The sequence below is a fragment of the Pogoniulus pusillus genome, chromosome 21, assembly GCF_015220805.1.
Source record: "Pogoniulus pusillus isolate bPogPus1 chromosome 21, bPogPus1.pri, whole genome shotgun sequence".
Classification (NCBI taxonomy): domain Eukaryota; kingdom Metazoa; phylum Chordata; class Aves; order Piciformes; family Lybiidae; genus Pogoniulus; species Pogoniulus pusillus.
Genome location: NC_087284.1, coordinates 2,139,929 through 2,358,861, shown reverse-complemented (window position 1 = coordinate 2,358,861; position 218,933 = coordinate 2,139,929). Strand labels below are relative to the sequence as shown.

The following is a 218,933-nucleotide window of genomic DNA, read 5'->3' as shown; positions in this document are numbered from 1 at the left end:
GCCAGGTGGGGTTGGGCTCTTCTCCAGACAACCAGCAACAGAACAAGGGGACACAGTCTCAAGTTGTGGCAGGGGAGGTCTAGGCTGGATGTTAGGAGGAAGTTGTTGGCAGAGAGAGTGATTGGCATTGGAATGGGCTGCCCAGGGAGGTGGTGGAGTCACTGTCCCTGGAGGTGTTGAAGCCAAGCCTGGCTGAGGCACTTAGTGCCATGGTCTGGTTGACTGGCCAGGGCTGGGTGCTAGGTTGGACTGGCTGAGCTTGGAGCTCTCTTCCAACCTGCTTGTTTCTGTGATTCTATGATTCTGAGGAAGGAGTGGCACATCAAACATGATCACTACCTGGCACCCCCAGAAGACTGCTGGCACAATTTCCCCCCTTTTTTGGAGTTGTGGGTACTGTTTGGGGGGCTTGTTTGTATGGGAGGGTGTGTGGGGGGGGTGGTTTGGGGCTTGTGTTTTGTTTTTCTGCTGGACTTGCCCATCAGGTCTCTGAGGTTGTATATTTCCCTGACGACAGCTGCCCCAGGGGCACTAGGAGGTAGCTTCTGCACCTGCTCTTTAGTGTCAGACTTTTTCTGACAGAGAAAATACATTTTTTGAAATTAATGGCACTTTTGCCTCTCATTTTCTAGCCCTCATCTTGTTATGTAAGCTGAATAACCTAGGTACTTTTTCCTGTTTAGAATTCAGTAATTTTGCAAAGGCTTGTGGCTTAGAGTCATAGAATCAACCAGGTTGGAAGAGACCTCCAAGCTCATCCAGTCCAACCTAGCACCCAGCCCTGGCCAATCAACCAGACCATGGCACTAAGTGCCTCAGCCAGGCTTTTCTTGAAGACCCCCAGGGACGGTGCCTCCACCACCTCCCTGGGCAGCCCATTCCAATGCCAATCACTCTCTCTGTGAAGAACTTCTTCCTAACATCCAGCCTATACCTACCCTGGCAGAACTTGAGACTGTGTCCCCTTGTTCTATTGCTGCTTGCCTGGGAGAAGAGGCCACCCCCACCTGGCTACAATGTCCCTTCAGGTAGTTGTAGACAGTAATAAGATCACCCCTGAGCCTCCTCTTCTCCAGGCTAAACAGGCCCAGCTCCCTCAGCCTCTCCTCGTAGGATTTGTGCTCCAGGCCTCTCACCAGCTTTGTTGCCCTTCTCTGGACATGTTCCAGCACCTCAACATCCTTCTTGAATTGAGGGGCCCAGAACTGGCATAGCACTAAGTGCCTCATGCAGGCTTTGCTTTAACACCTCCAGGGATGGTGACTCCACCACCTCCCTGGGCAGCCCATTCCAATGCCAATCACTCTCTCTGCCAACTACTTCCTCCTAACATCCAGCCTAGACCTCCCCTGGCACAACTTGAGGCTGTGTCTCCTTGTTCTGTTGCTGCTTGTCTGGCAGAAGAGCCCAACCCCACCTGGCTACAGCCTCCCTTCAGGTAGTTGTAGACAGCAATGAGCTCTGCCCTGAGCCTCCTCTTCTGCAGGCTGCACACCCCCAGCGCCCTCAGCCTCTCCTCACAGCTTGCTGTGATGGGACAGATTTCATAGAATCAGTCAGGGTTGGAAGGGACCACAAGGATCATCCAATTCCAACCCCCTACCATGGGCAGGGACACCCTACCCTTGAGCAGGCTGCCCACAGCCTCAGCCAGCCTGGCCTTAAACACCTCCAGCCATGGGGCCTCAACCACCTCCTTGGGCTCTGCCCTTCTCCCAGCAGAGAGCTCCAGCTGCAGGCTCCTGGTGCTCAGGAGGCTTTGCAGAGGGCTCTGCCCTTCTCCCAGCAGAGAGCTCCAGCTGCAGGCTCCTGGTGCTCAGGAGGCTTTGCAGAGGGCTCTGCCCTTCTCCCAGCAGAGAGCTCCAGCTGCAGGCTCCTGGGGTTCAGGAGGCTTTGCAGAGGGCTCTGGCCGGGCTCTGGGGCTAGTGTTGCCAGCAGATGTCCCTGCAGGCCTGGGGACAGCTCGTGTGGGACCCCTCATTCTCCCACGGCCACCTGGTGGCACCTGGGCACCTCCGTCCCCAAGTCACAGTGGATCTGCTGACTTGCCACTTCACCTTGGCACTCCAGCAAATGCATTATGACACAGAAATACTGCTTGGTTCCATATGGTGTGACCAAAATACTTCTCCTCCTGAGCTGGTGTTCTCAAGAGGTCACTGTTTAGCTTTGCTGCTACAGCTCATAGGAAGTGATACAGTAGTTAAGAGCAGCAGCCCATAGGTAGAGGAAGTACACAGTGAAGATGTGTGGAATGCTGTGAGATAAAGTGGTCAGAGGTGTGAGACTTCTTATTTCTTTATGTGTTTCTTTACATGTGCCAGGGCAGGTCTGGGCTGGATGTTAGGAGGAAGTTGTTGGCAGAGAGAGTGATTGGCATTGGAATGGGCTGCCCAGGGAGGTGGTGGAGTCACTGTCCCTGGAGGTGTTGAAGCCAAGCCTGGCTGAGGCACTTAGTGCCATGGTCTGGTTGATTGGACAGGGCTGGGTGCTAGGTTGGACTGGAGGAGCTTGGAGGTCTCTTCCAACCTGGTTGATTCTATGATTCTAATCTTTTTGAAGATGCTGTGCTTTAACCCCAGCTGCCAACTCAGCACCATGCAGCCATTGACTTGTTCTCTCCCCCAAACCTGATGGAATGGGGAGTAGAATAATAACAAAAAACCCCACCAACCAAAAAAAACCAAATCCATCCAAAACCCAAAAACCCCAAACCCACCTTATAGGTTGATATGAGTAATTTAATAACAAAATAAAACTGTGGTTATTATAATAGTGTTGAAAAGGAATATCACAGAGAGAGAAATAAAGTCAAGAATAAACAAGTGGTGCATTCTGCAGTTGCTCACCACCTGCTGATCAATGCTCCAGCAGCAATCTGCACATCCCAGGCAGCTTCCCTCAGTTTCTGTCCTGAGCATGATGTTCCCTTTGGCTAGGTCAGGTCAGCTGTCATGGGTATGGTCTCCCCAACTTCTTGTGCTCTTGCTCACTGGCAGAGCATGGGAAACTGAAAAATCCTTAACTTGGGCTAAGTGCTGCTTAGCAACAACTAAACCAGCAGTGTGTTACCACTCTTGTACTCATACTACTTCTAAGCCACAACACCATACTAGCTACTGGAAGGAAAATTAAGTCTTAGCCAGAACCTAGCTAGAACCAGAGCAGAACATTAAATGGTTCATCTGTTTCTGTCTTGAATAAGAATCTGCTGTTAATCATTGAAATTTGTAGTAAGTCCTCTCTTTGCTTTCTGCAATACCTGCTTTTGTTCATGCATTCCATCCAAACCTTCAGATGTGGCACTGATGCATTCGAGTCTTGACAGCCAGAACAGTTTCTGCAAGACTTAGAAGCTTAGCTGAGACATGCTGATGGATGCTGAACAGCTTTTCCAGGCCAGCTTATGCTCTTTACACAGACATGAGGCCACAGTGGCAAAAACAATGGATGTTGAGAAATGCTGAGATTGTCCAATCATATAATCACAGAAAGGTTTGGGTTGGAAAAGACCTTAGAGATCATTTAAGGTTTTTTGCTGAGCTGCTTGTTGAAATAGGGAAGGAGACTTCTCCAAATTAACAAACATGAAAGCATCCTAGGCAGTTAACAGTTTATTTCCCTTGGCATATCTTGCCCAGTAGCAGGCTCTGGTGTTTCCTGTTCCTTTGGTGTTTCCTGTCCTTTAGCAAGGCCAAGTGCAAGGTCATGCACTTTGGCCACAACAACCTCCAGCAGCCCTACAGGCTGGGGGAGCAGTGGCTGGAGAGCTGCTTGGCAGAAAGGGACCTGGGGGTGTTGGTGGCCAGCAGCTGAACATGAGCCAGCAGTGTGCCCAGGTGGCCAAGAAGGCCAACAGCATCCTGGCCTGCATCAGCAGTGGTGTGAGCAGCAGGAGCAGGGAGGTGCTCATGCCCCTGCACTCAGCACTTGTGAGCCCACACCTCGAGTACTGTGTCCAGTTTGGGTCAGCACAGCACAGGAGGGACACTGAGGTGCTGGAGCAGGTGCAGAGAAGGGCAACGAGGCTGGGGAGAGGTCTGGCAAACATGGCCTGTGAGGAGCAGCTGAGGGAGCTGGGCTGGTTTAGTCTGGAGAAGAGGAGGCTGAGAGGGGACCTTACTGCCCTCTACAGCTACCTAAAAGGAGGTTGCAGTGAGGCTGCAGCTGGCCTCTTCTCCCCAGTTACTAATGCTAGGACAAGAGGAAATGGCCTCGAGTTGCATCAGGGGAGGTTTAGGTTGGCTGTTGGGAGGAAGTTCTTTCCTGAGCAGGTGCTCAGGCACTGGCACAGGCTGCCCAGGGAGGTGGTGGAGTCACCATCCCTGGAGGTGTTTAAAGGGAGAGTGGATGTGGTGCTTGAGGCTATGGTCTGGTGATGAAGGCTGCTGGGATGAAGGTTGGACTGGCTGATGCTGGTGCTCCTTTGCAACCACAGTGATTCCTAGTGATGAGATGTTGTGCTGAGGGCTTTGGGTTAGTCAGGGACTTGTCAGTGTGAAACTAATGATTGCACTTGATGAGCTTGGAGGGCTTTGCCAATCTAAGAACTTGTGTGATTCTGTTGTGTGCCTCAGATTCTCATCTTATATTCAGGCCCCCTAAGACTGTCCCCAGAAAACACCTATCTGGAGCATCACTGGAGGTGCTGGCACGGGGAGCTGGCACACAGTGCTTGTGCACTGGCTTTTAGTGTCTGATATTAATGCTTCTTGTAGATTATCAAGTGGTTCCATGATGTTCATTTACTGATTAGCCCACTGTAGTGCTCTCTTCACTCAGACATGCTGGGCTTTGTCTCATCAAACCATGGTGCAAACAAAATCATTTTAACTGAAAAAAAAAACCCAATCCTAACAACATACTAATGACTTTTTAAGGTAGTAGGCAACTGGAAACATTACTATTAAAAAGAAAACAAGTTGGAGCAATGCTTAGAGTTGCTTAAAGCAAACCTGTGATGGCTTCCACGATCAACTGGCTTGCAAGGCACCCTCATGAAAGATGCATGTGTTACTACTTCCATCACCCCACCACATGGATGCCCCCCTCTGATATGTCTGCCTTCCCAGGGAGAGGGCACACAACAACAAAATGGAAATTTCAAAGAATATAATGGTGTGAAATGTCCTTGGAAAGACCCAAGGTAAAAGGCTGTGGCTGTGAAGGCACCACGGTTGTGTGGCACTGAAATGCCATACTCTTCAAAGCTGTGCTGAACTGGATGATACATGAGTTAACTGCCAACCTGTGGAACAACAAAGGTGCAGCATCTTCCTGTGTTTCATGAGCAGAGCAGCCTTTTCCCAGCAACTGGAGCAGGCACTCCCAAACCTACAGGCAAAATGGACTGCTTCATGCCAACAGTTGCTGGGGAAAGGCTGCTCTGCTCATGAATCACAGAATAGAATCAGAATCAAGCAGGTTGGAAGAGAGCTCCAAGCTCATCCAGTCCAACCTAACACCCAGCCCTATCCAGTCAACCAGACCATGGCACTAAGTGCTTCAGCCAGGCTTGGCTTCAACACCACTAGGGATGGTGACTCTACCACCTCCCTGGGCAGCCCATTCCAATGCCAATCACTCTCTCTGCCAACAACTTCCTCCTAACCTCCAGCCTAGACCTCCCCTGGCACAGCTTGAGACTGTGTCCCCTTGTTCTGTTGCTGGTTGCCTGGCAGAAGAGCCCAACCCCACCTGGCTACAGCCTCCTTTCAGGTAGCTGTGGACAGCAATGAGGTCTGCCCTGAGCCTTCTCTTCTGCAGGCTGCACACCCCCAGCTCCCTCAGCCTCTCCTCACAGGGCTCTGCTCCAGGCCCCTCACCAGATTTGTTGCCCTTCTCTGGACACATTCCAGCACCTCAGCATCTCTCTTGAATTGAGGGGCCCAGAACTGGACACAGTACCTTAATCCCAATGCAACTGCAGCATGTCCTAAGTGTGGCCATGGACTGCTCTTGCCTCTTTCAGTGTCGTAAGCCTGCTGAGAACAAAACAAGACATTGGCCTGCAGAATACTTGGCAGAGGGCTAGGCTGGGAAAATACAAGGTCTTCAAACACCTTTCCCCCTCTTTTCAGAGCAAGAGCTTTCATAGGTACCCTTTTAGCCAAAGGGTACCCTTTGGGCTACCCTTTTTTAGGCTGCTGCTTCCAGACAGTACTCCTGGCTCACAGTTTAAAAGTATTTCCATGCATCTCAAACCAAGTCAGTTTTAGAGACTTGGAAGGCACAAACAGAACATGCAAATATGAATTCATCATTTTTAGGTGTTTCTGTGGTATGGTTCCTGTAGAATCCAAGCATCTTTCACCAGCATTAGGGAATTTTAGCCTCTGTGATATACTATCCTGGTAGTAATACACCACAGATAGTGCAGGAGACCTCACACAAAGACATGCTACACCTCTGTTCAGAGACTGCATCTATTCTGAGAGACCTCTGCACAATCTGGTTCTCCTCCACGGTGATTTGCTGCTGCAAAGGCAAAGCAGCCCTTGTCTTCTGCCCTGCCCTACCTTTTGCTAGGTCTTTACAGTTTTTTCTAGAGTGCCCTTTGTGATTAGCCCTGCTCGAGTGCCTAAAGGCAGAGAGCAGAATGTGTGAGGTCTTGCTAAGCTCTCCATTGTGTGGCAAAGTTTGCTGTCTGGTGCTCCTAGCACTATAATGGTTGGCTGTACCTAGTAACTAGCATCCAGTAACACTTTGCAGGAACCATTCAAGGACAGTGAACCTTTCTCAAAAGGTGATAAACAAAGGAGGTATGGGTCTGGCTGCCCACCCATATGAGCCTTGCAGGTTAAGGAGGTGCAAAGTGCTTGTAAAGACACTTGAACTCATTTGCAGCCATCTCTCCCCTAAGACACACACTCAATCTTACAAGGCTCCCTTGCTCAAATAGAATCACAGAATCAAGCAGAATCCCCTCTTTGGTGCTGACCAATGAAAACCAAGCTAAAAACAATCCCAGATGGCTATGTTTATCATGCCAAATATCCCACTGCCTGCAACTTAAAATTGGGCCCTTTGACACTTTGACAAGTACAGTGCAAGAGCTACATCTAAGACATAAACTCTCCCTATACACTAATGTATGAAAGACCCAAGGAAACTGCCTGGGACTGAACAAGCCTTCCCTTCATCCCCTTGGTGAGTGGATATACACATATCTGGAGAGAGAATAGCACACTCAGACCAGCATCAGCCAGGTTGGAAGAGAGCTCCAAGCTCATCAGTCCAACCTAGCACCCAGCCCTGCCCAATCAACCAGACCATGGCACTAAGTGCCTCAGCCAGGCTTGGCTTCAACACCTCCAGGGACAGTGACTCCACCACCTCCCTGGGCAGCCCATTCCAATGCCAATCACTCTGCCAGGAACTTCCTCCTAACATCCAGCCTAGACCTCCTCCAGCACAACTTGAGACTGTGTCCCCTTGTTCTGTTGCTGGTTGCCTGGCAGAAGAGACCAATCCAACCTGGCCACAGCCTCCCTTCAGGGAGTTGTAGACAGCAATGAGGTCACCCCTAGGCCTCCTCTTCTTCATGTGCATCTCTTCAGGCACTCCCAGAGACTTTCTGTCCCATGGAGATGAAGCAAGGCTCCTGACTTTAAGAAAGGTAGATGCAACAATCCCAGAAGCTCATCACAAAGAATGGAACAGTGACAGCAATATGCTGAGAAGTCAAATCCTGCCACGAGCTAAGCCTCTGTGATGGTGTGGGAAGTTCCTGCCCAGTTTGAAGAAGCACAGGTTGAGTTTCACCTCTTGTGCACCTGTTTTCAAAAGCACACAAGATGCTGTGGGCAGAGTTTTAGCAGACCTAAAGTCAGTGGTGTGGACTTCCATTTCTGAAAGAGTTAATAGATTTGTAGGACAAAGCTTCTGGACAGTAAGTTAGGATGTGTCAGTTACCAAATTGTGTATGGACCTTCAACCTCTTTTTTTCTGTTGAGGTTTTGCTTTTGCAATGTTCTGGAACTTGCCAACGCTGCTTACAAAAGCAGCTGAGCTAAGCAAACAGTAAACATTGCCTGTAGCCTTCCAAGCGTTTCACTGTGGCTTTGGAAGCATTTCTGTGTGAGCAATCCCACAGCTGGTTTGGGATGAGCATGCCTAGGTTAGGTAGCTGCAGGGTGAGTGATGTCACAGCTGGTTTGGGATGAGCATGCCTAGGTTAGGTAGCAGCAGGGTGAGAGGTGTCACAGCTGGTTTGGGATGAGCATGCCTAGGTTAGGTACCAGCAGGGTGAGTGATGTCACAGCTGGTTTGGGATGAGCATGCCTAGGTTAGGTAGCAGCAGGGTGAGAGGTGTCACAGCTGGTTTGGGATGAGCATGCCTAGGTTAGGTACCAGCAGGGTGAGTGATGTCACAGCTGGTTTGGGATGAGCATGCCTAGGTTAGGGAGCAGCAGGGTGAGAGGTGTCACAGCTGGTTTGGGTTGAGCATGCCTAGGTTAGGGAGCAGCAGGGTGAGAGGTGTCACAGCTGGTTTGGGATGAGCATGCCTAGGTTAGGGAGCAGCAGGGTGAGAGGTGTCACAGCTGGTTTGGGATGAGCATGCCTAGGTTAGGTAGCTGCAGGGTGAGAGGTGTCACAGCTGGTTTGGGATGAGCATGCCTAGGTTAGGGAGCAGCAGGGTGAGTGATGTCACAGCTGGTTTGGGTTGAGCATGCCTAGGTTAGGGAGCAGCAGGGTGAGTGATGTCACAGCTGGTTTGGGATGAGCATGCCTAGGTTAGGGAGCAGCAGGGTGAGTGATGTCACAGCTGGTTTGGGATGAGCATGCCTTGGTTAGGTAGCAGCAGGGTGAGTGATGTCACAGCTGGTTTGGGATGAGCATGCCTAGGTTAGGGAGCAGCAGGGTGAGTGATGTCACAGCTGGTTTGGGATGAGCATGCCTTGGTTAGGTAGCAGCAGGGTGAGTGATGTCACAGCTGGTTTGGGATGAGCATGCCTAGGTTAGGGAGCAGCAGGGTTAGAGGTGTCACAGCTGGTTTGGGATGAGCATGCCTAGGTTAGGGAGCAGCAGGGTGAGAGGTGTCACAGCTGGTTTGGGATGAGCATGCCTAGGTTAGGTAGCAGCAGGGTGAGAGGTGTCACAGCTGGTTTGGGATGAGCATGCCTAGGTTAGGTAGCTGCAGGAGGAGTGATGTCACAGCTGGTTTGGGTTGAGCATGCCTAGGTTAGGTAGCAGCAGGGTGAGTGATGTCACAGCTGGTTTGGGTTGAGCATGCATAGCAGCAGGGTGAGAGGTGTTACCTTAGAGATGCTCTGGAATGCAGGTTAGTTGCAGGCTTTGTGGGTTTCTGTTAACAGAATCCCCCTCGACTGACACTATCTAAGGGAGCTAACATGCTTAGTCACGTTGATGTGGTTTTGGTTGTGAGCAAGCAGTGACTCCTTGCAGTAGCTCTGTTTTGTGACTGTAGCTTGAACATAACATTTGTATAGCACAAGGGAAGGTCTCAGCTGAAGAATTTCTCCCATACATTTAAGGAACTGGTTCCTATTTCAGAAAAGAAGCCATGCTGGGTAATTAACTCTCAGCTTAAAGACTGTGCATGTAATGCTGCTTGACATCATAGAGTCACAGAATCAAACAGGTCGGAAGAGAGCTCCAAGCTCATCCAGTCCAACCTAGCACCCAGCCCTGGCCAGTCAACCAGACCATGGCACTAAGTGCCTCAGCCAGGCTTGGCTTCAAAACCTCTAGGGACAGCAACTCCACCACCTCCCTGGGCAGCCCATTCCAATGCCAATCACTCTCTCTGGAAGGAACTTCCTCCTAACATCCAGCCTTGACCTCCCCTGGCACAACTTGAGACTGTTCTGTTGCTGGTTATCTGACAGAAGAGACCAACACCACCTGTAGCTGCAGGCAGCAATGAGCTCTGCCCTGAGCTTCCTCTGCTGCAGGCTGCACACCCCCAGCTCCCTCAGCCTCTCCTCACAGGGCTGTGCTCCAGGCCCCTCACCAGCTTTGTTGCCCTTCTCTGGACACGTTCCAGCACCTCAACATCTCTCTTGAACTGAGGAGCCCAGAACTGGACACAGCACTCAAGGTGTGGCCTGAGCAGTGCTGAGTACAAGGGCAGAATAACCTCCCTTGTCCTGCTGGCCACAGTGCTCCTGAGCCAGGCCAGGATGCCACTGGCCCAGAACTGGACACAGCACACACACACACATATATGTATGTATGTGTATGTGTGTATACATATGCTTTATTTTCCACCCAAGTAGTATTCTGATTAAAGGTGAATGAAACCATTTTTGTTTCAGTTCTGCAAGTTGGTTGTTTGCTTTTATTCTTTTTTTCTTTTCATTTTTTTCTTCTGTTGTGCTTATAGTAAACTATGGATAAAGCTGTTCCAGTTTCACAGCAGGTCCCTTCCTAAGAGGGGATTTATATGCTCCTTTGTAGCCAGGCCAAGCTCTTTTCTCACGTAAATCTATTTCACAGTATCCCAGTATCATCAGGGTTGGAAGAGACCTCACAGATCACCAAGTCCAACCCTTTACCACAGAGCTCAAGGCCAGACCATGGCACCAAGTGCCACGTCCAGTCCTGCCTTGAACAGCTCCAGGGACGGCGACTCCACCACCTCCCCGGGCAGCCCATTCCAGTGTCCAATGACTCTCTCAGGGAAGAACTTTCTCCTCACCTCAAGCCTAAATCTCCCCTGGCGCAGCCTGAGGCTGTGTCCTCTTGTTCTGGTGCTGGCCACCTGAGAGAAGAGAGCAACCTCCTCCTGGCCACAACCTCCCCTCAGGTAGTTGTAGACAGCAATATGGTCTGCCCTGAGCCTCCTCTTCTCCAGGCTAACCAATCCCAGCTCCCTCAGCCTCTCCTCGTAGGGCTGTGCTCAAGGCCTCTCCCCAGCCTCGTCGCCCTTCTCTGGACACGCTCAAGCATCTCAATGTCCCTCCTAAACTGGGGGGCCCAGAACTGAACACAGCACTCAAGGTGTGGTCTAACCAGTGCAGAGTACAGGGGCAGAATGACCTCCCTGCTCCTGCTGGCCACACCATTCCTGATGCAGGCCAGGATGCCACTGGCTCTCTTGGCCACCTGGGCACACTGCTGGCTCATGTTCAGGTGGGTATCAATCAGCACCCCCAGATCCCTCTCTGTTTGGCTGCTCTCCAGCCACTCTGACCCCAGCCTGTATCTCTGCATGGGGTTGTTGTAGCCAAAGTGCAGCACCCTGCACTTGGAGCTATTGAACACCATCCCATTGGACTCTGCCCATCTGTCCAGGCGGTCAAGGTCCCACTGCAGAGCCCTTCTGCCCTCCAACCCAGCCACATCTGCCCCCAGCTTGGTGTCACCTGCACACTTGCTGATGACTGACTCCATGCCCTCATCCAGATCATCTATGCAGATGTTAAAGAGGATGGGGCCCAGCACTGATCCCTGAGGGACACCACTAGTGCTTTGCATTACTTTGATTTCCAAAGGCAGCTCTCAGAAAGGGAAGCTTTTTGCCTTTGTTTGTTTTGATGCTGAGTGCTGCAGATGAAGAGAGATGGAAGCAGGTACCAGGTGCAACTGCTTGCTGCTTTCAGGCTTTTTTTGTTTGCTTAAAGAGTTAATTGAAGAAGTGCAGTACAGTCCTCAAATGTTCCCTCTGCTGATACAATGGCTTAGTTTTGTTTTGCTTTCCTTGTGGGCTCCCACAGGGGTGGGAGGGCACTTTGCAGCTGGCTCTGGAGTATGAAAGTTTTCTCATCAACACAAGAATCTCTGCAGCTCAGCTTTCTGCCCAGATCTTTACATTGCAGAGTCTTAGGAGGCACTGTCTCAATCCTGAACTGAAAGCCTAACAACAGCAGGCAGTCTCCTCTTGCCTAAGAGGAGGGGACCTCTCCACACTGATGACTCAGAGAGCAGCTTAGGTCAGAAAAGGATTTAGAATCATAGAATCAGTCAGGGTTGGAAGGGATCACAAGGATCAGCCAGTTCCAACCCCCTGCCATGGGCAGGGACACCCTACCCTAGAGCAGGCTGCACACAGCCTCAGCCAGCCTGGCCTTAAACACCTCCAGCCATGGAGCCTCAACCACCTCCCTGGGCAACCCATTCCAGCCTCTCACCACTCTCATGCTCAACAACTTCCTCCTCACATCCAGCCTGAACCTCCCCACCTCCAGCTTTGCTCCATTCCCTCCAGTCCTGTCACTCCCTCAGAGCCTAAAAAGTCCCTCCCCAGCTTTTTTGGAGGCCACTTCAGATCCTGGAAGGCCACAGGAAGGTCACCATTTCAAGACACTCACACCCCTCTATCCCCAAAGGAAGGCCACCTCAGGTACCCCTCTGACACCAGGCTCTGACTCGTTGTGACATACACCAAGTCTTGTGTTCCCAGTGCTCCAAGCTGCTCTGCACTGCTCTGCTGTGGCATGGTGCTAGCTTTGCTGGGGAAGTTTTGAGTCGTGGTCTTAAGGATCATCAGAAAGTTAAAAAGTGGCTGAATTAGTTCTTTTAATTCTTGATTTTAAATGTAGGTGCCATTAGAAAGTTAAAGAGTGGCTGGAGGTGAATGAATTCATACAATCATAGAATCAGCCAGGTTGGAAGAGACCTCCAAGATCATCCAGTCCAACCTAGCACCCAGCCATGTCCAGTCAACTGGGCTGAATTAGTTCTTTTAGTTCTTGATTTTAAATGTAGGTATCATAAGAGAGATAAGAAGTGGCTGGAGGTGAAGGAATTCTTCTGGTTCTTGATTGTAAATACAGGTGTCATTAGAGAGTTAGAAAGTGACTGGAAGTGAATGAATTCTTCTAGTTCTTGATTGTAAATACAGGTGTCATTAGAAAGTTAGAAAGTGGCTGGAGGTGAATTAATTCATGCAATCATAGAATCAACCAGGTTGGAAGCAATCTTCAAGCTCATCCAGTCCAACCTAGCACCCAGCCCTATCCAGCTGACTAGGCTGAATTAGTTCTTTTAGTTCTTGATTTTGAATATAGGTATCATTAGAAAGATAAGAAGTGGCTGGAGGTGAAGGAATTTTAATTCTTGATTTCAAATACAGATGTAATTAGAAAGTTAAGAAGTGGCTGGAGGTGAATGAATTCTTCCAGTTCTTGATTTTAAATACAGGTGTCATTAGAAAGTTAGAAAGAGGCTGGAGGTGAATGAATTCATACAATCATAGAATCAGCCAGGTTGGAAGAGACCTCCAAGATCATCCAGTCCAACATAGCACCCAGCCCTGTCCAGTCAACTGGGCTGAATTAGTTCTTTTAGTTCTTGATTTTATATATAGGTGCCACTAGAAAGTCAAAGAGTGGCTGGAGGTGAATTAATTCATACAATCAACCAGGTTGGAAGCAATCTTCAAGATAATCTAGTCCAACCTTGCACCCATCTCTATCCAGTTGACTAGGCTGCATTAGTTCTTTTAGTTCTTGATTTTAAATGTAGGTATCATAAGAGAGATAAGAAGTGGCTGGAGGTGAAGGAATTCTAATTCTTGATTTTAAATATAGATGTCATTAGAAAGTTAGAAAGAGGCTGGAGGTGAAGGAATTCTTCTAGTTCTTGATTTTTAATGTAGGTGCCATTAGAAAGTTAAAGAGTGGCTGGAGGTGAATTAATTCATACAATCATAGAATCAACCAGGTTGGAAGAAATCTTCAAGCTCATCTAGTCCAAACTAGCATCCAGCCCTATCCAGCTGACTAGGCTGAATTAATTCTTTTAGTTCTTGATTTTGAATATAGGGATCATTAGAAAGTTAGAAAGAGGCTGGAGGTGAAGGAATTCTTCTAGTTCTTGATTTTAATTATAGGTGTCATTTGAAAGTGGCTGGAGGTGAATGATTTCATAGAATCATAGAACCAACCAGAGTGGAAGAGACCTCCAAGATCATCCAGTCCAACCTAGCACTCAGCCCTAGCCAGTCAACTGGGCTGAATTAGTTATTTTAATTCTTGATTTTAAACATAGGTGTCATTAGAAAGTTAAGAAGTGGCTGGAGGTGAATGAATTCATACAATCATAGAATCAACCAGGTTGGAAGAAATCTTCAAGATCATCCAGTCCAACCTAGCACCCAGCCCTATCCAGTTGACTAGGCTGCATTAGTTCTTTTAGTTCTTGATTTTGAATATAGGTATCATTAGAAAGATAAGAAGTGGCTGGAGGTGAATGAATTCTAATTCTTGATTTTAAATACAGGTGTCATTAGAAAGTTAGAAAGTGGCTGGAGGTGAAGGAATTCTTCCAGTTCTTGATTTTAAATATAGGTGTCCCCCAGGCCATTCTACTTCTCCTTTTCAGCTAAGCAGGCACAGCATAAAAACCACTCTGTCAAGCATTTTGTTGTAAGCTACTTTTTAATCACAACTTGACATTCAGTTAGCATGATGATTACATTTTCCTTCTCAGAATGCCAACAAAGTAAGCCTAGCAGGAGCCTTCAGAAGAAAATAAGGCAAGTCTAGAGATGCTGAGCTAGGACTGAGGGAAAATAACAATGAGGTAAAACTAATAAACTGATTTGAGCATTGACAAGGCTTGGTAATACGAAGGGAAACTTTCCCTTCAGGATTACAAATAGAAAAGATCACCTGAAAAGACACCAGAAAGTCTTCTGTTTTACTGAGCTGGAGTGGGCATTTTGATTATGAAATATCAAGCCTAAAGCTCAGTCTCTAAACATGCATTTAGCTTGCACAAGCTGCAGCCAAAATAGCCTTCTGTTCGAGGACGTGCTACAAGCTGAGCTCTGAGGTTGATCTCTCTGCCCTTCTATTTTGTCTTTGGCCTTTCTTACTCAGAAGTCTGGCAGTGGTTTTGCTGAGGAGTGCATCTCTGCACTGACAATTGAACTGAGCTCTGCAAAGCAGACCAATGCAGAGTGTGGAAAGCCAGAGTGTCCCCTGTGCCAGCTCTGCAGTGCTGCCACGGGTTGGGACACACTTGGACTGAATTTCACAGAATCATAGAATCAGCCAGGTTGGAAGAGACCTCCAAGCTCAGCCAGTCCAACCTAGCACCCAGCCCTGGCCAGTCAACCAGATCATGGCACTAAGTGCCTCAGCCAGGCTTGGCTTCAACACCTCCAGGGATGGCAACTCCACCACCTCCCTGGGCAGCCCATTCCAATGCCAATCACTCTCTCTGCCAACTACTTCCTCCTAACATCCAGCCTAGACCTGCCCTGGCACAAGTTGAGACTGTGTCCCTTGTTCTGTTGCTAGCTGCCTGGCAGAAGAGAATTTGCTGCTAGGCTGACAATTCTGCCTCATTTTGCACTGCTGTCAAGCTGCAGTTGTGTTGGAGGGTGCAGGATAAATTTGGAGCATCCTCCTAGGGCTCTGCCACAAGCCCCCACAGCTTGCTCTGCACTGCACCCATCCCCTGCCAGTCCCCTCCCCACTCTGGAAGCTTTTTCCTTTCAAAAAGTATGGTATTCCCTGCTTGAGTTCTAGAAGAGAAGTAAACTTGTATGAGAGAAGGGAATCCAAACATTTTATCATTAAGTTGGCATTTGGGAAATGCCAGTTTGATAGCAACATTGTGAAAATGGCATCTTAAGTATGTTTATGTGACCTTTCCCTCAGGCAGGCTTGCCAGCCACTCAGAAATAGCAAGCCATGCAATGTCCTGGCTCTGCACAGTTTAAAACCTGCACACTGGTTAATTTCTGCCTGAACCATCTTCTAAGATGCTTCATGCTCCTCTCTCTGATGGCTCCTGCACTCAGAAACCAAAGGGGTGTTTTATGGATGCGTTGCTCCTTACCCATCAGTCCTTCTCAAGGCAGCAGCCATAGCTCTGGTATCTTCTGCCCTCTTCATCATTCATCTCCAGACCCTATTGCTGTCTTTAGGACGGAGATAGGATAGCCATAAGCTTGTCTAGTCTAGTCTCTCTTATTGCAGTTTAGTGACCTAAAGCTTGCTTTAAAGCTTTTCAACGAGTCTAGTCTCTCTTACTCCAGTTTAGTGACTTAAAGCTTGCTTTAAAGCTTTTCAATGAGTCTCTCTTACTCCAGTTTAGTGACTTAAAGCTTGCTCTAAAGCTTTTCAATGAGTCTCTCTTACTCCAGTTTAGTGACTTAAAGCTTGCTTTAAAGCTTTTCAATGAGTCTCTCTTATTCCAGTTTAGTGACTTAAAGCTTGCTCTAAAGCTTTTCAATGAGTCTCTCTTATTGCAGTTTAGTGACCTAAAGCTTGCTTTAAAGCTTTTCAATGAGTCTAGTCTCTCTTACTCCAGTTTAGTGACTTAAAGCTTGCTTTAAAGCTTTTCAATGAGTCTCTCTTACTCCAGTTTAGTGACTTAAAGCTTGCTTTAAAGCTTTTCAATGAGTCTCTCTTACTCCAGTTTAGTGACTTAAAGCTTGCTCTAAAGCTTTTCAATGAGTCTCTCTTGTTCCAGTTTAGTGACTTAAAGCTTGCTCTAAAGCTTTTCAATGAGTCTCTCTTATTGCAGTTTAGTGACCTCAAGCTTGCTTTAAAGCTTTTCAATGAGTCTCTCTTATTCCAGTTTAGTGACCTAAAGCTTGCTTTAAAGCTTTTCAATGAGTCTCTCTTACTCCAGTTGAGTGACCTAAAGCTTGCTTTAAAGCTTTTCAATGAGTCTCTCTTACTCCAGTTTAGTGACTTAAAGCTTGCTCTAAAGCTTTTCAATGAGTCTCTCTTACTCCAGTTTAGTGACTTAAAGCTTGCTCTAAAGCTTTTCAATGAGTCTCTCTTATTGCAGTTTAGTGACCTAAAGTTTGCTTTAAAGCTTTTCAATGAGTCTCTCTTGTTCCAGTTTAGTGACCTAAAGCTTGCTTTAAAGCTTTTCAATGAGCCTCTCTTATTGCAGTTTAGTGACCTAAAGCTTGCTTTAAAGCTTTTCTAGTCTAGTCTCTCTTATTCCAGTTTAGTGACCTAAAGCTTGCTTTAAAGCTTTTCAATGAGTCTCTCTTATTCCAGTTTAGTGACCTAAAGCTTGCTTTAAAGCTTTTCAATGAGCCTCTCTTATTGCAGTTTAGTGACCTAAAGCTTGCTTTAAAGCTTTTCTAGTCTCTCTTATTCCAGTTTAGTGACCTAAAGCTTGCTTTACCTTACTTGTATAAGGTCTCCCAAAGGGATAATTTATTTAAACTTTAAATGCTTTAAATTGCACTTAAAAATCTCAGTCCCACATTAAGCTCACATTTAGACCTGACTCTCCATTGCAATGAATTTTACAGAGGCCATAGTTTTTACCTGTGCCTGTGCTGCAGCACTCTCGTGTACCACACCCACACACATATGCACGGCTTTCCAACACACTGCTGCCTGCTGCAGCTGTGCTCAGGTGAAAACCAGCTCTACTAAAACCTCTGCTGATCATGCCACAACCACAAAACACCAGTGAGAGATGGAGCCTCACGATTTCCTGCGCTGTCCTGCATTTCACTGACGCTGGCAGTGGGGCTGGGATGTGGAACTGCAAGAGATGCCCCATTCTCACTGCCACCCTGCAATGCAAACGATGCCCAGTGCCTCTGGGCTGCCTGGCTCTGAAAGCATCCTTTCTCCATTCCCACAAAAGAAGCCACTCTTGCCTTCCAAAGGCTTCCATCCCTGCGTCATGGCCTGCCCTGAATCAGCTGCATTCATCGACTCACCCTCCTTGGGCTGCTCCCTCTCTGGCTACAGATTAGGCAAAACACTGAGCAGGAGCCAGACAGAAATCTCTCCTGCTCAAAGGGAATTATTTAGCAGCAAAATGAGGAGCAGGGGGGGGAAGGTTTCTTTGTTACTCACCCAATCCTGTCACTCAGGATGGCTCTATCTAACAAGCAGGAAGCTGAGTGTTCTGCCTGGGACGCCTGTGCCAGGGGCATGGGGAGTGAGGCTGCACCATGCCTGGGAACCACTGCAGCACCCAAATGGCCTCAAGCACCAGCTGAGAAATGCAGAGATTTTCCCATCAAGTCCACTGCTTGTTAAGTGTGAGAGGCTTGCTTAACACAGCCAGGAGGGGGGAAACCCCAGTGCCTTCTGTACGTTCTGCAAAGGAAAGCTCAATGCAAGGTGACACAACTGCCATACAAATGGAAAGCAGAGGTGTGGTAAGCCACAATTTGTCAGTGCTCTGCTCTTACTTCCTGAAATTTAAGACAGAGGATGTGGATTGACTCTGGTCCTTTGTATTGTAACTTCTGATTGTTTAACACAGTAGTTCTGGAAACACCAAGTCTCCCATTGAGGTGACCCCATGTGGAAAGACACAAGAGAGACAGTTAAATTATTTCACAGAATCACAGAACTTCTTAGATTGGAAAAGATCTTCAAGCTCTGACCAATATTTGGTCTCACACTGACAAGTCCCTGACTAAACCAAAGCCCTCAGCACAACATCTCATCACTAGCAATCACTATGGTTGCAAAGGAGCACCAGCATCAGCCAGTCCAGCCTTCATCCCAGCAGCCTTCATCACCAGACCATAGCCTCAAGCACCACATCCACTCTCCCTTTAAACACCTCCAGGCATGGTGACTCCACCACCTCCCTGGGCAGCCTGTGCCAGTGCCTGAGCACCTGCTAAGGAAAGAACTTCCTCCCAACAGCCAACCTAAACCTCCCCTGATGCAACTTGAGGCCATTTCCTCTTGTCCTAGCATTAGCAACTGGGGAGAAGAGACCAGCTGCAGCCTCACTGCAACCTCCTGTTGTAACGAGGCTGTTTATTCTAGAGGGCAGCACAGGAAGCTTTAAGTAGGATGCTCAACTCTATCTTTTACAGGATTCTAACATGATTTGTACTTAAACTTGTCCTAAAACTTGCCAGAAGGGCAGCAAAGCTGGTGAAGGGTCTGGGCACTAGAATTCAGGAAAAAAAGAGGTGCAGGATGCACCATCACCTGCTTGGCAAGTCCCATGGGAATCAACAATGCTCTGGCTAGGCCTTAAGCCAAGCTCTGCTACCTGCTCCAAGGCTGCAACCCACCAGACTGGCTGTTCCACCAGTCCACCTGAATTTGCCACTGACTGGGCATTGGCGCAGTGAAGCTGCAAGCGGTCACTGAAGCTCCTATTACGCAGCACCCTGTCTGCCCACGCAAGGAGTGCCTGTGTCAGCACCAGGGCCTGCCTTGGATTTGCTTGTTGCAGCAACTTCAGTGCAAGGCAACAGCAACACATGGCTTGCAGGAAGCATAAAGAGATGCAATGCATGCTTCCTTCTGGCACTGCTTGACTTTCCCCCACAAACTCACCACTCCTGTGTTCATTTGGTATCTTGCAAAGTAAAGAGCCAGGAGATTGAAAACTGAGCAGCTGTTACAACACCATTAGTCTAGCTCTGCATGGCAAATCATTCATTATTTCTTTTTGTTCATCTTCTACCTAAAGGAAATAAATGTTTCATTTCATTTGCCTTACTTACTGTTGGATGCAACTATTACCTTGAAACCCACCTCGGTTGTGCTGAAAACCCCTCCAAAATGCTGCTATTGGCATTTTAGTCACATACCCAAAGAAGGTGTTACACAAAAATATGTTCCTGCTTTAGTTCTACAGTTCCTAAAAACCCTGCACCTTGTGCACTTGGATTCAAATGCAGTGGAGAAACCAAAACTGCATGAACAGACCTCAAGGGGCTGCTAAGATCTGTAACAGTCTACACACACATTATAATACATGACTGACCGAGAGCCTGCATCAATGTGTACAGTCTGCATGCTGCACAAAGCTAATCTGTCTGAGGGTTGGTTTTCAAACCAGCATGAACAGACCTCAGATGGCCACTAAGATCTGCAACAGTCTACACACTGCACAACGTTAATCTGTCTGAGGGTTGGTTTTCAACCAGCATGAACAGAACTCAAAGGGCCACTATGATCTGCCACAGTCTACACACTGCACAAAGTTAATCTGTCTGAGGGTTGGTTTTCAACCAGCATGAACAGAACGCAAAGGGCCACTAAGATCTGCCACAGTCTACACACTGCACAACGTTAATCTGTCTGAGGGTTGGTTTTCAAACCAGCATGAACAGACCTCAGATGGCCACTAAGATCTGCAACAGTCTACACACTGCACAACGTTAATCTGTCTGAGGGTTGGTTTTCAACCAGCATGAACAGACCTCAAAGGGCCACTATGATCTGCCACAGTCTACACACTGCACAAAGTTCATCTGTCTGAGGGTTGGTTTTCAAACCAGCATGAACAGACCTCAGATGGCCACTAAGATCTCTTACCAGCCTACATACACGTTGTAATACATGACTGAGCGCCTGCATCAATGTGTAGCTTACACACTGCACAAAGTTAATCTGAGTGTTGGTTTTCAAACCAGCATGAACAGACCTCAAAGGGCCACTAAGATCTGGAACAGTCTACACACTGCACAAAGTTAATCTGTCTGAGGGTTGGTTTTCAAACCAGCATGAACAGAACTCAAAGGGCCACTATGATCTGCCACAGTCTACACACTGCACAAAGTTAATCTGTCTGAGGGTTGGTTTTCAAACCAGCATGAACAGACCTCAGATGGCCACTAAGATCTGCAACAGTCTACACACTGCACAACGTTAATCTGTCTGAGGGTTGGTTTTCAACCAGCATGAACAGAACTCAAAGGGCCACTAAGACCTGCCACAGTCTACACACTGCACAAAGTTAATCTGTCTGAAGGTTGGTTTTCAAACCAGCATGAACAGACCTCAGATGGCCACTAAGATCTCTTACCAGCCTACATACACGTTGTAATACATGACTGAGCGCCTGCATCAATGTGTAGCTTACACACTGCACAAAGTTAATCTGAGTGTTGGTTTTCAAACCAGCATGAACAGACCTCAAAGGGCCACTAAGATCTGCCACAGTCTACACATTGCACAAAGTTAATCTGTCTGAGGGTTGGTTTTCAAACCAGCATGAACAGACCTCAGATGGCCACCAAGATCTCTTACCAGCCTACATATACGTTATAATACACGACTGAGAGCCTGTATCAATGTGTACAGCTTACACACTGCACAAAGTTAATCTGAGTGTTGGCTTTCAAACCAGCATGAACAGACCTCAGATGGCCACTAAGATCTCTTACCAGCTTACATACGCGTTATAACACACGACTGAGCGCCTGCATCAGTGTAGTTTACACACTGCACAAAGTTAATCTGAGTGTTGGTTTTCAAACCAGCATGAACAGACCTCAGATGGCCACTAAGATCTTTTACCAGCCTACATACACGTTGTAATACATGACTGAGCGCCTGCATCAATGTGTAGCTTACACACTGCACAAAGTTAATCTGAGTGTTGGTTTTCAAACCAGCATGAACAGACCTCAAAGGGCCACTAAGATCTGGAACAGTCTACACACTGCACAAAGTTAATCTGTCTGAGGGTTGGTTTTCAAACCAGCATGAACAGACCTCAGATGGCCACCAAGATCTCTTACCAGCCTACATATATGTTATAATACACGACTGAGAGCCTGTATCAATGTGTACAGCTTACACACTGCACAAAGTTAATCTGAGTGTTGGCTTTCAAACCAGCATGAACAGACCTCAGATGGCCACTAAGATCTGTAACAGTCTACACACACATTGTAATACGTGACTGACCGAGAGCCTGCATTAGTGTGTACAGTCTACACACTGCACAAAATGAATTTAGAATCACTGAATCAGTCAGGGTTGGAAGGGACCACAAGGATCATCTAGTTCCAACCCCTCTGCCATGGGCAGGGACACCCTAGCCTAGAGCAGGCTGCCCAGAGTCGGAGGGTTGGTTTTGGATTTTAAACAAAGCACTTTTAGAAGCAAGGAGAACAGCCTTCTGGTGGCACATAAAACATGCAGTCACTGGATTTAGTCTCTTCCCCTCCTAATGTCACTGCTTAATTGACTATGAACTGATTTTACCAATCTGTCACTCAACACAATCATTTCTACCTTAATTTCTTATTGCTTTTGCACATGGAACCAACTGGTACAAATGTTCACAGTAACATGTAAGGTTCATTGATACAACCCATGATGGCCATAACTGGTTAGTAGCCAACTCCAGAGGTTCTTTTAGAGACCTTTTTTAGCTGAACTTGGAAAAATAGGAAATGTAGCTTAAAACAAATGTACACAATATACAGTATATATATTTTTACATGTGTGTATGTCTACATACACATCTATCAATATGACATTTAAAGCAATGTTTAGCTTTTGATCAGTTCTCTGAGCGCTGGGACCATCTGGCAAATAAATCTAGAAATAGAATCTGTCCACAGTTAAATAAGAATTTCCACAACTTAGAAAAATAGATTTTACTCAATAAGGTTTAAATTAATTGATTTATGGAAGTAGAATGGAGGATAATAGACTCTGGCATAATTACACCTGAAAGAACATAAGCCACTACAACCAGTAATACATGCTGCCCTGCAGCCAAACACAGAGGACCACAGAAACACCTGCTGCATCCACCACTGCTGGCATCCACACTCTCTCTGGCTTGGTCACCTTTTTACATAGACTTCATTTCCACCCAACACAAGTCACTCACTCGACATCTTGCCCTGTTATCAAAGGCCCATTTCAACCACAACCACACTGTGTCTGCTGCCTTCTTCAAGTACATCATTTGCCGACCCATGCCAGCAGCTCCCTGCTTCCACGCGGCTTTTGCCTTGACACCCTAGCATACAATCAAGGTCCCTAAATGACAACTTGGGAGGACCATCAGTACTTGAGCTTCACCATAGAGATTTTGGATCTACTGCATAGGTAAATACATGGTAGCAAAACGTACATGTGTGTATGTGTGTTGTGGAGCTGTGTATACACATATAAAAAGGAGTGCATACACACACACACACATATACACACATGCAGGTGTGTGAGCATCTGTCCATTTCTACATAAAAAATTCCATGGAGCTCTGGGTAGTAATGGGACTTACCACAGCATCCTGCATGCATTATCTGAGTCTCTTTAAAGAGACAAAAAAATATATGTATATAGGCACCAGAAACAAGTAGAGAGAGCGCGAATCAACCTCACTAACTAAAAGTTAAATCAGCAGACAAGAACTTTGGTAAAGCTTGTTGAGACACACATCTTTTAATTCAAATCCAGTCAAAGCCTCTCAATCACCCTCTTCACAAGAGGAAAGTGCATGGGTTGTTCTTTTTTCCCCCCAACGAAAACGATGTGTAAGGTGGGGCTGGATGATTCAAGCAAAGTCTGAATTAATGGGGTTGCTTCCTTAAAAAGATTACTTCTTTCTGTTGGAATGAAAGCCAGAGTTCTTGTCCTGGGCGTGGTTTATTTATTGTATGCATATATGTATATATAAATATATAAGTCTCTGTTTATGTACCTGTGTGTGTATATATACACATCCACACACGATTAACAGTAGAGGGGAGCCTGCTTTCTCTCCACGCTGTATGTGAAGGCTTACATGCTCCTCCTCGTCTTGTACCCTGTGCAGTATAAGCTCTTGTGACGAGGCCGAACGAAAAGTTCTATTAGTTTATGCAGCAAAGTCGTTTCTCAAGCAAGTAAAATAAAGCTCTGTATTCCAAACGTCTTTTCCTTTACATTTCTCCTAAAGAAAAGGAAGGAAAAGGACAGAGGGGAGGGGTAGAACTATGGCAGCAGCACTGAGCCAGCGGCAGCCCACGGCTGGCAGACACAGATTGTCCAGAGGAGGTGGATATGCGTAAGGAAGGAAGACTCTACAGTGATGCAATTGTATCCTTTATGTTTGCGAGGAGTGAGAAAACAGATTCCATTGGAAAGAAAGGGGAACAAAAAAAAGCAGCAAAGCAAAGACCTCTTTCTAGGTCCCTCAGCAGTGAGAGCATACTCAGTATGCTAGAGAATTTACCTGAAACCTTTGAAATCAAGGCCTCTTTATTACAAAAATAAAACCCAACAACCAAGAAGGGCGCGAGAGACGAGCGACGCCGCAGAGCCGCTCCAGCCGTCCCTGCGGGCCACGGCTGCACCACCTCCTTCACTGCTCGTTCTCTTCCCGCATCTCCACGATGTCTGTCAGCTCCTCCGTGTGAGGCATGTCCGTCATGGCCGAGTCTTCGCCTTCCGCTGCTCTGTCGCCCTCGCTGCGCTTCTTTTTCTGGAGCGGAACAAGCAGGCACAGACCTATCAGTGTGCATCAACACAGCCTTGCAAACCTGAGATGGGCACAGGCACTGAGTGCAGCCTCAGCAAGTCTGCTGCCCACACCAAGCTGTGTGGTGCAGCAGCCAGGCAGGAGGGCAGGGATCCATCCAGAGGGAGCTGGACAGGCTGCAGAGGTGAGCACAAGCCAACCTCAGGAGGTTCAACAAGAGCAACTGCAGGGTCCTGCATCTGGGTGGAGGCAATGCCAAGCACAATTCCAGGCTGGGCAGGGAGTGGCTGGAGAGCAGCCCTGAGGAGAGGGACCTGGGGGTGCTGCGGGACCAGAAGCTCAACATGAGCCAGCAGTGTGCACTTGCAGCCCAGAGAGCCAAGCAGAGCCTGGGCTGCATCAGGAGAAGTGTGGCCAGCAGGTGGAGGGAGGTGATTCTCCCCTCTACTGTGCTCTGCTGAGACCCCACCTGGAGTACTGCATCCAGTTCTGGAGCCACTATTACAAGAAGGATGTGGAGATGCTGGAGTGTGTCCAGAGAAGGCCCAGGAGGATGCTCAGAGGGCAGCAGCAGCTCTGCTATGACCACAGACTGAAAGAGTTGGGGCTGTGCAGGCTGGAGCAGAGGAGGCTCCCAGGTGACCTTCTTGTGGCCTGCCAGGATCTGAAGGGGACCTACAAAAAATCTCTCAGGGAGTGACAGGTCTGGGGGGAATGGAGCAAAGCTGGAGGTGGATAGGTTCAGACTGGACATGAGGAGGAAGCTGTTCAGTGTGAGAGTGGTGAGAGGCTGGAATGGGTTGCCCAGGGAGGTGGTTGAGGCCCCATGGCTGGAGGTGTTTAAGGCCAGGCTGGATGGGGCTCTGGCCAGGCTGATCTGGAGTAGGGAGTCCCTGGCCATGGCAGGGGGGTTGGAACTAGATGATCCTTGTGGTCCCTTCCAACCCTGACTGATTCTATGAAACTCTGGACACTGGGTGAACTTCTGTGCTACTAAAAGCCAGAATACTTGTCTCTGTGACATGTCACTAATTAATTGGTTTATCTTAGAAGGTTTCTGTAGCATTCCTGGGGCTCAGCTTTCTCCTCTCTAATATAAATGCAGTTAACAGAGGACTCTCTTATGATAAGTTTTCTTATCCAAAACTGGCTTCAGAATGCCCGGAGGGAAGAGAGCATCTGGAATCTTTTACATCACAGGCTTTTGTTGTTAAAAAAAGGGGGGGGAAAAGGAAGAGAAGGGAACACAGTATGAAAGAAGAGAAGCTGCTCTAGCAGGGGAGACAGCGGTGGAGGTCCAGTTTCTCAAATGTCAAGCTGCAGGACTTGTACACAATGTGAGCATTCTGTCTTTGCTTGGTACTGCCGATCCGCCACGGTCCCCCACCACACCAAGGCACCAAGGTCACACAGTGTAAGTATTTTTGGCTAGCAGAAGCAGGAGGCCATTTAAGAGTCCTATGATTCATCCAGGATGTTCTGGATTAGTAAAGCTAAGAAGCATTCAGCTCCACTCCAAAACAAGCTGAGGCATCTGTTCCTTATTATCCATTTCTCAGCAGGCTGTGGAGGTTTACAGAAAGCACTTGTACAGCTGACAGAAGGTCCCCCACAGGTACTAATGACTCAGCTGTGTTGGATGGATCAGAGGTCCAAAAGTTCTGAGATGCCTGCTGTGCTAGTTTGAGCCTAGCTAGAGTGTATGGTGACAAGAATCAGCTGATAGGCTGTGAAAAGGAAACAATGGGGATGGCTGCTGCACTCATAGGCTTGCTGAGATGGGTAAGAACAAGAACATAAACATAGGTAAGAGAGTCACTCTCTGTCTCTCTGGGGCTGAACTTCTCTCTCTAACCTAACCTGCCATCTGTGTGACTAATCCATCTGATACCTAACCCCCCTGGCTGACCCTCCAAGCTACCTTGAGGGTAAGGCAAAGTCTAGGGTAAGGTAGAGGGGTGGGAGGAAGGTGGCAGGGTGGTTGGGAGCCCCTCCTGGGGACTCTGGTTTCTGGGAGGGCTGCTGTGTTTCTGTATTACTTTTTAACTTGTCTATCTCTGTACATATTGTCAATACCTGCTTGTACATTGTGCTCAGCTGCAAATATAAACCTTCATTCAACTTCCAGAGCCATCACATCCCTGCTCAGTTCATTCTAATATATGGGAGGTTCAAGGGAGGTTCTCCTCCCCCTCTATTCTGCCCTGCTGAGACCTCATCTTGAATACTGTGTTCAGTTTTGGGCTCCCCAGTTTCAGAGGGACAGGGATCTGCTGGAGAGGGTCCATCAGAGGGCCATGAGGATGATAAGGGGACTGGAGGGCACTGCCTGATGAGGAGAGGCTGAGGGACCTGGGGCTGCTTAGTCTGGAGAAGAGAAGACTGAGAGGGGATTTGATAAATGTTTATAAGTATCTGAGGGCTGCCAGGAGCAGGGGACAGGCTCTGCTCACTGCTCCCTGGCATAGGACAAGGAGCAATGGGTGTAAGCTGCAGCACAGGAGGTTCTGCCTCAACACAAGGGGGAACTTCTTTACTGTAAGGGTCCCAGAGCCCTGGCACAGGCTGCCCAGAGAGGTTGTGGAGTCTCCTTCTCTGGAGCCTTTCAAGGCCTGTCTGGATGTGTTCCTCTGTGACCTGTGTCATATAGGATTGTCCTGCTCTGGCAGGGGGGTTGGACTGGGTGATCTCCTTGGGTCCCTTCCAGCCCCTGCCATCCTGTGAGCTGTGATATGGCTTTTAGACTTCCAGAATTTTGTGCTAAAAATAGAAGTGGCACTTAGTAACTAATCTAATCCAAAAAGAACAGAAGTAAACACAAGGCTTATATTCTGTGCTTCCATTCAGAGTCTGTCTGCACTATTTAACCACAGCTTTCCCTCTTGGAGTTGGAGCTGGTGTCCTAGACAGTGCCTTGAACACCTAGCTGGAGGACTCTGCGTGCAGGTACTGTGATGTACCCAGTCACCCAGCCAATATTTATCCTCTGTTTGACTTCATTTAGTGGGATATCCTCTGAAATCCATGTATCACTGCTACTCTGGACAGGCAAGATTGTAGTGTGTCAACAAGTATGCCTATGGGAACCATGGAATCATAAAACTGTCAGGGCTGGAAAGGACCTCAAGGATCACCCAGCTCCACCCTGCTTCGATGGGCAGGGACACCTCACACTAGCTCAGGTTGCTCAGAGCCTCTTCCAGCCTGGCCTTAAAAGCTTCCAGGCACAAGCTTTCTACCACTTCCCTGAGCAACATGTTCCAGTGTCTTCCCACCTCATGGTGACAAACCCCCTCCTGACATCCAATCTCAATCTCCCCACCTCCAGCTTTGCTCCATTCCCCCCAGCCCTATTACTACCAGACACTGTAAAATGTCCCTCTCCAGCTTTCCTGTCGGCCCCCTTCAGATGCTTGAAGGCCACAATAAGGATGAGCCTTCTCCTCTCCAGCCTGAACAGCCCAAACTCTTTCAGCCTGTCTCCAGAGGTGCTCCAGTCCTCTGAGCATCCTTGTGGCCTTTCTTTCGGGGAAAATCATTGGCTGCTTCAGCATTTGCAAACTCTTATCCTCTACTGCAGCAGGAGTATGTTTTGGTTTAAGTCACTTCTGTAGAAGGCAAAATAAGTAAGCAACTACTTTTTATCCAAGTTTAGCTTATCTGCTTTCATGGAGAAATAGAAATTAACATGTAGAACTACATACACATGTACATAGAAATTAGCTTGGGTGAATAGTTCCTGTGTCTACACAGAGAATCATGGAATCATAGAATTCTGCACTTGGCCACAACAACCCCAAGCAGCACTGCAGGCTGGGGACAGAGTGGCTGAGAGCAGCCAGGAAGAAAGGAACCTGGGGGTGCTGGTAGATAGTACTGAAGATGAGGCAGCAGTGTGCCCAGGTGGCCAAGAGAGCCAATGGCATCCTGGCCTGCATTAGGAGCAGTGTGGCCAGCAGGACAAGGGAGGTTATTCTGTCCCTGTACTCAGCACTGCTCAGGCCACACCTTGAGTGCTGTGTCCAGTTCTGGGCTGCTCAATTCAAGAGAGTTGTTGAGGTCCTGGAAGGTGTCCAGAGAAGGGCAGCAAAGCTGGTGAGTGGCCTGGAGCACAGCCCTGTGAGGAGAGGCTGAGGGAGCTGGGGGTGTGCAGCCTGCAGCAGAGGAGGCTCAGGGCAGAGCTCATTGCTGTCTACAACTACCTAAAAGGAGATTGTAGCCAGGTGGGGTTGGTTTCTTCTGCCAGACAAGCAGCAACAGAAGAAGGGGACACAGTCTCAAGTTGTGCCAGAGGAGGTCTAGGCTGGAAGTTCCTGGCAGAGAGAGTGATTGGCACTGGAATAGGCTGCCCAGGGAGGTGGTGGAGGCACTACCCCTGGAGGTGTTGAAGCAAAGCCTGGCTGAGGCACTTAGTGCCATAGTCTGGTTGACTGGCTAGGGCTGGGTGCTAGGTTGGCCTGGATGATCTTGGAGGTCTCTTTCAACCTGGTTGGTTCTATGATTCTATGAATTAGATGTAGAGAGGAAAAGGTAAAACACCCCCAAATAAATGGTGTCTTCTAGATGGTTGATTCTACGATTCCATAAAGAAGCTCTGTTGTATTGTAATACCAGGTCTACAGTGTGAAACAGGTGGTGATAAAGACAGGATAGCCATGTTTTGAGGAGCAAGAGGCTTAATTCAGACCAGTGTGTCACATGGCCTGGTTCCACAGCCTGAATGCCCACTAGTAGCTGAAGGGCACTTCTGGTTTTATTTCAACCCAAAGAATTCCAAAGTTGCACACTCTTGCACAGGGAAGCAAAGCAAACTGGGGGTGAGGGGGAGTTACATTTTGAAAGTGTACCCTTTGATTTGAGCTAAATTCCATTCTATTCATGGACTGCTTTCAGCAGGCTCTGCAGAGCCTAACTCTTACCTCTTGGTACCTGGGCACACTGCTGGCTCATGTTCAGGTGGGTATCAATCAGCACCCCCAGATCCCTCTCTGTCTGGCTGCTCTCAGCCACTCCGACCCCAGCCTGTATCTCTGCATGGGGTTGTTGTGGCCAAAGTGCAGCACCCTGCACTTGGAGCTATTGAAGCCATCCCCTTGGACTCTGCCCATCTGTCCAGGCGGTCAAGGTCCTGCTGCAGAGCCCTTCTGCCCTCCAACCCAGCCACATCTGCCCCCAGCTTGGTGTCATCTGCAAACTTGCTGATGTCTGACTCGATGGGAGGTCATTCTGCCCCTGTACTCTACACTGGTTAGACCACACCTTGAGTCCTGTGTTCAGTTCTGGGCTCCTCAATTTAAGAAGGACATTGAGATGCTTGAGCATGTCCAGAGAAGGGCAATGAGGCTGGGGAGAGGCCTTGAGCACAGCCCTACGAGGAGAGGCTGAGGGAGCTGGGATTGGTTAGCCTGGAGAAGAGGAGGCTCAGGGCAGACCTTATTGCTGTCTACAGCTACCTGAGGGGTGGTTGTGGCCAGGAGGAGGTTGCTCTCTTCTCTCAGGTGACCAGCGCCAGAACAAGAGGACACAGCCTCAGGCTACACCAGGGGAAATTTAGGCTGGAGGTGAGGAGAAAGTTCTTCCCTGAGAGAGTCATTGGACACTGGAATGGGCTGCCCGGGGAGGTGGTGGAGTCGCCGTCCCTGGAGCTGTTCAAGGCAGGATTGGACGTGGCACTTGGTGCCATGGTCTGGCCTTGAGCTCTGTGGTAAAGGGTTGGACTTGATGGTCTGTGAGGTCTCTTCCAGCCCTGGTGAGACTGTGATACTGTGATGCTGTGACAGTGTGACAGTGTGACAGTGGGATACCTGTTTCCGATAGACGTAGCAGGCTGCTATCGCAACCATGGTGGACTCTCCCACAAAACCAGCCAGCAGGGATCCCACGCCGAGAGTGGCTCCATGAACTCTGTGGGCAGTACAGAAAGACAACAGTCATGGTCGTGTGAGGATGCATGACTTGTGATTAAATATTCACTGGCATATAGAACCCAGCTGCTGTTAGAAATAGTTCCTTCAAAGGCACAGCACATCGGCAAAGATAATCACTGGTATCTTAAAGGACTTTTCTTGTTGGTTTCTTCATGGCTTCACACACACTGAGAAACATCATCTGCATCCAGCTATGGACTAAGAATGTAAAGCCCTGCACAGAATGCTGCAGAACAGAGAATGTAATTTACAAACAAGCTATTACAGAACCACAGAGTCACAGACTTTGTGAGATTGGCAAAGCCCTCCAAGCTCATTGAGTCCAAGCATTGGTTTCACACTGACAAGTCCCTGACTAACCCAAAGCCCTCAGCACAACATCTCAGCACTAGCAATCACTGTGGTTGCAAAGGAGCACCAGCATCAGCCAGTCCAACCTTCATCCCAGCAGCCCTCATCACCAGACCATAGCCTCAAGCACCACAGCCACTCTCCCTTTAAACACCTCCAGGGATGGTGACTCCACCACCTCCCTGGGCAGCCTGTGCCAGTGCCTGAGCACTTGCTCAGCAAAGAACTTCCTCCCAACAGCCAACCTAAACCTCCCCTGTGCAACTTGAGGCCATTGCCTCTTGTCCTAGCATTAGTAACTGGGGAGAAGAGACCAGCTGCAGCCTCACTGCAACCTCCTTTTAGGTAGCTGTAGAGGGCAGTAAGGTCCCCTCTCAGCCTCCTCTTCTCCAGACTAAACCAGCCCAGCTCCCTCAGCTGCTCCTCACAGGCCATGTTTGCCAGACCTCTCCCCAGCCTTGTTGCCCTTCTCTGCACCTGCTCCAGCACCTCAGTGCCCCTCCTGTGCTGTGCTGACCCAAACTGGACACAGTACTATTTTCCCACTAGCTTTCAGAACTACATTTAATAAAATGGAAACAAATTCCCCTTAGGAGATGTTTTTGCCTCTTCAGGACTTGTGTGTTTTCTCAGAGTTGTGCCTGCCTCTGGAGCAGTCACACTTGTACAGCTGGAAATGTTTCTTTTCCAGATACGTTATTTAGGCTTTTTATTATGGTTATTCTTTGGGGAGAATGTTCTGAGCTATGCAAATTCAACCATGAATCACAGAAATATCCAGGTTGGATCCTCTCAGGATCACCAAGTCCAATCTATATCCCTACTTTGCAAGATTTACCCTAAACCATATCCCCAAGCACCACATCCAAATGACCCTTAAACACATCTAGGGTAGGTGACTCCACCACCTCCCTGGGCAGCTCATTCCAGTCCTTGACTACTCTGTGAAAAACTTTTTCCTAATGTCCAATCTAAATCTCCACAGTCTCAGCTTGAGGCCATTCTCCCATGTTCTGTCTCCAACTACCTGTGAGACCAGTAGCAGCCTCTCCACAACTTCCCTTCAGGTAGTTGTAGACAGCAATGAGGTCTCCCCTCAGCCTCCTCTTACTCAGCCTAAACAGCCCCAGCTCCCTCAGTTGCTCCCCATAAGATTTATTCTCTAAACCCTTCACCAGCTTCCTTGCCCTCCTCTGGACCTGCTCCAGCACCTCCACACGAATTGGCAAGAAACAGAAATGCAGAGGTTCTTGTCTTGGTTCTACTTTAAGGTTCCCAGAGACTCAAATATAGTTAATAGAACTAATAACAATTTATAGGAGGCCTTTCCCTCTTCCCCCTGGTTTTTTTCAAAGAAAAGGAAAGGGGAGGTCTAGGCTGGATGTTAGGAGGAAGTTCTCCACAGAGAGAATGATTGGCATTGGAATAGGCTGCCCAGGGAGGTGGTGGAGTCACCATCCCTGGAGGTGTTGAAGCAAAGCCTGGATGAGGCACTTAGTGCCATGGTCTGGTTGACTGGATAGGGCTGGGTGCTAGGTTGGACTGGCTGAGCTTGGAGGTCTCTTCCAACCTGGTTGATTCTATGATTCTATGAATTAGATGTAGAGAATAAAAGGTAAAACACCCCCAAATAAATGGTCTCACTTCGATTTGGAAGTGAAAAGAGAACATTTTAACAATTCATAAAAGGTATTTGAGGTAGGGGAGTTACAAAAGGTATAGGAGGGAGCTGGGGGTGTGCAGCCTGCAGAAGAGGAGGCTCAGGGCAGAGCTCATTGCTGCCTACAACTACCTGAAGGGAGGTTGTAGCCAGGTGGGGTTGGTCTCTTCTGCCAGGCATGCAGCAATAGAACAAGGGGACACAGTCTCAAGTTGTGCCAGGGGAGGTCTAGGCTGGATGTTAGGAGGAAGTTGTTGTCAGAGAGAGTGATTGGCATTGGAATGGGCTGCCCAGGGAGGTGGTGGAGTCCCCGTCCCTGGAGGTCTTCAAGAAAAGCCTGGCTGAGGTACTTAGTGCCATGGTCTGGTTAACTGGATAGGGCTGGGTGCTAGGTTGGACTGGATGATCTTGGAGGTCTCTTCCAACCTGGTTGATTCTATGATTTTACAGGGAAGGGAAAACAAGATACAAAATATGTCAATACAACCAGATTGATGGCAATTGGTTTCCCACACTGCATGCACTGATGGCCACGTGGTGAAATAAAGAGTAGCAGGAAACAGGAAGGTGATGCTGTCAAGCAGGGAGGCAGGGTGAGAGAGGATCAGGAAGTTCCTCTGTTTTCATAGGGGGTTAGGCAGCAGTGGGAGTGGGCTAACCACCACCCCTGGGCAGGAGTCAGCAGGACCCCAGGAGGGTTAATGCTTTACAGTTCTGTGGAGAACAATGATTTACCCCAAGTAAGGCAGCACGATGAGGCTAGTGATGAGGACAATAATCCGCAGCACCGAGCTGGGTGCCAACACAAATGTCTTCTTCAGAGTCATCAGCCAACCAGTCAGGTGCGCTCTGACAGTCACTGTTGGTAAAACAGAGGATGGGGATGGGGAGAAAGGGAGGCATGGTTAGTAGAAGAGTCAGTCACCTCAAAGGAAGCTTTTCTTCATGCTCAAAAAATAACCAGGGTGAAATTTGTTTCTGGTAACTTTGCACACTGGGGAAACCCTACTAGGAACAAAGGTCTTGACTTCAAATTGCTTTCTTATACTGATTAAAAAGGACTTCTACGGGCAGCAACCCTTCCCAAAGCTACCAGTTTATGGGAGTCTGTTTTCTTCATTAAAACCAAACAATCTATTCCCCTTCTGTAAAGAGTAATCATGTCAAGGAAAGTTTCCCACCTGGCTCCTGTGTGGTATACACTGAAACTGCTCAGTGCAAACTAAACGACAACCTGCACTGTACCTATTCTTGCATCTGCAGTTCACCTTTACTGCAAAACTGCCTTGTCATGTAAGCAGAATGATGTAGCAGGTAATAAAGGCTTTGGGTGAAAACACATTGATTAGAGCTGTGAAGATTTCCTCTCTTCTGAGCAGGGCCATGGAGTTTTGGTCTGTATTGTTTACAGTCTGTGTTACTGAGTGGGGCAGCAGAAGGGGAGACCGATGTGGTGGGGACACCATGGAGGTTGTTCTAGATGCTGTTCTGAATAGGTAACTCCAGAACTTCAGTCTTGCCACACAATTATTGCTACTCCCACCCATGTGTGCATGTTCTTGGTTAACTACAACAGACAGAATGCAGGCTTGGTTTTTGGCAGTCAGAAATCTGCTTAATGACACTGACAAGGAGCAATGGGTGCAAGCTGCAGCACAGGAGGTTCTGCCTCAACACATGGGAGAACTTCTTGACTGTAAGGGTCCCAGAGCACTGGCACAGGCTGCCCAGAGAGGCTGTGGAGTCTCCTTCTCTGGAGCCTTTCAAGGCCTGTCTGGATGTGTTCCTCTGTGACCTGTGCTAGATAGGATTGTCCTGCTCTGGCAGTGGGATTGGACTCGATGATCTCCTTGGTGCCCTCCCAACGCCTACCATCCTGTGAGCCTGTGACACTGCTTTTACCATAACAGATGTATCTTGTGTGGCTGTTTGAGCTGGATTTCTAGCTCAGGCACAGGGGAGAGGTGAACATCCTAGGGATAGGCCATGGAATGGCAACAATGGATAAGTTAATATCATTTCATTGAAGCATCAAGAGCTTTATGTCTGGAAGCACAGCTTGGACCTTCCCCTTGCTGCTTCTGCCATTTCAGCTATGCCTGCTGCTGTTTTGGCTGCTGCTGATCTTGCTGCTTCACTGCTGCTTGACCTGTTCTCCATCCTCACTAAGGTTAGGATATTTCTCTAGTAGTTTATTTCTCCTTATACTGTGTCCTGGTAGGGCATAAATCCTGCCGGGCAGGTTTAACCCTGGCTCTCCTCCTTCTGTTGTGCTGGGGTCTGGGAGTGAGTAGATGAGCAAATAATAAGGGTTTTGCCCCAGCAAAGCCTTGAGGGCTGGGGGCCTTAGCACCTCGTGTCAGGTGTCTTGTGCTGCCCTCACCGTGCCTGTGTAGTCGAAGGAGGCAGGAAGCTTTGAACTCACTGGCCACAACATTGGTGCTGTTGTCTACTGGCCAGTTGGATTTCAAACTCAAGTGTAAAAAGGGGGATGATTTGGAAACCATGACTTTCTACAGCAGCCTTTCTACCTTCAGCCCTTCTACCTTCAGCCTTTCTGTGTTCTGCCTTTCTGCAGTTAGCCTTTCTGCACTGTGCCTTTGTCTGCACGGAGCCTCTCCTTGTTTGCGCTGTGTGTATGCAGCTCACACCAGGGGCTTAGCAGCTTCTCCTTCCTCCTCTGCCTCAAACATCTGCATTTTACCCCGGGATCATGGCGAGCTAGAAAGCATCTTTCATACAGGAGGCTTACTGAGGGACCAAAGGTGTCATGAGGATATGCTGGAGTGAATGGCAGGACTCCAAAGGCATTAGTTAGAACTTTTCCTGTTCTTGCTTTATTGTTTTCCAAGTTCTGATGGTTTAAACTGTTTAATTCTGTGCAACTGCTTCCTGTCAACTGAAAACCTGAAGAACCTCAGGGATTTCCCTCGATTTTTGAATATTAATAATAAAAACTAATGTGCATACAGAAATGAATAGTCACAATTCATAAGCCATTATTAATTTCTGGTACATGCTGTTAGATTTAAACTATAAGAAATAGGATTTCAGTTTTCCCTGGCTTTCCCCCAAAAAATCTGTGTTGTGGTGAGTTTATTCCACCAGGGGAGGGATCCACCCTAACCCAGGACAGCTTGACTACTGCTGTGAAAAGTGTTGCTCTATACCAGCGTCAGTGAAAACAGTGTTACTTAGGCCAGCTGTGCACATAGCCACTTTCATACGTAGAGCCATGCTAGACTCTATGAGCATGATCCACACTTGGTTTGGTTTTGAGCTTACAGAGTTTTTACTGTCGTGATTTTTACCTGGAAGTGGAAAGAAGGAGAAGATGCGCAATGGGACAACACACAGCTCTGCAAAAGCAAAGTCTACTCCAATTATGTCAACTAAAATCTTCTCTGACACATTGGGCGTCCAAAACATCACGAAGCAGAGCTGGAAAGAACAAAATTAAAAGTGTTTATACTTCAGAAGGGGAGCACAACAAAAGATAGAGTGATGGTTTGGGTGTTACCCACTAAGCAAAATCACCCAGACTGGACACAGCAGCTCTGGGAATTGAATGAAGCTTTACATTTACAGCTGAGCACAATATACAGGCAGGTAGTTACAGCATATACAGCTATAGACAGCAATAGACAAGGTAAAAGGTGATACAGAAACACAGCTCCCCTCCCAGAAACCTGAGTCCCCAGGAGGGGCTCTCAACTGCCCTTCCACCTTTTTCCCACCCCTCTCCCTTACCCCAGATCTTGCCTTATGCCCAAGGAAGATTGGAGGGTTGGCCAGGGGGGGTAGGAAGGAGGTGGACTAATCACAGAGATGGCAGGTTAGGTTAGAGAGAGAGGCAGCCCAAAGCCCAGACAAAGAGCAGTTATCTACATTTACATTGTCCTAATACCTCTCAGCAAGCCTATGAGTGCAGTAGACATCACCACTGTTTTCTTCTCACAGCCTGTAATCTATTTCTTCTCACCAAAACATTCCAGCTAGCTTCAAACTAGCACAGATACACTCTTCTCCTCTAAAACCTTTGTTTACTCTAGTGATGAGCAGATAACTCTGCTGATGTTAAACACACGTGCAGTGTGTCTACAACTACCTGAGGGGAGGTTGTGGCCAGGAGGAGGTTGCTCTCTTCTCTCAGGTGGCCAGCACCAGAACGAGAGGACACAGCCTCAGGCTGTGCCAGGGGAGATTTAGGCTGGAGGTGAGGAGAAAGTTCTTCCCTGAGAGAGTCATTGGACACTGGAATGGGCTGCCCGGGGAGGTGGTGGAGTCGCCGTCCCTGGAGCTGTTCAAGGCAGGACTGGACGTGGCACTTGGTGCCATGGTCTGGCCTTGAGCTCTGTGCTAAAGGGTTGGACTTGATGATCTGTGAGGTCTCTTCCAACCCTGATGATACTGTGATACTGTGATATATGTGTATTCAGCTTGTGTTCAAATACAGAGTGCACAGGTGCACAGAAGAGAGGTATGTTAGCTTCAGAAGCAATTCCCACTCTTTTTGGTTCTCATACTGTGCTGTTTGAGGCTGATTAGTATATTTTAATGAGGGAAATCAGATTATTGGCTCTGAAAAGACAATACAGTGGTAAATTACTCATTCGCCCTGCTGGGACATATGAAAGCAAGGACACACACATAGGTAAGACAGAACCTGCCTGGCTATTGGCACATTAACTCTTCTGCCTGACCCTGCACATTTTCCAGCTAATCATTCTGCTTCTAACACCCCTTGCTGACCTTTCCAGATCACCTTGTATGTAAGAGAGATTCTGAGATAATAGAGGGGGTGGATAGAATCACAGAATCAACCAGGTTGAAAGAGACCTTCAAGCTCAGCCAGTCCAACCCAGCACCCAGCCCTGGCCAATCAACCAGACCATGGCACTAAGTGCCTCATCCAGGCTTGGCTTCAACACCTCCAGGCACGGTGCCTCCACCACCTCCCTGGGCAGCCCATTCCAATGCCAATCACTCTCTCTGCCAACAACTCCCTCCTAACATCCAGCCTAGACCTCCCCTGGCACAACTTGAGATAGAAGGTGGAAGGGTGGTTGGGAGCCCCTCCTGGGCACGTGGATTTCTGGGAGGGGTCTCCTGTTTCTGTATTACTTTTAACTTGTATATAACAGTATATAGTTGTAAATATATAGTGTATATATATACACACACTTGTAAATTGTGCTAAGCTATGAGTATAAAGCTTCATTCTTTAACTTCCAGGCAGCTGAATTTAGTCTGGGTGACTATTTGGGGGGGGGTGGGCAGGTGATGCCCAGAACCACTAAACACACCAAGACTGCTGCACATGGGAAGAGTTTTTATGGTGCCTGCAAATGGTTGCACTCAAATGGCCTAACTGCTGAGAAAAGCAAAACAGCAAGAAACTTGATTTTTACACTACCTGCTCTGTTTAAGACACCCCTGTTTCTACTCAGATTCAGTGTTTTAGTAAGGAAACATTTTCATCTGGCCCAGATCTAAGATCAGGAGCTTAAACATGCTGCTGATACTGTTACTGTTGATATGTATGATAGCAAATGTATGATAGCAAGGCAAAGGTGTTCAACATAGTCCTGCAGAAGTGGTGCCCTCAGGCCACAGATCCATTCAGTTGTGTTCTTTTTATTAAAGAACATGCTGTGTACTCCATACACAACAGGAAAACTTCCACAGAAACCCTGAAACAACCCAAAAGACTGCTCATGAGACTGCTTGGGATGCTGCACCATCCTACCTGTGAATCTGGAGGCAAGGAATTCTTGAAGTACTACTTGAAAACTAACAGTCTTTGAATAGCTCTGGCAACTTCTGGAAGCTGTTTCCATTTATTCTGGTGGCTGACACCCTTAGAGACCTGCTACATCATGCATTATGGTAAATTACACTAGCAGAGGCTACTGTCATCTAGGTAGCAATCTGCATGGTGCCAGGCTGATTTGCTTCTTGGCATCTGCAGGAAGATGCCTGTCCTTTGGCACATTAATTGGTAAATACAAGGCACAAAAGAGTCTTTCAGTGAGCTATGAAAGCTTCAGTGCAATCTTCACGTAGAAGGAACACTGCCTGATGACAAAGGCACAATATCATAGAACTGCAGAATCAACCAGGTCGGAAGAGAGCTCCAAGATCATCCAGTCCAACCTAGCACCCAGCCCTATCCAGTCAACCAGACCATGGCACTAAGTGCCTCAGCCAGGCTTTGCTTCAACACCTCCAAGGACAGCGACTCCACCACCTCCCTGGGCAGCCCATTCCAATGCCAATCACTCTCTCTGCCAACAACTTCCTCCTAACATCCAGCCTAGACCTCCCCTGGCACAACTTGAGACTGTGTCCCCTTGTTCTGTTGCTGCTTGCCTGGCAGCAGAGCCCAACCCCACCTGGCTACAGCCTCCCTTCAGGTAGTTGTAGACAGCAATGAGCTCTGCCCTGAGCCTCCTCTGCTGCAGGCTGCACACCCCCAGCTCCCTCAGCCTCTCCTCACAGGGCTGTGCTCCAGGCCCCTCACCAGCTTTGTTGCCCTTCTATGGACACCTTCCAGCACCTCAACATCTCTCTTGAATTGAGGAGCCCAGAACTGGACACAGCACTCAAGGTGTGGCCTGAGCAGTGCTGAGCACAGGAGAAGAATAACCTCCCTTGTCCTGCTGGCCACACTGCTCCTGAGCCAGCCCAGGATGCCATTGGCTCTCTTGGCCACCTGGGCACACTGCTGCCTCATGTTCTGCTACTCTCTACCAGTACCCCCATCTCCCTCTCTGCCTGGCTACTCTCAGCCACTCTGGCCCCAGCCTGTAGTGCTGCTTGGGGTTGTTGTGGCCAAAGTGCAGAACCCTGCACTTGGCCTTGTTCAATCTCATCCCATTGGCCTCTGCCCACCCATCCAGCCTGGCCAGGTCCCTCTGCAGGTCTCTCCTACCCTCCAAAAGCTCCACACCTGCTCCTAGCTTGGTGTCATCTGCAAACTTACTGATGATTTAGTATCTCAACATCTCTCTTAAACTGAGGAGCCCCGAACTGGACGTAGTAAGAACTGGCCACATAGTGGCTGTATGCTCCACAGAAAGAAGCTATGAAATCCAAAATGGGTTGTTTTAAAAACAGATGAGACATATGCTAGGGTGGAGTAAGAGTGGAATGACAGATTTTCCCAAGGGGAAAGATTCTGTTAATTGGTTAAAGGTTCCTCTCATGAAATATTCATGTTTTTCTCCTGCAAAACAGCTCTCAGCAGATGTTTCCTCCCATTTGTTGAGCTTGCTATATTTGAAGGAATATGGCTGTCCAAGAGAGGGGTTTCATCTTCAGGTATCACTCCATGTATTGAGGATTTCATCTTAATTGACCACTCCATGCCTTTTTCATCACCTCTCTATTCCCTTTCGTGATATGTGGTACCCAGTAAGAAAAGAGGAAATCCCCTTTACACCTGAAGTACACATCTCAGCTTTGAATTGTACCTCAGGTCTTCTAGGATATTACCAGCTGAGGTCATCACTTCTATTACTGCAGAATCTAAGCACCTCTCCTATGAGCACAGACTGAAGGAGTTGGGGCTGTGCAGGCTGGAGCAGAGGAGGCTCCCAGGTGACCTTCTTGTGGCCTGCCAGCATCTGAAGGGGGCTACAAAAAAGCTGGGGAGGGAGTGACAGGACTGGGGGGGATGGAGCAAAGCTGGAGGTGGGGAGGCTCGGGCTGGATGTGAGGAGGAAGTTGTTGGTGATGAGAGTGGTGAGAGGCTGGAATGGGTTTCCCAGGGAGGTGGTTGAGGCCAGGCTGGCTGAGGCTGTGGGCAGCCTGGTCTAGGGTAGGGTGACCCTGTCCATGGCAGGGGGGTTTGAACAAGATGCTGCTTGTGGTCCCTTCCAACCCTGACTGATCCTGTGAGTCTATGATTCTATATGATTTTGCCTGTTGGAGTATGCAATGAACAAATCAAACCCCAGCCTGTCTTACATGGTCCAATCTCCTCATTTGCCAAACATCTCCATGGCCTCCTTCTCACATAAACATAATTCTGGCTTCTTTCACAGCTTACATGATCATCTGATCTCACCTTGCAGATATATTTGTGAGTCAAAATAATATCTCATTTTCACTTTTATCAGTGTGCAAAACATGAATTTGACTCTCTTCAACAACCTATTTGGCCAGACATTGGGGAAAAAAATGGATTTCTAAGTACTGTTCTTATGGCCACTCCAAATCCATACCTTTGCTGACCTTGAAAATATAGTTGTCTAAACGACTATGTAGCTAGTCATAGAATCATAGAGCCATGGAATCAGTCAGGGTTGGAAGGGATCACAAGGAGCAGCCAGTTCCAATCCCATTGCCATGCCCAGGGACACCCTACCCTAGATCAGGCTGGCCACAGCCTCATCCAGCCTGGCCTGAAACACCTCCAGGGATGGGGCCTCAGCCACCTCTAAGGCTACAGAAAAGCAGAAGTGGCTAGCTGGGGAAGCTTGCTGCAGGACCATTTGCCATCTCTGCTGTACATCACCCCAGCAGCAGTCTCTGCACAGCCAGACCAGTTGCAGCAGTTTGAGTTTATGATACACAGCTTTGGTGGGTAAAAAATAAAGACATTAAAAAGAATTAGCAGCTGAAAGGGAGGAAGGGAAGGTTCCTGCAGTCTGATGGTCTCTTGAGGTATCTCATGATGCTCTGCTCACATCTCCTGTGGTTCTGAAGTGGGCAGAAAGCGACTCATTTTCTTGTGTGGGAAAGAGAAGGCTTTTAAGACCAGATGAGCCAAAGCCCCAGGGTCCTACAGCTATGACCAGACAGCTGACTCCGCTCTGAGCCAGAAGCAGGACCTGAAGGGCTCCTGAGGCTCTTTCAGCCTGAACAAAAAGCCCTGGATCTGTGTGCAGTGCAAATGTCAGTCACATGTGAAAGGGGTTTGTCCTAAGGCTGATGGTTTGAATCACAAGGACATCCTCTCATGGCTACTAAACCCCAGGCCTGTGCAAGCCACCATAGACTTCCATGAACTCTGTCTTTGGAAAGGTGTGAGTTTGGGGGTTCCCTGCTCCCCCACACTTCTGAAATCACCCAGACTAGACTCAATCCATCTGGAAACCGAGTGAAGCTTTATACTTACAGCTCAGCACAACACACAAGCAGGTACTTACAATAGCTACAGCTATAGGCAGAAACAGACAAGTGAAAAAGTAACACAGAGACACAGCAGCCCTGCCAGAAACCAGAGTCCCCAGGAGGGGCTCCCAACCACCCTGCCACCTTCTCCCCACCCCTCTACCTTACCCCAGACTTTGCCCCAGACAAGGTGGGTTTTGAGGGTCAGCCAGGGGGGTTAGGAAGCAGATGGATTAGTCAGGCAGCTTAGAGAGAGAAGTGCAGCCCAAAAAGCCCAGAGAGAGACTCCCTTATCTATGTTTGTGTTCTTGTTCATATCCACCTCAGCAAGCCTATGAGTGCAGCAGCCATCACCACTGTTTCCTTTGCACAGCCTATCAGCTAATTCTTCTCACCAAAATACCCAGCTAGGCTCAAACCAGCACAAAAGGGTGTTGCAAGGCTGAGGACAGCCAGCAGAGAATCTGTCAAGCAGCAGGGGGAGCAAAGGAAACCAGAAAAATCTGTTAACTTCACTTCCTCTCCTCAGACAATTGCTTTCCAGACACAGAGTCACAGAATTTCTTAGACAGGAAAATACCTCCAAGCTCATCGAGTCCAATCATTGGTTTCACACTGACAAGTCCCTGACTAAACCAAAGCCCTCAGCACATGTCGGAGAAAAATCAGACAGGCTAAGGCCCAGCTAGAACTTAGGCTGCCACCTCTGTGAAGGTAACAAAAGGCACCTTTATAAATGTATCAGTGCTAAAAGGAAGGGCAAGAAGAGCCTCCACTGCTTACTGGACCAGGAGGGGAACACTATAACTGATGATGTAGAAAAGGCTGAGGTCCTGAATGCCTTCTTCGCCTCAGTTTTCAACAGTAAGGAGGGAGGAGTTCAGGGCAAGTGGCCTCTTGAACTGGGGGATGGGGTCAGGGAGCAGTGTGTTCCCCTGGAAATCAATGAGGAATTAGTTCAGGACCTGCTGAGCCATCTGGACACCCACAAGTCCATGGGACCAGATGGGATCCATCCCAGGGTACTGAGAGAGCTGGCAGCTGAGCTGGCCAAGCTGCTCTCCATCATTTTCCAGCAGTCCTGGCTCACCAGAGAGGTCCCAGGAGACTGGAAACTGCCAACGTGGTCCCCATCCACAAGAAGGGTGGGATGGAGGAACCTGGGAACTACAGACCTGTCAGCCTGACCTCAGTGCCAGGGAAACTGATGGAGCAGGTTAGCTTGGGGGTGATAAGAGCGCACCTGAGGGATGGCAAAGGGCTCAGGTCCAGCCAGCATGGGTTTAGGAAGGGCAGATCCTGCCTCTCCAACCTGATCTCCTTCTATGATCAGGTGACTGCTTGGTGGATGTGGGGAGGCCTGTGGATGTGGTCTGTCTGGACTTCAGCAAGGCCTTTGACACTGTCCCCCACAGCAAACTGCTGGCTAAGCTGTCAGCCCATGGCTTGGATGGCAACACTCTGTGCTGGGTTAGGAACTGGCTGGAGGGCTGAGCCCAGAGAGTGGTGGTGAATGGTGCCACATCCAGCTGGCAGCTGTCACTAGTGGTGTCCCTCAGGGATCTGTGCTGGGCCCCATCCTCTTTAACATCTTCATAGATGATCTGGATGAGGGCATGGAGTCAGTCATCAGCAAGTTTGCAGATGACACCAAGCTGGGGGCAGATGTGGCTGGGTTGGAGGGCAGAAGGGCTCTGCAGCAGGACCTTGACCACCTGGACAGATGGGCAGAGTCCAAGGGGATGGCTTCAATAGCTCCAAGTGCAGGGTGCTGCACTTTGGCCACAGCAACCCCATGCAGAGATACAGGCTGGGGTCGGAGTGGCTGGAGAGCAGCCAGACAGAGAGGGATCTGGGGGTGCTGATTGATACCCGCCTGAACATGAGCCAGCAGTGTGCCCAGGTGGCCAAGAGAGCCAGTGGCATCCTGGCCTGCATCAGGAGTGGTGTGGCCAGCAGGAGCAGGGAGGTCATTCTGCCCCTGTACTCTGCACTGGTTAGACCTCACCTTGAGTGCTGTGTTCAGTTCTGGGCCCCCCAGTTTAGGAGGGACATTGAGATGCTTGAGCGTGTCCAGAGAAGGGCAACGAGGCTGGGGAGAGGCCTTGAGCACAGCCCTACGAGGAGAGGCTGAGGGAGCTGGGATTGGTTAGCCTGGAGAAGAGGAGGCTCAGGGCAGACCTTATTGCTGTCTACAACTACCTGAGGGGTGGTTGTGGCCAGCAGGAGGTTGCTCTCTTCTCTCAGGTGGCCAGCACCAGAACAAGAGGACACAGCCTCAGGCTGCACCAGGGGAGATTTAGGCTGGAGGTGAGGAGAAAGTTCTTCCCTGAGAGAGTCATTGGACACTGGAATGGGCTGCCCGGGGAGGTGGTGGAGTCGCTGTCCCTGGAGCTGTTCAAGGCAGGACTGGACGTGGCACTTGGTGCCATGGTCTGGCCTTGAGCTCTGTGGTAAAGGGTTGGACTTGATGATCTGTGAGGTCTCTTCCAACCTTGGTGATACTGGGATACAGGGATACATCTCATCACTAGGAATCACTATGGTTGCAAAGGAGCACCAGCATCAGCCAGTCCAACCTTCATCCCAGCAGCCTTCATCACCAGACCATAGCCTCAAGCACCACATCCACTCTCCCTTTAAACACCTCCAGGGATGGTGACTCCACCACCTCCCTGGGCAGCCTGTGCCAGTGCCTGAGCACCTGCTCAGGAAAGAACTTCCTCCCAACAGCCAACCTAAACCTCCCCTGATGCAACTTGAGGCCATTTCCTATTGTCCTAGCATTAGTAACTGGGGAGAAGAGACCAGCTGCAGCCTCACTACAACCTCCTTTTAGGTAGCTGTAGAGGGCAGTAAGGCCCCCTCTCAGCCTCCTCTTCTCCAGACTAAACCAGCCCAGCTCCCTCAGCTGCTCCTCACAGGCCATGTTTGCCAGACCTCTCCCCAGCCTTGTTGCCCTTCTCTGCACCTGCTCCAGCACCTGATAGTCCCCCCTATATTTCTCCTCCCACCTCCCCCAGGTTTCCTTATAGTTTAGAGTAACAAAGCACAAAATGATTCATTAGTGAAGCTAGGCCAGCAGGTGCACAATGTACTCACTCTCTAATAGCACTAACAGCATGGCACATCTGCTTTCTCCCTGGGTGCTGCTGACAATACTTTGGTGGCATTTTCCAGGCAGGGTTGGGTCACTAAGTTCAGACAGTGCCTGTACCTCACCATTGAATTAGGCTGCTTAACTTTTCACAGGACACAGGATATTCTACTGGCTACAGTTTTGCTCTTAAAAAGCTTGAATCAATCAATGCTGGCAGATTTCTAGGCTCTCTGTGAAAACTGTTAACACACAGCTCACAGGATGGCAGGGGCTGGAAGGGACCCAAGGAGATCATCCAGTCCAACTCCCATGCTACAGCAGGACAATCCTATCTAACACATGTCACAGAGGAGCACATCCAGACAGGCCTTGAAAGGCTCCACAGAAGGAGACTCCACAGCCTCTCTGGGCAGCCTGTGCCAGTGCTCTGGGACCCTTACAGTAAAGAAGTTCCCCCTTGTGTTGAGGTGAAACCTCCTGTGCTGCAGCTTACCCCCATTGCTGCTTGTCCTATCCCAGGGAGCAGTGAGCAGAGCCTGTCCCCTGCTCCTGGCAGCCCTCAGATACTTATAAACATTTATCCAATCCCCTCTCAGTCTTCTCCAGACTAAGCAGCCCCAGGTCCCTCAGACTCTTCTCATCAGGCAGTGCCCTCCAGACTCCTCATCAGCCCTCCGCTGGACCCTCTCCAGCAGATCCCTGTCCCTCTGCAACTGGGAATCCCAAAACTGAACTCAGTATTCAAGATGAGGTCTCAGCAGGGCAGAGCAGAGGGGCAGGAGAACCTCACTTGATCTGCTGGACACACTCTGCCTAATACAGCCCAGGATCCCATTGGCCTTCTTGGCCACAAGGGCACATTGCTGTGCCATGGGTAACTTGTTAGCCACCAGCACCCCCAGGTCCCTCTCCACAGGGCTGCTCTCCAGCAGTCACCTCCCAGCCTGTGCTGGTGCAGTTTGTTATTCCTCCCCAGGTGCAGGACTCTGCACAGCTTGGTCATTTTCTTCTGTCTTGACTTTTCTGCAGCCCTCACCAGTTCCTATTGTGATGAGGGAGTCTGAGCAGAAGCAAGCTGTAGCAACAGTTTTTGAGCCTTCCTTTTCTGCTTGCTCCAGCCACTTAGACAGATGTGCTGGTTTGAGCCTAGCTGCCACATTTTGGTGAGAAGAACTAGCTGATAGGCTGTGAAAAGGAAACAATGGTGATGGCTGCTGCACTCATAGGCTTGCTGAGATGGGTAAGAACAAGAACATAAACACAGATAAGAGAGTCTCTCTCTGGGCTTTTTGGGCTGCACTTCTCTCTCTAAGCTGCCTGACTAATCCTTCTGCTTCCTAACCCCCTGGCTGACCCTCAAAACTCGCTTTGAAGTGTAAGGCAAAGTCTGGGGTAAGGTAGAGGGGTGGGGAGAAGGTGGCAGGGTGGTTGGGAGCCCCTCCTGGGGACTCTGGTTTCTGGCAGGGCTGCTGTGTTTCTGTCTTACTTTTTAACTTGTCTGTTTCTGTCTCTAGCTGTAGCTATTGTATGTGCCTGCCTGTACATTGTGCTGAGCTGTAAATATAAAGCTTCATTCTTCGATTTCCAGGGGCTGAGTCTAATCTGGGTGATTTTCAGAAGTGTGTGGGGGGTGGGGAACACCCAAACCATGGCAGCAGAACAGATCCTTTGTGTGAAACCTGAACAATCACAAAGGAGATGTTAGTCTCCACCTCCCTGGGGCAAACAGAAAGCCTCTGTTGCAGGACAAAGGCTCAGTGCGGTGCCATGGATGGGACAAGGGCCTCGTGGGGGTTTGATAAAGTCAGCCTCTGGTGGTGCAGCATCTCTCTGCCCAGGCAGGAATGCTTCCACTCATGCTTGAGAGAATTTTTTCTGAAGCTGAGCTAGTTTGAGCCTAGCTGGAATGTTTCAGTGAGAAGAATTAGATTACAGGCTGTGAAAGGGAAACAGTGGTGATGTCTGCTGCTGCACTCATAGGCTTGCTGAGATGGGTAAGATGAATGTAAATATAGATAACTCAGTCACTCACTGGGCTTTGGGCTGCACCTCTCTAACCTAACCTTCTGTCTGTGTGACTAATCCACCTGCTTCCTAACCCCCCTGCCTGACCCTCCAAACTACCTTAAACATAAGGCAAGGTCTTGGCTAAGGTTGAGGGGCAGGGGGAAGGTGGCAGGGTGGTTGGGAGCCCCTCCTGGGGACTCTGGTTTCTGGCAGGGCTGTTGTGTTTCTGTATTACTTTCAACCTGTCTATTTCTGCCTATAGCTGTAGATACTGTCAATATCACAGCATCACAGTATCACCAAGGGTGGAAGAGACCTCACAGATCATCAAGTCCAACCCTTTACCACAGAGCTCAAGGCCAGACCATGGCACCAAGTGCCACGTCCAATCCTGCCTTGAACAGCTCCAGGGACGGCGACTCCACCACCTCCCCGGGCAGCCCATTCCAGTGTCCAATGACTCTCTCAGGGAAGAACTTTCTCCTCACCTCCAGCCTAAATTTCCCCTGGCACAGCCTGAGGCTGTGTCCTCTTGTTCTGGTGCTGGCCACCTGAGAGAAGAGAGCAACCTCCTCGCTTCATTCAATTTCCAGAGCCACTGAGTCTACCCTGGGTGATTTCCAAAGTGGGGGGCTGGGGACACCCCAACCATCACAAGCAGGAACTAAACCTGATCGTGAAAAGGTTCAAAAAGCTTCTCCAGCAATTTTTTGCCAATAGGCCATTTTTGCAGTTGATTTTCTGCCAGCAGTCTGAAGACAAAAAGCAATGGGCTCTCTCCTCAGCATTACATCTGTCACATGCCCATTGGAATGGGCTGCCCAGGGAGGTGGTGGAGGCACCGTCTCTGGGGGTCTTCAAGAAAAGACTGGATGAGGCACTTAGTGCCATGGTCTGGTTGATTGGATAGGGCTGGGTGATAGGTTGGACTGGATGATCTTGGAGGTCTCTTCAAACCTGGTTGATTCTATGATTCTATGATTCTAGGTCACCACACACCCCTCCAGTCCCTCTCCCTTTCCCAATTCCCTGCTGGGCCATCTTCTGAATGCCTGCTACCAGTCATGAGCGCTGAGATGGGCAAATGGGATGATGGCTTCAGCACTGCACAGAGTCTTAGAATCATAGAATCAGGCAGGGTTGGAAGGGACCACAAGGAGCAGCCAGTTCCAACCCCCCTGCCATGGCCAAGGACACCCTACCCTAGAGCAGGCTGCACACAGCCCCATCCAGCCTGGCCTCAAACACCTCCAGCCATGGGGCCTCAACCACCTCCCCCAGCAACCCATTCCAGCCTCTCACCACTCTCATGCTCCTCACATTCACTCTGACTCTCCCCACTTCCAGCTTTGCTCCATTCCCCCAGTCCTGTCACTCCCTCAGAGCCTAAAAAGTCTCTCCCCAGTTTTTTTGCAGGCCCCCTTAAGATACTGAAAGATCACATAGGCTAATAGCAAAGCACAGGGCAGAACACCCAAACTAAGGACCTCAGAAACCACTACTTCATCCTGAAAACGTTGTTTTAGCTCATGAGCTAAACCCCAGCACTGGCAGCCTGGAATGTATGTGGCCATCAGAGCTATCCAAATGGCAAAACCGGAGTGGTTTTCTCTGGTAGCAGCTCTCACTCAGTGCACAGAGGAAACCTGTGGCACCAGTCACTAGGAAATAGAAAGGGTATTTTCTTGTTTCCCTTTCCAGCATCTGAGGCTGGAGAGCTGGGCACAGAGGAACCAGATGAGGTTCAACAAGGACAAGTGCAGAGTCCTGCATCTGGAGAGGAAGAATAAACTGCACCAGCACAGGCTGGGAGGTGATCTGCTGGAGAGCAGCCCTGTGGAGAGGGACCTGGGGATGCTGGTGGCTAACAAGTTACCCATGGCACAGCAATGTGCCCTGCTGGCCAAGGAGGCCAATGGGATCCTGGGCTGTATTAGGCAGAGTGTGTCCAGCAGAACAAGGGAGGTTCTCCTGCCCCTCTACTCTGCCCTGCTGAGACCTCATCTTGAATACTGTGTTCAGTTTTGGGCTGCCCAGTTTCAGAGGGACAGGGATCTGCTGGAGAGGGTCCAGTGGAGGGCTAGGAGGATGATGAGGGGATTGGAGGGCACTGCCTGATGAGGAGAGGCTGAGGGACCTGGGGCTGCTTAGTGTGGAGAAGAGAAGACTGAGAGGGGATTTGATAAATGTTTATAAGTATCTGAGGGCTGCCAGGAGCAGGGGACAGGCTCTGCTCACTGCTCCCTGGGATAGGGCAAGGAGCAATGGGGGTAAGCTGCAGCAAAAGAGGTTTCACCTCAACACAAGGGGGAACTTCTTTACTGCAAGGGTCAAAGGACACTGGAACAGGTTCCCCTGAGAGGTTGTGGAGTCTCCTTCTCTGGAGCCTTTCAAGGCCTGTCTGGATGTGTTCCTGTGTGACCTGTGTTAGATAGGATTGTCCTGCTCTGGCAGGGGGGTTGGACTGGATGATCAGTTTGGGACCCTTCCAGCCCCTGACATCCTGTGAGCCACTTGATACTTTGATAAAGGCCTTTTAAGTGAGAGTGATGGAGAAATAATGAAGTACATCACCTGATAATCTCCTACATTGGGTGGAATCTGCAAATCAGTTTGCTTTGCTCTAGGCTGATCTTCACCAGACTTCATTAAGTGTGTACACAGGAATCTTCTCATTATGCTCAAATGCATGATGGTGAGGGCATAAACTCTAGAACTTTCTTGGTATCTAACAGTTGAACACTGATTTCAGCCCAGTAGTGGTCACTCACCTCATTCTTCTCAGGAAAGGGGGAGGAAATTGCCTACATTTGAATGGAAGTGTTCACATACACTGTTTGTGGCACACCTTCTGCCTAAGGCAGCTGAATATTAAAGACAGTTTCGTGTCCAGGACGCCATTGGTCTCTTCCATGTTCCTACAGCTCCCCCACTGAAGGCTGCATTCACAGGGCATGTCTAGTAAGTATTCAGTTTGTTTTTCTCTTGGTCAGCCTGTGTGCCTGCCTGCCACTGATCCAAAAGGACATCATTCACCAGCAGTTCAACTGACATTTGTGGCAGTAGTGCTTCTCCAGAAAAACACAGCAGCCACAGTCACTGCCTGCAGTTTTGGGCTCCCCAGTTTAAGGGGGACAGGGGTCTGCTGGAGAGAGTCCAGGGTGTTCCAGTGCCAGGACATTCCTGTGCCCCTATCATCCAGGATACACTGGAACACTGCCTTTGGAGGAGAGGCTGAGGGACCTGGAACTGTTTAGTCTGGAGAAGACTTAAAGGGGATTTGATAAATGTCTATAAATAGATCCCCCCCCAAGACTGAGGGCTGGGGGTCAGGAGGGGGGACAGGCTCTGCTCACTGCTCCCTGGGATAGGACAAGGAGCAATGGGGGTAAGCTGCAGCACAGGAGGTTCTGCCTCAACACAAGGGGGAACTTCTTGACTGTAAGGGTCCCAGAGCACTGGCACAGGCTGCCCAGAGAGGTTGTGGAGTCTCCTCCTTTGGAGCCTTTCAAGGCCTGTCTGGATGTGTTCCTGTGTCACCTGAGCTAGATTATGGTCCTGCTGTGGAATGGGGGTTGGACTGGATGATCTCCTTGGGTCCCTTCCACCCCCTGACATTCTGTGGTCCTGTGATCACTGCTGGCCCTTGAGGCTCAGCTATTGTAGCTGTATGACCCAGAGGCAACAGAGTGAAATTTGAAGTCAAATTGCTCAGAACTTGTGACACACAATGATAGCAGTCTCAGCTGCTGGAGCAGAGGGGTGGTCAGCAGAACTGCCACCCAGGACTTTGGCAGGCAGACTTTGGTCTGTTTTGGAGAATAGTGGACAGAGTCCCTTGGGAGGCAGTCCTGAGAGTCCTAAGAGCCCAGAAAGGCTGTACACTTTTCAGGAGGGAAGCCTTAGAGGTGCAGGAAGAGGATGTCCTCACATACCAAAAGATGAGTTGGCTGGGAAGAAGGCTGGCCTGGCTGAATGGAGACATTTGGTTGCACCTTAAGGAGCAAAAGAGGGTCTAAATTCATTGAATGAAGGGGTAGCCCACTTGGAGGACTACAAGATTGTCCTAAGACTATGTAGGGAGAAAATTAGAAGGGCCAAAGCCCAGCTAGAAATGAATTTTGCTTCAGCTATTGAAGAGAACAGGAAATCCTTCCACAGATACATTAGCAATGAAAGGAAGACTAACAAGCATCTGTCCTTTGCTGCATTCAGCAGGGAACAGAGTGGCCAAGGCCAAGGCACTCAGTGTCCTCTTTGCCTCAGTCTTTAGTCGCAAGACTGGTTGTCTGCTGGATACAGGCTGGGGTCAGAGTGGCTGGAGAGCAGCAAAACAGAGAGGGATCTGGGGGTGCTGATTGATACCCACCTGAACATGAGCCAGCAGTGTGCCCAGGTGGCCAAGAGAGCCAGTGGCATCCTGGCCTGCATCAGGAATGGTGTGGCCAGCAGGAGCAGGGAGGTCATTCTGCCCCTGTACTCTGCACTGGTTAGACCACACCTTGAGTGCTGTGTTCAGTTCTGGGCCCCCCAGTTTAGGAGGGACATTGAGATGCTTGAGTGTGTCCAGAGAAGGGCGACGAGGCTGGGGAGAGGCCTTGAGCACAGCCCTACGAGGAAGGCTGAGGGAGCTGGGATTGGTTAGCCTGGAGAAGAGGAGGCTCAGGGGAGACCTTATTGCTGTCTACAGCTACCTGAGGGGTGGTTGTGGCCAGGAGGAGGTTGCTCTCTTCTCTCAGGTGGCCAGCACCAGAACAAGAGGACACAGCCTCAGGCTGTGCCAGGGGAGATTTAGGCTGGAGGTGAGGAGAAAGTTCTTCCCTGAGAGAGTCATTGGACACTGGAATGGGCTGCCCGGGGAGGTGGTGGAGTCGCCGTCCCTGGAGCTGTTCAAGGCAGGACTGGACGTGGCACTTGGTGCCATGGTCTGGCCTTGAGCTCTGTGGTAAAGGGTTGGACTTGATCTGTGAGGTCTCTTCCAACCTTGGTGATACCGATACTGATAGTGATACCCAGCTCCCTGAGCTGGAAGATAGGGATGGGGAGTAGAACGAAGCCCCCATAGTCCAAGAAGAGATGGTTAGTGACTGACTGCACCACTAAGGCATACATACTCTGATGGGACCAAGATGTCATGCATCCAAGGGTATTGAGGGAGCTGGCCAAAGTGCTCACTAAGCTGCTTTCCATCATCTACCAGCAGCTCCGGCTAAGCAGGCAGGCTGCAGCTGACTGCAGCTCGGCAAATGTGATGCCCATCTATAAGAAAGGATGTAAGAAAGTCCCAGGAAACTAAACACCTGTCAGTCTGACCTCAGTGCCAGGGAAAGACATGGAGCAGGTCATCTGGAGTGCCATTACACATCATGTGCAGGACAACCAGATCATCAGGCCCAGACAGCATGGGTTCATGAAGAGCAGGTCCTGCTTAATGAACCTGATAACCTTCTACAACAAGGTGAGCTGCTTAGTGAACACGGGAAAGGCTGTGGGTGTTGTTCATCAGGCACTGGCACAGGCTGCCCAGGGAGGTGGTGGAGTCGCCAGCCCTGGAGGTGTTTAAAGGGAGAGTGGATGTGGTGCTTGAGGCTATGGTCTGGTGATGAAGGCTGCTGGGATGAAGGTTGGACTGGCTGATGCTGGTGCTCCTTTGCAACCACAGCGATTCCTAGTGCTGAGATGTTGTGCTGAGGGCTTTGGTTTAGTCAGGGACTTGTCAGTGTGAAACCAATGATTGGACTCGATGAGCTTGGAGGTATTTTCCTGTCTAAGAAATTCTGTGATTCTGTGATCTAGACTTCAGTAAAGCCTATCACAAGTGCTTCCCACATCATCCTCCTGGAGAAACTCTCTGCTTATGGCTTAGATGTGTGGATGCTTTGCTGGGTTAAGAACTGGATGCATGTCTGGGCCCAAAGAGTGCTGGTGAACGGAGTTAAACCCAGTTGCTAACCAGTCACTAGTGGTGTTCCCCAGGGCTCAGTTTTGGGGCCAGTTCTCTTCAATATCTTTACCAATGATCTGGACAAGGGAATTGAGCATATCCTCGGTAACTCTGCAGATGATACCAGACTGGGTGGAAGTGTTCATCTGCTTGAGGAGAGGAAGGCTCTGCAAAGAGATCTGGACAGGCTGGATCACTGGGCTGAGTTCAACTGTGTGAGCTTTAACAAAGGCAAGTCCTGGGTCCTGCACTTGGGTCACAACAACTCCATGCGATGACAGAGGCTTGGAGATGAGTGGCTGGAAAGCTGCCCTGCAGAAAATGACCTGGGGGTGCTGGCTGACAACTGTCTGAGCATGAGCCAGCAGTGTGCTCAGGTGGCCATGGCCAACAGCATCCTGACATGTATCAGGAATAGTGCAGCCAGCAGGAGTGGGGAAGTGACTGTCCCCCTGTGCTAGGCACTGGTGAGGCTGCACTTGAACACTGTGTTCAGTTTTGGGCCTCCCACTACAGAGGAGACATTGAATGGCTGTAGTGTGGCCAGAGAAGGGCAATGGAGCTGGTGAAGGGTCTTGAGAACAAGTCTTATGATGAATGGCTGAGGGAACAAGAATCAGTTAGTCTGGAGAAGAGAAGAGCCTGGCTCAGGAGCAGTGTGGCCAGCAGGACAAGGGAGGTTATTCTGCCCCTCTACTCAGCACTGCTCAGGCCACACCTTGAGTGCTGTGTCCAGTTCTGGGCTCCTGAATTCAAGAGAGATGTTGAGGTGCTGGAAGGTGTCCAGAGAAGGGCAACAAAGCTGGTGAGGGGCCTGGAGCACAGCCCTGTGAGGAGAGGCTGAGGGAGCTGGGGGTGTGCAGCCTGCAGAAGAGGAGGCTCAGGGCAGAGCTCATTGCTGTCTACAACTCCCTGAAGGGAGGCTGTAGCCAGGTGGGGTTGGCCTCTGCTGCCAGGCAACCAGCAACAGAACAAGGGGACACAGTCTCAATCTGTGCCAGGGGAGGTCTAGTCTGGATGTTAGGAGGAAGTTGTTGGCAAAGAGAGTGATTGGCATTGGAATGGGCTGCCCAGGGAGGTGGTGGAGTCGCTGTCCTTGGAGGTGTTGAAGCCAAGCCTGGCTGAGGCACTTAGTGCCATGGTCTGGTTGATTGTCTAGGGCTGGGTGCTAGGTTGGACTGGATGAGCTTGGAGGTCTCTTCCAGCCTGGTTGATTCTATGATTCTATGATAAGACTGATGGGAGGACCTCACTGTTCTCTATAACTACCTGAAAGGAAGTTGTAGTGAGATGTGTGTTGGTCTCTTTTCCCTAGTATCAGATGATAGAATAAGAGGAAATGGCCTGAAATTGTGCCAGGGGAGATTCTGATTAGATTTTAGGACAAGTTTCTTTATGGAAAGAGTGGTCAGGCCTTGAAACTCGTTGCCTGGGGAGGTGGTGGATTCACCCCCCCGAAGGAAGTCAAGAAATATGTGGACATGGCACTCTGGGACATGGTTTAATGGCCATGATTGTGTTGATGGTTGGACTCACTGGTCTTGGATATCTTTTCCAACCTATGATTATCTAATAGCTTGAGCCACCATGATGTCTACTGAAGTTGTGTGCTGAAGCATTTTCAGACTTGGCCTCTTGAACCAAAGCAAGTCTTTAAAACTTATGTATCTTCAGTTTTTGCTCTGTCTATGGACAAGCAGTACTAAGGATCTGTGACTAGCAAACAAAACCAGAAACAGGACAGGAAAAGCCCTCGAAAGTGTTTCTAGTGTTTCAGTGCAGCCAAATCTCTCATGATGACCTTATGAAATAGAGGCCTTGGAAGCACTATGGAGAAAGTCTGGACAAAAAAAATCTGTGAAGTTACCCAACAAAATCTTTGCAGTGTTTAAAAATTACTCTGCAGAGGATGGTGATGGTAATGTGAGAAGCTCATGATCTATCAGAACTCAAGTGAGCCTACAAATGCCCAGAAGGGGTATGAAAGTTGGCAGTTCAGAGAGAGCTTTGAGCCTGAAGTACAGAATCATAGAATCAGCCAGGTTGGAAGAGAGCTCCAAGCTCAGCCAGTCCAACCTAGCACCCAGCCCTGTCCAGTCAACCAGACCATGGCACTAAGTGCCTCAGCCAGGCTTTGCTTCAACACCTCCAGGGACAGTGACTCCACCACCTCCCTGGGCAGCCCATTCCAATGCCAATCACTCTCTCTGCCAACAACTTCCAGCCTAGACCTCCCATGGCACACTTTGAGATTGTCTCCTTGTTCTGTTGCTGGTTGTCAGGCAGAAGAGCCCAACCCCACCTGGCTACAGCCTCCCTGCAGGTAGCTGCAGTATTCTCAGAACAATTTATAACGGAAAGCTTTCCCCTTTGTGGGTCTCTGATAACACTTACAGACTTCAAATGAGGCACATCACATGCAGAACACCTCAAGATGTGTGATGTCAGATAACATGAGAGTCACAGGAAGTGTCAGACAAAGACCAACTCAGTGGCCAGTTTCCCATGTGTGGTAGGAAACAGAAGTTAGAGCAAAAGCTACTGGCCCCTAAGCCACATGAAAAAACTTACATCTTAACTTCACAGAATCACTGACTTTCTTAGATTGGCAAAGCCCTTCAAGCTCATCGAGTCCAATCATTAGTTGCACACTGACAAGTCCTTGGCTAAACCAAAGCCCTCAGCACAACATCTCAGCACTAGGAATCGCTGTGGCTGCAAAGGAGCACCAGCATCAGCCAGTCCAACCTTCATCCCAGCAGCCTTCATCACTAGATCATTTTACCAATGTCAGCACCATCTCTGGGGTTGCCCTTTTTCAGTTCCAGAGTAAACAAAACCAACATGCATTAAGTGTGCTAGTTTGAAGCCAGCAAGAATGTTTTGGGGAGAGGAAGTAGCTGATAGGCTGTGCAAAGGAAACAGTGGTGATGGCTGCTGCACTCATAGGCTTGCTGAGATGGATATGAACAAGAACATAAATATAGATAACAAAGTTGTTCTCTGGCTCTGGCTGTCTGCACTTCTCTCCCCAACTTCCTATCTAACTAATTCTGCTTTCTACCCACTCTGGCCAATCCTCCAAACTCACCTTGAACCTAAGGCAAAGTCTGGGGTACGGTAAAGGGGTGGGGAGAAGGTGGCAGGGTGGTTGGGAGCCCCTCCTGGGGACTCTGGTTTCTGGCAGGGCTGTTGTGTCCCTGCATTACTTTTTAACTTGTCTATTTCTGTCTCTAGCTGTAGCTATTGTAAATACCTGCTTGTGTGCTGTGCTGAGCTGTAAATATAAAGTTTAATTCTTAATTTCCAGCCACTGAGTCTAGTCTGAGTGATTTCATAAGAGTGGGGGTGTGGGTAACACCCAAACTGTCACAGTGAGCCTGAGCAGCTTACAGAGCCTAGGACCAGAGCACACCAAAACCTCAAACCCCTCCCCTCATTATCAGGCCTTTCCTGCACCTGCAGGGGCACCTCCTCCATGCCTCTGAAACAGCAGAGTAAGACTGCAGAGCCACACTGGGTAAAGCTGTGCACTGCTGCCCTGAAAGACACAGCTAAGCAAACCACACAAGTGCAAAGATGCAGTTCCTGTGCAGGGCACATGGGTGCACACATTGACCTTCTCTGATGCCATCACTTCTTGCTGCAGAGCTTCCCAGCAGCCATTCACAATGCAAGCTGCATATTTCCTCTATCACCCCCCCTGAACCCCTCCCCCCTCTTTCAGCATGTAACTGGCACATATTGGTGGGAGGAAGGTGGAAGGGTGGTTGGGAGCCCCCCCTGGGGACTCTGGTTTCTGGGAGGGCTGCTGTGTTTCTGGGTGACTTTCTAACTTGTCTATTTCTGTCTCTAGCTGTAGATATTGTAGATATCTCTTTATATATTGTGTCAAGCTGCAAATATAAAGCTTCATTCCCTAATTTCCAGCTGGCTGAGTCTAATCTGGGTCATTTCCTAAGAGTGGGGGGGGGTGAGTAACACCCAAACCATCTCAAGATGCTATTCCAAAAGCCCATTTGTGACTTCTAGGATTTTAGAAACAACCTTGTCTCAAAAAGTCAATTCCCAGAATGCAAGGCTCATGAGGACCAGTTCCAATCTGGATCTCCCCTGGCACAAATTGAGACCATTTCCTCTTCTTCTATCATTTGATACCAGGGAGAACACAGAGACACCTACATCACCACAACCTCCTTTTAGACAGTTGTGGAGTTCAGTGAGGTCTCCCCACTGTGTCTTCTCCTCCAGACTAAACAATGCCAGCTCCCAGGTAAATGTGGTGGTGTTTCTGTATTTTATCCCTTGGGACAGAAGGAGGTCAGACAGCCTGATATTTAGTCTTCTATCTCTTTAGGATGTCTTTCCCCTGCTTTTTAGTGGAATGTAGGCTTGTTTTCATACACATGTACAACCCTAGTCAGTGTAATGGTACTCTTTGCATCAGTAGTTACACTAAAGTAGCCAAAACCATTCGTGCTTTGGACAAAAGCTGAGGGAGCTGGGGTTGTTTAGCCTGGAGAAGAGGAGGCTCAGGGGTGACCTCATTGCTGTCTACAGCTACCTGAAGGGAGGCTGTAGCCAGGTGGGGGTTGGCCTCTTCTCCCAGGCAAGCAGCAACAGAACAGGGGGACACATTCTCGGGTTGCACTGGGGGAGGTATGGGCTGGATGTTAGAAGGAAGTTCTTCACAGAGGGACTGATTGGCATTGGAATGGGCTGCCCAGGGAGGTGGTGGAGTTGCTGTCCCTGGAGGTGCTCAAGAAAAGCCTGGCTGAGGCACTTAGTGCCATGGTCTGGTTGATTGGACAGGGCTGTGTGCTAATTTGGCCTGGATGATCTTGGAGCTCTCTTCCAACCTGCTTGATTCTATGATTCTATGAATCTATGATTCGATGATTTCTGCCACTCCTTACCAGTTAAACATATTTCAGCCTGTGACTTAGTTAACTTAGCAGTCTGGGTGATTTTCTTAAGTGTGGGGGTGGGTAACACTCAAACCATCACAATGAAAGCACCCCCAGAATGGAAGAGCAGTGCCATACAAGGCAGCAAGGAACAGCTACCGCAGTTTGGACACGCGCTGCCTCCCCCAGCATCCACAGGAGATGAAAGCTGCCTGGGCACATGTTGCCATCCCACTGCAGAAGGCAAATGAGCAGTTTTCCATTTTCCTGACATGCTGGTTACTGGAGCTTTTGTTCAATTTAAAAGGAAAAGAAAAAACAAAGGGAAAAAAGCAAAGCAGATCTCTGATAGCACCTTCCATGCGGAGACTGACTTGAAGCACAGCGGGAATGAAATACCCCTCGCCCTTAAAGCACCTAGCACGAGTTCATGTGAGCTGCTTTTCTGAGTGCTCTGGTCCTATGACCACACTGCCTCCTCCAGATAAAAGCAACAGAGCTGCATAAGAAAAGACAACTCACCTCTCTTGAACTGCTACTGCTTTTAGCATTAGGTAGGGGAGATCATTTTCTGGTTGAGATGAAAGCCAGAGAGTTGCACAAAGGTTTCTTACCGTTAAAGACAAAGCCATGCAAACAAAAGTGAACTTCTTGATATGCGTTGCTGTGACAGTGCTGTTGGTGTTCACCAGTTTATTGCTGGGGTTATTCTAGGGTAAGAGAAAGAGATAATGCACATTAGTTTGGCTCCAGACGACCGGGAGGCTGATGACACCAGAGTCATGCGGTGGCCCTGACCGGCTGTGCACATGAATATCTGTGTTTGCTTTTCAAACAGAGCTTTTTGAGTATTTTGTACCACCACAGAATATCTTCTGCTGAAACTGACAGCAACTGTTCCTGTGCTCCCCGAGGGCTGAATAATCTCTGCACTTTGCTAAGGAATAAGCTTTGAAAAAAAGGTGGTACCTCCTTCTAAGGAAATCCCACTTTCAGTTTTGTTTGAACCTCAGTTTAAATCATTTATCATATTTTCACAGGAGGCAAAAAAAAAAGATTTAGTTCCTTTTTACCACTTGGCAAGCACCAATGCAGGCATCGATCCAATTAGATAAACAGGTAACCTAAACAAAGCTCCTGCAACAGCTGGCCCCATTAATGCAGTTTAATGAACAGAACATAATTAGGGCTATGAGATGCTGGACCTTTGGACCTTGAATGCAGGCTCTGTACTCACACAGCAGCGAAGTTCTACTTGAAACAACAACAAAAATCCCTCTTCCAAATGTCTGATGTAGCCAATGAAGCAGAAGACTTAAAATTGTCCTCAGGGGACAAATCAAAACCAAATGCCATGGTCTGTGAGAGGATGGGGTGTCAAAAGCAGAGCTCCCTTAGGAGTCCTGCTCCTCACGGCTCGAACGCAGTCCATAGGTGGGGCGTAGAACATGTTCTCCTGAGGCCATGGAGCTCCTGGGACAGCTCCTTCACAACTGAAACACAGGCCTGGACACAGAAGGAGAGATCTCCTCCCTCACATTGTTGAGGCCTTCTGCTTGTTTCATCTGTCCTTGGCCATCCTCCAAAGGCAGAGATAAGAGGGGAGCAAGCAGCCCTGGCTCCTTCTCTTGTTCTTGTTTGTCCTTATCTGTTGCAGAGGAAGCTGATTTCCCTCTAGGGTTCTCCTTCCGTACAGGGGAAGCTGATGCTGGCACAGGCTGATTCTCTGCTGGCCCAGGGACCTTCTCTTGCCTGTGAGCAGTCTGAACACTGATGAGAAGAGTTTGCTATGCATGTGCTGATCCACAACACACTGTGGTGATTTCTTTCTCTTGCCAACTCCCAGGCTGACCTTTCCTCAAGCATTCCACCAGCTTGTCAGGAGTTTGCATTTGCTCAGGGGGGAATTTCCAAACCAGCAGAGGACTCCACTGCCCTAAGAACTTACTCAGACGTTCCCATATGCCCTGCCACTCATCATTAGTCAGATCTCTCAGTGACATTCTTGAGAAACTCCTGTATTGCTCTGCTGATATCTGACACAGGAGTATCAGAGCTGGAGGCTGCTCCTTTGAGATAAAGGAATATGTACACAAGGACAAGGAGCAGTGGATCTAAGTTGCAGCACAGGAGGTTCCACCTCAACACACTGGGGAACTTCGTTACTGTAAGGGTCCCAGAGCACTGGAGCAGGCTGTCCAGAGAGGTTGTGGGGTCTTCTCTGGAGACTTTCAAAGCACATCTGGAGGTATCACAGTATCCCAGTACCACCAAGGTTGGAAGAGACCTCACAGATCATCAAGTCCAACCCTTTACCACAGAGCTCAAGGCCAGACCATGGCACCAAGTGCCACGTCCAGTCCTGCCTTGAACAGCTCCAGGGACGGCGACTCCACCACCTCCCCGGGCAGCCCATTCCAGTGTCCAATGACTCTCTCAGGGAAGAACTTTCTCCTCACCTCCAGCCTAAATCTCCCCTGGCACAGCCTGAGGCTGTGTCCTCTTGTTCTGGTGCTGGCCACCTGAGAGAAGAGAGCAACCTCCTCCTGGCCACAACCTCCCCTCAGGTAGTTGTAGACAGCAATGAGGTCTCCCCTGAGCCTCCTCTTCTCAAGGCTAACCAATCCCAGCTCCCTCAGCCTCTCCTCGTAGGGCTGTGCTCAAGGCCTCTCCCCAGCCTCGTTGCCCTTCTCTGGACACGCTCAAGCATCTCAATGTCCCTCCTAAACTGGGGGGCCCAGAACTGAACACAGGACTCAAGGTGTGGTCTAAGCAGTGCAGAGTCCAGGGGCAGAATGACCTCCCTGCTCCTGCTGGCCACACCATTCCTGATGCAGGCCAGGATGCCACTGGCTCTCTTGGCCACCTGGGCACACTGCTGGCTCATGTCTTTCTCTGTGACCTGAGCTAGATTGTATGATCCTGCTGTGGCAGAGGGGTTGGACTTCATGATCTCTTTGGGTTCTTTCCAACCCCTGACATCCTGTGAAGGAATAAAAAATGCCAGCACACTGGAGCCAGCTGCCAGCAGAAAGCAAATCCCCCAACACAGCGAACACAGCACAGGGAAAAACCACTGTATACAACTCTTCAAAAGGCTTCAAGCCTTGTTAGCTCTCTTTTTTTGTTATCTCAATTCTTCTGACTTCTGACAAAATCTGTCTTGTCTTAAGACAGCAGCTTTTCATGGCTCACACTGGGCACCACACTGTATGTAATGGTTTGAATCAGGACAACACAGATGGAATTGAACCAGTGGGTTAAGCTGGCTATTTTCCCAAAATAAAAGTGAGGGAAAAGTAACACACAAAAAAATAGGGATTGAGACACAAAAAAGTGAGATAAGAGTCTACTGATCAAAATCAGATAAACATAGTACAAAATGCTTAACTGTCTCAGCCTGTTTGCAGAAAAAAGCATGTTGCAAAGCAGCAGCAAGCCACAAACACCAGCCTGAAAAGTACTCCCCCATCCCTCCTTGTCCTGCTGCCATCCCAGCAGAACTAACACCCAAGAACCATAGAATCACAGAATCAGTCAGGGTTGGAAGGGACCACAAGGAGCAGCCAGTTCCAACCCCCCTGCCATGCCCAGGGACACTCTACCCTAGAGCAGGCTGCACACAGCCTCAGCCAGCCTGGCCTCAAACACCTCCAGCCATGGGGCCTCAACCACCTCCCTGGGCAACCCATTCCAGCCTCTCACCACTCTCATCACCAACAACTTCCTCCTCACCTCCAGCCTCACTCTCCCCATCTCCAGCTTTGCTCCATTCCCCCCAGTCCTGGCACTCCCTCACAGCCTAAAAAGTCCCTCCCCAGCTTTTTTGTAGCCCCCTTCAGATCCTGGAAGGCCACAAGAAGGTCACCTGGGAGCCTCCTCTGCTCCAGCCTGCACAGCCCCAACTCTTTCAGTCTGTGCTCACAGCAGAGCTGCTGCAGCCTCTGAGCTGAAGGGGCTAGCCAAGGCATGTGCACTCATGACTGCCAGAATAAGCTCTCCTTCACACTGCTGCTGCCACTCAGCATGTTTTGTGCCACATCACTTGTAAAACATGCAGCTATACACTTTTTCAGCAGTCAGATAGTGCTAGGCTGAGCCTAGCTAGAATGTTTTGGTGAGAAGAAGTAGCTGATAGGCTGTGAAAAGGCAACAATGGTGATGGCTGCTGCACTCATAGGCTTGCTGAGATGGGTAAGAACAAGAACACAAACATAGATAAGGGAGTTGCTCTCTGGCTTTTTGGGCTGCACTTCTCTCTCTAACCTAACTTGCTGTCTGACTAATCCTTCTGCTTCCTTAGCCCCCTGGCTGACCCTCCAAACTACCTTGAGCATAAGGCAATGTCTTGGGTAAGGTAGAGGGGTGAGAAAAAGGTGGCAGGGTGGTTGGGAGCCCCTCCTGGGGACTCTGGTTTCTGGGAGGGCTGTTGTGTTTCTGTCTTACTTTTTAACTTGTCTATTTCTGTCTGTAGCTGTAGATATTGTAAATACCTGCTTGGATATTGTGCTGAGATGTAAGTGTAAAGCTTCATTCCTCAATTTCCAGCTTGGAAATTGTGATTGTACAAAATGTGGGGAGGCAGGGCACACCCAAACCATCACATAGATAAACTGTACCTGTCTGTGCTTTATGCTAGTTTTTTCCTCCTTACATTTGTTCATCAAGAGCTCCAGGAGAAGCCTTTAAACTGAAACAAACAAACAGACAAACCATGCTCTAATTCTATCACTATTAAAGTTGTCAGCACACTTTTCCACCAGCTACATGAGGAGTCTTAACTGCTATTAAATTTAGGAGTCTTAATTGCTATTAATTATGCTTGGCAATACTGCATCTGATTGTAGCTCACAACAAATGAGGTCAGCAGCCTGCCAAGGCCCAGAGAACAGACATCAGCAATATCTCTGTCCAGAGGAGCAAGATCTGTTCTTGTAGATTTCCATGTTGTGAAATTGAGGTGCAAGTCAGATCAGAGAGCACAAGGTGACAAAGCTGCTGAAAGGCCTGGAACACAAACCCTATGAGGAGAGGCTGAGGGAGCTGGGGGTGTGCAGCCTGCAGAAGAGGAGGCTCAGGGCAGACCTCATTGCTGTCTGCAACTACCTGAAGGGAGGCTGTAGCCAGGTGGGGTTGGGCTCTTCTGCCAGGCAACCAGCAACAGAACAAGGGGACACAGTCTCAAGTTGTGCCAGGGCAGGTCTAGGCTGGATGTTAGGAGGAAGTTGTTGCCAGAGAGAGTGATTGGCGTTGGAATGGGCTGCCCAGGGAGGTGGTGGAGTCACTGTGCCTGGAGGTGTTCAAGCAAAGCCTGGATGGGGCACTTAGTGCCATGGTCTGGTTGACTGGACAGGACTGGGTGCTAGGTTGGACTGGATGATCTTGGAGGTCTCTTCCAACCTGGTTGATTCTATGATTCTAATCTTTTTGAAGATGCTGTGCTTTAACCCCAGCTGGCAACTAAGCACCATGCAGCCATTGACTTGTTCTCTCCCCCAAACCTGATGGAATGGACAGGGCTGGGTGCTAGGGTGGACTGGATGAGCTTGGAGGTCTCTTGCAACCTCTTTGATTCTATGATTCTATGCCAAAAGGATAAAGTTGAATAAAAAAGAGGGAGAGAGAGAAGGGGGGGAAGAGAGATCAAGAGAACAACAGAGGAAAAGAGAAGAAGCAGGGGAGGAAAAGAACAGGAATTATATTGCCATCATCCGCAGAGGGGGGCAAGAGAGAAAGAGATGTGTGTGGCCCATGGATGATCTTCTGAGGAGTTTGTCAGGGGTTCTTCTGGTGGTGCTCTGGTGGAGGTACAGCTCTGGAGGCCCACACTTTGGCAGGCATTGCTCATGTCTTTCTATACAGTTTTTCAGATGGGTGTCCAGGTGCAGCTCCCCGGGAAATCCTCCTGTGTATTCCTGCGTTCGCAGGGGTCTGGTGGCAGCGCTGGCAGAGGTCCTCCACCCCCTCCATGTGCTGCACCTGTCCACACCCCGAATCCACAGCAGCCTTTTCTCTTCGGGGTAGCTGACATGAGATGTACACATCCTGGGCACTCAGCCAGGCTGAGGTCCAGGAATTTCCTCCAAGGCATTGTCTGTTGGTTTGTACCCCTGAGCTTTCATCAAGCACCTCAGTCTGAGCCCGGGAGGTTAACAGAGGTAATCTTTATCTTTGCTGATAAAAGAGAGAGGGATTTAGACTCCCACAGCCTCTGTGTTTCCTGTTTCAAACCATTTTCATGCAGTTCAGTGCTTTTGCATCTCCAACTCTGTTTCAGCAGCATGAGCTCTGAGAAGCCCTGGCTGCAGTACTCCATCTGACAGGTCAGGTTAGCTGTACAGAGGCATGCCAGGAAGTTATGGTGGATTTCAGCTTTCTTTGTCATGTTGTTAAATTCTCTTTGGAAATATGTTGGATCATAGCAAACAGGGCTTGCTTCAGTCCAGGACATCCAGAGCAAGCCAAACCTTCTTTTCAGCAGTGTTTGGAACCAGAAAGTTCAGCTACTAATTGGTAAACAAAAGGTGGGAGAGGATTTGGCATTTGAATTTGAGTGCCAAGGGACATGACTGTTCTTCACCCAACATAGGAGCAAGGGAGTCCCAGTTCTAAAACTCATCCAAAACAGCTTAAAAAAAAACCCTGGTCATAGTCATAGAATGCAATGGGTTGGAAAGGACCTCTAGAGGTCATCTAGTTCAGCCCCCCAGCAACCAAGAGAGACATCCCCCAACTAGATCAGGTTCCTGAGAGCCACACCGAGCCTGACCTGGAATGTCTCCTTCACCACCTCCCTGGGCAACCTGTTCTAGTGTTCCACCCCTGTCAGAGAAAAGAGCCTCTTCCTAAAGTCCAATCTAAATGTGTCCTGCTCTGGTTTAAAACTGCTGTCCCTCGTACTGTTGCAACACGCCTTTGTAAGTAGTCCTTCCTCAGCTTTCTTGTAGGCCCTCTTCAGGCCACTAGAAACACCAAATCACAGAAGTTCTTAGATTGGAAAAGACCTTCAAGATGATCAAGTCCAATCCTTAGTTTCACACTGACAAGTGCCTGACTAACCCAAAGCCCTCAGCACAACATCTCATCACTAGGAGTCGCTATGGTTGCAAAGGAGCACCAGCATCAGCCAGTCCAGCCTTCATCCCAGCAGCCTTCTGCCAGTGGAGGGCCGAGATTGAGGTACTGACAGGACAACTCAGTATGAGCTAGCTGCAAGCAGCAGAGCAGGATTTACTGAGGCAGTACAGCAGCTTATATGCTACCTGGAAGAAGTGTGCATAACTAACTTAGTTTGAGATTGGTACCAGTGCAAAGTACAGACTGGTCCAGAGTTATGTGTGCGATGCAGATAGGTCAATCTGTATCAACAACCTGTATAGTCCATCCCCTGCAGCTGGCAGGCTCTGCCATGCAGCTGCCTGTGGGGGGTGCCACCCACAGCCTGGTTTCCTGCCTCCCAGATGGACTCAAGGACATTTCGCAGCATGGGTTTGCTTCTTGCTTATCAGCTCATGTCCTGTTAGCCAGAAATCCTTCCACAGCCTCCATCACCAGACCATAGCCTCAAGCACCACATCCACTCTCTCTTTAAACACCTCCAGGCATGGTGACTCCACCACCTCCCTGGGCAGCCTGTGCCAGTGCCTGAGCACCTGCTCAGGAAAGAACTTCCTCCCAACAGCCAACCCAAACCTCCCCTGATGCAACTTGAGGCCATTGCCTCTTGTCCTAGCATTAGTAACTGGGGAGAAGAGGCCAGCTGCAGCCTCACTACAACCTCCTTTTAGATCGCTGTAGAGGGCAGTAAGGTCCCCTCTCAGCCTCCTCTTCTCCAGACTAAACCAGCCCAGCTCCCTCAGCTGCTCCTCACAGGTCATGTTTGTCAGACCTCTCCCCAGCCTCGTTGCCCTTCTCTGAAGGTCTCCCTGGAGTCTTCTCTTCTCCAAGCTGGACAATCCAAACTCTCTCTCTCTGGAGAGGTGCTCTAGCCCTCTGATCAATTTTGTGGCCCTCCTCCAGACTGCATCCATCAGGTCCTCGTTCTGCTTGTGCTGAGGACCCAATGATCTCTGGTGCTGTCAGAAGGCATGCTTTATTCAATCTTCATGACTAACTGGTAAGTGACACTTAGTGTGAAAAGAGTAACATCCTAAATATATATATGTACACTGTGCTCAGGTCCAGGAACAGTCCGTGCACTCTTATCTAATTACATGATTTTCCATCAAAAACCTTCCTTGTCTTGCTCAGCTAAGTCAGTACCACTAAAAGAACGATCTCAAGCTATTAAGACAAACACTCTGGAGGGCAGGGATCCATCCAGAGAGAGCTGGACAGGCTGCAGAGGTGGGCACAAGCCAACCTCAGGAGGTTCAACAAGACCAAGTGCAAGGTCCTGCATCTGGGTGGAGGCAATGCCAAGCACAACTCCAGGCTGGGCAGTGAGTGGCTGGAGAGCAGCCCTGAGGAGAGGGACTTGAGGGTGCTGCTGGGGGAGAAGCTCAGCATGAGCCAGCAGTGTACACTTGCAGCCCAGAAAGCCAAGCAGAGCCTGGGCTGCAGCAGAAGTGAGGCCAGCAGGAGGAGGGAGGTGATTCTGCCCCTCTGCTGTGCTCTGCTGAGACCCCAGCTGGAGTACTGCATCCAGGTCTGGAGCCCCCATTAAAAGAAGGATGTGGAGATGCTGGAGTGTGTCCAGAGAAGGGCCATGAGAATGGTCAGAGGGCTGCAGCAGCTCTGCTGTGAGCACAGACTGAAAGAGTTGGGGCTGTGCAGGCTGGAGCAGAGGAGGCTCCCAGGTGACCTTCTTGTGGCCTTCCAGGATCTGAAGGGGGCTACAAAAAGCTGGGGAGGGACTTTTTAGGCTCTCAGGGAGTGCCAGGACTGGGGGGAATGGAGCAAAGCTGGAGGTGGGGACATTGAGACTGGATGTGAGGAGGAAGTTCCTGAGCATGAGAGTGGTGAGAGCCTGGCAGCGGTTGCCCAGGGAGGTGGTTGAGGCCCCATGGCTGGAGGTGTTTGAGGCCAGGCTGGCTGAGGCTGTGTGCAGCCTGCTCTAGGGTAGGGTGTCCCTGGGCATGGCAGGGGGTTGGAACTGGATGATCCTTGTGGTCCCTTCCAACCCTGACAGATTCTATGATTCAACAGATGGTCATTGATACAGCCCTATTTACTCTTCAGTTGAGTGAGCCTTGATTATGGAACCATGAATTGTCTTCCCATTTGGCAGAAATTCCAATTCCTCTGGCACCACTGAAAGTGACCCCTAAATTCAAATGCTGTAATAGAGAGAAAAGAGGAGGCCCACGCATGTGAAACCACACATAAGGTGTTTATTCCCCCCTTAAGCTGGGCACTCACCTTGTCAAAAGCAGGGTAGACTGCTCTGATTTCTGTCAGCCAGCCATAGGGCATGTGTCCCACAGGGTAAGTAGCTGTCAGAATGGCCACTGCCTATGGAAAGAGACAGGCAAGCATGAACTTCAAACCTCTGAAGAGAACAACTGACTGCCACGGGGTGCTCCTTCCCACCACTCTCACCATGCTGACCTTGGCACAGTGAGAAACCAGGCAGGTGACTGCAAACTCTTTTCTTCCAAGACCTTCTGAGTCAGCATCATCAGGCCCAGAGCTTTAAGCTTAGGCAATCCTTTGTGCTGTGAAGCCACACCACGAAGCTTTCTTGTTTCACCATCACTGATACACTGAGAACATAATTACTTGACCTGGGGTGTGCCTCAGTCAGCCAAATGCCTCCCTCCCACTTTACTCCTAAGATGTTTCACCTAGATAGGCAAGCAGCAGAATGTCTAACAGCTTGGAGGAGCTTTGCTTTGCAGTTAACAATTCACATGTATATACATCATCCTTGGTTCTTTGTCAGTAACACAGTTTTAAGCAATACAGAGAGACAGAACAGTAGGTTTCAGTGACTGCCTGACTGTGGACATCAGACAGGCAACTCTGAGGCAGGAGGGATTTATGAGCCTCTTTCCCCTCTTTGGTGCTGACCAATGAAAACCAAGCTAAAAATAACCCCAGATGGCTATGTTTATCATGCAAAATATCCCACTGCCTGCAATTTGAAATTGGGCCCTTTGACACTTTGACAAGTACAGTGCAAGAGCTACAGCTAAGACATAAACTCTCCCTATACACTAATGTATGAAAGACCCAAGGAAACTGCCCGGGACTGAACAAGCCTTCCCTTCATCCCCTTGGTGAGTGGATATACACATATCTGGAGAGAGAATAGCACACTCAGACCAGCATCAGCCAGGTTGGAAGACAGCTCCAAGCTCATCCAGTCCAACCTAGCACCCAGCCCTGGCCAATCAAGCAGGCCATGGCACTAAGTGCCTCAGCCAGGCTTGGCTTCAACATCTCCAGGGACAGTGACTCCACCACCTCCCTGGGCAGCCCATTCCAATGCCAATCACTCTCTCTGACAACAACTTCCTCCTAACAGCCAGCCTAGACCTCCCCTGGCACAACTTGAGACTGTGTCCCCTTGTTCTGTTGCTGGGTGCCTGGCAGAAGAGACCAACCCCACCTGGCTACAGCCTCCCTGCAGGTAGTTGTAGACAGCAATGAGCTCTGCCCTGAGCCTCCTCTTCTGCAGGCTGCACACCCCCAGCTCCCTCAGCCTCTCCTCACAGGGCTGTGCTCCAGGCCCCTCACCAGCTTTGTTGCCCTTCTCTGGACACCTTCCAGCACCTCAACATCTCTTGAATTGAGGAGCCCAGAACTGGACACAGCACTCAAGGTGTGGCCTGAGCAGTGCTGAGTACAGGGGCAGAATAACCTCCCTTGTCCTGCTGGCCACACTGCTCCTGATCCAGGCCAGGATACCATTGGCTCTGCTCCCCACCTGGGCACACTGCTGCCTCATCTTCAGCTACTCTCTACCAGTACCCCCAGGTCCCTTTCTGCCTGGCTGCTCTCAGCCACTCTGTCCCCAGCCTGTAGTGCTGCTTGGGGTTGTTGAGGCCAAACTGTAGAACCCTTCACTGGGCCTTGTTCAATCTCATCCTATTGGTCTCTGCCCACCCATCCAGCCTGGCCAGGTCCCTCTTGTGCTAGTTTGAAGCTGGCTAGAATGTTTTGGTGAGAAGAACTAGATTACAGGCTGTGAAAGGAAAACTATGGTGATGTCTACTTCACTCATAGGCCTGCTGAGATGTATAAAATTATAAGTCAAAACACAGATAAGACTCTCGGCACCACTCTCGCTGGGGCTGCTGGCTGAGCTGCATCTGACTCTCCTCACCCTCCATTTTGGCCTAACCCACTTTGCTTCCTAACCCCCTGGCCAAACCTCCATTCTTCCTTGGGACTGGGGTAAGGTTGAGAGGGGCAGGGGGAAGGTGCAGGGGTGGTTGAGAGCCCCTCCTGGGCACTCAGGTTTCTGGGAGGGGAGTTGTGTTTCTGTACTACCTTTTCCCTTGTCTATTTCTGTCTATAACTGTATATACTGCCAGTATCTGCTTTTATATTGTGCCAGCTGTAAATAAATAGCTCCATTCATATTTCCAGAGCTGGCTGAGTCTAGTCTGGGTGATTTCTAAAGTGGGGGCAGGGGCGGGGAACACCCAAACCATCACACCTCTGCAGGGCTCTCCTACCCACCAGCAGATCCACAGCTGCTCCTAGCTTGGTGTCACCTGCAAACTTACTGATGCTGGACTCAATCCCCTTGTCCAGATCATCAATAAAGATATTGAACAGGATTGGGGCCAAGACTGACCCTTGGGAATCAGGATGAGCACACAATGTGTGTTCTCAGCCCAGAAGGCAAACTGTATCTTGGGCTGCAAGGGGTGCTGCTGGATGAGAAGCTCAAAATGAGCCAGCAGTGTGCACCTGCAGCCCAGAAAGCCAAGCAGAGCCTGGGCTGCAGCAGGAGAAGTGAGGCCAGCAGGTGGAGGGAGGTGATTCTGCCCCTCTGCTGTGCTCTGGTGAGACCCCAGCTGGAGTACTGCATCCAGTTCTGGAGCCCCCATTACAAGAAGGATGTGGAGATGTTGGAGTCTGTCCAGAGCAGGGCCATGAGGATGCTCAGAGGGCTGCAGCAGCTCTGCTGTGAGGACAGACTGAAAGAGTTGGGGCTGTGCAGTCTGGAGAAGAGGAGGCTCCCAGGTGACCTGGGAGCAAAGCTGGAGATGGGGAGGTTCAGGCTGGAGGTGAGGAGGAAGTTGTTGAGCAGGAGAGTGGTGAGAGGCTGGAATGGGTTGCCCAGAGAGGTGGTTGAGGCCCCATGGCTGGAGGTGTTTAAGGCCAGGCTGGCTGAGGCTGTGTGCAGCCTGCTCTAGGGTAGGGTGTCCCTGGGCATGGCAGGGAGGTTGGAACTGGCTGCTCCTTGTGGTCCTTTCCAACCCTGACTGATTCTAGGATTCTATGTCTTTCCATGTTAGCACAGCTGAGAGGAGAAACAAAGAAGTCATTCCACGTAAACGAGACTCTGCAGTAAAGGAGAGCATTGACTTTCCTACCTCTGTGGCTGCAGAACTGCCACCTAGGTCCCTGGAGACAAAAAGGTTGACAATGGGCCTGCTTATTCTCTGAGTTGCCAAAATCAGCGCCAAAGGCCACCAGAAACTCAGCATCTTCCTTATCGTAGCCTCTCCCTGCAACACACAGGACAACAAATGTTTTAGCAGTGCATTTGGGAGAAAAAAGCTTCAGAGCTGAAGCAAAAGCACAGAAAGTGAATGTTTGCTCTTTCCATCCACAGGCAGTTCAGTACATCCCTTTAAACAGTTTCCAGTATGAGGAGCCTGAAATACTTTTACTCGTGTCAGCAACACTGACTCAAACGCTGCTACGTGATGGGTCTCAACAAGTAATGCACAAGGCACCTATCTGCCTAACCTGACTTATGGAAAACAAGAGCTGACACCATGGCAAAGTGTTACCAGCAAGGGCATGTTTATTCAGCACTGGGGGACAAGAGGAGGTCACCCTCCAGAGCCCTGGCACACCTTCACCTTGCTCAGGTAAAGCACTTGTGCTTCAAAGTCAGACCTATTCAGTACAAGGCCAGGGTTAGTGCAGTTAGTTCTGAGAAGGTGGAGTTACTACAATGGAACTCGTTTCCATACTGTCCCTCCTCTTCACACATGCTCACTGCCACCTGCTGGTTGTCTTTTGGAGTCTTTTTGATGAAGGCTCCATGTCTTCCTCAGCCTGACCTCTCTACCTTTCGTCCATCTGGCATCAGTTGAGGGTCATACTCTTGGCCAGAGTTCCCAATGTTCTCATCTCTGAATACAGTATTCTTCTCCAGGAGAAGCTGCAGGTGGGGAGGTCCAGGCTGGAGGTGAGGAGGAAGTTGCTGAGCAGGAGAGTGGTGAGAGGCTGGAATGGGTTGCCCAGGGAGGTGGTTGAGGCCCCATGGCTGGAGGTGTTTAAGGCCAGGCTGGCTGAGGCTGTGTGCAGCCTGCTCTAGGGTAGGGTGTCCCTGGGCATGGCAGGGAGGTTGGAGCTGGCTGCTCCTTGTGGTCCCTTCCAACCCTGACTGATTCTGTGATTCTAATAGTGGAAAAGAACAGCAGGAAAATGCTCATTCTGCCATGGGGATGCAGTTTGTTTTGAAGCCAGTAGGAGCTGCTTGCTTACATGTTCTTTGGAAGGGAAAAAAAAGTAAGTCAAAAGAAGGGGAAAAAAAGTAAGTCAGAAGACTGACACAAAATCACAGTGTTTAAGGCCAGGCTGGCTGAGGCTGTGTGCAGCCTGATCTAGGGTAGGGTGTCCCTGGCCATGGCATGGGGGTTGCAACTAATTGATCCTTGTGGTCCCTTCCAACCCTGACTGATTCTATGATTCCATTCTATGACTCCATGCTTCACTGTTGAATTTAGTAGGCAGGGCTGCACTTGGATTACACTGTTCAACCTCTTAGCAGTGATTTTTCTCTCAGTATTTTCCCTGCATTGGTGGGATCCCAAAATAGGTGCATAAAAGCTTTTCTAATTGCCTAGAACTTGTATTTTACTGCTGAAAGAGTCCTCTATCAAAACCAACACCAAAAAAAGTTACCCAATCTCCACACCTGTACTAGCAGTCCAAACAGAGCAGTAGGAAATGGCCAGTTGTAGAATGGAAGGGGCTGGAAGGGGCCTTTGGAGATCATTGAGTCCAGTGCAAGTGGATTGCTGTCCTGATGAATGTCCTGCAGTCTAACCCTTCAGATGGACATCCTGCTCACAGCAAGAGTTTCTGATATTATTGAAGAGTCCAGAGGGGTTGGAAATAGATGATTCTTGTGGCCTCTTCCAACCTTCACTGATTCTCAGGGAGCTGGGGGTGTGCAGCCTGGAGAAGAGGAGGCTCAGGGATGACCTCACTGCTGTCTACAACTACCTGAAGGGATGCTGTAGCCAAGTGGAGCTTGGTCTCTTCTGCCAGGCAACCAGCAACAGAACAAGGGGACACAGTCTCAAGTTGTGCCAGGGGAGGTCTAGGCTGGACGTTAGGAGGAAGTTGTTGTCAGAGAGAGTGATTGGCATTGGAATGGGCTGCCCAGGGAGGTGGTGGAGTCACTGTCCCTGGAGGTGTTGAAGCAAAGCCTGGATGAGGCACTTAGTGCCATGGTCTGGTTGGCTCCATAGGGCTGGGTGCTAGGTTGGACTGGGTGAACTTGGAGGTCTCTTCCAACTTAGTTGATTCTATGAGAGTTTCAAGAAGCTCTGAAGCTTAACCCACCTCCTTTGGTTTTTGTCTGATTGATGATGCCTTTTATATCTGCTTCTACAGTTAACAATTTAGCTAGGCTGCTATATTCAAGGTTCTCTTTCCCATATCACTACCAGAGGAAAACACATGAAAAACAGTATGACATTTGAAGAGAAAGAGGAAATCTTCCTTGTTAAATAAAGTTTGCATTGTGCTGTCTTACAACTATGTACAGAGCTCAGCAAAGAGGAATTCAGTAGACAACACATCCTTACCATGGGAAGCACTGTCTCTTGTGCACTGTTACTGGAATAGTATAGAATAGAATCATAGAATCAACCAGGTCGGAAGAGACCTCCAAGCTCCTCCAGTCCAACCTAGCACCCAGCCCTGGCCAGTCAACCAGACCATGGCACTAAGTGCCTCATCCAGGCTTTGCTTCAGCACCTCCAGGGACAGCAACTCCACCACCTCCCTGGGCAGCCCATTCCAATGCCAATCACTCTCTCTGGCAGGAACTTCCTCCTAACATCCAGCCTGAACCTCCCCCAGCACAACTTGAGACTGTGTCCCCTTGCTCTGTTGCTGGTTGTCTGGCAGAAGAGGCCAACCCCACCTGGCTACAGCCTCCCTGCAGGTAGTTGTAGACAGCAATGAGGTCAGCTCTGAGCCTCCTCTTCTGCAGGCTGCACACCCCCAGCTCCCTCAGCCTCTCCTCACAGGGTTTGTGTTCCAGGCCCCTCACCAGCTTTGTTGCCCTTCTCTGGACACCTTCCAGCACCTCAACATCTCTCTTGAATTCAGGAGCCCAGAACTGGACACAGCACTCAAGGTGTGGCCTGGCCAGTGCTGAGTACAGGGGCAGAATAACCTCCCTTGTCCTGATGGCCACACAGTTCCTGAGCCAGCCCAGGATGCCATTGGCTCTCTTGGCCACCTGGGCACACTGCTGCCTCATCTTCAGCTACTATCTATCAGCACCCCCAGGTCCCTTTCCTCCTGGCTGCTCTCAGCCACTCTGTGCCCAGCCTGTAGCACTGCTTGGGGTTGTTGTGGCCAAAGTGCAGAACCCTGTCTTTTTCAGGCGGAAATGTCTTTCCCTACAGGATGGAGAGAGAAGGCCCTTCATGCACAGAAAAAAAGAAGTTTGAAATGACTGATTTTGCAAAAGACATACCCCCATTTCAGGCCCACTCCTATCAGGAATGGCATCATGGATGTTCCTGTAGTACCCGAGGCACAGTGTGGTACACCGGACAAGCGCTCCCATGTATAAGGACAGGATGGGGATCAAGAGCGGCTCCCTGCACTCCAAGTGACTGTGAAGCAAAATGGCTACAAAAACAACCTGCAGGGCAAACAAAGAAAGAATTAGTTCTTTGTGCTCAGCTCTGGGACTCTGCACATAAAAAGGACAAGGAGCTGTCAAAGCAAGTCTAGAGGAGAGCCACATAGAAGATCACAGAAGAACAGAGGCTTTTCTAAGGGGAAAGGCTGGGGCAGCTGGGTAGGCACATTACTGCTTTAGCAAAGGCCACCTGAAGATGCTGAAGCAGAATACATTTTTCATAACGTTTTGCCATTGTTTAGAAGGAAAAAAGGCAAGCTTGGATTATACCTGCATTTACATCTCAGCACTACCACCCTTCCAAAGTGAAATCTTTGCGGTGGGCCAGCACGGTTGGGATAAGATTGAGCAGGAAAAAGAAGTTCAGGTTGTCATAAACCCCTCTGCAGCTCCTGGTCTCTAGACAATTCCAGTTGTGTTACAGAACCACACAAGTTGTTACATTGGCAAAGCCCTTCAAGCTCATCGAGTCCAATCATTGGTTTCACACTGACAAGTCCCTGACTAACCCAAAGCCCTCAGCACAACATCTCATCACTAGGAATCACTATGGTTGCAAAGGAGCACCAGCATCAGCCAGTCCAACCTTCATCCCAGCAGCCTTCATCACCAGACCACAGCCTCAAGCACCACAGCCACTCTCCCTTTAAACACCTCCAGGGGTGGTGACTCCACCACCTCCCTGGGCAGCCTGTGCCAGTGTCTGAGCACCTGCTCAGGAAAGAACTTCCTCCCAACAGCCAACCTAAACCTCCCCTGTGCAACTTGAGGCCATTTCCTCTTGTCCTAGCATTAGTAACTGGGGAGAAGAGACCAGCTGCAGCCTCACTGCAACCTCCTTTTAGGTAGCTGTAGAGGGCAGTAAGGTCCCCTCTCAGCCTCCTCTTCTCCAGACTAAACCAGCCCAGCTCCCTCAGCTGCTCCTCACAGGCCATGTTTGCCAGACCTCTCCCCAGCCTCGTTGCCCTTCTCTGCCCCTGCTCCAGCAGAGACTGTCAGATCAGAGAGATGGAACACCTCTCCTGTGAAGACAGGGTGAGAGAGTTGGGGTTGCTCAGCCTGGAGAAGAGCATGCTCTAGGAGGGATGTTACAATGGCCTTTCAGTACTTACATGGGTCCTACAGAAAAACTACAAAGGAGCTTTTTACAAGGGCATGTAGTGATAGGACAAGGGGGAATGGCTTTAAACTAGATAGTAGAATTAGATTAGATACTAGGAAGGGAGTCTTCACTGTGAGGGTGCTGAGATTTTTGAGCAGGTTATCCAGGTAAAGATGTAAATGAATCTCCCTGGAAGAGTTCAAGGCTTGGCTGAAAGTGGCTTTGAGCAACCTGATCAAGACTGGATGAGGCATTTGGTGCCATGATCTGGCTGACTGGACAGAGCTGGATGCTAGGTTGGGCTGGATGATCTTGGGGGTCTCTTCCAACCTGGTTATTTCTATGATTCCATGATTCTATGATTCTATGATACAGTGGAACGTGTCCCTGCTCATGCCAGGGGTCTGTAACTAAATGATCTTTAAGGTGCCTTCCAAATCAAACTGTGCTATGACTCCTCAGGGACATCACATCTCCTGTTTGACTCCAACCTAGTACATCTAGAGAGGGGTCCAGAGAAGGGAGACAAAGCTGGTGAAAGGTCTGGAACACAAACCCTATGAGGAGAGGCTGAGGGAGCTGGGGGTGTGCAGCCTGCAGAAGAGGAGGCTCAGGGCAGAGCTCATTGCTGTCTATAACTCCCTGAAGGGAGGCTGTAGCCAGGTGGGGTTGGGCTCTGCTGCCAGGCAATCAGCAACAGAAGAAGGGGACACAGTCTCAAGTTGTGCCAGGGGAGGTCTAGGCTGGATGCTAGGAGGAAGTTGTTGTCAGAGAGAGTGATTGGCATTGGAATGGGCTGCCCAGGGAGGTGGTGGAATCGTCATCCCAGGAGGTGCTGAAGCCGAGCCTGGCTGAGGCACTTAGTGCCATAGTGTAGTTGATTGGCATGGGCTGGGTGCTAGGTTGGACTGGATGAGCTTGGAGGTCTCTTCCAACCTGCTTGATTCTCTGATTCTCTGATCTGAACTGATGTGTGACTGCAGCATCTACTTGTCTCTGAGCTTGTGGCATTTGGAATTTCAGTCAGGACCCCCTTGCACTCAGTCACAGAAATGAGAACAAGAGTTAACACTATACAAAAGCTCTACTGAACAGCAAATAAAGGTGTGGGCAGATGTCAGACTAGGAGACTTAAATAGGACACTGTTATCATTGAAGTCTGGAATGGGCTGGCAACAAGCATGTGGCTGTCACCCTTCCTGGGAGAATGTGCTGTTCTGGTAGTCACTGAGGCTGGACACATGCTTCTTGGGTCAGCTTCTGAGCCCTGCTTTTTTCGGGGTGGGGGGCAGGGGAGAGGGGAAAGCAGCCATGGAAAAGCCAGGTATTCTATAGTATTGAGCATTTAGAAGCTTTTTAAAGTGAAATGTCAGCACATTCTCATCTCCCCTTCAGCTGAATGCTGCAGTGATGTAAATGAAATGGAAAATCCTGGGCTGACAAGCAGCTCATCATTCAGTTTCATAAGATGAAATACTCAACACAGAAAATGCAAATGGATTAGCAATATGATATGATATAGTTCATCAAATAGGGACCTGATGGCATGCCTACTAAATGCCAAATGTCTCTGGATGGGAGGGGGGGATGACTGAAGAGCCAACTGTCTTTGATGCTGTGAACAGCAAAATAGGGACAACATGGCTGGGACATGTTGCCACTCAAGTTGCTATAAGAAATACAGAAGGCATTGTGCAGGGGCTGGTTTTCTCCTTCCCTGCTAGCAACAACAAAGGTAGAATCAGAGAATCAACCATGTTGGAAGAGACCTCCAAGCTCATCCAGGCCAACCTAGCACCCAGCCCTGGCCAGTCAATCAGATCATGGCACTAAGAGCCATGTCTGCCCAGGGAGGTGGTGGAGTCATCGTCCCTGGAGGTGTTCAAGCAAAGCTTGGATAAGGCACTTAGTGCCATGGTCTGGTTGATTGGATTGGGCTGGGTGCTAGGTTGGACCGGATGAGCTTGGAGGTCTCTTCCAATCTGGTTGATTCTATGATTCAATGACTCTTGCTAGCTCAACAAATACTTGAGGAATGTCACACTGTGAGTCCTGGTTTAGAACTCTAGCAGTTTGGACACACCTTCCAAACCACTACTGCAACACTTTCCCCCCAGCACAGGTGTGCAAAGAGGAAAAGGACTCAAGAGGCAGTTGAGACAAAGAAGATTTACTACTGCAGGGATGTTGGATAAGACAAAGCAAAATGCCAGTGTGTGTAGCAGCAGGGTGTGCTAGTCTGAGCCTAGCTGGGATATTTTCACAGTATCCCAGTATCACCAAGGCTGGAAGAGACCTCACAGATCATCAAGTCCAACCCTTTACCACAGAGCTCAAGGCCAGACCATGGCACCAAGTGCCACGTCCAGTCCTGCCTTGAACAGCTCCAGGGATGGCGACTCCACCACCTCCCCGGGCAGCCCATTCCAGTGTCCAATGACTCTCTCAGGGAAGAACTTTCTCCTCACCTCCAGCCTAAATCTCCCCTGGCACAGCCTGAGGCTGTGTCCTCTTGTTCTGGTGCTGGCCACCTGAGAGAAGAGAGCAGCCTCCTCCTGGCCACAACCTCCCCTCAGGTAGCTGTAGACAGCAATGAGGTCTCCCCTGAGCCTCCTCTTCTCCAGGCTAACCAATCCCAGCTCCCTCAGCCTCTCCTCATAGGGCTGTGCTCAAGGCCTCTCCCCAGCCTCGTTGCCCTTCTCTGGACACGCTCAAGCATCTCAATGTCCTTCCTAAACTGGTGAGAAGAATTAGCTGATAGGCTGTGAAAAGGAAGCAATGGTGATGGCTGCTGCACTCATAGGCTTGCTGAGATGGGCAAGAACAAGAACACAAACATAGATAGCAGAGCTGCTCTGGCTCTGGATGCAGACACTTCTCTCCTTAACTTTCTAACTAATCCTTCTGCTTCCTAACCCCCCTGGCCAGCCCTCCAAACTCCCTTAAGCATAAGGCAAAGTCTGGGGTAAGGTAGAGGGGTGGGAAGAAGGTGCCAGGGTGGTTGAGAGCCCCTCCTGGGGACTCTGGTTTCTGGCAGGGCTGCTGTGTTTCTGTATCACTTTTTAACTTGTCTATTTCTGTCTATATTGTAAATACCTGCTTGGATATTGTGCTCAGCTGTAAATACAAACTTCATTCTTTAACTTCCAGCTCAGCTGAGTCTAGTCTGGGTGATTTTCTTAAGTGTGGGGGGGTAGGGAACACCCAAAGCATCACACAGGGGAACAGATAAAATGTGACAAAAACCTGGGACCGGGAACTTTACAGGCTATAAAGAACATTCCAAATCCCCAAATCCCCTTTTGCCCCCTCTGCCCTTTCCTTTTGCAGACAGTATGAAGCCAGCACGGTGCTGAGTAGCAATCAGCCCTCCCAGCTTTCACTGTGCCAGGGCAGGGGAGAATGGGTGAGGGGAAGGGCTGCCCATCCCCTGTCCCCTGCATCCCTTCTAGTGGGGCCAGCCAGCTAAACCCATGATGTTGTGAATATGCTTCTTAGGCAGCCACACTGTTTATGGGAGCTTGGAAATAAAGACTTTTTAGGCTATCAGGCAGTGCCAGGACTGGGGGGAATGGAGCAAAGCTGGAGGTGGGGAGATTGAGACTGGAAGTAAGGAGGAAGTTGTTCAGCATGGGAGTGGTGAGAGGCTGGAACGGGTGGTTAAGGCCCCATGGCTGGAGGTGTTTAAGGCCAGGCTGGCTGAGGCTGTGTGCAGCCTGCTCTAGGGTAGGGTGTCCCTGCCCATGGCAGGGGGGTTGGAACTGGCTGCTCCTTGTGGTCCCTTCCAAGCCTGACTGATTCTGTGATTCTGTGAACCTATGAAAGAATTCATTTTCAGTACAAAGAAGCAAAATCAGTCCCAAAGAAGCATCTATCAGCTACCCAAGGAGAATTAGCTACTGCCTGCAGCAGCAGTAAATGTGGAGAGTTCTAGGCTACGGAGAGGCACAACTGCCTCTCTTCCAGACATGCAGTGGCTCTGTGCACTACTCTGCTGAAAGAAGATGACAGGTGTCACACTGCTCACAGAGCTAGCACCCCACTCAGCAGCCACTGTGGCAAGGCCACGTGGCCAAAAGGAGAGTTTGTTTCTGTATTTAGCTGTCTGTAACCCAACATGCATCTCCAGGCAGCAAACGCCGTGGGTCACACCGGGCCAAGAGCAAATCCTGAGCGCTAAGATCATTTACTGTAATTAGCATTAGCTTCAGGGCTTCAGGCCAGTACTGTAGAGGGGCAGATCTGCCAAACATAGAACAGCAGCTGGCTGAATGGCTCAGCCTTGCTTATGGCTTGCTCATATCTAGAGGAAGAGAAATGCTGTAAAAATCTGAACTAAGAGCTGTTGACTTCCTCTTTCCTTCGATGCTGTACTGCTACTCTTCTCTTCCCTGCCCAGTCACAGTATCACAGCATCACAGTATCATCAGGGTTGGAAGAGACCTCACAGATCATCAAGTCCAACCCTTTACCACAGAGCTCAAGGCCAGACCATGGCACCAAGTGCCACGTCCAGTCCTGCCTTGAACAGCTCCAGGGACGGCGACTCCACCACCTCCCCGGGCAGCCCATTCCAGTGTCCAATGACTCTCTCAGGGAAGAACTTTCTCCTCACCTCCAGCCTAAATTTCCCCTGGCACAGCCTGAGGCTGTGTCCTCTCGTTCTGGTGCTGGCCACCTGAGAGAAGAGAGCAACCTCCTCCTGGCCACAACCTCCCCTCAGGTAGTTGTAGACAGCAATAAGGTCTGCCCTGAGCCTCCTCTTCTCCAGGCTAAACAATCATGGGGCAGTACAGCAGCTCTCCTAGGAGCACAGACTGAAAGAGCTGGGACTGCTCAATCTGGAGCACAGGAGGCTCCCAAGTGACCTTCTTGTGGCCTTCCAGGATCTGAAGGGTGCCTACAAAAAACCTGAGGAGGGACTTTTCAGGCTCTCATGGAGTGCCAGGACTGGGGGGAATGGAGCAAAGCTGGAGGTGATCATAGAATCAGTCAGGGTTGGAAGGGACCACAAGGATCATCTAGTTCTAATCCCCCCTGCCATGGGCAGGGACACCCTACCCTAGAGCAGGCTGCACACAGCCTCAGCCAGCCTGGCCTTAAACACCTCCAGCCATGGGGCCTCAACCACCTCCCTGGGCAACCCATTCCAGCCTCTCACCACTCTCATGCTCAGCAACTTCCTCCTCACATCCACTCTGAACCTCCCCACCTCCAGCTTTGCTCTATCCCCCCCACTTCTCCTGATGTAGCCCAGGCTCTGGTTGGCCCTGCAGGCTTGCAGGTGCACACTGCTGGCTCCTGTTGAGCTTCTTGTCCAGCAGCACCAAGTCTCTCTCCTCAGGGCAACTCTCCAGCCACTCACTGCCCAGCCTGCATTTGTGCTTGGCATTGCCTCCACCCAGCTGCAGGACCTTGCACTTGGTCTTGTTGAACCTCCTGAGGTTGGCTTGTGCCCACCTCTGCAGCCTGTCCAGGGCCCTCTTATGGGCATCCCTGCCCTCCAGCCTGGCTGCTGCACCACCTTCACCTCTGATCCACTAACACAACAGTGCCATACTGGCACTCAGAAGATGACTCACACTGTTGCATTTCACTGGATTAGACAGCAAACAAACAGGTGATGCAGCATTCACTTCTCCACCTGGCATGGCTCACTTGGGATTTGTTAGGGCAACCATGTGAAGAGTGGCGGAGAGTGCACAGGGAGTAGAAAGGTCTCCTTCAAAGTACCCTGCCAGCCTTGGGATTGGTGGCATGAGTCTCTTTGCCTGACCTTTATTCTTCCCAGAAATACCCATGTGTGTATATATATAAATGAATTGTTAGGTTGTGTGCCAGCTTGAAGCTAGCTGGAATGTGTTGGTGAGAATTAGCTGATAGGCTGTGAAAAAGAACAATGGTGATGGCTGCTGCACTCATAGGCTTGCTGAGATGGGTAAGAACAAGAACACAAACACAGATAGCAGAGTCTCTCTCCTTCTCTTGAGGCTGCATGAACTTCTCTCTCCCTAACTTGCTCTTTGACTAATCCTTCTGCTTCCTAACCTCCCTGGCCAACCCCCCAAACTCACCTTTGAAAGTAAGGCAAAGTCTGGGGTAAGGAAAAGGGGTGGGGAGAAGGTGGCAGGGTGGTTGGGAGCCCCTCCTGGGGACTCTGGTTTCTGGGAGGGCTGCTGTGTTTCTGTATCACTTTTTAACTTGTCTCTTTCTGTCTGTAGCTGTAGATATTGTAAATACCTGCTTGTGAGCTGTAAATATAAAGCTTCATTCCATTTCCAGCTTGGCTGAGTCTAGTCTGGGTGATTTTCTTAAGTGTGGGGGGGCAGGGAACACCCAAACCATCACCCATAGTAATTCTGAAACAAGCTTGTGGTGATGCTGAAAGACATGGCCCTAGCCTAAACAACTCTGGTTAGCTTCTCCTGGTTTGGGAATGACTTGATGCAGGTAATTGAGACCAGCCTACAGCACAGCTACCAGCAAACAGCCTCCCCATGAAGATACTGGGCAGTAACTTCCTCTGGTGTGCTGCTCGTGGCAGAGAGAGAAGACAGTATCAGTGCAAGGTCAGGAAAGCATCTAGTCTGTAACACAGTGCAAAGAGGGACTGCTAAGAGGAGTCCTTACCTGAGCTATGACATCTGAGATGGAGGCACATCCCACAAGGAAACTGTACTTGTGTTTTAGCAAAATCCCAGCATGGGTCCATGCCTGAAACAAGTCAGAGAAGAGTCTGAGAAGTGGTTATGGTATTTGGGAATGATTTCAGATCCCAGAGTACTGCAAGCCTTTACACTGTACACAAACTACTTCCAAAGCTCTTTTCCATCAGCAGTACCTGCTGTGAACCTGGGGAAATGTTAAGTTAGTAAAGCAGAGAAGGCACTGATGCATTTAGCTTCTCACTGCTGAGGCTGACAGGCAAAATGGGGATGATTTTATACACTGCATAGAAATTTCTGAGCAGATCTAGTAAGAAACTGCCCCTTCTTCAGGAAACAGCTGCTGTACAGGATGGGATACAGAGTTCATTCTCACCACCAGCTGCATCTCTGAAGTCTACTGTTCATGGACCCACCAAGTTACAGTGAGTCCTGGCTAGAAAAGAGAACTTAATGATCCAACTTCTTTTTGTCAACTCTGTTTCAAGCAAAGCAGCAGGGAAAGTGGTGGAAGCATGCCATGAGAAGGTCACCCTTTACACAGAAGTGGGGGCTTTAAAGAGACCTGCCACCTTCTTAGGTTGTGCAGGCCAGAAGCATTAAGCCTGGTCACCTGGGAAGCAGCAGCCCACCCCATGTGGGGTGCTCTCACCTGAGGATTTGGGATGTACCAGACTTAGTGGTGCTTACAAAAGCTGATGGCAAGAAATAGCTTCATAACAAATTTGCTTTGAGAAAATCACAGAATCACAGAATCAGTCAGGGTTGGAAGGGAACACAAGGATCATCCAGTTCCAACCCCCCTGCCACAGGCAGGGACACCCTAGCCTAGATCTGGCTGGCCAGAGCTTCTTCCTTGTGAGCTCTGAGAGCCATCTGGCAATGTATAGCAACTGCAAGCCTTTTACTACAAATTGGAATGAGAAGACACACACAGACAACTGGTGTGGCTCATAACCAGATGACCAGTGCTTTCCAGCATGCACATACAGACTACAGGAACTCCATCTCCCTCAGCTATGGGCAGACTGAGCAGGACCAGCTCTGTTGACTGATCCCCTGCTGTTCACCAGACAAGTGCCTTCTGCAAGGTGCTTCTCCCAGTTTCTGAGAGTTCCACCTCCCATAGCCTTCAGGGTGGTTTTCAGCAGGCCATTGTGTCGCTCAATCTTTCCTGCAGCCTGTGGGTAGTATGGGATGTGGTAAACCCATTCTATCCCATGCTCTTTTGCCCAGTTGCTTACAAGGCTGTTCTTGAAATGGGTCCTGTTGTCTGACTCTACTCTAGCAAGGCAGCTGAGATTCTTTTGTATTTGTCATGATCTCTGAATGCTCAAAGCCCACCCAGATGCTTTCTCTGGGTAGCAGGAGATAATATGTTGAGGTATATTCACAGCCACCGCTTGCACAGGACACACCTTCCTTCTGTACATCTCCAGCTCCCCATCAGGTAACAGATCTTGTGAACTAAGGTCTCTAAAGGAAAAAAAAACCCTGCATGAATATTCACACTCAGTTCCCACACTCACCATGGCATCCATAAAAGGGAAGGCAGCGAGATAAAGGAAGGCCCTCCGAGTTTTGCTTCCCACCGACTCATCCACGTGGTGCAGCTTATTGATAATGTAGTACCCCAAATCGCTGTATGCTGCAGAGACACAACAGGAACAGGCAACAAAGTTACCCACGGGCTTGGGCTACCACACTCAGGAGTGCCTGAAAGGCTGCGATGCCTTGCAGCTAAGGCATCCATCATAGAATCATAGACTCAGCCAGCTTGGAAGAGAGCTCCGAGCTCAGCCAGTCCAACCTAGCACCCAGCCCTGGCCAGTCAACCAGACCATGGCACTAAGTGCCTCAGCCAGGTTTGGCTTCAACACCTCCAGGGACAGTGACTCCACCACCTCCCTGGGCAGCCCATTCCAATGCCAATCACTCTCTCTGCCAACAACTTCCTCCTAACATCCAGCCTAGACCTGCTCTGGCACAGCTTGAGGCTGTGTCCCCCTGTTCTGTTGCTGGTTGCCTGGCAGAAGAGACCAACCCCACCTGGCTACAGCCTCCCTTCAGGTAATTATCACCCCTGAGCCTCCTCTTCTGCAGGCTGCACACCCCCAGCTCCCTCAGCCTCTCCTCACAGGGCTGTGCTCCAGGCCCCTCACCAGCTTTGTTGCCCTTCTCTGGACACCTTCCAGCACCTCAACATCTCTCTTGAATTGAGGAGCCCAGAACTGGACACAGCACTCAAGGTGTGGCCTGAGCAGTGCTGAGTACAGGGGCAGAAGAACCTCCCTTGTCCTGCTGGCCACACTGCTCCTGATGCAGGCCAGGATGCCATTGGCTCTCTTGGCCACCTGGGCACACTGCTGGCTCCTGTTCAGCTACTCTCTACCAGCACCCCCAAGTCCCTCTCTGGCTGGCTGCTCTCAGCCACTCTGTCCCCAGCCTGTAGTGCTGCTTGGGGTTGTTGTGGCCACAGTGCAGAACCCTGCACTTGGCCTTGTTCAATCTCATCCTGTTGGCCTCTGCCCACCCATCCAGCCTGGCCAGGTCCCTCTGCAGGGCTCTCCTACCTTCCAACAGCTCCACACCTGCTCCTAGCTTGGTGTCATCTGCAAACTTACTGATGCTGGACTCAATCCCCTGGTCCAGATCATCACTAAAGATACTGAACAGGACTGGGCCCAGCACTGATCCCTGGGGCACACCACTAGTGCCAGCTGCCAACTGGATCCACTTAGCAAACAGCTGCAGGGGCTCCAGGGTACTACAGCCTCTCCAGCTGTTCTTTGTGACTAAAGGATGCTCTCATGGCTCTTTTTCAAGTAACCTTTGACTGGAATGATAATGAATGGCTGCCTTGAGAGGAGTATTTTAACTGCCACACCTATTTGCTAAAGCAACACACTGGTACTCAAGGAAATCTGCTGCTCTCTCATTAACCCAAGGCTCTTTGTCAGAAAAGTTGTTTTCAGCAGAAATTGTCTCTTTCACGGGGTACAGTACCTCACAATTCTTGAAACCACCTCTTGGCACTTTGTTCTTAGGATATTACCTCTAAGCCCACCCAAAGCTGTTAAAAGGCACTACAAATTACAATGGCATGCAACAGATCACACTCCCTACGCCTCTCTCTTCCTCTGCCTCTCATTATCTCTCCCTTACTCTGTGCTGGGACCTGTCAGGCTACTGCCCCCTTCACTACACAGTCTCTGCTTAGCCTCAACCAGTCTTAACTTCCTTCCTTTGTCTAGAGCCACCATCTCAGAAGCCCCAACCCAGAAGAATGCACCACTGTGAGATCGTCACTGCTATCACCAGTATGTTACTTCAGCATCCTGTTTCAACCCCAGCTGAGAATGTCAGACAACACAACTCTTACCAACTCTCTACCTCCTAAGGCAGTGGCTAGAGAGACAGCACAGATGCATGGACACACCAGACAGCCCTTTGGAGAAGTGCTTATGTCTCTGCTGGTGCCCATATTATCCAGCTGTTTCAGTAATCCCAGAACCTTCACACAGTCAGAGTGTCAGGGGCTGGAGGGGACCTTGAAAGGTTACCCACTCCAACCCCAGAGCAGGACCTCCTGTACCAGATCACACAGAAACATGTCCAGAGAGGTGACAGAAGCCCCAGTCCTGGCAACACTCAAGGCCAAGTAGAATGGGGCTCTAAGCAACCTGACATACTTGAAGATGTCCCTGCTTACTTCAGGGGATTTGGAGATGAGCTTTGAAGGCCCTGAATGGCAGGGGCTGGAAGGGACCTTGAAAGCTCATCCAGTCCACCCACCCTGCCAGAGCAGGACCTCCTGTGCCAGATCACACAGGAACATGTCCAGGCAGGTATGGAATATCTCCAGAGAGGGAGACTCCACAGGCCCCCTGGGCAGCCTGTGCCAGGGTTCTGTCACCCTCACAGGGAAAAAAATCCTCCCCATGTTTACATGGCACTTCCTATGCCTCAGCTTCCACCCACTGCCTCTTGTGCTGTCACTGGGCATCACCCAGCAGAGCCTGGCTCCAGCCTCCTGCCACTCACCTGCATATCTTTATAAGCATCGATGAAGTCACCTCTCAGTCTCCTCTGAGCTAAACAGCCTCAGGTCCTTCAGTCTCTCATCATAAGAGAAATGTTCCACTCCCTTAGCCATCTTTGTGGCTCTCTGATGGACTCTCTCAAGCAGCTCCCTGTCCTTCTTAAACTGGGGGGTCCAGAACTGAACATAGTACTCCAGTTATGGCCTCATCAGGGCAGAGTAGAGGGGCAGGAGAACCTCTCTCAACCTACTAACCACAGCCCTTCTAATACACCCCAGGATGGCACTGGCCCTCCTGGCCACAAGAGCACATTGCTGGCTCATGGTCAACCTCCCATCCACTAGGACCCCCAGGCCCTTTTCTCCTTTGCTGCTCTTCCAACAGGTCAGTTCCCAGCCTATACCAGGTGCCAGACTCTACACTTGCCCCTGTTGATCTTCATTAATTTTCTCCCTGCCCACCCCTCCAGCCTGCCCAAGTCTTGCTGAATGGCAGCACAGCCTTCTGGTGTGGCAGCCACTCCACCCAGTTTGGTGTCATCAGCAAACCTGCAGACAGTGCACTCTGTGCCCTCATCCAGGTCACTGATGAATATATTGAACAGAACTGGTCCCAGTACTGACCCCTGTGGGACTCCACTAGGTACAGGCCTCCAATTAGACTCCATCCCAGTGACCACAACTCTCTGGCTTCCTTCCTTCGACCAGTTCCCAATCCACCTCACCACCTGATCATCCACACCACACTGCCTCAGGTTAGCCTGAAGGATGCTGCGGGAGGCAGTGTCAAATGCTTTACTGAAATCAAGATAAGTCACATCCACTGCTCTGCCATCACCTGGCCATCTGGTTGTGTCCTCATAAAAGGCTCTCAGGCAGGTCAAACATGACTTCCCCTTGGTAAAACCATGCTGACTGCTCCCAGTGACCCTCTCATCCTTGATATGCCTAGGGACATATACACCATGGAGAGATCTGCTCTGATGGCAGACAATTACAAATGGCAGCGTGTGGGGGAGGGTGTGGCAAGTGCTTAAGCCAGTAGTCACAGTATCACAGTATCCCAGTATCATCAGGGTTGGAAGAGACCTCACAGATCATCAAGTCCAACCCTTTACCACAGAGCTCAAGGCCAGACCATGGCACCAAGTGCCACGTCCAATCCTGCCTTGAACAGCTCCAGGGACGGCGACTCCACCACCTCCCCAGGCAGCCCATTCCAGTGTCCAATGACTCTCTCAGGGAAGAACTTTCTCCTCACCTCCAGCCTAAATCTCCCCTGGCACAGCCTGAGGCTGTGTCCTCTCGTTCTGGTGCTGGCCACCTGAGAGAAGAGAGCAACCTCCTCCTGGCCACAACCTCCCCTCAGGTAGTTGTAGACAGCAATAAGGTCACCCCTGAGCCTCCTCTTCTCCAGGCTAACCAATCCCAGCTCCCTCAGCCTCTCCTCGTAGGGCTGTGCTCAAGGCCTCTCCCCAGCCTCGTCACCCTTCTCTGGACACGCTCAAGCATCTCAATGTCCCTCCTAAACTGGGGGGCCCAGAACTGAACACAGCACTCAAGGTGTGGTCTAACCAGTGCAGAGTCCAGGGGCAGAATGACCTCCCTGCTCCTGCTGGCCACAGTGCAAAACCCTGAGAAACTTGTGCCATGTCTGCAAAAGGTCTGTCAGCCTGGGAGACTGTGAGAGGCAGAAACCAGTGACATGTGTTGGGCCATGGTCCCTCACCATCCAACTCTTCTCATCACTGTTTAAAGTGCTCACTGGGCAGGCCACACCCTGAGTGCTGCATCCAGCTCTGGGCACCTCAATTTAAGAAAGATGTTGAGGTGCTGGAAGGTGTCCAGAGAGGGGCAACAAAGCTGGTGAGGGGCCTGAAGCACAGCCCTGTGAGGAGAGGCTGAGGGAGCTGGGGGTGTGCAGCCTGCAGAAGAGGAGGCTCAGGGCAGAGCTCATTGCTGGCTACAACTACCTGAAGGGAGGCTGTAGCCAGGTGGGGTTGGTCTCTTCTGCCAGGCAAGCAGCAACAGAACAAGGGGACACAGCCTCAAGCTGTGCCAGGGCAGGTTCAGGCTGAATGTTAGGAAGAAATTCTTCACAGGCATTGGAATGAGCTGCCCAGGGAGGTGGTGGAGTCACCATCTCTGGAGGTGTTCAAAAGGAGGCTGGATGTGGCACTTAGTGCCGCGGTTTAGTTAATTAGAAGGTGACAGGTAGGACTGGATGATCCTAGAGGTCTTTTCCAACCTGGTTAATTCTGTGGTTCTGTGATTCTCTCTCTGGGCCTACAGAGACCAACTGGCATGGCAGCTGAACAGGAGAGCCAGACCATGCCAGCATCAGCTGCCCCTGCACAGTAACAGAAACACAGACAGAAAGCAGGTCCTCTGGCTCAGGACAAGGATGAATCAAGGTCATCATGAGAACATGAGAAAGAGACAGGGATGCCTGCTCAGTTGTTATCTCTGGTTTTCAGAGATTGCAAAGGGCAAACATTGGATTAAATAACCAGCAGACTCCAGCAATGCAAGGGAACTCTCTCCTCCTCTGCCCAAGCCTGTGTTCCAGCTGCGAAGGAGCTGCCCCAAGAAGTCCATCAACTCAAAAAGAATGTGTCCTGTGTTCCAGCCATAATGAGCAGGTGCTCCTCTGTCTGAGGAGCCACACAGCACAGCACAGCACAGCACAGCCTCTGGTTTTACTTAGAAGACCATGGGGAGGACGTGAGGAAGTGGGACAGAAAACCCACCCCAGTCCTAGCTGCATGAGTATGTGGACTGCAAGGAAATTCTCCCCTGAAGATTGCTGCTCCACTTGCCAGTGAAAAGTCATCTGAAGAGAGCAGACAAGCTGACATTGCTTCTGACCCTCCTGAAGGGACTCCCAAAGCATCTCCACAAGATGCAAGTGGTTCCAGTCAGAATTGGAGGGACTCTGACTCCAGCTAGATGGAGGAGAGGGATGACTGGATTTGTTGGACTGTATGGAACTGACAGCTTGGCAGGTTGAACCCACAAGACCATAAAGCTTTAGTAGATACAGATGCACAGTGTAATCTGATGCCATCAAACTACAAGGGGTGGAACCCACCTGTGTTTCTGGTGCAACAGGGGGATTCCCATGTTTAGATGTGTTGGAAGCAGAGCACTGCAATGTAAAACAGAGTTTGCTTTCACTTGGAGGGGTGGAAGGAATCATTGGAGTTGACTGCACCAGAGGTGGAAACACAGCTCCACCATTTGAACTTGTCATGGAGTGATCTGGACTGTCCAGGAACAGAGTAAGCTCCAGAGCATCTGCAGCAAGAGCTCTTCTGTGTACTGCAAAGCACTCTTGTTTTGAGTGAGAAAAGAGTGACTGATGCATGATGTCTACTGTTTGCTGCTGACTGCTGCTGGGCATAATGCAGATGGTATAGAAAAAGGAGTGGAGAATGATTTGAACTTGTCATGGAGTGATCTGGACTGTACAGGAACAGGATAAAGCTCCAGAGCATCTGCAGCAAGAGCTCTTCTGTGTACTGCAAAGCAATCTTGTTTTGAGTGAGAGTGACTGATGCATGATGTCTGCTGTTTGATGCTGACTGCTGCTGGGCATAATGCAGGTGGTATAGAATTAGGAGTGGAGAATGTCATGGGTTTAGCTGAAACTGCCTCTGATACTCAAACCATGCTGCTGTCATGCTAGCTTCCAAATCAAAGTAAAGTGTTATGAGACTTGGGATCAGTGCTGGGCCCCATCCTCTTTAACATCTTCATAGATGATCTGGATGAGGGCATCGAGTCAGTCATCAGCAAGTTTGCAGATGACACTAAGCTGGGGGCAGAGGTGACTGAGCTGGAGGGCAGAAGGGCTCTGCAGCGGGACCTTGACCGCCTGCACAGATGGGCAGAGGCCAATGGGATGGGGTTCAATAGCTCAAAGTGCAGGGTGCTGCACTTTGGCCACAACAACCCCATGCAGAGATACAGGCTGGGGTTGGAGTGGCTGGAGAGCAGCCAGACAGAGAGGGATCTGGGGGTACTGATTGATACCCACCTGAACATGAGCCAGCAGTGTGCCCAGGTGGCCAAGAGAGCCAGTGGCATCCTGGCTTGTATCAGGAGTGGTGTGGTCAGCAGGAGCAGGGAGGTCATTCTGCCCCTGTACTCTGCACTGGTCAGACCACACCTCGAGTACTGTGTTCAGTTCTGGGCCCCCCAGTTTAGGAGGGACATTGAGATGCTTGAGCGTGTCCAGAGAAGGGCGACGAGGCTGGGGAGAGGCCTTGAGCACAGCCCTACGAGGAGAGGCTTAGGGAGCTGGGGTTGTTTAGCCTGGAGAAGAGGAGGCTCAGGGGTGACCTTATTGCTGTCTACAACTACCTGAGGGGTGGTTGTGGCCAGGAGGAGGTTGCTCTCTTCTCTCAGGTGGCCAGCGCCAGAACGAGAGGACACAGCCTCAGGCTGCGCCAGGGGAAATTTAGGCTCGAGGTGAGGAGAAAGTTCTTCACTGAGAGAGTCATTGGACACTGGAATGGGCTGCCTGGGGAGGTGGTGGAGTCGTCGTCCCTGGGGCAGTTCAAGGCAAGGTTGGATGTGGCACTTGGTGCCATGGTCTAGCCTTGGGCACTGTGGTAAAGGGTTGGACTTGATGATCTGTGAGGTCTCTTCCAACCTTGGTGATACTGTGTGATACTGTGATACTGTGACTGGAACATATGAAGCTTCCATCTCTGGTTGCTGCTTTCTGTTTGCAGGTTTGGAGGTGTTGGTCTTTTCTGCTGGGCTGGCATGGGTTTGAGAAGATGGGGGAGAGGTTGCTGGCTTCTACTGCTGCCTTTCAGTGCCTGAAGGGGGCCTACAAAAAAGCTGGGGAGGGACTTTTTAGGCTCTCATGGAGTGACAGGACTGGGGGGAATGGAGCAAAGCAAGAGGTGGGGAGGTTCAGACTGACGTGAGGAGGAAGTTATTCAGTGTAAGAGTGGTGAGAGGCTGGAATGGGCTGCCCAGGGAGGTGGTGGAGTCGCTGTTCCCGGAGGTGTTTGAGGCCAGGCTGGATGAGGCACTTAGTGCCATGGTCTGGTTGACTGGATAGGGCTGGGTGCTAGGTTGGACTGGAGGAGCTTGGAGGTCTCTTCCAACCTGGCTGATTCTGTGATTCTGTGCTTTGGTGGTTTCCAATCCACTGGGACCTCCCCAGCTAGCCAGGACTGCTGATAATCACAAGGAGAGCCTTGGCAAACACATCTGCCAACTCCCTCAGGACTCCTGGGTGTAACTCGTCTTGCCCCACAGACTTGGGTACATCCTGGTGGTCAGCAGGTCACTCACCACTTCCTCTTTGATTAGGGAGGTCTCCTTCTGCTCCCCATCTCTGTCTTCCAGCTCAAGGGAATGGGTAGCCAGCAAACAACTGGTCCTGATATTAGGGACTGAGGCAAAGAAGCCATGGCTACATCAGACTTCTCCTCAGCCTCAGTCCCTGTGTTCCCCCCTGCCTCCAATGAAGGATGAAGATTCCCTTTAGCTCTCCTTCTGTTGTCAGTGTATTGACAAAAGCATTTTCCACTCTATCCTACAGCAATAGCCAGGCTGAGCTCTAGTTAGGCTTTGGCCCTTCTGGTTTTGTAAAGGGTTAACCCTCCTGGGGTGTGGCCTGGACCCTGACCCCAGGTCTCCTGAGCCCTGCCCGGGGGTGAGTCTGAACACTACCAGGTGTGGTGGTTAGCCCACTCCCACCTCTGTCTAAGACCCCCTACAAAACACACAGGGACTTCCTGTGCTCTCTCTCTCCCCCTGCCTCCCTGCTTGCCAGCATCACCATCCTGCTCCTGCTGCTCTTTGTCACCACGTGGCCATCACCCAGGAGGCAGACAAACCACTGCCATCAAATCTGGCTGTGTTTACACATTCTGTACCTTCTTTTCCTTCTCTACCTCAAATACCTTCCATTTATTGTTGAAGTTTCCTCTTTTAATCTCCAAATCCAAGTGAGACTATTTACTTGGGTGTGTCTTACCTTTCCCTCTCTTCAGCTAATTCCCTTTCTTGATAAAAAAGGGGGAAGAGGGAAAGGCATCCCAGAAATTGTTATTGGTTCTATTGACTGTATTTGAGTCTCTGGGAAATTTAAACTAGAACCTAGACAGATTTGCTCCCTCACAGCTTGACTGCATCTCTGTGGTCCTCCTGAGTGGCTAATCCTCTCTTCTAAAGGCCACAGGCTCCCCTGCATCCCAGAGCCTCTCTCCTTCCCTGTTGGCCAGTCTTCTGGGACATGGCCATAGCCTGCTCCTCTCCTTTTAAGACTTCCTTCTTCTTCAAGGATTGCCCAGCTCTCCTTGACTCCTCTGTCCTCCTTGTCTCTGGGACTGTCCCCTCTCCTGCTGCAGTGTATTCCCAGCATGCAGACTGGATGTGAGGAGGAAGTTACTGAGCATGAGAGTGGTGAGAGGCTGGAATGGGTTGCCCAGGGAGGGGGTTGAGGCCCCATGGCTGGAGGTGTTTAAGGCCAGGCTGGATGAGGCTGTGTGCAGCCTGCTCTAGGGTAGGGTGTCCCTGGGCATGGCAGGGGGGTTGGAACTGGCTGATCCTTGTGCTCCCTTCCAACCCTGACTGATGCTATGACTCTATGATTTATGCTGATATCCAGTCTAAACCTCCCTGGCACCATTTTAGGCCATTTCATCTCACTCTCTGACTAGAGAAGTTCATGCAGCCCCAGAGACAGAGAGAGACTCTGTTATCTATACTTGGGTTCTTGTTACCCTCCCTTTTGTCTTAATGCAAGCATTCCTAATGTGTGGGGCTGGCTGACTCACCCCAGGCAACCCCCTGAAGGGACTTCAGTCTCCATTATCATTTGCCTGGCCCTCAAGTTACAGAGCCTCACACTTTTATGTAGGGCAACTGGGAGAGTGAGGGAGGCCAGGGCAGGATTTGCTTGTCTCCACAAGCAGGGACCTGTTTCCATTTCACTTCATCTCTTAAGTACCCTCCTCCTATCTGCTGGCAAGAGGGCAGGGCAACCTCGGATTCTTGTGGTGCCCCAGGGTGTGGCTCCACCAATCTATCTCCCTCTCACATTCCCCTGATACTTCTTAATCTTGCCAAGTGCTAATCCAGCCCTGCCACCCTGCTGAGCAGATCATTCACCTGGTCACCCAGGTGCTGTCTCTGCTTTCTTAGTAACCTAGTAAAAGATTAACAATGCTGCTTTGTTGCCAAAGACACTGATTTGAAAAGGGACCACTCTGTATGCAGGGCTTACCAGGAACACCATGAAAGGCATTATGTTAGCATACTCTTAGATCAACCATTTCTCTCCTCTGGCTGGCAGCTGTCAGGCTGGCAACTTAGCATCAAGTCAGAAACGTGCAGAGAGGCATCTTGCATCTCTACTCTTACAGCCCACTACTTACACCACAAGATAGCTTCTGAATTAACAAGATGCTTTTGACTCTGGTTAGGGAACTTCCTGTCAGGAAACCCCAAATGGCAGCAATAGCTGCAAACAGCATGAGGGATGCAAAGGCAGCAGCACATTATCTGCTGCTCCCATATCCAACTGAATCCAGGACTACTGCACTGACCAGGCTTTGCAGCAGGATTGCAAGAGAGATGGGAATGTGGTTTCAAATCCTTTTGGTCAGGGTCAACCTGATTCCTGGTTCTTGTACAGGGAGTGCCAGGAACTGCTAATGAGGACTTTGCAGATGTTCCTGGGAATGTGGTGAGGTGAGTTAGGAGCCCAGAGCTTGTAACTGCAAATTTAAGTGGTTTGGCTCAATCAGTCATTCCCTCAGAGGGGAAGCAGTAGTGGGGAGCTGGTGCTGAAGCAACAAAGCATGAATCAGGTGGGTGAGAGAGTCTGCTCTGGTATTTTAAGTAAGCAGAGGATGCAGTTTGTGAGATGTGTGCAGGCTGTAAATAACCTCTCTCACGGTTGGAAATGTGGTGATTCATTTGTGGTCACTCTGTTTCCACCACCACTTGTTTTCCTTCTGACTTCTGGTACTCCTGATTTCATTGGACTTTTTGTTCCCTGTTCCTTGTAGGGCTTTGCCAGTCCACAGCAGACAGTCCTGTCATCTTCCTTAGCCCCATACCAACAGAAAGTGGAAGAAATTCAGTCCCCTGAGCACTCTTTGTTTCGTTTCCATCTGCTGAGTGTCAGTAGCCTGTATTGGTGTCTCCTGTAGATAGCCTGTGACAAGCTTGCAGATGCTGGCTGAGCAGATGCAGGTCCTAGGAGGCTGCTTGTCAGTCACTGGATACCTTCTCTTCCTCCTGCTAGGCAGGCTGTGTATCTGTGGGTCAGAAAAAAAGTCATCAGCATCTGAAAGAGGGTCAAAGGAAACTTGAAACATAAAACTTGGCAACACCGCTCAGGCAATTGGTGCTAGAGCCTGACCAGCTCCATTCGCTCGGGCAAGCTGCCAGTCCCTGCTGTGGCCTTTGCATGTTTTCAGGCACAGGCAAGTTGAAATACCAAAAAAATGCTTTGCAGTCTGCCACCACAGGCAGCCAAAAGAGCTAAGTGAGGCTCTTTAATTCAGGATGTTAATGGATGTTAAGCACAGCCTTCTTTTTTCTTATCACTATCTGCAAAGAGGGCATTTTGGAGTTTCTGCAGGCAGCAGGGCAAAGGCAAGAAACTTATCTGGCATATATGCCAACAGCTGCCCCAAACACCTCTTGTCAATAAAATATCCCACATGGAAAGTGTCAGGTTCAACAAGGACAAGTGCAGAGTCCTGCACCTGGGGAGGAATAACAAACTGCACCAGTACAGGCTGGGAGGTGACTGCTGGAGAGCAGCCCTGTGGAGAGGGTCCTGGGGGTGCTGGTGGCTAACAAGTTCCCCATGGCACAGCAATGTGCCCTGCTGGCCAAGAAGGCCAATGGGATCCTGGGCTGTATTAGGCAGAGTGTGTCCAGCAGATCAAGGGAGGTTCTCCCGACCCTCTACTGGGACCTCATCTTGAATACTGTGTTCAGTTTTGGGCTGCCCAGTTTCAGAGGGACAGGGATCTGCTGGAAAGGGTCCAGCAGAGGGCTATGAGGATGATGAGGGGACAGGAGGGCACTGCCTGATGAGGAGAGGCTGAGGGACCTGGGGCTGCTTAGTCTGGAGAAGAGAAGACTGAGAGGGGATTTGATAAATGTTTATAAGTAACTGAGGGCTGCCAGGAGCAGGGGACAGGCTCTGCTCACTGCTCCCTGGGATAGGACAAGGAGCAATGGGTGCAAGCTGCAGCACAGGAGGTTCTGCCTCAACACAAGAGGGAACTTCTTTACTGTAATGGTCCCAGAGCCCTGGCACAGGCTGCCCAGAGAGGCTGTGGAGTCTCCTCTGGAGCCTTTCAAAGCCTGTCTGGATGTGTTCCTCTGTGATCTGTGTTAGATAGGATTGTCCTGCTCTGGCAGGGAGGTTGGACTGGATGATCTCTTTGAGTTCCTTCCAACCCCTACCATCCTGTGAGCCTGTGAAAATTGAGCTATGTCTTTCACCCGAAAATTTGATAGTTCTACTTTAAATTTTCCTTAAATCTATCATAGCTTTAAAAAAAAATCTGGACAATTAGAAAATATTTCTTTATCCAACTGGCAAAGAAAAAAAAACCACTTTGACCTGCACTGGCAGGAAATCAAGTGAGCAACTGGAATAGCAGCTCTAGGGGCTGAAGAAACATTCCAGCCAAGGTAATACGAGAGTCAAATGTACAAATGGCCCAGAGTTTGTACCAGTGACTCAACAAAGCAGCCTCAGCTGTAAACATATCGAGGAAGTGACCAACTGATACCTGATAATTCACTTTTTTTAATGCATGTATTCATAGAGATGAAATGGCCTAAAATGGTGCTGGGGAGGTTTAGAGTTGGTATCAGGATAAATCATAGAATCATAGAATCAGGCAGGGTTGGAAGGCACCATGGTTCTTCAGCATGAGAGTGGTGAGAGGCTGGAATGGGTTGCCCAGGGAGGTGGTTGAGGCCCCATGGCTGGAGGTGTTTAAGGCCAGGCTGGATGAGGCTGTGGCCAGGCTGATCTAGGGTAGGGTGTCCCTGGCCATGGCAGGGGGGTTGGAACTGGATGAACCTTGTGGTCCCTTCCAACCCTGACTGATTCTATGTTGCACTACCATCCTCCCCCCACCCACTCAGAGCTCTCAGCACTAAGGATTTTACCTGCTGAATGCAGTGCATCTCTGCTTCTTCTCCCAGCGTCTCCTGCAGCTTGTGGCCGAGGTCGATGTTTCAAGGCAGAAGGTGCAGAGGACCTGGTGCAGTTCTTGAAGACGATGAAGTTAAAGTCTTCCAAGTCCCATGGCTTTTTGCTGCTGGGGCTGCTGCTGGGGCTGACATCCCATTTCTCCAGGCTCTCAGAAACTGGCAAATCCACTCTCTGCATTACTTTCTGTATGCAGTTTGCATCTGCTTGGATGTTTTCCCTGTTTCAGAGTACACTGAGGGAGCTGGTCTCAGTTTGGCATGAACTACTCTTAGCAACTGCTTCTCTTACACAACACAAGTGGATGATGACTTGCACTAGCAGAGAGTAACACCTGACGTTTTAATGAGGATGTTGGCACCTACTTGCTTTCAGTTTTGTACTGTGAGGTAGGTAGCAAAGTGATAGCTGTGTGAGGTTAAGTAGCAAAGTGATAGCTACTGAAGGAGTACAATGGCAATGCCATCAAGTTCTGACAAATGGCCCTACCAAGCACAACTTCAAACACTGCTACACCCATTTGGGCACACCTGCTAGTTGACCTCTACACCCATTTGGGCATACACTGCTAGCTGACTGCTACCTAACAGGAAGACTGGGATATCAGCTTCATGAAACCTGTCCAACTTCACACAAAGTTCTGCTCACACATCTGACTGAAAGAGATCAGCAGCACGGGTTCATGCCAGGCTCTTAGGAGAGCCCTGGGGGTGGGAATCTGCCACTTAACAACCTACTTAAAGTAATAAAGATTGTGTGGACAGGCATGATGCCAGACCAAGAGATCTTAATCTCTTTTGCATCACCTGTTTCGCTTACAAATGCAATCTTAAGCCTACAGGTTAACCAGTCTGAAGAAGAGGGGAGGGAAGCAAATTAGAAGCCACATAAATGAGATGTGAAGTGACCTTACCTATTAAGGTATGAAATACAGCAGCTACAGCACCAGCTACCACCATGCACAAAACTGCTTTGGTCCTGTCTCGCTTGCTGTTCACAAACACCAGACCCACGTTTTTGAAGTCACTCATGGGACCTGTGAAGAACTTCATCAGGGAGTATGCCAGCCCGTAGCTAGCCAGCATTTCCACAGCATCCTCCTTGACAGCAGCGATGCCCCTGTTCAAGGCCTGTCGAGACACAGAAAGAGCAAACTAAGTAGTACGTTTGGAAGGGCACAAAAGGCAATCTTCTGCCAGCTGCTTTCTGAAGCAATAAGCAAGTTCAGCTGCCATCGTTCTCACCCTGACTTTATTTCTCTTGGGTTCAGTGGCTGGTGGCTTGTAACTTCATAAGACAACTTCCTAATTTCATATGGACAGTAAATTTAGGGTAAAAACATACTGCTGAAGTTTATAGAGGAGCTCCTGCTATACCAGAGGTCAGTCTCTTTCCCTCTTAGAGTCATGTCAGAACCTGCTAATAACTACAGATGATGTAATGGATGATATGAGACCATTTAAAGTCTGCTTTGAGACCTCTGGCCCTGCAGTGAACAAAGCAGAGTGCTTGCAGGCCACTGTGTCCAGTTCTGGGCTCCTCAATTCAAGAGAGATGTTGAGGTGCTGGAAGGTGTCCAGAGAAGGGCAACAAAGCTGGTGAGGGGCCTGGAGCACAAACCCTATGCGGAGAGGCTGAGGGAGCTGGGGGTGTGCAGCCTGCAGAAGAGGAGGCTCAGGGCAGAGCTCATTGCTGCCTGCAGCTGCCAGAAGAGAGGCTGTAGCCAGGTGGGGTTGGGCTCTGCTGCCAGACAACCAGCAACAGCACAAGGGGACACAGTCTCAAGTTGTGGCAGGGGAGGTCTGTGCTGGATGTTAGGAGGAAGTTGTTGTCAGAGAGAGTGATTGGCATTGGAATGGGCTGCCCAGGGAGGTGGTGGAGTCGCTGTGCCTGGAGGTGTTGAAGCAAAGCCTGGCTGGGGCACTTAGTGCCATGGTCTGGTTGATTGGCCAGGGCTGGGTGCTAGGTTGGACTGGCTGAGCTTGGAGGTCTCTTCCAACCTGGTTGATTCTATGACTCTATGACACAGGTAAAAACACTGACACTACTACATGCTGAAATTTCAGGAGCTCAAACTTTTTTCAGTGTAATGTGGTTTTCACTACATCCCATGCAGTTACTGAGGACATTCAACATTATCCTATGACATCTGTTATTAAATGATGCTAAATATGCATATGGCTCAACATAAACATTTTCCTTTCCTGTATTTCATGTGGGTTTGATCCTATACTCACTTCTAGCTCCTTGTAGCCTATTAAAAAGAAATGCATCACGTGTATGTCAAGACATATTCAGAGTCAACTACACTACTAGCTCATTCTAGGTCACAGAATCATAGAATAAACCAGGTTGGAAGAGACCTCCAAGATCACAGCTCACAGGATGGTAGGCGTTGGAAGGGACCCAAGGAGATCATCCAGTCCAACCCCCCCTGACAGAGCAGGACAATTCTATCTAACACAGGTCACAGAGGAACACATCCAGACAGGCCTTGAAAGGCTCCAGAGAAGGAAATCCCACAGCCTCTCTGGGGAGCCTGTGCCAGTGCTTTGTGGCCCTTATAGTACAGAAGTTCCTCCTTGTGTTGAGTCAGAACCTCTTCTGATCATCCAGCCCAACCTAGCACCCAGCCCTGGCCAATCAACCAGACCATGGCACTAAGTGCCCCAGCCAGGCTTGGCTTCAACACCTCCAGGGATGGTGACTCCACCACCTCCCTGGGCAGCCCATTCCAATGCCAATCACTCTCTCTGACAACAACTTCCTCCTAACATCCAGCACAGACCTCCCCTGGCACAGCTTGAGACTGTGTCCCCTTGTTCTGTTGCTGCTTGCCTGGCAGAAGAGACCAACCCCACCTGGCTACAGCCTCCCTTCAGGTAGCTGCAGACAGCAATGAGCTCTGCCCCGAGCCTCCTCTTCTGCAGGCTGCACACCCCCAGCTCCCTCAGCCTCTCCTCACAGGGCTGTGCTCCACGCTTCTCAACACGAGCCCTGTGGACCTAACAAGGTCCATGTTTAGGAAATGATTGCAAATGACTCACTGAGAAGTAAATGGATTGTTTCTAGAATTAAGATGAACCACAGAAAAAAGAGCAGCAAATTGCTCCAGTTTCTAGGACTGCACCAGCACAGTTCTAAAGCACTGCACAGCAAGGACAAGAATGATAGATCTCCTCTGCAGTGTGACAGCACCAATCATCTGTTACACCCAGCACACTGTTCAAACAAGATTAGCTTCCAAAAACATGCAGGATGAAATAGGACTTGTTTTCAGATGGATTTAGTTCCCACAGGCTACAGCTGATGTGTTCTGGCAGGGCCATGGCAAATAAGGCCAGTCAGGAGCATTTCACCACCCCACTCCCCAGGTCAGTCCATCCATTTACACAGCAGTTGCAGTCAGGCTTTCTCTGAATGAACAAACCAGGCACAACATCATCAGATGGTCACAGTGCAGCCCTTCGACTCAAAATGAACAGTGAGACACTGGAACACATTGCCCAGGGAGGTGGTGGCAGCTCCATCCCTGGAAGTTTTAAAGGCCAGGCTGGGTGGGGTTCGGAGCAGCCTGCTGTAGTGTGAGATGCAGGGTTTGGAACTGGATAATCTTTGAGGTCCCTTCCAATCCCCCTGACAATTCTGTGATTTTGTGGCAGTCTTCTGACTTACTTTTTTTCCCCTTCTTTTGACTTACTTTTTTTTTCCCTTCCAAAGAACATGTAAGCAAGCAGCTCCTACTGGCTTCAAAACAAACTGCATCCCCATGGCAGAATGAGCATTTTCCTGCTGTTCTTTTCCACTATTAGAATCACAGAATCAGTCAGGGTTGGAAGGGACCACAAGGAGCAGCCAGCTACAACTCCCTGCCGTGCCCAGGGACACCCTACCCTAGAGCAGGCTGCACACAGCCTCATCCAGCCTGGCCCCAAACACCTCCAGCCATGGGGCCTCAACCACCTCCCTGGGCAACCCATTCCAGCCTCTCACCACTCTCATGCTCAACAACTTCCTCCTCACCTCCACTCTGAACCTCCCCACCTCCAGCTTTGCTCCATTCCCCCCAGTCCTGGCACTTCCTCAGAGCCTAAAAAGTCCCTCCCCAGCTTTTTTGTAGCCCACTTCAGATGCTGGAAGGCCACAAGAAGGTCACCTGGGAGCCTCCTCTGCTGCAGCCTGCACAGCCCCAACTCTTTCAGTCTGTGCTCACAGCAGAGCTGCTGCAACCTCTGAGCATCCTCCTGGCCCTGCTCTGGACATGGTCCAACATCTCCACACCCCTCTTGTCACAGGGGCTCCAGACCTGGATGCAGTGCTCCAGCTGGGGTCTCACTGCTGTGAGATATGATGAATTGTTGAAACTGCAGCAGCACTGTCACCATCACAAAAAAGACACAGAAAAATCACAAGTTATCCATCATGGGCATCTGCCAATCTCTTTTCTGCAGTGTGCTCTGACCTGAACACTTGAGGGTGCAGCTATTTTTACTTGTTTTTTCTCCAGCTTGTCCCTTCCTGAAAATGCCATGTGTGAGACAGGGAGTATCTGCAGCCACTCTGTGCAGTGGTGTCTGAGGTGTAGCTAATTCCACCCATTGCCCCGGTAAAAGTTCAAGAGGTATTTAAACTTCAGATGTCAAACCCACCAGAGGGTGCATAAAACAGTCCTCAACTTGTGGAAAAGACAGTGCCCTCTGAGATGAATTGCCAAGTTTAGCTCTCATGTGTGGTGATGCTTGTGATGACATAATTGATATCAAGGTGTATGCAGAGAACCACAAAATCACAGAATCAAGCAGGTTGGAAGAGAGCTCCAAGCTCATCCAGCCCAACCTAGCACCCAGCCCTGGCCAATCAACCAGGCCATAGAATCATAGAATCATAGAATCAACCAGGTTGGAAGAGACCTCCAAGATCATCCAGTCCAACCATGGCACCAAGAGCCTCATCCAGGCTTTGCTTCAACACCTCCAGGCACGGTGCCTCCACCACCTCCCTGGGCAGCCCATTCCAATGCCAATCACTCTCTCTGACAACAACTCCCTCCTAACATCCAGCACAGACCTCCCTCAGCACAACTTGTGACTCTGTTCTATTGCTGGTTGCCTGGGAGAAGAAACCAACCCCATCTGGCTGCAACCTCCCTTCAGGTAGTTGCAGACAGCAATGAGGTCTGCCCTGAGCCTCCTCTTCTGCAGGCTGCACACCCCCAGCTCCCTCAGCCTCTCCTCACAGGGCTGTGCTCCAGGCCCCTCCCCAGCTTTGTTGCCCTTCTCTGGACACCTTCCAGCACCTCAACATCTCTCTTGAATTACAGAGCCCAGAACTGGACACAGCACTCAAGATGTGGCCTGACCAGTGTCAACCAGACCATGGCACTAAGTGCCTCAGCCAGTCTTTGCTTGAACACCTCCAGGCACAGTGACTCCACCACCTCCCTGGGCAGCCCATTCCAATGCCAATCACTTTCTCTGCCAGCAATTTCCTCCTAACACCCAGCCCAGACCTCCCCTGGCACAACTTACATAAGAGAGTTATTCTCTTCTCATTTAAACTTCCTAAACATTTTAAATATCCCTGTTGCTGCTGCCAGCAACAGGTAAGCAGCTTTAGATTATGCCACCAAGAGGGTTCCTTAAACATGGCTTTCCCCTCTTTCCTTTTGTCAACAGGGAACTATTTCTGGCAGCCTCGGTTTAAAGAGAAACTACTGACTAAGTCCAGGCAGTTTGATTTAAAAGCTTCTCATCACATGGAAACAACTGAACTATCTCCAGCAGGAGTGCTCACTGCCTGCTTTGGGTAGCTACAGGCCTGCGGAGGAGGTGACCCTGTCCTGACCAGGGAGCTGGGATGAATGCGCTGGAGGGAGTAAAGAACTACGGCGCTTTGACTCCTTTGCAGGCAAACAAGGGTCAAATCTTAGTGCTGATAACTAAGGTATCCACCAAAGGACAGCAGACAGAGTCTCTCATTTTCTGACTGTACAGGCTGAACTCTGATCTCCTCTGTATGAACAAATGACAGCTAATTACATACTTCTGAGCAGTTCCCCACAGAGTTACACTGGGTACCAGGCAAGGGAAACTGTCAAAGTCCAAACAGACTTCTGCAAGGAGTCTGTTGCCACTCATTTATACTCCTGTGGAATGGATGGCTGACATGATGAAATGCTCCAGAACCTACCCCTGAAAAAGCAACCATTTTAAACACTTCCTTAGAAAGATCCTCAGAAAGTAAACAGTGAATAGGGCTGTGTATAGGTACAGCCATAGAATCAACCAGGATGGAAGAGACCTCCAAGCTCATCCAGCCCAACCTAGCACCCAGCCTTAGCCAATCAACCAGACCATGGCACTAAGTGCCTCAGCCAGGCTTTGCTTCAACACCTCCAGGGATGGCAACTCCACCACCTCCCTGGGCAGCCCATTCCAATGCCAATCACTCTCTCTGACAACAACTTCCTCCTAACAGGCAGCCTAGACTTCCACAAGAATAAGGAGCATTTGTGATTATGTTACAGCAGTGTAGCAAACTCCATGATGAAGGAGTCTCTGTTTCTGTGCCTAGGAGTACAGATAAGCAAAACTGAGACAAAACCAGAGATACATAAAACTAGGAGGAGGTCAGCCCCCTGTCTCTTCAAAATGCCCCGTGGAATAGCTAACATTTCTTCTCCAAATTCCCTTTTGATTACTCCTAAGCGTTACAAACACTGAGGTGGATACAAACACATTGCACATGTCTCTGCACAGAGAGACTACCCGTTACAACTGGCACACCATCTGCAGCAGGGCTCCTTCTCCTGCTTTGCACTGCACTAAACCAGGCTGGCCTCTCTTCCTCCTATTACAGAATCATAGACTCAGCCAGGTTGGAAGAGACCTCCAAGCTCATCCATCCCAACCTAGCACCCAGTCCTGGCCAATCAACCAGACCATGGCACTAAGTGCCTCAGCCAGGCTTGGCTTCAACACCTCCAGGGACAGTGACTCCACCACCTCCCTGGGCAGCCCATTCCAATGCCAATCACTCTCTCTGACAACAACTTCCTCCTAACATCCAGCACAGACCCCCCCAGGCACAACTGGAGACTTTGTCCCCTTCTTCTGTTGCTGCTTGCCTGGCAGAAGAGCCCAACCCCACCTGGCTACAGCCTCCCTTCAGGTAGTTGTAGGCAGCAATGAGCTCTGCCCTGAGCCTCCTCTGCTGCAGGCTGCACACCCCCAGCTCCCTCAGCCTCTCCTCACAGGGCTCTGCTCCAGGCCCCTCACCAGCTTTGTTGTCCTTCTCTGGACACCTTCCAGCACCTCAACATCTCTCTTGAATTGAGGAGCCCAGAACTGGACACAGCACTCAAGGTGTGGCCTGACCAGTGCTGAGTACTCTCAGAGCAAAGAGTAGGTTGATTTACTATCAGCTCACAGTTCATAACCCCACATTTTCTCATGTTTATAAATTAGATCTCTGGAGGACTGCTCTAAGACTTGTTTGCATGCACACAACAAATTTAATCTACAGAGGTCCCACACCTGTCAGCCTCTCAGAACTCTGGCATATTGCCTTTTTACTGGTGTTAACTCAGCTGCTGCTGGAATATCCCTTGTGGTCCTCTGCTGGAATATCCCTTATGGCTCTCTGCTGGAATATCCCTTGTGGTCCTCTGCTGGAATATCCCTTATGGCTCTCTGCTGGAATATCCCTTGTGGTCCTCTGCTGGAATATCCCTTATGGCTCTCTGCTGGAATATCCCTTATGGCTCTCTGCTGGAATATCCCTTATGGCTCTCTGCTGGAATATCCCTTGTGGTCCTCTGCTGGAATATCCCTTGTGGCTCTCTGCTGGAATATCCCTTGTGGCCCTCTGCTGGAATATCTCTTGTGGCCCTCTGCTGGAATATCCCTTGTGGCTCTCTGCTGGAATCCACATTGCTATTTTCTCCTTGACTACACCTGCTTACGGGGCTCTGAAGCACACAGACAGGTTGGGGGTGGAAGGGGCCCTTAGGGGCCATCTTAGAGCATGCCCTGCTCTGAACATCTGGGAGTTGTTGTGGTAGAGGTGCCACACCTCCTCTGGGCAATCATCCTGAGAGGCCACCCCCATGCTGAACTGACCTAACAGGGAGTGGCATCTGAGGTATACAGCTCTTGCACATCAACACACACTCCCCTGCTAGCAAAGGCTATGCTTCTAGCAACAACTTCATCTCCATTCCCCACATTTCTCCTTCCTTTCCTGAAGGACATTTTCATAGAATCATAGAATCAACCAGGTTGGAAGAGACCTCCAAGATCATCCAGTCCAACCTAGCACCCAGCCCTAACCAATCAACTAGATCATGGCACTAAGTGCCTCATCCAGTCTTTTCTTGAAGACCCCCAGGGACAGTGCCTCCACCACCTCCCTGGGCAGCCCATTCCAATGGGAATTTTGCTTCACTGATCTGTACCACATGTCCTTGCTGTTCCAAAGACCTGCTTTACACTGTCTCTCCTCACTTTCACCTTGCCAAGGACTCACTGTGATGGTTTGGGTGTTCTTCACCCCCCCACACTTAAGAAAATCACCCAGACTAGTCTCAGTCAAGCTGGAAATTGAAGAATGAGGCTTTATATTTACAGCCTAGCACAATACACAAGCAGGTATTTACAATATCTACAGCTAGAGACAGAAATAGACAAGTTAAAAAGTAATGCAGAAACACAACAGCCCTGCCAGAAACCAGAGTCCCTGGAGGGGCTCCCAACCACCCTTATACCTTCCTCCCACCCCTCTACCTTACCCCAGACTTTGCCTTACACTCAAGGTGAGTTTGCAGTGTCAGCCAGGGGGGTTAGGAAGCAGATGGGTTAGTTGTACAGACGGCAGGTTAGAGAGAGAAGTTCATGCAGACCCAGAGCCCGGAGAAAGACTCTGTTATCTGTGTTTGTGTTCTTGTTCTTATCCATCTCAGCAAGCCTATGAGTGCAGCAGCCATCACCATTGGTTCCTGTTCACAGCCTATCAGCTAGTTCTTCTCACCAAAATGTCCCAGCTAGGCTTACTCACTTTTATTTTCACCTCATGGCAAGAAATTCTTTAGCTTCAACTGCATTCCAATTTTAACCCCTCCCAGTTGTTATCCATCTCAGAAGAGAAGTGAATTTTTCAGTAGTGTAGATGTTGTACTTGGTTCTTCTGTGCTCATGCACTGTATATGAAGCTGGGCTTTGGCTTTCTCATTTTTTAACACATTGTAAGGAGTTCTCTTAGAATCATAGAATCATAGAATCAACCAGGTTGGAAGAGACCTCCAAGATCATCCAGTCCAACCTAGCACCCAGCCCTAGCCAGTCAACCAGACCATGGCACTAAGTGCCTCAGCCAGTCTTTTCTTGAAGACCCCCAGGGACGGTGCCTCCACCACCTCCCTGGGCAGCCCATTCCAATGCCAATCACTCTCTCTGTGAAAAACTTCCTCCTAACATCCAGCCTATACCTACCCTGGCACAACTTGAGACTGTGTCCCCTTGTTCTATTGCTGGTTGCCTGGGAGCAGAGGCCACCCCCCACCTGGCTACAATGCCCCTTCAGGTAGTTGTAGACAGTAATAAGATCACCTCTGAGCCTCCTCTTCTCCAGGCTAAACAGGCCCAGCTCCCTCAGCCTCTCCTCATAGGATTTGTGCTTAAGTAGTACTTTGTGCTGTAAGGTCACCTGGCACTCCAAATTACAAGACCTTATATCTAGTGCAAGTCCATTTCTTCCCCTTCAAAAAAATCAGCCTAGGCAAAGGCCCAAATCTTTACAAAATAGCTAAAACCAACCCAAGCAAATACTTAAACCTGTCTGCAAAAATACTTTTTGCCAATTGCAAGAACAGGGGAAATTAATGAGGTGTTTTTTTCCCTGGTTTTGTAGATCTCTTAACCATCTCCCTTAAAATTTCATGCTAAAATAAAACCATAATGCAGTCTTTGGCAAGAAGTGAAATTTGGCAGAGGCTACTGAAAGTGCCTTTAAAACAGACCCAAACTTGGCCAAGTAGCTGCAAAGCATGAGTTGCACAAGTTCAGTAGAACTATTTCAGCTGCACAGAAATCTCTTCTACATTTTCAGCTGTGCTTAGAGAGTGAAGGGCAAGCACCACACAAGAGAGACCACAGAGCTGCAAGTCCATAAGGCACCAAGAGACAAGGAAAGACTACCAGTACCATTGGCTCAGAGTAAAAGGGCAGGCAATTCTCTTTGCATGGACTGAAGTTGCAGTACCCTTGTAAGGCTCCTCTGAGAGTAGTGAGGTGATTTATTATCCCACCTTGGGTCTTGTGGAAGCTGACCTTCTCCTAGTTTTATGTATCTCTGGTTTTGTCTCAGTTTTGCTTATCTGCACTCCTAGGCACAGAAACAGAGACTCCTTCATCCTGGAGTTTGCTACACTGCTGTAACATAATCACAAATGCTCCTTATTCTTGTGGAGGAACTCCAGGGAAGCCGAAATCAAAAGCTCACATACACAGAATCACAGAATCAGTCAGAGTGGGAAGGGACCACAAGGATCATCTAGTTCCAACCCCCCTGCCATGGACAGGGACATCCTACCCTAGAGCAGGCTGGCCACAGCCTCAGCCAGCCTGGCCTTAAACACCAGGGTGACGAGGCTGGTGAGAGGCCTTGAGCACAGCCCTACGAGGAGAGGCTGAGGGAGCTGGGATTGGTTAGCCTGGAGAAGAGGAGGCTCAGGGCAGACCTCATTGCTGTCTACAGCTACCTGAGGGGTGGTTGTGGCCAGGAGGAGGTTGCTCTCTTCTCTCAGGTGGCCAGCACCAGAACAAGAGGACACAGCCTCAGGCTGTGCCAGGGGAGATTTAGGCTGGAGGTGAGGAGAAAGTTCTTCCCTGAGAGAGTCATTGGACACTGGAATGGGCTGCCCGGGGAGGTGGTGGAGTCGCCGTCCCTGGAGCTGTTCAAGGCAGGACTGGACGTGGCACTTGGTGCCATGGTCTGGCCTTGAGCTCTGTGGTAAAGGGTTGGACTTGATGATCTGTGAGGTCTCTTCCAACCCTGGTGATACTGTGATACTGTGATACCTCCTGGCCCTTCTCTGGACACACTCCAGCACATCCACATCCTTCTTGCAATGGGGGCTCCAGAACTGGCTGCAGTACTGCAGGTGGGGTCTCAGCAGAGCACAGTAGACTGTACACTTGCACTGTCTGTGAGTGAGATCACAACTCCTCCTATTTAGAAGTGAAGTAATTGGCATTTCTTCTCGTTTCTCCTTTTCCACGTGGAATTTAAGGGATGTAATAATCATACCCAAGGAATTCTGAGACAGCAGTTAAATTCAAGGTTGGTAATACTGCAGCAGAATAGTTTCATATCATCATATGTACTGCCCTACTACTTCATGGCTGCTCTACAGATAATCCTACATTTGACCTGCTATAGAGTAGCTCCATGGAGAAGTACCTTGGAGTCCTGCTTAATAACAAGTTATCCTTGAGACAGCAACATGCCTTGGTGGACAAGAAAGCCAACAGTATACTTGGGTGCATTAAGAGTGTGTCCAGCAGGTTAGGGGAGGTTCTCCTCTCCCTTTACTCAGTCTTAGTTAGAATACATCTGGAACATGTGTACTGTTCTGAGGTCCCCAGTTCAAGAGAGATAGGGAATTACTGGATTAAGTTCAGAGGAGGGCTGCAAAGATGATTAAGGGACTGGAGCATCTCTCTTATGAGGTGTGCTAGTCTGCACCTAGCTGGGATATTCTGGTGAGAAGAATTAGATGACAGGCTGTGAAAAGGAAACAATGGTGATGGCTGCTGCACTCATAGGCTTGCTGAGATGGATAAGAACATAAACATAGATAACAGAGTTGCTCTCTGGGCTCTGGGGCTGCATGAACTTCTCTCTAATCTAATTTGCTGCCTGACTAATCCACAATAACCCCAAGCAGTGCTACAGGCTGGGGACTGAGTGGCTGAGAGCAGCCAGGAAGAAAGGGACCTGGGGGTGCTGATAGATAGTAGCTGAACATGAACCAGCAGTGTGCCCAGGTGGCCAAGAGAGCCAATGGCATCCTGGCCTGCATCAGGAACAGTGTGGCCAGCAGGACAAGGGAGGTTCTTCTTCCCCTGTACTCAGCACTGCTCAGGCCACACCTTGAGTACTGTGTCCAGTTCTGGGCCCCTCAATTCAAGAGAGATGTTGAGGTGCTGGAAGGTGTCCAGAGAAGGGTGACAAAGCTGGTGAGGGGCCTGGAGCACAGCCCTGTGAGGAGAGGCTGAGGGAGCTGGGGGTGTGCAGCCTGCAGCAGAGGAGGCTCAGGGCAGAGCTCATTGCTGTCTACAACTACCTGAAGGGAGGCTGTAGCCAGGTGGGGTTGGGCTCTTCTGCCAGGCAAGCAGCAACAGAACAAGGGGACACAGTCTCAAGCTGTGCCAAGGGAAGTACAGGCTGGATGTTAGGAGGAAGTTGTTGTCAGAGAGAGTGATTGGCATTGGAATGGGCTGCCCAGGGAGGTGGTGGAGTTGCCATCCCTGGAGGTGTTGAAGCAAAGCCTGGCTGAGGCACTTAGTGCCATGGTCTGGTTGACTGGCCAGGGCTGGGTGCTAGGTTGGACTGGCTGAGCTTGGAGCTCTCTTCCAACCTGCTTGATTCTGTGATGGAGTTGTCATCCCTGGAGGTGTTTAAAGGGAGAGTGGATGTGGTGCTTGAGGCTATGGTCTGGTGATGAAGGCTGCTGGGATGAAGGTTGGACTGGCTGATGCTGGTGCTCCTTTGCAGCCATAGAGATTCCCAGTGCTGAGATGTTGTGCTGAGGGCTTTGGGTTAGTCAAGGACTTGTCAGTGTGAAAGCAATAACTGGACTTGATGAGCTTGGAGGGCTTTTCCAGGCTAAGAAATTCTGTGGCTCTGTGACAATATCTATGCAGGGTGTTTCCAGCAGTGGGTACACCAAGTTTGTATTTCAACTGGTGATCTGGGTGCCCTCTCTTTGTCAAGTAAGATGTGAGCAATGTGGCAGCTCTATACTTGCAGTTGTAAGCACTCATGCCTAACAAACTCTGCCTTGTGTAGCCCAAACTGTGCTTCACCTAGCAGCATGCTGGAGGGAACAGCTGCTTAATGATGGACCTTAGCCAGCTGTGCTCCTTACTCCTGACACAGTAGCTGTTGAAAATCACAAAGCTCAAATATGTTATGCTTCACTGAACCTAAGTAAGTTTGTGCTGGGCCACATGGGGAGGTAAATACTTTGAAGAGTAAGCTAATGGGCAGCAGATGATGGCATGGTGTTCTAAGTGCACATAAAGGTAGGGCACAGAGGCCTTATTTGATGGTTACATGGGCCACTGGCATGCTCAGAGGCTGCAGCAGCTCTGCTGTGAGCACAGAGTGAAAGAGTTGGGGCTCTGCAGGCTGGAGCAGAGGAGGCTCCCAGGTGACCTTCTTGTGGCCTTCCAGGATCTGAAGGGGGCCTACAGAAAGCTGGGGAGGGACTTTTTAGGCTCTGAGGGAGTGACAGGACTGCAGGGGATGGAGCAAAGCTGGAGGTGAGAAGAGTCAGACTGGACATGAGGAGGAAGTTGTTGAGCAGGAGAGTGGTGAGAGGCTGGAATGGGTTGCCCAGGGAGGTGGTTGAGGCCCCATGGCTGGAGGTGTTTAAGGCCAGGCTGGCTGAGGCTGTGGGCAGCCTGCTCTAGGGTAGGGTGTCCCTGGGCACGGCAGGGGAGTTGGATCAGGATGATGCTTGTGGTCCCTTCCAACCCTGCCTGATTCTAGGATTCTATGTATTTAGTTATCACAGAATCATAGTAGCTTTGACCTGCACAGATTACTCTTTTTTTCCCAACACAGAGCAGTACTGACGAGAATGAAAGACCAAACTGCAGTTATTTGCCCTTCTTCCACCTAAGCCCAGCCACATGCCAAGGAAAGAATTCAGTGTGTTTGCTCAGCAGGTTCCTTACCTCTCCTGTCTGTAGTGAGAGGTAGAACATTTACTCAACCCAGACACTTGTTTCAGTTTGCTTTAGCCTTTCATCTTGTACAAGTAATGCTCATTAAATGTCAGAGACTCAGCCACATATCTGGTGGCACTTGTAGGGAGTAATGAAGGTGTGATGGTTTGGGTGTTCCCTGCCCCCCCACACTTAAGTAAAATCACCCAGACTAGACTCAGTCAAGCTGGAAATTGAAGAATGAAGCTTTATATTTACAGCTCAGCACAATATCCAAGCAGGTATCTACAATATCTACAGCTACAGATAGAAATAGACAAGTTAAAAATACAGACACACAGCAGCCTTCCCAGAAACCAGAGTCCCCAGGAGGGGCTCACAACCATCCTGCCACCTCCTTTCCACCCCTCTACCTTATCCCAGACTTCGCCTTATGCTCAAGATGAGTTTGCAGGGTTGGCCAGGGGGCTTAGGAAGCAGATAGAATCATAGAATCAAGCAGGCTGGAAGAGACCTCCAAGCTCAGCCAGTCCAACCTAGCACCCAGCCCTGGTCAATCAACCAGACCATGGCACTAAGTGCCTCAGCCAGGCTTTTCTTGAACACCTCCCAGGATGGTGACTCCACCACCTCCCTGGGCAGCCCATTCCAATGCCAATCACTCTCTCTGACAACAACTTCCTCCTAACATCCAGCACAGACCTCCCTCAGCACAGCTTGAGACTGTGTCCCCTTGTTCTGTTGCTGGTTGTCTGGCAGAAGAGCCCAACCCCACCTGGCTACAGCCTCCCTGCAGGTACCTGTAGACAGCAATGAGCTCTGCCCTGAGCCTCCTCTTCTGCAGGCTGCACACCCCCAGCTCCCTCAGCCTCTCCTCACAGGGCTGTGCTCCAGGCCCCTCCCCAGCCTTGCTGCCCTTCTCTGGACACATTCCAGCACCTCAACAGCTCTCTGGAATTGAGGAGCCCAGAACGGGACACAGCACTCAAGGTGTGGCCTGAGCAGTGCTGAGCACAGGGGCAGAAGAACCTCCCTTGTCCTGCTGGCCACACTGTTCCTGAGCCAGGCCAGGATGCCATTGGCTCTCTTGGCCACCTGGGCACACTGCTGGCTCATGTTCAGCTACTCTCTACCAGTACCCCCAGGTGCCTTTCTGCCTGTGTGCTCCCTAGCCACCTCAACATCTCTCTTGAATGGAGGAGCCCAGATTCTAGAAGGCAATGAGCAGACTGCTAAACAAGCAGAGTTAAAACCTGTGTGAAGAGCGTTTCTCGGCTTAGCTATGCAGCTCACTCAGTTACATGTGCAAATACTATCCATTCTTCTCTGCAGGCAGTAACAACACTGCTGCTGTCGATCAAAAGGCTTTAAGGAAAACAATGTATTTCTTTTTATTGCATAGCTTTGGTGATGTCTTTTCCCCAGAAGGCTACCTTGATTCCTGTTAATAGTGCTGCCTTTGAGGAAGCAGATGCTTGCCGCAGCGGTATCCAGTAGACTGAGCCTTTTCTCCCTGAAGCTGGAGGGACTAACCCCCTAGAGCCTTGAATTACAGGCATTGCAAAATTAAAAGGCAAGACTACTCTGAAGCTCTGGTTCATGCTTATCTTGAAACCCAAACATCACAGAACAAAGAATAGTTTGAAACTCTTTCAGTCATGGTATTTATTTGACCCCCAATTTAAGGATCAACTCTTAAGCCACAGTTTGGGCTAGCAGAATTGTGTTCCCTGCTCTGCTCTCACACTTGTGGAGGGTGACTCACAGCACCAATGGATGTGTGGTGCAGCAGCCAGGCTGGAGGGCAGGGATCCATCCAGAGGGAGCTGGACAGGCTGCAGAGGTGGGCACAAGCCAACCTCAGGAGGTGCAACAAGAGCAAGTGCAAGGTCCTGCAGCTGAGTGGAGGCAATGCCAAGCACAACTCCAGGCTGGGCAGGGAGTGGCTGGAGAGCAGCCCTGAGGAGAGGGACTTGGGGGTGCTGCTGGAGGAGAAGCTCAACAGGAGCCAGCAGTGTGCACTTGCAGCCCAGAAAGCCAAGCAGAGCCTGGGCTGCATCAGGAGAAGTGTGGCCAGCAGGTGGAGGGAGGTGATTCTCCCCCTCTACTCTGCACTGCTGAGACCCCACCTGGAGTACTGCATCCAGCTCTGGAGCTCCTATGACAAGAGGGATACTGCAGCATGTCAAGAAAGGGCCAGGAGGATGCTGAGAGGGCTGCAGCAGCTCTGCTATGAGGACAGACTGAAAGAGCTGGGGCTGCTGAGTCTGGAGAAGAGGAGTCTGCAAGGTGACCTTGTGGCCTTTTAATATCTGAAGGGAGCCTCCAAAAAATGTGGGGAGGGACTTTTCAAGTTATCAGGGAGTGCCAGAGCTGGGGGGAATGGAGCAAAGCTGGAGGTGGGGAGATTGAAACTGGATGTGAGGAGGAAGTTGTTGAGCATGAGAGTGGTGAGAGGCTGGAATGGGTTGCCCAGGGAGGTGGTTGAGGCTCCATGGCTGGAGGTGTTTCAGGCCAGGCTGGATGAGGCTGTGGCCAGGCTGATCTAGGGTAGAGTGTCCCTGCCTATGGCAGGGGGATTGCAGCTGGCTGATCCTTGTGGTCCCTTCCAACCCTGTCTAATTCTGACTCCATGTGCTGTCACAGATGACAAACCCCAGCATTTCCTGCTGAGGCCCAGGCAGCTGGAGCAGGCTGAACTGCCATGCCTGGCATGCTCACCTCATGAGACTTGCAATGCAAACATCAAGCTTAGACAACATCCCAGTTCTGCACTCCACATTCCAATGACCTCTCGAAGTGATAAGGAAACCTTTGATGTCACTAGCAGTGATGCTGAGGGCACAGGAAGGTTCACCCCAGCCTACTGCCTTACTGCAGTCAGCATTCACTTCTCAGCAATAGGAAGCAGGATGCTGGGCACTCAGCCAGGATCATCCTTGGCTGCCTGCAGGGGGAAAGGTCTCATCCTTAGGGACAGCAGAGGAGCAGGAGCCAGCTGTTGGACAGAAAGGATTCTGGAGGAGTCAATGGAGCTGCACTAAATATCAAGTCATATTGTCAGAAGAACCTCTGGGTGAGAAACAAGGTCTACAAACTCAAAAACAAAGGAGAAAAAAAAGAAAAGCTTTGGAAAAAAAGGCCATTTACTTTTTCATGAGCAATAGCCACAGGACTTCTTGAGCTGGAACTCCAACCAGTACTATGATAACAACATGAAGCATAAGATTTTTTTTTTCCCCCAAATTCATGTTTCAGGAGTGGTAAATGTACTTAAAATGCCGTGTTAAGCAAGTGGTAGGACCTGATCCAGTGCCCTCTGAACTTGCTGCAACTCAAGAAATGTTCTTCCCTTGAAGAATAACTTCTGTTTGGTGCTTTTGGTTCCCCAAGTGTCTTACCAGAACACATGGAAGGATATAACCAGAGCTCAAACCTCCCCTTCTCTTGTCCAGCCTCACAAACTTACATAGATGAGATTATGTCAGCAATGGAAAAAATGAACAGTACATTTGTGCATAGAATCATAGACTCAGCCAGCTTGGAAGAGACCACCAGGCTCATCCAGCCCAACCTAGCACCCAGTCCTGGCCAATCAACCAGACCATGGCACTAAGTGCCTCAGCCAGGCTTGGCTTCAACACCTCTAGGCACAGTGCCTCCACCACCTCCCTGGGCAGCCCATTCCAATGCCAATCACTCTCTCTGACAACAACTCCCTCCTAACATCCAGCCTAGACCTCCCCTGGCACAGATTGAGACACTGTCCCCTTGTTCTGTTGCTGGTTGCCTGGCAGAAGAGCCCAACCCCACCTGGCTACAGCCTCCCTTCAGGTGGTTGTAGACAGCAATGAGGTCTGCCCTGAGCCTCCTCTTCTGCAGGCTGCACACCCCCAGCTCCCTCAGCCTCTCCTCACAGGGCTGTGCTCCAGGCCCCTCACCAGCTTTGTTGCCCTTCTCTGGACACCTTCCAGCACCTCAGCATCTCTCTTGAATTGAGGAGCCCAGAACTGGACACAGCACTCAAGGTGTGGCCTGACAAGTGCTGAGTACAGGGGCAGAAGAACCTCCCTTGTCCTGCTGGCCACACTGCTCCTGAGCCAGGCCAGGATGCCATTGGCTCTCTTGGCCACCTGGGCTCACTGCTGGCTCATGTTCAGCTACTGTCTACCAGCACCCCCAGGTCTCTCTCCACCTGGCTGCTCTCAGCCACTCAGTCCCCAGCCTATAGTGCTGCTTGGAGTTGTTGTGGCCAGTGTGTAGATCCCTGCACTTGGCCTTGTTCAATCTCATCCCATTACAGAATCATAGAATCAGTCAGGGTTGGAAGGGACCACAAGGAGCAGCCAGTGCCAACCCCCCTGCCATGCCCAGGAACACCATACCCTAGAGCAGGCTGCACACAGCCTCAGCCAGCCTGGCCTTAACCACCTCCAGCCATGGGGCCTCAACCACCTCCCTGGGCAACCCATTCCAGCCTCTCACCACTCTCATGCTCAGCAACTTCCTCCTCACCTCCAGCCTGACTCTCCCCACCTCCAGCTTTGCTCCATATCCCCCAGTCCTGTCACTGCCTGAGAGTCTAAAAAGTCCCTCCCCAGCTTTTTTGTAGGTGCTAAGCTTGGCTTTGTTGATTTTCATATTGTTTTTACTATTCCAAAGTTAATGCTTTAAAGGGTGTTATTGACTCTCAGCCTTGCTACCAGTGATAATGAAAAAGGTAATCTCTTGTATGATTTGGACATGTTTCTCCTATAGTTGTTAGGTGAAAACAGTCTTAAACTTTCAGTTACACAGTCACCTTTGCTTTCTGTTCTAAATCCCTAGGTGGAATATTTGAGGGCTGTTTGCAAAGCTGCTGTCATCCTCCAGGTAAGTTTACATTTCAGAGCAATGCTTATTTAGAGTACTTTGCAGTTGACACTGTGCTATGATGAAAGAATTGTGCAAACAGCATTGATTTCTGTATTTAATAAAAACTAGTTCAGATTAGATGGGCTGAGATTGAAGAAGGCCAAGTGCAGGGATCTACACATTGGCCACAACAACCCAAACCAGGACTACAGGCTGGGGACTGAGTGGTTGGAGAGCAGACAGGCAGAGAGGGACCTGGGGGTACTGGTACACAGGAGCTGAACATTAGCCAGCAGTGAGCCCAGGTAGCCAGTGGCATCCTGGCCTGTATCAGGAGCAGTGTGGCCAGTAGGACAAGGGAGGTTATTCTTCCTCTGTGCTCGGCACTGGGCAGGCCACACCTTGAGTGCTGTGTCCAGTTCTGGGCTCCTCAATTCCAGAGAGATATTGAGGTACTGGAAGGTGTCCAGAGAAGGGTGACAAAGCTGGTGAGGGGCCTGGAGCACAGCCCTGTGAGGAGAGGCTGAGGGAGCTGGGGGTGTGCAGCCTGCAGAAGAAGAGGCTCAGGGCAGACCTCATTGCTGTCTGCAGCTGCCTGAAGGGAGGCTGTAGCCAGGTGGGGTTGGTCTCTTCTGCCAGGCAACCAGCAACAGAACAAGGGGACACAGTCTCAAGGAAGTTGTTGGCAGAGAGAGTGATTGGCATTGGAATGGGCTGCCCAGGGAGGTGGTGGAGTTGCCATCCCTGGAGGTGTTGAAGCAAAGCCTGGATGAGGCACTTAGTGCCATGGTCTGGTTGACTGGCCAGGGCTGGGTGCTAGGTTGGCCTGGCTGAGCCTGGAGGTCTCTTCCAGCGTAGCTGATTCTGTGACTTTGCCCTGATGGGAAGTCACAGGCTCCGATGGTGTGCAGTAATGCTGCCACAGGTGTGACAGGTGTGGATGCCACTGCTAACACTGGGCTCTCTGGGAGTGCACAAAAGAAAAGACTTTTGGTTAAAGGCAAATTACTGAAGTGCCAATACAATTAATGTATTTTCATCTAAATTCACTGTACTGCTTTGCCATCTGTCAGTTTGCTGTAGGCAGACAGCTGAGCCTCAGGCAAGAAAGTTGGAGAGCCCCTTCTAGAGTCACAGGCACAGCGGCTCACTCATCGGCCTCTGTGCAGACCCTGCCACAGCAGAGACATCTTGGCTGGCTTTGCACAGCCTACAGCCACACACTGGGTCCTTCCAGCCACTTGCCTTCTCCCACCTCCAGAGCAGAGCAGTAATCCTAATCACAGAATCAACCAGGTTGGAAGAGATCTCCAAGCTCAGCCAGTCCAACCTAGCACCCAGCCCTGGCCAGTCAACACCTCCAGGGATGGTGACTCCACCACCTCCCTGGGCAGCCCATTCCAATGCCAATCACTCTCTCTGACAACAACTCCCTCCTAACATCCAGCACAGACCTCCCCTGGCATAGCTTGAGACTGTGTCCCCTTGTTCTGTTGCTGGTTGCCTGGCAGCAGAGCCCAACCCCACCTGGCTACAGCCTCCCTTCAGGTAGCTGTAGACAGCAATGAGCTCTGCCCTGAGCCTCCTGTCGGACTACCACTGGAGCTGCATTCTGACCACATCATGTACTTTGCCCACATCAAGTAAACAACCAATCTTGCATATGGTAGCAATGAAATAAAACAAACAAAGAAAGAAAAAAGGGGGTGAGGGGGAGGGGATGTAGTTTTCAAGCAGTGCTTACATGTGAGAAAAGCTATGATGAATGATTCAGAAAACACTGGCAAAGGTGAGGATTGAAGCTGTGCTCAGTAAGCTTAATGCAGGGTTCAGACAGCAAGAGCCAGACAGTCTGTGCTTCAAACTTTGAAAGAAACAGTGCATGAAATTGCAGGGGGGTTAATTAATTTGTCATACTGCAGTTTGTACAACCTGATTAGGTAACAGCATCTAATATGGTATCACATAGGAGAGGATTCATCAGGCTGGGTAATTACATAGATTAGAAGAGGAGCTCTGAAATGCTTACAGGGCTGGCTCAGAGAGAAATGCAATCAGCAGTGCTGAAAGGACTGCTGGCCTCAAAGGAATTTACTGGGGGGGGGCTCCTGAAGAGTAAGCTGATATTCCTTAGCCTTCTCCTTGATTTCCATTTGCAACACCACAAAGACTGTGAATGTGCAGATTACATAAGATAAGGATGCAAATCTAGCAAGCAGCTCTGGCACAGATGACTTTGAGATTTAGGTAACAAAAATGGGATAAGAAACTAGAAAATGCCAAGCCAAATGCTGGAGACTAATACCAAGAATTTCTGGCATGAGTCAGCAGCTCACCAGTTCAGACTGGGTGTGCCAACACGATGCCAAGCGACTGACCGGCAGTGCCATGCAGCCACAGAAAGAGGTAAATGCAACTGCACAATGCCTCTGGTGAGGCACTTCTGGTAAAGCCCAAGGGCAAGGTCTTGCATCTGGGTGGAGGCAATGCCAAGCACAAATCCAGGCTGGTCAGGGAGTGGCTGGAGAGCAGCCCTGGGGAGAGGGACTTGGGGGTGCTGCTGGAGGAGAAGCTCAACAGGAGCCAGCAGTGTGCACTTGCAGCCCAGAAAGCCAAGCAGAGCCTGGGCTGCAGCAGGAGAAGTGTGGCCAGCAGGTGGAGGGAGGTGATTCTACCCCTCTGCTCTGCTCTGCTGAGACCCCACCTGGAGTACTGCATCCAGTTCTGGGGCCCTCATTACAAGAGGGATGCTGAAGCATGTCGAGAAAGGGCCAGGAGGATGCTCAGAGGGCTGCAGCAGCTCTGCTGTGAGCACAGACTGAAAGAGTTGAGTTGGAGAAATTCTTGTTAGCAGAGCACGCAAGAATTGATAAACAATGAGCAACCCGTGCTGGGAATGTCCTTGAATCCATCTTGGGAGTTTAGATAGCAGGCACAGGGTGGCTTCCCCCCACATGCAGCTGCAGGGGGTGGAGTGCAGCTGCAGGTGGGCGGAGTTAGCCAGCCCCAGAGGCTGACCCTCAGATTGTTACGGTATACTGACCTATCCATGCCTTACAAGTAACCCTGTACCCTCTGACTGTAACCAATCTTGGTGGAGCAGCCTCTTGCTAGAATGCATATAAGTCTCTGCATCACAGAAATAAAGTGGACTATGACCATCTAACCACATTGGTGAACAAAGAGTCATCTTCCCATAGCACTCCACCGAATGTGTTTTCTGACAGAGTTGGGGCTGTGCAGTCTGGAGAAGAGGAGGCTCCCAGGTGACCTTCTTGTGGCCTTCCAGGATCTGAAGGGGGCTACAAAACAGCTGGGGAGGAACTTCTTAGCCTCTGAGGGAGTGACAGGACTGGAGGGAATGGAGCAAAGCTGGAGGTGGGGAGACTGAAACTGGATGTGGGGAGGAAATTGCTGAGCATGAGAGTGGTGAGAGGCTGGAATGGGTTGCCCAGGGAGGTGCTTGAGGCTCCATCCCTACAGGCATTTAAGGCCAGGCTGGCTGAGGCTGTGTGCAGCCTGCTCTAGGGTAGGGTGTCCCTGGCCATGGCAGGGGGGTTGGAACTGGATGATCCTTTTGGTGCCTTCCAACACTGACTGATTCTATGATTTTATGAAAGACTGAGAAATATTTGTGCTGTTTTAAGGCCTTGTCACAGTGACAGCAGGAACAAATTTGCATTGGATCAGCAAAGCTTTCAGAGCACAGAATCGTAGAATCACAGAATCAGCCAGGTTGGAAGAGAGCTCCAAGCTCAGCCAGTCCAACCTAGCACCCAGCCCTGGACAATCAACCGGACCATGGCACTAAGTGCCTCAGCCAGGCTTGGCTTCAACACCTCTAGGGATGGTGACTCCACCACCTCCCTGGGCAGCCCATTCCAATGCCAATCACTCTCTCTGACAACAACTTCCTAACAACATCCAGCCTAGACCTCCCCAAACACAACTTGAGACTGTGTCCCTTTGTTCTATTGCTGGTTGCCTGGCAGAAGAGACCAACCCCACCTGGCTACAGCCTCCCTTCAGGGAGTTGTAGACAGCAATGAGGTCTGCCCTGAGCCTCCTCTTCTGCAGGCTGCACACCCCCAGCTCCCTCAGCCTCTCCTCACAGGGTTGTGCTCCAGGCTCCTCACCAGCTTCGTTGCCCTTCTCTGGACACCTTCCAGCACCTCAACATCTCTCTTGAATTGAGGAGCCCAGAACTGGACACAGCACTCAAGCTGTGGCCTGCCCAGTGCTGAGTACAGGGGCAGAAGAACTTCCCTTGTCCTGCTGGCCACACTGCTCCTGATGCAGGCCAGGATGCCATTGGCTCTCTTGGCCACCTGGGCACACTGCTGCCTCATCTTCAGCTCCTGTGTACCAGCACCCCCAGGGCCCTCTCTGCCTGGCTGCTCTCAGCCACTCTGTCTCCAGCCTGCAGTGCTGCTTGAGGTTGTTGTGGCCAAAATGCAGAACCCTGCACTTGGCCTCATTCAATCTCATCCCATTGGCCTCTGCCCACCCTTCCAGCCTGGCCAGGTCCCTCTGCAGGGCTCTCCTACCCTCCAAAGATCCACAGCTGCCCCTTGCTAAACCTACTCTTTTTTATTTTTTTAATATGTCTTTTTTCTCTCTTTATGAAGAACCTTGGACATTTGTTGTAAAGGCTAAAGAAAATCAAGAAGGAAAAGGTTCAAACTAATGCATGAAGACAATAAAGAGGAAGATACCAAAAAGGGGGACACTGAACATATATTTGATATTGGTTTTGGACACCAACAAGAAAAAATAATTCTCTAAAAATTAGGAGTGTTTCTCCAAACTCTTAAAAAATCAAAATCTTTAGTTAGCAATATAAAGTGTCACATCACAGAATGTTAGGGGCTGGAAGGAACCTTGAAAGATCATCCAGTCCAAGCACCCTGCCAGAGCAGGATCACCTGTGCCAGATCACACCTGAACATCATTATCTGTCTCTTTTCCACCTCACCTGCCCCATTTTGCCCCTTTCTCCCCTCCAAACCCAGAGCACCTGGGTTCTATTGGAGTCTCCTCCTACCTCAGGTGTGACCACTTTGCCCACTCTTTATAATGGGACCAGGAAAGGCAATCCCTAAGCTTGCCCAACTGGGCAGAGGGATGCTCCTCTCATCAGCACTGGTGAGTCCCTATGATGGGTGTGCACTGGGTGAATGGTGATGGGGATCTGAAGGCTGGGGGGCCTGGTGGCCCCCTGGTTAGCTAGGGCAAAAACTTCAGTGTTACTCTAACACAGAATCCTGGAATTGTCAGGGCTGGAAAAGACCTCAGGGATCATCTAGATCCAAGCTCCTTGCTGTGGGCAGGGATGCCTCACTCTGGATCAGGTTGCCCAGTGCCTGATTCAGCCTGGCCTTAAAAGCCTGCATTACATCCTGTGCAAAATGTCTTTGCTTCTAATTGGAATAAATTCATGCCTTCCCCATTGTAAGTCAAAACTGCATGAGCTTTCCCTTTCTGATGGTGTTGCAGAGGTAGCCTCACTTCCACCTATTAATGTCATCTCTACTGTGCCTGTGAAATTTGCCAGAGCTGATTAGAGCAGATACTAAATGATAATTGGACATTTAGTGCTCATCAAACAGAAAGTGACAGATGGGACACTAATTAAATTATAGTTCTGACATTATTCACAATGGTTTACGAATCTTCAGTAGTGACCTTCATGCATCTCTTCTCCCTTTTTTGGGGATAAGGGAGTGATTAAAAAATAAAGGAAGAAAAAGACATCATGAAAACTATTAACTAATATGTGTGGAGTGAAAAACTTTTTTTCTTCTGAACTGATCCCTCCATGATTAATTATAAAGTAGGTGCAACAATGACATAATGAAAACTATTAACAAATATATATAGAGAGGAAGAAGTCTTCTTCTGAATGGATCTCTCCATAATTACAAAGCAGTGCTACAGAGACATCATAAAAACTACTTACAAATATATGTAGAGAAAAAGCCTCTTCTGAATGGATCCCTCCATAATTATAAAGCAGTGCTACAGAGACATTATAAAAACTACTAACAAATATATGTAGAGAGGAAGAAGTCTTCTTCTGAATGGATCTCTCCATAATTATAAAGCAGTGCTACAGAGACATCATAAAAACTACTAACAAATAGAAGTAGAGAGGAAGAAGTCTTCTTCTGAATGGATCCCTCCATAATTATAAAGCAGTGCTACAGAGACATCATAAAAACTACTAACAAATAGAAGTAGAGAGGAAGAAGTCTCCTTCTGAATGGATCCCTCCATAATTATAAAGCAGTGCTACAGAGACATTATAAAAACTACTAACAAATATATGTAGAGAGGAAGAAGTCTTCTTCTGAATGGATCTCTCCATAATTATAAAGCAGTGCTACAGAGACATCATAAAAACTACTAACAAATATATGTAGAGAGGAAGAAGTCTCCTTCTGAATGGATCCCTCCATAATTATAAAGCAGTGCTACAGAGACATCATAAAAACTACTAACAAACATATGTAGAGAGAAAAACTCTTCTCAATGGATCCCTTCATAATTAACTATAAAGCAGTGCCACAAAGACATCATGAAAACTGCTAACAAATATATGTAGAGCAAACAACTTTTCTTCTGAATGAATCCCTCCATAATTAATTAGGAGTGCAACAAATAATAAGATTCATATGAGTTATGAGGAGAAATTAATCACACTCTGGAAGAGACATGTATGCTTTAAGTAGGTTTTTGTTGTGGGAAAGGAGATGTGCCCAAACACAGTCACCTAGAAGGTGAAATTCAGTGCTTCTTGTTGTATGTTGTTTTGCTTATTCACTCAAGATTGCATTATAGTCTCTCCACCAGCTAAATGAAAAGGTTTTGCTTTAAAAAGGGTAAAAACCTGAAATAGGAAGTCACAGTTGCTGAGCCAGAACTGCATTTTCACTTTCAATTAAAAAGGAAAATACACTGTTAATTACTTTGTGACTTTGGTTTCAGTGTTCTTGCTTCACTTTTTAGGCACTAGTTTCAAGAAGTGCCTGGTGTAAAATCCCTTGGAATCAGCAGTCTGCATTTTCATGTCATCTATCTTCCAAGAATTGGTCAAAGATTGTTTGTAGAAAGAATATTCAAGCAAATAAATACTACCTTTAGCATTTCCATATGGTTCTAATTGGTTATAATCATAGAATGATTTAGATTGAAAAGGACCTCAGAGACTATCCAGTTCCAACCCCCTGCTGTAGGCAGGGACACCTCCCATGAGAACAGGTCGCTCAAGGCTTCATCTAACCTGGTCTTGAACACCTCCAGGGCGGTTGTGGAGAACAGAATCACAGAATGTAATCACCAAGATCACATTTTGTGGTTCTGTGCTCCACAACCTTTCTGGGCAACCTGTGCCAGTGTCTCACCACCCTCACTGCAAAGAACTTCTTCCTAACATCTGGCTTAATTCTCCACTCTACCAGTTTAGGCTCATTACTCCTCATCCTGTTGTTACAAGTCTTTCCCCAGCCTTCCTGTAGCCCATTTCAGATGCTGGAAGGCCACTATCAGGTCTCCTCAAAGCCTTTCAGTCTGTGCAAGCATTAGTGTGTTAAAGATATTAGCAAATACACCTATCTCATGTTGCATGCACATACGTAGTCACGTACACGTGTGGCTATTGTAAGAGTTTGGAGACTCCCCAGTTCAGTTGAAGATCGCTGCACTGATTCAAGGTGCAGGGAAAATGGATCAAGCATGAGGAAAACAGGTGTCCCAGGTTGAGACTGTAGGGTTAAAGAATTTTCTGGAGACCAGAAGATTGTTATTCAGTCCCACAACTCTGCTATCTCTGTATAAACTCATTCTCCTTTCTTCCTCCTTGCCCTGTGTCTGGTGGGAGCCACTGGAACGGGAAGAACATGTAAGCAGTGAGCCTGTTCTGGTACCTCCAGAGGCTTCTTTAGACCTCTTGGAAAGCAGAGGCACTGGGGGGGAGGTTTGGAGCACTGGGGAGTATAGATGTAGTTGTTTTGGGTTGGGGGAAAATTCCAGGGGGCTTGCCAGGGCTGTGGCAGTTGCTCTGTAATGTCTGCCTCTGTATTTCTCTGTAAATCTGTATTTCTTCTCCAGTTTCATTTGGGAGCTTCATTTCTGTCAGCTGCCTTTAAAACCACAGCTCCAGAAGAGCCTGTTTTCCACAGCAGAGGGAAGGCTGAGAGGCTGCTCTGTTCCAACATAACCATGATGGGAAAAAACAGGTAAGAAGAACCATTGAATTCAGGAGGCAATGCTGGTGTTTGAGCAAATGGGTATAAACAGGACTTGCATACATTTTTGCTGTAGTTTAAAATGTGGCTTCTCTAACTACAGGAACAGAAAACAGATTTTCTTCCAGAGGTAATAAAGGCAAAAAGATGTGTGGCATAATCCTGTACTCAGCACTGGGCAGGCCACACCTTGAGTGCTGTGTCCAGTTCTGGGCCCCTCAATTCAGGGAAGATGTTGATATGATGGAACATGTCCAGAGTAGGGCAACAAAGCTGGTGAGGGGCCTGGAGCACAGCCCTGTGAGGAGAGGCTGAGGGAGCTGGGGGTGTGCAGCCTGCAGAAGAGGAGGCTCAGGGCTGACCTCATTGCTGCCTACAGCTGCCTGCAGGGAGGCTGTAGCCAGGTGGGGTTGGGCTCTTCTGCCAGGCAAGCATCAACAGAACAAGGGGACACAGTCTCAAGTTGTGCCAGGGGAGGTCTAGGCTGGATGTTAGGAGGAAGTTGTTGTCAGAGAGAGTGATTGGCATTGGAATGGGCTGCCCAGGGAGGTGGTGGAGTCACTGTGCCTGGAGGTCTTCAAGCAAAGCCTGGCTGGGGCACTTAGTGCCATGGTCTGGTTGACTGGCTAGGGCTGGGTGCTAGGTTGGACTGGATGTTCTTGGAGGTCTCTTCCAACCTGCCTGATTCTATGATCCCTCTCAGCAATGATGTGAGGCACAGTCCCTCTCAGCAATATGTAACTTGTGCTCTTGAAGGTATGGAATAATTACCTGGAAAAGTAAAGCAGTTCCTGTATCTTACTGTTAATTATTTCCACAGGCACTAATGCTACTCAGATGCATTAACTGATCTCACTCTTTCTTTCAGTACACCACTGGGATGATTTGGGTATTCCCTCCCCCCGCACACTTAGGAAATCACCCAGACTAGACTCAGCAGCTCTGGAAATTGAATGAAGCTTTATAGTCACAGCTCCGCACAAGATACAAGCAGGTATTGACAATATCTACAGAATGTACAAGTTAAAAGACAATGCAGAAACACAGCAGCCCTCCCAGAAACCAGAGTCCCCACGAGGGGCTCCCAACCACCCTGCCACCTTCCTCTCATCCCTCTACCTTACCCAAGACGTTGCCTTACACCCAAGGCAGCTTGGAGGATCAGCCAGGGGGTTAGGAAGCAGATGGATTAGTCACACAGATGGTAGGTTAGGTTAGAGGGAGAGGTGCAGCCCACAAAGCCCAGAGAGTGACTCTGTTATCTATACATATGTTCTTGTTCTTACCCATCTCAGCAAGCCTATGAGTGCAGCAGCCATCACCATTGTTTCCTTTGCACAGCCTATCATCTAACTCTTCTCACCAGAACATTCCAGCACAAACATGCAATGTGAGGACACGAAATTAAAACCCAAAGTTGGCTTCTGACTGAGGAGGCATTGCCTCCTTTTGTGAAGGACAACTCTGGCAGAGTGCTCTGGCTCAGGTGCTGCACATTCCACCTCAGGAGTGTCTCCCCCTCCTGCTCCAGCTGTTTTCTAGCAGAAGACAGCTGAACCAGCTTCTGAGGCAGCAGGTCTCAGTGCTCCTGAGAGCCCGGTCTGTGTGCAACAGCTGTTACCTAGTGGCAGGCCATGGCTTGGGTGGTTTTTTCCTGCCTATTACCCTGCATTTTCACTACAGCTTCTTTTTCTTTGCCCCTCCCGTTTTAACTTTCTCTTCCACAAGTAACAGGGCAAATCTGTAGTCGTTCAAAAGAAGCCTGTAAGCAAGGGACGGGTCCCAAACACATCACTCCTACTTGCCATGCTTTTAACCCCCACAGCACCCAGTTCTCTGCAAACTCAATTCACAGTGCCCCAGCCTGTCAGTACCATCCAATACTGCTCAAATGCTTGCAGGTTATCACCTCTCTTTTCTTTCATCATGCTGTCTTCAACGTTTATTAGCCTTGCCCCAGGTTATCTCCTTCGGCGTCAGCTAAGCCAGTATATTACTGGCAGCAATTTCTTATACATGACTGCATGTGCAAACAGGAGAGATATTAAAAGATCTGCTGGAGATAAATGGGTGTGTGCTGCAAGGCAAGATAAGGAGAAATTGCATTCAGGGCTGTGTGTTGTATCTTTTTAGAATTGCAGTATCTGTGTCTCAATAAGGTGCTCAGACCTGGAAGGGGGCAGGCTCTGAAGTTTATTTTAGCAACAGCAAAACAGGGCATGTGTCTTTCTTCCCCTGCTTAAACCACTGAATCACAGAATCAGTCAGGCTTGGAAGGGACCACAAGGATCAGCCAGTTCCCACCCCCCTGTCATGCTCAAGAACACCCTACCCTAGAGCAGGCTGCACACAGCCTCAGCCAGCCTGGCCTTAAACACCTCCAGCCATGGGGCCTCAACCACCTCCCTGGGCAACCCATTCCAGCCTCTCACCACTCTCCTGCTCAACAACTTCCTCCTCATGGCCAGTCTCAGTCTCCCTACTTCCAGCTTTGCTCCATTCCCCCCAGTCCTGTCACTCCCTGAGAGCCTACAAAGTCCCTCCCCAGCTTTTTTGTAGCCCCCTTTGGATCCTGGAAGGCCACAAGAAGGTCACCTGGGAGCCTCCTCTGCTCCAGCCTGCACAGCCCCAACTCTTTCAGTCTGTGCTTACAGCAGAACTGCTCCAGTCCTCTGAGCATCCTCCTGGCCCCTCTCTGGGCACTCTCCAGCATCTCCACATCCCTCTTGTAAAGGGAGCTCCAGAACTGGATGCAGGACTCCAGCTGGGGTCTCAACAGAGCACCATAGAGGGGCAGAATCACCTCCCTCCACCTGCTGGCCACACTTCTCCTGCTGCAGCCCAGGCTCTGCTTGGCTTTCTGGGCTGCAAGGGCACACTGCTGGCTCCTGTTGAGCTTCTCCTCCAGCAGCACCCCCAAGTCCCTCTCCTCAGGGCTGCTCTCCAGCCAGCACTGTTCGTCCTGTTTCAAAATAAACAGTTTCTCTTAGGATCTGCATCTGGATAAACTGAAAAAGCAGGAAACTTTCCTTCTGAGGTTATAAGATGGAGGAGAACTGACATGGAAGATGAAATAAATCTTCCTGTTTTGACTTGTGAGTAATAACTGCTGAAGCCAACCTTTCCACACAAAATGCTCCATTGGGTTATGTGGCCAGGATGTTTTGCCACTGAAATCTAGGTGGAGTCAATTGAAATCTGTCCTGTGGCTTTTGTGGTAGGTTATGATGTTTTCTAAACTGAATATACTTCAGGGCAGAGGGCTCAAATTCCTGAAGATAGCAACTGCTGTTGTTTTTTTTCCCCCCTTTTCTTTTTTTGCCAAACAGACCCAAATGGAAAGTTTGTTACAGTTTTCTTCCTACCACAGGCCAGTCAATGAAGCAAAGTTTATTCACTTCCTCACTTTGAGAATGGTTTTCATCTGCATGTCTGAGACACATGTCTGAGATACCTGTCGGGGGAGGTCTAGGCTGGATGTTAGGAGGAAGTTGTTGTCAGAGAGAGTGATTGGCATTGGAATGGGCTGCCCAGGGAGGTGGTGGAGTCACCGTCCCTGGAGGTGTTGAAGCAAAGCCTGGCTGAGGCACTTAGTGCCATGGTGTGGTTGACTGGGCAGGGCTGGGTGCTAGGTTGGGCTGGATGAGCTTGGAGCTCTCTTCCAACATGGTTCATTCTATGAAATAGAAATCCCAAGCACAACTCCAGGCTGGGCAGTGCTGGCTGGAGAGCAGCCCTGAGGAGAGGGACTTGGGGGTGCTGCTAGACAAGAAGCTCAGCATGAGCCAGCAGTGTGCACTTGCAGCCCAGAAAGCCAAGCAGAGCCTGGGCTGCAGCAGGAGAAGTGTGGCCAGCAGGTGGGGGGAGATGATTGTCCCCCTCTACTGCACTCTGCAGAGACCCCTGCTGGAGTCCTGCATCCAGTTCTGGAGCTCTCTTTACAAGAGGGATGTGGAGATGCTGGAGAGTGCCCAGAGAGGGCCAGGAGGATGCTCAGAGGGCTGCAGCAGCTCTGCTATGAGGACAGACTGAAGGAGTTGGGGCTGTTGAGTCTGGAGAAGAGGAGGCTCCCAGGGGACATTCTTGTGACCTTCCAGGATCTGAAGGCCGCTACAAAAAAGCTGGGGAGGGACTTTTTATGCTCTGAGGGAGTGCCAGGACTGGGGGGAATGGAGCAAAGCTGGAAGTAGGGAGACTGAGACTGGCCATGAGGAGGAAGTTGTTGAGCAGGAGAGTGGTGAGAGGCTGGAATGGGTTGCCCAGGGAGGTGGTTGAGGCCCCATGGCTGGAGGTGTTTAAGGCCAGGCTGGCTGAGGCTGTGTGCAGCCTGCTCTAGGGGAGGGTGTCCCTGGGCATGGCAGGGGGGTTGCAACTAGATGATCCTTGTGGTCCCTTCCAACCCTGACTGATTCTGTGATTCTATGAAATAAAAACAGTAACTGCTGAAGCAAGGATAAATATTCTGTAGCTATCCAGAGGAAGGAGAATCAAACTTGGACATCTTTGGAGTAACTAAAACCTGTCTGTATGTATCTATTCCATTTTTCCAGTCCTTTGAAAAAATATTATTGGGGAGCAGCTCACTGAGGTATCACTAACTTTATGCCCTTGCATTCAGTGCTGAAAAACTCACCCACACATGAAGAGTTCAGTGAATGGTACTAAAGAGTGACAACAGGAAAGGCAGAGCTGTGATCTGTCTGGCTCTGTACTTCCTGGTGACTAAGCACTCACAACACACCAGTGGAAAAATCTGATACTACACTTGAAGGCCAGAGGCCATAGTCCAAAAAAACAATCTCCTGCTTGAAGGAAAAGGTCATCAGGACTAAGATTTCATTTAGCCTATGAAAGTGCCTTAGTTTGTCACAGGCATGAGGGTAGGCTTCAAATGCCAAACCTAAAACTTTGATAGAGCTCATTTGGCAGAGGATGAATGAAAAATATTACCACTCTTAATCCTGAGCCTAAATAGCTTTACAATATCATAGAATCACAGAATCAACCAGATTGGAAGAGACCTCCAAGATCATCCAGGCCAACCTAGCACCCAGCCCTAGCCAGTCAACCAGACCATGGCACCAAGTGCCTCATCGAGGCTCTGCTTGCACACCTCCAGAGACAGTGACTCCACCACCTCCCTGGGCAGCCCATTCCAATGCCGATCACTCTCTCTGCCAACAATTTCCTCCTAACATCCAGCCTAGACCTGCCCTGGCACAGCTTGAGACTGTGTCCCCTTCTTCTGTTGCTGCTTGCCTGGCAGAAGAGACCAACCCCACCTGGCTACAGCCTCCCTTCAGGTAGTTGTAGACAGCAATGAGGTCACCTCTGAGCCTCCTCTTCTGCAGGCTGCACACCCCCAGCTCCCTCAGCCTCTCCTCACAGGGCTCTGCTCCAGGCCCCTCCCCAGCTTTGTCACCCTTCTCTGGACACTTTCCAGCATCTCAGCATCTCTCTTGAATTGAGGGGCCCAGAACCATACACAGTACTCAAGGTGTGGTTTTCCTCACTTCCTAGCAAACAGTCATACCTCTACAGACCTTTCTGGTAGAGGTGAACCTCTCAAATCCATCTGGCTCATTGGCCAAAGAAGGGTAAGGATAGCAGCAATCCTCTAGAAAGCTACTATCCTTCCATGCTGGGGAACAGAAAATAATGCACACACTCCATGTAACCCCAGGCAACTGGACACCAGACCACAGCCTCATTTCCGAATGCTGCAGAGGCTGAATCTCCTGGCTCCTCAGGGAGTAAGAGCTATTAGGACAGGAAGTGCCTCCTTTAGACTTGACAGGCTCACAGGATGCTAGGGGTTGGAAGGGACTCAAGGAGATCATCCAGTCCAACCCCCCTGCCAGAGCAGGACCACACAATCTAACACAAATCACGGAGGAACACATCCAGACAGACCCTGAAAGTCTCCAGAGGAGACTCCATAACCTCTCTGGGCAGCCTGTGCCAGGGCTCTGGGACCCTTACAGGAAAGAAGTTCCCCCTTGTGTTGAGGCAGAACCTCCTGTGCTGCAGCTTGCACCCATTGCTCCTTGTCCTATCCCAGGCAGCAGTGAGCAGAGCCTGTCCCCTGCTCCTGGCAGCCCTCAGATACTTATAAATATTTATCAAATCCCCTCTCAGTCTTCTCTTCTCCAGACTAAGCAGCCCCAGGTCCCTCAGCCTCTCCTCATCAGGCAGTGCCCTCCAGTCCCCTCATCATCCTCTCAGCCCTCTGATGGACCCTCTCCAGCAGATCCCTGTCCCTCTGAAACTGGGGAGCCCAACACTGACCACAGTATTCAAGATGAGGTCTCAGCAGGGCAGACTAGAGGGGCAGGAGAACCTCCCTTGATCTGCTGGACACACTCTGCCTAATACACCCCAGGATCCCATTGGCCTTCTTGGCCACCAGGGCACATTGCTGTGCCATGGGTAACTTGTTAGCCAACTCTACTTTTGAACACTCCTTATCACCACTGCACATATTTTTTTCTAATGAAGACATGAAAGTCCTTTCTTATAATGGAAAGAAGAGAAAATAAAGTAGGTGTTGAACTACAACAACCACAATTTCAGTTTATGGCTTTGATCCCATAACCAGAACTGCATCTGAATACTTCTGTGTGCATCAGAAGTCCTTTTTAAGTGGCTGCATTTGAAGTACTTGCAGGCTCAATCCCATCCACAGCTTTTACAGCATTTGTATTTCTCTCACCTTGAAATAGGAACAAAAAGGCCCCAGTTTAAGAAAAAGTAGGCCATTACAGCTTTGAATGGTATCTCTATGCATGTGTTCAAAAGAAGCTTATCTGACACTCGTCTAGTACCCTATTCTAGTGCATAGAATAGAATAGAATCAACCAGGTGGGAAGAGACCTCCTCAGTCATTCAGTCCAACCTAGCACCCAGCCCTATCCAATCAACCAGACCATAGCACTGAGGCTGCACTCAGTGCCACTGTCCATGGCACCCACAAAGATGTTGAGCAAGACTGGTCCCAGGACTGATCCCTGAGGGACCCCACTTGTCACTCAACTGAGCAAACAGATAAGTTACAGTGACACTGTTTAAGTGAGGATTAAACATACTGCACTGGTCCTCTGAGGAGCACCACTTAGCAGATGCTTTATGGTATAAAGCAGTTCACTTTGAGTAAACAATGCTTGCCTTGCTACCAAGTGCTTCAAGACTAGCCCACAGATGGATGCTGCCTAGCCTGCTCTGGAGCTTCCCATCAAAGACTGTAAGATACCAAACACATCCAGATCTAGAGAAACTAGAACTTGTCAACAGAAGAAATTTTTACCAGCAAACTGTGAAGATGGAAAACTCTTTCAACCTATATTCTTGATGAGCGAACTTTATATCCTTTATATTGCTGTAACACTACATATATATATGATACTGTACAGACAAAAATACTAAATAGAATAGTAAAATACTACTAAACCACACAGCCCCTCGAGCTGAGAAGCCCCTTACCTACAAGACCACTCATCTCAGAGCATGTGCTATCCATTTGGTGGAGGCTCTTCTTTTGATTGAAGGTGAAGAAGCTGTAAACCAATTGGGTAGTCTGGTGTGCTGGTTTGAGCCTAGCTGGGATGCTTTAGAGAGAGGAATTAGCTGATTGGCTGTGAAAAGGAAGCAATGGTGATGGCTGCTGCACTCATAGGCTTGCTGAGATGGACAAGAACAAGAACACGTAGCTAACACAGAGTCTCTCTCTGTCTTTGGGGCTGCACTTCTCTCTTTCTAACCTGCCATCTCTGTGACTAATCTGTCTGCTTCCTAACCCACCTGGCCAACCCTGCAAACTCACCTTGAACATAAGGCAAAGTCTGGGGTAAGGTAAAGGGGTGGGAAGAAGGTGGCAGGGTGGTTGGGAGCCCCTCCTGGGGACTCTGGTTTCTGGGAGGGCTGCTGTGTTTTCTGTATCACTTTTTAACTTGTCTCTTTCTGTCCATATTGTCAGTACCTGCTTGTATATTGTGCTGAGCTGTAAGTATAAAGCTTCATTCAATTTCCAGTGGCTGAGTCTAGTCTGGGTGATTTTCTTAAGTGTGGGGGTGCAGGGAACACCCAAACCATCATATCTGGTGATGAAGAACTGCAAGGAATGCGTATGGAATTTTTGGGAGCTGTGGTAGCTTTACATTGCTGAGCATCCAAATTTGCTCAACTTTGTAATCAGTACATCTTAGTTCTGTTCATATTGACTGTCACATACTAGGTGAAAGAACTGCTGGGTTTTTGGACAACAAAGTGATAGTGAAGGGAAAGTGGCATTAGTTACACATCAGAGCATCTTACTAGCAGAGGTGGCTAGCAGAGATTGGAGTGAGGTTACAGGCAGGAAGAAAGAAATCAAGTACCAGCATACAAGTTTGTGATGCAGCAAAATGTAGGGGAAATAGAGAGCTGAATTGTTTCTTTTGCTAAAAGAAATCTGGTTCCTCTTGCAGAAAACCCTGCAATGTCCTAAGAAAAGGAAAACTCTGAAAGAGGAATGACTTAGGTCACATCCTCCTCACAGGCTGCAGACTTCCAGAGAAAGTGAACTGACGAAATCAGTAGTTAAAGAATTCAGCGAGTCATGTCATAAGGATCACAATGATGAAAGTAAGACCTGCTGGAGTGGGAGGTGTCCCTAGCCAGGGTGGGTGGAACTAGGTGATCTCTAAAAACCACTCCAACCTAAACCATTATCTGACAGCTTCTAGGGGAAGATTCCCCAAGCACATGTCTCTCCTGTTGCAAAACCAACTTGATTCTCTGCAGTTACAGTTCATGACGCAGCCTCCTTTCCTTCAGTGTTCTTATTACTGTGCTGGTTTGAGCCCAGATGGGATATTCTGGTGAGAGGAATTAGCTGACAGGCTGTGAAAAGGAAACAATGGTGATGGCTGCTGCACTCATAGGCTTGCTGAGGTGTGTAAGAACAAGAACCCAAATATAGATAACAGAGTCTCTCTCTGTCTCTGGGGCTGCATGAACTTCTCTAGTCAGAGAGTGAGATGAAATGGGCTAAAATGGTGCCAGGGAGGCTTAGACTGGATATCAGCATAGATCATAGAGTCATAGAATCAGTCAGGGTTGGAAGGGACCAAAAGGATCATCCAGTTCCAACCCCCCTGCCATGGACAGGGACACCCTACCCTAGAGCAGGCTGCACACAGCCTCAGCCAGCCTGGCCTTAAACACCCCCAACCATGGGGCCTCAACCACCTCCCTGGGCAACCCATTCCAGCCTCTCACCACTCTCATGCTCAACAACTTCCTCCTCACCTCCAGTCTCACTCTCCCCACCTCAAGCTTTGCTCCATTCCCCCCAGTCCTGTCACTCCCTCACAGCCTAAAAAAGTCCCTCCCCAGCTTTTTTGTAGCCCCCTTCAGATACTGGAAGGCCACAAGAAGGTTACTTCCTCTTCTCCAGCCTGCACAGCCTCAACTCTTTCAACCTGTCCTCATAGGAGAGCTGCCCCAGCCCTCTGAGAATGCTCACTGCAATTCTCTGGACACGTTCCAGCATCTCCACATCCCTCATGGAGTGGGGGCTCCCGAACAGGACACAGTACTTCAGGTAGGGTCTCATCATAAGAGACTTTTCTCCCTGTATTGCTGCTTCATACCAGTGACTCTCCAAAAATATGTCATTACAATAGTCCAAATTACTTGATTGCAATGTACCACTGGCATGACATTGAACATGTATGCTGCAAAATATGTAGAGCAATGGTTTGTTCTTTTGGAGGTTATTTCTATAGCTGAACAGGCAGATAGGTTGGACTGGCTGATCTTGGAGGTCTCTTCCAACCTGGTTGATAACTATGATTCTATATCATGCATATATACATGTGTATACCACAGATATTCATAGTTTGGCCATTAAAGACACTCATGTGATCATGCCAGCACGTGATTCAAGAAGGTGGACACTGAGGAGTGAATGTCATGGAAGTCATGAGGTGGTGGAGTCGCCATCCCTGGAGGTGTTGAAGCAAAAGCCTGGCTGAGGCACTTAGTGCCATGGTCTGGTTGACTGGCTAGGGCTGGGTGCTAGGTTGGACTGGATGAGCTTGGAGGTCTCTTCTAAGCTGGCTGATTCTATGGTTCTATGATTGTGGTTGCTCCTCTGTCCCATCTGTGTTGCTGTCGCGGGGACTAATCAGCATAAAACGAGGTCACAGTATTGGAAAAGGGTCACTCTTAAGAAGCCAATCCTTGAAGTGCATGTGAAAGGCTATGGGAAGGAAGCAGATATCTCAGAGGCAAGGCCTGTTTCTCTCTCTCCCTCTCTCTCTCTCTCTCTGGTGCATTGGCCGGGAATCGAACCTGAGCCTCCCGCATGGCAGGCGAGAATTCTACCACTGAGGCAAAGGAAGCTCCTCTCTTTTGTAGCACAGGAAGTGTGGGGAGTGGGCTAACCATCACCTGGAGTGTGGCCCACCCCTGGGGAGGGGCCAAGACCCCTAGGGCCAGGTTCAGGGTTACTCCCCCGGAGTGTTAACCCTATACACCAAGAGAGCCAATGGCATCCTGGCCTTCATCAGGAGCAGTGTGGCCAGCAGGACAAGGGAGGTTATTCTGCCCCTGTACTCAGCACTGCTCAGGCCACACCTTGAGTGCTGTGTCCAGTTCTGAGCTCCTCAATTCAAGAGAGATGTTGAGGTGCTGGAAGGTGTCCAGAGAAGGGTGACAAAGCTGGTGAGGGGCCTGGAGCACAGCCCTGTGAGGAGAGGCTGAGGGAGCTGGGGGTGTGCAGCCTACAGAAGAGGAGGCTCAGGGCAGAGCCCATTGCTCTCTACAACTACCTGAAGGGAGGCTGTAGCCAGGTGGGGTTGTTCTCTTCTGCCAGGCAAGCAGCAACAGCACGAGGGGACACAGTCTCAAGTTGTGCCAGGGGACGTCTAGGATGGATGTTAGGAAGAAGCTCTTCACAGAGAGAGTGATTGGCATTGGAATGGGCTGCCCAGGGAGGTAGAGGAGTCACTGTGCCTGGAGGTGTTGAAGCCAAGCCTGGATGAGGCACTTAGTGCTGTGGTCTGGTTGACTGGCCAGGGCTGGGTGCTAGGTTGGACTGGCTGAGCTTGGAGGTCTATTTCAACCTGGATGATTCTATGATCCTGTGAATAATTTCACTCAGGAGACTTTCTAGATTCATGTAGGAAAAAAAGTGAATTTCCTTCCTTCTGCCAATATTCAGAGACTGTACCTTGCACTGGCCTCTCTTCTTGGTAATTCTTACTGCTCTCCCCTGACACTGGACTAATTACAAGTTTGGAAGGATGTCTGAAAAAGAGAGCAGTGCAGTGACACAACAAAAAAGAAGTTTTAAAAACCAATAAATTCAAAGCCAAAATTGATCTGCCTGCACCAGCACCTGAAATCCAAATTACTACAGTGAAAAACAGCATCACCTTCTCTGAGAGCTGCTCAGGCTCTGGAGTTCACACCTAAAGGCAGCTTTCCCTATGTGCTAGTTTGAACCTAGCTGGGATACTCTGGTGAGAAGAATCAGATGATAGGCTGTGAAAAGGAAACAATGGTGATGGCTGCTGCACTCATAGGCTTGCTGAGATGGGTAAGAACAGGAATATAAACATAGATAAGGCAGAGTCTCTCTCTGGTTTTTGGGGGCTGCAGGAACTTCTCTCTCTAACCTAACTTGCTGGCTGACTAATCCATCTGCTTCCTAACCCTTTTGGCTGATCCTCCAAACTCACCTTGGACGTAAGGCAAAGTCTGGGGTGGGAGAAGGTGGCAGGGTGGTAGGGAGCCCCTCCTGGGGACTGTGGTTTCTGGGAGGGCTGCTGTGTTTCTGTGTCACTTTTTAACTTGTCTATTTCTGTCTATATTGTAATTACCTGCTTGCATCTTGTGCTCAGCTGTAATTATAAAGCTTCATTCTTCTAATTTCCAGATGGAGTGGGTGATTTTCTTAAGTGTAGGGGGGCAAGAAACACCCAAATCATCACAGCCTAGAAATAGCTACTGCTGTTAGATACTGTGTCACACTTAGCTTAACATGACGTCCTGGTAGGGCATAAATCACAGAACTCATGAGTCCACACCTTGAGTACTGAGTCCAGTTTTGGTCACCACAGTACAGGAGGGACACTGAGGTGCTGGAGTGGTGCAGAGAAGGGCAACGAGGCTGGGGAGAGGTCTGGCAAACATGGCCTGTGAGGAGCAGCTGAGGGAGCTGGGGGTGTTCAGTCTGGAGACCTTATTGCCCTCTACAGCTACCTAAAAGGAGGTTGCAGTGAGGCTGCAGCTGGTCTCTTCGCCCCAGTTACTAATGCTAGGACAAGAGGCAATGGCCTCAAGTTGCATCAGGGGAGGTTTAGGTTGGCTGTTGGGAGGAAGTTCTTTTCTGAGCAGGTGCTCAGGCACTGGCACAGGCTGCCCAGGGAGGTGGTGGAGTCACCATCCCTGGAGGTGTTTAAAGGGAGAGTGGATGTGGTGCTTGAGGCTATGGTCTGGTGATGAAGGCTGCTGGGATGAAGGTTGGACTGGCTGATCCTGGTGGTCCTTTGCAACCACAGTGATTCCTAGTGCTGAGATGTTGTGCTGAGGGCTTTGGTTTAGTCAAGGACTTGTCAGTGTGCAACTAATGATTGGACTCAATGAGCTTGAAGGGCTTTGCCAATCTCAGAAATCCTGTGACTCTGTGACTTGGGTATCTGATTTCTGTATGTGCCAGCTGTGATACTCAGAGAAAGGCAGGAGGCTTTGCACTCTGGCAGGAGGCATAAGTCACCTTCATGACAGAAGACAACTGAGCAGAGTCTTTTCTGTACAAGCCTCTGCATAACAGAAGTTTCATGAAACCAGAGATTACCAAATCTAAATCCTAAAAATATTTTTTTTTCTTCTCTAATAAACATCACAGAATAAAAGGAAACTGATGATAAGCATTATGAGAGCTGGAGGTGGGTAGGTTCAGGCTGGAGGTGGAGGAAGTTGTTGAGCATGAGAGTGGTGAGAGGCTGGAATGGGTTGCCCAGGGAGGTGGTTGAGGCCCCATGGCTGGAGGTGTTTGAGGCCAGGCTGGCTGAGGCTGTGTGCAGCCTGCTCTAGGGTAGGGTGTCCCTGGGCATGGCAGAGGGGTTGGAACTGGATGATCCTTGTGGTCCCTTCCAACCCTGCCTAATTCTATGATTCTAAGTCATGGCCTTACATCTGTAAACCTTCATATGCTCTCTGAGGTGGTCAGCAAAATGCTTTGTAAGATAGGCATATGGAAAGCAATAAACTGGCATCAAACAAATCACACTAATTAATCTTTCTTTCTTTTTCACTGTGCATTTAAGCTGACACTTTGGTTGGTGTTTTGCTTCAGAGCAATTAGAGGAGAGATTTTCTCCCAAAAATCCCCCAGAGAATGAGGCACCCAGCTGCTGTGGGCTCTCAGCAGCAGCAGGCAGCCTAAATCCCTCAGCTGATGTCAGCTCAGGATATTTATTACCTTCCCAACCTTTTCCTTTTTGCTGTGCTGTTAAACCCAAATGCAGTGGGCTATATCCTCCTTCAGCAAATGAACAACATACATTTTAGTTTCTCCTGGCTTCTCACAGGAACAGTGTGGCCAGTAGGACAAGGGATCTTTCCTTCTAATCAGCACTGGGCAGGCCACAGCTTCAGTGCTGTGTCCAGTTCTGGGCTCCTCAATTCAAGAGAGATGTTGAGGTGCTGGAAGGTGTCCAGAGAAGGGCAGCAAAGCTGGTGAGGGGCCTGGAGCACAGCCCTGTGAGGAGAGGCTGAGGGAGCTGGGGGTGTGAAGCCTACAGAAGAGGAGGCTCAGGGCAGACCTCATTGCTGTCTGCAGCTACCTGAAGGGAGGCTGTAGCCAGGTGGGGTTGGGCTCTTCTGCCAGGCACCCAGCAACAGAACAAGGGGACAGTGTCTCAATCTGTGCCAGGGTAGGTCTAGGCTGGATGTTAGGGAGGAGTTGTTGTCAGAGAGAGTGATTGGCATTGGAATGGGCTGCCCAGGGAGGTGGTGGAGGCACTGTGCCTGGAGGTGTTGAAGCAAAGCCTGGATGAGGCACTCAGTGCCATGGTGTAGTTGATTGGACTGGGCTGGGTGCTAGGTTGGACTGGCTGAGCTTGGAGGTCTCTTCCAACCTGGTTGATTCTATGATTCTATGAAGAGGATGATAAATATAGCATGGGCACAGATTCAAATAAGCAGATTCTAAGTTTCTTGCATAGCAAGCTGAGAGGTCAGTTGCAGTCACCAGCCAGTACCAATATGAGAGCATGTGAAAACAGATACAACTACAAAGGATAGCCTTAAAAAAGGATTCTGAGACAATAGATGGTTACAGCAAAACAGGAGAGCACTAAAAAAGGAGTCTGAGACAATAGATGGTTACAGCAAAACAGAAGAGGAAAAAACAAAAGCTGAGAAGGATACCAACAAGGGGCAGGCTATGCAGGAAAGAGCGGTGAACTGTGATACAGATTAAGGGCCAGCAAAAGCCTTCAAGCTTTGCCAGTGAGTAGTCACTGGAGATGAAATTAATCTCACTGAGATGAAATGGATGTAAATAGTTAATTCAAGAGATTATTACTGGATGGAAGACATTAGACAAGTCATGTCTTGCAAAGGAGTAGTCCAGAGCACGGGCATGCTAGCAGCTTCTCAAAGAGCTGATAGCCAAGGGCCATCAGGAAAATGGGAGAGAGGCAGGTGAGGGTGCAAAAGACAGGTGAACAGAAGTGCAAGTGAGCAGAAATACTATGGGAAAGTATGCATGGGAGAAAAGGAAAAAACAATTCCTATAGGAAAACTCACTCCAGATGATGTTATTGGAGTTGGACTCCAACCCCTAACATCCTGTGCCTGTGATCCTGTGAAGTTGGCCAAAATACTCTTTGGCATCCCTGGCTGTGACACAAGGACACAGTCATCTGAGGCTGGAGATGCAAACCATGCTTGGTGCCTTTTGCCATCCTACATCTGAGCCACATTCAATCACACTTGATTGGTACTGTGAGTCTTCAAGACTAACCATGAAATAGCCTCTTGAGGCATGCAGACAGATGCTTCCAAGTCGGTGGAACACTCTAAGCATCTGCTCATATGCATCATGTGCCAGGACCAGGACTGACACTGACCCCGACAGTATTACTTTGCAGGCTGACACATCTAAATAATGGGTGAAGTTTATGGTTATTGCATGGTGTGGGGAAAGTTGTGAACTTGATGGACTTGATTCTCCTGTTAGAAGTATTTATGGTAGCTTTTCCACTTCGTGGCTGCTGCTAAAATCAACAGGGGGAAGCTGGGGTAAAAGAGAGAACTTGTTGTAGAGGTGTTTTCCTGAAATGGAAACACAATTAAGATGATAAAGAATGCATATTCCTGCACTGTGAAATTATGCACCTTGCTCTTCTCTTTTGCTCCATAAGGGAAGCAGTAAAACCAGGTCAAGTTATGTCCACACCTTTCCAAACTACTGTGGAAGTGAAAAAGTTAGCTGTAAACCATCAATACTGCTAAATTACAAAGTCCAAAGTTTAACCCAACTCATGCTGTCACTCACAATCAGTTTGGCAATCCTAAAAGCAAAAGATCTTTTTCTTTCCCCTGTTCTGTTATGTAACTCCACATGTCTGCCTAACCTACTGTTCATTTACATCACTGTGTCCTGGCCACAACAACCCCATGCAGAGATACAGGCTAGGGTCGGAGTGGCTGGAATGCAGCCAGACAGAGAGGGATCTGGGGGTGCTGATTGATACCCGCCTGAACATGAGCCAGCAGTGTGCCCAGGTGGCCAAGAGAGCCAGTGGCATCCTGGTCTGCATCAGGAATGGTGTGGCCAGCAGGAGCAGGGAGGTCATTCTGCCCCTGGACTCTGCACTGGTTAGACCACACCTTGAGTGCTGTGTTCAGTTCTGGGCCCCCCAGTTTAGGAGGGACATTGAGATGCTTGAGCGTGTCCAGAGAAGGGCAACGAGGCTGGGGAGAGGCCTTGAGCACAGCCCTACGAGGAGAGGCTGAGGGAGCTGGGATTGGTTAGCCTGGAGAAGAGGAGGCTCAGGGGAGACCTCATTGCTGTCTACAGCTACCTGAGGGGAGGTTGTGGCCAGGAGGAGGTTGCTCTCTTCTCTCAGGTGGCCAGCACCAGAACGAGAGGACACAGCCTCAGGCTGTGCCAGGGGAAATTTAGGCTGGAGGTGAGGAGAAAGTTCTTCCCTGAGAGAGTCATTGGGCACTGGAATGGGCTGCCCGGGGAGGTGGTGGAGTCGCCGTCCCTGGAGCTGTTCATGGCAGGACTGGACGTGGCACTTGGTGCCATGGTCTGGCCTTGAGCTCTGTGGTAAAGGGTTGGACTTGATGATCTGTGAGGTCTCTTCCAACCTTGATGATACTGTGGTACTGTGAAAATGTTTGGTAGGACTAGAAATGAGGCTGTGGGCAGCCTGCTCTAGGGTAGGGTGTCCCTGCCCATGACAGTGGGGTTGGAACTAGATGATCCTTGTGATTCCAACCCTGACTGATTCTATGATTCTATGAACCCATTTTTACCCTAGTGCTTACTTCCAAGTGTGCTGGTCATGTAATCATATCTACACACATTTCCATTACGGCAGCAGTAATGAGACCTTGGTGTCCTCTAAAAAGGAATAACCATGTAGGCTGGATGTTAGGAGGACCTGGACTGGCTGGATGGGTGGGCAGAGGCCAATGGGATGAGATTGAACAAGGCCAAGTGCAGGGTTCTGCACTTTGGCCACAACAACCCCAAGCAGCACTACAGGCTGGGGACAGAGTGGCTGAGAGCAGCCAGGCAGAGAGGGATCTGGGGCTACTGATAGATAGCAGGCTGAAGGTGAGCCAGCAGTGTGCCCAGGTGGCCAAGAGAGTCAATGGCATCCTTGCCTGGCTCAGGAGCAGTGTGGCCAGCAGGACAAGGGAGGTTATTCTGCCCCTGTACTCAGCACTGCTCAGGCCACACCTTGAGTACTGTGTCCAGTTCTGGGCTCCTCGAATCCAGAGAGATGTTGAGGTGCTGGAAGGTGCCCAGAGAAGGGCAACAAAGCTGGTGAGGAGAGGCTGAGGGAGCTGGGGATGTGCAGCCTGCAGAAGAGGAGGCTCAGGGCAGACCTCATTGCTGTCTACAACTCCCTGAAGGGAGGCTGTAGCCAGGTGGGGTTGGTCTCTTCTGCCAGGTAACCAGGTGGTGGAGTCACCGTCCCTGGAGGTGTTGAAGCCAAGCCTGGATGAGGCACTTAGTGCCATGGTCTAGTTGACTGGATAGGGCTGGGTGCTAGGTTGGACTGGATGAGCTTGCAGGTCTCTTCCAGCCTGGTTGATTCGATGATTCTCTGACCATGTCTGACTCACTCCAGAAGTGAAGTGAGGTATAGCCCATATTCCTTCTTTACCACTTCTTTTGTATTCCTCAGAGTTTTAAACAGGAATGTGATGTATGACAAGGTCTACAAATTTAGCTACCATGAAGTAGGAGGCAAAGAGGCAACACGGAAGATGGCACTTTCTCCTGGTTGTAAATGTAAAATCTACAACCTCTTCTGAAGGGTGAAAAAAAAAAGGTGAGGCCACAGGAAACTGCCCATGAGAAAGGCAGAAAAAACACTCCTAAAGGAAGCATGGAGCAGGATGGACTTGATACTTGGGAATGAAAGGGAGAAATAGAATGTAATTTATTGGATTAGGCTTCCTTGGCAATATTAGAAGGTTCTACCTGAATATTATTGTATTGCTATGATTTCAAGTCTTTTTACTCTTTTGAATGCAGATGCCCAATGGCATTAAATCTACTAGTGGCTCTGAGGAAGGAATCAAAACATCTCCCAAATGAGGAAGCTTCCAGACTCTTGAGATGCAACTTTTATGTTTATGCTGAATTACCAAGTTTTCAGAGTCCTAAACAAGTATGTAAATTTGCATGACCTTGCTTTACAGATACTGATTCAGCTGTAGGTTGTCCAAAGAGACAAAGAGAAACCAGGGTCCTTAAGCCAAGATGGAAAAGGAATTAAGGTGAAACGCAAAAGATAATGTAGATAACATCTCTATCTTCTAAAATGAAAGGGGACTTAGAGGACACAGCCTCAGGCTGTGCCAGGGGAGATTTAGGCTGGAGGTGAGGAGAAAGTTCTTCCCTGAGAGAGTCATTGGACACTGGAATGGGCTGCCCGGGGAGGTGGTGGAGTCGCCGTCCCTGGAGCTGTTCAAGGCAGGACTGGACGTGGCACTTGGTGCCATGGTCTGGCCTTGAGCTCTGTGGTAAAGGGTTGGACTTGATGATCTGTGAGGTCTCTTCCAACCCTGATGATACTGTGACTAAAGGAGCTCATCCTTCAATGATGTTAACACTGCATAAACCATGCCATGATAACAAGCAGTTTCTAACTCTTGAAAATCACTTGTTATTTGAACACAGAGCTTTACATAGCCACAAATACTAACCTAAAACCTGGCTCTGAAGTAGCAGCCGTCCCTGGTAACATCAGCACGCTAACGAGAGAGCAAATGAACGGCTAAGCTCTTAGGTTTAGAATCACAGAACCATAGAATCAGGCAGGGTTAGAAGGGACCACAAGGATCATCTAGCTCCAACCCCCCTGCCATGGGCAGGGACACCCTACCCTAGAGCAGGCTGCACACAGCCTCAGCCAGCCTGGCCTTAAACACCTCCAGCCATGGGGCCTCAACCACCTCCCTGGGCAACCCATGCCAGCCTCTCACCACTCTCATGGGGAAGAACTTCCTCCTCATGTCCAGTGAGGAGCATCACTTGATCCTTAGAGTCCCTCTCCCCAGGGCTGCTCTCCAGCCACTCACTGCCCAGCCTGCATTTCTGCTTGGCATTGCCTCCACTCAGCTGCAGGACCTTGCACTTGCTCTTGTTGAATCTCCTGAGCTTGGCTTGTGCCCACCTCCGCAGCCTGTCCAGCTCCCTCTGGATGGATCCCTGCCCTCCAGCCTGGCTGCTGCACCACACAGCTTGGTGTGGTCAGCAAACTTGCTGAGTGTGCAAAATAGAATTATTCACATACAGCATTTCTTAATTTAGAGTTTCAAACAGAAGCTGTGCATGCTTGAATCACTGCCTTAAATGCCATGGAACTAACATTCTAGGGGATCTAGCTTCATTTCCAGAGAAAAACTCATACTTCTGTAGAGCAAGAATCAGCTTTCAGCTTGTTCTGGCTTGAGCTTGCTCTTCCCAGCATGGGCTGTCCAGCTCTGCCAGTGGGAGAAAATCACTTTCAATAGAGACAACACAGAAAACACTTTCTAGGTCCCCAGTTGTGCTGTTTTTTATTGGAGTGGAGTTAAGACTCTTCACAGTAACTAATACAGGGCTATGCTTTGGATTTAGGTTGCAAACAGAGTTGATACAGGGATATCAGCACCACTGCTGAGCACTGCTTACACAAAGTCAAGGCCTTTTCTGCTTCTTTCCCCATCAGAAGGTAGGCTGGGGGTACACAAGCTGGAAGGGGACACATCTAGGACAGCTGCACCCAACTGACTAAAGGAATATTCCATATGATATGATGTCATGTTCAGCAATATAAAAGCTGGGGGAAGAAGAGGGAAGGAGGGAACATTTGTCTTCCTCAGTAACCACTGCAAATAGTGGAGCCCTACTTTCCTAGCGATGGCTGACACCTGCCTGCCAGTGGGAAGTGGTGAATGAATTCCTGTTCCACTTGTGCATGCAGCTTTTGTTTTACCTATTAAACTGTCTTTATCCCAAACTGTATGTTCTCTCACTGTCACCCTTCCAATTCCCTCCCCCATTCCACCAGGGTGGCAAAAGAAAAGTGACCACATGGGGCTTGATTCCTGGCTGGGCTTAAACCACAACAGTCCTTTCTGGCACCCAACATAGTGCTCAAAGGGCTCAAGATCACAGGAGATTTGATTGGAATACATGAGACTGAGTTTAAAGCTGTTATTGCTGTTTAGCAATTAACTGGCAGGCTTCTGTGCTTGCCATGGGGCTTGCTTACCTTACTGTCTATTACAGACCAATCCTCATTAGTGTCTGCTTTTTCCTTCTGCTGTGTGCTGTGCTGCTTATCATCTTACTCTGCTGTGCTTGGGAACATTCTGGTAACAGCAATGGCGATGTGCTTGGGCTGTCAGACAGCCAAGGCATAGCTGCTGTTTCTGTGCTGCTGTACTGAACAGGCTACAACTCCAATGTGATCTTGAGTCAAAGGGACTGTGACTTGTGCATGAATCCATGTGGAATCAAGACACTTCAAACTATCAGTGGCTGTGAATAGGTCCTCAACACAGCAGGTGCATCTTGAAGTATCTGTGGCTGTGCCACAGTAGCTACATCTCTGAGGGGATTGTGACCCAAGGGTAAGTCCACATTGGAGAAGGTAACCTCAAAGCATCTGTGGCTGTATTTATGGCTGTGCCACAGCAGCTACACCTCTGAAGGGATTGTGACCCAAGGGTAAGTCCACGTTGGAGAAGGTAACCTCAAAGCATCTGTGGCTGTATTTATGGCTGTGCCACAGTAGCTACACCTCTGAAGGGATTGTGACCCAAGGGTAAGTCCACGTTGGAGAAGGTAACCTCAAAGCATCTGTGGCTGTATTTATGGCTGTGCCACAGTAGCTACACCTCTGAAGGGATTGTGACCCAAGGGTAAGTCCATGCTGGAGAAGGTAACCTCAAAGCATCTCTGGCTGTATTTGTGTCTGTGCCGAGACTGTGACCCAAGGCTAAGTCCATGCTCGAGAAGGTAACCTTAAAGCATCTGTGGATGTACTTATGGCTGTGCCACAGCAGGTATACCTCTGAAGGGATAGTGACCCAAGGGTAAGTCCATGCTGAAGCATCTCTGGCTGTGGATAAGTCCATGATGCAACAGATACACCTTCAGATGGCTGTGCATGAGGTGATGCTGGAGCACTGAAAAGCATGTGGCCAGGAATAAGCCCACAACAGAGCAGGTGCTCCCCTGGAGAGGCTCCAGCCATGGCCAGGCCAGGAATAAGCCCACAAGAGAGCAGGTGCTCCCCTGGAGAGGCTGCAGCCATGGCTGGGCCATGCTGCAGCACGTTCACTCCTGGAGTGGCTGCAAGGCCACCCTGTGGCAGGTGTACCTCTGGAGGCACTGTGGCCGGTGGATGAGGCCATGCTGGCAGAGGTGCCTCTCAAAGGCACTGTGGCTGCAGATGAAGCCTGTGCTGCAGCAGGTATACGGAAGAGACTGGCTCACAGCTAAGGCTCCACTTGGAGCAGGCACAACGCTGTGGACAAGGGCAGGCTGAAGCAGGCGTGAGGGGAAGAGGTGACTGCAGAGGATGGGGAGTGAGGAGGTGGCTGAGGAGGTGCTACTGCACCGTGCGGTACCCAGGCACGGTGTAAATGGTCTGACAAAAGGGGTGCAGAATGTGCTCGGTTCGACTGGGAGAGAGTTCTCATTCCCCTCATAGTATCTAACATTATGGTTTGGATTTGTGCTGAAAACACTGTTAACAATACACTACTGCTGACAGCTGCTGCTATCTCTTTTTCTGTAAATGCTGAGGGGCCTGGAACACAGCCCTGTGAGGAGAGGCTGAGGGAGCTGGGGGTGTGCAGCCTGCAGCAGAGGAGGCTCAGGGCAGAGCTGCTTTATTCTATAATTCTATTCTATGATTCTGTGATCTTTAGTGATGACCTGGATGAGGGGATTGAGTCCAGCATCAGTAAGTTTGCAGATGACACCAAGCTAGGAGCAGCTGTGGAGCTTTTGGAGGGTAGGAGAGCCCTGCAGAGGGACCTGGCCAGGCTGAATGGGTGGGCAGAGGCCAATGGGATGAGACTGAACAAGGCCAAGTGCAGGGTTCTGCACTTTGGCCACAACAACCCCAAGCAGCACTACAGGCTGAGGACAGAGTGGCTGAGAGCAGTCAGGCAGAAATGGACCTGGGGCTGCTGGGAGAGAGGAGCTGAACATGAGGCAGCAGTGTGCCCAGGTGGCCAAGAGAGCCAATGGCATCCTGGCCTGCATCAGGAGCACTGTGGCCAGCAGGACAAGGGAGGTTATTCTGCCCCTGTACTCAGCACTGCTCAGACCACACCTTGAGTGCTGTGTCCAGTTATGGGCTCCTCAATTCAAGAGATGCTGAGATACTGGAAGGTGTCCAGAGAAGGGCAACAAAGCTGGTGAGGGGCCTGGAACACAAACCCTATGAGGAGAGGCTGAGGGAGCTGGGGGTGTGCAGCCTGCAGAAGAGGAGGCTCAGGGCAGACCTCATTGCTGTCTACAACTACCTGAAGGGAGGCTGTAGCCAGGTGGGGTTGGTCTCTTCTGCCAGGCAACCAGGAACAGAACAAGGGGACACAGTCTCAAGTTGTGCCAAGGGAGGTCTAGGCTGGATGTTAGGAGGAAGTTGTTGCCAGAGAGAGTGATTGGCATTGGAATGGGCTGCCCAGGGAGGTGGTGGAGTCACCGTCCCTGGGGGTGTTGAAGCAAAGCCTGGCTGAGGCACTTAGTGCCATGGTCTGGTTGATTGGATAGGGCTGGGTGCTAGGTTGGACTAGATGAGCTTGCAGGTGTCTTTCAACTTGGTTGATCCTATGATTCTATGGTTCTGTTCTATGAGGGCCAGCTACTTTCTCTTTCACTGCTGACTTTTTAGTCTTTGGTAATGAGTTTTGGTGATTCAGTCTGTACCAAACAAAGTTATGTTCAATGCAATAATACAATAAAGTGTTTCAACTACTAACATTTCTCTTCTTTCCTCTCTGTGTCTTCTCAAACACCACTAGTACACAGAAAGCTCTCAGCAGTTACTTCAATTCTACATTACTGGAAGCAAAAGAAGCTGAATCACATTATATGAATAAACAGAGATCACTCACTGTTACAACAGCACTACCTTTTGACATAAACTGTGGAGTTGTTAGAGCCATCAACTTTGATGTTACAAAAGAAACTGCAAGGACACAGGAAATTAAATACTTGTGGAACTTCATCTGAAATCCACACTGGTCTGAAAGATTAACAGACTGCTGTTTGAAGCCTTGCATTTGTTTTTCTCTTGATCTCTTAGTGCTTGAGTAAAGGGAGATTCACTTATTGGCATATCCCAAGATCTTCAGTTTATTTTGCCTTTTACACAGTAAGTTCTTTGTATAGGAAGCAAAGAAATGTGGTGACTATAGCTTTTGTTCCAAGGCCTGGACTGAATTTTGGGCCATTAAGAATCTTTCCAACTGTAGGATCTCATTCCCTCAGGCTTTTTATGTAATGGATGATAAAGGAGTTTGAAAGTAAATTTATTGCCTCTTTTTCTTAAAGGCTTTCCTTTTCATCCTTGGCAGTGGCAATGGAACCTTTACCACTGCTGCTATTGGGTTTCTGTTGAGCGTCTTATTCCTTGGTGTCATTAACAAGATAAGTTATCCTTTCCTAAATCTCCTCCTCCTGTTCCCTTTCAAGGGTCAGGTGCTTGCATGGCTTCAATGTTAATGTGCAGAAAGTTCCCACTGAGTGTATGCAAGCTCTACAGACCATCTTGTATTAGGAGTGCACTTAGTGGTTACAGATATTTGTGTATCTTTTCTGTGGATATCAGCTATGACAGACAGCCAAAAACTTCCAGGGAGCCAAAAAGAACTGAAGCTGCTTTTATGTCATGTGCTATCCCTTCTCTTTCTTTCCCCCACACTTCTGTTTCCCTATTTTCAGTCTGCTAACTCACCATTGTGTCTGATATTCACATGAGGATGATTTCTGATGACTTTACAGTTTCATAATGACACTGAGCAACAGCTGACATCTCCCTGCACAGGCTGCAGCAATTTCTATTTCTAGATTGTCTTTACTCTGCTTAGCTAACAATGACACTGCAAATTTCTAACTCACAACCAATAGTGAATGGAAAAGAGCAGCCTTTCAATAAGACTAAGGAATGAAAAAAACAGCTTCCCACTTTCTAAGGACATTGCTATCTACCTATGGCAATGGGAAGCATCATGAACACTGAAGGAATGACACAATCAGGGAAATGCCAGACCAGCACCCATTTTCCTTTGCATTAGTCAGCAATGAAAAGTGATCATTAGAGATTAAAAGGGAACAGCCACACTGCAGAAAGGTTTCAACCTTAACAAGTCTAGTATCTAATGGTCTGCCACTTTATCTGTGGAAGATTGATCTCTGCCCTGATTAAAACAATATGTAAAGGACAACAGACTTTCACAAAGGCCAGAGGACTTGTCTCTCTGCACATATAGCAGTGGCAGGGTGAGACAAACCTGTAGAGCCAGATGATGGTGACAGGTCAAAGCAGGTATGACACATCTCACTGCCTGGCCATTTCCTTCCATCTGCTGTCAGGGGAAGTAATTAGACCATACTCAATCAGCGTTTGGATACTTGCACATAGTGTAACTAGAAAGAACACAAAAGCTCCCAGTTCACTAAAACTCTCTTGTCCCTCAGTCTCAGCTCAGACAGATGAAAATGCTTCAGCTCTCAGAAGCAGAAGTAAGCCTCTCATCTTACAAGATGTATTGTTCTAGCCACATAATGAAAGTATTTTAAAGTCATATTTTTAATTAACTAGAGGAACACAAATCAGGCTTCTTAGTTGCTGCATTTATGCAGAGACCAACAAATTTAATGCCTACACTTCAGAAATGCCACATTTCTAAAGGTACTGTGTCTTATAAAACCTGTTACAGCTGTTTTGTTTTCATATCTCATTACTGTAATAATGGCTGCTTTGCTTCCAGCATAATTCAAATGATTTTCAAAGTGGCCAGCAAAAGTTAAGCATTTCCCTCCTGATGCTCTCGGTGCAGTCTGGATGCTTCCCTCTCTGGTGTAGTTACTATGAATACACTACAGAAGCAATGTTTAAAAGGACTTTCATCTTACAGTGCCAGCCTGCTACTTGAAATGCTGTGAATAGACAGAAGCAGTTGAGAAAATGGGAAACTATTTCATGTTTCGAGACTGTCCTAAGTCAGGGTCAATGCCAATGACAAAGCCAACCCTGACACTTGGCTTTGATTTATCATCACCCTGTGAAAGGGATAAAATGAACAGATAACTGTACTGCAAAGAGCAGCAAGAGGGCACTGCCAGCCCCTTCCAAATTTTGTTTAACATGCCGACATTGAGAGCACTTCTTTATGAACCTGAATGTACATTGTCTTCTCATTATATTTCTTGTCATTTAACTGAACAGCTTCCATCCACAAGCTCGTCCTTCTTCTGTCCTGTTCCCCGCCCCCTGCTCACTCTGCTGGAGCAGAATGAACAGAGCTTTGTTTGGCAGCAACAGCAGCAGCAGCAGTATCAACCTTCCAGAAGCAACTGCCCTGCCTACATGCCCTGTGTAAGGGGATACTTTTCACTGTGGGGAATTGTGCATCCCAAAGAACCCTCTGAGAGAACAGGGACTTGGAAGGCCTCGAGTAAGCTATTTTATTCTTTAAGAAAGGAAGAGAGGCTCAAGTCCAAGTATTTCATAGCAAAGGCATATGCAGAGAGAGTCAAAAACATGGCTTTGAAAAGAGAAAAGCATCTAAAATTAGGCTTTTAGCAATAACAGTGAATTCTCTCTGTTTTCCACTAGAGAGCATAAGCTGAAGCCTGAGCATTTGCTTTTCTGTATCTCTACTCAGGCTTCTCATTTCTTCTTGTGCATACATGGATCATATATCATGTATCTATATCCACAAAGTTCTGCTTTCTCTCTTTTTTCCCATCACACAGGGAATGGAAAGAACTTCTCTACAAGTCTACGCTTGGATCCTCTTCTGCACTCCAGGCACATGGCACAAACTTCAGTAGTTCAGCTTACCTGCCTCTACTGTTTCCAGAGCCTCATTCTCCTGGTAGCTTTGGTCCTCTCCTGTGCTTTGGTCTTCTCCTGTGCTTCAGGCACGTGGCACAAACTTAAAAACAAGTAGCTCAGCTTACCTGCCCCTACTCTTTCTCCTGGTAGCCTGAACCTTCCTCACTTCTTGCTTAGAAACACTCACTATTTAGTCAGGTGTTGCTATCCCATTTGCCTGTGTTTGCAGGTAGGCTAAAGTCTTACCTACTTACAGAGGACAACTTTATTCATAGAATCATAGGTGGGAAGGGACCACAAAGATCAACCAGTTCCAACCCACCACCATAGGCAGGGACACCTCCCACTAGAACAGGTCGCTCAACGCCTCATCCAACCTGGCTTTGAACACCCCCAGGGAGGCAGCAGCCACAACCTTCCTGGGCAACCTGTGCCAGTGTCTCACCACCCTCACTGCAAAGAACTCTTTCCTGACATCTAGTTTAAATCTCCCCTCTGCCAGTTTAAACCCATTGCCCCTTGTCCTGTCATTACAAGACCTCCAGTCCTCCTGTAGGCCCCCCTCAGATACTGGAAAGCCACTATAAGGTCTTCTCGAAGCCTTCTCTTCTCCAGGCTGCAGAGCCCCAACTCTCTCAGCCTGTCCTCACAGCAGAGCTGCTGCTGCCCTCTGAGCATCTTCGTGGCCTCCTCTGGACTGGCGCTAACAGTTCAATGTCCTTCTTGTACTGGAGGCTCCAGAACAGACCCCACAGCACTCCAGGTGGGGTCTGACAAGAGCAGAGCAAAGGGGCAGAATCCCCTCCCTTGCTCTGCTGGCCAGAAAGCAGGAAGTCTGTGGCAGTACTGCAGCCAGCTTGCAGAACCTAGCCAGGGAAAGATCCCTTTGTATTCGTTAGGAGATGACCTTGCTTCAGTAAGCTTAGCAAGAGATTTGCAATCTGAACTCTGAGGGTGCCAGGCAAGGCAAAAGCTATCTGCTGCTGAAGCTGTTCTTTCACTAACTTGTTTATTCAAAACACGTTTAGTTGTGTGCTCTTGTTTCTTTCCATTATCCAGTCAGCTTGCTGCTTCATAACTCTCCTCAGTGCTTCTCCCTATATTTTTTCTTCATTATCAACCTCTGCAGAAATGCATTTTCTGTCTGAAGACCTTAATATCTGTTAGAAGTCTTAGATCTATTTCAAGTCCTAAGATCAATCTTAGTTCAGCACAGTTTTAATTTAGAACACATGATGGATCTGAGTCACACAGTGCTATTCATGCCATTCATCCCTGATTTGGAACAAGCCCAGAAGTTCAGTTATGACCTGGAAATAAATATCTGAAGCCAAGCGATATACAGTATTCAAAAATGCTTTTAATGCTAAGAATGGTTATAAACATCTCCAAAGCCCTTCAAATGACACACACAATGCACCTATGCCCATGTACACATGACTGAGCTTGGCATACTTCTCCTCGGTTTCCTCAAAGGATTCCCTTTGAAAGAACAGATGCAAGAGCAGAAGCACTCTCTGACTCAGAAGAGGTTTTGCTGAGATTGGATTATCTCAGCACTCTAAAACCTTTATCTCTATGACCTGGCAGGTAGGAAAACATCCCTGGTCAGCTACAGCAAGGAGACCTCTACGGTGCTGTGGACAGGCACGTGAGGAATGAAGGCATTGTTACTCATATCAGTGATCCAGAAACTGGTTTTAACACAGCAAGAGAATAATCACCCTGACCTTTGTTTGCAATGTCCTAAGAAACCCACCAGTGAGGACAGAAGACATTTACCATGTGCCATCTGACACCAGCATGTGGGGAGAAACATTTCTCTGGTCTCCTACACCGCCCTGTGCTGAGCAGGGATCCAGACCAAGCCACTAACGACAGGATCAGAGGATCCACAGCTGACTGTCAGCAACAGAGCAGTCGCAGTCACATCTCACCAGCACTGCAACATGCCTGCCTCCAGAGCAAAAGCATCTGGGCCAGACTGACCCAGATCCGGCCCTGACATAGTGGGATGTGAAAGAAGGAATATTGGTAGCTGGGTACCATCATCCCTGGTACTGTAACTGCATGTCTGGGGGAAGAAGAAGAGGCTAAAGTCTTGCAGCTTTACAAAGGTCACATTCTTCACTTGAAGCCTGGATGCCTCATATGAGATAAATACCTGTGTATGTCCTTAACTCAGACCTAACTTTAAACCTCAGGAACGTCCAAAAGATTTCAAGTACTTCTCTTGCTGAACCAGGCCTCTAGTTGACAAGTAAAGAATCTGCTGGGGGGGCAGACAGAGGGCATCTTGCTGTCATATTACAGTGAAGCATTTGCCTGCAAATAGCACAGGGATGTGCTCTGGAGGCAGTCTTTCAACAGGAACAGGAAAGTAGAGAGGACAGAAAGGAAGCAGACAGTTGAAGATTATAGAGTGCTCTAAATGAGGGCAGTAAATGCGTAGCAGTGTGACAAGGAGTCAGAGGGTCAAGAACTGTGCAGAGCCACAAACTACCAGAGCACATGGGAGGCCCCAACCCAAGGCTGAAAGCAAAATACTCCTAGTTTGAAATAAATACATGTAAGCAAAGAGCCAAAACCCAAGAGCAAAAGATGAAATTCCTGACACACAATCCTTCTTGATTCAGCTTAGTAGGTTGCAGATGTCAAACTCTTGTTTATGGTGCTGCTCCAGTGTGATGCTAGATGGGCATTTAGTGGAAGGAAAAAAAAGGATGGAATTGTCCACTACTCCCTCTTTCTACATCCTGTTCCTCTCTTTCTCAAAGGGTTGCTTTCTTTCTTTCTTTCACAAAACAAAGGGATATCCACAGAAGATTGGAGGTCACAGAAATGTATCTGTCCAAAATAGAAAGAAAAATGTAGAGGTATTTGATGCTTAATGTCATGAGACTATAGAAGCACTATTCTTTGTGGAGAGCAAACAAGGGCCATTCATGCTTTTGGCCATCTTTGAAATCAGCTTCTAGAAGTGACACCAATAACCTCTTACAAAATGGCTACTAATCCTTTTCTACAACTGTTTCAAGCTCTCTGTACATCCCTCACCCTTAGACCATGTTGACGACTAAGCAAAACAGGGCTTAAGATCCCTAATGCGCTAAGTGTGCCTATGAGTGAAAACCTGAATTCAAATATCCTTTGTTCCTTGGGATGAAGACAAAGCCAGTACCTTGTCCAACTAATTTATTTATTCCTTGCCATAGCATTCCATACTCAAGAGTCCTCAAATGATAAGGCAAAGTCACCTAGAAATCACTGTATTCATATCTAGTGGTTTCAGGTGCTGCTACTCACAGAATCATAGAATCAGTCAGGGCTGGAAGGGACCACAAGGAGCAGCCAGTTCCAACCCCCATGCCATGGACAGGGACACCCTACCCTAGAGCAGGCTGCACACAGCCTCAGCCAGCCTGGCCTCAAACACCTCCAGCCATGGGGCCTCAACCACCTCCCCCAGCAACCCATTCCAGCCTCTCACCACTCTCACGCTCAACAACTTCCTCCTCACCTCCAGTCTGACACTTCTCACTTCCAGCTTTGCTCCATTCCCCCCAGTCCTGTCACTCCCTCAGAGCCTAAAAAGTCCCTCCCCAGTTTTTTTGCAGGCCCCCTTCAGATCCTGGAAGGCCACAAGAAGGTCACCTGGGAGCCTCTTCCAGCCTGCACAGCCCCAACTCTTTCAGTCTGTGCTCACAGCAGAGCTGCTCCAGCCAGTGATCATCCCCATGGATGATTCTTATTCTTATGCACTCTTGACAAAAAGGTCAAGGACATTTGTGAGTCACAGTTTTTCCTCCATTTATTTTTACAGTTCAGCACAGGTCATCCTTTATTGCCAGATGGCTGAGCACTGCTTTAACATTTTTCCTGGTGCTGGTCACAGAAAGGCTGATTGCCTTTCATTGAGCTAATTTTACAACAGCATGCCTCCTTTTTCTACTCTACACTTCCAGCAGGATGAGGGAAGAGAAATACCTAGTTTGTTGTTCAGCAATAAATCAGTAAAGAAATTAGTCCTGCAGATGCTTTGTCTGTAAGCATTTCAGCCTTTCTATTGCTGTGAAACCTTTCAGAACTCAAGACAGGCATTTGCAGGACATGGGGACTTGTGGGATGTGCCAGTACTTCCAGAGCCAAAGGTGTCAGGCTTTACCCTTTCAGACAGAATCCCTCTTGATCTAAATGCCTCTTACTTAACACTCATTTTCTCTTTGGAATCAGTGGATGCACACAGAGTACAACAGGCTCCATTTCTGCAGATGGTTGTGAGCATGATGAGCTTGGAAGTCCAGTCACAAACACACAACCTAAGGTGAGGTTTTGCTGTATGAAGTGCTGAGGCAAGGGTTGTGCCTTTGCTAGCTATTTTCTCCTCAGTGATGCAACCACCCACAATCTGGTAGGAGTCTGCAGCTGACACAGAAGGCATGCTGTGATTTGGAAGAGCTAGCCCACAACTGTACTGCCCTTTTTGGGACAGTGATTCGAAACTCACCAACGGGTCACACCTACAACAAGAAAATGCTGCCATTTCTCACAGCCCCTGCACAGCATCACTAGAAACAAAGCACACTGCTTATATATTAGATCTAGAAGGCAATGCTGCCAAAAGCTCTTCCCAAGACTATTACAGTGCTGGAGAATGTCCTAACCAGTAGACCGTTGATTGCATCTCAGAAAGCTTATATAGGAACAAGACGGTGAATGCTGAAAGGTCGTCATGCTTTTGTGCTCTGAAATAAAACACTCTGAAGCAAAAGGAATGCCCACAGGTGTATGAAGAACAGTTGTGCAGCAATCAGGAGCAGTCTCAAGGTTATATTTTGAGAAGATTAAATCCATACACAAAGCCACTGTTTAAAAAACAAGCCAGCATTTGCACAGACAACCGCTGTAACATCACGTAAACAGAGGTCACTCAAACTAGAAAATCACAGAATCATAGAATCAGGCAGGGTTGGAAGAGACCACAAGGTTCATCCAGTTCCAATCCCCCTGCCATGGCCAGGGACACCCTACCCTAGAGCAGGCTGCACACAGCCTCAGCCAGCCTGGCCTTAAACACCTCCAGCCATGGGGCCTCAACCACCTCCCTGGGCAACCCATTCCAGCCTCTCACCACTCTCCTGTTCAACAACTTCCTCCTCACCTCCAGTCTCACTCTCCCCACCTCCAGCTTTGCTCCATTCCCCCCAGTCCTGTCACTCCCTGACAGCCTAAAAAGTCCCTTCCCAATTTTTTAGCAGGCCCCCTTCAGATCCTGGAAGGCCACAAGAAGGTCACCTTGGAGCCTATTCTTCTCCAGACTCAACAGCCCCAGCTCTTTCCATCTGTCCTTATAGCAGAGCTGCTCCAGCCCTCTGAGCATCAAAACAAGGGACACATCAGTTCTATGTGCTTCATACACAACTCTTGTCCCTATTTTCTTAACCATTTTGTCTTGCAGACAAGCTTGTAACTAATCAAGGCAGTACTTTAGCACCACTCAGTGTACACTCCTTCTAACAATGTGGTCTCCTGCTCCTGGCACACCATATACATGAATATGTGTATGGCTGCACTACTTGAAAAATGCATATAGCATCCAGAAAGCTTCTGGAGAATGGCTACCTTCAGACAAATGGTTTGTGCTTTGGACTTCCTCTCTCCTCTAAAGCAAATGCCTAAGAGTGCAAAACCATTATGTCTCAGGATAAGCTTGAGGGAAGCCACTGCCATATGGCACCCAGAGCCTCACACTACCTGTTGCTTTGTATGAGTGAAGCACAGAGAAAAATGATCAGAGATGTCCCTCGTGACTGCACAAATTCCTGGACAGCTGGGATTATTCTGGAGAGCTTCAAAAAGCAGTGAGCAAGAGAGGAAAAGTTAAAATTTAATGAAGAGGATGAGCCAAATACTCAGATCAGAAGATTTATTCTCCACCACCACAGGCCACTTTACCCTTCCAAGTACATTGCCCAATACTTTCACTCCTGCCAGGCCTCTTAGCTTCAGTGGGTTGCAAACAATCCTAAGGTTTAAAGCTATGTCCAGAATGCCATGGTGGGGGAGGAAGAGGATGGGCTGATGGAAAATGTTACCAAAGCAAATAACAGAATGAGAGTGAAATGGATAGGCTCCTTTATGGCAATTAGGGTAAGGAGCTGCACTGCAGGCTCCAGCCTGGTGACAAAGCCACACAGACATCTGCGTTAACTAAACTGCTCCAGCAGCATGGCACAAGCAAGCAAAGCAAAGGACTCTCAGAACCAAAATGGTAAGATAGCAATGGTGGCAATGTTGCAGGGCTCATTTTATGTTACAGAAGGTCTTGAAATGACACAGAACCACAGAAGGTTAGGGTGTGCAAGGGACCACCTCAAAACCTCATCTAGTCCAACCCCACTGCCAGGGCAGGATCGCCTATACCAGCCCAGGCAAGAATGCATCCAGGAGAGTTTGAGTATTTCCAGAGATGACAACTCCACAACTCCCCTGGGCACCCTGTGCCAGTGTTCTGTCACCCTCACGTTTACATGGAACTTCCTATGCCTCAGCTTCCACCCATTGCCCCTTGTCCTGTCATCGGGCATCGCTGAGCAGAGCCTGGCTCCAGCCTCCTGGCACTCGCTCTTTACATCCTTATAAACACTGATGAGGTCACCTCTCAGTTTCCTCCTCTCAAGCTAAAGAGCCCCAGCTTCCTCAGGCTCTCCATGTAAGGAAGATGTTCCACTCCCTTAGCCATCTTTGTGGCTCTCTGATGGGACTCTCTCAAGCAGTTCCCTGTCCTTCTCGAATGGAGGGGCCTAGAACTGGACACAGTACTCCAGATGTGGCCTCACCAGGGCAGAGCAAGCGGGAGAAGAGAACCTCTCTCCATCTACTAATCATGGCCCTTTTAATACACCCCAGAATGGCATTGGTCTTCTTGGCCACAAGAGCACACCGCTGGCTCATGGTTAACCTTCCATCCACTAGGACACCCAGGTCCTTTTCCCTTTCACTGCTCTCTAACAGGTCTGTCCACCACCTCCCTGGGCAGCCCATTCCAATGCCAATCACTCTCTCTGACAACAACTTCCTCCTAACATCCAGCCTAGACCTCCCCTGGCACAACTTGAGACTGTGTCCCCTTGTTCTGTTGCTTGTTGCCTGGCAGAAGAGCCCAACCCCACCTGGCTACAGCCTCCCTTCAGGTAGTTGTAGACAGCAATGAGCTCTGCCCTGAGCCTTCTCTTCTGCAGGCTGCACACTCCCAGCTCCCTCATAGGGTTTGTGTTCCAGGTCTTTCATCAGCTTTGTCACCTTCCTCTGGATATGTTCCAGCACCTCAACATCTCTCTTGAATTGAGGGGCCCAGAACTGGATACAGATTTGACAACTATAAAATTGTCTTTGTGGTCCAACTATAAATGCTTCACTTCTATAATCCTTCCTCTTAGGTAACTATTTTCTCCCTCTCAGCAGAACCAAAAACCTGAAGTGTATTCCTGCCTTGTCATACCACTATTCATTTTCTTTTCAAATGAGTTAAATGCCTTTTAATTGGCAAGCTGCAGGCAGAGGAAATGGTAATGCTGGACTTGTGCAAGAGTCTGTCTTTCATCTGCAGGGCAGCAGTTTTGAGAACAAAGTCAGCCAAGTTCTTGCAGCATGTCGGTATGCTGCGGCAGGAAGAGTCTTTGCACTGAGGAGGGAGCTGATGAAGGTGGATCAGAGGTAGCCCAGCCTAGCTGGCTGTCACTGCAGGAACAGCTGCTGCCCCTCACTGCCTGAGGTGTTGAAAATAAGATACCAGTTGCTGATATGCAGCAGAATGAAGGGCGGGCAGCATGGTCTGAGTAGGAAAAAGAACCCAATAAAATCTAAACATAAGAATTTGTTTTCAGGGAGGTAGATGTCAAACACTCAACCATCTGACTTGATGAAGGGTAACAAAGCAGTCCTGGCTAGCATGTGTCAATGCTTTCTTTGGGCAGGGTAGGTGACAAAAATGCCACCACACAGATCAAATGGCAGCACAGGAAAGCTGAGGCATAGCCTACATATAACTTTATATAAAAACTGAAGTACAGAACATAGGTAAGAAGGCCAGAAGACAGACCAGCTCCCAACTAAAAGGCTTTCAAAGGTTATGTGCTAGTTTGAGCCTAGCTGGCATATTTTGGTGAGAAGAATTAGCTGATAGGCTGTGAAAATGAAACAATGGTGATGGCTGCTGCACTCATAGGCTTGCTGAGATGGGTAAGAACAAGAACATAAACACAGATGAGGGAGTTGTTTGCTCTCTTTGGGGCTGTACTTCTCTCTAACCTAACCTGCTGTCTGTGTGACTAATCCATCTGCTTTCTAACCCCCCTGCCTGACCCTCCAAACTCACCTTGAACATAAGGCAAAGTTTGGGGTAAGGTAGAGGGGTGGTAAGAAAGTGGAAGGGTGGTTGGGAGCCCCTCTGGGGACTGTGGTTTCTGGGAGGGCTGCTGTGTTTCTGTATTACTTTTTCACTTCTCTATCTCTGTCCATAGCTGTAGATATTGTAAACACCTGCTTGCATATTGTGCTAAGCTGTAAGTATAAAACTTCATTCCATTTCCAGCAACTGAGTCTAGTCTGGGTGATTTTCTTAAGTGTGGGGGGCAGGGAACACTCAAACCATCACAGGTTATTTGTCCTCAAACATGTCAGCAGGTGCTTTGGTGTGGCAGGCTTTCAGCCCCACACAAATAGCTGCAGTATAAGTTGCATCCTACAGTTTATTTGTTTCCTACAGCAAAAGATGACCTCACACTGAACCATCAAGAAAGGCTTCTTCAAATCTATTAGTAGAAAAAGAAGCCCAGGGAAGGTGTGGAGCCACTGCTGAGCAAGGAGGCAGCCTTGATAACTAAGAATCATAGAACCATAGAATCAACCAGGTTGGAAGAGACCTCCAAGCTCAATCAGTCCAACCTAGCACCCAGCCCTGGTCAATCAACCAGATCATGGCACCAAGTGCCTCAGCCAGGCTTTGCTTGAACACCTCCAGGCACAGTGACTCCACCACCTCCCTGGGCAGCCCATTCCAATGCCAATCACTCTCTCTGTCAACAACTTCCTCCTAACATCCAGCCTAGACCTACCCCAACACAGCTTGAGGCTGTGTCCCCTTCTGTTGCTGGTTGCCTGGCAGCAGAGCCCAACCCCACCTGGCTACAACCACCCTTCAGGTAGTTGTAGACAGCAATGAGGTCTGCCCTGAGCCTCCTCTTCTGCAGGCTGCACACCCCCAGCTCCCTCAGCCTCTCCTCATAGGGTTTGTGTTCCAGGCCCCTCACCAGCTTTGTCACCCCTCTCTGGATGCGGAGGAGGCAGAGCTGCTGAATGCCTTCTTTGCTTCAGTCTTTACACCTAAGGCTGAACTCCCCTATGGACTCCAGACCCTGGATGAAGGAGAGGAAGCCTGGAGGAGGGAATGCTCTCCACTGGTTAGTGCAGACTGAGTTAGGGATCAATTGTGCAAACTGAACATTCACAGGTCCATGGGCCCTCATGGGCTGCACCCAAGGGTGCTGAGAGAACTGCCTGAGCTTATCACACTGCCTCTCTCCATCACTTTTGCCAAATGGTGGCAGACAGGAGAGGTGCCTGAGGGCTGGAGCAGAGCCAATGGCACTGCAGCCTTCAAAAAGGGCAAGAAAGAGGTTCCAGGGAGCTATAGAGCAGGCAGCCTCACCTCCATCCCTGGAAAAATGATGGAGCAGCTCCTGTTGGAGGGCATCTCAAGGCACTTGGAAGAGAAGAAGTTATCAGGAGTAGTCAGCACAGATTTACCAAGGGGCAGTCATGTTTCACTAACCTGAGAGCATTTTATGATGCCATAACTGAATGGTAGATTCAGGGAATGCAGTGGCTGTAGTCTACCTTGATCTTAGCAAGGCCTTTGACACTGTCTCCCATGATATTCTAGTGAGCAAGCTCAGGAAGTGTGGGATGGAAGAGCAGGCATGAGGTGGGTTAGGAACTGGCTACAAGATAGAGTTCAAAGAGTGGTGATTAATGGTGCCAGGTCCAGCTGGAGAGCTGTGACCAGTGGAGTACCACAAGGATCGGTGCTGGGTCCAGTCCTGTTCAACATCTGCATCAATGACATTGATGAGGGGAGAGACAGACAGACAGAGTCTGCTCAGCAAGTCTGCTGATGACACCAAGCTGGGAGGCTTGGCTGAGACAGCCAAAGGCTGTGCTGCCATCCAGAGAGACCTGGACAGACAGAGCTGGGCACAGAGGAGCCAGATGAGGTTCAACAAAGACAAGTGCAGAGTCCTGCACCTGGGGAGGAATAACAAACTGCACCAGTACAGGCTGGGAGGTGACTGCTGGAGAGCAGCCCTGGGGAGAGGGACCTGGGGGTGCTGGTGGCTAACAAGTTACCCCTGGCACAGCAATGTGCCCTTGTGGCCAAGAAGGCCAATGGGATCCTGAGCTGTATTAGGCAGAGTGTGTCCAGCAGATCAAGGGAGGTTCTCCTGCCCCTCTACTCTGCCCTGCTGAGACCTCATCTTGAATACTGTGTTCAGTTTTGGGCTCCCCAGTTTCAGAGGGACAGGGATCTGCTGGAGAGGGTCCAGCAGAAGGCTGAGAGGATGATGAGGGGACTGGAGGGCACTGCCTGATGAGGAGAGGCTGAGGGACCTGGGGCTGCTTAGTCTGGAGAAGAGAAGACTGAGAGGAGATTTGATAAATGTTTATAAGTATCTGAGGGCTGCCAGGAGCAGGGGACAGGCTCTGCTCACTGCTCCCTGGGATAGGACAAGGAGCAATGGGGGTAAGCTGCAGCACAGGAGGTTCCACCCGAGCACAAGGGGGAACTTCTTTACTGTAAGGGTCCCAGAGCCCTGGCACAGGCTGCCCAGAGAGGTTGTGGAGTCTCCTTCTCTGGAGCCTTTCAAGGCCTCTCTGGATGTGCTCCTCTGTGATCTGTGCTAGATTGTGTGGTCCTGCTCTGGCAGGGGAGTTGGACTCGATCTCCTTGGATCCCTTCCAACCCCTAACATCCTGTGAGCTGTGGGAATGCAGAACGCAGAAGGGGTGCAGGTGCAGGTGGAGAGCCATGGGAAAGGATGTGAGGAGAAAGAGACAACAGGCAGATCCTTGTAATAACAGCCCTTGGTTCTCACATGCAGCTGGGCACCTTATCTCAGAAGGGGTAGATAACAGCCCTTGCTAAGGAGAATAACAAGGCATGGACTTATGCAGATGTGGTGGGTTGTCCCTGACTAATTCTGCTAATGTGTAGGTGTGTGCTCTGCTGGCTGAATGTACAAATTCGGGCTGCTAATGATCAATAAACAGCTCCAGCATAATTCATGTTGAATCGTTCTGAAGACCCTTGCAGCTGGCCTGAACAATATTGGTTTATGGGCTTGTTTACCGTGGTCCTGCCAACAAGTACTGATAGCAGGCAACACGGTCTGCAACGGTGAGCCTGTGTGATCTTGCACCAGTGAAGCAGACTGGGCAGACCAGGCAACAGGCAGCACCCTTTCTCCAACAGTAACACTTCTGCTAAATCAGATTTTTGCATCATCTTGAATGAATTTTCTTGCATCACCTGGCACTTGAGATTTCATGCCACTGCAGCCACTCCTAACTCTCCAGTATTTTTCCTTTGTCCTGGTTTAGAATGCTCTTGAAAAGGCTTTAGAAATCAACTGTGGCTTTGCAAGTAACAGTGCTCTACCTCAGCCCTCTTTGGGACCTGTAAAATGTACCTTTACACTTGGAATTATTCTTAGTTTATGTTTCATGCAGACGCTTTTATTCTGCATCACCTAAAGAAAAACTGCACATGGAGAGAAACCTTGAAGCAAGATAAGTGGAGAATCTGAAAGGGACATGGTACCTTAGAGGAGATAAGACAAGAGAACTGCAGAGTTTTGCTGTTTCAGACACTGAAGCTCTTTAAAATCCCTTGGTTAATGGTTATCTGAAAAGGCAGCAGCGGTGTTTAAAACCATAGACATAGCAGTGCCATGTGGGTAAAATATCAGGCAGGCAGAAGGAAGTGTGACCTGATGATCTAACTGCACATCAACATCCTATCTATTCCATTCCAGAAGCCCTGGCACTCTGGTGCAGTCCTCACTGACTGGGAGAGAGAAACATAACTCCCATTTTCAAAAAGGGTAGGAAGGAGGAGCAGGGGAACTCCAGGCCACTCGGTCTCACCTCTGTGTCCAGGAAGATCATGGAGCAGATCCTCCTGGAGGCACTACTGAGACAGGAGAATAGTGAAGAGGTGATTGGCTGCAATCAGCATGGCTGCAGCAAGGGCAAATCCTGCCTGACAAACCTGGTGGCCTTCTATGAACAGGTCACAGCATTCATAGATGAGGGCTGAGCAACTGATGGCATTTACCTGCTCCTGAGCAAGGCCTTTGACACTGTCCTGCACCACATCCTGGTCTCCAAGCTGGTGATACTTGGGTTTGATGGGTGCAGCACTGGATGGATAAAGAACTGGCTTGATGGTCACACCCACTGAGTGGCTGTCAATGGCTCCATGGCCAAGTGGAGGCCAGTGACAAGTGGAGTCCCTCAGGGATCAGTCCTGGGACCAGTCTTGTTCCACATCTTTGTGGGTGCCATGGACAGAGGTACTGAGTGCAGCCTCAGCAAGTTTGCTGCCCACACCAAGCTGTGTGGTGCAGCAGCCAGGCTGGAGGGCAGGGATCCATCCAGAGGGAGCTGGACAGGCTGCAGAGGTGGGCACAAGCCAAGATCAGGAGGTGCAACAAGAGCAAGTGCAAGGTCCTGCAGCTGGCTCAAGGCAAGGCCAAGCAGAAATGCAGGCTGGGCAGTGAGTGGCTGGAGAGCAGCCCTGAGGAGAGGGACTTGGGGGTGCTGCTGGAGGAGAAGCTCAACAGGAGCCAGCAGTGTGCCCTTGCAGCCTGCAAGGCCAAGCAGAGCCTGGGCTGTATCAGGAGAAGTGTGGCCAGCAGATGGAGGGAGGTGATTCTGCCCCTCTACTCTGCTCTGCTGAGACCCCACCTGGAGTACTGCATCCAGTTCTGGAGCCTCCATTACAAGAGGGATGTGGAGATGCTGGAGTGTGTCCAGAGCAGGGCCAGGAGGATGCTCAGAGGGCTGCAGCAGCTCTGCTGTGAGCACAGACTGAAAGAGTTGGGGCTGTGCAGGCTGCAGAAGAGGAGGCTCCCAGGTGACCTTCTTGTGGCCTGCCAGGATCCAAAGGGGGCTACAAAAAAGCTGGGGAGGGACTTTTTAGGCTATCAGGGAGTGACAGGACTTGGGGGAATGGAGCAAAGCTGGAGATGGGGACACTGAGACTGGACATGAGAAGGAAGTTACTGAGCATGAGAGTGGTGAGAGGCTGGAATGGGTTGCCCAGGGAGGTGGTTGAGGCCCCATGGCTGGAGGTGTTTAAGGCCAGCCTGCTCTAGGGTAGGGTGTCCCTGGGCATGGCAGGGGGATTGGATCTAGATGATGCTTGTTATCCCTTTCAACCCTAACTTATTCTATGATTCTATGATCCTATTTTCCTCTCCCCAAAATCCACAGGTTTCCATGAACAAATAGGATGAGGTACTGATACTGAATAACAACTTCTTTAAGACTAACCCCACAGTACTGTAGCACTGTATATGGCACTGTCACTGAACTGAAAGTTTTTTCTTGTTTTTTTTTTCCTGAAATACAAAAAAAGACCTGAGTCAATCTGTTTTCAAAAAAAAAGTATATATGAGTTTTACAGCCAAATAGAAGAAAAAAATCCACCTTTCTTCTCTGTCCCTGGAGGTGTTCAAAAAAGCCAGGCTGAGGCACTGTGCCATGGTGTGGTTGATTGGCTAGGGCTGGGTGCTAGGTTGGACTGGATGAGCTTGGAGTTCTCTTCCAAGCTGGTTGCTTCTATGGTTCTATGATTCTATGATAGCTAGTTAGGTCAGCTTGTTTAAATCTAAGGTCACTACAAATTAAAAATCAGTATTTAAGAAACACATGTTCTGATATGCCATTTAAACTGGAATTGAGTTCAGCAGTAACACATGTTACTTAAAGGCATCAAAGATTCCTCAAAGTAGCTACAAAGCAAAGTCAGTTTGGAACTGCTCAGTTCTATGCATGGAGGTTTCTGCATGAATCATAGAGTCAACCAGGTTGGAAAAGATCCCCAAGCTCATCCAGTCAAACAGACCATGGCACTAAGTGCCTCAGCCACTCTTTTCTTGAACACCTCCCTGGGCAGCCCATTCCAATGCCAATCACTCTCTCTGCCAACAACTTCCCCCTAACATCCAGCTTATACCTACCCCGGCACAACTTGAGACTGTGTCCCCTTGTTCTACTCCCAGTTGCTTGACAGAGGAGCCCAACCCCAGCTGGCTACAGCCTCCCTGCAGGCAGCTGTAGGCAGCAATGAAGTCTGCCCTGAGCCTCCTCTTCTGCAGGCTGCACACCCCCAGCTCCCTCAGCCTCTCCTCACAGGGCTGTGCTCCAGGTCCCTCACCAGCCTTGTTGCCCTTCTCTGGACACCTTCCAGCACCTCAACATCTCTCTTGAATTGAGGGGCCCAGAACTGGACACAGCACTCCAGGGGTGGCCTGAGCAGTGCTGAGCACAGAAGAATAACCTCCCTTGTCCTGCTGCCCACAATGCTCCTGATTCAGCCCAGGATACCATTGGCTCTCTTGGCCACCTGGTCACACTGTTGCCTCATCTTCAGCTACTATCTATCAGTACCCCCAGGTCCCTCTCTACCTGGCTGCTCTCAGCCACTCTGTCCCCAGCCTGTAGTGCTGCTTGGGGTTGTTGTGGCCCAAGTGCAGAACCCTGCACCTGGCCTTGTTCAGTCTCATCCCACTGGCCTCTGCCCACCCATCCAGCCTGTCTAGGTCCCTCTGCAGGGCTCTCTAACCTTCCAACGGACCTACACCTGCTCCTAGCTTGGTGTCATCTGCAAACTTACTGGCAGATATATTTATGTTTTCTATGTATACAGCAGCTTACATCCATTTACCAACAGAAAGAAACGAACTCCATGCCTTGTGAAACAGTACTGTTTTAGAACAGAATTCATACCGACTCAAATGCTCTATCTCAGATCAAGATAGGAAGGCAATGAACAGCTAGAATCAGCACTTGCTGAGCTGAAGCCTCGTGCGTACGCATGCAAAAAGTTACTTCTGCCATAAGTTTGGTCATGTCTGTTCTGGGGTACCCCAAACTCCTTTCACTCCATGGATCTGAATGGGAGAAGAAGGCACAAAAACTGCTTCCACCCCCACAGACTTGAAGGGGGGCAGCAACAGATCACAGAATCACAGAATCATAGAATCAGTCAGGGTTGGAAGGGACCACAAGGATCATCTAGAGGGCTCCAACCCCCTAGGGCTCCAACCCCTTTGCCATGGCCAGGGACGTCCTACCCTAGATCAGGCTGGATAGATCATAGCAGAGCTGCTCCAGCCCTCTGATCATTCTCATGGCCCTTCTCTGGACACGCTCCAGCACATCCACATCCTTCGTGCCATGGGGGCTCCCCATCGTGCAGTGGGGATGCAGTACCCCAGATGGGGTCTCACCAGAGCAGAGTAGAGGCATTTCTACTGATTTCTGATTTAAAGAGATAGATGCCTTTCTGCACGTGGGCTGACCCATGTGGAATCCCACACTGGAGTCGGGCTGGTGGTTGGCTGGGTTTTCATGCCCAGTATAAATGGTAAATGGACACTTTGTCTAGACTAAGGATAAATAGAGCAAGGGTTCCTGCCTTGAGCGTTCCTGTCTTGAAAGAACTTCTGCCTTAACAGAGTGCCCATCAGGATAGGTTCCTGCCATGACTGGACCGTCCCCACTTTTGGATGGCTCCTATCTTTTGTTTTATCCCATCCCTGCTTTTGGACAGCTCTCCTCGTTTTTGCACCCCCTTGTGCAACCCTGCAGGCTTGGCAAGCCCTGGGGTCCTTCGAGAGAGAGACAGCAGCATCTGGACCGCCCCCCCTCAGACCCTACCAGTAGCCAACTTCCTGGCTCCCTCCCGGACTGGGGGACCCTAGCAGCTGTGAGGGCAGCATCATTCCATGACAATGTTGTATAAGCCTTTGTATAAAACCAAGTTCTCCATGTAGAAGCTAAAATGAGTGAAAATTAACATCAGTTCAGCTCGGATCAAATGTGAGGAAAAGTCAGCTGTCTTGGGTTTGTGGAAATGGAAAGCTGCAAAGCAATACCAACAGTCAGTTCAGCTCTACATTCAAAGCTGGACCTTGGGGATTTCTGCCCATGATGCAGAATATGGTGTCTCAAATCCCTCTCAAAATGTCAATTTCACATCCGTGTTTTAACATGAGTTCTCAACAGTGAAGCCTAAGAAAGTCCAGAGAAATTCTTGCAGTTGAGCTGACACAGCTATGGGGAGTGGGAGGCAACAGAAGTGGGAAGCGGGGAACTGTGTGGTTTTCTGAAGGATGGAGACAGTAGGGTAAGAAAGAGATGGCACTGACAAATGAGGCATAGCACAAGACTGTAGCTCTAGATGTCCTGGAGTCCTGTATAGCCCTAAATTCCTCTCCCTCTGTGGTTTGAATGGGAGAGGAAAAGATCTGTTCCCCCCCTGCCCTGCAGGCATGCAGGGGGTGAGCAAAGGGCCCCTCCGGCACGAGGGCTGCCCGTGCAGTGCCCGCGTAGGAATCGGGCTGGGATTGGCTGTGGTCTTCGCGCCCAGGCCGTGGTAACTCTGCTCTGTGTCTAGGAAGGGTATAAATATTGGGGGTTTCCACCCTGGAGTTTGTTCCTGCCTTAGAGATCCTGCCTGCCTGAGTGTTCCTGCCTGCCTGAGAGTTCCTGCCTGCCTGAGCGTTCTGCCTGCCTGAGCGTTCCTGCCTGCCTGAGCATTCTGCCTGCCTGAGCGTTCTGCCTGCCTGAGCGTTCTGCCTGAGCATTCCTGCCTGCCTGAGCGTTCTGCCTGCCTGAGCGTTCCTGCCTGCCTGAGCGTTCTGCCTGCCTGAGCATTCTGCCTGAGCGTTCTGCCTGCCTGAGCATTCTGCCTGAGCATTCCTGCCTGCCTGAGCGTTCTGCCTGCCTGAGCGTTCTGCCTGCCTGAGCGTTCCTGCCTGCCTGAGCGTTCTGCCTGCCTGAGCATTCTGCCTGAGCATTCCTGCCTGCCTGAGCGTTCTGCCTGCCTGAGCATTCTGCCTGAGCATTCCTGCCTGCCTGAGTGTTCTGCCTGCCTGAGCATTCCTGCCTGCCTGAGCATTCCTGCCTGCCTGGGCATTCCTGCCTGCCTGAGCGTTCTGCCTGCCTGAGCATTCCTGCCTGCCTGAGCGTTCTGCCTGCCTGAGCATTCTGCCTGAGCATTCCTGCCTGCCTGAGTGTTCTGCCTGCCTGAGCATTCCTGCCTGCCTGAGCATTCCTGCCTGCCTGGGCATTCCTGCCTGCCTGAGCGTTCTGCCTGCCTGAGCATTCCTGCCTGCCTGAGCGTTCTGCCTGCCTGAGCTTTCCTGCTTGCCTGAGCTTTCCTGCCTGCCTGAGCATTCCTGCCTGCCTGAGCGTTCCTGCCTGCCTGAGCATTCCTGCCTGCCTGAGCTTTCCTGCCTGCCTGAGCGTTCTGCCTGCCTGAGCATTCCTGCCTGCCTGGGCATTCCTGCCTGCCTGAGCGTTCCTGCCTGCCTGAGCTTTCCTGCCTGCCTGAGCGTTCTGCCTGCCTGAGCGTTCCTGCTTGCCTGAGCATTTCTGCCTGCCTGAGCATTCCTGCCTGCCTGAGCGTTCCTGCCTGCCTGAGCGTTCCTGCCTGCCTGAGCGTTCTGCCTGCCTGAGCGTTCTGCCTGCCTGAGCATTCTGCCTGCCTGAGCGTTCTGCCTGCCTGAGCGTTCCTGCCTGCCTGAGCATTCTGCCTGCCTGAGCGTTCCTGCCTGCCTGAGCGTTCTGCCTGCCTGAGCATTCTGCCTGCCTGAGCATTCTGCCTGCCTGAGCGTTCTGCCTGCCTGAGCATTCTGCCTGCCTGAGCGTTCCTGCCTGCCTGAGCGTTCCTGCCTGCCTGAGCATTCCTGCCTGCCTGAGCGTTCCTGCCTGCCTGAGCGTTCCTGCCTGCCTGAGCATTCCTGCCTGCCTGAGTGTTCTGCCTGCCTGAGTGTTCCTGCCTGCCTGAGCATTCCTGCCTGCCTGAGTGTTCTGCCTGCCTGAGTGTTCCTGCCTGCCTGAGCGTTCTGCCTGCCTGAGCGTTCCTGCCTGAGCGTTCTGCCTGCCTGAGCGTTAGTGCCTACCTGAGACTTTTCCCCTCCCTCGCCTGGCCTGGATAGATTCTGCAGCAGGAGCCCCTGGCGCTCTGCTCCAGAGGAGGGCTTCACCCACTAACACCCTTTGTGCACCTGAACACCTCTTAACGACTCTTAAGGACAGCATCAGAAGAGAGCCAGCAGAGCGGCAGCCTGACTGGGAATGATTTCAGCTCAGCTTTATTATTAAGTAGGAAATGCTACTCATGAACAGCTCAAGCCTCTTCCAACTTCTGACTTCCAAAACAGTCAGACTATCTGTGGCATCCTGTAGATTCCCTCAAACGAACTGAATCTGCTAACTAAAACTAAATTAATTTCTGTATCTAGTTTGGGGGCAGGTTTGGGGGAAAATAAAATAACTCTATTTTTGTACAACCCCCTGACTCGGCCACATTAATTCCTGCCTCCACAAGACCAGATTACATATTTTACAGAGCAGCAACATGGAGCACGGCAGGAGACAGACTCCGCATTTGTAGACTCGTTCTCATAATTTCTGGTATAATAGGAAATCTTTAGCAATGATAGCTCCATTGCTCTTCTGAACCTGTTGGGTTTGTGCCTTAGGCACTATGAAATGCAAGCATCTATTGGTTCAGCTACTGGGAATACATTTCTGTGTTGCCTTTAAGAACATTAAAGGGTTTTGTGAGATTTGGCTTTTATCTGCACATGTTTTATGAGACTTTTGACTTCTTCACCTTGAGTGCTGTGTCCAGTTCTGAGCTCCTCACTGCAAGAGAGATGTTGAGATGCTGGAAGGTGTCCAGAGAAGGGCAGTAAAGCTGGTGAGAGGCCTGGAACACAAACTTTACGAGGAGAGGCTGAGGGAGCTGGGGGTGTGCAGCCTGCAGAAGAGGAGGCTCAGGGTAGAGCTCATTGCTGTCTACAACTACCTGAAGGGAGGCTGTAGCAAGGTGGGGTTGGGCTCTTCTGCCAGGCAACCAGCAACAGAACAAGGGGACACAGTCTCAAGTTGTGCTGGGGAAGATCTAGGCTGGATGTTAGAAGGGAGTTGTTGTCAGAGAGAGTGATTGGCATTGGAATGGGCTGCCCAGGGAGGTGGTGGAGTCACTGTGCCTGGAGGTGTTGAAGCCAAGCCTGGATGGGACACTTAGTGCCATGTTCTGGTTGATTGGCCAGGGCTGGGTGCTAGGTTGGACTGGATGAGCCTGGAGGTCTCTTCCAATCTGGCTGATTCTGTGATTCTATGACTCACAGATCTCAGCATGCATTGCTTGCTGCAAAACTCCATCTAATGCTCTGCATGACTGGTGAATGCAATGTCTGGTATCTAATGCCCTACACAACTAAAACAGACATAGAAAGCTAATTAATCATTTGTGTAGTCTCAGGAATTGCCCTTGTGGTCTACAGGCCACTTGGCACTGGCTTGGAAACCCTCAGTGGATGGCAGATGACTATTTAGGAGTTCAGTCTGCAGGGCTCAGGTTGGTATGAGAACAAAGTAAAGCTGCACTGCTTAGAATAAAGTCTCTGGAGTGAGCACTGAGGTGCATATTCTGAAAGCTACTACTTCAAGTGTGTGTGGTTTGGTGTCTGCTCCTTCATGTAATGTCTCACTTGGATTTTCTCACTCCAACCAGGGAAATTAGGTATATTTCATCTACTTTTACTAGGCACTTCCCTGACTATTTGGCTTGTGAATCCTGCAGGCTAAATTAATTAAACCTCGACATCACCTTGAAAAGATAAACAAATAAAAACTGTTGATAATATACTCTGTAAAAGTTTCCTGCATCAACACAGTTTCACCCACAGTTAATTTTCAATTATGTGTATTTCACAGGCTCACAGGGCATTAGGGATTGGAAGGGACCCAAGGAGATCATCCAGTCCAACCCCCCTGCCAGAGCAGCAGCATACAATCTGGCTCAGGTTACACAGGAACACATCCAGACAGGCCTTGAAAGGCTGCACAGAAGGAGACTCCACAACCTCTCTGGGCAGCCTGTGCCAGTGCTCTGGGACCCTTACAGTAAAGAAGTTCCCCCTTGTGTTGAGGCAGAACCTCCTGTGCTGCAACTTACACCCATTGCTCCTTGTCCTATCCCAGGCAGCAGTGAGCAGAGCCTGTCCCCCTGCTCCTGGCAGCCCTCAGATACTTATAAACATTTATCCAATCCCCTCTCAGTCTTCTCTTTTCCAGACTAAAAAATCCCAGGTCCCTCAGCCTCTCCTCTTCAGGCAGAGCTCTCCAGCCCCTTAATTATCCTTGTAGCCCTCTGCTGGACCCTCTCCAGCAGATCCCTGTCCCCCTTAAACTGGGGAGCCCAACACTGAACACAGTGTTCAAGATGGGGTCTCAGCAGGGCAGAGAGGGAGGAGAACCTCCCTTGATCTGTTGGACACACTCTTCCTAATACACCTCAGGATTTCCATCAGCATATCCACTAATACTGTCATTGTGGTAATAATATCAAGTCACACTTTACATCAACAGATCTTGTAAGTTTTCCTCTTTACACAGCACTAAAGTCCTACACAATTTAAATGAGTCTCTGACCTCTTAGAGCAGTAATAACAGGAGTGCTTTGCACGCACCCAGCACCTTTCATCGAGGAACACTTCTGACACATGAATTTTCACTGCATCCCTGTGACACACAGGTAGGTGTCTAGGCACACATCAAAGGCAGAGGAACTGTGCCACAGAAAGGTTACACAACTTGGCCCAAATCTCTGGGGAACAGCTGGGAATGCAAACTCTGCCACTGCTTGTTTTGAACATCCAGGCAATAACTCTTACGCAAAAAAGCAGCTTCATAAAGCATTAATCAAAATGTTTAACCCCCTACTAAGTTTGCAAATGGCAAGGGCAAGAGATAAACTCACTAATTCTTTTTGATACATTATTCATGACTTGTTCTCCTTTTCTGGCAACTGTTTGTATTTTTTTGCTTAGGGGAAAAAAACCAGCAATAAGAAATGCACTGAAATCCAAGGAAAAAACAGAGTGTTTCCCAAGTAATTTCTGCAAAATAATTTGGAATCAAAAACATTTAGCATTTATTTTATAGCTCACCTGTTTGATAGCAACCATCACACCATGCAATTTATCTGCAGGACCAGAGCACCCGAGTGACCTCAGGAGAAAGCAGTATCAGTATCCTTGGCTTTAGTTTCCAAGGACTCACAAGCCACTGAACAGAGTTGTGTCTGCATACCTAACAGCTTTGTTAGCAAATAAAACTGCCCAACCAAGCTATTTCAAGCAACTGAAATTAATGATTCAGGGCCTGTCTATATGATAACATGAGGGACCCTGCAGAGGGACTTTGACAGGCTGGATGGGTGGGCAGAGGCCAATGGGACCAGACTAAACAAGGCCAAGTGCAGGATTCTGCACTTTGGCCACAACAACCCCAAGCAGCACTACAGGCTGGGGACAGAGTGGCTGAGAGCAGCCAGGTAGAGAGGGACCTGGGGGTACTGATAGAGAGTAGCTGAAGATGAGGCAGCAGTGTGCCCAGGTGGCTGAGAGAGCCAATGGCATCCTGGCCTGCATCAGGAAGAGTGTGGGCAGCAGGACAAGGGAGGTTATTCTTCTCCTGTACTCAGCACTGGTCAGGCCACACCTTGAGTGCTGTGTCCAGTTCTGGGCTCCTCAATTCAAGAGAAATGCTGAGGTGCTGGAAGGTGTCCTGAGAAAGGGAGTAAGGCTGGGGAAGGGCCTGGAGCACAGCCCTGTGAGGAGAGGCTGAGGGAGCTGGGGGTGTGCAGCCTGCAGCAGAGGAGGATCAGGGCAGAGCTCATTGCTGTCTACAAGTACCTGAAGGGAGGCTGTAGCCAGGTGGGGTTGGTCTTTTCTGCCAAGCAACAAGCCACAGAACAAAGGGACACAGTCTCAAGTTGTGCCAGGGGAGGTCTAGGCTGGATGTTAGGAGGAAGTTGTTGGTAGAGAGAGTGATTGGCATTGGAATGGGCTGCCCAGGGGAGTGGTGGAGTTGCTGTCCCTGGAGGTGTTGAAGCAAAGCCTGGCTGAGGCACTTAGTGCCATGGTCTGGTTGACTGGCTAGGGCTGGGTGCTAGGTTGGACTGGATGAGCTTGGAGGTCTCTTCCAACCTGGTTGATTCTATGAAACAAAAAGTTGGACTGTTTCCAATGATAATTAAGGGACCACTGCAGACAGGTCCTGAGTTTAAGCAAAATGTTGCTCTCCATCTGGTCTTTGCCACCACATGAGCATCAGAGAGGTATCAGCCACATCAGCAAGATGTATTTAAGGGCTGACTCTGTGTTCTGAGAAAGTTAATGATGCAACACACACCACAGTTTTCCTCCTTTATAATGATGCTAATATGCAAATACTCCCATATATTACAAATCAGAGCACTGTGATATATGCAGGCAGCTCTGACACTCTGTTAAAAGGAAAACTGATCTGAGTGGTGATGGATTTTTGTATACATGGAGTAACAGTGGTATTACTTGCTGGGTGAGCTGTTTGAGGTTGTGTTGTGCTTTATCACATGGTAATAGTTTATTTATTTATTTCCAAGCAAGTCCATCCAACATTTTTCACTGGAGCTGGGATTTTTAATGCAAATTCTGCTCTCCAAAAGCTGAATTGTAAATAAAATACTAATTACTGTGAATCTTGGAATAAAGATATTGAGAGCCAAATGCTCTCACCACAAGACTGAAAGGGAGCATCTGTCTTCTCTGTGAACTCAACCTAGAGTTGTTAACACTACTCCAAGTGTATTTTACTTATTCTTAAACATCTTTTTTATCTACATGTGCTAGTTTGAAGCTAGCTGGAATGTTTTGGTGAGAAGAATTAGACTATAGGCTGTGAAAAGTAAACAATGATGATGTCTGCTGCACTCATAGGCTTGCTGAGATGGATAAGAACAAGAATATAAATACAGATAACAGTCACTCTCTGGGCTTTGTGGGCTGCACCTCTCTCTAACCTAACCTACTGTCTGTGTGACTAATCCATCTGCTTCCTACCCACCCTGGCCGACCCTCAAAACTACCTTAAACATAAGGCAAGATCTAGGGTAAGGCAGAGGAGTGGAAGAAGGTGGAAGGGTGGTTGAGAGCCCCTCCTGGGGACTCTGATTTCGGGGAGGGCTGCTGTGTTTCTGTATTACCTTTAACTTGTATATCGTAACTTGTGAATATAAAGCTTCATTCAATTTCCAGAGCCACTGAGTCTAGTCTGGGTGATCTTGCTTAGTGTGGGAGGGCAGGGAACACCCAAACCATCACACTACAGTATACATTCACAAAAGGAGCTCTGACAGTCTTTTCAGAGGTATCTGTTGCCACACCTGTTCTTTTGTTGCCTCCATTCAGCCCTACTATTAAAATGATTACAATTTTGGAGAGCAGGAAGGTGACTGGCTCAGTAAATCACTGTATTTTCAACAACACAAGACCAAGAACTATGTCCTGCAAGTGTAAAATGTAACTCCCTGTATCATATACAGGTAAATAATATCCCTGTCTTTTTGTCTGTAACACTCTGTCTTCAGACCTAGAGAAACTTTGTTCATGCCTCCTGATTTCCATGTATGTAAGTCTCCCACAGAGGCTCTACAAAAAAGCATCTTTACAGCTCTCACATTTGAGATGGTGTTTTCTGTAGGTCTTCCTGCTCATTAGATTTCTCCTTTTCCAATGAAGCACCTCCCCAGGCTGCCGTCTAAGACAAGGGATGACCCCAACTCTCCTGGAAGGCAAACCCTATGGCTTGGCCAGCAAATAAGACATGTTTTCTGAGATATTATTACTAATGCCATCAAAATTGGTTAGGTTAAGTTCTTTGAAGCATCATCCATATGTGAACATTCCTTCTGTGTCACTGGTTCTCAACCAGACTGAAGGCCCCTTGCTTACAAAATGTAATGTCTTCCTTGCTGATCTTTTAAATCCTTGTCAAGAGCACGCTGAGGCCAAGGGGACAGCTTTTATGGGCTCACATGGATTTTGAATCAAGCTGACCTTACATGAAGCAAACTGTACATGCACCTGTCATACTCAGTTTGCTGAGCGACCTTCCAATTTAACATCTGCTATATGTTAAATAAGTGGCACGGATACTAGCATTTAAAACACTTTTCCCCTTGTCACTTCTGTCCTTCATTTTCCCCTTTTCCTCCCCTTGAGTATGATTTCTAGAAGTTTGACTTAATAGGAAAGTAAGTAGTTGTTAGCCAAAGACAGAACTGCACTTCCAATGGCATCCTGGCCTGCATCAGGAGCAGTGTGGCCAGTAGGACAAGGGAGGTTATTCTGCCCCTGTGCTCAGCACTGGTCAGGCCACACCTTGAGTACTGTGTCCAGTTCTGGGCCCCTCAATTCAAGAAAGATGTTGAGGCGCTGGAACATGTCCAGAGAAGGGCAACAAAGCTGGGAGGGGCCTGGAGCACAAATCCTATGAGGAGAGGCTGAGGGAGCTGGGCCTGTTTAGCCTGGAGAAGAGGAGGCTCAGGGGTGATCTTATTACTGTCTACAACTACCTGAAGGGGCATTGTAGCCAGGTGGGGGGTGGCCTCTTCTCCCAGGCAACCAGCAACAGAACAAGGGGACACAGTCTCAAGTTGTGCCAGGGGAGGTCTAGGCTGGATATTAGGAAGAAGTTCTTCACAGAGAGAGTGATTGGCATTGGAATGGGCTGCCCAGGGAGGTGGTGGAGGCACCGTCCCTGGGGGTCTTCAAGAAAAGCCTGGCTGAGGCACTTAGTGCCATGGTCTGGTTGACTGGCCAGGACTGGGTACTAGGTTGGACTGGATGATCTTGGAGGTCTCTTCCAACCTGGTTGATTCTATGATTCTATGATTCTATGATTCTTAGTGTCATGACTTATTTAAAGTTAAAGGGCTAGGAAGCCAAGTGCAACAAATGCAGCCATGACAAACTTAGGATTAACGCTGGCTACTTTTTCCCACTCTAGTATTTCTCCTTTCACTTTCTTTACAAACAGATGAAGGCACCCACTAAGTTTCTGACATCTTTGCTTAAGGAGCGTGGAACATGTTTAAGAGAACAAGACCTTTTCAGCAAAGCTGACTTCGGACAAGATAAAAGCTACTTGAGATGCAGCATTTACTGTGGCTGCCCAGCTCTTGAATAAGTTATTAGTGTACATCACCCTACTAAAATGTAATGATAGGCTCTACATAGTGCAGCCTGACACACGACTAGGGCCTTACCCATCCTAAGTACTGAAACCAGAGGACAGAGACTTCTTCACATCACAGTCCTGTGGCAAAGCAACAACTTGCGTGGAAAGCTTGGTGAAAGGAGGAGTGGCTACATCAAGCACAGACCATGTTTCCAGGGAAAACGCAGCAAATGGAGATCAAGAGGATGAAGCAGGACAACTGCGTGTAACCGAGACTGACAGCCTATCAGGGTACTTTCTTGGCGTCTAAGACAGGGGACAGCCTTAGGTCACGAATGTCGGTAGAGAATTTCAGCAGGGCTGATATGCAAAGATGTTCACGGCTGAAGTCTGGTGGCAACAGCTTCTCTCACTGTCACCCAGTCACTCTAGGCTTCTGTCCTATGCCCATCACCGCGGACTCCCGGCTCACAAAACACCGGCGGAGAAACGGGCGCAGCCAGAGACTCGTCCACCGACGGCCCCACCGGGAAGCTGCCTTCTTCCCGGGGTGCCGCGGCGGAGGCTGCTGGCAGCGGGGCGGCGAGGGCCGAGACAATGCAGCACGGGCAGCGGCGCTGGGCGAGAGGGGGCTGGGAGGCGGCGGCTGCAGCCCCTACCTCCCGCGGCCCGCTCCATTATGCCGGGTCCCCGGGCTGAGCCAGCCGCTACCGCCAGCGGGCTTGCTGGCGCGGCCGCCGAACCGCGCTGCACTGCGTTAGAGCTGCTGCACCTGAGCAGCCTTGTCAGCGGAGATAAGCCACAACCAACCCCCGACGAACGCATTATGTAATTTCACCTTATATAATCCCGAGCTACAAGGGGGTGAACCAAAGTAAAACAAACAAGCAAACAAATCCCGGCAAAGCAACATCAAACTCGCTGCCGTCCCCCATACATCAGGCCGGGATGCACAGAAGCCCGTGGGCTTGGGCCGCTGCCGGGGCACGCACGGCGCACCGGCCCCCTGCCGCCCCCAAGGGCGCAGGACCAGCCGTGCCCGACTGTCGCGACGAGACCGGCGGGGCCGGGCCAGGCCCAGATCAACTCGGCTCCGCACAGCCCATCCTGCCTCCTTCCTTCCCCGCGAAGCCACCGAGCTCCGTCGGCGCAGCCCTGCGGGGGGCGGGGGTCGCCCCAGGGGAGGTGCTGACTTACCTGCTCGCCGAAGTCGATGGCGATGTTGGTGATGCCGAGAGGGACCAGGAACCGGATCAGGGGCCAGTAGTTAGTGAGCGCTGGAAATTTCACCATAGTCCCAGCTGCGCGGTGACCCCCAGTGCATCTGCCGCGGCAGGAGACGGCGCGGGAGGGCGGCGGGGCGTGGGGGGAAGGATGAAAGGGCAAAGGAGGAGGGTGCGTGCGTGTCCCTGTGCCTGTGTGCGAGCAGGAGGGAAGGGGGGCGAAAGGGTGAGGAACAGCAGATCCCCCTGGAAAATAAAGCAGCCCGGCACAGCGCGGCTCGGCCCTGGCGAGTGCTGTCTGGACGATGGGGCGCGCTCTGCTGCCGCCTTAACAGGAGACCTGAGAGATCAAGTCCATCCCCGCCGCCCTCCTCCCACACAGCAGTGATCCGCCGCTGCCGCCGCTGCCGGAAAGAAAAAGAGGAGGGACACCGCCGGCAGCCACTCGTGCGGGCAGCTCTGCCATCCTCGGGCGCGGGGGCCACGGGAAGGGCTGGGTCGGGGCCTCCTCCCTGCCTGACGCTCGCCGGTGGCGGAGCGACGGCTACGGCGCTGCGCAGAAAACGCCGCCCTCCTCCCCGTCGCCGCTGCGGGGCCGACGCAGGCCGCGGGGCTGCTGTGCGGATGCCGCCGTCGCCGTCGCCGGCTATCCCCGTGCCGGTGGGCGAAGCGCAGTGCGGGGCCGGCGGCGCCGCGGAAGGCCCCAGCCTCTGGGCGCCGCTTCCCCCGCGGGCTGCCGGAGCACGTGGGTTTGACACAGGCTCGGAAGACAGGGCGGCGGCGGCGGCAGGGGAGAGAGCGGCACCGAGCGGCGCCGGAGCGGCCGCGCTGCGCCCCCGGCCCGCGGCGGGGTCCGGGGCGGCGGCCGCGCCGGGCGCCTGTCCGATACCTTCCCGCTGTGGGCGCGGTGGGACTCGCTCCCTCTTCGTGTCGCTCGTTCTCCTGGCAGGCGGGAGCAGGGCATGGCAGTTCTTGCTGCTGGGCTTCGAGCAGTGTGCGGGGCGATTGTGGGGCTGCAGGGGGGACAGGGGACCCGAATGAGGCGTTAACCGAGGTGTCCAGCGCACGGCTTCTCTTCTAGTCAAACACCTGAAATGAAAAGGTGACATTTGCCATTGCAGGGTCTTCACATTCTAAAACCGGTGCCCGACTCCTGGGCAAAAGAACGCCCCGGGTGGTCCTCACAACCTTTGCTTTCCAAGGTCTTATGGCCTTCACAAACAGCAAGGATCTGTCACCCTAGAGGATGAGGGACAGAAGAGAAGGCAAACCCCTTCTGAACGCACTGCAGAAGTTTGTTGGTGTTTTCAGACTCGGAGCGGAGTTTCAGGCTTTCACTGTAATTGAATTTCCCTGGGACATTCAGGTTTGTGGGAGAGCTGGCAAATGTTCCAGGGAGGTGGAAGCTCTGTGGGCAATCAAATGCCTGTATCTGATCCTCAGAGGAGCAGTGGGCAACAGCTGAGCGGTGGGCAGCTTTCCTCACATTTTATTGTGTAATAAAATGATTCCCGGGACCAAGAGATACATTTTTGAAGCAATAGGAGGTAAGCTGTGAAAACCTGTGTGCTAGTTTGAGCTAGATAGAATGTTTTGGTGAGAAGAATTAGATGCTAGGCTGTGGAAAGGAAACAGTGGTGATGGCTGCTGCACTCGTAGGCTTGCTGAGATGGATAACAACAATAGCAGAAACACAGATAACAGAGTCGCTCTCTGTCTCTCCGGGCTTTGGGCTGCACTTCTCTCTCTAACATAACCTGCCGTCTGACTAATCCACCTGCTTCCTACACCCCCTGGCCGACCCTCAGAACTAACGAGCATAAGGGGTGGGAGCACCCAACCGTCACAACCTGGCAGGAAGGTAACAGGCTGTTGGGTCGAGTTGAAGCAGGGGAGCCCTTGGCTCCTGAAATCGCTCAGCAAGGTCAGCCCCAGCTGTTGCTGAAGGGTTTATCCATCCTAAGCTCTGGTGCTGGAGGAAAACTATGATATTGTCGCCATCACTGAAACGTGGTGGGATAGCTCACATGATTGGTGTGCTGTAATCAATGGCTACAGACTCTTCAGGAGAGACAGGCAAGGGAGAAAGGGCGGGGGAGTGGCTCTGTATATTAGGGATGCTCTGGATGTCGTGGAGGTAGAAATCAAAGATGTTCAAGTTGAGTCATTATGGGTGAGACTTAAGGCGAAGGCCAACAAGGCTGATATCCTGGTTGGAGTCTGTTACAGACCACCCAACCAGGAAGAAGAGGTTGATTTATTACTCTTTAAGCAACTGGAGGCTGCCTCAAGATCACCTGCCCTTGTTCTGGTGGGCGACTTTAACCTACCAGACATCTGCTGGGACTTAAACACTGCAGAGAAGAAGCAGTCTAGAAGGTTTCTGCAATGTGTGGAAGACAACTTCCTATCCCAGCTGTTATGTGAGCCTACCAGGGGGGCAGCCCTGCTTGACCTGCTGCTCACAAATAGAGAGGGGCTGGTAGGGGATGTGGTGGTTGGAGGCTGCCTGGGGTCCAGTGACCATGAAATTATTGAGTTTTCAATACGTGGAGAAACCAGGAGGGGCATCAACAGAACCTCCACACTGGACTGCCCAAGGGCAGACTGCAGCCTATTTAAGGAACTAATTCAGAAAGTTCCTTGGGAAATAGCCCTTAGAAACAAAGGGGTCCAGGAAGGTTGGACCTGCTTCAAGAAAGAACTCCTGAAGGCACAGGAGCAGGCAGTGCCACTGAGCCGGAAGATGAGCCGACGAGGGAGGCAGCCAGGCTGGATGGGCAGGGAGCTGCTGAAGGGATTAAAGATTAAAAAGAGAGTGTATCACCTTTGGAAAAGAGGGGAGGTGTCCCAGGAGAAGTTCAAGGAGGTTGCTAGGTCTTGTAGAGGAAAAATTAGAGAGGCAAAAGCCCACTTGGAGCTCAGGCTGGCCACGGCTGCCAAGGAAAATAAAAAGTGTTTCTTTAAATATATGAATGGCAGAGAAGGGCCAAGGACAACCTCCAGTCCTTACTAGATAGAGAGGGGAACATAGTGACAAAGGATGAGGAAAAGGCAGAGGTGCTTAACACCTTCTTTGCCTCAATCTTCACTAGTGGGACAGGTTGTCTCCAGGACAGCTGGACTCCTGAAGTGGTGGATGGAGTCAGGGACCAGTACAGTCCCCCTCTAATCCATGAGGAAGCAGTGAGGGACCTGCTGCGTCATTTGGGTCCTCACAAGTCCATGGGACCGGATGGGATCCACCCTAGGGTGCTGAGAGAGCTGGCAGCTGAGCTGGCCAAGCTGCTCTCCATCATTTATCAGCAGTCCTGGCTCACTGGAGAGGTCCCTGAAGACTGGAAGCTGCCAATGTGATTCCCATACACAAGAAGGGTCGTAAGGAGGAGCCAGAAAACTACAGACCTGTGAGCCTGACCTCAGTGCCAGGCAAGGTCATGGAACAGGTCATCTTGGGTGCCATCACAAAGCACCTACAGGATAGCCAAGGGATCAGGCCCAGCCAGCATGGGTTTAGGAAGGGCAGGTCCTGCCTCACCAACCTGATCTCCTTTTATGATCAGGTTACCTGCCTGGTGAATGTGGGGAAGGCTGTGGATGGAGTCTACTTGGACTTCAGCAAAGCCTTTGACACTGTCTGCCACAAGAAGCTCCTGGCCAAGCTGGCAACTCATGGTTTGGACAGATTCACTCTGTGCTGGATCAAGAACTGGCTGGATGGCAGAGCTCAGAGAGTGGTGGTGAATGGTGCCACATCCAGTTGGCAGCTGGCACTGGTGGTGTTCCCCAAGGATGAGTGCTGGGCCCAGTCCTGTTCAATATCTTTATTGATGATCTGGACGAGGGGATTGAGTCCAGCATCAGTAAGTTTGCAGATGACACCAAGCTAGGAGCAGGTGTGGAGCTGTTGGAAGGTAGGAGAGCCCTGCAGAGGGACCTGGGCAGGCTGGATGGGTGGGCAGAGGCCAATGGGATGAGATTTAACAAGGCCAAGTGCAGGGTTCTGCACTTCGGCCACAATAACCCCAAGCAGCACTACAGGCTGGGGACTGAGTGGCTGGAGAGCAGCCAGGAGGAAAGGTACCTGGGGGTACTGATAGATAGTAAGCTGAAGATGAGCCAGCAGTGTGCCCAGGTGGCCAAGAGAGCCAATGGCATCCTGGCCTGCATCAGGAGCAGTGTGGCCAGTAGGACAAGGGAGGTTATTCTTCCCCTGTACTCAGCACTGGTCAGGCCACACCTTGAGTACTGTGTCCAGTTCTGGGCCCCTCAATTCAAGAGAGATGTTGAGGTGCTGGAAGGTGTCCAGAGAAGGGCAACAAGGCTGGTGAGGGGCCTGGAGCACAAATCCTATGAGGAGAGGTTGAGGGAGCTGGGCCTGTTTAGCCTGGAGAAGAGGAGGCTCAGGGATGATCTTATTACTGTCTACAACTACCTGAAGGGGCATTGTAGCCAGGTGGGGGGTGGCCTCTTCTCCCAGGCAAGCAGCAATAGAACAAGGGGACACAGTCTCAAGTTGTGCCGGGCTAGGTATAGGCTGGATGTTAGGAAGAAGTTCTTCACAGAGAGAGTGATTGGCATTGGAATGGGCTGCCCAGGGAGGTGGTGGAGGCACCGTCCCTGGAGGTGTTCAAGAAAAGACTGGATGAGGCACTCAGTGCCATGGTCTAGTTGACTGGATGGGGCTGGGTGATAGGTTGGACTCGATGATCTTGGAGGTCTCTTCCAACCTGGTTGATTCTATGATTCTGTGATTCTATACATCTGAATTTTGTCTCACCTAGCAGCCATTAAGCTTCCTTGTGAGCACACAGGAGCAAACTCAAGAGAGTGCAAACCTGATTTTGTCCTGTAGAACTGTTAGAATGCCATGGGCACAGTGTCCTGGGATGATGGATTGCACCAGTGCAAAGCAGGAGAGGACAACGAGCTGAGAAGAGACAAGCAGGAGCTGTTTGCGATTGCCTGAGTCATGTCTTTGAATTAGCAGCATTAAGCAGTCATCCTAAGGAAGATGTAATCATCTCCAGATGGACCGGTGGCTGGTCTGTTAGAGAGTTTCAAACCATATCTGCGACGGGGAACGTTTGGTCTCCGACCACACTAAAGTTGGACTGGAGTAGAAACTCCCATGTAGATGCAGGGCCCTTGTGGCAGCTGCCTCATTTTAGTTGCTTGCTTGCACTGAGCTGAGTTACCTACTGGTTTAGACATAGCCTGCACTTTGGCCACAACAACCCCAAGCAGCACTGCAGGCTGGGGACAGAGTGGCTGGAAAGCAGCCAGGAGGAAAGGGACCTGGGGGTGCTGGTAGAGAGTAGCTGAAGATGAGGCAGCAGTGTGCCCAGGTGGCCAAGAGAGCCAATGGCATCCTGGCCTGCATCAGGAACAGTGTGGGCAGCAGGACAAGGGAGGTTATTCTTCCCCTGTACTCAGCATTGGTCAGGCCACAGCTTGAGTGCTGTGTCCAGTTCTGGGCTCCTCAATTCAAGAGAGATGTTGAGGTACTGGAAGGTGTTCAGAGAAGGGCAACAAAGCTGGTGAGGGGCCTGGAACACAAACCCTATGAGGAGAGGCTGAGGGAGCTGGGGGTGAGCAGTCTGCAGAAGAGGAGGCTCAGGGCAGAGCTCATTGCTGTCTACAACTACCTGAAAGGGAGGCTGTAGCCAGGTGGGGTTGGGATCTTCTCCCAGGCAATCAGCAACAGAACAAGGGGACACAGTCTCAAGTTGTGGCAGGGGAGGTCTAGACTGGATGTTAGGAGGAAGTTGTTGGTAGAGAGAGTGATTGGCATTGGAATGGGCTGCCCAGGGAGGTGGTGGAGTTGCTGTCCCTGGCAGTGTTGAAGCCAAGCCTGGCTGGGGCACTTAGTGCCATGGTCTGGTTGACTGGCCAGGGCTGGGTGCTAGGTTGGACTGGCTGAGCTTGGAGGTCTCTTCCAACCTGGTTGATTCTATGATACTATGATTCTATGATTCTGTGTGTATGCTTGTGCATAGGTCCCTTTCTCTGAAGCAAAGCTCGTGGCTTTTGAAGGCAAAGCTGGATGTATTTCAAAGTGTTGATCCTGTATTAAATTCTGTCTTCCGGAGATTTTATTTGTTGTTAGATAACTGTGCTGCCAGCAAGTAATTTCTTCCTTACAAGACAAGGTTCTGTTTGGAGTGAGGTCATACCTCCGTCCAGAAAATGTTATAGCTGAAATTACAGAAGAATATTGCTTACAGTTCAGTACTTTTATGTACCTCCCCAGGATAAAAAATCTTAAGTGCCATTCGTGAGCTGGGGAAGTGGAAGAGCTAAAGCCACTTTTAAATGTATGATTTTAACTTGCTGTTTGAAATGTTCAGATGAGCTGATGTTTGAGCACTACCTCCTCTGAGAATTCCTGGCAAAAACAGGCTGCCACAAAATTAGAGCTTCTTGAATCAAAACATTTGAAGACTGAGTGCCTGGCTCACAGTGCTGACTCTAAAGCATACAGGATGATTAATTACTTTGTCAGAATATTACCTTCAGCCCCAGCAATACTGAGGCACCCAGGAGTTTAACAGAGGACAGGGAAGTGTAGACTTGTGGGGGTTTGCTACCTGTTCATAAGGTATTTGGATACTTTGAAACTTAAGGAGATTATGATTCAGTCCTCTTACATCTGTAATTAATTTCCCCTCTGAATGGTCACTTGAGAGCTCTGATTTTTGTTCCTTCTTGCTGCCCAAAGCTATAGTACAGTTTTTGTTTTAAGAGTAGTTTTTGCCTTTTACTTCCTAACATGTACTGGAATGTCCTGGGCAAATGTTAATCTCTCTGATCCTCTCCTGAGTCCTGTATATTAGAACATTAAACTTCTTTAATAAGATCTTGGTTACGTTTTAGATTTGTCTGCTTCTCATTCATGTTTTCTGGGTTTGGAATGAAAGTAGTTTGTTCATTGCTTCTCTTTCAGCCCAGGTCCTATTTGCTCCTCGAATTCATTAGAGGCACAAAACTATGTTTGGAGCACAAAGATGATTTCTCACATCTTGAAGTTTGCTCAGCTGATGATCTGAGGAAATAGGTCATTTTAGCTGTGTTGGGCAAAAGTCAGTGATTAGTAATCATTTCCTTTCTAGCATATTTTCTGTTACACTATGCTCCTTACTCAGACACCAAACACTGCTCGTTTAATGGAATAAAAAAGACACAGAGAGGACAGCAAGAAATAACTAACCATAAACCTCTCTGCTTTACATGATAGTAAAATGATTTGGCCCAGTGGTATCCCAAATGGAGGTATCTCACTGGAGAGCTCCATAGGACTAAAATGCACTGCTGTAATGTGTTACAGTGCAAATGATGAAACATATCAGAAAGTTTCCCTATGCCTGGTAACAAAATGAGTCTGTAACTGCTGCTTAAGCAACAGGGTCAAAGTCTGAAGGTGTTCCCTGTAGCAGATTGTATCAGGGCAGTACACATTAGCTTTACTTGTGCCATCAGAAATCCAACAGGCAGGTCAGCACATGTGCTGTAAGGTGTGTTACAGTTCCAGTCCATTCATGAACGTAAGGAAGGCTCTTCACCACAACGACATGATGGGAACCTTGAGAGGACCCTGCCTTAGAAAGATACCTCTGTTTCCCTATTAAGGCTTTTGCTAATTACTTACTAGAGAAAAAGTGTCTTAGGGTTGGGGTTTAGTTTTGGCAGTGTGTGTGGTCATTTCATCCCCAGTTGGCTGTGTAGCTGTCACCTCTGTTTTTTGGATCTATTACTCTGTTCCTAGCCTTATCTTCCACCTTGGCTTTGGTTGGTTGGTTTGGTTTGGTTTCCCTGGCACAGAGGTGAGACTGACTGGTCTGTAGTTTCCTAGGTTTTTCTTGCTCACCTTTTTAAAACTGGGGCTTATGTTCCACTTTTCATACCTGTGGGAGCTTCACCAGACTGCCACAACTTCTCAAATACAGAATCATAGAATCAGCCAGGTTGGGAGAGACCTCCAAGCTCAGCCAGTCCAACCTAGCACCCAGCCCTGGCCAGTCAACCAGACCATGGCACTAAGTGCCTCAGCCAGGCTTGGCTTCAACACCTCCAAGCACAGCAACTCCACCACCTCCCTGGGCAGCCCATTCCAATGCCAATCACTCTCTCTGACAACAACTTCCTCCTGACATGCAGCCTAGACCTCCCCCAACACAACTTGAGGCTGTGTCCCCTTGTTCTGTTGCTGCTTGCCTGGCAGCAGAGCCCAACCCCACCTGGCTACAGCCTCCCTGCAGGTAGCTGCAGACAGCAATGAGCTCTGCCCTGAGCCTCCTCTTCTGCAGGCTGCACACCCCCAGCTCCCTCAGCCTCTCCTCATAGGGTTTGTGCTCCAGGCCCGTCCCCAGCCTTGCTGCCCTTCTCTGGACACCTTCCAGCACCTCAACATCTCTCTTGAATTGAGGAGCCCAGAACTGGACACAGCACTCAAGGTGTGGCCTGAGCAGGGCTGAGTACAGGGGCAGAGTAACCTCCCTTGTCCTGCTGGCCACACTCTTCCTGATGCAGGCCAGGATGCCATTGGCTCTCGTGCCTACCTGGGCACACTGTTTTCTCCTGTTCAGCTACTATTTTCCAGCACCTCCAGGCCCCTTCCTGGCTATTCTCCGCCGCTCTGTCCCCAGCCTGTAGTGCTGCTTGGGGTTGTTGTGGCCAAAGTGCAGAACCCTGCACTTGGCCTTGTTCATTCTCATCCCATTGGCCTCTGCCCACCCATCCAGCCTGGCCAGGTCCCTCTGCAGGGCTCTCCTACCCTCCAACATCTCCACACCTGCTCCTAGCTTGGTGTCATCTGCAAACTTACTGATGCTGGACTCAATCCCCTCATCCAGACCATCAATAAAGATATTGAACAGGACTGTGCCCAGCACTGATCCCTGGGGCACACCACCAGTGACAGCTGCCAACTGCATGTGGCACCATTCACCACCACTCTCTGGGCTCTGCCATCAGTGCTTGACCCACATAAGTGTGAATCTGTCCAAGCCATGAGCTGCAGCTGTGCCAGGAGCTTGTTGTGGCAGACAGTGTCAAAGCCCTTGCTGAAGTCCAGGCAGACTCCAACCAAAGCCTGCCCCACATTCACCAGGGGTGTATCCTGATCATAAAAGGAGTTATGATGGCTAGTGGCCCAGCAGTCCTGGCTGCTAGTTCCTTCAGGACTTGTGAATGCGTCTTGTCAAGTCCCATGGACTTGTGCACCTCCAGCTTCTTTTAGAGTCTGCACCAGATCTGGTTCTCCATTTTTCTGGACCCAGCCTCTGTGACTTGAGTGGTGTGGCTCAAGTGGTTACCATTGAAGTGTGAGCAAAGAAGTCATTGAGTACTTCAGCCTTTTCCATGTCGTTAGTAACCAGGTCACCTGGTTCCCTCCAGGGGAGCCTTACTTTCTCTCCTGTCTTCCTTTTCTCCCTGACATACCTGGAAAGTCTTTTTCTATTATCTCTGGTGTCCCTGGCCAGATTTAATGCTGTCAGGGCTTTAGCTTTCATCACCTGGCTTCTGGTTTCCCAAACAGTTTTCTTGTACTTGTTCCAGGTTACCTGTCCTTGCTTTTACCATTTGTGGGTTGAAAATCAACCAGCTTTCCTGGGCTCCAAATCCTTCCAGGGCTTTGTCCCCTGGTACTCTGTCAAGGCAGCTCCTGAGAAGGCCAAAGTCAGCTCTTCTGAAGTTAAGGGTTTCAAGCTTGCTGAGCACCTTCTTCACCACCCTGAGAATCTCAAACTCCACTATCTCATGGTCACTGCAGCTGAGGCTGTCCATGAGCTTTGCATTCCCCACCAGCCCCTCCCAGCTGGTGAGGACAAAGTCCAGCATGTCACATCTCCATCACGTGGAGGAGGAAGTTGTCATTAATGCAGTCCAGGAATTTCCTGGGCTGCTTATGTGCTGTGGTGCATCTCTGCAGCTGATGCTGGGGTGACTGAAGTTACCCACGAGGACCAGAGCTTGTGAACAAGCAGTGAGAGGTGGGCTGAGGAGCATCTCATGAGGTTCAATAAGGCAAAGTGCAAGGTCCTGCACCTAGGTCATGCCAGTCGTCCATATCAACGCAGACTGGGGGATGATGAAGTGGAAGAGAAGCCCTGCAGAAGAGGACATGGGGGTACTGTTAGGCAAAGGCAAATTGCACCCTGGGCTGCGTCAAAAGAAGTGACAGAATCACCTATCACCGAGATAGGTGACTGTCACTCTGCTGAGCTCTGCTGAGACCTTACCTGGAGTATTGTGTCCAGCTCTGGGGCCCCCAATGCAAGAGAGACATAGACCTTCTGGAGTGGGTCCAGAAGGCCACAAAGCTGATCAGAGGACTGGAGCACCTCTCCTATGAAGGCTGAAAGAATTTGGGTTGTTCAGCCTGGAGAGAAGAAGGCTCCAAGGAGAACTTATAGCTGATATCTGAAAGGGACCAACAGGAAAGCAGAGGAAGGAACGTTTAGAAGGGCTTGTAATGATAAGACAAGGGGCAATGGTTTTAACCTGGAGAAGGGTAGACTTAGGCTGCCCATAAGGAGGAATTTCTTTACAGTGAGAGTGATAAAACGTGTTGCCCAGGGACGTGGTTGAGGCCCTGTCCCTGGGGACATTGACTATCAGGCTCAAGGTGGCCCTGAGCAGCTTAATCTAGTTGGAGGAGTCCCTGGTTATTGCAGGGAGGTTGGGCAAGGAGACCTTTGAGGGCCCCTTCCAACCTGATGCAATCTGGTTGAATCTGTAAACCAAAAAGATCCAAAACCAGCCAAAGGAATTAGGATTGTCAGTCAGACAAGTATCCAGCTGATGTAACTCCAACTTAGTTTCTGCTCTCTGCGAAGAATAAAACCATTCTTTACAATCAATCTATGTCTCCTTCCTTAGGCTAACCTGGTGCAGCCATAGCTGGCTTGTCAAGTTAACTGATAAGGATAATGCCCTTGCAGGAAGCTCATGCCTGTCTTTTTTGGCTGGCTCAAGCACAGCAGTGACTTCAAGCAAAACTGTCTCCCAGCTGATGAATCAGGAGAAGCTTCCTATTAATGCTTAGCAGACCAAGTTAAAAAGAAATGCTGGCTTTCAGTGGCACAAGGAGACTTGGGGCACTCAGAAGTGTGTGATGCATTTTTTGGGTGAGAATCAAAGTGCTGTCTCTGGTCATTTGCAGCAGAGGACCAGTTCAGAAGGTGCCTTCCCTGACAAGACTTCCAGGAGTGTTGGCTTCTTAAGCCTTCCTCTTCATAGCAGTGTCAGCTTCACTGCTGACTGCACTTAACAGCCTTACTTGTCTTCTGAGCTTATGTTCCAAGTCCTCAAGTGTGTTTTCTTCTGAGGTGTCCTGGGGTGTGCACCTGCAGCAGTTCCGAAATGGAGCAGCAGGTGAGAGATGTTAGTCTCACGATGCAGGCTGCAGTACTGATAGCTCCCTCTGGAACGGTCCAGAGAAGGACGATGGAGCTGGGGAGGGGCCTGGGGCACAGCCTTGTCAGGAGAGGCTGAGGGAGCTGGGGGTGTGCAGCCTGCAGAAGAGGAGGCTCAGGGCAGAGCTCATTGCTGACTACAACTACCTGCAGGAAGGCTGTAGCCAGGTGGGGTTGGTCTCTTCTGCCAGGCAACCAGCAACAGAACAAGGGGACACAGCATCAAGCTGTGCCAGGGGAGGTCTAGGCTGGATGTTAGGAGGAAGTTGTTGGCAGAGAGAGTGATTGGCATTGGAATGGGCTGCCCAGGGAGGTGGTGGAGTCGCTGTGCCTGGAGGTGTTGAAGCAAAGCCTGGCTGAGGCACTTAGTACCATGGTCTGGTTGATTGGCTAGGGCTGGGTGCTAGGTTGGACCGAATGATCTTTGAGGTCTCTTCCAACCTGGTTGATTCTATGATTCTATTCTATGATTGTCTACTCAATAAGCTGTTGCTGTGACATTGCTTAGCAAATTAATCTCAACAGTTCCTCTCTCAGTGTTGCAGTTGCATAAATGTGACTATTGCATTGCCTCAAGCTGACTGGAGCAGGCTCTTCCTGAGTCAAAAGAATTCTCTCTTTCAAGTGATTGTAGGGTAGCATTTATGATCCTGAGGGACTGGAGTGAACCTTGTGTGCTGCAGAGGGAATTGCATTGTCCTCAGATCAGGCCTCAGACTGTCAGGTTCATGATCACAAGGAGAGAAGCTTGTGAAATCAAAGCTTGTGAAGCTTGCATCATCAAAGCACACATATACAGGAGTTTCTTTTTCTCAGCATGGGAGAAAGGAAGTCTTTGAACACAGCACAGGATGCTTGCATTATGTGTAGGACAACCCCCCCTGAATGTCTAAATTACAGTATATTAACAACTACAGATATGCATTCAAACACTTGGAAGGAGTGCAGGTGATGACTTCTGAAATTTCCCAGCATTTGGTTCTAGTTCATCAATTAAAATGTATTTCATTTCCTAATAACTTGGATTTGCCTGGAATTCAGGAGCAATAATTTTCATGTACACTTGGAATATTTGTTCCCAGTGGTAGGACACAGTAGGGCTTTCTGCAGCCTGTATGCTTCTCACTAAAACATCTACATGGAATTATCACTTGCTGTGCTAGGCATCAAATATAATAAGCACACAACCATGCCAATAATGTGGAGTTGCAAAGGACAGTTTTATGACCCTACCTGGAGTACTGCATCCAGTTCTGGAGCCTCCATTACAAGTGGGCTGTGGAGATGCTGGAGAGTGTCCAGAGAAGGGCCTCGAGGATGCTCAGAGGGCTGCAGCAGCTCTGCTGTGAGCACAGACTGAAAGAGTTGGGGCTGTGCAGGCTGGAGCAGAGGAGGCTCCCAGGTGACCTTCTTGTGGTCTTCCAGGATCTGAAGGGGGCCTCCAAAAATGCTGGGGAGGGACTTTTTAGGCTCTGAGGGAGTGTCAGGACTGGGGGGAATGGAGCAAAGCTGGAGGTGGGGACACTGAGCCTGGCCATGAGGAGGAAGTTGTTGGTGATGAGAGTGGTGAGAGGCTGGAATGGGTTGCCCAGGGAGGTGGTTGAGGCCCCATGGCTGGAGGTGTTTAAGGCCAGGCTGGCTGAGGCTGTGTGCAGCCTGCTCTAGGGTAGGGTGTCCCTGGGCATGGCAGGGGGATTGGATCTAGATGATGCTTGTGGTGCCTTCCAACCCTGCCTGATTCTGTGATTCTAAGAAATTTAACCTGATCCTCACTTGGCACAACTTGAAGCTATTTCCACTTATCCTGTCACTTCTTTCATGTGAGAAGTGTGACCCCCCCACCTCACTCTGACCTCCTTTGAGGTAGTTGTAGAAGGTAATGAGGTCTCTCCTTAAGCTTTCTCTACTGAGGACTAAGCAACTCCAGTTCTCTAACAGGAGTTGTGTTCAAGGCCCTTCACTGCCTTAATTTCTTATCTTTGGACACACTTCAGCACTGTTTCGCAAGGGGTTCAACAGAAACACCTGCACACAATTTTGGGCCATCTTTCTAGAGATGGGGACCCTGTCAGCTCAATGAATGAGACAGAGAGAAAATGTCTGCAGGAAAATTATCATCAATTCACTTTCTAGCCCAGATATGACTCAGTTTAGCATTCACTGAAGTACTCAATGAAATGCAAAACATGGCAAATACATGACAGTAATTACAACAATTTTAGTGTTGTAAGGATTACAATGGATGTTGCTTGTCCATCTCCCAGGAAAAAAAAAATAGAAGGTAAAAATGTAGAAATGCCTCTTTATTGATAGACCATGCAGCACAAGTGCACTGGGAAAGGAGAGTTGGGTCATTTTCTTTGGATGTCTGGAAAGTAGCTTGTACTCATAATCACAGAATCCTAGAACCAGTCAGGGTTGGAAGGGAGCACAAGGAGCAGCCAGTTCCAACCCCCCTGCCATGCCCAGGGACACCCTACCCTAGAGCAGGCTGCACACAGCCTCAGCCAGCCTGGCCTCAAACACCTCCAGCCATGGGGCCTCAACCACCTCCCTGGGCAACCCATTCCAGCCTCTCACCACTCTCCTGCTGAACGACTTCCACCTCATGTCCAGTCTCAGTCTCCCCACTTCCAGCTTTGCTCCATTCCCCCCAGTCCTGGCACTCCTTGATAGCCTAAAAAGTCCCTCCCCAGCTTTTTTGTAGCCCCCTTCAGATACTGGAAGGCCACAAGAAGGTCACCTGGGAGCCTCCTCTGCTCCAGCCTGCACAGCCCCAACTCTTTCAGTCTGTGCTCACAGCAGAGCTGCTGCAGCCCTCTGAGCATCTTCCTGGCCCTTCTCTGGACACACTCCAGCATCTCCACATCCTTCTTGTAATGGGGGCTCCAGAACTGGATGCAGTACTCCAGGTGGGATCTCAGCAGTGCAGAGTAGAGGGGGAGATTCACCTCCCCCCACCTGCTGGCCTCCCTTCTTCTGCTGCAGCCCAGGCTCTGCTTAGCTTTCTGGGCTGCAAGTGCACACTGCTGGCTCCTGTTGAGCTTCTCCTCCACCAGCACCCCCAAGTCCCTCTCCTCTGGGCTGCTCTCCAGCCACTCTCTGCCCAGCCTGCATGTCTGCTTGGCATTGCCTCCACCCAGCTGCAGGACCTTGCACTTGGTCTTGTTGAACCTCCTGAGCTTGGCTTGTGCCCACCTCTGCAGCCTGTCCAGCTCCCTCTGGATGGATCCCTGCCCTCCAGCCTGGCTGCTGCACCACACAGCTTGGTGTTGTTATCAACTGAATTGATGAAGAATTGAGTTGTGCCTTTATCTGCTGATAAAATGAGATCTGCCATTTCCTAGTTGTGAAATCTAGGACATATATGTTGCCAATAAAGGCTCTTTGATACTGTGAGCCCAAGGGGTTATTCCCTGGCAAAACAACATCCTGTTGATGAAGATAATACCAAATGATGATAGATGTTAGGGTCTCTTGTATGTTTTTCCTTCTTTCCCTTTGGTGGCAGGAAATACCTAGGTGAATAAATGCCTTGCAAGCATAATGGAAATTCATTGAAACCTGGGTCCATAGCTCTCTCAGCATCCTTCACATATTCTGGTCAGAAAACTTCAGCATTTTTCAGATATTTTTTGAAACAGCACCATTTCATCAGGCATCTGTGCCAAAATATCTTGTGTATCACTGGCACTCACATTTAAAAGCTGTGGTGTTAATGTGGCAGGTCAGCTTCCACCCTCCTGAGAGGACTATGTTCTAATGGAAATTGTTCTGCTTTTCCCTTCAGATGGTGCAAAGTGATAACCATTTCCAAGATGTGGCTGAATCACTTTTTTGATGTTCATGCTTCACTGTGGAACACAAACCCTATGAGGAGAGGCTGAGGGAGCTGGGGGTGTGCAGCCTGCAGAAGAGGAGGCTCAGGGCAGACCTCATTGGTCTCTGTAACTACCTGAAGGGAGGCTGTAGCCAGGTGGGGTTGGTCTCTTCTGCCAGGCAACCAGCAACAGAACAAGGGGACACAGTCTCAAGTTGTGGCAGGGGAGGTCTAGGCTGGATGTTAGGAGGAAGTTCCTGCCAGAGAGAGTGATTGGCATTGGAGTGGGCTGCCCAGGGAGGTGGTGGAGTTGCTGTGCCTGGAGGTGTTGAAGCAAAGCCTGGATGAGGCACTTAGTGCCATGGTCTGGTTGACTGGGCAGGGCTGGGTGCTAGGTTGGACTGGATGTTCTTGGAGGTCTCTTCCAACCTGGTTATTCTATGATTCTGTGATTCTATCTAGAGCTAAGGGAGTCTAGCCATGGTAAACATCAAGGCTGTAGTCACACCTTTGTTTGTAGTGGAGCATTACACCTATATTAAAAATTTGGACTACTTTTTACTTCTGTTTTTAGCCAACAAGGTCCTAGTTTGCCATGGAAGGGAATTTAACTTGGGAGAGGGTCACAAAGGCATTTTATATCTGCCAGTTTCATGTGGGAAATGAACTGGGATTTATAGTGAATGTCAGCATGATGTCCTTGCTTCTGAAGAACATCTTTTGTTGAGCAGATGGCTTCACACTGCTTTGTTTTATAATGGGGTAGCCACATCCTCCCAATTTACCCTTCACCACCTTCTTCCCTTGCAAAGCTGCTCTGACAGTGTAACCCACAATTACCAGTAGCAGACCCATCATTACAGTTTCTTCAGACTGTGCAAATGATTGACGAGGGCACAGAGAGTCTGCTCAGCAAGTTTGCTGATGACACCAAGCTGGGAGGCTTGGCTGATCCAGCTGCAGGCTGTGCTGCCATCCAGAGAGACCTGGGCAGACAGAGCTGGGCACAGAGGAACCAAATTAAGTCCAACAAGGACAAGTGCAGAGTCCTGCACCTGGGGAGGAATAACAAACTGCACCAGTACAGGCTGGGAGGTGACTGCTGGTGAGCAGCCCTGTGGAGAGGGACCTGGGGGTGCTGGTGGCTAACAAGTTACCCATGGCACAGCAATGTGCCCTGCTGGCCAAGAAGGCCAATGGGATCCTGGGCTGTATGAAGAAGGGAATGTCCAGCAGATCAAGGGAGGTTCTCCTGCCCCTCTGCTATGCCCTGCTGAGACCTTGACCACCTGGACAGATGGGCAGAGGCCAATGGGATGGCATTCAATAGCTTGAAGTGCAGGGTGCTGCACTTTGGCCACAGCAACCCCATGCAGAGATACAGGCTGGGGTCAGAGTGGCTGGAGAGCAGCCAGACAGAGAGGGATCTGGGGGTGCTGATTGATACCCGCCTGAACATGAGGCAGCAGTGTGCCCAGGTGGCCAAGAGAGCCAGTGGCATCCTGGCCTGCATCAGGAATGGTGTGGCCAGCAGGAGCAGGGAGGTCATTCTGCCCCTGTACTCTGCACTGGTCAGACCACACCTTGAGTACTGCGTTCAGTTCTGGGCCCCCCAGTTTAGGAGGGACATTGAGATGCTTGAGCGTGTCCAGAGAAGGGCGACGAGGCTGGGGAGAGGCCTTGAGCACAGCCCTACGAGGAGAGGCTGAGGGAGCTGGGATTGGTTAGCCTGGAGAAGAGGAGGCTCAGGGCAGACCTTATTGCTGTCTACAACTACCTGAGGGGAGGTTGTGGCCAGGGGGAGGTTGCTCTCTTCTCTCAGGTGGCCAGCACCAGAACAAGAGGACACAGCCTCAGGCTGTGCCAGGGGAGATTTAGGCTGGAGGTGAGGAGAAAGTTCTTCCCTGAGAGAGTCATTGGACACTGGAATGGGCTGCCCGGGGAGGTGGTGGAGTCGCCGTCCCTGGAGCTGTTCAAGGCAGGACTGGACGTGGCACTTGGTGCCATGGTCTGGCCTTGAGCTCTGTGGTAAAGGGTTGGACTTGATGATCTGTGAGGTCTCTTCCAAACTTGGTGATACTGGGATACTGTGATACTGTGACCTTATCTTGAATACTGTGTTCAGTTTTGGGCTGCCCAGTTGCAGAGGGACAGGGATCTGCTGGAGAGGGTCCATCAGAGGGCTATGAGGATGATGAGGGAACTGGAGGGCATGGCTGATGAGGAGAGGCTGAGGGCCCTGGGGCTGCTTAGTCTGGAGAAGAGAAGACTGAGAGGGGATTTGATCAATGTTTATAAGTATCTGAGGGCTGCCAGGAGCAGGGGACAGGCTCTGCTCACTGCTCCCTGGCATAGGACAAGGAGCAATGGGTGGAAGCTGCAGCACAGGAGGTTCCACCCGAGCACAAGGGGGAACTTCTTTACTGTAAGGGTCCCAGAGCCCTGGCACAGGCTGCCCAGAGAGGTTGTGGAGTCTCCTTCTCTGGAGCCTTTCAAGGCCTGTCTGGATGTGTTCCTCTGTGATCTGTGCTAGATTGTGTGGTCCTGCTCTGGCAGGGGGGTTGGACTCGATGATCTCCTTGGGTCCCTTTCAACCCTTAACATCCTGTGAGCCTGTGAAATGCTAATTTAAAAACAGGGAAAGTCTTTACATTGCTGACTAACTGCATTCTTTAGGAAGGAAACTGGCAAGGGTGAAAATCAAGGGGACTGATGCTGTCATCTTGACAAGCTTGGCTTCTGTGTCAGCAAATTTCCAAACGCAATACCACTCAATCCTTCTCTTTCCCCTGAGACAGTGCAGTCACTGTCATGAAGATAACATGCCGTACGAGGTGATGGGGCTCTACCAAAACAAGCTGAAAAGTTTGTTTTGTAGTTTCAGTATTTAATTCATAGAATCATAGAACCAACCAAGCTGGAAGAGACCTGCAAGCTCAGCCAGTCCAACCTAGCACCCAGCCCTAGCCAGTCAACCAGACCATGGCACTAAGTGCCTCAGCCAGGCTTTGCTTCAACACCTCCAGGGACGGAGACTCCACCACCTCCCTGGGCAGCCCATTCCAATGCCAATCACTCTCTCTGCCAAAAACTTCCTCCTAACATCCAGCCTAGACCTGCCCTGGTACAACTTGAGACTGTGTCCCCTTGTTCTATTGATTGTTGCCTGGGAGAAGAGACCAACCCCACCTGGCTACAGCCTCCCTTCAGGTACTTGTAGGCAGCAATGAGCTCTGCCCTGAGCCTCCTCTGCTGCAGGCTGCACACCCCCAGCTCCCTCAGCCTCTCCTCATAGGGTTTCTGCTCCAGGCCCCTCCCCAGCCTTGTTGCCCTTCTCTGGACACCTTCCAGCACCTCAGCATCTCTCTTGAATTGAGGGGCCCAGAACTGGATGCAGAGGCATGTATAGAGCTTAGCAGGGCACTTTGTTTGGTTATGATTGCTGCTGATGTATGGCATTGGCACTGAAATACTGAGTCAGCAGCTTGCAGTTACAGTGAATGCTTTCTCAGTGAAGTGAAGCATTTATTTCACACTCACAGAATCACAGAATTAACCAGGTTGGAAAAGACCTCTGAGATCATCCAGTCCAGCCTATCACCTAATTGTTTTAATTAGCCAAACCATGGCACTAAGTGCCTCATCCAGCCTCCTTTTAAACACTTCCAGGGACAGTGACTCCACCATCCCCCCCCAGCAGCCCATTCCAATGCCAATCACTCTCTCTGTGAAGAATTTCTTCCTCGTGTCCAGTCTAAACCTGTCCTGGCACAGCTTAAGGCTGTGTCCTCTTGTTCTATCACTGTTTTTTTGGGAGAAGAGACTGACCCTTGCCTGACTACAACCTCCTTTCCAGGTAGTTGTAGAGAACCATAATGTCTCCCCTGAGCCTCCTTTTCTCCAGGTTGAACAAGTGCAGCTCCTCAGCCACTCCTCGTAGGATTTGAGCTCCAGCCCCTTCACCATCCTTGTTGCCCTTCTCTGAGCATAAGGCTAAGGGTGAGAAAGGCAGGTAGAGGATAAATACTGTTAAAATCTGGGAGGTGGCATGAAAGGAAAGCCAAAATGAGTATTTCAACTGACCTTTTTGTTATATAGTTATAAAAATATCTATAGATATCTATAGGTATAAAAATGACAGAGATGCTGCAGTGTACCTGGAGAACTGAAAATAACTAAGTTGTCAGGCATAATTTTATTTAGTCATATTGAAGTTGCAAGGAAAGATAAGCTTCCTAAAAATGAAATGCACATTGGCAGGAAGAGAAGTGGTAAAAGATTTCAGAGAGAGATGAAGAAGTAAGATCAGTGTATACTCACTGCTGACTGAAGGATGCTGTTTAGAGCAAGAAGGGGAAATACAAGATGTCAAGGCATAAAAACGTTCCTACTGCAAATGCAGACTAGGTACTGAGATGATTCTCACAATCCAGCAAAAACTGGGAGAAAGTGTTCAAGAAAAGCCTGGATGAGGCACTTGGTGCCATGGTCTAGTTGATTGGATTGGGCTGGGGGATAGGTTGGACTGGATAGAATCATAAAATCACAGAATCATGGAATCAACCAGGTTGAAAGAGACCTCCAAGATCATCCAGTCCAACCTAGCACCCAGCCCTGGCCAGTCAACCAGACCATGGCACTAAGTGCCTCATCCAGTCTTTTCTTGAAGACCTCCAGGTGCCTCCACCACCTCCCTGGGCAGCCCATTCCAATGCCAATCACTCTCTCTGGGAAGAACTTCCCCCTAACATCCAGCATAGACTTTCCCCCAGCACAGCTTGAGACTGTGTCCCCTTGTTCTATTGCTGGTTGTCTGGGAGAAGAGGCCAACCCCCACCTGGCTGATCTTGGAGGTCTCTTCCAGCCTGGTTGATTCTATGATTCTATGATTGTATGAATAATCTCCATGTTATTTTCAATTGAAATGTTGTATAGGGTTAACACTCCAGGGGGGGCGTAACCCTGAACCTGACCCTAGGGGTCTTGGCCCCTCCCTAGGGGTGGGCCACACTCCAGGTGATGGTTAGCTCACTCCCCACACTTCCTGTGCTATAAAAGAGGAGCACTTCCTGCTCCACATCCTCTCTTTTGGCCTGCGCTCCCTCTTGACACACACACTCACACTGCATACCAGCACACCACGTGGCAGCCACGAGGCAGAGACACCATCACACACTCGGGTTGTATCCATCCCTGTTTGTATTTTGCTGTTTTCCCTTCCTTATCCTTTGTAAACTCCCCTACCTCCAATCCCTTTTTCTAAGTTATTGTTAAACTTTTCCTTTTTAACTTCCAAATCGAGTGAGATTGATTTATTTGGGTGTGCTCACCTCTCCCTCTCTACATCTAATTCCCTACCTCTGGGAAAGGAGGGGGAAAAAGGGGAGGTCACTCTATAAATTCTATAAATTGTCATTGGGTCTACTAAATTTATTAGAGTCTCTGGGAACCTGCATTTAAACCCAAGACAAATGTATATAAGCATCCTCACAGAGAACATATTCAGACATGCAGTATTTTCTGCAGACAAGAGAACAAGAGAGGAAAGGACTTCATCATCTGGCACTGAGTAGGTCTTTCTACAAACTTCTTTGTGCTGGTTATGGTTTCCCTAGGAAGGCTAAAGGGCTTCTACCTCAGCTAAAGGGGAAATGAAGCTTCTTTGACTTGTGCTTTCACTTCCCATCTCTCTGTTGCTGTGACCTGGTAACTTCATGGAAGAATAATTCAGCTGCTGCATTGATATTTATAAGCCAAGTGTCACAGAGGGGGATTCTGCCACCTATGCCGATTTTGGCAGAGGTGAGAAATTACTTGGGGCGAGATAAGGTTCTATAAACATTTATTAAATTCAATGTTCTGAACCCTGCCACCCCCAGCCACTGTATATTGATATTAAAATGGTTCTACCTGGTTATGAAAACATTCTGGGATTAATATCTACAGTGACTTGTTAATAACTAGCAAACATTCAAACTATAAACAGAGAGAGGAGTTTTCCCCGCGGCTTAATGCCGTTTGGGGTCTATACACTACTTGTCCAGCAGAGTGGACTGGAAACTGTTTCTGTCCGATGGCAGAGACAACAAACACTACAGAGGCATTAAAGCATTTACTTACAACTCTTATTAATTATCAATCACCCTTCAGAGCTATGTCACAGCCTATGCCTAGTGTCCAAACTTCAGGGGATCTCTGCTCGTGGACTTTGAGGCTGGAAGCCTCCCAGCTTGAGGGGAAAGGATGAATCTTCCCAGCTTCTGGGGAAATTATGGTCTCTGACCTAGTTCTCCTGGTGAAGGATGCAATCTCTGCCTTGGTGCTGCTGGCTTCTTCTGGATGCTCTGTCCAGGGATTTTTAGGCAGGATCTCAGGTGCAGGAGTAGGATACCATGCTGTCTCAGCACGGTTCTCATGCAGGCTGATCGAGTGCAGACAATCCAATTCCTGGTAACTCGGCAGCAATGGCACTTACCAGGCAATGGTAGGCAGCAGGCATGCAAGGTGTGCACAGCTGCTGGGAGACCATGGGCTCCACATGTATATAGGCAGGCTTAAGTGAACTCTGCAACTAAGTACACAGGCAGGCAAGCAATGTACGGGGTCCGAGCTGCATGTGAGTCAGAGCATGAGGGTCTGAGCACGTTGTTTACCTGTGTACCCCTACTTATTGGCTGTGGGCTGAGATTAATGGCTCCTTTGGCCACTGGAATGACCAATCAGGTTGGCAGTCAGCCAAACCTTACCGTAATAGGCAAAAGGCCAAATTATGGCTCTCTACAACTACCTGGAAAGGAGGTTGTAGTCAGGCAAGGGTCAGACTCTTCTCCCAAAAAAACAGTGATAGAACAAGAGGACACAGCCTTAAGCTGTGCCAGGACAGGTTTAGACTGGACACGAGGAAGAAATTCTTCACAGAGAGAGTGATTGGCATTGGAATGGGCTGCTGGGGGGGGATGGTGGAATCACTGTCCCTGGAAGTGTTTAAAAGGAGGCTGGATGAGGCACTTAGTGCCATGGTTTGGCTAATTAAAACAATTAGGTGATAGGCTGGACTGGATGATCTCAGAGGTCTTTTCCAACCTGGTTAATTCTGTGATTCTGTGAGTGTGAAATAAATGCTTCACTTCACTGAGAAAGCATTCACTGTAACTGCAAGCTGCTGACTCAGTATTTCAGTGCCAATGCCATACACCAGCAGCAATCATAACCAAACAAAGTGCCCTGCTAGGCTCTATACATGCCTCTGCATCCAGTTCTGGGCCCCTCAATTCAAGAGAGATGCTGAGGTGCTGGAAGGTGTCCAGAGAAGGGCAACAAGGCTGGGGAGGGGCCTGGAGCAGAAACCCTATGAGGAGAGGCTGAGGGAGCTGGGGGTGTGCAGCCTGCAGCAGAGGAGGCTCAGGGCAGAGCTCATTGCTGTCTACAACTACCTGAAGGGAGGCTGTAGCCAGGTGGGGTTGGTCTCTTCTGCCAGGCAACAATCAATAGAACAAGGGGACTCAGTCTCAAGCTGTGCCAGGGCAGGTTCATGCTGGCTATGGGGATCACATGGGCTTACACCAGGGAGGCATGAGCTGGGTGTGTGGGGGCTTACACAACCTGTTTGCAAACACCTTACACAACATAGACCCTAGGCAGGCCAGACTCCGTGGCACCAGGTCTGTTGTGCCCCTTTTATCCATTTAATGTGTTTACCTCTGGTTTAGGCAGAAGAACATGTGCAGGCAGGGCAAGGCATCAATGAGCCTATTTTGGGGGCTGCAGGCCCTCCATGACACCGAGAATATGAAACACCTCTATGAAAATCATTATTGTGCTGAACATTAGTTCTTCGTTAACTCCTTCTTTTCTTCACAAAACATTTCTTAAAGCAGCTGTCACTCAACAGACAGCTATAAGGAGCTGCTTCTTCAGTCAGAGCTGAAGGGTGGCTTCCACCAAGTTCAGGAAACTTCAACTTTGTAAGCAGGGAGAGAACCCAGGTTGATAAGATCTGGACTGATTGCACCTAACTGTAGGATTTTTATGGCAGATGAAACATGCAAAGCAGAAAATATGAATGCTTCACTTTCTGCTCTGCAGTGGCTAGAAGCAGGAATTCCCAAAGACACTGACTCTCAAATAATACAGTACCTGATATGAAAAAGCAAAGTGCCTCTTTGGAAACAGAGGAAGTGACTTTTTTTCTTGTTGGTATGATCAATAGCTGTTTTTTTTTAATTAAAATATCCATCCTTTCGAGTCTGTGAGGTCTCCAAGCTGGTGACACATGGGTGTGATGGGTGCAGCACTGGGTGGACAAAGAACTGGCTTGATGGCAGCACCCAGAGTGGCTGTCAATGGCTCTGTGGCCAAGTGGAGACCAGTGAAAAGTGGAGTCCCTCAGGGATCAGTCCTGGCACCAGTCTTGTTCCACATCTTTGTGGGTGCCATGGACAGAGGCACTGAGTGCAGCCTCAGCAAGTTTGCTGCCCACACCAAGCTGTGTGGTGCAGCAGCCAGGCTGGAGGGCAGGGATGCATCCAGAGGGAGCTGGACAGGCTGCAGAGGTGGGCACAAATCAACCTCATGAGGTGCAAGAAGAGCAAGTGCAAGGTCCTGCATCTGGGTGGAGGCAATGCCAAGCAGAAATGCAGGCTGGGCAGTGAGTGGCTGGAGAGCAGCCCTGAGGAGAGGGACTTGGGTGTGCTGCTGGAGGAGAAGCTCAACAGGAGCCAGCAGTGTGCACTTGCAGCCCAGAAAGCCAAGCAGAGCCTGGGCTGCATCAGGAGAAGTGAGGCCAGCAGGAGGAGTGAGGTGATTCTGCCCCTCTGCTCTGCTCTGCTGAGACCCCACCTGGAGTACTGCATCCAGTTCTGGAGCCCATATTACAAGAGGGCTGTGGAGATGCTGGAGAGTGTCCAGAGCAGGGCCAGGAGGATGCTCAGAGGCTGCAGCAGCTCTGCTGTGAGCACAGACTGAAAGAGTTGGGGCTGTGCAGGCTGGAGAAGAGGACTAGGGGGAATGGATCAAAGCTGGAGGTGGGGAGATTGAGACTGGCCATGAGGAGGAAGTTGTTGAGCATGAGAGTGGTGAGAGGCTGGAATGGGTTGCCCAGGGAGGTGGTTGAGGCCCCATGGCTGGAGGTGTTTGAGGCCAGGCTGGCTGAGGCTGTGTGCAGCCTGCTCTAGGGTAGGGTGTCCCTGGGCATGGCAGGGGGGTTGGAACTGGATGATCCTTGTGGTCCCTTCCAACCCTGACTGATTCTACGGTTCTGTATTCAGCTATGTAGTGCCTGTGAATTCATGCTCCATACCAAAGTGCTCCATAACTTATAATATTAATTAAAATATTTCTGTATAGAGTGATGAAGTTGGGAACCAGCTAGGACAGAGTAGTCTTTCACCTGGAAAGGTTTGGTTTATTTAGTGCCTACACTTACCATGGGCCTTAAGCATGTATGTTCTCTGAAATCAGCCAAAGACTTTTCTTAGTGTGTTTTTTCAGTGATGAACTTCCCCAAAGGCTAAAAGCCACCAAGGAAAGCAATCCAGACCAGAACAATAGAAGGGCTGAAGCAGCTGAGAGAGCTCTGTAATGAGTAGGTAGAATCTTATTTTCCTTTGGGGTGTAGGCATGGAAGAAGGGTAAACGACTTTGTTTTTCCGTCGTGATAAGTCTCCGGGAAGAGCTGGGCTCCTGGGACTTCTGGTTCTTTCCACAGTCACTTTTTGGGATTTCTGGTAAATTTGGCAGCCAGGAAGCAGAGTCATCCTTCTTGACTTGTGATGAAGTGCAAATATCAGCTCTCCATTCTCCTAGAGCTCATATGACTTGAGAATTGCTATGCCTGTTGGATTCTTGCACTAAAAAGAATAAGCTGAGTGTTTTCAGCTGAAAGCCAATCTGTTCACAGCACAGCTAAGCTCAATGTAGACTAAAATCTGTTGTGGTCATGCCTCTTTCCACAGCTCTGGGGATCACAGGGTCTTTTAATGCTTTGAATGCAGATAGATTTTTATCAGCTCTGAGTAGCATGGTAATATTTGAGACCATCATCAGTAAGTTTGCAGATGCCACCAAGCTAGGAGCAGGTGTAGGTCTGTTGGAGGGTAGGAGAGCCCTGCAGAGGGACCTGGCCAGGCTGCATGGGTGGGCAGAGGCCAATGGGATGAGACTGAACAAGGCCAAGTGCAGGGTTCTGCGCTTTGGCCACAACAACCCCAAGCAGCTCTACAGGCTGGGGACAGAGTGGCTGAGAGCAGCCAGGCAGAGAGAGTGCTGGGGGTGCTGGTAGAGAGTAGCTGAACAGGAGAAAACAGTGTGCCCAGGTGGGCAGGAGAGCCAATGGCATCCTGGGCTGGCTCAGGAGCAGTGTGGCCAGCAGGACAAGGGAGGTTATTCTGCCCCTGTACTCAGCACTGCTCAGGCCACACCTTGAGTGCTGTGTCCAGTTCTGGGCTCCTCAATTCAAGAGAGATGTTGAGGTGCTGGAAGGTGTCCAGAGAAGGGCAGCAAGGCTGGGGACGGGCCTGGAGCAGAGCCCTGTGAGGGAGCACAGCTGAGGGAGCTGGGGGTGAGCAGCCTGCAGAAGAGGAGGCTCAGGGCAGAGCTCATTACTGTCTACAGCTACCTGAAGGGAGGCTGTAGCCAGGTGGGGTTGGGCTCTTCTGCCAGGCAACCAGCAACAGAACAAGGGGACACAGTCTCAAGTTGTGGCAGGGGAGGTCTAGGCTGGATGTCAGGAGGAAGTTGTTGTCAGAGAGAGTGATTGGCATTGGAATGGGCTGCCCAGGGAGGTGGTGGAGTCACTGTGCCTGGAGGTGTTGAATGAAAGCCTGGATGGAGCACTTAGTGCCATGGTCTGGTTGACTGGACAGGGCTGGGTGCTAGGTTGGACTGGATGATCTTGGAGGTCTCTTCCAACCTGCTTGATCCTATGGTTCTAAATACAGCTTCATTCCTTAACCTCCAGCCACCTGGGTCTAGACTGGGTGATTTCATCGTGTGTGGGGGTGGGTAGGTAACTCCTGTACCATCACACTGTGTCTGGCATTTCCTTCTGTCCAAGAAAAAATTTATGGTACACATTTACTCTCAACACTCATCAAGAAACCTTCATGAGACCAGGAGTGTGTGTTCATGTCAAATATTTCACCCATCATTCATATTTTTTCCTCCTGAAGCAGTAGTACATCATCAGAGGAGGACAAAGCAGATATGTGTGGCTGTGGAAGGGGAAGGGAAGGCTCCTAGCTGAGACCCACATGTCTCGAATTCTCTCTCCATAACCATCAACTGGCTGGGTAAATATTCTTTGTGGGTTCTTTCACAGAAGTGCTCAAGCTCTCTGACTTTTCTCTTTTGATTTCCCTGCAACTGCTGTTTTGTGTGGTTTTGGTATAAGGCAAAAGGGGGAAAATGGTTTGTATTTGGGTGCCAGTCTGAGGTCCCCTAACATAAATATTTTTATGTTGTTCAATATTGTTGATGAAGTTCCTAGCCTGTAGTTACTGAGGAGGACCTCTGCAGGAAAGGTTGTGTTAAATGTTTGAAGGAAACTACCCCAATCTGAACTTCCACTGAAGTGATTGAAGCCATGTCAGTAATATCTCATTCTGGTTCCCTGAGGGTGGATGAGGTTGCTGAACCCCTCACTACTCCATTCCAGAAGCCCTGGCACTCTGGTGCAGTCCTCACTGACTGGGAGAGAGAAACATAACTCCTATTTTCAAAAAGGGTAGGAAGGAGGAGCAGGGGAACTCCAGGGCACTCAGTCTCACCTCTGTGTCCAGGAAAATCATGGAGCAGATCCTCCTGGAGGCACTACTGAGACAGGAGAATAGTGAAGAGGTGATTGGCTGCAATCAGCATGGCTGCAGCAAGGGCAAATCCTGCCTGACAAACCTGGTGGCCTTCTATGAACAGGTCACAGCATTCATAGATGAGGGCTGAGCAACTGATGGCATTAACCTGCTCCTGAGCAAGGCCTTTGACACTGCCCTGCACCACATCCTGGTCTCCAAGCTGGTGACACTTGGGTTTGATGGGTGGACCACTGGATGGATAAATAACTGGCTTGATGGCAGCACCCAAAGAGTGGCTGTCAATGGCTCCATGGCCAAGTGCAGGCCAGTGACAAGTGGAGTCCCTCAGGGATCAGTCCTGGGACCAGTCTTGATCAACATCTTTGTGGGTGCCATGGACAGAGGCACTGAGTGCAGCCTCAGCAGGTTTGCTGCCCACACCAAGCTGTGTGGTGCAGCAGCCAGGCTGGAGGGCAGGGATGCATCCAGAGGGAGCTGGACAGGCTGCAGAGGTGGGCACAAGCCAAGCTCAGGAGGTTCAACAAGAGCAAGTGCAAGGTCCTGCAGCTGGCTCAAGGCAAGGCCAAGCAGAAATGCAGGCTGGGCAGTGAGTGGCTGGAGAGCAGCCCTGAGGAGAGGGACTTGGGGGTGCTGGTGGAGGAGAAGCTCAACAGGAGCCAGCAGTGTGCACTTGCAGCCCAGAAAGCCAAGCAGAGCCTGGGCTGCATCAGGAGAAGTGAGGCCAGCAGGAGGAGGGAGGTGATTCTCCTCCTCTACTCTGCTCCGCTGAGACCTCACCTGGAGTACTGCATCCAGTTCTGGAGCCCCTGGGACAAGAGGGCTGTGGAGATGCTGGAAAGTGTCCAGAGCAGGGCCACGAGGATGCTCAGAGGGCTGCAGCAGCTCTGCTGTGAGCACAGAGTGAAAGAGTTGGGGCTGTTCAGTGCGGACAAGAGGAGGCTCCCAGGTGACCTTCTTGTGGCCTTCCAGCATCTGAAGGGGGCTACAAAAAAGCTGGGGAGGGACTTTCTAGTCTCTGAGGAAGTGCCAGGACTAGGGGGAATGGAGCAAAGCTGGAGGTGGGGAGACTGAGACTGGAGGTGAGGAGGAAGTTGTTGAGCATGAGAGTAGTGAGAGGCTGGAATGGGTTGCCCAGGGAGGTGGTTGAGGCCCCATGGCTGGAGGTGTTTGAGGCCAGGCTGGCTGAGGCTGTGGGCAGCCTGCTCTAGGGTAGGGTGTCCCTGGGCATGGCAGGGGGGTTGGAACTGGATGATCCTTGTGGTCCCTTCCAACCCTGGCTTATGCATTCTATGATTCTGTGATCTCAAGAGTGCTGGCCAGACCTTGTCCTCTTCTGCAAATGCAAATCTGGCTACCAAGGTCACTGCAGGTTCTTGCAGTGTGCACTCTTTGGATCTGCAGTGTGTTCTTGCAGTAGGCACTCTTTGGATCTGCAGTGTGTTCTTGCAGTGTGCACTCTTTGGATCTGCAGTGTGTTCTTGCAGTGTGCTCTCTTTGGATCTGCAGTGTGTTCTTGCAGTGTGCTCTCTTTGGATCTGCAGTGTGTTCTTGCAGTGTGCACTCTTTGGATCTGCAGTGTGTTCTTGCAGTAGGCACTCTTTGGATCTGCAGTGTGTTCTTGCAGTGTGCTCTCTTTGGATCTGCAGTGTGTTCTTGCAGTGTGCTCTCTTTGGATCTGCAGTGTGTTCTTGCAGTGTGCAGTCTTTGGATCTGCAGTGTGTTCTTGCAGTAGGCACTCTTTGGATCTGCAGTGTGTTCTTGCAGTGTGCACTCTTTGGATCTGCAGTGTGTTCTTGCAGTGTGCTCTCTTTGGATCTGCAGTGTGTTCTTACAGTGTGCACTCTTTGGATCTGCAGTGTGTTCTTGCAGTGTGCTCTCTTTGGATCTGCAGTGTGTTCTTGCAGTGTGCTCTCTTTGGATCTGCAGTGTGTTCTTGCAGTGTGCTCTCTTTGGATCTGCAGTGTGTTCTTACAGTGTGCACTCTTTGGATCTGCAGTGTGTTCTTGCAGTGTGCTCTCTTTGGATCTGCAGTGTGTTCTTACAGTGTGCACTCTTTGGATCTGCAGTGTGTTCTTGCAGTGTGCTCTCTTTGGATCTGCAGTGTGTTCTTGCAGTGTGCACTCTTTGGATCTGCAGTGTGTTCTTGCAGTGTGCTCTCTTTGGATCTGCAGTGTGTTCTTGCAGTGTGCACTCTTTGGATCTGCAGTGTGTTCTTGCAGTAGGCACTCTTTGGATCTGCAGTGTGTTCTTGCAGTGTGCACTCTTTGGATCTGCAGTGTGTTCTTGCAGTGTGCTCTCTTTGGATCTGCAGTGTGTTCTTGCAGTGTGCACTCTTTGGATCTGCAGTGTGTTCTTGCAGTAGGCACTCTTTGGATCTGCAGTGTGTTCTTGCAGTGTGCACTCTTTGGATCTGCAGTGTGTTCTTGCAGTGTGCTCTCTTTGGATCTGCAGTGTGTTCTTACAGTGTGCACTCTTTGGATCTGCAGTGTGTTCTTGCAGTGTGCTCTCTTTGGATCTGCAGTGTGTTCTTGCAGTGTGCTCTCTTTGGATCTGCAGTGTGTTCTTGCAGTGTGCTCTCTTTGGATCTGCAGTGTGTTCTTACAGTGTGCACTCTTTGGATCTGCAGTGTGTTCTTGCAGTGTGCTCTCTTTGGATCTGCAGTGTGTTCTTACAGTGTGCACTCTTTGGATCTGCAGTGTGTTCTTGCAGTGTGCTCTCTTTGGATCTGCAGTGTGTTCTTGCAGTGTGCACTCTTTGGATCTGCAGTGTGTTCTTGCAGTGTGCTCTCTTTGGATCTGCAGTGTGTTCTTGCAGTGTGCACTCTTTGGATCTGCAGTGTGTTCTTGCAGTAGGCACTCTTTGGATCTGCAGTGTGTTCTTGCAGTGTGCTCTCTTTGGATCTGCAGTGTGTTCTTGCAGTGTGCACTCTTTGGATCTGCAGTGTGTTCTTGCAGTAGGCACTCTTTGGATCTGCAGTGTGTTCTTGCAGTGTGCACTCTTTGGATCTGCAGTGTGTTCTTGCAGTGTGCTCTCTTTGGATCTGCAGTGTGTTCTTGCAGTGTGCTCTCTTTGGATCTGCAGTGTGTTCTTGCAGTGTGCACTCTTTGGATCTGCAGTGTGTTCTTGCAGTAGGCACTCTTTGGATCTGCAGTGTGTTCTTGCAGTGTGCTCTCTTTGGATCTGCAGTGTGTTCTTGCAGTGTGCTCTCTTTGGATCTGCAGTGTGTTCTTGCAGTGTGCACTCTTTGGATTCTGTTTCTATACTGTGTGCTATTCTATGGATCTTTACTTTGAAGATGGATACAATGATAACGAAATGTTCTTCTTATGGTCTTCAGTTGGCTGTGGAAATGGCACCAAGACTTGGGGTTCAGCTACTGACCTGAGGCTAAGTTGTTTTTCCTCTTGTAGTAAGTGGTAAGGCAAATTCGTGTTGCCAGAAGCAAGCTGCGACGCATGGAATGGAGCGAGGCAGACGAAGAGTTTTGTTTTGCAGACAGGCCAGACTTATTTTTGGTGGCTTTGGCTTGGTCATGTTTCAAAAACCTCATTCCATAAGGGCTTTTCCTGCCTTGGAAACCTCAGTTGATTTAACAAAAACAATAACAAATTCTGAATGTCTCCATCTGTAAAAGAATGAACCTGATCAAACTGCAAGACTCATCTTACCCAAGACAGAGGCAACACTTTGCTGGAGTAGTCTGCAAACATAGTCCAGAAATGCTCCTCTTGGGCCCTGTGGAGATTTCTGGACAGCAGAGTACCTGTGGGTACAGAATTGCACAGAATAGTCATCTTCACAAGTAGCACGGAAGTAGGATTCATTCTAGACCTATTTCTAGGCTGCTGTTCTTAGGCTTCTTGCAGATGGATAGAGAGATTAAATCTAAATCTAACATTTCATCTGTCACAGCAGAAATACTGAATAGACTGCACCACCATTTGTAGTTTGCTTCCAAAGCTGGTCCATAGTTCATTTTACAGTCTGTGGTTTCTTCCCTGTGTGTTTCCTTGTGTGTTGTCAACTAGCTTGTGATGGTCTGGGTGTTCCCTGCCTCCCCACACTTAAGAAAATCACCCAGACTAGACTCAGCTGATCTGGAAACTAAAGAATGAAGCTTTATATTTACAGCTTAGCACAATATACAGGAAGGTATTGACAAGAGCTACAGAAATAGACAAGTTAAAAAGTAGCACAGAAACACAGCAGCCCTCCCAGAAACCAGAGTCCCCAGGAGGGGCTCCCAACCACCCCTTCATCTGCTTCCCACTCCTCTACCTTACCCCAGACTTAGGTTAAAGGTGAGTTTGGAGGGTCATCCAGGGGAGTTAGGAAGCAGACAGATTAGTCACACAGATGGCAGCTTAGAGAGAGAGAAGTGCAGCCCAAAGCCAGAGAGCAAACTGTCTTATCTATTTGTGTTCTTGATTTTATACGTCTCAGCAAGCCTATGAGTGAAGTAGACATCATCATTGCTTCCTTTTCACAGCCTATAGAATCACAGAATCAACCAGATTGGAAGAGACCTCCAAGCTCATCCAGTCCAACTTAGCACCCAGCCCTATCCAATCAAGTAGACCAGGGGTGCTCAAACTATGGCCTATGGGCCAGATATGGTCCCCCAGGGTCCTCAATCCAGCTCACTGGTATTTACAGAACCCCCACACCCCCCTGCAAGGGGTTGAGAAGGAAACCAAGCAGCCACTTCCTGCCACTTAATCTGCTCACTGGCCTCCCCAGTGCCCAGCACTGCCCTGGAACCAAACTGTAGTCCTGCCCTGACACTGCCCTGGAACCAAACTGTAGTCCAGCCCTGACACTACTGCCCTGGAACCAAACTGTAGTCCAGCCCTGACACTACTGCCCTGGAACCAAACTGTAGTCCTGCCCTGACACTACTGCCCTGGAACCAAACTGTAGACCTGCCCCAACAGTGTCTGAGGGACAGTGAACTGCCCTCTGCTTGAGAAGTTTAAGGACCCCTGAACCAGACCATGGCACTAAGTGCCTCAGCCAGGCTTTGCTTCAACACCTCCAGGGATGGTGACTCCACCACCTCCCTGGGCAGCCCATTCCAATGCCAATCACTCTCTCTGACAACAACTTCCTCCTAACATCCAGCCTAGACCTCCCCAGCACAACTTGAGACTGTGTCCCCTTGTTTTAATTCCTCTCACTGAAATATCCCAGCTAGGCTCAAAGCAGCACACAGCTAAGTGACAAGTTCTAAACAGTTTATTTTGTGTTCTTTACATTAACCTGCAGTGAAGCTACATTTGCTTGGAGATCAGGATGAGATGTTATAGGCACCCACTGCTGACTTGAGGTGTATAACTAACACATCTTAATGAGGGGAATGCTCCCAGTGCCTTCAGGCTTAACACCTGTCATTATGATCTCCATTATAATGAAAACAAGTCATTTTGCCTATGTTGATTGTAGAAATGACAACTATAACAGAGTAGTTGGTAGGGAAGGAAGAGACGTGAGGTATTTCATACAACAGACCTCTCAGCCTGACCTCAGTGCCAGGCAAGGGCATGGAACAGGTCATCCTGAGTGCCATCACCAAGCACCTACAGGATGGCCAAGGGACCAGGCCCAGCCAGCATGGGTTTAGGAGGGGCAGGTCCTGTCTGACCAATCTGATCTCCTCTAATGATCAGGTTCCTGCCTGGTGAATGTGGGGCAGGCTATGAATGTAGTCTACCTGGACTGCAGCAAAGCCTTTGACACTGTCTGCCACAACAGGCTCCTGGCACAGCTGCAGCTCCTGGCTTGGACAGATTCACTCTGATGTTGGTCAAGAACTGTCTGGAAGGCCAGGCCCAGAGAGTGGTGGTGAATGGTGCCACAACCAGTTGGCAGCTGTCACCAGTGGTGTGCCCCAGGGATCAGTGCTGGGCACAGTCCTGTTCAATATCTTTATTGATGATATGGATGAGGGGATTGAGTCCAGCATCAGTAAGTTTGCAGATGACACCAAGCTTGGAGCAGGTGTGGAGCTGTTGGAGGGTAGCAGAGCCCTGCAGAGAGACCTGGACAGGCTGGATGGGTGGGCAGAGGCCAATGGGATGAGATTTAACAAGGCCACGTGCAGGGTTCTGCACTCTGGCCACAACAACCCCAAGCAGCACTACAGGCTGGGGACAGAGTGGCTGGAAAGCAGCCAGGAGGAAAGGGACCTGGGGGTGCTGGTAGAGAGTAGCTAAACGGAAGAAAACAGTGTGCCCAGGTGGCCAAGAGAGCCAATGGCATCCTGGCCTGCATCAGGAACAGTGTGGCCAGTAGGACAAGGGAGGTTATTCTTCCCCTGTGCTCAGCACTGCTCAGGCCACAGCTTGAGTGCTGTGTCCAGTTCTGGGCTCCTCAATTCAAGAGAGATGTTGAGGTGCTGGAAGGTGTCCAGAGAAGGGCAATGAAGCTGGTGAGGGGCCTGGAGCACAGCCCTGTGAGGAGAGGCTGAGGGAGCTGGGGGTGAGCAGCCTGCAGAAGAGGAGGCTCAGGGCAGAGCTCATTGCTGTCTGCAGGTACCTGAAGGGAGGCTGTAGCCAGGTGGGGTTGGGCTCTGCTGCCATGCAACCAGCAATAGAACAAGGGGACACAGTCTCAAGTTGTGGCAGGGGAGGTCTAGGCTGGATGTTAGGAGGAAGTTGTTGGCAGAGAGAGTGATTGGCATTGGAATGGGCTGCCCAGGGAGGTGGTGGAGTCACTGTGCCTGGAGGTGTTGAAGCCAAGCCTGGCTGAGGCACTTAGTGCCATGGTCTGGTTGATTGGCCAGGGCTGGGTGCTAGGTTGGGCTGGATGAGCTTGGAGGTCTCTTCTGACCTGATTGATTCTATGATTAGAATAACAGTTTTAGAAGTACAGCAAAAGCTACTTGATTCTGGAGCTGTTTTCAGTGTACTTTACTGTTTAATGGACCAGAAAATGTGCAGTGTATTGAAAATGCAAAGGAAGCAGAGGTATGTGCATGCAGCAGTGTCCCTAGCAGTGGGAAGGACCACACTGTCCTGTTAGACTTACTCCTCTGAGCACAACCAGACAGCTCATGCTGAGTAAGATTGGGGCTTCCATCCAAACAGCAGTGGTAAGACTGTGGGACTGGAATCTCCTGCATGAAGGGAAAAATTTAAGACTAACAGACATCAGGCCTGTGGAAACACAACACACTGGACTCTTTCAGCTTTTATGACTAATTCTCTTTCACTTTGAGGATTTTGTTGTGTTGCATTTGCAACTGTAGGGAAGAATTTATATGAACTCTGTTTAAAAGTGCAGCAAAGTACTGGCTAGGGAAGGTGTTGACTGTCTGTGAAGTTTGTGTTGTCATTCCACCTGAGTGATGTGGACACTTGGCTTCGAACCTGATGATCAGGTAGCAACCTGAGGGCCCTCAAACTTGGAAACCTCTAAAGGAAGCTGCTGAGATGGTTAAACCTGGAACTTCACCAAATAAAACCCCCCTCCGTTGGTTTTCCTCGGCATGACTTTCACCCCTTGGAAAGATGCTCACCTGAAGCAGGTTTGCAGTAGCTTAGCTCTTTCTGTGCCATACCCTGGCCACAGGCCTGATACTGAAGCATGGCTTTCTGGTTAGTCCTAGGACATGTTAATTCTGAGCAGGAGAAGAGAAGGGTCCTGCTCCTTCAAGAGTCTGCTGGGGAAAACACTGACACAGGCAGCCTAGACTGAGTTTAAAACTGTTCAAAAAGACACTGCTGGAGAGGTGGGCCCAGGTGAAAATCACAGTGTTCAAGAAGACCAAGTGCAGGGTCCTGCAGCTGCACCAGAACAATCCTTATTATCAACCTAAGGTGACAGCAAGAAGCCCTGTGGAAAAGGACTTGGGAGTTCTGATGGATGAGAAGCTGGAGGTGAGCCAACAGCACATGCTTGCAGCCCAGAGGACCAGTCTCATCCTGGGCTGCATCAGGAGATGAGTTGCCAGCGGACAGAAAGAGGTGATTCTGGTGTGACCTCACCTGGAGTGCTGCGCCCAGGTCTGGAACCCTCAACACAAGAAGGACACGCAGCAGGTTCAGAGAAAGGCCAGGAAAATGATCAGGGCACTTGAACATCTTTCCTATGAGGCCAAGCTGGGGTTGTGTTCAGCCTGGAGACAAGATGGCTTTGGGGAGACCTAATAGATGCCTTCCAGTACCTGAAAGGGGCCTGCAAGAAAGCTGGAGAGGAACTGTTTACAAAGGCCTGTAGTTATAGGACAAGGAGCAATGGCTTCAAACTAGAGAAAAGTAGATTTAGATTGGATGTCAGGCACAAGTTCTTTACCATAAGGGTGGTGGAACACTGGAGCACATTTCCCAGGGAGGTAGCAAGGCCCCATCGATGGGGATACTCATGGTGAGGCTGGACAAAGCTCTGATCAACCTGGTCTAGATGAGGATGTCCCTGCTCACTGCAAGGGGGTTGGACTAGGTGACCTTTGGAGGTCCCTTCCAACACAAACCATGCTTTGGCTCTCTGACTGAAGGAGGACATTAGCAGTAAGAGAAGCATCATAGTCTTGACCCTATGTGTTGACAAAGTGCAAACATTGTCTTGGTTCTAATTTAAATTCCCAGAGACTGAAATAAATTTGATAGATCCAATAACAATTTTATAGAGTGCCCTTCCCTCTCCCCCCTCCTTTCCCAAAAGAAAGGGATTAGGTGTAGAGAGAGGCAAAGTGAGCACACCCAAATAAATCAATCTCAATCGATTTGGAAGTTAAAGAGAAAAGCTTAACAGCAACTTTAAAAGGTATCTGAGGTAGGGAAGCTACAAAGGTACAGAGAAGGGAAAGCAAATACAAAAGGTGTAAATACAACTTGATTTTGATGGTGATGGCTTTGTCTGCCTCATGGGTGATAGCCACAGGGTGAAACAAAGAGAAACGGGAAGAGGATGGTGATGGTGGCAAGCAGAGAGGCAGGGAGTGCAGAGGGAGAGTGGAACAGGCAGTCCCCCTGCTTTTATGGATCTTTAGACAGAAGGGGCAGTGAGCTAACCATCACCTGGTGGTGTTCACACCCACCCCTGGGGAGGGGTCAAGACCTAGGGTCAGGTTCAAGGTTACTCCCCCTGGAGGGTTAACCCTATACAAACATCCAGTGTAATGTATTGTTTGTCACTTCTTGAGGTGCTGGAAGGTGTCCAGAGAAGGGTGACAAAGCTGGTGAAAGGTCTGGAACACAAACCCTGTGAGGAGAGGCTGAGGGAGCTGGGGGTGTGCAGCCTGCAGCAGAGGAGGCTCAGGGCAGACCTCATTGCTGTCTACAGCTGCCTGAGGGGAGGCTGTAGCCAGGTGGGGTTGGGCTCTGCTGCCAGGCAAGCAGCAACAGAACAAGGGGACACAGTCTCAAGTTGTGCCAGGGGAGGTCTAGGCTGGATGTTAGGAGGAAGTTGTTGTCAGAGAGAGTGATTGGCATTGGAATGGGCTGCCCAGGGAGGTGGTGGAGTCACCATCCCTGGAGGTGTTGAAGCAAAGCCTGGATGAGGCATTTAGTGCCATGGTCTGGTTGATTGGCCAGGGCTGAGTGCTAGGTTGGACTGGATGAGCTTGGAGTTCTCCTCCAACCTTCTTGATTCCATGATTCTATGATTGTGGCTCCTCTGGCCCCACTGATTTTTTAATGTGAAAGTGTATGGCTGTTAACCAGTTTGAACCATCATAGGAAGTGGAGTCACTGGGAGAGCAATAGAGGTGTGAGGCCTCTTCACACAGTCTTTTTCAATTTGTCTACAGCTCTGGTTTTGTTCATGGATTGTGTGCACCAACATTGTCTGTAATCAGATCAACATATCCTGTTTTTCATTCTAAGGAAAGATTTAGGATCATCCCTCTCAAGATTGATGTGATCCTAAAGTGGTTAAATACAATGTCCAAGGCAGCAATGAAAACTGCATCTTTATTCTGTGCTATTGACTGAATCACATATCCTATTCATCCACATTGGTACATAATGTCCACAGGAAAACACTTTTGACACAACACAATGTTATCATAGAATGACAGAATCATAGAATCAGCCAGATTGGAAGAGACCTCCAAGCTCATCCAGTCCAACCTAGCACCCAGCCCTCAACAATCAACCAGACCATGGCACTAAGTGCCTCAGCCAGGCTTGGCTTCAACACCTCCAGGCACAGCGACTCCACCACCTCCCTGGGCAGCCCATTCCAATGCCAATCACTCTCTCTGACAACAACTTCCTCCTAACATCCAGCCTAGACCTGCCCTGGCACAACTTGATGCTGTGTGCCCTTGTTCTGTTGCTGCTTGCCTGGCAGAAGAGACCAACCCCACCTGGCTACAGCCTCCCTTCAGGGAGCTGCAGACAGCAATGAGGTCTGCCCTGAGCCTCCTCTTCTGCAGGCTGCACACCCCCAGCTCCCTCAGTGTCTCCTCATAGGGTGACCCTCACCTGGCTACAACCTCCTTTCAGGTAGGTCAGGAAAAAAACCCAAAGCTTTCATTAAGTGAGGTAGTTCTTCACTAGCCTGACAAATTACAGGCCATGATGGTCCTGTGGAGCCTGAGTGAGAAGCTGGCATGGTGGAGTGAGAGGAGACAATTATGTCTCCCATTGTCCAATAGAGAATAGGATGGTCTAGAGTGTGCAGCAAGATGCTGAGGTGCAGCTGGGCAATTCAGGGCCTGTGGAAAGCTGTTACATAACTGCTTGGGCTTCTTGTAGTGCCATGTGCTTCCTAATGCTGCAGCACATTTACAGCTGGCTGTGCCCCATCTGCTGTCAGGGTCTTTGTGAACTTCTCTGTTGTGTACTTTGAATAGTGTCTGCTCCACAAAAAAGAAGTTGTGTAGGTGCTTGTATGTGCTCCACAAAGGGCATTGCCCTAACAATAATCAAAACACAGATTGAAGTCAAAGCTCTTTGGGAACTTGGAGTGCCTGGTCTGAGATGTCTAAAACCATGAGAGTGGTGAGAGGCTGGCATGGGTTGCCCAGGGAGGTGGTTGAGGCCCCATGGCTGGAGGTGTTTGAGGCCAGGCTGGATGGGACTCTGGCCAGCCTGCTCTAGGGTAGGGTGTCCCTGGGCATGGCAGGGGAGTTGGAACTGGATGATCCCTGTGGTCCCTTACAATCCTGACTGATTCTATGATTCTGTGAAAACTTTACTGTTAAAGAGCCCCTATATGATAAACAACTTCATTTGTACCTGCTGTATGCTGAGCATTTTCACGTTGGACTGAAGGGTTTCCTATGAGTGCTTGAAGTGAACATTTTTAGCTTTCTGCCTCGGATGAATGTGCTGCATCCCATGAGGGCTGTGTCACAGATGGACACATCATTTCCTTTTCCAGAACCAGCATTCAGTTGCTTGAAGCCAGACTGCCCAACCTCAGCGTGACCTTTCCTGCAACTGCATCTTCTGACTGCTCATCGTCCTTATTCCCAGGGAGCAAGACCAACCACTAGATATGGCTGTGAAATGCTCATATTACACAGGACAAACAAAGGCTCTGAGAAGATAGGAGTTTTACAGCTGAGAGGTCTGCTCTGAATGCACAGATTATGACTTACACAAAGGTTTCTGTTTTGCCTGGATTACAGTTGAGTGGAAACAATGCATTCCTTTTACCCCTGTGACTGGAGTCCCATCCCAGCAGCCCTCAAATCTTGCTAGAAATCACTTACTATGTTTTTCAGAAGAGGAATAGTTTTATTGTTCTTGTTAAACCAGAAAGAAAGACTTGTCCTGCTTCTTAGAAACAACAGAATTGACTCTTATTCAATCTAAACTGCAAAAGGATGCAGATTGAGAAAGAACCCAGTGTGGAAAGTGCAGCTTAAGTCTCTTTGCAGTTGAGGAAACTTAAGTAGCTGCATTGCATGGCTGTTTGCCTTACAGCACCAGGCAAAACTCTACAGAATCTGGAACATGGTGGAGTCAAGCCAAGAACATCAAACTATACTTCACATACTGCACCAGCAGCAGAGGGAAAAAAATACCATTACAGAATCACAGAATCAGTCAGGGTTGGAAGGCACCACAAGGATCATGTAATTCCAACCCTCCCATGGGCAGGAACACCCTACCTTAGAGCAGGCTGCCCACAGCCTCAGCCAGCCTGGCCTGAAACACCTCCCTGGGCAACCCATTCCAGCCTCTCACCACTCTCATCACCAACAACTTCCTCCTCACATCCAGTCTCAGTCTCCCCACCTCCAGCTTTGCTCCATTCCCCCCAGTCCTGTCACTGCCTCAGAGCCTAAAAAGTCCCTCCCCACCTTTTTTGGAGGCCCCTTCAGATCCTGGCAGGCCACAAGAAGGTCACCTGGGAGCCTCCTCTGCTCCAGCCTGCACAGCCCCAACTCTTTCAGTCTGTGCTCACAGCAGAGTTGCTGCAGCCTCTGAGCATCCTCCTGGCCCTGCTCTGGACACTCTCCAGCATCTCCACATCCTTCTTGTAATGGAGGCTCCAGACCTGGATGCAGTACTCCAGGTGGGCTCTCAGCACAGTGAAGCAGGCAGGGAGAATTAACTGATGGCATAATGGCAGGAGGCATAAAACTTAAAAAAATCAGAATTAAGTTTCAGCAGGAGCTCCAGGATTGTACTAGAGACAAGGTGGATTAAATGTGCACTGAAGATGTGCTTCTTGCAGTGTAGTGACCTTGAATTCCTTTGTTAGTGTGTTGTGAAGAACAGATCAGGTTTTGGATGTTCAGAGCCATATGGTTCTGTGTTTCAAGGTGGGTTTTGAGCAAGAAGTCTCGTTATAAATTTAGGTCTAAAAAGTGATTGGACAGTGATCAGTAGTGGTATTTTTTCTTCTACTGATGTTTTTTTTCCCCCAAATAAAATGTTTCTGACTTGACAGATTACTCAAGAAATAGAAGCTGACTTGCTCCTTCATCAGTAAACAGAAGCCTTGTTTCTTTCACTCAGCGTGCTCGCTACTGCCCCTGTTTCCCTTAATAGTATTTAAGTAACTGGTAATTTTGTTGCCCCTGTCCCTCTTACATCACATTTCTGCTGTGGTCAGGTCTTTCCTGCCTCCTTCTGAAAAACAGCCCTGTGACTTCATCATATTGCACAATAAAGTTTAAATTAGTGCAGTGAAAGATGGTACAAAACAATGTTTGTTATTTCTGTAATCAGAGAATCACAGAATCAAGCAGGTTGGAAGAGACCTCCAAGCTCATCCAGTCCAACCTAGCACCCAGCCCTATCCAATCAACCAGACCATGGCACTAAGTGCCTCAGCCAGGCTTTGCTTCAATACCTCCACGGACGGTGACTCCACCACCTCCCTGGGCAGCCCATTCCAATGCCAATCACTCTCTCTGACAACAACTTCCTCCTAACATCCAGCCTAGACCTCCCCTGGCAAAACTTGAGACTGTGTCCCCTTGTTCTATTGGTGGGTTGCCTGGCAGAAGAGACCAACCCCACCTGGCCACAGCCTCCCTTCAGGTAGCTGCAGACAGCAATGAGCTCTGCCCTGAGCCTCCTCTGCTGCAGGCTGCACACCCCCAGCTCCCTCAGCCTCTCCTCATAGGGTTTGTGCTCCAGGACCCTCACCAGCTTTGTTGTCCTTCTCTGGACACCTTCCAGCACCTCAACATCTCTCTTGAATTGAGGAGCCCAGAACTGGACACAGCACTCAAGGTGTGGCCTGAGCAGTGCTGAGCACAGGGGCAGAATAACCTCCCTTGTCCTGCTGGCCACACTGTTCCTGATGCAGCCCAGGATGCCATTGGCTCTCTTGACCACCTGGGCACACTGCTGCCTCATGTTAGCTCCTCTCTCCCAGCAGCCCCAGGTCCCTTTCTGCCTGACTGCTCTCAGCCACTCTGTCCCCAGCCTGTAGTGCTGCTTGGGGTTGTTGTGGCCAAAGTGCAGAACTCTGCACTTGGCCTTGTTCAATCTCATCCCATTGGCCTCTGCCCACCCATCCAGCCTGGCCAGGTCCCTCTGCAGGGCTCTCCTACCCTCCAACAGCTCCACAGCTGCTCCTAGCTTGGTGTCATCTGCAAACTTACTGATGCTGAACTCAATGCCCTCATCCATATCATCAATAATGATATTGAACAGGACTGGGCCCAGCACTGATCCCTGGGGCACACCACCAGTGACAGCTGCCAACTGGATGTGGCACCATGCACCACCGCTCTCTGGGCTCTGCCTTCCAGCCTCCAAATGGTGTGATAACCTTCTCCCAAGCTTTTGCATCTTCACAGACACAAATCACAGGATCACAGAAACATTCAAGTCCAACAATGTCCCAACTCTATAAGGTTCATAGAATCATAGAATCAGTCAGGGTTGGAAAGGACCACAAGGAGCAGCCAGTTCCAACCCCCCTGCCATGGCCAGGGACACCCTACCCTAGAGCAGGCTGCACACAGCCTCAGCCAGCCTGGCCTTAAACACCTCCAGCCATGGGGCCTCAACCACCTCCCTGGGCAACCCATTCCAGCCTCTCACCACTCTCATGCTGAATCACTTCCTCCTCATGTCCAGTCTGAACCTCCCCACTTCCAGCTTTGCTCCATTCCCCCCAGTCCTGCCACTCCCTGATGGCCTAAAAAGTCCCTCCCCAGCTTTTTTGTAGGCCCCCTTCAGATACTGGGAGGCCACAAGAAGGTAACTTTGGAGACTCCTCCACACTTTCAGTGTCATGAGCTTCTAATGTCCATTCAATTTCAGATGGTTTCAAGCAAGCAAGCAGAAGCCACACTTGTCTAATATGCACAAAGATTAGACCTGATGAACCCAGGGATGCTGAACTCGACAATGTTCCCTCTAGGTAGCTGCTATGGAATTATGAAATAGGAGTTGTGAATACTAATAAAAGTATGAAATATAGTTTGTTAAATGTAAAACCCTTTTGTGCTTGGCTGTGCAGCTAGATTACAGAACGTGTGCAGTGCATGGGGCAGTACCAAACAATTGAAAACAATTTAGCAAACCCAGCAAAATGCAAACCTGGACTGTGGCAGGAGTCCTGCAGAGCAATGTGCTGCTTGCCCTCTGGGGTGAGCAGAGAGGCTCCATTCTGCCAAGGCAGAGGGCACAATTAGAGAGCAATCAGAGCACTTGTTACACACAGCCTGTATAGAAATTTACTCACAAAGCAGTATCAGTGGATTTCCAGGGCTGCATTGTAGTCCAGACAGTAACCCAAACTCTTGGAGGGTTGCTGTCTCATTGATATGGTGACCATTCCCCAGGGCTTTCACTGGGTCTGGGGTTTGCACGGTCCTCTGACCTGCTCTTAGTCCATTCTCAGGCAGGTGGTGCATTCCCAGCTGTGCTAGTTTGAAGCAGGCTAGAATGTTTGGGTGAGAAGAACTAGGTGTTAGGCTGTGAAAGGAAAACAGTGGTGATGTCTGCTCCCCTCAGAGTCCTGCTGAAAAGAAGAAACAAAAACATTAGATAACACTCTGGCCATTTTGTCGCACTCTGCTTTGGGCTTCTGGCTGAGCTGCAGCTCCCTAACCTCACCTGCCACTCACCTTTGCTTCTTAACCACTTGGCTGAACCTCTGTTCTTCCTTAGGACTGGGGTAAGGTTGAGAGGGGCAGGGGGAAGGTGCAGGGGTTGTTGAGAGCCCCTCCTGGGGACTCAGGTTTCTGGGAGGGGAGTTGTGTTTCTGTATTACTTTTCCCTTGTCTATGTCTGTCTATAACTGTATATGCTGTAAATAGCTGCTTGTATATTGTGCCAGCTGTAAATAAATAGCTTCATTCATATTCCCAGAGCTGGCTGAGTCTAGTCTGGGTGATTTCTAAAGTGTGGGGGGGCAGGGAACACCCAAACCATCACATAGTTTTATTAGCTCTACTCTGCTTCAAACTAGCACACCCGGGCTCTGGGCTCTGCAGGGGGAAGGTGAGGGGTGGTTGAGAGCCCCTTCTGGGGACGCAGGTTCTGGGAGGGGAGTTGTGTTTCTGTATCACCTGTGTGCAGGCAGACACCATGCCCTGCCCTCTCTCACAACACAAACTCCAGTGAGGTCTGTCTAAGCAGGCTCTCAAGCTACGAGCAGCTTACTCGCTTTCAACAGCTGTACCTGCTAGTGGCAGTAATGCAGCTTGCTTGGGGGCACTTGGCTCTTCTGGTCTTAGCCCTTCTGCATGGCCTGGGCTGTCGTTACCTGCTGGTGCAGCTGTTCACACTAAGGCTGGCCTTGGAGCAGCAAGGCTGAGCATAGAAAGGCGAGGCTTGGTAAGGCAAGATGAAATGAGGCATGGTATAGCAAGGTGAGCAAAAGTGTTTACAACTTTTATCAATTGCCTGAGTCTTACTTGCTCCAATGGGCAACTGTCCTGGTAGGGCTTAAATCCTGTCAGGCAGGTTTAACCCTGGCTCTCCTCCTCCTGTTGTGCTGGGGTCCAGGAGTGAGTCAGAGGAGAAAAGCCTTGAGGGCTAGGGGGCTTAGCACCACATGTCAGGTGTCTTGTGCTGCCCTCACCATGTCTGTGTGGTCAAAGGAGGCACAAAGCTTTAAACTCATTGGCCAGAACAATGGTGCCAGTGCCTCTTGGCCAGTTTGAGTTTCAAAATCAAGTCTATAAAGGGAGATGACTTAGAAACCACCTTTCTGCACCTGCCTTTCTGTATTCAGCCCCCCTGCCTCTTCTTGCTTGCAGAGTTTGTTAAAGGCAGCCACATGTTGCAGCTCACAGCAGTGGCTCAGCAGCAGCTCTCTCCTCTGCCTGAAACATTTGTATGTCACCCTGGGATCATCATCACGAGTTTGAAAGCGTCTTTCATGCAGGAGACTTACTCAGGGACCAGAAGCATCCTGAGTGCATCAGCTGGAGTGAGTGCCAAGGCTCCATGGGCATAGTTGGAATTCTTCCTGTTTTCATGTTACTGTTGTCTAAGTTCTGATTGTTTGAACTGTTTAATTCTGTGCAGTTGCTTCCTGTCGACCGAAAACCCAAAGAAGCTCAGGGAATTGTCCCAGATGTTGAATACTTACAGTAAAAAGTAATATTCATACCTGGCTCTGTAGGTGTGAGTCAAGCAGCTTTATGGGTCTCTTGTGTTTGAAGCTCTGTTTGAAACACAACATGGTATTTTCTTAGCTTTGCTGGCTGACCTGTTTATCCTTGTGTCACAATAGCTGGGCAATGAGTTTGAGATAGTGTTGATGTTTGAATGATCCATGGATACAGATCGAGAGCTGGACAGGCTGGCAAGCTGGGTGCAGGCAAACCTTACCAAGTTCAACAAGGACAAGTGCAGGGTCTTCTGTCTGGGGAGAAATAACAACAAGCACCAGTACAGGTTGGGGGCTGTCCTGTTG

At 49.6% G+C, this 218,933-nt stretch overlaps 1 protein-coding gene and 1 long non-coding RNA gene across 4 annotated transcripts; one reads left to right on the top strand and one right to left on the bottom strand.

Annotated features, from left to right (window-relative positions):
- Positions 1-23,047: 23,047 nt before the first annotated feature.
- Positions 23,048-175,249, bottom strand: ANKH (ANKH inorganic pyrophosphate transport regulator). Of its 2 annotated transcripts, XM_064160787.1 has the most exons (12): positions 174,572-175,249; positions 96,060-96,276; positions 82,418-82,536; positions 80,854-80,937; positions 72,951-73,121; positions 69,592-69,726; positions 66,461-66,553; positions 57,715-57,810; positions 35,334-35,463; positions 32,758-32,881; positions 29,889-29,988; positions 23,048-24,087 (listed from the first exon to the last, which is right to left on the bottom strand). In XM_064160787.1, exons 1-12 carry the CDS (start codon positions 174,665-174,667, stop codon positions 23,968-23,970), a joined length of 1,485 nt encoding a protein of 494 aa, XP_064016857.1. In that variant the 5' UTR covers positions 174,668-175,249; the 3' UTR covers positions 23,048-23,967. The 2 variants fall into 2 exon arrangements, with proteins under 2 accessions (XP_064016857.1, XP_064016858.1); XM_064160788.1 differs by lacking the exon at positions 72,951-73,121 and having other exon boundaries at positions 174,572-175,248.
- LOC135184693 (uncharacterized) lies at positions 119,061-140,103 on the top strand. 2 transcript variants are annotated; one of them, XR_010306127.1, is made up of 3 exons: positions 119,061-119,097; positions 122,062-122,189; positions 139,972-140,103. It is a non-coding gene; the product is annotated as an uncharacterized LOC135184693 (long non-coding RNA). The 2 variants fall into 2 exon arrangements; XR_010306126.1 differs by lacking the exon at positions 139,972-140,103 and adding an exon at positions 125,189-125,290.
- Positions 175,250-218,933: the final 43,684 nt, after the last annotated feature.

Excerpts from the sequence above, each read along its gene's own strand:
- ANKH (XM_064160787.1), bottom strand. The coding sequence starts at position 174,667 with ATGGTGAAATTTCCAGCGCTCACTAACTACTGGCCCCTGATCCGGTTC. Across the intron at positions 73,122-80,853 it reads TCTCAGATGTCATAGCTCAG|GTTGTTTTTGTAGCCATTTT; the intron begins GTAAGGACTCCT and ends TTTGCCCTGCAG. Across the intron at positions 29,989-32,757 it reads ATCGTGCTGCCTTACTTGGG|AGTTCATGGAGCCACTCTCG; the intron begins GTAAATCATTGT and ends TACTGCCCACAG.